At 38.1% G+C, this 288,358-nt stretch overlaps 1 protein-coding gene across 3 annotated transcripts; it reads left to right on the forward strand.

Annotated features, from left to right (window-relative positions):
• Nucleotides 1-2,945: 2,945 nt before the first annotated feature.
• Nucleotides 2,946-227,172, forward strand: LOC131686709 (protein rhomboid). 3 transcript variants are annotated; one of them, XM_058970627.1, is made up of 10 exons: nt 2,946-3,517; nt 20,025-20,671; nt 20,729-20,752; nt 20,812-20,985; nt 223,389-223,501; nt 223,701-223,818; nt 224,104-224,246; nt 224,313-224,434; nt 224,520-224,666; nt 224,888-227,172. In XM_058970627.1, exons 2-10 carry the CDS (start codon nt 20,441-20,443, stop codon nt 225,196-225,198), a joined length of 1,383 nt encoding a protein of 460 aa, XP_058826610.1. In that variant the 5' UTR covers nt 2,946-3,517; nt 20,025-20,440; the 3' UTR covers nt 225,199-227,172. The 3 variants fall into 3 exon arrangements, with proteins under 3 accessions (XP_058826610.1, XP_058826613.1, XP_058826612.1); XM_058970630.1 differs by lacking the exon at nt 2,946-3,517 and having other exon boundaries at nt 20,559-20,675; XM_058970629.1 differs by lacking the exons at nt 2,946-3,517; nt 20,025-20,671; nt 20,729-20,752; nt 20,812-20,985 and adding an exon at nt 175,902-176,659.
• Nucleotides 227,173-288,358: the final 61,186 nt, after the last annotated feature.

The following is a 288,358-nucleotide window of genomic DNA, read 5'->3' on the forward strand; positions in this document are numbered from 1 at the left end:
ACTGTCATACGGATGCCTTGTGTGGTGGCAGAGGGGAGAGGTGGTGACAGTCCAGTCAAAGCTAAACCATCTGCAAAGAATGGCGCTCATGGCGTTGACTGGTGCTTTCACCACGACTCCGACTGCTGCTCTTGAGGCACTTCTAAATATCAAACCATTACACATACACTTAAAACAAGAAGCACTATCATGTGCATACAGACTGCAGGTTACTGGGCTTTGGAACAGTAATCATATTGATCTTGCTACCAGTCATACGCGATTGTGGTCACAAATGGTTACATGGGGTGAAGATATTCTTGCTCCCAGCGATATTACACTCACTTTTAGTTTTCCTTACAGGACATTCCATGTGAAGATTCCCTCTCGAGAGGAATGGTTGTCTGGTTATATAGAAAGACAACAACAAAAGCAAGTGGTCTATTACACTGACGGTTCTCTGATGGAGGGACGTGCTGGTGCTGGTGTCTACTGTCGTGAAATGAGATTGGAACAATCTCACTCACTAGGTAGATACTGCACTGCATTCCAAGCAGAAATCTTTGCGATTATGTGCGGGGTGCAATCGGCCCTTCAACTGAGTTTGTCCGGCAGAGTTATAAACTTCTGCTCCGATAGTCAGGCTGCAATCAAGGCCCTTAGCTCAGACAAATCCCGGTCCAAGCTAGTGATCGCGTGCCGAACCCAAATCGAAGAACTAAGCATTGTCAACACTATCTACCTTGTCTGGGTGCCCGGAAATTGCGGTATTACTGGAAATGAATGGGCTGACGAATTGGCCAGGACAGATTCAGCGATTGATTTCGTTGGTCCTGAGCCCGCGCTGCCAATTTCGACAAGTTGGATAAGGGAAAAAATACGGTCCTGGGCTTCGTCCGAGCACCGCAATTATTGGAGAAATCTACAAACGTGTCGCCAAACAAAGGCGTTTCTAGAACAACCATGCCCAGTGGTTTCGAAAAATCTCTTACATTTTTCGAAGCTCCACTGCGTCATGCTGACCAGGGCTTTAACCGGTCACTGCAAACTCAATAATCACATGGCAACTATTCAGCGCGCTGAGTCTTTTTCATGTGATCTTTGTGAATCCGACTATGAAACCTCATATCATCTAATATGCAACTGTCCAGCGGTAGCGCAATTGCGATTTCGAGTCTTCAGCCGTCCTTATATAGACGAAACCATGTTTGGACGACTGAAACTCAGAGACATACTAAAGTTTCTTATCCAATGTGGTGAAGAGTTTTAGGCTTATTCGCAGGCAAGTTGAACTACTTGTGAGTTTAACTTACCTGTTGTTTATTTTTGTTTTGTGCTGTTATTTTTCCCACCCTTTCAATTCTACTTCCCCACACCTCCTTGTCCTTTCCTTCCGCTCAGGAAATGATGAAAACACACGGCAAGGCACAAATACCCGACTATGTACGGGGAACGTGCCATTTGAGCCAATATATTATGATTCCTGATTCCCTCCAAGTTCAAGTCTATCTTACACCACGCCCCCGAAGAAGGTTCTCTTATGGCTGATCAGCAATGAGAAAGGAAAATCGAAGTCACTGTTCTTGTCCTCGGAATTTGCAATGCATGGAGAGAGATTTGCAGTGCCAAATACCTGCCATAAATAGCTGGATTTATCCGGAAGCACCATGCGGGAGAGGATTTGGTGTTTTGGCCAGACCTGGCATCAGTCAGCTATGCCAAAACGTCGTTGGAGGCGATGGACTGCCTGAACATTACAGTGGTAACGAAGACGCGAGCCCTCCGAACGTTCCCTAGCTGCGGTTAATCGGGAATTGATTTGTAGTGCGGTAGACACAATCAAATGAAGCGGAGCCATACGTTTAGTTTCGACTTAATTGACGAAATGCACTCGGATGGCTGTTTTTCTATCGGTCACTTTCGAACGTGATTTACGTAACGCAAGTGTGGTAGACTATCGGTTTTTGGAGATAATACAAATACCAAAATTGAGAACTGTATGGCTCACAGAAGCAGGTATCGGTTTTTCGGTAGAAATTCCACCGACAGAGAACTACAGTGGAGGTAGGAGCAAAGGGATGTTAGTCAAGTAATCTCCGGATCGGTTCACGTTTCGTAAGATTCCGATGAGAGTGACAACACTAGTAAAAATGCCGTAGCTCAGCACTCTTCCCAAGTAATATCTAACTGTAGGTTACGATAAAAATCGTCCTACGCACCAACACTACGAACAGATCAACGCTCACAAACAGTAGTCTTATGTCAAAGTCCGACCAGGAAAAGTTTTTAGTATCAATAGGATCCCTATTGTAATTTTCTTGTACACTGTGAATCGCTTACGAAGTCTGTCTGAATTGATGGTCATATTCCTCGACGTGATTGTATGTATTATATCAAGACACTGCCTAATTATAGTAATGCACAGAAGCCATATGATTTCACCCTCATTGACGAAGTTGAAAAAAATTCCATATAACATGTTTGCGACATACCTTCAGATAGCTGGGTACACTTTTACCTTCCAGCACTGTAGTCGAAATTCAATAGGGAACGTCAAAATTGTTTGATATATGTGGTAGACGTAAACGCGTGACGGGATAAACACGCATGCGCGATTTCCCTGCACCCTCAGCCACAAAAAAATCATCCCTTATTTTCAGTGCTCGTTTCCGTGCATGTCATTTGTGCACATGGGATTGTGCAAAAACCAATTTTCAAAAAAGTTTAACTGCTATAGAGAATTTCCGGTACCGACGATTTAGGTTAGGTAAAAGTTCAATTATTGTAAATTTCATGTTTCGCGATAGTTAAAATTTTAACTGCAGACGTTCAAAACATAGTATTGTAGTTACGCATTCTATTAGACAATTCATACATATGCAGTGCACATCCCCAAGAATATTTTCTATATATTTCCTGTTCCTTGGTTTTCCTGCCCGCAGCTCAGTTTCCACACCGACGCATTTCGTCCAGCTGAATACGTACTAGCAGATAAAAACAAATGGCGTAAACAATGCATTTTTCTACCGCGTTTTGAGTTGTAATAATTTGATCGAATTTGAACAATTTGCTGTAAATTGCATCGCAAATAATAAGGCTCTACAATGTGCGAAGTGTGTGTCTTAGAAAGTTTACTGTTTAAAGTGAGTTTTCAGTGACGATTTGTGAAATTTGTCGACAGAAGTGCATTCAACCTGACGTGTGTACTCAGAAATTGTTCTGATAGAGGAGGGGTGATTTTTTGCGAATTTTCAGAGGATGCTTTCAACGGGAGGAATTCTGCATTCCTGTGTGACATAGGTTATGTCATAGAAGAAGTTCAATGTACTCGTTCCATTTATTGATTTGGTTCTATTAAAAATGTGTTCATGGTACTTTTAAACCACGTTTTAGAATCCAACAATGCTAGAAATGAAAACGTGTTTTGGTCACCTACTGCAAATGTGCTAAACAGTGATAGTGAAGTGCAATGAATATAGCTTGTTTTAGCTGATAACGGTTTAAGTTCGTTGATGGTTCCCCAGGGGAAATCAGTAAGGTAAAATAACACTGTAAACTTCTTGGCTTGCAAGTAATCATTAGAATGGTAGAAACTCTGATGAAGGTGTTTTAATGTGTAACTAATAAATACAGCAATTTCACGAAAAAAAGTTTCACAAGCTATCAGAATTTCGTTATATTCGATAGGGTCATTATTTATCGACCTGTATTCGTAATTAGGCTGGTGTATTCCATGTAATGGCATGTTCGTTTTTGACAGTGCACTACACCGGTGTAATCATTCAAACTTGGGTGTAAACAGCCTATCTCTTTTTTTTGCACTACACCGGTGTAACACCAAGAAAAAACGAAAACGCTATTAGATGTGTCGAAAATTCGTGTATTTATTAAATTTTTAATTTTGTAATAAGGGACCGTCCATAAACCACGTAGACCGAAATTTGAGATTTTTGACCACCCCTCCTCCCCCTAGTAGACCTTAGCAGACTTTTACCAACCCCCCCCCCCCACGCCAAAAGTCTACGTAGACTTTTGATTTTTTTATTCGCGGGAAATGTGAAATTAGCAAGAAGCACATTATAATGATCAATTAAAAATTAGCGTTGAGATTTATTTCAAGCTTTTTAAATATTAAAGAAAGGTTTTTCACAATGGTTTTTTTGTCTATGATTGATCAAATCAATTAATACCAATTCAAGGTGCTTTCCAACGTTTGTGTAGTGGAATACTTCTTTTCAAGGTTAGTCACTCAAATTTATGTAAAAAGATAGATCGACCTACACCAACAATGTAGAATTGCTGAACACTTTTTGAGCCTTACTGGTGCATTCAAAATTGTTTAATTATAAGAAACAATTACAAAATAATACTTTCGATATGTACTATCATCTAGACTAAAAGCATAAACCAAACATGCACACAAATTTCACTTTTCGTGAACAAATTTCAATATTTCTAAGATAATAAGATAATCTAAATTGTCTTATTTGATTAAGGGAACGAAGCTATTTAAATCTTTCCAAAAATATATATTTTTTTAATGTAATTAATAGCCGCATCACCTAAGAGTATTATCGCAAAGTATCAAAGTTTAACTCCGAATATTTTCGAAGATAAATATAGTAGAGCCGGTTTGCACGGAGTGGAGTAGGGTCAAGACGTAAAATTTAACGGGTGCTTAAAGATTTTGAAATAAGTGTAAATGATTGCAAGAGAAACTGATTAACTCGAGTAAACACTTTGTTGTAGAAGTTTAACTACACTACTGCTTTAACCACCGAAAGCAATAAATAAAAATAAAAAAATAATCCACTTTTTGTTAAAAATCGGGTGTTTTGTTGTTACAATGCTTAACTTTGACCATTTTTTAACTTTTTATGGTTCATGCATTTAATGGTCCATGCATGTCTGCTAACTAGTGGTGTCTCAGATTATTTCACGGCCAAAATCTTTCGTCGAGAGGAATTTTGGGCGATCGTCTTTGGAACTTTCATTTTGTATTATTCCTAGATCAAAACTATACCAAAATATACGCAAGAAACAACACCATGTGAGGTTGTCAAAAAAACGTGGGTTCTGGGTTGAGTGGTCGCTTAACGAGTAGTTACCTCAGTAGTGTACTAGCTTTGAAGTGTCTGCATAAATACTGAATAGACCGCTATATAATTAGTAATACGAGAATAACAAAAAATAAAAGTACGTAGACTTTTTCAAAGACCCTCCCCCTCCCCCCTCGTAGACAAACGTATACTTTTGCCAGACCCCCCCCCCCCCCCTATATGAGTCTACGTGGTTTATGAAATGCATCCTACCCATTTAAAGTCATTGCTTAGAGCATTGTCTGCCATTTTCGTTCAACGCAATGGCTCAAATAATAGTGTGATAAATGGGGCTCTCGATTCGAGTTTTTTGTGCTCAAACAGAAGTATTTCACCATTCGTTTACGGTCTATCGAGAAGCAAGTGTTTTTTCCAGTCCGTCAGTGTTAGATAAAGAATCGTACTAATCCCCGTTCAAGGTTATCTTGCACATTCTCTACCTCTCGAGGTTTTGGACTTTTTTTTTCTTTTGTGCGTGTTAACCGTTAGGCCGCATTCCTCACCCTTTTGTTAGTGAGGATTGAACAATAGCCAGCTATATAAGCTGGACTGGTGCGTCGTGGGAAACAAATTTACAGATAAGTAAAATCTACCTCTTTTGACACATTTACGGCTTATTCCCGTCTGCACGGGTGCTAACCCCGTACGTCGACGGTGTCGATGGCTCCCTCTCCGGACGGCCAAATGGAGGTCGAATCGACTCCCAAGGCTCTCCCCCGATCCAAAAAATATCCAGAGCTCTCGACCGGTCCCTTTGTGGTCTTCTTTCGGCCCAAAACAAAATCGCTGAATCTATTACAGATTTCAAAAGACCTGACGGAACGGTTCTCGGCTGTGGCCGAAATAAGAAAGGTGCGCTCAGACAGGGTCAGGGTCGTGTTGGCTAATTCAAAGCAGGCAAACGATATTGCTTGCTGCGAGCACTTTACGAAGGACTACTATGTGTATATTCCAGCTGTAAAAGTACAGTCTGAAAGCGTTGTCACCGATGAGAGTTTGACATGCGAGGATCTGCTGGAATACGGGGTTGGCCGTTTTAGAGACCGCTTACTTCAGCCAGTGAAAATACTAGAGTGCAAGCGTTTACACTCAGTAGTAGTTGCGGGGGATGGTTCAAAAACGTACCCCCAATCAAACTCTTATCGGGTGACCTTCGCTGGTACCGCTTTGCCAAATTACGTCCTCTTGCACAGGGTTCGTCTGCCTGTGCGTCTGTTTGTATCGCGGGTCATGAATTGCACAAAGTGTAAACAATTGGGTCACACAGCTACACATTGTAGCAATAAGGCCCGCTTTGGAAAATGTGGATGATTCGTGCAGTAAGAATGCTGAGAAGTGTCCTTACTATGCAGAGATTCTGCATGATATCTCGGCATGTCCCGGGTACAAACTACGCGGGGATAAACTAAAACGTTCCCTCGCGGGACGATCCGAACGTTCTTTCGCAGAAATGCTAAAGAAAGCTACGCCACCAACCTCAACAAACATCTATGCTCACTTGCCTCCTAACGAGGGCGAAGCTGATGACCCACAAGAGGGAACATCTACTAGGGTGCCTAGAAGTTATAGGAAGAGGACGAACATTTCCTCTCCTAAAGTTCCTTGTAAAGGCCAGAAGGTGTCCCTAGACGGGGCTCCGAAAGTGACATCTCTTGGAAGTGTTGCAACCAAGCCGAAGCAAGTAGCTCCTCAAAAATCCCAAGTGTTCCTCTGTTTCAGTTCGAGAATAATCGCGGTACTGGAACTATCAAACTCTCGGACATTGTGGACTGGATAATAAAAACTTTCAATATAACTGATCCTATTAAAAGTCTGTTATTAGCTCTTCTACCTACAGTAAGAACATTTTTAAAGCAGTTGACTGCGAAATGGCCCCTCCTTTCAGCGATTGTATCCTTCGATGGCTAACTCATCGAACGAGGCGCCGCGTTTAAGACGTTTCGGAATGACGGGTTACCCGCTAGTTTTCGACAGTACGCGACGTTAGACAAGCGAATGAAGAGTTTGATGAAAGCCAAGAAACGCGGTTATTGGCGCCGGTTCGTCGACGGATTAACGAGAGAAACATCGATGAGCACTCTTTGGGGAACAGCCCGACGTATGCGAAACCGAAACAGTACTAATGAGAGCGTGGAATATTCAAACCGTTGGATATTCGATTTCGCCAAGAAGGTTTGTCCGGAACAGCCACAGAAGATCTACCGCGCCGCGCCCCCTCACGATAACGCGAACGAAACACGTTTTTCGATAGTGGAGTTCTCACTTGCTCTCTTGTTGTGTAACAATAAAACTCCAGGGTCAGACAGAATCAAATTTAACTTGTTGAAGAATCTGCCAGACTCTGCCAAGAGACGCTTGTTGAACTTATTTAATGCGTTTCTTGAGGCTAACATTGTCCCGCACGATTGGAGACAAGTGAAGGTCTTCGCCATCAAAAAAAACCAGGAAATCAGTCTCCGATCACAATTCGTATCGACAGATCGCAATGCTGTCCTGTATCCGGAAGTTGCTCGAGAAAATGATCCTATTCCGCCTCGACAATTGGGTCGAAACAAATGGCTTACTGTCAGATACACAATTTGGCTTTCACAAAGGCAAAGGGACGAACGATTGTCTTGCGTTGCTCTCAACCGAAATTCAAATGTCCTATGCTAGCAAAGAGCAGATGGCATCAGTGTTCCTAGATATAAAGGGGGCTTTTGATTCAGTTCAGCACAATTACAGCTTCTACTAATGGGTCAAACTATAGCTCAGGCCTTCACAGTAAAATATCTAGGGGTCTGGTTCAACTCGAAAGATACTTGGGGATGCCACATTAGGTATCTGAAACAGAAATGCCAACAAAGGATCAACTTTCTTCGTACAATAACCGGAACGTGGTGGGGTGCTCACCCAGGAGACCTAATTAGGTTGTATCAAACAACGATACTGGCGGTAATGGAATACGGATGCTTCTGCTTTCGCTCCGCTGCGAACATACATATCATCAAACACGAAAGAATTCGTATCGTTGTTTGCGTATCGCCTTAGGGTGCATGCAGTCGACCCATAGTCTCGAAGTCCTGTCGGGCGTTCTCCCGCTGAAAAATCGATTTGGGGAACTCTCATATCGATTGCTCATTCGATGCGATATCTTGAACCCGATGGTGATTGAAAATTTCGAAAGGCAATTCTCAGACCTGTTTTATGTCCTCTGTACTTTGACTACATGGCGCAAAATATTAATCCTTCTTCTTACAATCCCAACCGTGTGCATTTTATAAATATTTCTGAATCTACTGTTTTCTTCGACACATCCATGAAAGACGAGATTAGGGGAATTCCGGACCACTTATTTTTTGGGGAAAATACGGGAGCTATTGAGTGCTTTATCTGATAAATCTTTCCAGATTACATTGGTGTGGGTCCCTTCTCATTGTTTCATTCCGGGCAATGAGAAGGCGGACTCCTTAGCTAAGGCGGGTGCCCTAGAAGGTGACGTTGTTGAAAGACCAATTTGCTTCCACGAATTTTTCAGTTTTACTCATCAGAGAACCCTCGAAAGTTGGCAAACCTCGTGGAGCAATGGAGAGCTAGGAAGGTGGCTAGTCACTAGGGTATCGACGAAACCTTAGTTCAAGGGGATGGATGTGGGTCGTGACTTCATTCGTGTGATGTCCCGACTCATGGCAAACCATTATACGCTGGATGCACATCTCCTGCATATTGGGCTCGTGGAGAGTGGTATCTGCACTTGTTGCGACAGCTATCACGATATCGAGTACATTGTCTGCGCGTGCACCGAGTATAGTTTCGCCAGGTCTCGGTTTATGGACACCCTCCGGGCCGGACGAAGACCACCCAACGTCCCGGTTCGAGATGTGCTAGCAAGCCGCGATGTCCTCTATATGCCCCTTATATACACCTTTGTAAAAACAATCAATATAAAAATTTAACTGCTCCTTCTTATTTCCTATCATTCTCAGAAACGCTCTCTTCCACCTGTAACATACACCCACGAAGTTTTGATGGGACTCCAAGGCGACACAAAACATCTCTGTCGAATGAGCCAACAAACACGGGACATCACACGCGCAACTCGAACTCTTTCCGATCCGCATCTGAGCCGTCTGGAGGAACCCCTGCCGACTCGAGGAAGAATACCCGGCCTCCCTGTACATAATTCTTAGACTCGGCCACCCAAGTCTACATCCTATGCCGTTGATCTCCCGATGCCTGAAACTGTTAATAACTTTCTTCCCTGCCTTCTTTGTCCACCCTCCCTCCCTTGTATCTTATACCCAGAAGTATCATTCCTTGCCCCCCCCCCATTCTGTCTCTTCCAGTTCTAACTATTATATTATATAATCTCATTGAAAATGCCCAAATCTACTACCACAAAAAATAACTCTATTTATTCTCCCCGAATCCTCACAAAATTAAATCACGCCCTCTAGTTATTCCTAGTTTTAAGATAGTTATAAAAATTGTCCCTCTTAGTCAAAAATTATTTGCTTCAATAATCTCCCTGCTAAAAATGTCAAACCATATTGCCATAAAAACTAAATGACCCCCCTAATATTACGAAAATTATGTTACTCCCTTGTGTATATGTATAGCTATAAATTCTCCTTAGTTTAATTTAAAAAAAAATCAATATGTAATCCCCTAGTTTTAAGTAATTTAAAATGTAAAACAAACCAAGATTGGCACCTTTAAGCTAACGCAAACCTGCCTTATCAAATGAACAAATTGAATTAAAAAAAGAAGTATTCGCAGATCACTTTGGTGTTAATGAACGAAGCAAAGATGCTGATGCCAATGTATACACGATTCATTGTTTGTAGGCCGCGTAATTAATGAAATAGTGTGGCACTCTTCCTAATAGGGCCAAAATAAGTGAAATAATGGGTGCATAACCATTGTTTGTTCTTTTTTCTTTTACTTCATCGCAAAAGTCCAAACGATTATTACAATTTATAAACAAGTGGCTTCTATATCCCCACTCTCCCATATTTTAGAGTTCCAATGAAAAAGGTGATCCCAAATTCTCAAAATGTGTAGCATGCAAAAGCTTTTGCACCTCGAAATGCAAAATGTAAAACTTGTGCTCAGTCGGATATGATAAAGGGGTGCCGTAAAATCGTCAAAGTTCGAACATTTTCTGCCGTGAAATTTCAGATATCTATATCATATTTTTGATTAAATTAGTTATGTGATTTGCATCTCAACTTCGTCTTAAATTTTTTTCCTCGAGAAAAAAATTCTATATGTTGCAGCTATTCTGAACAAAACATATAATTCCTGGCTGTGTTACTAATAGTCTGTGATAGCACAGATATCGTGAGTTGTAAGCTCCGATATGAGACATACGTCAATAGCTTTATTTGCAAGTTTCGGCTCTTGATCCAATACTATGGATGCTTTAATTTCCTGCATAGGTCAAGCAAGTATATATAAATCGAGTAAACAGCTTTTTCCGCTTATTGTTTTAAGTCTGCTGATGCAAGAGAGAGGCAACTTTCTAAGCTTTCTCAGTTAAACCATAAGGACCAGCGATTCGAAGTATCTCTGCAAAGACTCGATCCAACAGGTTCCTGCTTTCATGTCGTGAGAAGCGGTTGAACACAGGAGTATCTAAGTCAAGGCATATCTCCATGCTGAGAACTGAATGACTGGTAGGACTAAAATATGCCAGGTGCGCCCAGAGTATGATGGGTCTTGTTCATGCTGTGTGAAATGAATCTCTGACACGGTGGACATTCGTTCCTTCACAAATCGTGCAATTCAAATGAAACTAATGTTCCTAATACCCATTTCGGGACTCGCTATACTGCCGTTCTACGCATAATTGTCCCATGTATATAGGGAATCCCATAGAACGTGAGACAAATATGCTTATAACGGCAGTATAGGCGATTATTATTTATGCCAAAGTGTTGCTATGGTGATGAAATGCTTAGTGTTCTGATCGCCAATGGTTAGAGAAGCACAAATGAATCTTTAGTAAATGAACTATGAAATCTAGGAAAAGCTTCCATAGCATTGGTTCAATTGCCGTATTTCCAAAAAGGATGTTGGAAAGCTATTTAACCCCGTCTTCATAGTTTTCGACAAAATTGGCATGACAAATCGACGTGAAATGCTTCGTGCATGTTTACTTGCGAATTGTGCTATTGACGCATGTCTAAGCTGACCAACTCTGTCGAAAAAATCCGTACACCATACGAACAATCTACCTGACTGTGGTGAGCGATTACGCTTCGTTGCTGCAAGGTGTCCGGATTTTTTCGTCAGAGTTGGTCAGCTTACGCATGTCTAATATCCGACTTCGCAAATTTTTGACGCATAATGCATCATCACCTGATTATTTCAAAAGGGTTCTATCATTTTAGAACAGAAATGCTCCTACATTTGAGAGGAACTGAATAAATGGAATAGTTATGCAGCACAAATTCTCATAAAGTTATTATAAGAAATCGTCTAACATTTGCACGATCTGGCAGGGAAGAGGTGGTAGATGTAATTCTCTGCTTAGACAGTATTACACAGGAGTTGGCAAACTGATTCGTACCGAACGTGTTCGAACCGTCATCTTTGATCATTCAAACGTCTCGCTAGATGTCGCCACATATTTGACTGGGTTTTATCTATTTTTCAACGGTTGAAGTTATGCGTGCTTCTAGAGGAATCCCAAGAGGTGGGATGCCAAACTTGCAATAATCAAAAAGTTATGGAAGTTGGAATCGCAGACGTCCATAAAGCTTAAGGAAATGCCTTTCAATCCTATGAGCAAAGTGGTTTGCCTGTAATTTTATATAATTTACTTTCGAAGCCGAAAAATTTTCATGTCAATTCAATTAGCACACCTAATATTAAATACTAGGATAATATCCCAACTAATTGGACCAACCTCCATAAGGTGTTTAAGGCATGCTTATGAATACATACAAACCTACCTTAAACCAATTCTGAAACCGCACACCGATTCTTCGAAATGTTTAAGAACAACATTAAATACGTTTGATTTGCGTTCTAAATAAGCTTTAAATCTTTACGGATTTATCATTGCTTTTGAAGCAAACAAAAAACAGAAATATTAGAACAACTTGTTTTAAAGGTTTCCTTTTATATATACACCCAGCCAAATCATACAGCGAGATTCATAAGAATTATCTTATGATGTATAGAAAAATAACAAAACTATGTTTTCATAAGATTATTATGAAAAAATACGACTTTATAGGGTATTGCATACGTTACTCACTAGAGTTTCATACGAGTATCTTATGATTCACATAAACATAAGAGAAATATCTAATTTTGTCTTATGAAAAATCGAAGATGCATTAAGGAAATATAAATCATAGCAAACTGATTTGACGAAATGAATGCCGATTCATAAGGTAGTATTATGATTTACATACGTCCTGCTTGTGGCTAAAAAATATACGTTATACTTATTAAGTTCACTGTATTTTTTGGCTGAGTGTAGTAGACTACACTTATTTCGATACTCTGAATTTATGGATTATTCATGTCTTCATTTTCGAAAACTTTGCTGAAGACACTAAGTTTCAAGCTAAATTTTCTTGAATATTAAATTCTCTATAATTACTTCTAGGTGGGCTACCCGCCAAAATTATTTCATCAAAAGATGTGCTGTTTTATGTTGTAAAATTCTTCAATGATACATCACATCGAAATTTGACAGTTTCGAATTTGGGCACGAATTTGGGCACGATCGTAAAAAAGTTTTGGAGCATTTATGTTACTTTTCTTCACTATTCAAGCTCACTACTTTACAACGAATCCTAGTATCTAGTACACGAAATTTTATTACCATTCAATTCAGCTCTCAAATATACACCATTAACAGCTACTACCATGATATATATTGATTTTTATTTAATTTTTTTTTTAATTTATACACGTAGAAACGTCTACGCCCTTTCAAAAAATTCCGCTTGAGTCAAAATAATCTTATTGATTGTGGAAAATGTTTAGTCTTCCATACCGGTGAAATCTGTAAAGTTTCATCGGAATATAAGATGGTTGGTTACAATTTGGGAGATTTTCCAGTGGCTCTATGGAGCGACAACTTAAAAAATACGTAGTGTGTTACATTGGCATTTCTTCATTGGAGCGCCGGTACTGGTGTAGTGGTGTCTTCTGTCGTGAAGGAGACCAATTATATTCCCTTGGTCAATGCTATACTGTATTCTAAACGCAAGTATTCGCAATTTTGTGTGCAGTACAATTGAAAGCACTTATTCCGGCTGATTCGAGATCGGAGCTAGTAATCACATTGGGGACTCCAATCGAGAAACTCAGTATTTCAGATGCAATCTAGCTTCAATGGGTTCCCAGTCATTTCGTTATTACTGTATTACTAGTTTCACTGAAATACATCTTGGTGCAAAAATGCAAAATTTTGAATACCAATTTCGGTTTATTTTGATCCCCGCATCAAGGAAAGTTAAAGAAAAATGAATTTCAAGAGATATCTAAAAAAGTTTTTGGAGAATAATCTGTAGTGGGTGAAGTTTAATTCATCTCATTCAGTAGCTAATTTTGAAAAAAGAATATCAGTTTTTATAAGAATGTGCTTAGAAACAAAAACGCTTTCGATAAAAATTTAAAAGAAAGTCCTCTATAATAAATTGCATGGAAGTGATGATCTCAGTATGTATCTGAATCGTCAAATTAATTCAAACACAATGATGTATAATTTTCGGATTATGGTCATGGCAGAATCATAAATAAATCATTCGTTGTGCTTACTCGATAAAAGTTGACATTTTTATAGTTTTCTCACAATGCATTATTATTACTAGTATTTCGATACTTTTCACCCGTAGGCGCCGGCTCTAAATTTTTTTATTGAAAATTTTCTTTGGATGCGCTTTCGCCGAATTACAATACATTCATTGGACAACGATATCGCAGAGTACCAACGAGCCTCCGAATTTGTCCCTTCGGCTCTAAGATTGACCTATGTTGCTCGCAGCTTACCATGCAGCGAAATGTGGCTAAGAGAACCATAAATTATGCTTTAATGTTATCGAGATCATGTCGTACCGATAGGGTATAGAAAGTTCGGTGATGACTTGTTTCCTGAAGAAGCTGACTGAGGGAATAGGTACCGTTAGATTTTGTGTTGAATCGCAGTGCGTGGTGTGAATTTTGTTCCTAGGCTATGCTTCGTCTATGTTGAAAGAAGAGAAAAAAGTTACAACTCATTTTGGCAGGAGTTGAGGAGAAAGCGAGGACCTGCGTGTGTGAGATGTGCTATTGAATGGGGTGGTAGTTTTAGATAACCGTTCAAGATAGAAATAGGATGGATTAATGGTCTATGTAGTTTTATGAATTTCGGTCTTGATTACCAGCATCTGTGAGTCAACTGATCGTAGATAGTAGCCTTTTCGGTTAGAATTAGGGGGGTTTGCTTCCTTTGAGGGTGAAGCTGTATATCTAAACAAAAGTTACTGTCCGCTCTTGCGCGCTGTTTGTGGTAACCTATCTGCCATGTATTGGAGCTAAGATCTAAGAAGCCTGGCTAGGGACGATCCGCAATCAGTAGGAGCTGATGAACCATGGCGTAACGTGTTTTCGTTCATTGACACGCAAACCACGCTCTGCTTTCTTTTGTTGTCCAATATTTTTGTTCTCCACCAAATATCAAAATATTGAGTAGTGTGTGTTGCGTCCAACTTGTGTGATTTGAGCATCAAACAGAACGAGCGGAACATTTCTAAACTTGCTGTGAGGTTCATATTTTTTGTGTCCACCGTGATGTAAGCGTGGTATATAGGTGGGCAAAAAATCACTTTCTTTGATATATGCACGGAAAGCCGATTTATCATATTTTCAACCAAACAAATAGTTGATTTTTTTAGTTTGAATTAAGTCTAAGCGTGGTATATAGGTGGGCAAAAAATCACTTTCTTTGATATATGCACGGAAAGCCGATTTATCATATTTTCAACCAAACAAATAGTTGATTTTTTTAGTTTGAATTAAGTCTACACATGAATACCAACGTCTAAATCTTGAGACATTTGTATCGGATTGGACATGATCGCCTAAACCAGTACACGAACAATATGTATTGTTGACTTTACAAGTTCATTATTGAAAATATAATTTCAATACAAGGACTGGATTTGTTTGACATTTTGTTTCAATTCGTACACAATCAATGGTTGATCGTGTGGAATTAAATTGTGCAAATCTACCAGATGTTGTTATCAGGACTGGCGGATGTCGTGGGTAGTATGGGAAGTGCAGCTGTTCAATCAAGTTTTGAGTCAAGAGTTACCCCAACATACTTAACTTGACAGCACACCACCTTGAGGACATCCGCAGATACTCAGTTTCTTTATCTCTACTTATCTTAACGATGAGCACAGATGTCGATTGCTAAGCATTGCGTGTATCCAGTTCGTGATATATGAAGGTACTCCATGACCTCGTGCTGCTTCCAAGATGGATTCGAAAGACACGTTGTCAAAAGCACCTTCAATATCGAGAAAAACTCCTAAACTTGAGTGCTTTTGTGAAAAAATGGAATATTCACCACTGGAACTGCTAATCCAATCTGACATGAAAGTATTTCGATTTCGAAGGTAACTTATTTAATCTTCTAGTCTCGTTGTGACTTTAGATATTTGTGCAGAGGCTTTTCCAACCACTTTGCTCAGGCGATCGAAGGGCATTTCTGTACATGTGCGCTATTCTGCAAAATGTTTATTAAGGTTTCATCCATAAAATAAAGTTTTTCGAATGTAAGGTGTCAAAAATGGCGTCCAAAATGACGGCTCCAGCAAAAGGTGTTTTGAAAACCGACTTCATCTGCGGGCACGATACAGGTCACAATTCGTCGTCTACAAGCAGAAAACTAAAACAATCTTGAAGATTACATTCCGTAGAGGCGCCCCAACCTAAAAAAAATTGAAAAAATCGATATAGATACAAAATGGCGGCCATTTGAAAATAAAGTATCGTTTTTCGCATGATTTTTCAACTTTGGCCGGCTGTAAAAAATCGTTAATGATCAAAATATTGCGATTTTGTAGGTTACAGCGCCCAAGAATGTTGTCTTCTTTTAGGCGAGCAAAACCCGAAGTAGATTAGATTTTACAGAATTGCGCACATGTCTAAGTCATTTTACTTCTTAAAAAAAATGATCAAACATTAGGTACTTTTTGCCACAATTATATAAGAGAACCCCGTTAAAGGCCTCCAATCCCTGTGTCTGCGATTCCAAGCTCTACTACATATTTTTTTGAATCGAATAAGTCCGGTATTCCACCAAGGGGTTCCTCTAGAAGCACACATAACTCGAAGCGGGCAAGTCTCTTGGCATGCTGCTACTATGAGTTTGTTTATTTACCCAAGACCTCATGCAAGTCACGCGGAAATTCAATCATTAGAAGATACCAATGCAACCTAGTCGACAAGCCCTCATCGTAGAGGTCCCAGTTCGTAGGTTTGGGATTATGATATGTGACGATATCTCGTTCCTGTTGTGCTATCTTATGACAAACGCCATTGTGGGGTAATCTGAGTTAGATATGTCACATTACATGTCTAAAAAATCTCTCCAAAGTGGTCTTTCCAGAATTTTGACACTCTGCTTAGTTAATGAGATATAGCGAGAATCGTGCTGAGAAATTTTCAATTTTATACTTTAAATGACTGTGTCTGGGGATTGGCTCAAGTTATCTTGATCTATTAGATGTTTTATGTGTAAAACTATCTGAGAAACATAATGGCATAATTATTTTCAAAACAAAAATACACGAATTGTGAGAAAAATGCGGTTTATGTTTTAAACTGGAAGTATAGCGTATTTCGCAACACTGTAACCAAAATTACTATTTTTGCTAGATTTCTTGACTGATTTCCCTCAAAATGCAGCTCGCCGATTGTTTATAGAGCAAATTAAGCCAGAGATATGAATAAAAGTTAATAATTCATAATTTTTTCTATGGAAAATTTCCCATGCACGAATATAACACGCCAGACAAAGTTTGTCATCAATACACACCTATGACACGTGTGAGTGCGACATTCGTTTTTATTTGTAGAAAAAACTCGCAACATAGTCAATCGATCTTGTAATATTTGATAGATTAATACAAAATAGATAAATGCATTAATTTTCTTTGTTGAATTGTTTATAACATTTATAATTTTCAATATATTCAATCACAATCTTAAAAAATGGTTTTTCTCGAAATGTGGTAAATGGCGTTTGTCATAAGATAGCACAACAGCGACAATCTAGCGAGAGGTTTAAATAATAAAAGACAATGGACTTATGATCAGATTACGACGGTTTGAGCTCGTTCGACCAACTCATGCGTAATACTGTCAGAGCAGAGAGTTACATCTAACACCTCTTCTCTGCCAGTTCGTGCAAATGTTGAGCGATTGCCCACATTAAGTATGTGCAGATCTGTACTGCTTAAGTATTCCATCAATTCGGTGCCCCTCAAATTGATATCTGAGCTGCCCCAAATTTTGTGATGTGCATTTGCATAACTGCCGATTATGAGTGGAAACCCATTTCTGCCACAGTATACACCCCTTTTGAAATCATCAGAAGGTGATGGTTCATTATGCGCAAATATTCCGAACAATAGACATTTTTCTTGCTGATGTTACCAACAATCATATTGACTGTGACAGTACAAATATCGCGAGTTGTGAGGTCGGATATAAGGCATGTGTAAATAGCACTATTCGCACGAGGCATTTCATATGGATTTGTCATGTCATTTTTATTGAAAGCTGCGAAGACGAGGTTTAGTAGCTTTCCAAAATAGAAGTTTCCTTTATAGAAATACAGTTCTTGAACTAAAGCTACAGAAGCTTTTCCTTCCTGCACAAAGTGGGATAGATTCATAGTTGCTGTACGTTTATGCTGACGATCAATTTGTGCTACTCTAACCATACTCGATCACAGCACTACACATTTCATCATCAGCACTCGTTGTACAGCAGCTAGAAGATACCAAACACGTTGGCTTATAATCGCCACTAGCGAACCCCGAAATGGGTATTAGCGACATGACCACAGTCCACGATTTGCGAAGAAACATCTGGGTTCGAGCTCCGACCCCGTACATAGGGTTAGAAATTTTCATAAGAGATTTTTCTAACCCGAAGAGGCGAATGACCTTAAGGTTAAAACCTCTATAATCGAAATAAAAAAATGTCAGAGACTCGCTTATCACACTAATAGAACAGAGAACAAACATCCATGATCGAACAAATATGTTAAAAATAATTGTGTAAACTTTTGACTTTTAAAATACTAGCGCCGTCACACTAATTTAAGGACGACTCAGACGATACATCAGCTTCCGTCAACGTCAACGGAACGTCACCGTTCCGTCAGGATAAGTTACATTCAGTTAAATGGAGGCATTCACACACAACATCAACGGCACGGAACGTTTTGACGTGCGGCACGTGTGAACGGGCGCAAGAGAAAAGTATTTAACTTATCCTGAAGGAACGGTGACGTTCCGTTGACGTTGACGGAAGCTGATGTATCGTCTGAGTCGCGCTTTATCCTAACCATCCGTCAAATCCATTCCGGAACCGGTTCGAAATCCTGAATAGTTTCAGTATGGATTCTGGCTCAAAGGAAATAACCGATTCCGACTAGGGTTCGCAGTCCCCACCCTTTTTGGCGAGAACCGGTACTACGGTACTGAAGTCCTCAGTACCGGTAGTACCGGTAAAGTACCGGTACTCGAATATTTTTTTAGAAAATTCTTCAAAGCTTCAAAGTGAAATTGAATGCTCAAACTGATGACCTTATTCTCAGATGCTTGATTTGTGCTGATCAAAAAACATGTTTATTGTTTTTAATTGCTTCGGAATGGCATGGTTCATTTCAGCAGATGATATTTTTCGTATGCGGCACCTCTTTTATTTCGAAATCTAGACCACTTTGAAATCAATAACTGCTAAGCGTTGCAACTTTTGTCGACTGTAACAGATGGTAAATGTAAGAAACCCTATTAACAACAGTAAATCAAAGCGAGAATGGCAGTAAATCCGAGCAGGTTGCTCGCATTTTCTCTCTTGCTTTTCGGTAAATTGGTTTTGACCTTTTCTTTAGTGCATACCAAGGCTCCTTGCTTTCCTGTAAACTATGGAGTTTTGCTGAATTTTCCGATCAACAATAATTGCAAATCGCCCCATTTGAAGCAGTTCACCAAGTCTAAAATTGTTAGCTACTAAATCGATGTTCGTTCTTTTTTGGATAAAGGTTTAAGAGCAAAGCAAATACAGACATGACTTAGACCATAGTCTTATTACGAGCCACCCAGTGAATAATGGAAAGCAATCAGTATGTCGCTAATAAAAAATCCATAGCAAATTTTTACGTCTCTTACGCTAGATGTGAATATTTTGAAATTTAGTACAAGATCGTTAAAATTTAATTTCGACAAAATAGTGCAGGAATTTAAACATACCGCTCAGTACAACAGGAGCTAGTAATGTTTAACTTCTAGAATTATTATGATGATGGCCCCACGTCATTCCCCCACAAAGGTGTTAGCTCAACGATTTATCTAGAAGGTAATTAATATAATTAAACGTCATCTTGCAGACCGATATTTTGAAACAGGTTCCCCTAGAGAGTCCAAATATTTTTATGAAAAAATTGTATAGTACCGAAACTACCGGTACTGGCTTTTGTTCAGTATCGGTATTACGGTACCAAAATGGGTCGGTATTCCCGGGATTTTCGGTACCGGTATTACTTGAATATTTACGAAAGAACATGGAATTTTATAAACCCTTCAGTTTCGCCGGGCCTGACTGCCTTTATACTGTAATCAACTTAGTTTGCCCTTCTGAGGATTAACCATAAATTAAAATTGACCAGCTAATGCTAGTTATTTAATAATATATAACGTAGTTTCATTTATCGATCCACAGGAGCCGTCATCGTTGGAGGATAATGTGCGTAGCGGCATGCAACCCCTTCTCCCGAGCCGCTAGTTTTCGCACTAATTAAACGGGACCTGAGAATTTGCGTGATTCGGAACAGTTAGTTCTGCCCAGTGTGTATGTATATTACATGGTTTACACGTGTCGTATTGGGTAGTATTTGCTGCCGTAAACAGTGTTCATCGGTTAATTAAATGCTGCCACTAGAATAGCGTAGGCTAGGATTGAAGACAACGGAGGAATTGATGTGTTATTGTAATGCTGTTCGTATGAGCTGGAGAAATTTTGAATAAAGTGTTAATGATTCCACGATGAGATTATTAGGGACGTGGGCTCGGTGATAGTGAGTTAGATGGTGTAAATTTGAGTAATGAACGTAATGTACGTGGTGGAATATAGAAGCGATGTGGGCTGGCTGTGAGAGAGTAGGTAGTGCTACCAAGGTCGATGGTGCCAGTCATAGCCAACAAGAAACTTTGGCCGACATTGAGCATATTTCGACGATCGCCGGGTCATTGGGTAGCATCGGTACGATTTCACAGTGTGGTGATGGCGAACCCGTGTATGAGACGGATCACACTGATCTTAATTCCGAGTATGATGAGGCGGAGATGCGCAAGGAGCTCATGAAGGATGTAGGTATAGAAAATTGTATTGTGTTAGATTACTCTCGAAAAATGCTTTCTTTTCAGAAATGGCGACAACTTTTCGATGTGGTATGTTCAATAAACTCATACTAGTGAGCCCTCGAGTAATAAGTATTACAATTTCGCAGTTTGACCCGGAAGGCTTCGGGGAGATTCCGGTGGATGAATTTATCCTTGCTCTCAAATCGCCAGAATTCATTTCCAGCGTGCCGCCCAATAAGCGCGATATTCTTTATGATCGGGCCCTCAAAGTCAAGTCCTCAAAATCAGACTCTATATCGTTCCAGGATTTCGTGAATGTGGTGAGTTGAATTTATCCTTTTTCTTTAATGCATTTACTGATACTGTGATACTGGCACTAACGAAAATTTTGTGGAACTGTACAGTAGGGGTGACATCAGTATTGAAATACCTGTAGGAGAACTGGTGGTAAGCCCGACACCCCCCAACTTTTCCAAGGTATCAGATTTCAAATCATACAACAATGACAAGACATTATTAGTACGAATATTTTGAGCATTTCAAGACACAACGATGCCATAAAAGTTCATCAAACGTCAACAAAATAAACAAAACATGTGGAATCAATGTTTTTGCAAACTTGGAGCTCTGAAAATCATCAGTTTTTTTACGGTACGTTCTAATCTACTCTCCATATCATTATTTGTCTGCGTTGATAAGAAGTTTGAATATTTCAACACTGTTAATTGGGCATTGAACAAAAATGTGCACTGTTGGGGTAAGATCGACAGTTTTTGGGTGGGGTAAGACCGATACCTTGTTTAGATGGTTGGGTTCATTGGGTCTGTGGTGTTTAATTACACTATTATCACAACATTTTGTCAGTTTTGTCTCAAGCCGACCAAAAAATTTGAAAATTAAATAGCGCGTGATACATAATTATATTAAAACAACAAAACAAAAAGGTTTAATCTTATATGAGATTCTGAAACGATACTGAATTTTTTTTTTCATCGATCGTCGGATTGTTGATCAATAGAGTTCCGAAAAATAATAACACGAACCGGATAGCTAACTACGAAGCGTATGTTACTTCTAAGTGAATAAATCGTTGTATCAGGAGACACATTCTGCTTGTAGAACTGATCTTATACCTTAGAATGGCTTCGCAAGTGGTAATAGAGCTCGAAAAGATTACTTGAGAAAATTCATACCACAATATAAACCAATATAAACCAAGCGTTAAACATTATTTATTCATAACACCACGCATTCGAATGCTCTCCTTCTTGCCACGCGATGAAACTACAGAAAGCACACATTTGCATCACACTTACTTATATGTATACCTACACTACTATGGCTACATCCATAAATGACGTAGTATTTTCAAGTAATTTTTAATTCCCCCTCCCCTATCGTAGCATTTCGTCACAAACCTCTTATACCCTTCTGGTAATGACGCAGCTTGACGGCATCATCACAAAATAAAAAACTCCCCCTCCTCCATATAATGCTACGTCATTTATGAATGGACCCTATGCTATCCACACAAATTTGCGATGTGCGGGCGTATTTGTGATATTTTTAATATGCTCATCACAGCATATTGTGAATTTAACTATCATTTTTAATTTGATTACTTTTTTGTGCAGTCTGAATTTTTCGTTTCCAAAACATCGCGCATTCAAAATGGAGTGAAAATTAAGGTTTTGTACTCATGGCTAAGATAAAAGGGTTTAACTATGCGAAAATTGGCGAAGCGCATTGGAATTCATCAGTGTAAAATTATAAATTTAAACAAATTCAGGGAACAGTATTTTTGGTTGAACCGTCAGAAAGAGGAGGAAACATATTTCGACTCCCTGATTTGAAAAAAATAAATCAACGATACCAGATTTGAATGAAGAGCGGATGTGAGCATCGGAATGATCCAACGTATCAAAAACGAAACAGTCTGAAGATCTATAAAAAGTACGAAATCGTCAAAATGGGTTCAGAACAAAGACGACGGGCTGCAACAATGGTCTGAAAACTGTATTCGCGAATTTGGCAGCGACCGGATGCATATTTTTTTGATGAGCGACGAGATCTAAGGGCAAGACGGCTCTGAAGCCCGTTCCAAGTCATTATTATGTAGTCTTAGGAGATTATTATGTAGCAATATGTTCCTGCGGCTCTGAAGTCTACTATAAATGCGGAAGTCTATTGATCTAGATTCATAAATTGCGTAACGCAAAAATTGCCCAAAATTGACTCCCCCTTCCCCTTCTAACAAATTGTCACAAATTTCTCAAATTCCTGTAAAAACATGTTACGTAAGGACCTAGCTTACTTCCCCTCCCCATATGCCCAACATGTCACAACTTGTCGTACCCCCTCCTCCCCATAAACGCGTTACGTAATTTATGAATGGTCCCCTAAGTGCCTGTAGAAGAGGTTACTGCATTTATATGAGAAGCGTTGTATCCCTCCACTGTTTTGACCGGATTTAGTGTTGGCGCACTGCGCCAAACAACTCCCAATTGGCTCAATTGGCCCAATTAGAAGAAGCTACAGATTTCTTCGAGAAAGACTCTACTCTCAACTTCGGCTCATCAAATTATTGATTGTGAAGAGGGTCTTCCAAAAGTTTGGTAAACCGGCTAGAAATATGCAGGATTAGGGTAATTCCGGGAGAGATGCCGCGTCAGGAGAGATGCCGCACTTTCTATATCTCGTATATAGGGTCAATTTTGTACGGTAATATGATATTGTGAGTTTGTCTTTTGAAGAATTACAACACTGGAGATATAAAATAATCCTTATTATTAACTTACAAAATTTTTATTAATGCTTATGTGCGTCCAGTTGCATCATGGAGTGTCGAAAGTTTTTCAGTACCACATTAAAATTTCGTTTTTTTAAATTGTTCGATTTTTTTTTAGTAAATCATGTATCGGTTGAGTAGCTGGGACCTTTTAGAAGGCATTCTGATCATGAGCACGGTCATCCATAATTTCAGAGGAAAATGTCGTCGTGCGGCATCTCTCCCATACAATTGGGAGAGATGTCGCATCAAAATTGCGGGTGAGATGCCGCACTCGATGGCGGAGGATACGTAGCTAAAATGTATTTTTTTCACTTCGAAATGTCATTACATCATTTGCGTCAGGTATAGATTATTAATAAGGTATATACACAACCTAAACTGACATAAAACAGTGGCATATAGGAATATGAGTCTATTTATTTATATATTTGAACGGGCGATATATATCTAAGTATTAGTTACTTCGGTTAATTCTTTAAAGTTTCAGGCACTAATTTTAGTAAACGCATTGATTTGTAGTGATGTCAATCTTGGGATAAAAATGAAAATTTCGACGAACAAAAACTGCTTTTAAGGAACCCCTACCAATATATCGCTCGTACAAACATATAAATAAATAGTACCCTTAATTAAGTTACTCCAGTTACTTCTAGAAATGGTATTACTCCCTTAAGAAAAATGAAGGTGCTGGCCGATTTATAGGTGTAATCAATCTTCATGAAACTCAGCTGAAGACCCTTAATCATAAAAACATCAATGATAGCTAAAAATACTTTTGTTCACCATTTTTCAGTTTGTGAGCATGGTGCGGCATCTCACCCGCACATGCCGCATCTCTCCCGCAATGACCTTTTTTATTCATGGAAATTTAATGATTTTTTTCAAAAAAAAAACCATTTCACAGTATTTTCGAAACTTGTCGCAATTGATAAAAATGATTTTATCAAATATTGAATGCTTAACTTCTATACAGGATCGATTTTAAGAAATGTGCGGCATCTCTCCCCAAATTGCCCTATAGGCTAATGTGTACAAAACATGTGATGAAGCATTTGTCCAGAAGTTAATGAAGAATTCGATCAAAAATTCTAGATTCGTGAAGGAATAATAGTTTATAGTTGGTATTCTATCATACAATAGGAATTATGGTACAACAATTGAACACACGCCGATTTCAAACGATCAATTCTCTCAGCAGTGGCTGCAAATATCGTTTGGGTACCGAGTACTCCAAGCTACTATTTGCATATTGTATATCATACGCCATCGTCACGTTCTATATTTCGTCTTCGGAACTCGATAAAACTGCTAAATTTAATAATTGTCTAATGAATCATTCTAGTATTTCTAGTATCGAAGCCGAAGCGAAATAATTAGTTATTGATTCGGATGACCGGCCTCACTCTCGCGTCTCGGTGATTTTGTGTGCGGTGTCTTTATGTAGTCCAGATTACATTTTTATGTTTATTTTCGTCTCACTTTTTGATGTAGGTCAGTTTTCTTAACACATGGGAGGTTTGTTTGATTGCTTTTTGTACGTTTTATGAGCATCAACAGCAGACTAGGCTAAAGAAGCTGCCCATAAGAGAGAACAAAATGCAATAACTCATGGTCAAATTGAATGAAACTTCGGTTCAGTGTGGAATGGACAGCCGCTATGGCGAGGACATCATGTGGGATGGCATGGATGAAAGAGAGATCGAAGCTACACAACTTAAAAGTTATAAAATTAAGATAACAAAACGTCACGTCACGTCTGAACGTGTAGCACACAAAGATAAGAACAGGACATTCTTGCCTCTTTCCCAAGACGCTTCTAACCTATGGCAGTGCGCTTCTGGGAGATTTTTTTTTCTACAGGAATGTTTACTTTTCGTAATTCTCCTATTTTCACATAGAATAGAACTGAATTAATTTATATTGAATTTTTGACACCGTTGCGGGCCGTCGTCGTCGGCGGTGATGTACAAAGGGTCTACAGTACGGCAGGGGCCACTGTTGTTGGGCTAGAACTTCCACACAGCGGAAAATATAGAGGTGACTGTATGAGATTACCTGCGGAGGTCTCCTACTTTCCGTTTTGCCTGCTTCCTAACTGTGATAATTTATTTTACGAAATTAAAAAGCTAGATGAAAACAAAATATCCGACTCCGATCCGGTCTTCCAGAATCCAGAATGTTTGGACACAATTAGTCTTTATGCAGGACATTTTTTTTGAATCTGTCATCGTACACAGATGCCGACATTTCAGTATACGCCAGCCAGGGAGGTCTGCGGTGTTTATATAGAATTTGTGCATTCTACCTACAAATTTGTTTAAACTTGTGCCGCTCCTGTTGGGTCAATATTATAATCTGCAGTTAAGGCCACCAGTAAGGGTTACATAATTTTGGAAAGTTTGTTTCAGCTTATGTCGAATAAAATATCGTTTGAGCACCACAACTTCTATTTAACACTGGACCAACGCCCTGGCTTTGGATACAGTTTGAATTTGGCGCGCATAAATAGTTATTACGTATGCGGAATAAAATTTGGACAACATTCAAAAGGCATTTTTTTGTAGAAAACCCTTAATTAAATGTTCTCTATATGAAAACATTTGTCAGCTTATTAATTTAATGTAGAAAAAAAATTGAGTCTATTCGAGACGTTTTATGACAGTTTGCAGAAACTTTTTGCAAAGGAGTCAGAAAAAAATGATGTTGGCATATTCTTAATTTCTTTGTTAATTTTGCTGATCTTCTTTAGGTCGAAAATTACAGGCATATACTCTCTGCATCAAATTTTCACAGAAATCCTCATTTGGACGCAGTTGTGGTACATTGGGAGGGTTATTAGCCTTTTGTACAAAAGGTATACCATAATCCTCCATTGCGCCAAAACTTTTTTTTGCATAATAGCTAGGCATGGTATCTCCTGGTTGGTCGAAATTAATACTGGATGTTTAAAATAAGGGTGCCTAGAGTATGACGTTTAGTATGGTGCCTTGCGCAGGGTTGCATTTTTGTTTTAATGCTGGAAGCGATGTCCAAATTTCATTCCGCATACGTTATGAGATAATGCAGGCACCCTACCATTTGGCCGAAGACCATTTAATAGAACATGTTCGACCAAACATGTTCTAAATTCGTATGCAATTTTTGTTTTTGTGACTAATATTGAGACCCCCTTTCAAAAATTTGGAAAAACAGAAGTGACATTCTTTGAGCGTTAGTAATTTTCATTGCAGTGTAGCTTGGGGTAACTAGGCAAAATCCATATTTCTCCGTTTTGTATCAGATACCTGTCAATGTTTTTCGTTGTGTTCTTCGAGTAATGTGCAATTACTCCAATGTGTTTACCTCGCATTTCACTTTTGCTTTGTAGAAATGTTTGGCTGATATTGGCTTTTCAAGTACGCTAAGAAGTGCCATTTTTTCTCAAATAATCAATAATATTTTTTTAGAATATTTTCCCACATTTCCATAGAGTAATAGCTATAAGGTCACAGCGTTTTGAAGTGCGTTTCGTCTACCAATAGTAGTGGTAACTTGAAACTTTAAACTCACTTATCTCGGAATGTTGTTTTCCACAAAGGGGTTTTCCGTGATCACGATAATAGAAGAAAATTTCAACCGGCCTTCAAAATATATGCACTGTGTAGCTACTCATTATATGTTGAACCCTAAGGAAGGTTAGTAGTTTTCCTTTCCATTATTCTATTTCGCTTTATATTAAAGCAAAATTTGAGTTCTAATTTATATCTTTCCTTCCTTACAACATGCGCGGTTATCTGATTGTTTAAAACCTTATCAAAGAACTAATTAAACGTCCATTTTGTAGAATGTTGCGGTTTCAGAATAATTTGATCGTGCGTACCTCAGTTCTTCGAATGAAAATGGTTTCCTTATCTTCTATCGATATTGAGATACCGAGGGAAAAGTTATACCGAGGGAAAAGTTTCTTCAACTAATGGGCTTTAATTTTCCTTCTTTCGATATGATTCCTTTATGGAACTACAATTTAGTGCGCGATGCAAATCGACGTACCTTGAGCTCATCATCTTATACACGGGACTGTTTTCTCAGAAGTTTTTGTATTCGATGTTGTGTTGCATGAAATTCTTCACAATGACACTTCCAGCCTCGGTTAAACTTCTGTGAACGTTGACAGTAGCACATTACGCCAACGAGAACCACTTCCGTGAGGATTATCGCCGTTTTCACCTTTTAGGAACTGTTCCACCAAGTGCACATTTGGTTTTATACGAATTTGTTTGAAGTCAGTCGCAATGGTAATTCCGTAGTAGAGGTACGTTTGACTTTTGTGGTTTTCTGATTTCACTGCTCAGCCGGAGGAACGATACTGCACTGTTTGTGCATTGGGTAAGCAGCAAAGCAGTAGAAATTGATTGCTTGGTATATTGATAGCTATCACGGAGTATTTTTTTCGACACTGGGAGAGATTGGAAGGTAGACTGAAGCATATAAAAGTATACCAATAAAAATATATTTTTCGACATTCTATGTCGCTCTGGTTTTTTTTAGTTTTTTTCAAAAACTACAAGGGACAACCCCATGGGGATGCACGAATTGTAGACGTAGGACTACACTACTTATTGTAAAACATTTAATTTCCTAGTAAAATTTGCATTAGTCGTAAATATATTTCTTTGTACAGTTTAAGTATAACCAATGAACACCGAATGTTACCTATTGAATCAAACCGCTTTGTTTATCAAGTCAATTTATTAGTAGTGGGTGATCGAATCCGATAAAACTTATTGGAGAAGATCTGAAGAAAAAAGACAGAAAACTGAATCAATTGCTGGAACTGCTTCAAATCTTCAAGGGACTATCTCAACTTTGAAAAATTGTGGACTCGATTGTGTACAGTAAAAATCCGGATCGGTGAAGAAAAAGTTTTAGGCAATTCACAAGTCATATTTTATGTATAGAACAAGCTTTCTAGTTGTATTGTAACATTCCTAAACTATACATATCAATGTAACGAATGTAGTGACCTTAATCATATATCGAAGCAGTAAATGTTGAATATAATTTTATAGATGCGTATTTTGCGACGGTTTTTTGAGTGGCAGTGTATTCATTCATAAATAGGTTTTGCAGTATGTATTAGTAGATGGATCATGTGGAATCAATGAACGTTAATAGTAAACCTTCGTTGCGTTTTATATCGATTCGCGTACAGTTGTTGCTTAGAAAGTTTTCGTTTTTGCGCAACGAATGCAGAAATTGCTTTCATAGCATATTAGGTACATGTCGCCTTAAACATTGAACCCAAGCGAACAGTGTACAGTCCTTACCTGTACATGAATGTAAAAATGTAAATATCATTTGTAGAGTTAATGTCAAAAAATGTTTCTGAATTTTACCGCTAACGAATCTATTTTTGTTTTATTCCTAAGAATTTTCCACGTTCAACAAGTTATATTTTATGAAAATTGATTGAAGAATAATGGAGATATAAAGAAAATGATAAAATTTAATATGAATGACGAAAGGCCCTATAACCCCAACTTCTCGTATTCGGACAAAGATCAAAAAGGTTTCCTTCGATTTTAGAGATTTTTTCACACTAGAAAAAACTGCAAAATATGTATGATTTGCATCACTGACCATAAAAATGTTTAAAAATAGGGGATTTTGGGGACAAAATGAACCAGTACCCCACTTTCCCATATTTTTTAACAAACAGGAATATCTCCATTCAAATACTAAGGTTATTTCCTTTAAAAAGAGACTTGTAAGTTTCTGAGTACTACTTGATAAGTTATAGCATTTATTATATTTTTCCTCCATATTTGCCCATAGGACTATTTTAAAAAATTTCAAGCGAAGTGGGCGGGGGTCTAGAATTGTCCAAATGATGTGAAATTTGGCATCTGAGCTTACATTGACATTTGTCACAATATGAAAGGGAGGCATTTGAAAATAAAAAAAATATTTTTTTTTGCGATGCCCTAATGACATATCTATAACTAATTTATGTTTACCTTGAATATGCAGAAATGTACTTTAGAAAGGTTTGCCATTTAGAACAAAATAAATCATTAGAATAAAATGCCTATTTTCTACTTATTAAGGAGGAACTAACCCTCACTAATTCATTAATTGTTTGGACTACAATCGATGAAATGCGCATAAATTGGCATTAACGCAGCATTGCTTCGTTTTTAAGAACAAATATAATAACACAAATGACCCTGAAAACGGCGAAATGATCATATTTGAGCGCAACGAAAGCTTGAATCGAGCGCCCCAATTGCCACCCTACCATTTGACTCAATTCGTAGAACAAAAATGGCAGACAGTACTCTAACCGACGACTTCAAATGGGTAGGGTGACAATAATGGTGGAAATAGGCGCATTACCCTATATCAGAAACTTATGACTAAAAAGCCACGTATTAGAAAACAAAGGAGTCTTTCCAGCTTCCTAATAATATGTAAAGACCGTAAGATGTAAGTCTCCAGAGGAATAATTATTAGAGGTTTTAATTTTCTGATCATTTGCTGTTTTTATTGGGTTAGAAAAATCTCCTTGAAAAATATCTCTAGCCTTATGTGCGGGGTTGGGAATTAAACCCAGCTGAGTTGCATACAAGCAATCTACTACGGTATGCCCGTCCCCCAACAAGCATTATTGTTCATTCATGTTGGCGACTGTTTGGCTCCAATTTAAGCTGAGTTTCAATCATTTCGGTACAATTACTTTTTGAACTGGATATATTTTCTAAAAGTTGTAGTTACAATTTACTAGCGGAGTGATTAGTCATTGTGATCCTAAAAAGATGCAAGCACATGAAGTGAATTAGTGGCTAAGTACATTGTGGTCATGAACATGAATCATAAATAATAAGCGCGATGAACACATGAGAATTGAAAATGTACTCAAAATCAACACCTAAGAGACATTTCTTTATTTTTTTCAAATGAGTCACTAAATCAATCAAAAGAACCGATTTCTTTTTTTTTATTTCGATTATAGAGGTTTTAACCTTAAGGTCATTTGCCCTTTCGGGTTGAAAAAATCTCTAATGAAAAATTTCTATCCCTATGTGCGGGGTCGGGACTCGAACCCAGGTGCGCTGCGTACAATGCAATCGATTTACCAACTACGCCCACTCATAGAACCGATTCTTTTCTATGAGTGAATCAGACTTCTTTCGTTCTCAAAACTGAATCGATTTACCTGTCTCTATTCGACCAAACGATATGCAGCCAAATGGTCTAATAGCCAAATCAATCAGCTTATTTTGCATATTGTTACACTACAGCTAATTAATTTTCATGGGGATCTAACAAACGGTGTAGAAAGCACTGCTTTTTTCGTTTTCGATTTTCGTACTATTCTCCGCTCAACCTTAACCTAGAAATAAAAACAATACATGACTCATGGCAAAATCGGTATGTTAAATATGTTTCTCAGCATTGTTTGTCAAAGTTATACTAATACTAAGAGGTATTTTTAAATACGGTTTTATTACTGATAATGAATAACGAATGAATCGCCGTGATTTCATAGTTAAAATCTAACAACATTTGGTAAATTCAACGGTTTCTTGATTTAACTCATTTATTGACTAGAATTTTCATTTCTAGTTGTTCTAGTTATAATCGCTTTCTAAAACATTCTAATATAACTTCAAGATCGGAATAGTTTCTAACCTATTAGTGTCGCGTTTGACAATTTTATTGTTTGCCTTTGTTTCCAAGAAACAACAAATTAATGAACATCAAATCCCTCTGAATGGTATATGAAAGTTAACTACACACCCGAAAAATCACTGAAAAGGTGTGAAACAAATTGCAAATGAAGCATTCGTGCGAGCAAAAGTTTTTATAGGCAGATGCCACATTGGTATACAATTGGGAATTCCTTCATTGGCACCCCAATAAGGTTCTCGCTGAATGAACAGACAATCAATATAAAACCATAATAAATGGTGCATCTGAATCCTTACATTGCCATATACCTAGATGGGTGCAATTGAAGAGAGGAAACCGGATGCAGTCTGCACATATTGCATAGTGTGGAACTGGGCACATGTTGTGTGTTCCTTTCAATTGAACGGTGAGGGGTGACAATGTTACCCCTGAATACGAAACTACAAAAGAATCCTTACTATTTCTGATAATTAAGCAAATTAATACGTGTCGTCAAGGTTTTTGAGGTTAGAAACATGATCCGATTGCTTTTCAATCTTACACTCGTTATCTTCAAACTCGCACGCTAACGCTCTGCTCAAGGAAACCCTTGTGCACGATCGGAGTGTAGCACGTGCTGATGGAAATATTCCTGGGGGTTTTTTGATCATGAAATTCGATTACCTACACCAAAGGCAGCACGCCAGATGACGTTGGTGTCGCCACCCTTCTACTGATATGCCGTCTCCAGCCTGGTTCGCCTAAATGGGTTAAAATAAACAAATATTGAAACCACTTACTCCATATAAAGCTTGTGAGAAGTGCACCCGGGAGACTACACACAATTAGTCTAAATAGAACTGTGAAGAAGTGAGAAACGATCTGTAGCAGATGAGCTATCCCTGAGATGAGCGGCCCTTGTTGGTACTATAGATTTATCTTCTCCTCGGCATATCTTGGATGGCTGCTTGTCAGCGGCGTTGATTGATCCGCTTTCAAACAAGTACCAACCCTTTTAAATCAGCTTCGTTCGTTTACAAGCGCTCTTTTTTAGGAGTGATAGGTGCTCGAGTGAGTTGTGTTCTGTTTGTAACATCGGTGTAATTGACACAAATTGGCTGCTTCAGAACTGGAACAACGGAAAACAATGTTAGACTTTATTAACTAAATTACCATTTCATTTAAGCTGTTGAGTGACATTCATTAATTGAATTATATTCACGAAAATATCTTTGTATTGTGCACTACAAAATGAAAGGATTTATGTTTTGCAACTGGTTTCGATTAATCGAAATTGAAATTATCCTTAAAGTTTATAGTTTTCCACGTAATAATTGCTTATTAAAACATTTTCTTTTGATTATGTGATTGATTGATTGACGTCCCGGTACAACAGAAGTTTTGGTTTTACCGTTAAGACCATAACGAAATCGAAATGATCGGAATGATTTAGTTGCTTCGTACACTCAGTGGCGTAGCCAGGGGGAGGTTTTGGGGGTTAAACCTCCCCCCAAACCAAAATTATTTGGATTGAAAAAAAAGTTTGATTCTGATTAATTTAATTAAATATTCTACAAAACATTTTTGGAAGAATATTCTCTGATCACTACATTGAAAACCGTGTTTTAAGCATCATGAGGGCTTTTGGAAAATTATGGGAAGGATAATTTAGATCATGTGACTTAGCCGAAATCCCATAGTTATAAATTTACTTCAATATAAAATAAAGTAACTTCCTGAATTATCATGAGCTTAATTTTGGAAAGATGCTGCAAAATATGGATTAGATAAAATTTTTCGAATGGGAAGCTAAGTTTTAAGGTTGATTGTAAGTGAAACATATAAACGTGCTCACCGAAAACTTGCATACATTTTGCCGAAAATGTGTTTTTTTAAAGATTGCGTAGAGTTCAGACAAAAATTTAATATGGTTAATAACAAGAATAACATTTCGGAAACTAGTTGGAAGATGCTGAAAAATGACGTTTACAGTTAGTCTCTACCAGGTTAGGCTAGGTTTTTATGAGCATTTGATTTTTGTTGTATTATAAATGAATGGCGTACTAAAATTTCGTGAATTAGGTACTAGGACTCGTTGTCAAATTGTGAGCTTGAATAATGAAGAAAAGTAAAATAATTGCTCGATAAATTTTTAACGGTCACTATCACATTCATTCGAAACAGTCAAATTTCAAGATTAAGTTACATTGAAGAACTTCAAAACGAATTTGGCGGTTAATCCTCCTGATTCGCATTTAAAACTGTCAAAATATCCTGGATTCTGCGGTAGAGGACAAAAGTCGTCGGATAATCTTGTTCATATGACCCTATTTCACGCTTTTCTAAACTTTCTTCTTTCAACTCCTTGCACTTCCTTGAGTACTATGGCTCTTAATATTGAAACATATTTCACACCTTTCAGTACCTTTGCTAATGAAATGTCGTTTGAACATAAAAAATCCTTATTATAAATAATGCAACTGGTAATTTTTACGCCATGGCCAGTATAACATAAATCTTGCAAAAGAAGTCAAATTTTCACTAGAATTTTGGGATTCAGAAAAACAGATGCTTTCAATGATGCTACACGTATCATATGAATATAAATTGTATTAAAAATCTAGTTTATTGCAACTTGGTGGCTTGCTTGATGATTTGTCTATTCATATACCACCCCGTGTACCTCTTGACTGAACGCAAGGCTTAATCCAACGGGTAAATATATTAACTCTGGACAAATTTTCATTTTGAAGTGAACTTTCATTTATTTATTTTGAGGAATAGTTTTTTGTTATTGTGTTAATTTAATACACAATTTCTTGAATCACGTAGATGTGTTTTCATACTCCGATATTCAAAATCGGATTAGGTTTTCCCCTAAAACACCAGTAAAGCAATACTCTTTATGTAACAGTTTCATTTTTCGCTATTGAAAATTGGTAAGTGAGAAGTAAACATATGAAATGCTAAATATCTCCGCCGTTTATGAACGCATTTTGACAATGTATAGCTTGTTAGAAGGGGTTTTATAAGCTTTCTAATTTTGTAAGAAGAATAAAAGTAAGAAATGTAAAAACCATAAAAACAACCTTTTTATGAGCCACTGATGAGGAGGTCCCCTTAATTTAAGACTTCCATGCAAATAAATCTAGTTATAAGTAAAATATTATTATTTTTTTAAATTGACACTAACAATAGCATTAACGCTTTCATGTCCATTTTTTCTAGTTCATTTACGAATCTAAAACAATTTTTATTAGGTCAAGAAACACGAAAAACCTATGTTGTGCAAGATAAGGGCTTCTCTCGTAGCGCTTGAAGCTGCTCAACCTTCCGATACTCAATACATTTCTCATAGAACATTTAAAATAATCCAATTACATGCCAATGATAGCTGAATACAATTTAAATTGATAGGTTTTTTTAGTAATATTGTACGACATTGAAGATATATCAAAATTTCATTTTGCATTGATTACTGGAAATGTTTCTGGTAGCACTGCTATAGTGGACTTCAATAAATTAATTACAATAATTTCAGTTCTACGAATAGGACTTATCACTGTTAGTGCTCAACTGTAAGGTAATATTCGCATTTTTTTGTAACAGACCGATATTTTTGTGGGTAAGGACACATCTTACGCTTAAACCACTGGATGGTACCGAATGATATCTTTTTGAATGATATCCAATAGTCTGGTACCTACAAAAATTCCTGAACAAGATTTTTTTTTGGACGGGACCAGAATTTTTTTGTACATTAGGATACAATACACACCTAGAAAAAATCGTGTAAATTTACGTCTCCTTACCCTGACATATACGAGCGTCAACAATGACACAGTTTACGTTCGAGTCTAATGTTTGAAATTACGTCAATTGTGTCATGTTTGAAATTACGTCAACGATAAACTTCATATTTTTTTGGTGTGTACCTAACATAAAAGTTTGGTTTTCAAGTGTTTCGAATTCTCCTCGTCAGTAACTAACACCAGCTTAATATTAGTTAGATAGGGGAACATACCCGATCAGAACAACATAACAGAAAGCTATCAAATTTATATCTCATGTTGATATTTATTACCCACTGTGTTATCTTTGTGATATCCCAATCAGCAAGGCAAACAAACTTATATCAAGATTATATCTTCTGGTGATATAATTGAACTGCTAATATGATATTAATGTACGCATATACGATGATGTTATAATAAATTATACATATTTTCTTTCACAATTATCTGAGCGCTAACGGTAAACTGTAAAGCGGCAAATGACCAGTAGGTTAAAGCCCCAATAAACAAAACAATCAATCAGCTGTGAATGATTGTTACATTACACAAATAACCGTCTATTTTCTAACACGCTGAAGCCTCGTTTTATACGTCGTTATTCAACTTTTTAAAACAAATTTTCGAAGTTTTCATTGATTTACTAATATTTGCGTTTTCAACATGGATATTCAAAGTTCCGTGGTTTTAAGAATAGCTAAGTTTCAGATGCAAGTGGTCGAAAAACTTGTCAGTAAGGTGTTTGATTTACTTGGTTGTATTTTGATTAATAGATTATCTTTTTTCTGAGACACTCATCTGACAGACAATTTCAAATATGGGTCTAATATATAAATATAGTTTTGTGTAAGGCGTGCCATTCTCAACATTCGTGTTTTCGACAACATTGACGCATTCCCTAGAAGAACGAAACGACGAGGACACCGCAGTTTGCCAAGATTCGACGCCATTTGAACGACAACAAAAAGAGGTAATCTCGACTCCTCAAGTAGAGTCGTCAGTAGAAATTTTAATTTACTGTCAAAATTTTCATAGAATGAAAAGTGCATCGAAAATGAATGAAATTCGAAAAAAATATTTTAAGTAGCTCCTATACAATTATTTTGGCTACAGAAACTAGTTGGGACGAAAGTGTTAGAAGTGAAGAAGTTTTCGGGAACAGCTACAATGTGTTTAGAGCTGACCGAGACATTCATATGTCTAAAAAGAAGTCAGGAGAGGGAGTTTTAATAGCAATTACATCAAAATTTAACGCAGAAATCATTGCTACAAGGAAATTTAAAGAATTTGAGCATGTGTGGGTTAAAACCCATCTGGCAGGTGAAACACATATATTTGCCTCTGTGTACTTCCCCCCAAATAATGCTCGCAAAGATACATTTGAAAAGTTTTCTCTTATTGCCGAAGACATTATAACCAGGCTCCCCCCAGAGGTAAAAGTTCATATTTATGGTGGCTTCAATCCACGAAGCATTGACTTCTTTCCAGACACTGAAAATGAAAGCATCAGACTTCCAGTCGTTGGGGATAACGAAACTCTGCAGGCCATATTTGACAAAACTGCAAGTTTAGGACTTAACCAAATTAATCATGTTAGAAATCAGCAAAACTGTTATTTAGATTTAGTATTCACCAACATTCTTGAAGACTTCTGTGTCACCGAATCATTAACTCCACTATGGAAAAATGAAGCGTTTCATACAGCAATTGAGTTTTCTGTATTTGTACATGATAACAAAAGACCCGATGACTGCGAGTACGAAGAGGCCTTTCAATTTCAACTGGCAAATTTTGACAACATAAAACAAAGATTAAGCTGTATAGATTGGCAAACGTTGTTTAGAAATGAAACAAGTATCGAAAATTCAGTAGACGTCTTTTACACAAAATTGTTTGATATAATAGTTGAACAAGTACCAATGAAAAAAAATAGGCGACAAGGCAACACAAAATATCCAGTTTGGTATAACGAGCAAATTAAAAATTTAAAAAATCGTGAACAAAAGGCCCACAAAAAGTGTAAAAAAATCAGAAATGAAAGGAACTTATTTAACTATTTGGACATTTGCGATCAACTAAACCTATTCATTAATATAGCATTTGAAGAGTATAACTCAAAAACCGAACTTCAAATAAAATCTTGCCCAAAATATTTCTTTAATCATGTTAAAAAGAATTTAAAATCGGAAAACTTCCCTTCAAAAATTAAACTTAAAGAAAATGTCGGTGTCAACTCGGAACAAATCTGCAATCTTTTCGCAACGTTCTTTCAAGACATCTATACCACATTTTCTGAAGAAGATTGTGATCGCGAATATTTCGGTTTCTTCCCAGAATTCACCACAGAAATTGGCGTCAATCATGTCAGTGTGCAAGATATTATGGAGGCTCTAAACAAACTAGATGCCTCCAAAGGTTCTGGACCTGACGGGATTCCACCCGTATTTATGAAGAACTTAGCGTTGGAACTTACAGCTCCTCTGTTTTGGCTTTTTAACATGTCGCTTGAATCTGGCATTTTCCCCAATTTATGGAAAAGCTCGTACCTGGTACCCATTTTTAAAAGTGGCAAAAAATCTGACATATGTAACTACCGTGGAATTGCCATTATGTCATGTATGCCTAAACTCTTTGAAGCAATCGTTAACGAAAAACTATTTAATCAAATCAAAAACAGAATTACTAACATGCAACATGGGTTCTTCAAAGGACGTTCAACTAATACAAATTTACTAGAGTTCGTCAACTACTCATTGATTGCAATGGAGAATGGAAACTACATTGAAGCTCTTTACACAGACTTTAGCAAGGCATTTGATCGTATCGACATACCCTTGCTATTATTCAAACTGAAAAAATTAGGAATTGAACCAGGTCTTCTCAAATGGCTCGAATCATATTTGACTAACCGTCAACAAATAGTTAGATTTAAAGGGAAGAAATCGAATCCCATTCAAGTCACATCAGGAGTTCCTCAAGGGTCCCATCTAGGCCCTCTTTTGTTCAGTTTATTCGTAAACGACATATCATTCATTCTCAAAAACATAAAAGTTCTTATCTATGCCGACGACATGAAGCTCTTTTTAGAAATTAGGAACGAACAAGACATAAAGATATTACAGGAAGAAATACATATGTTTTACCTCTGGTGTAACAAAAGCCTTATGCAACTAAACGTAAAAAAAATGTAATGCAATAACTTTTAGTAGGAAACGAAATACACCTGACATTTCAATCACTCTAGGAAATCAAGTGGTACAAAAGTGCGAAAGAGTTAAAGATTTGGGAGTCATTCTAGATTCAAAATTAACATTCATTGACCATTACAACACAATCATCAATAGAGCAAATAACATGCTTGGATTTATAAAACGTTTTAGTTACAATTTTAATGATCCATATACAATTAAAACATTATACATCTCGTATGTAAGGTCAATACTGGAATATTGTAGCATAGTTTGGTCACCTTTCTCAATCACACACGAAGAAAAAATCGAATCAGTACAAAGGCAATTTTTGTTGTTTGCACTTCGCAAAATAGTTTGGACACGATTTCCTCTCCCATCTTATAAAGCTCGCTGTATGCTCATTAACATCCAAACACTAAAAGAGCGCCGAGAATATGCAATGGTTTCATTTATAAACGATATCATTTCGTATCGTATTGATTCAGTCGAACTTCTATCTAAACTAAATTTTTATATACCTTCCCGGCAGTTACGAATCCGAAATACATTTATAACAAACAATTATCGTACAAATTATGCCAAGTTTGGACCATTAAATCAGATGATGGCAACTTACAACAAGCACAGCGAAGCTATTGACTTAACAATGACAAAAAGCAAATTAAAAAAATATTTCAATTCTATTCACTTACAAAGAACATCCTAAAGTAGTACTATGTAAACCAGATAGTGTTTAGTTTAGTTATTAGTATTTTATTTTTTAAGTGTATACTATATTTTATCGTTGTAACAAAACGGTCTACTCTTGTTTGACGACAATAAATAAATAATTTCAATGTTGAATCCTTTATTCAAAAAGTTTTGGAATCGTAAAGTGTTCAACAAGCTATTTTAAAGATAATAATTTTCATATAAAATTTATTTTGAAGAAGATGCAGGAAGCATCAAGTACTCCAGATGAAATAAAGAAAAGCGAATTGAAATAAAAAAGCATTTTATAAACTATTTGTTATGGTTTAGTCAAATGTTTATATAACTAATTTTCTTTTTATCTATGTGCATATGACGAAAACTAATTTTCAGAACTTAAAAAAATGTCTGATATATAGTGATTTCCACAATATCGTTATGTATTTTGAGGATCTTTAGTCCGATTTCTCCAATTTATGCGGGTTTTTCATAAACAACCAAAACTTGTCCAGTTTGTGGTGCGTTGTTCGAATTACTAAAGTATTGCAATTTCGCATAAAAATGTTTGAGTTTGCTTGATTGTTTTCATTTCACGTAAAATAAGTTTGATATTTTGCTGTTGAACTGACAATTGCTTTGAATGCGCATATGTTTTAATGTTTCCGATGTATTCGATGGTTCCTCTTAAAAAAATCATCGAGCTAACAAATTATCGTAATATTGAAAATACTTGATTCATTTTGTAGAAAGTTAAAAAAGGGAATAAGGCGACCTGTTCAAATTATTGAAATATTTGTGAGTATGCTGCATAAAGCTATCAATATTTCAAAATGACCTAGAAATCTCTGAATATATATATATATCCCAGCTGGTATTATTGTTTGCTCTTACAATTTAAATATGTGTCTTAGATAAACCTGAAATAGCTAGAAAATTTAATGTAAAAATATTGAATAATTTCCTTCCTAAAATTGAATAAAATTTAGAAAAGAAAATGTATTTTAGAAAAAAAGTGAAATATTGTAGAATTTGTCACACCGAAGAATCCTCAACAATTTCTCAAATTTTCTGATTATCGGTTATAATATTCGCAGTTGATAGATTGAACTACTGTAAAAGATTTATATTTCTGAGAATTTCTTAGGTGTGAGATACTTGCACTGGTTTTCTTAATCTTTCCCATATTAAAAATGCCAATAACAAAACCCCAAAAGCGACTTGACTTGAAATCTCAAAATGCAAACTTTAAAACTTTGGTATTTGTTTCCTTGAATCTTTTTAGAATCATAAATAACATTTGTCGTATTCACCGTTAAATATGTATGTAAAAATGTTACCATATCGCATCGACTTTAATTCTAGAAACCGTGTAAAACATGTTAACGTGCAAGAAAAGCGCCGAAGCGCACCATTTAGAATCTAAAAATAGCCCCACTTTCCTAATCTGAAAAGATATTATAAAGCTATTCTGGTCATCGTAATATAGACAGCTGTAGTAGTGAGTAAAACTGTATGAAAACAAAGCGTATGATACAAGGAAAACAAACAGTCCTTAGGCTTTGGCAAAGTTCAATGTGTGCGTCAGGCAACGTCTTCTGCATCTATAATCGTTTTGCTCTTGACGGATGCGTGGAATATTATGCTAACATTAAACATCAGTCGAAAACAACGTCGTTGGTTCATGCAGGAAACTTCCCCATCAAACTCAGAATACCCAGGTTCAAAGCGCTATATTCACTTTTAACAATCAGCGTGTGATATATTCACAATAACAATCAGCCAACATGTATGCAATCATTTGACAAAACTAATAAAAAGCTTTTGCTGCATGAAGCTTTTTGCTACCAAACGAAAAGCGCCTTAATGTATGCTATATTTTTCTATTCTTATTCTATTTTTAGACATGCACGCTAAATTTATTGGTACTATACAATAGGTAATACAAGCTATATCCCGATCAGAAAGGAATAACAAAATTATTACATACTGTGTTACTTTGTTATGATAACAAGTTGTGTAATAACTCTGGTCTCGTTAGTTGGTAAAATAACAGAAAACATAACAGAAATTCTTCTAGTATATATCGAAAATGTGACAACCTGTGATAGGCTTCTATCAGAATTATAACAAATTTTGTTAGGTTCTCCCACGGCCAATATAGCTTGTATTACCTATTGTATAGTATCAACAAATTAAGCGTGCAGGTCTAAAAATAGAAAAATATAGCATACATTAAGGCGTTTTCGTTTGGCAGCAAAAAGCTTCATGTAACAAAAGCTTTTTATAGTTTGGTCAAATGATTGCATACATGCTGGCTGATGGTTATTACGAATATATGACACGCTGATGGTTATTTGTGGATTATAGCGATTTGAACCTGGGTATTCTGAGTTTTATGTGGATGTTTCCTGCATGAACCAACGACGTTGCTTTCGACTGATGTTTAATGTTAGCATAATATTCGTCGCATCCGTCAAGGGCAAAACGATTATAGATGCATCTTGTTTCCAGAACGCACACATTGAACTTTGCCAAAGCCTAAGGACTGTTTGTTTTCCTTGTGTCATACGCTTTGTTTTCATGCAGTTTTACTCACTACTACAGCTGCCTATATTTCGATAGATAGAATAGCTTTATAGTATCTTTGCAGATTAGGAAAGTGGGCTATTTTTAGATTCTGAATAGTGCACTTCGGTGCTTCTCTTGTACGCTAACATGTTTTACACGATTTTTAGTAATAATGTCGATGCGATATGGTAACATTGAGCGGATAATTTACGTACATTATTTAACGGAGAGTACGACGAATTTTATTTATGATTCCGAATAGATTCAAAGAAACAAATATCATAGTTTTGAGGTTTGATTTTTGAAATTTCAAGAGGTTTTGTTATTAGCACTTTTAATATGGGAAAGATTAAGCAAACCAGTACAATTATCTCAACCTAATAAATTCCTAGATATACAAATCTTTTACGGTAAAGCAATCTATCAACTGCGAATATTATAACAGATAATCTGGAAATTCGAGATATTGTTGAGGATTCTTCGGTGGGGCGAATTGTAGAATATTTTTTGTTTTTCTAAAATGCATTCTCCATTCCAAATTTTATTATTTTTAAGGGGAATTATTCAATATTTTTACATGAAAGTTTTTGGCTACTTCAAGCATTATTTAACAATTTAACACATTTAAATTGCAACAGCGGACAATAATACCAGCTGGGATATGCATATAATCAGAGATTTCCAAGCCATTTTGAAATAATTATAGCTTTATGCAGCATACTCACAAATATTAATCTTTCAACAATTTGAACAGGTCGCCTTATTTTGTTTAAACTTTCTACAAAATGAATCAAGTAACTTGATTATTACAAAAATTTGTTAGCTCGATGATTTTTAAGAGGAACGAAAACCATCGAATACAGCGGAAACATTAGAACATTGCGCATTCAAAGCAATTGTCAGTTCAACCGTAAAATGTCAAACTTATCTTACGTGGAATGAAAAGATACAACAATCAAGTAAAGTCAAACATTTTGATGCGAAGTTTAAATAAAAACGATTTTAATCCACCTAACAGTGTGATGGGACATTTCTTATAACTCTTATCACTCTCTTCGGATATTATATCGTTTGAGAACATTTAGAAATTGATGCTTCGCGATGTTTTTGATAACACATAATACATGGGACAGTGGCAGGACTCAGAGAATCGCTCAAATCAGCATGGGACAACATCAGTCCTAGAAATCTCAAACCAAATCAATGGGAAAGCGAAAAAATGGCCCATAAAATAGACATACCAACGAATTATTGCTAATGCCCTGTTAATAAAATATCTAAATTGTGGTGGAAAAACTGAATTTTCCTAAAGGGGTTATATATTGTACTGAGCCAAAAAAACGAAATTGCTAGAGCCCATCAAACATATGTTCATATTTGGCTGATAAAATCCTGGTTTCAATGTATTATAATAGATATTCAGCATTCGAAGAAGTTTCTTGTGAACGAGTGTAGAACGACTTTGTCTCTACTTACTTGAAGTCAGCGGCGTAGCCAAAAAATCGGTTTGGTGGGGGTTTGGTGAAAATCGATCATGCTGTCCAAACGGCATAATTCCGAAACCGTAATTTTTGAAGTTTTAAATTATGCAGAAATATTTTTTCAGAAAATAGCAACAGAGTTCGTGTCTTTAGCGAATTTGTTGAGACTTTATTGTAGTCATGAATATCAACCTGAGAAAATTCACCATAAATACTTCTTGGACGATATACCGTCAAAATTATTTTATCAAATGATGCGCTGTTTAACGTTTGTAAAACTCATTGAAGATACTAAACCTCCGAAATTGGCGGTTTCAAAATGACCTATACATATAATTGGTCATACAACAAAAATCAAATGCTCATCAAAATCGATAAGAACCTGCTAGAGTCGAATGGAAATCGTCATTTTTCATATATTTCTCTCTACATTCGGAAAGTGTTATCGCCGTTATTAATCATATTACGTTTCCGTCTCAACTCGACGCATTCCCAAAATAAAAACCTGTTTTAATCCACCTAGTGGTGCAATTGTGCTTTTCTCATTTGTCCAGACTATGATTCCATGGCTGGTTATGTGCAATACAATGGTGGAAATGAATATTACATGTTCAGTACGATTTGCACATACATACAACGGATCGACAGCCACGATCTTGAGATACTATGTGATACTGAAACATCGCTTGAAACCAGCGGCGGATCATGGAGAAAGATCCGGGTGGTCCAGGTCCTGCCGAAAATTTTCAACTTGTTAAGAAATTTTAAACTAGTTTTAATTTTAAAGTAGCAACCCCTCACTGCATACTCGCTCCGGGCCGGTATGATTGACGATTTTTAGAGTGATTACATAACCTTTCTATATGAGAAAGGCAAAAATGTACCAAAGTCTAAAAAAGTCAATTTTTGTCAAACATCTCAATGTTTCATGCATTTTAAAGTCATTTGGCATCAAAAATACAAATTTGATTTTGAAAATTTTTCATTTCAGTTTATATGGGAATATGCTGCGTGATTGCACTCTTCAACTCGTAACCCCGGAACCGGAAGTCCAATCAATAAAAAAAAATCAATAGCAGGCGATGGGAAGGTTGTACCTTTCATTTGAGACTAACTTTGCACAAATCGGTCCAGCCATCTCTGAGAAACAGAGGTCACATTTTTTTCCACATACACACATACACACACAGACATTTTCCGATCTCGTCGATTGGCATATGACACGGCCCTCCGGGTCGGGATTAGATTGACGAATTTTAGAGTGAATGAGAAAGACAAAAACATTTTTAGCAAATGTTGAAAGTTATGCATTTTTTTGGTGAGCAGTTCTATGTTTCATAGACATTAAATCAATTTTTACTTCGCTTCCTATTAAATAAAGACCCTTATTACAGTACATCACTACAAAAACGAGCTCAATTTGAAAAGAAATCTGAGGATTATGATTGATTACAGAACTCTGGAATTTTCTATTGGAATGTTTTCAGGCAGGAATTTGATATTGATGCTATTAAACAACTCTGAAATCAAGACCAATAGATCAGTTACATATCAGGAGGACCCCATTCCGACAATTTATCAAAAGTCCTCATGATGTTTACAACAACAGGTTATCAAACTACGGATCAGATAATTGTTATTGTAATATTGAATTAAATCAATTTGCATCAATAAATTTTCAACAAAAATTAAATATTTTTTTGGGTGTGGTGGGGGGGGGGGGGGGGGTTGTATGGTGTTAAACCCCAAAACCTTCTCTTGGCTACGCCGTTGCTTGGAGTTATTAATTTTGCTTTTCATTTTCCGATATGTTTCAAATCAATCCGATGGTTATAAGTTGGAAAAATTGCAGTCAGAACGATCGCACAAATGAGCATTTTTGCACTGATAAGTTATCAAGTTCCTTCCAGACAACTTGGAAGTGTTCGGTGATTATTTCTAGCGGTTGTAGATAGAAAAATGAAATACAAAATTAGTTTTATCGAAATAATGTTTGGCTTATTTCAATGGATTATTACTATATTGAACAATAAATAGGCGACAAAGAGTAATCCACAAACAACAAGCCATAACTTTTAAAATATTCAAAATAGATATTTGAAGTCTTCAGTAAAGTTATTCGCAAAAGTAAGAGCTACAAATTTGCTGAAGGCATCATTTCGATATAATCACTTCCAAGAAAATTTGTGAAAATATCTCACTCATAGGGTGATTAATCAGTAAAAGCACAATACCAAAAGAAAGAGCATATTGCCTCCATTATATTCTCCGAAGATACTATTGACCTAAAATAAGCCGTTTTGGCGTTAATAATAGATAACATGTTTTTGGTCATATTTCTGGCAATGGAAAATGATAAAAATCTTTCGTCCGCATTTAATGTTTAATATCTCTTTTGATAATAGTCCGATTTCAACAATCTATGGCTTGTTGGAAAAGTATTCGTTTAAGCTACATAAAAACATATAAATTGTTAATCTATATTGTTAATTTTGGCAGATAATTTAAAAAAACTGCAAAAAACGCCATTTTTACGCATTCAGACATTCATATCTTGGAAACTAAACATCAGAATCAAAAACAAATTAATAGCGTTCATACTGTTTTTTAGTTCTTTCATTTAAAATTGGTTTGGATAAGATCGGTTCAGCCATTGCTGAGAAACACGAATGAGAATTTGTCCGTTACATACACACACACACACACACACACACACACACACACACACACACACACAGACATTGTCCCAAATCGTCGAGCTGAGTCGATTGGTATATAAGACTCGGCCCTCCGGGCCTCGGAAAAAATCTTGAAAGTTTGAGCGAATTCTATACATTTCTTTTATAAGAAATGTAAAAATGCAATGCTTTGGTAGTTCGGAGAACGCACAAACTGGCCAATTTTGATTGTTTATGAAAACCCGCATAAATTGGAGAAATCGGACTGAACATCCTCGAAGATCCTCAAAATACATAACGATATTGTAGAAATCAGTATACATCAGAAAGATTTTAAGCTCTGAAAATTCGTTTTTGCAATATGCACAATCGGCTAAAAGAAAATTAATTATATAACCATTTGACTAAACCATAACAAATAGTTTAAAAATACTTTTTTATTTCAATTCGCGTTTTATTATTTCATCTGGAGTGTTTGATACTTCCTGCATCTTTTTCAAAATAACTTTTATATGAAAATTATAATCGTTAGAATATCTTGTTGATAACTTCACGATTCCAAATTTTTTTGAATAAAGGCGTTGAAATCATTAGCCCAATATTCGAAATTGTGTGTCAGACGAGTGTCTCAGAAAATAAATAATCTCTTAATCAAAATGCAACCAAGTAAGTCAACCACCTTACTGACAAGTTTTCCGACCACTTACATCTAAAACCTCGAAAATTTGCTTTAATAAGTTGAATAACGATGCATGAAAAGAGACTTCAGCGTATTAGTAAATTGACGGTCTTTTCTGTAATGTCATCATTTACAGTTGATTGTTTGATTTGTTTATTAGGGCTTTAACCATATGGTCATTTGCCCGCTTTACAGTTTACCGTTAGCGTTCAAAGATAATTGTGAAAGAACATATGTATAACTTATTATAACATCATCGTTATATGCGTACATTAATATCATATTAGCAGTTCAATGATATCACCAGAAGATATAATCTTGATATATGTTTGCTCGCCTTGCTGATTGGGATATCACAAAGATAACACAGTGAGTAATAAATATCAACATGAGATATAAATTTGATAGCTTTCTGTTATGTCGTTCTGATCGGGATTGGGCGCGACAGAACCTAACAAAATGTGTTATAAAGCTGATAGAAGCCTATCACAGGTTGTCACATTTTTGATATATACTAGAAGAAGTTCTGTTATATTTTCTGTTATTTTACCAACTAACGAGACCAGAGTTATAACACAGCTTGTTATGATAACAAAGTAACACAGTCTGTAATAATTTTGTTATTTCTTTCTGATCGGGGTGGGGAGACTTGACCAGGTTTTTAGCTAAACTTTCATAAATTTCTAAAAATGTTATCAATCCTTCCAAAGTCATTGAGATATAATGTGCAAAGGTATTGTGCGTGCTCATATTCTTTTGGCAGAATTTTTAATTTACTTTTTCAATAGTTATAAAAGTTTTTCTATGATCGTTTTTTAGAATTTTGAAAAATCAGGACAAAAAATAATGACATAAAACATACTGTATTCATTTTTTTCCATATTGCCGAGATCCTTAGGCAGCCGTAAAAAATATAAAAGGGTTGCATTTTATAAATTTCGACTGTTTTAATGCATTTCCTTTTAAGGATTAACTGTATTGGATATATTGCATGTGCAGGTTCACACGTTACGAAATCAGCCATATTACTGCCAATTTTTTTACTAGTACTAAAAGATATAGACTGATCTTTGTTGTGGGGCTTTTTTGTGACATGATTAACATTAACAGTAGGTACCACAGCTTAGTAAATATCAGAAATTTTTATCTCTCTTCAGCTTATTGCCACCTGGTCAAGTCTCCCCAACATTAGTTATTGCGTTCAATGTCGTGCAAATTTTAGTAATAACTTTTTCAATGTTCCGATTATTGTAAAATCATTTCACTAGTTCATAAAGAATAAAATGATGTATAAGTACTTCGAAAGTAATTATTAGTCGAGTAGATATGTACATACAAAGTTTGATAAAAAATTACATCATTTAATGCAAAATCAAAATTACAAATTCGATTATTAAATTTTCCTTTACTCCTCCCTTTCAAAATTTTTTTATTGCTGGTCAAAGCGACATTGGTTTGTCATTATTGATCTGGACTGGCAAATCCAAGTAATTTTTTGCATCTCTTTTAAGCCGAACTGAGTCCAATGGTGTATGACACTCGCATCTCCGGGCCGCGATTAGTATGAGGATTTTTGAAGTGATACTTGAGACATATTAAAAATCATAGTATGATTGTATGCGAACAGAAATTCATTTTTTCGTATAAAACATGTCGAGTTTTCATGCTTTCACATAAATTTTCCCGAGCCGTCGCTAGAAATTGCATAAAACTGTTTCAATGCAGCCATATTTTGGTGTGGAGAAAGTTTTCCTAATGCAATAACAAACTGCTGCATAGAGATCAGTTGAACCATGCCCAAAATCCTATTTGCTGCCCAAGCTATTTACGTTTGAATACAGCTAGCAACGCAAAGGACAGTGTACTGTGTATAATACAAACCGAACTGGTGGAAAACCCCAGAGTAACACATTTGTGTGAATTGCTTTCTGCTGTAGCTTCGGAAGCAATACATGTACCGAGAGATTGAATCCGAAACCACGGCAAAGTAAGCGGTAAACAGTAATAATCCCTCAATTGGCCTACCGACGTCTGTGAGTCAAAATAGGTCTGAGTTTACCATTAGCTGGGTCGTATGTCCCTAACTTCTGGGTTTGCATGGATTTGACCGTTTGTACGTAAACGTTCGGTGTAGTTAAGCTAATCGCTTTATTTTTTTTGGAAATCGCCTTTGAAGCTTTACGTTTAATGTCTAGGAGAAGTTTCACTTGGTTCTTATATGGTTTTTTGTTGTTTAGTATAACGCCAAACACTAGTTTTTTTGCAGTGGTGTGGAATGGGACGTTCGTTGTGTTATCCGAGATCTATACAAATTTACACAAAACACCACAGAAAAAATGCTACTGTGTCCATTATGGATGGATTCCCGACCAGTGCATGGTATGTAACTGTATCAGTGTAGGCAATAAATTAGCATGCTTTTATTTGCTGTTTGAGTAACTGCGTTAATAATGTAAACACTAACTACTACGCAAAGACCAATGCCAAATATAAGTCGGGCTGCAGTTCCGAACAAAAGTGTATTACATTTAACTTGTACTATACTCCATATACGGTTCCAGTTGTCACAGTGAGCGTTTAGTTTCCTGGTACAATCATCGATGCATTGCATTGGTGCAACATAAATTGGTATTAGCTTCCAGGGGTCCTATTGTTGGTGTAATTGCCGTTAATTCATCTTGGTCTTTATCTCTTCTTTATTTTCAGTTATCCCGCCACCACCTTTCGGGTTAGCTCACTGCGGCATAGAGAGTAAAGGACCAACTTATCCTCTTATTTTCCTTATGTCCACCTTTCTTCCGCACTGGACCACCGGAATGTCCTTTGTGTCTCAATCTATTTTTATTTATTTGCCTTCTATTTACCAACATTAGTCCCATTTAGCCGACAGGGCGAACTCTGCAGCTTTTATTTTGTTTGAAATTTTCCGCACAATTTTTTCCCCGTAATTGAAAGGACACAGCAGCTAATCGGCTTCGGCTGTTCCGATAGAGCAACGAAACGCATTGTCATTGTCAAAAATGTGGTTCGGTTCCGCTCTGGCATTTTTATTGTCCTATTCGTTGGTCCGTCAGTTTGCGAATTGTGCCATTAGGAAAATCAAAAGCGTAACCATAAAATAGTCATTCAAAAACTAGGCCAACCGTTAACAAATGGCAGATGAAACCAAACGTTTATCAAAGATAATCTAATCAACAAACAACTCGACAAAATGTGACTGTGAAACTAGTATTCTGAAGCTTCCCTATTTTAATCATATGTATTTCTACCTGGCTGTGCCGGAAAGCCGCGTTTGTAGGTATCCGTGGGAAAGTTCGCAGATGGTTGTAAAGTATGTAGAAATGCAATAAAATTTGGAAATGCAGTAAACTTTTATGGGCGGAAAGTCCTAGATTGACTTTTTGGTATAACGAAAGGAAACTTGAATAAACACAGTGGGTGTTTGGACAATTATCATTGTTAGACATCTCTCTTAGAATTATGTAAATTAGGTGCAATGTTTCCGAAAATTTGTGATCTTTCTTCCTTACATACTTCTCAGATGTCAACGCAGTTCTATTTACCATAGTACCAATTAGCGATGGCTTTGTCAGAAATTTGACTTAGGTGGCTTAAGCCTAAAAATTATTTTCTTTAAGTAAAGATTTATGGTATGAAATCAAACTAATGTTCCAGTTCTAATCCCTTAACCCTTCGACGGTCGCATAGTGCACTATGTTCAAAACTTCAAACAAACGTCTTTGAGCATCAGGCTGGGGCCTACACAACCCAATTAACGGTTTGCATATCAGGCGAATAAAAACCCAGGACAGTCGAAACAGTACTTTTATTGCTTCACCCTTATCTCATTACCTCTCGGTCGAATCTACACTACACTACAATCAGCGATGGTTTCAAGCTGGTGTTGGAGAAATCTGCAATCCTCAATCGAGCGGGTGAGACGAAATAATTTAGGAGCGTCGAAAGATCTAAGAGGAGGTGAGTACTAAATACACGTAATTGAAAGAAAGAAACATCAACGGTCTCAAGTAGCTTCCCTGGGCTATTCCTGAGGTAGAAGTATATGTGGGTGGCCAGTAATCTTCAATGACAACCATTGCCTCTGAATCTATGGGCTAGGATCAAAACAACAGCAAAAAAGCACCATTGATACCACATTATTCCATTTAAGTTATTTTTATTTCGTAGTTCACTCGACAGAGGTCGGTAGAAAATAGGTTAGTGTTACTTATTCAAAAGTTTATAACATTCTTGGTTTTAAATATTTTTTATTCGTCCAAAGTCAAATATTGTCATATAAACGGTCAATATCAGGCTGAGGGATTCCATGAGAAACTAGCCGACCGCAAAATATGACCATCCTTGATTCGAACGAAAATTTGCCGTTGTGTACGGTCTGTGAATCTCCCTGCTTTTCTCTGTCAATTGCAATTTTTGATACAAGAGCAATTTTTCAAAAGGGCGTAGACTTTTCTACATGGATTAATTTCAATTTTTTTTTATTATATTGCTGTATTTTATACAGCAAAACTATCTGAGAACGAGCAACAGGGAATGAACACTTCTGTATGAAAAAAATATACACTGAAAAAAAAAGTTGTGTCATTTTTCGCAGAAACAAAAATTTTCGTTAAAAGTTTAAATCGCAAAAAAAACATTTTCTTAAATTTTTTATATTTTGTTACTAAAAAACTAATGCAAAAAAGAAACATTTTGAATGTAATTGCATAATGGAGAAATTATCGGTAAAAAAGTTTTTCTAACAATAACTTTATACATATATAAATAATAATATAAATCTAAGTTTCATTTTAACCCTTAGAGACGCAAATCATTTTTTTTAATATCTGGAAAATTGTCTCATAGCTTCAGTACGTTACTGTGATAATTTTGAAACGATTTTCGCAATGTTGTTTTAAAACAACATTGCACATTTAAGGGTTAAATAAAAATGAATTTAACAAAAATCTACTAAAATGCAATAGTTTTCGAGATATTGAGAATTTTGCTCCAACAGAAACAATTAATTCGTGTTATTATGCCCCTTTTATAAGTTATTCGCATTATCCCATCGTATAATGTCAATACTTTACTGTTTATCTATTTATTTGTTTCTTATCTTCGGTATACACCGTACAGACACATTTTAAAACTATATATATCTTATTATCGTTTTAGAGACATGAAAGAAACTTTTTCAGTGTATTTGGATCATGGAGAATCTTTCAATAAAAAAGTTTTCCCAACAACAACTTTTGACATATTTTCATAATTCAAGCGTGCTTCGTCTACCAAGAGCAGTGGTAACTTGGAATTTTAAACTCGATTTTCTCAAAATGTCGTTAATCAAAAAACTTTTTTTTCCGTGATCACGATTGCCGAAAAACCACTCAACCGCTTTTCTTCAATTTTTTTCAATTGATCCTAATTAATTTTTCTCGTACCTTAACGATTCCTTTTTTATGCATAAATTTTTGTTTTGTGGATGAGAATTTTTTAATACAATATTTATTCTCTTCTTTTCTATTCTATTCCAACCCTTACACAGCCAGTATTGAAAAGCAAATGGGCAATAGATAGAAAGAATGAACCGGAAACGGTGACAATCCACCATTTATTGGACACACTGGGAAAAGATATGTCCTCAAGCAGGAATCGAACCTGCAATATCCCAGTCTCTAGTTGGGTGCGTTAACCGCTCCGCCATCGAGGAACTGTGATGATGCATCACAGATTCCCACGAGATCCCCGCCACAGTCTCAATACCTACAGTGGACCGTTCTACCCCCAATACCTCTCATAAGCGAATCGTCACCGCCCCTTCTCAGACAGAATTCTCTCGTTAGTCTATTTTTTAGCTCCCTGTTGGGATCACACGTTCATGCTTGAGATTTTGATACCGGCAGACTTTTGATGGGTAGCAAAGCTATAGGAAAGCGTATTGAAGTCTGCCCTTAAAGCCCATCGACAGATGCTAACCAGCCGTTGATGGAATTACATATATTCCTTGTTTTGACGTGAGTCTTGTTTTTACTTTTTTTCAAGGCCAGGCCTACTGTGCAGAGTTGGGTTTGAAGATGTTTCAAAATTAGACGGCAATTAAATTATTCATTTAATGAATAAGTTATTACGAGTTGTTTTGAATCTTAAAGGAGGAAGAAACGAGGACAACCGTATCAACCGCTTCAATTTAAAGGGGAAACAATAATAATAAAAATCGTTGGGAGTGACTTGGCTAGGAAGGTTAATGTTACTCAGGCCCGTAGCCAGGAGTTTATTTCGGGAGGGGCTTAAAAAATTATTGTATAAAGCTTTTTTATTTCGATTATACAGGTTTTAACCTTATGGTTATTCGCCTCTTTTTGGGTTAGAAAATTTCTTTAGAAAAATTTCTAACCCTACATGTGCGGGATTGATGAACGCACCGTGATGAGCTGCGTAAAAGGTAATCAATTTACCAACTACGCTTTACCCGCCCCTGCATAAATCTTTTAGTTCTAATTACTTCATATTGTCACTAGAAACTAAACGAAATTTTGAAAAGTTCTTAATGAAAACAAAGCCAAATCTAAGTTAATCCATGTTCTTTGTCACAAGAAAGGCTATAGTACATCAACGAATTATTGATGTTTAATTTGATTTTTATTATTTATTTTTATTTACAAGTTACAATTTACTCTCGTTGCAACAATGGATATTCTAGAGTTCTCAGTATTTATGCGCTAACCGAATATGACAATCCTTGACGGTGCTGGAAAACGCAAGGTGTTCTAAGCTACACGTTTAAAAGGTGTAGATGACGCTAAATCGAAATGAGTAGAAAAATATCCATAAAATGTTCGATCGAAGAGAATGTCGAAATTTGCACAAAATCTTCTGATTTAGCAAACGAATTGTAGATGGTTCAACTTCTATTTTCTTGATCTGGCGTCCTGTAACTATTACCAGTTCTAATGCATCATGCTAACATAATTTTTTGGCATACCCCAGTTAGGAAGGAGGATCTTTGGTGATCAATAGGATCAAAATATATGGGTCATTCCACGTCTGATTTACAATCAAAATTTGAATTCCTTCCAATTTTTTTTTCTTGCATTCATTAGTTAAAGTAATTAACACGTATTTTTTATTTTGGCTGAATATGATTTTTTTCTTCAAGTTATTAGTTTTTTAACTTTTGAAGTTTATAACATTGAACATTTTTCAATCACTTATAACTCGGAAACGATTCGATATATGGAAAAAAATATTAAATAAAAAAGTTGTGTACTCAATGAGCTTACTGAAAAAAATAGCAATTTCTTTTTGTTATATAACTTATGAAATTTGCAATTGTTCGAAACAAATTGAATTTTTTAAAGTTGGACCAATTATTTTAACATGATTTTTAATATTTAAAGAAAATAATAAGTAAAAATACTTATTATTTTCTTTAAATATTAAAAATCATGTTAAAATAATTGTGCAAAAATTTGGGAGTGGATATCAAAATACTTTGCGAGATATTACAATTATAAACTTAAAACAAGGCAATTTTACACCAAACGCCTAGTGAGAGGCCTATTGTAATTGAAATATCTCGTAAAATACTTCGAATTTCTTTCTGAAATTTGTACACAATCTTCTCGATATAATTATAAATTATTTGAAAAAGCTAAAAAGATTTTTTTGGCTCCATCCTGAAAAAAAATTTGTTACTAATATTTGCATAATACATAAATTATTTAACAAAAACAAATATTACAAAAAAAAATCCGCCGAGATCTTCCGAAAACGCAGCTTTTATTATTTAATGCTTTTTTCCAGAAATCTAATAGTTTCTCAGTTATGAGGGAATGAAAAATGTCCAATTCTATTAAATTTATAAAACTTTAAAAAATCACTATATTATTACAAGTCGATATTTGTATGTATGTGATTTATGGACTCCCAAACGGCTTAACCAATTGTCGTAAAAATTTATGCATAGTAGGAATTTGTTATGGAGCGTGTTTGTGTGCTATTGGTGGGGATTATCTGCCTACAAGAAGGCGCTTCGGAACAAATTATGGTTTCCTCCTATTTCGTTGAAAGTCGCATCAACGTGCGATGGGTATTAGCTAGTACTTTATAAAGTTCAAAAACTCATAACTTGAAAAAAAAGTCAAATTCAGCCAAAGTAAAAAAATCGTGTCTATAATTTTCAGCTAAAGAGTGCAAAAAAATTGAAGGGAACTAAAATTATAGTTGTAAATCGTGGAATGACTCGCATTCTGCAAATTTAAGACTTTTTTGGGTGTATTCTCATGTTAAAAGCAAATATTTTCTAAAGTCCCCCGAAATCAAATTTATTTTGATTACATAACTATATTAAGAAGATTATGTGAAAAATTCAGAATGGAACTCGAAGTGTTACGAGACATTTCAGTTATAACAGGCCTTTCGCTGGGCGTTTAGTGTAAAATTGCCATGTTTTATGTTTATAATTGTAATATCTCGCAAAGAATTCCACTGCCAAATTTTTACACAATCTTTTTAACACGATTTTAATACTTAAAGAAAATAATAAATAAAAAATTTGGTCCAACCTTAAAAAAATTCAATTTGTTTCAAGTAATTGCAAATTTCATAAGTTATATAACAAAAAAATTGTGATTTTTTTTGGTAAGCTTATTTGAAAACGCAACTTTTTTATTTAATATTTTTTTCCATATATCGAGTCGTTTCCGAGTTATCAGTGATTGAAAAATGTTCAATTTTATAGACTTCAAAAGTTCAAAAGCGAATAACTTGAAAAAAATATAATATTTAGCCAAACCAAAAAATACGTGTCAATTATTTTTAGCTAAAGAATGTAAGAAAACAGTTTGGAAGATGCTTGACGTTTATATTAAGCGCACATTGCTCTAATCTATTACAGAAATTCTAAGATTTAACTAACTTTCTTTATTCAGGCCAATATGTAGCATAAAATGAGTTTTGTTAGATACCATTACTAGCGATAAATGTTAATTTTGGGACAGTTTTTGTACTCAGTTTTCTATGAAACTTCTAATTTTTTATTATACAATTCGTTTACTTGAGTCGGTTCAATGCATTAGCTAAATGAAGCCTTGAGTCTTTAATATATTTCCACGATGTAAACAATGAAAATGATAAAACGCTAATGGTTGTCCAACATATCTCGTGCGATTGACCTGTTTACTGACTAAGAAATATTTTTCATAACCAACCGCGTCTTGGTGGTCGTTCATATCTATCCTGTACACTTCTGTATTATTATCGTGGTAACTGCCATGTCCATGTTCGCGAATATCTGATTTCATATTTGTTTTGTCCCCTTACGGGCCACCAGTGTCGACTTCCTCAATGATGATGCTGACTGTTAATTTTGAGATACTAGACGCAGTTTTTGCCGTCAATATTATTTGAACAGCAGCCACAAATTTGGCAATTGTTTGTTTTTCAGGAGACTATGGATGTGCAAAGATGTAACGTGTATGATGATATTATCGCATTGCGTTTTGTGCGTGCAGGGTCAGCTAGGACGAAATCCTAGCTGACCCTACCCGTCTAATTCCTAGATGTGTCCTTTATAATAAATTACATTTTTTCCAAATGTGACAGAAATCTTTTAATGGCCACGGTTCAAAGAAGTTAAGTTTGTTTATTGGGGCTTTAACCTCCTGGTCGTTCGCCCGCGGTTCAAGTAAGAGGTATCAGATCTTGTAGCCGAACATTGATTTTCTCATCATCCATATATATGAGAATCAACCACGATCAACCAGAATCAAGTACTGAATGCCTGACAAGGTAGAACTCGTTAAAGACGATGTTCGTAAGCATAACCTCTATTTTCACCTTCAGCAAATATTTCCCATCATGAAATTCGGTTATGCAAAAATTCCAGAAGTCAATAGCCTCCACGTTTGGCTGGAGCACCACTTCTTGCTTCTACGATTCAATCATCCGACGGATCACCCCAGCAAGAATTAAAGTAACAGTTTCTTTTGTTCTTCCGACGAGTCACACAATATGAAAGGAAGTGTGTTATCAGACTCGGCATACTGAGTAGATATCGTGACCGATGTCTTCGGTGGCTCGAAATAGCAATCTTCGTCACCACCACGTCCCATTAATTTGTTGAAACCAAACAAGATACAATTTTTTTACGAGTTACCGAAAAACATGTTGCTTCTTAAATTTATTTTTGAAAAGTTTCGGGGGGGGCTTTAGCCCCCTAGCCCCCCCTCTGGCTACGTGCCTGATGTTACTCCTTTAGTCCTTTGGGATGGGACAGAGGTATTTACACCTTGCCCTGGCTAATAAGCCTAGGTTATAGCGCCTTTAGTCGCTCGAGCTAACGTACGATACAAATATAAGTTACAGAATTCTAATGAATTAGGACAATGATGGTCGTCCGATTAATTCCTTATGTATGGATTGAATCCCAGAAATTCATCAAATTCACAATCGTAGAAGATCACTCGGTTGGATTAGACGATTCGACGCTTCTTTTACGAACCGCAGCATTGATGAGTTCCGGTGTCCAAAATCAGGATCATGCAAGCGTATGTTGTGAGTCGTGCATGTACGAGAGCTCAGAGTTGTCTTCTGGGGTTGTGTTATATGCATTTTGCGGTACTCTTGCACAATAAAGCTTCTGGATCCACCGACACCAAGCAATGGCATCAGAACTTGCCCACTTCGAGACGTTTAACTTTGTGATGTTTGATTCGCTTTCTGACTTTTATCTACTTTACGATTTACACTCAATAACATGAGCAAATAACAGCTGTGGAAAATTTTCACCTCCTTTCTTGTTAAAGGTTGCTACGATCCTGAGAATTTTGTAATACAATATTTAGATCTTAAAACAGCGATTTTTCAGGAAAAACGTTCCCGAATGCAAGAAAAAAATGTTATTTATTCAACTAATCGTTAAGGTACGAGGAATACTCATATACTAATGGAATTTATTGAGTTTTGGGATTTTAGTTGATCTATTGGTCTTTAATCGTGATCACCGCAAACATCTTAAAAAAACAAGGGTTTCGGTAAAAAATGTGGAACTTGAAAGCTGCTTGAGCCGCTATTAGAACGTAAAACGTATTGCAAAATTACTTTAAACGGGAAGTTTATGTAGATCCCTTGTGAGAAGTTTTGGTTGCTTGGGTCCAGTGTTGCCTTCTGAACTGAACTTCAATGCCAAAGCGTAAACTTTGATATTTTAATTTCTGTTTCGAAGATACGTCTACTTTTTAACAAATAATATTTTGTTATAAGTAATGCATACAGCCTATTTTGGTTTTATTTGAGGTTGCCGTAATATATCGTTAATTACGGGGCCTACAATCGATGGGATGCGTATAAATTGGCATTAGGATCTTTACTTAGTTCAGATACCAATATCAATTATTTTTCTGCAACTTCTCCCAAGTAATCATTCTAATCTAATTATTTGGGTATTGTTCACGATGACAATAAGTTGATATGCCGGTAGTTCAAAACTAGAAGTTGTTCGATACTGTGCAACCGACTGTTCAAGATTACAATCTTGAAAACCATTTTTCATATCTAAGAATATATAGGCTCAGCAGGAAAGTTTATTTTCTTTCTGCAACATTGAGATTCATAACATACCTCTACACGGTCGGACCCCACCCCTCAACAAACGTTATTTTTCATCGGGCCACAAACTTTTCCTATCCATCCTTTTCCCCAGCTGCAGAAGAGTTTTTCCACTCTGGCCACAGCTGATTTAACTCGGAAATCCCATGAAACTCATAACTTCAACTGACTGTAACACATTACATATCGTTGCGGCATCGCCTTCGCCAGGCTATATTGGTATCGGAACAGCTATAAACTACAAACTACAAGCGTGAAGTTACGTGTTGAACTGAAAGTAGCACCCTACCCACCGTTGCAGGATATCTGATTACATCTACGTATTCACGGATAAGCAAGAAATTCCTTCCATGCTCACCAAAATAAAGCAGAGCGAAAACTCCGGCCGGCCTGTCCGTGCAAGATGTTAAAGATTAATCACACAAAACCGGTGCGCTGCTCTGGCAGGGCGCCTCCGCTCGTGCCAACACTGGCAGGATTAGGCGGAAACGAATGGGCATTCCGGTAGGCGAACGGACAGGATAACATAATGCATCCGACTTGCTCACGTATATAGCGCTAATGCACGTGCTTTGTTGCACCACCGACCGCCACCGTCAACGATTGCACATTCCTACAGCTGTATGGAATTGGAACTCTGAGCTTGAAAGTGTACCCAGAAAAGTGGAACAATTTAGACTTTCTCTTATATTTGGGAAGTTGATACACTTCTGAAGTCGGGGTGCTGTAGTTCTAGGTAGCTTCAACATATATGTACAGAGATAGTCGCTTACCGAAATATGATCGCTGTTTTTCGTTAGGGTTTTCTGTTTCTCTCATTTTCCAATAATTTTTTACATCATCTGTCGTTTGGTCGTTGGACTCTGCTGAGGGTCGGCTGTGATCAAAATTAGTAAGAATAACCGAGTATAGCAATGTGTTAAAATGGTTATTACAAAGTGGTGACCTATTGAAAGTTCAGTGATTTATGCTCGGCTCTCAAGCAACTTTTGCAGACACCTTGAATACTCAATCATGTTTTATGTTGATGTTAAACAAGTCTCCCTCTTTTTAATGATTTAATATTTTGCAAGACACTGTATTTAGCAAATCAAAGCTGTTTGCGACCAAACTGTTAGATTGATACATAATTATACCATAATATCCTAGTATTTCTTGTCTTTTTGTTTCGTATTAGTAAAGTGAGTGTAGTCTATGTGGTGCGTGCGTGCTTCAAGAATCAACTTTTTAGACATAACCCTATATGCCCAACAAACTTGTAAAACAATATCAAATTTGTTAATTTTGCAGTCGCGATAGTACATTGACATAATTTTGGAAATGTAGCGAAATTGTTTTTGAACACCAATGGCGCCTTCGGTGGGTTCTCAACTTCCTGAGGGTTATTAAATAAGTTTTCTATATCCAGTTGTTTATATGTTATGATTTATTATATCACGCAGTTTAAAAAATCTGTTAATTCATATTATATTTTTATATGATTATTTCCCGCAAATGTGTTGTCGTATAAAAATGTTGAACTTTTAAAAACCCACATTTTCGCTCAAACAATCTAGTTTCTAATTCTTTTGTTTGTCCAAGAACGCACGCGAATATGTGAATAGCCACACAATTACAAAATCGAATTTATACACACGAAGTCACATGCACGCAAGCACGCGCGGCAAACACGGTTATATACGAACGCTTAAGTCCTTCGCGATCAACCACGCATACCTACGTTCGCGATCGCGCAAATTTGATAACACCCCGGTAATAATGAATGTTTTAGTACTTACGAAGTATCAAACGCAGTGTCAAACACGAACCTATAAACGTCCGTGTGCGCGCGATCATGAATCGGTTACGTCCGGAAATCATCATCCTCCGTCCTAGCAACTTAGGTCCACGCATTCAGTTGGACCAACCTAAAAATAATGCTCATATCCACTAGACAACATTAAGTGCCATATTAAGTATTAAGTTTTAGATCATACACGCGAATATGCGAACGGCACATGGTTATTAAGTAGAATTTATACACGCGAAGTTACGTAAACGTTTGCACATGCGACATACAAACGTATACGCGATCGAACAAATTAAACATAAATATAAACATAAACATAAGAGATCGCCCGTAGTTGCTACTCCGTTATTGACCAGAACCAAATTAGGTTGCAAAATATTCATTGGAACAACATGCTTGGGAATAACATGATGAGCCACATTGTACAATCTATATTGATCCCTGCATGCTGATCAATACCGACGCCGGCCACGAATGCAGATCTTCTGGGAAAGGAAGGAATGTTAGTTCGATACATGTTGCTACTAGAGACTGAGGAATCCTCTGCATCTCCACATGTATCACGGGAAGGGGAGAGTTGAGTAGGTGTGCCAATAGCGTTATCGTGTAATAATTGCTCTGGGCAGCCGGCTGCCGAGAAATTAGGAAATTTATCATTTGTTGTATTAATACGATTAGCAAAATAAGCAACTTGAACTCCGGATAGGCGGCTATAAGAGCACTGCTTATATTTTTTAATAATATTCAATCACGCGACAATTTTTTTCGTGGTTTCTATCGTATATCGAACATTGAAGGGAAAAACAGAGATCGTTAACCTGATTCACGGGCTTATTACCAATAACGAAACTTGAAATTAGATTCATTAAACCAGACGCGGCGAATTTTCAGTACGTATTGACCCGCGATCATCGATACCAGTCCAATCAAAGTCCCATTGGAGCCGACCTCCGGACAACTATTCATTTTTACGGTATTGTCTTCTCGGCTAGATCCGTTCGCACCCTCTCATTCTGCCACTATCGGCAGAAGTTCGACAGCACCCAGTCGTCGTCGGTCTAAGGACCAACTGTCATCAATAGACCTAGACTCGCGTGGAGGCATGGGGTAAAATTGAAAGCTAACCAATGAACATGACAGCAAAACACTTATTCTTCGTGCTGACATAACTAAAGGTAATTATCAACCGGTCCCCGATCCCTCTCGCGAATTGTCAGTTCTCTAACCTTATACATGATTGAATTCATCATTACACTCAAATAAAGCCACGTGTTTCCCTAAGCACATTGAATACTCAGTGGATCAGTTCCCCCGTTGGTAAAACAAAACTCTAAATAAACATAGAAATTAGTTTGCTCAGTCCAAAGAAAAGTTGGCCAACCGACGGATACGTGTTCCCTTACAGTGCCATCATATCAACGAACACCCAAAATTTACATGCGACAAAATATCTGCAATCCCGAATATAAAGGAATCAAAACCTCTACTCATTTGCAATAAAATAAGAAAGCAAAAAAAAAAACAGTTGAATATCCAAGGCGGCTCATTTTCAAAGATAACACCGCCGATGAAACACCCAATAAAAATAGGTGAAAAGGTACGTAGACGAAATTAGCTGAGCACCGACCGGCTGGTTTGCCACCTATTTTTCGGGCGAATAATTTTGGGGCGACACCTGGTAGTCGCTAGTCGCTGGTGAAACGCCAATTATTTGAATATGCCAATTTTTCTTATTGCCGCATTTTTTCACTTTTCGGATCGAATTTTTTCTCTGAAAACCCATTTTTCACTATTTTTAAAATGTACACTGTGTTTCTAGATGTTTTCTGTGCACTTTTATTGGGAATCGACGGACCGTAATGCGAGGTAAAGATTTTTTTTCATTTGCCAATTCAATTCAATTTAAAAAAAACTGTCACCACTCGTGTCAGTCGTGAAAATGCCGAAAAATGCTTTTATAAGTCACTTCACTTTGTATAATCGTTAAATTACACCGTTATTCACACTTTCAATAACCGGGAGGCAGTAAACTGTGCCGAAAATGATGAAAATTAACCGACTCGAAGGAAGCTCTACGAGAGTTAACCGCTCGCGACGAAGATACACCGTATGCGCGATCGAACAAATTAACGTACAAACTCTCGAGCCTTTCGCAATGATACACGCGTTCGCGAAATCCCTACGGTGTAGCTTTCAAATGGTTTGTAATATCGCCTTGATGTCAAATGGAAAGTTACATGAAATTTTATGGGCCTTTTAAAAAACTTATTGATGATGGAGAAATGCGAACAACTGAAGAAAATGTCGTAACAAAACAAAATAATTGTGCTGTTAACACAAAATTATCAAAAGTATCTTGAGAACGACTACATTTAAAATAATTTGTGTTATGAGCATGATTTGGAATGGCGTTGAATTGTATTTTTGACTGCAAATTGTATGAATTATAAAAATATGTCAAAAGTTGTTGATAGGAATTTTTTTCTAGCTTCTTCATAATCCAAATACACTGAAAATGTTTATTATACGTCTTTAAAACGGTAACCATTAGATTATTGTCATTATATGATTGGGTAACGCTAATAACTCATAAAAAGGAAATAATTACACGAATTAATTGTTTATTAGAATCATAATCTGTAATAAAATTACAGTTTTGTATGTCAATTAGCTTGAAATTCAAACACATGTGTAAATTATTTATTAGTCATGGGTGCGTTTCGACTTCGTCTGATCAGAAACCGACATTAACTTTTTGTCGGAATAGATTAGCGCCGACTTGACACTAAATCCCTAAAAAACACTTTGTGTTTCAATCGAACGACTGGTCAAACGTGATATCCCGTCCGAGCAGAAGTTCTGGTTATGTCGAGTGTGTTTTAGTTGTAGGGATTTAGCGTCAAACCGGCGCTTATCTATACCGACAAAAAGTTAATGTCGGTTTCTGATGAGACGATGTCGAGATGCATCCATTACTAATAAGTTAGGATTTGTACCCTTCATGTACAAAGACTGGTTTTACCAAAAGTCTTCGCCCTAGTGAGGAATTTTGGTGTTAACCCAATTTTTCTCCTAAAATATGAAAAAAGGTAAAATATAGCATAATCCATAATTTTTTTTGCTGATACTTTCTCCATTATGCAATAATTCAAAATGTCTTTTTTTGCATTTTTTTTTAATCCTTTGTGACGCAGTGGGACGTATACGTCCCACCTACTTCTCGTTAGTTTTTATTGGATTTCTAGTTTGCGTTGACATATCAATACGAATTCTTTCATTTAATCTACTTTTAGGGATACAACTAGCAAAACAAATTATATGAATTTGTTAATTATACTTATTAGTTATAAACAATTAACACTCAAAAATCTCATTATTTGTATAATAAATTCGGCTGTGTCTGAACTAAAAATCCTAGAGATATAATTTTTTTTTGCAAGTATCTCAAACATTGAACTAAATAATAGGTTTTATTGAAGAATTTTTCGTAGGCCAGTTTGTTCGAAAAAAAATTATCAAAATATGCAAGAATGGAGTTTATTATTATGCTGGTCTATAAAAGAGTCTGAGAGACAGAGATAACTTCTCAATTAGCATAAAAATAGATTATGTGGTTTTTGAGGTCCCTGATTACGATTCTGATAACAGAATTTTAAAATTCAAAATAGCAGCCATTTTTTTACGAAATTTGCGAATTTTGTTACAATGAGCATAAAACTCGATTTACGAGTTTTTGGGGTTGCTGATTACGATTCTAATGTCAGTATTCGAAAATTCAAAATGGCACCTACAAAATGCCAACCATTTTTTACGAAATTGGCCCCCTTGTTAGACGGCCAATATAAAAAAAACATTAGTTTATCCATGTACTGTCGCCATATTGGATCCGCTATTTTGAATTTTATATTTTCGGCGTCAGAATCAGAATCAGCGACCCCGAAAATCCCCTTGTAAGATGTTTTAGGCCAATATAAAAACATGGAATTTAGTCAAGCACAGTCGCCATATTGGATCCGCTATTTTGAATTTTACAGTTTCGACGCCAGAATCAGAATCAGCGACCCCGAAAACCTATATAAAGCTAAAAATAACAGTATTAACAACGAAAAAAAATCGCGTCGCAAGGGTTAACAGGTTTTTTTTTAAAATGATGCAATTTTTTTTCAGTCTATATATCTTTCGTACAGTAACTCGTTCTCAAATAGTGTTGTTGCATAAAATACGGTAATCGAATTTTTTTAACAAAATGCTACATGTAGAAAGTCTCATCCTTTTGAAAAATTGCTCTTACGTCAAAATAATCTTTTTGACTGTGGAAAATGTTTAGTCTTCCATGTCGGAGTAACATGTAAAGTTCCATCGGAATCTAAGATGCTCGGGCAAGATTTTCGGACAGACATTCGTGGAATTCCTCTTTAGTGATCGACATTACCTTCCTCATCTGTAATTGTAGTGAGTCATTCTGACAGGGAGCCCTTCCGAGAATCTATCTTTACAGCTCCAGTAAAAGCGTCGTAATGAAAAATGACGCGGTGGGGCAATTCCGACTTCTAAAAAGTGGAGTGCACACATACATACATACACACATTCAGCCTTTTTTCGAACTCGACGAACTGAGTCGAATGGTATATGACACTCGGCTCTCCGGAACGGGATTAGGTTGACGGTTTTCACAGTGATTGCATGACCTTTCTAAATAAGAAAGGCAAAACCATTAAATTTTGGTAATATCTGTATTATATCAATTAAAAACATAGGCAATCTAGATTACCCCTTCATTTTTTGAAAATAGCAAAAATGAACCTTTTCGTAAAACGCTTGCATCTCAAAATTTTTGCAAAGGTAAAAAGTAGCGTAGAGGCCTAATTTTTAATTTGGTATATATAACGACTTGATCCGATGAAACATGAGCATTTTACTACTACTAGCATTTACTAGGTCGGGTTTGCCACACCTTACCCTATAAATAAAAATATACTCCATAGCTTCTCAACCAATTTGATTTAGATAAATCAAACGACATTGGTTGAATCTAACGTCAGTGACATAATAAACAAAATATTATTTATCAAGCGTTAAGATTTACTTGAATAATTAATGTGATTCTTAGGCTCCAAAACATTGCAAAGTGACGGCATCCCCCTGAGGATTTTTCAATTGCCAATGAAGTTTTGATGTCTATTAAGTTAATACACAAAAAAAATAATTATCACGTTGCAAAGGCAAAATCTGATTTTTAACAATTTTGTGGGTAACATAAAGAATACACAGCAAACATATATTTATATAAATATTTTATATTACCAGGTACTTGCATTAAAAAATTAATGAGACAGTGTTTTACACAGTTGTTGACAGGTTGTAATGTGCCGTAAAGAGACTTGAGCTCTGGACTCATTTCTTTCATTGCACGACACCTGATACTATCGAAAAGAAGGACCCACCGAATACATTATTTTTTCCTTCGAGTACCAAATGGCCCTCATCATTAGACGCAGCCGGTTGACCAGTGTACAGTTTCGTGAGCTATTTACAACAGGCAGCCGCAGTTCACAACGAAAGTGGCAAACTCACAACCCCTCGCGTTATTCGGAATTATTGTTCGTGATACAACAAGTTATAAATATGTAAATGTGAGATTGTTATTTTTTGTAGCAAACCGTAGACTCTATAGCAGGTACAGGGTTGAGTGTGTACATAGCTGTGGAAAGTTGTTTCAGTACCCACCCAAGAGGTGACGATGATTAATGCTGTTGACCCGGCCGTGTTAATGTAATCATAAAATCAATAAAAAGTGAATGACTTCTTCATCAGACAAAAAAACGTGGAATATGTTCAACCTCGGCTCGCTTCTATAATCAGATAAATACCGTGATAAAAACATTCAGATTACAGATTTATATGCATGTTTTTGTACAAGCAAAGAAAAGCATGTTTATTGCTATTGAAATACATAACGTTTTATGCGTGCTGCAAGTATGATCGAAATTATCGGTTTTTGCAACGGTGTATGAGCTTACCTAATGATCGGTCTTCTATGCAGTAGCCGACATGAATGCATTTGCCATCTAGATGTCTAGACATTACGATCTTTGCCCTAATCCTGCCAGGATCGAGCGACACTAAGTTGTAATCTAATCTTATTTAAACACGTGTCACTTGCTCGACTGAAATGTCGAATTTGCCCCAGCGTTCAACAAAGTAACGCTTTTTTCAGTCTTGCAGCCAAACTATGACAGCAGCTGTTTAAACCGTTTCCAGCTTCTTCATCTCACCGTAGAAAGCCGAGCTGCAGCTTGATCGTCCGTCCATTTTGGAGTTTTCCAAATTTGTTACACGCTTATATCATTTAGCAGTTAATTTGTCTGCCTGCTAGCTTGTCCATCTGTTTGTGTTTGGTCTCGTGTACATGCTGACAACTGGCAGTCGGTTTCTGCTCAAAGCCATCAACTTTTTGCTGCTGTGTACATAGGATATTTATGGGTCATTTCGGATCGAATTACAGTAAACGGTCGGTGTGCGCCCAGTTGGCATAAGGTCTCCGTGTCGCAGGATAGGTCACGAATAAAAACAACTGAACAGAGTGTTCACTCTACCAGTGTCTGCTACTGAAGGTGGTACCTGAAGGCGTCTGGCCTAAACAGTACAACAGGACATTCCTCGGATTAGCTCTATCAATTGCAGCATTTCTGCATCGTAGGCGTAATCTGATGAAATGGAATACCAACTAATCTGAGAGGGACACTTTCGGAAACATGAGATTTTCGAATGAGTTTTGGAAGGCTGTTGTGCCTGAAAGGTGTTGAAAATTGTGTTAATTGTGTTCTTCTAAATATGTTTCAGTAGCATGAGTTGAAGCTGAAATTAATTCTATATATTTTTGTTGCGATTACTGTGAAAAGGCTTTTTTAAACTAGGTAGAAGAAAACCACAGACGAGAAAACATTGAGTTTTTTTGTTTACTTGTGTGATGATTTTGTTGAAAATGCTTATTCATTGTTTAGGTATAAACTTTTATGAAAAAATAACGGATAAAAGTCCAAAAATATCCATAAATTTGATCCGTGAAAAAAACGTTCCCAAAGACCCATGAACTCTGGATGGGGATGCTAGTATAATGATTTTTCTAACTCATAGCAAAGGTTTCAGTTGCCTTTCTTTGCTCTATGCTGAGAACGCTTCAATTAAAGGTTGAGTGGCAGTCACAATTAATGAAGAGACGATGGATGATGCAGTACATGTGTCGTTTAAGTGCTCCGTATTCTACAAGTAAATTATAGAGGATCAGAAAATCAAAGTTTATGCATTGAACAGATAGTTGATCTACTTACATTTTTGCCATACGCACTACTATGTAGCAACAAATGAGACTGATTTGTACTGAAAGCTCAAATGTTTCTTTTTGGTGATCAATGTGAGTAAAAACATATTTATTTGTAGAAAATTAAGACTTGTAATTTAAAGAAAGTTCTTGTTTCATACAGTTTTACCTTTCTCATATAAAGCAAGGAATCACTCCAAAAACCGATTTACCAACAGAGGCCCGGAGGGTTGAGTGTCGTCGAGACCGCAAAATGTCTGTGTGTATGCATGTGTATGTATGTGTGTATGTATGTGTGCATGTATGTGTGTATGTATGTGTGTGTCAAAAAATGTCACTCAATTTTCTCAGCGATGGCTGAACCGATTTGCACAAACTTAGCTTCAAATGAACGGTATAACGCTCCCATAAGATGCTATTGAATTTTTAGCTAATAGGACTTCCGGTTCCGGAATTACGGGCTCAAGAGTGCAAATTCCCATATAAACTGGTAACCCTATGGTGTCCGAATGATGTAATACATATTCAAATACGTTCAACATTCTTGTTCTTGTTCAACATTACTTGTATTTGCGGGTCTAGATCACTGATGGCCAATCAAAGTAGTTAAGTAGTTTTGACCACATTGGTCACCTATGACGGATCTTGATGCCCCCGGGGAACTCGGCCAAGTTCCCGAGCTAATGTTACACCTAGTTTCCAGCAAACTCTTAACCGATTTTTACAAACTTGATTTAAAATGAATGATATAATACTCCCATTGACTGATATTGAATTTCATTCAGTTCTGACTTTTGGTTCCGAAGTTACAGGTTGGTTATTGCGATCACATAGTAATTTCTCTTATGAACCGGTACAATCGTAACACCTCATAGGTTTAAAATCTATTGAAATGAACATCAAATTACTTCGATTCGCAGGCCTAGATCATTGATGGCGAATCAAAGATTATTGGAATATATTGTCCACTATCGATAATTCCGGAAGTCCCGGGTTCTGGGCATATTTCAGATCTAAAGCCACTTCGGTGATAATTGATCCAAGCACATGTGACGTTATCTCAGTTTACTGTTTTCAAATACGTATTAAAATACTAGACCTGAAAACTATATTCTGCGCCAAAAACTTTTTTTCAGATATCTGTGACCAAACATCTTTGAATTCCAAAACAAATCGAACATTCCAGTATTCTAATAACTAATTTTAATCCATCAATAAAGTAGAAACATGAGATAATCTTGAACGAAATGGAAATGCCATTTTTCAAATAATGGAATTTTCACAAACATTTCAGAACTAACTGAAAAAAAAGGTTTTCAAATTCGTACAAATCATTTCATTCATTTGCTTTATTTAAATTTTTATTAAAATTTATTCTAAATTCTCATTTTTTCAGTTTCATTTATTTTGAATATGTGTCAAATTTTGAATATATTATCATTTAATTTTAATCATTTATTTTATTCAGAAATTTTTATTCATTTTCTTTATTCGACTTCATTTTATCTATTTTTTCGTTCAATTCTTTGGATTCATTCTGATCATGCATTTTATTCAGATCTATTTAACCTATGTTGTTCACTGTATTAATTTTATGCATTTTATTCATTTGTACAAGTCCATATATTTTAATCGGTTTGTTCGTTTAAATAATCTGACTATTTTTTCAGTCATTAGTTTTATTAATATCATCCAAATTATTAATTTGACGCAATTGATATTGGTTCTAAAACCTTTCTACTATCGTATAATGTTTCATTTTATCATTTAATTCTTTTATTCCGTTTTTTCTTCCTCTTTTTATTAATTTTAGCAATACTATAATATAATGAAAAAAGTAAACAAAATGAAACTGAAATGAAACTTTTTTCATTATATTCATTTTATTGATTTTAATAAAGTTATATATATATATATATATATATATATATATATATATATATATATATATATATATATATATATATATATATATATATATATATATATATATATATATATATATATATATATATATATATATATATATATATATATATATATATATATATATATATATATATATATATATATATATATATATATATCATTGCATTTTTGATTATTTTTTTGTTTATTTATTTTATTTATTTTATTAATTTCGTTTGTTTCTTAGTTTGTTTATTTTACTTGTTTTATTAATTAATCATTCCTTTTATTCATTTCATCCAATTTGTTAGTATAAAACAATTTAGGTTATTTTTTAATTTGATAAATTTTTAAACTGTCTAATTTTATATTTAATAAGCTGAACGAATTTGATTCATTAATTTTATTTTTAATAATCATTTACTCATTTTATTAATCTGTGGGCCTTCCTGCTTTTTTCTATTTTTTTTTTTAAATTTTGTTTATTTTATTGATTTTTGAAGTTCGAAGTTTTGTTCGTGCAAGACACGAAACTATCTTCATCCCACCTATAGTTGGTTACCTACTTTGCATGAGTTCTGAAAACTAATGAATGGTCCAGTAGTGATATGTGTAAGAATTACCTCATCTCACTGCTAGGTGGTTAAATCTGATTGACTTTCGGTTTTCACAGTGTGGTAGACAATAAAATGATCTATCTGATTTTCACTTCGTTTTAGTTAAAACGAGAAGCAGACACTCCTGTTGGAACTATTAATCGACTCTTGGGGGCCCGATTGAATTTTCCAAAATTCGTATTAATATTCTAGGCAGTCAATCGCAAAAAAAATCTGAAATCTCATTCTACGACCGGTAATCGGGGTATCATGTTATTAAAGTATGAGTGGAATTTGTATTGTCTCCTAAATATCTTTTTTAAGTTATTATTTTTAAAATGATCAGCACAAAAACGTAGCCAAATCTAACGCCACAAAAAAATAAACAAAACTATGTTTTACAATTTTTCGGAATTTATTCTTTCAAAGAAATTTATATTCCGTTCGAAGGTATCATTTTTCCAAAAACTCATCATAGCGTTGAAAGAACTAACTAGCTCATCAAACCAATGCTTACTATTCAGCTCAGCGAAAACCGTTTGATGTCAACAATAAACTAGAGCATGTGTGGCACCTCGTTCTTTAAACCAAAAAGATCCAGGCGGTGTCATCACAAAGCCAACTAGCTTCCAAGAGCACAAACCTTGGCTGTTCCTTGAATTCGTCTACATAAATAATCACCTTTAATTACGGTGCGTTCGCTCGTGTCTACCCGATTGTTGTTGACTAGATTGAATGTATGTACATATACATCGTGTCCCACGGTCGGTCGAAATGGAAAAGGGTATGTCGGTAGTAGCAATTAATCCAATTGTCTGACATTGGTAGGGTGATGGGATCCACCCACGAAAGTGTGGTTTTATGTAGATATTGATCCCTGTCAAGAATGGTGACACGGTATCGTGTCGTAGCTGGGATGGCATGTGTCATTCTAATTTGAAACTAATGCATGGGGAATGCAAAGCAGGTTTCAGAAGCGAAAGGATTTATTATTTTCCATTACAGCAACATAGGGTGGTGTTTGTTTATACACTTCGTTGCCTTGAGACAATATAGGAATTGCATTGAATATAGAAGCTAGGCACTTCTGTGGAAATTACTGATCAATTTTTTAAAATTAAGAGCATGGAAATATTGACAAAAAATTCATTCCAGTCATTACACCTAATTATTGAGTTTCTGTAACGCTTTTTTGAATTGAAGGTCTCTGCGATGTTTGCAATAGAGGTACAGAGGTGCACGACATAACTAGGAACTCCTATAGCTTCCGAAATGGTAAATTAACACTGTCTATCCCGATTACAGACTTTGTCTGTTGAATCATCCAACTTACTTCTCGATTATATAATATGTAAATTATATCGTAATTATCGTAAATTGGTAAGGAACTATGATTTGTTATAGTTATTTGTACAACGCTATGATCTTTGTATGCTTGGCTCTGTTATTGAATAAGCCTTATCAAATACTGTTAAAAGCAATGAAATAAGTATTATTGTAATCAGTAAATCAAAATTTAATAAACATCAGTTATTGTTCTACTGCTTTGTCAATTTCAATTAAATAATTTGTTTGGCGCCGAACTGTGCAAATAGGAATGAACAATGAACAATTGTACATTTAAATGAAAATATTAATTCATCAAGAAATAGCGAGCACATACGGATTTTATCTGCATGTGTGATTATGCAATATTGTTATCATTATATTTGTCCCAAAGAAAAAAATGGGTATCATTTCTCTTACCACTTTTGCAGTGATGCCTGCGGCAAGGATTCAGATACACGATTATGTGTGGCCTACCAATTACCGGTTATCAGTCGAGGGCCTCAGCTAGACAAAAGAAGAAAAAAACACTCCCAATGTCATCGGGTATTTCGCAATCCAAACATAGGGAAGACAAAAATCCACACTGGAAATCACTACAGAGAAAAAAGTGAAATCTCTGCCAACCTGCCAATTTCAACAGATCGTTAAAACGTTATCTTTATTTCAATCGGCACTAATTCGTGTGTCCAGAACGCCCACTCATCCGAAAGGGGCCTTTTTTGTGCAGTCCTAGCGCACCTTCTAATCCGACCTTGCTGGTTTCTCGCCCGAAATGCTGCTTGCATTCTTCGGATGACTTATGAGTTTCTTGTGTTTTACACAATAAAGGCCGCTTCAGTCCCGTCAGAATACTTTCGTGCATCCGTGCGACCGGAGTCTGATGGCTGTCTGCAATCACCCACATTCGGAATCAGATACACGATGTACGAAACTGGCTCGCTTTGTTAGCTTAGGCCATCCGTAGATAATTAGGTAATTAATACGCAAGTGGCCTAATGCTTTGCTGTCTGGTCTGGCCTGGATGACTGGTGGAACCATTTGCGAGAGAAAAATAAGAAACAAATGCGGAACAACACCGGCGAGCGCCGAAATTAAAGACCGGGATTTCGCTTCCAAGCAATTTTCGATATTATTTGGGAATCTCTCAGAGGTTCCTTTGTTCAACCGGTCCGAATGGATAAAATTGGTTTCGGTGCCACCACAAATCAAACAAACAAGCCGGAGAAAAATAGTGTTTCGCTTTCATGTTTAATTTTGTTCCAAACATAGGATGATTGGTGGCTGTAAGGATCTCGTCGGGGTCATCTGAACCCGGAGAAGACAATAGATTTTTTCTTCTTTTCTAAAATAAATGTCTCGTTGGTAAAATGCTTTTGAAGAATTGAAATTTTGTGATAGTGTGTGATCAATTTATATATGTAATTGTGAATAGGATCGCGAAAAGAGGTAATGTAAATGGGATCGTGAAAAAGCTTACTTGCAAGTTCCGGAAGAGAAATATTAGATTCCAGCGAGTTTTGTCAACTAATTTGTGATTTTTTGCATAACAATCAACTCTTACGTGAATTGCAAACGATAATAATCGCTTGCAATTAATGTAAGCGTCTGCCTAAATTTCTCGCTTTGTTATTTTGCGTTAATAACACCTTCTTAAGTCTTAACCTTTTTGTCGGCTGGGGTCGACTAGGATGTTTATAACAGTCTATTATCTTTCTCCGGACAAAACCAGCCTAGAGGTCGTGTGCCATCCGGCGGGTTGAAGTTTCTCAACCAAGAATTGATCCACTGGGTTCCTGCTCCCATGTCGTAAGAGACGACTTAAAACAGGAGTCCTCAAGTCAAGGTGTTTCTCCGTGCCGAGGACTAAATGGACGGCAGGACTAAAATATGCCAGTAGCGCACGGAATGTCTTGGGTCTTACCCTTACTGTGTTAAGCAAATCTCTGATACAGTGGACGTTTGCTTCTTCGCAAATCGTGAGATTCAAATGGTGGTCATGTCCCTAATACCCATTTCGAGGCTCGCTATAGGCGGTTATAAGCCAACGTGTTTGGTATCTTCTAGCTGCTGTATAACAAATGCTGATGATGAAATGTGTAGTGCTGTGATCGAGTATGGTTAGAGTAGCACAAATTAATCTTCAGCATAAACGTACAGCAACTATGAATCTATCCGGCCTTGTGCAGGAAGGAAAAGCTTCTATAGTTTTGGTTAAAGAACCATATTTCCTTAAAGGAAGCTTCTGTTGGAATGTCACTTAACCCCGTCTTCGTGGCTTTCAGCAAAAATGGCATGACAAATCCACATGAAATGCCTCAGGTATGTATACTTGCGAATAGTACTATTGACGCATGTCTTCGGCCAATGTAGACGGGCTTTTGGCAAATCTCGGGGGCTCAAACCCAAGTACATTCAGTGGATCTACACAACAATTGTTAGACCAATACTGGCATACGGGCGCCATGTTAGGTGGCAGAAGGGAGAATTAATGGCAATCCAGCTACAGGCAGAGGTGGGTAAGAAAACCAACCGGTACGTACATACACTGGTATTGTTCCCAAAATCTCAACACGTGTAAACGAGTGATGCACATCGAATTCGGTTTGGATTTCGTTCACACGGTAAACGAAAGAAAAACCTCCACCATGTCTCAGTTTATAAAACCAAACCGAGCCACTCAGCACCGTTTACATGTGTGTACGAATTTCAACTTGTGTTGATGTATTCTCAGCAGCGGTTTCGGTTTGGCTTTAGAAAACCGAGCCTGGTTTTTTTCTGTACACGGTGCTTCGGTTGAAAGAAGAAGCAGTAAATTCGTCTGCAGTGCTGCCGAATAGACAATTGAATTGAGTTCAATAAGTAGTAGTTGAGAGTCAATGGGGTAATATCAAAATATATGGTTCTGAGCAGTTGTTAAAAGTTCAACAATTGATGTTTGTTTCAATGCTGAACCATGAAGTGTAGATATGTTTGATTTGGCAAAGTTGTCCAGCGCATACAAATTGATGTTAATGTCAAAATGTTTAAATTGAAATTAAAAAAAACAATGAAATCAGCGATGTCAATAAAATAACAAAAACAATAAAACCAATTAAATTAATGAAATCAATAAAATTAATTAAATCAATTAAACATGACTTGAACCACATGAAACTTCACATTAACACTCAATGTATTCAGAGTGGCCTGTATTTATATCGCCAATAGTCGTATCAATGAGATCTAATCCACGTCTGGTTGCGCTGGTTAGGCGATTCTCGAATAATCTCGAGCACACACTCGCATTTTGTATACATATATCCTTATTATTACTGCTACGGCGCATCGTATTGATACATCTATCTTTGTACAGAGGCAATTGCGTGTATGTGTGTGTTATTCGCATATGGTAAGCAACACAGGCGCAAGTGGGGGGAAACTCACGATTAGGTCCTTATTTACTGAGTGCTGGTAATACGTATTTCTGTTATTTTTGCTGTTACTGTACATCGTTTTGAAACATCTAGAAGGTTTGGTCGTGAACATTCGAGTTTAGAGGAAACTACCACTAAATTATTCAATTACAAAAAACTTAATTCATTGAGAACAGCAACCAACTAACGAATAGCAAAAACACTTTCATTACACACTACACACTTTCTACACAACTTTGCGATATCAAAAATACCCTTGTTTCATGATATTTTTTACCATTAAAACGTTATTGAATACCACTAGTATTGAATATAGCTCGCCATTTCAGATTTTAAATGACGGCAGGCATCAATTTGCGATCTTTTGACATATTTCTTATATTTAAAATGTCCATGTCGCGTAATTCTAGATGACAGAATATCTCGAATATACCGTCATCTTAAATTTTGATCTGCTATCAGAGGTATAAAAAAAGTGGAGGCTATTAAATTTCCTTTTACTTTCGATTTTTGGGCAGTTTCCCATACCAAACATACCCATATTGCAAACTTCCTGATGATAAAGCTTTATGAAAATGTCGCAATATTGAGTTAAGCAACGCCATTCATGACCACGAACATAATTTATTTGAACAGAAATATGTCTGAAGACATTTTTTCAATTACCGAAAAATACCTTATATTATAAAGAAATTTGTTTAGAATTCTTAATAAATATACTAGCAGCACTAGCACAGTCGATAAACATCAACCCGAATACACAACAGCAACACAACCGAAGTTTGGTTTCGTTATTCTCGTCTTTCCTTCCCATACTCGTGTACCGGTAAACGAAAATCAAAACCAAACCGCGGTGCTGTGTAATCGAAACTCGGTTTGGTTTTCGTGTCTCGTGTAAACACAACCAGCGATAAGACCGCACACAATGTAAAGGAAACATAAACACTTGTGAAAATTTGGTTTACCGTACCGGTACTCAACCGGCATTTTCCCACCTCTGGCTACAGGTAAACCATCTTGAAAGGATGGTCTTGATGGCGATGATGGTGCGTTCTCGATAACATCTATAGCTGCTCTAGAGGCACTTTAGAACATAAAACCACTATATGTGTTTCTGAAACAAGAAGCCCTTTCTTGTGCATTCCGTTTTAAAGTTACTGGACTTTGGAACAGTATCACAATAGATCGTGCAACTAGCCATACAAGATTGTGGCCCCAAAGTAAGGGCCGCGCTGGTGCTAGTGTCTACTATCGCGAAATGAGACTAAATCCGTATCACTCGATTTGTAGATACTGTACCGTATTTCAAGCAAAAATCTTTGCAATTTTGTGTGTCGAACAAACGGCACTTCAACAGGGAATTTTATGTAAAAGAATCTATTTTTGCTTTGACAGTCAGGCTACCCTGAAAGCACTTAGTTAGAAAGATTTGAGATCTAAATTAGTAATCGCATGCCGAACTCTAGTTGAAGAACTTAGCATTGCAAACCTTCAATAGGTAACTGGTCATTCCAGTATTACTGGAAATGAATAGGCAGACGAATTGGCTAGAGTGGGCACTGCGATTAACTTCGTTGGTCCAGAACCACCTTTACTACTTTCGATAAGTTGGATAAAGTATAAGATTCGCTCTTGGGTCTTGCATCTGAACACTCCAACCATTGGCGTAGCTTGTAAACTTGCGTTCAAACAAAGATTTTTCTGTTGGATGTAAGTACGAAAATATCAAAGAATTTGCTGCATTTTTTCCAAGTACAATTGCAGTATTCTAGTCAGGGCATTGACTGGGCATTACAAGCTCAATTATCGCATGGCTTACATTCAGCGTGCTGAGTATTATTCGTGTGATCTTTGTGAATCCGATTACGAAACTTCATATTATTTGAAATGTAACAGCCCAGCAGTAATGCAATTACGTATCCGGATTTTGGTTCTTCATATATAGATGAACCTTTTTACAGAGAGCTGAAATTCAAGGCCACGCTATTGTTCATAACCCAGTGTGGTAAAGAGTTATAGTTTAAGCCATATTTGAATGACAATATCTCTTCGGGCTGTTGTCGTTCTGCTCTCAATATCCCCTCGGGGTGTTGACGCTCACTGCTTGAAAAAAAATTTAAATCCTTCCGGGAGTTAGAAGTTTTATTTCTGCTATTGTAGCACCTGCAGATCGTTCAGCATCCTTCCGGGGGTGCGGAATACTCTGTTATAATTGTTCTGTGTCGTTATTTTCCTTACCTCTAACCTTACCCATTTCGCCGATCCTTCCCGTTAGGGAAATGATGAAAAGGTAGATCATGGCAAGGAACAACCTTGATTCTTGAAGGGTCAAATTACGTTCCTCAGACGTTCACCATTTTAGAAATCAAAACGCACGGTGTGCCAAAAACAGTTATTAACAAATAAAAATTACCATTAACTCGGCCTACGGCATTCGAAAAAGTATCCAAGCATCTTCTCAGCGAATTTTAAAATGATCCATCGAGAGATTCGAGAGATATCGCGATTTGAGGTTCTATGACACGTATCATAAGGCTACTAGCATATACTGACAGGTTTGGTCTTATCTTAATAAACAAAAAAAATATTTGTCTACTTGTTTGGTACTTGGCATTCTAAATATATAGTATTCAAGTATATCCCCTGCATATTTGAAAATATTTCATTGACGGAATCGAAAGTTATAGTAATTTGTATGCGGTCATCGATGGGTTTTCTTTCAGACTAAGCGCGAATCCATGTTTGTCCATTGACTATTTAGAGCGTTTATACGTGCGGCGGCTGTAAGCAAAAACCTTGCCATTTAATTACAAAGGATGTTTTTTATATGCTGCATTGAAAAAAATATGAAAATGTGGTTGTCTATCTAACATTATAGTTGAACGTGTAAATTAAAATAGTTGTATAAAAGTTGGAATGTTTACTTATAAAGGCCATATCTCAGGTTTGTTAACCCATTCTAATTATTTTTTTATTATTGAACAGTTTTCATCAACAACGAAGGAACAGGTTTCATCAACAATGAAGGAGAATAAACAATAACATCAAACAATAGACACCATAATTTTTCCCCAAGCTTATAGTCCTAAGTTAACTCTAAAATTCATCTATAGAAATCTACCCTGAATTAGGTTGTTGTAAAGAGCTATAATGTTTTCAAAATTGCCATTCTTCAAGGTAAAATATGAATGCTTTTCAATGTATCGATTGCAAATCAAAAATATATATCCTATTTTTAACCCCTCCCAAAGCTATTTCTATTCTATTTCTACTCTATTCTAACCCTTACACAACCAGTATTAAAAAGCATCCTGGAAAACACTGCAGTTATTCTGTAGTGCTTTTCTTGTCAATATCAATATTTGAAGTATATTTTCATATGTCACAAATATTAAAACGGCCAGGCCTACTGTGCAGAGATGGGTTTGAAGATGTTTAAAAATTAGACTGTAGTTAAATTATTCATTTAATGAATAAATTAATTAACGAAAATTTTCATTTGTGCCATATAATTCTTGTATATCAAACAAAATGAGTAATTTTTTGGCTCTTGGTTGTACATTGTTCTGTTCGGGAACTGGAGTCACAATATGCCTTACAAGTTAAGAAGTGTTGATACCCTTCGTGTTGTTAGACCGACTTTGTCCTTTTCAAACGTTCGATTCAAACCCGCAAGGTATCTGGAAAATGTTCTAACATGCGATTGTCAAAGATCTTGAATGTCGAATATTTCCAGAGTGTGAACTGTATTTTATTTCAAGAAAATTCGAAGATGGTTAACTCGGAGCTATGCGTACGATAAGCGTCGCAGCTGGAACTCAGAATAAATTCGTTCCAGAAGAGGTTATAAACTCTTTTAAATTCTATATCACGAGAAAATAGATTCAAAGGAAGTGGAGTATAGCACATAGATCTAAACACTGGTCGCAGTGGTTCGTCTCCAACAAAAAAAGTGGAATATAGCAAAGCAGATCATGTGGACCAAATTGGAGTTACTGAATATCTGACAACAGTTATTCTTTCTACTGGGCGAGATTGGCATGCAATTGAAATTCTACAGATTACAGTTAAATTTTGTCATGAGTTTTCTTGTAATAATTCTATACATATCGTTTTCGCTATCTTATTATTTGATGAATTAACAATTCGATTTTTTAATTACGATAATCATGATAAGATCTTATGTAGGGGGAGGGGGAGTTCATCAAAATCTTACGAACTCTTATCTGGGGGGGGGGGGGGTGGGGGAGGTGGAGGTTGAAAAGCTCTAAAAAAGCCGTACGTAATTAGTGTACGGCCTCTTAAAGGGGATATAATAAATCGTTGGGAGTGACTTGACTAAGAAGGTTAATGTTACTCCTTTGGTCCTTTTGATTGGACAGAGGTATTTACACCTTGCCCTGGCTAAGCCTTGGATAAAGCGCCTTTACTCGCTTTTAAAGGGCGAACACGAAATTATTGCGACACATTCAACAGGGCATAACTTTTTTACTATTGGGTAAAAATCAATCAAATTTTGCACACTTTCTCGTTGATTGTATTGTTTACATGCTGTCAAACTCGAAGTCGTGTTTTTCGATTCAACGAAAATGGAGGTGAACCAACGCGAGTCGAGAGAACAAATTTTTTCCAAACACCTGGAATTTCCTGACCTGTCGCACCGGCAGTTGGGAAAAATGTTGAACATTCACCATTCAACCGTCTCCAGAGTGTTGAAGAGATTCCAGGAGCGGTTGACGTTGGACCACGGCAAAGGAGCTGGAAGAAAACCGGGACCGGAGAACAAAAAGACGGAAGGAAAGGTGAAGCGGATGATTAAAGCAAATCCCAACGTCTCAAGCCGTGATTTGGCTAAAAGATCGGCATGTCGCAGAGCTACGTCCAGAATGCAAAGAAGAGAGCTGGACTACATACATACAAGGTACAGAACTTCCCAAACCGCGATGAGCGGCAACAATCGACGGCTAAAACTCGGGCACGGAAGCTCTACGAGAAGATGCTGAAAAAATATGGCTGCTGTGTGATGGACGACGAAACGTATATAAAAGCCGATTTTAAGCAAATTCCGAGGTTGGAGTTTTTCACCGGCAAGAGCAAGTTCTATGTGGACGACAAATTTAAGAAGAAGAAAATGTCGAAGTTCGCCTCCAAATATCTCATTTGGCAGGCCATCTGCTCTTGCGGACTGAGGAGTGAGCCTTTCGTGACAAAGGGCACAGTAAATGGCGAGATCTACAAATCTGAGTGCCTCGAGAAGCGCCTTTCGCCGTTCTTGCAGCAGCACGACGAATCTCCGCTATTTTGGCCAGATTTGGAATCATGACACTATTCTAAAAGTGTCCTGGAGTGGTATGAGGCCATTTTGTTCCAAAAGACATGAATCCGCCAAACTGTCCGGAGCTGCGCCCGGTGGAGCGGTACTGGGCAATGATGAAGCGGGAACTTCGGAAGAGCAAGAAGACAGTCAAAGACGAGAAGGACATGTTAAGAAAATGGAAATAAACTGAGAAACTGGTACCGGATGACACTGTAAAGACTTTGATGGATAAACTTTTCTTTGGATTTTTTAAGTGAATATATGTATAAAACTACCCTAAAATTTTGGTTTGATTTTAAACATTATAAGAAAATTGGCATGACATTTTCGGTGGCGCAATAATTTCGTGTTCGCCCTTTAATTTGCGGCCAAGAAATCCGGATGTTTTTCCAAACTATTCCGGCTGGAGCCGAAAACTGAAAAATCCGACCAGCGACAATTGCAAAAGCTTTTTTACGCCGGGTTTTTTTACATAACATGTTACAAAAGTCCTTAAGACTATCACGTTATAATAAAAATTCACTTTCTAATGCTAACACTGAGGATAATCATCATTTTGAATATTTTTATTTATACTCTATTTTCTTGAATTTCATTGTAAACCTATTGATAGTTTTTCTGTAATCTTTGTTTTTTTCTTTATTTATATCGTTTTATCTAACTTAACTAACTGCGAAGAAATCTAAATTAATTGTGGGTAGCAAGGGAAAAAACTAGAAACATTGTGGGGATAATTATATTTGAATATTTATTGTTTTCAGGAAATGATACATATGGCCCATGTATGTAAGATCTCGTAAGGCGAGGATATCACGAACAGGTACATAGGGTGGTTTTCTTCTGGCTCGTAAGGAGTCTACTAATTGGGATCTGGCTTCACGATATTCAGTGCAAGACCAAACAACATGTTCAATGTCTTCGTAGCCCTCTCCGCAAGCACATTGATTATCTTCTGCGATCCCAATACGGCGGAGATGCGCATTCAACGTATAATGGTTGGACATGAACCTAGACATCACACGAATGAAGTTTCGACTCACCTCCAACCCTCTGAACCATGCCTTCGTTGATACTTTAGGGATAATTGAGTGCAACCACCGTCCCAGATCTCCATTGTCTCATGATGTTTGCCAACTAGTAAGCGTCCTCTGACGAGAAGCGCTATAAAATTCATTGAAGGCAATAGGTCTTTCATAGATGTCACCGTCCAGTGCCCCTATTTTGGCTAAATTATCAGCGCTCTCATTACCCGGTATGGAGCAAAGAGCGGGAATCCACACTAAGGTAATTTGATAAGATTTATTTGTTAATTTAGTTAAGTATTGTTGTATCTTCTTCAAAAAGAACGGAGCGTGATTATCAAGCTTTAATGAGCGTGGTGCCTTAATTGTGCTGAGGCTATCTGTGAGGATGAAATAATGGCTCGGAAGTAAAGTATCAATGATTTCCAGAGTATAGTGAACTGCTGCTAGTTCGGCTGTGTGAACAGAGGCAGGTTCTGCAAGCTTGAAAGAGATCGAGGTGTTATTGTTGAAAATACCGAAGCCAGTGGCCTCATTGATTCGTGACCCATCAGTGTATAACATTTTATGGCAGTCTATAGCTATTTTTGCTTAAGGGGGCGTATTAGACTTGTTTACCTTATTTTACCGGTAGCGATCACCTCACTTCTCTCTAATGCAGATAACGAAGGTAAAAGCCGATAAATGTGCTAGGACTATTTTTAATTACCGAGGAATATGAAAAAATCATATCTTCGAAAAACCTTCAGTTAGGGATATAAGTAAAGGGTACAACATCACTTATGAGTTCGTCTGATAATGTAAATTTGAAAAGTTTCGTCAGTATAAATGAGAGAAGAATTTCTAAAATACTATATTCGCCCACCTTTCCTGACATGAAACGCTTGCTATGTAGAGCCAGTCATATTTTTCCAGTAGTGGCGGATTGATCTCCAAATTCATATATTCAAATGAAATACCATTCCAATTCGGCTAGAAATCACTACCGACAATCGACCCCCTTTTATGTATGTCCTTATATTTATTCGTATTTCACCGGTACCCTCAATTATCGTTACCATTCACGAAAAAAGGATTTAGGGGCTAACAAAACAGCGGAAGTTAAGTGGCAGATTGAACAAAAAAATCTAAGCCACATGCCGTTTGTGCCTTTTGTGTACCAAGAAGCAGATTTCTTTTTGTTCCAGTCAACCGAAAGCTGCTCCTTCAATAGACGATACGTGGCTCGTGTCTAAATAGTCTTGTTATAATTCACCTTTTATTTTTATTTCCTGGCACTTCCTGGCTCAGAAAGAAAGCGGAAAATAGTTGGCATATGGTTCGCTGTTTTACCAGCCTTCATTATTATTACTATTATTATGTTTTGATTGTGCTCACAAGAGCAGGGACGGGACATTCAGTTGCCGAGCTGAACTGTTTGATATAAGCATACGAAAAACGTATAACTCAATAAACACAGGCGTGCATATGAATGCAAACAATTTGGGATAATTATGCGAGTAGGTATGCAAACAGTGCCGACAGACAGAGAGGAATAATTTGAGAAGTGTAGTCCGTGCATTAACTCGAGTTTGCAGCTTGCACTTCTTGCTTGACGTAGTTTGAAAGTAAATGTTCCTGACTTTTGATTAAGTCGCCCGAAAATTGCTTGTGCCAAGTGGAATACAATTCCACGGAATTTCGAAATCAGCCACAAGTCGCATCGAAACACTTCTCTTGCTGGTCGCGTTTTGATTATTTTTGCAACTTTATAGCGGTCTTATTCTGGCCTCGCCAACAATAACCGTCACTAATTGGTACATTATTTCACTTTTTCGGTAGAGAAAACATTAAACATTCGTACCGAAACGGACGGTATTTCGGTTAAATAGCCCCCTTATATGACTAAAGGCTGACCGCGGACCTCCCGCTGATGGGAACGGTTGCTTCCGAACACGTTGCCGCGGCTGCCGACAATCGCGATGATACCTACTCTTACAGCTATGCTGGTTCGGTGGTAGCTAGAGACCCACAATGACGAACATGATGTGATGATGAGATGCCGAATTTCCCGCTGACAATACGATCAATGAGTAACAAAATTAAACGTTACTCCCAATAGCTCAATGCTTGCGATAGCAGGTGCACTGTACACCCATCAGTGTCAAATGGATGAGTTTCGTAGTGGTCACGATAGACAGCGGATGAAATTCCAAAAGCAACTTTGTGGGGTTGAACAACTATGCCAAGGTTATATTGACGTAATTGATATGTAAATCAGTGGATCAGTGGAATATCGTCATTAAACTAAGCGGTTCTTTATCTTTCTATAACAGTGTTACTGCTATTAACCGTATGTGCGGTGGCTGACCCCGTGCGTTGACTGTATCGATGGATCCCTCTCCGGACGATCAAATGGAGGTCGAATTGGGGTCGAATTTGTTATTTATTATTATTATTTATAATTATTTTTCGACCCATTTCTCTACGATAGACACATAACATATGTAGTTTTTTTTTACTTTTCAATAATGAGATGATAATCTTCGAATTAGGTCAATTTGAATAGATATTTTTCTTTGACAGTTACGATTTTCAATATAAAAATCTTTCTACTTACCTTCTAAAAAAGAAAAAAATATTAAACATAATTTGAAACAACTCTAGCAGCACTAAGATGTTATGCGTTTTATGTACTCGACGCACCTAAAGAATACAACTTGTCATAACAAGTATGTTTGTGATCTACGCGGCACCCACAGGTGTCAAACCCCCTCCTACACTCTGACCAGTAGCGTGTAGCAACATAGTATAGTCAAGACGCACGTGCTTGAGGAACCCACTCAATTATGGTAGTAGTACTGGACTGGTAGTGTAGATCTTAACTTCAGCGATTTTGATATTATTCGCCAGTATAGAGATTCCCCTGCGGAGGAGTACTTTTCGGGATCAAACAGTGCTACTATGACACGGATTCCTGCTTCCCAAATACATCCGAGCCCCTTAAACTTGTCCATCTGCTCGACATCGCAATCAAATGCACGTGGAATGGAATCGCTGATCCACACGATAGCGACCATCTGTCGATCGTAGTCTCAATTATTAACGGTTCAGGAATCAATCAAAATTTCGTGTGACCACCCGCGAAACGTTGATTGAAAGAGCAATGCACTCCACTCAAGAATTTCCTCCGGAGGAAGGGTACAGGTTTTTAGCTGTTTCGATTCTCGACAGCGCGAACCTAGCTCTGACTAGACCAGTACCCGGTGTGAACATCCAAAAACGTTCTCCCAATTCGTGATAGGATGAAGAGTGTTCGGACTAAGGAGAAGGCTGCCGCAAATAAGGATTTCCGGGACGATAGGTTACCCGCTAGCTATCGACAGTACGCGATGCTAGAAACGCGAGTTTAATGAAACTATAAATGAAATATTAACTAGAGACCAAACCCCAAGGCCAGACAGAATCAAACTCAACTTGTTTAAGAATCAGCCAAACTCTACCAAAAATGCTTGTTGAATTTATTTAATGAGTTTCTGGAGGATAACATTGTCATACGCGATTGTAGACAAGTGAGTGTCATCACCATCCAAAAACCAGAACAACCAGCCTCCGACAACAACTCGTATCGACAGATTGAATTGCTCTCCTGTATCTGGAAGTTGTTTGAGACAATGGTCCTTTTTTGTCTTGATAATTGGGTCACAGCAAATGGCTTACTGTCAGATACACAACTTAACTTCCGCAAATGCAAAGGGACGAGCGATTGCCTTGCGTTGATCTTGACAGAAATTCAAATTTAAAACAACTTTTTGTTAGACTTGTTATCTGAGAAGCACATGCATTGTTTACATCGACTAATCTGCCGCTTTTGACAAGATAAACCATGATATCGCAATAGCAAAAATGGAGAGATTTGGAATAAATGGTAGTGTTTTGCAGTGGTTTCGATTCTACCACACTGACCGGGAGATAGCGGTTGTTATAGGAGAAGGCCAGGCCCCTATATTCACTTCTACGTCTGGAATACTTCAAGGAAGCCACTAGGGACCGTTGATGTTTCTAATATACTTCAATTATGTACATCTAATTCTGAAGACTCCACGATTATCCTTCGCAGATGACCTCAAGATTTTTCGCCTAATTCGTTCAATTGAAGATTGCAGAGTTCTCCAACAGCAGCTTCAAGTCTTTGGTCGAGCTGATTGGTGCAATACGAATCGCATGTATGTAAACCTGAAGAAGTTCTCGGTAATATCTTTTTCGCGGAAGAAGGATTCGATTTTATTTAACTAGCGTTTACCGAAACAGGAATCGAACGTGTCAGTCACGTGAAGGATCTGGGAGTGATTCTGGATTCTCAAACAACACGTCTCCTACCTAGTAACAATTGTGGTTTTATGATAGTTTTGGAGCCACTAATAAAACTTAGATTACACTTGTAGCGTGCTATAAAACTTCAATTGTTACTCGGGCTATGCAGTTGGTAAAGCATCTCGAGCACTGGGATGCATCTTCAGGATAGCCAAAAACTTTACGGATGTTTATTGTCTCAAATCGCTGAACTGCTCTTTATCCCGATTAATTCTAGAATATTGCCATGAAGTGTGGAGCCCAAACTATAATAATGGCGTTAAGAAAATTGAAAGCGTGCAGCGTCGTTTTTTACGTTTCGCGCTCCGTAGATTGCAGTGGAGAGATCCTGTCCGACTACCTAGCTATGAAAACCGATGTCAGCTGATTCAACTAGCCCCTACATGTTAGAAGGATTACCGCAAGAGCTTTGTTCATCGCTGACACTCTGCAAAGCCGTATAGATGCCCCAGCTATTTTGGAACAAATCAACATAAACGTCGCACCTCGATCACTACGCAACAACATTATGTTCCGATTACCATTCCGACGCACACATTGTAGTATGTGTGGAGCCATCACTGGTCTGCAACGAATTTTTATCCAGGTAGCTTCAGCATTCGATTTCACCGTTTCTCGACAAATTCAGAGTATACGTTTTTCCAGACTTTTTAATCAATTCATTAACAACACTTGACCTCTTTATTCTTTGCTTGTAATTATGATTATTGTTTTTATGTGCGACTTGATTATTAGAAATAAGATTAGTATTTAGGTCAACATCATTGAGGCTTTGATGTGCCTGTTGATGTATTAAACAAATAAATAAAGATGACGATTTATCGGCATCACTATTTAGCTACATGGATCTTCCCTAGGGCTCATACCTAAGCCCTTATCCATACAATTTTTATATCTACGACCTTTATGAATGTCGTGACAATTTCTGCACGTTAAGCTAAAACCACAGACCACAGACGGTTTGGTTTATGTTAGGGGACGCAAATCTGTCGACCTACAAGGACCATTACTGAATACCTCGGACAATTTTTCTCTTGAGCTATCGAGCTGGGTATCGAATCCTCGACGAAGAAAACTGAGCTAGTTTTTTTTTTCGAGGAAGCGTAAACCAGCGCACCTACAGTTTCTTTTAATGAGTTAAGGGGTTATATACAAAGTTGTGGCGAAAAAGTCAGCTAAGTTTGTGATTTTTTAAAGTGTTTTATGCACATTTTATTTGAAAAAACGAAAGACTGTTCGTTGGTAGCACTATCGAAGATAGAAAAAACAAACAATTCAAAAAAAAAAAAAATGACAATCGGATGAATAGTTTTTGAGATATCACGTTCACCGCAACGGTACTTTTCTCAAAAAAACTTCATTCCGAGATAACTGCGTTTCAAGTTTTGTGCCCATTTTATTCGCAGAAGAACCAGCGCGCTGCAAACGGCTGTAATTTAAAATCTAAATCTGGATGAAATTTCACAAAGATTTTTTCATAAGTGTGCACTTTCAGAATGTTTTTTTTTCGATTTTTTGAGTTCCAACTTTGTATATAACTCCTTAAACTATAGCTCAGATCTTAACTGTAAATTATCTCGGGGTCCGGTTCAACTCGAAAGGTATCTGGGGATGCAATATAGGGTATTTTAACAAGAAGTACCAACAAAGAATTAATTTTCTCTGTACAAGAACCGGAATATGGTGGGATGCCCATCCAAGAGAGGTTGTATCAAACAATGTTACTGTTGGGAATAGAACACAGATGCCGTTGCTTTCGATCCGCTGTGAATATACATTTCAACTCGAAAGAATTCAGTATCGTTGTTTGCATATCTCTTTAGGGTACATGCAGTCAACTCATATGATGAGTCTCGAACTACTGCTGAAAAATTGGAATTTTGGAATCTCTCATATCTATGCCTCAATTGATGTGATATCTTGAACTCGGTGGCAATTGAAAATCTCAAGAGGCTTGTCAAGCTTTATTTTCAGAACCGTTTTATGTTCTTGTAATTTGACGACATCCCAATAAATAAAAGGGCGGCTAGGCGGGTAAAACTAGGTGCTGGCGATCGGTAGGCTATTGAAACTTCGTTCTAGGATCCCCGTCGTAACTTGCAGTTTACTGTATAAGTAGTGTAGGATAGCGCAGAATATTAACCATTCTACTCACAATTTCATCCCTGCTCATTATTTCTTATAAACTTCTGAATCTACTGTTTTCTTCGACACATTTATGAAAGATGTATAATACCGGATCACATACGCCTGTGGTCCCAAACACTTTTATAACAAATTCCGAGAGGTCGACTGTTGTAAGACATTTTATACTGATGGATCAAACCTTGAGGTCCGCTGGGTTCGGTATTTTCAAACAAAAAGTCACCGTTTTCTACAAACTCAGGGACTCGGTTCGTTTTATGCTGGAGTGACAGAACTAGCTTCTATTCAGTATACCCTCGGAGTCATTGACACATTACTTTGTCATTTCGGATAGCTTCAGTTCCATCGAGCCTATTCGTTCGATGCATCATAGAAAGAACTCCTTTTAGTTTTTGGGGAAAGTACGGAAGCCACTGAATACTTTATCTGTAAAATCTTTACAGAGGATTGTGGTTCCTTTTCATTACTCCATTTCGAGCAATTAGAGGGTGAACTCTTTATCTAAGGTGGGTGCTTCAGAAGGTGTTATTTATAAAAGGCCAAGCTTATTTTGAAGTATTACTCTTTAGGGAACTCTCAAAAGTTGGCAAACGTCGTGAAGCAATGGGCAACTAGGAAGATGGCCACATTCGATAGTCTCGAATGTATCGACGAAACCTTGGCTCAGGGGGATGGATGTGGGTCGTGACTTCCACCGTGCGTGTCCGGACTCTTACATGCTGGATGCACATCTTCGATGTACTTGGTTCGTTGATAGTGGTGTCTGCGCTTGTGACGACAGCTCTCTCTCTCTTCCTCTCTCTGCCTCTCTCTCTCTCCCTCTCCCTCTCTCTCTCTTTCTCTCTCTCTCTCTCTCTCTCTCTCTTTCTCTTTCTCTCTCTCTCTCTCTCTCTCTCTCTCTCTTTCTCGTGTACCTAATTTTGCTGTTACTGTTTGAGTGTAGCATATTTTTACTGGATAATTATCTCAATACATACTTAGTTTTGTCATTTGGGACAATGTTTCACGAGTTTAATATAATACTAGAGCAGGAAATTATTCATGGCTAACTAAAGGACGGTTATAGATTCACTATTTGTATTTGTAGAATTTTTTACAATTTTATATTTAGAAAAAATACGAATTAGTGTCCAAGAGGCTTATGAAATTTCATGAACCTTCAATGGGAGTACTCGATTGGCTCGAAATATAGACATTTTTGAGAATTTAAATATCCAAAAACGTTTCCATAAAAATCTCTACATATTTATTTCTTGATCAATGAACCAGAGGAAAGTCATAGAGATATTGAGGAAAGATGTTTTTTCTTCATTTAATGTAATTATCTTATTTTTAAACCCAACCGAATACTTATCCAACAAGAACAGTAACACAATGTTCGATCGATCCAGTAGCTGGCCCCCAGGAACCTTTTGTCTATGACTAATCAACCAATAATGTTTCGGTGGTCTCTTTCCATCGTTCACATCGGCATCGGTGCGTCGGTGCTTGTTGATTCCCGCGGGCGCGATTTCCCTCTGGTCCTCAAGAAGATTGTTGAAGCAACTCCCATTAATGATCTTTTCTTCCCTTCGAGGCGTGTGAGCTGCATTTCGGCAGGTGGAGCGAGTGAGAAAATAGCCTACCTACTGCTCTCCAAGAAAGGGAAAAAGATCAAACGTTCTAATCGGACACAACAAATCAGTGAATGGCGCGAAAATTAATAGGCGAAGCAATGGGTTTTGGGTGGTCTACGCATCTGCCCCTCACGCGGAATTGGCCACGTTCAAGGGAACTAAACCGCGGTGAAGCAACGATGTAGAAGAATTAGAGGCTAAGCCCACCTCTCGGCATCTGATTATCATCCGTCATGAACTTGTTTCAGTAATAAGATTTTGGTGCTTCAGAGAGGGGAATTCAGGGAATTATTTTTTTTATGATTTGTTACCGATCGCCGCTACATTTATTTTCTCTCTCACGGAAACAAGCAGTTTGATGGTTTAGCTACGCCTGGGTGGGAGAAACTGTAATTAATCACTTGCTGTTTTGTCTCTGATGTTGGACGACGAACCGAAATCGTCTGCCGAAAAAAGAACTGTTGAATTGGGTGTTGTCGGTCGGCGTTCGTAAAGACACTCCGAAGGTGGCCAATTTGAAGTTCTTTACGCGTTTGAATTTCCCGGCGGCCGATTTTGTTTGTTCTAATGGGCCAAAAATATCAACGGCAAATGATGATTATAATTCTGATCGTTCTTTCTTCTTCTCTCTATTAAGAGTGCCAATAATGATGAAAATCATCAGGTGGCCATGCCCGCTGCGGCCGACGAACGGCAATTAGTCATCTCTAGGAAGGTACCTGCGAACGATCGCCGCAGCTTAGACCCTGTCCTCTTGGTCGGTGTTTGTTTAGGGAAACTTTGTCGGCAATGGTTATAGCATCTCTCTGGTGAATAATTAACCGGCAACATACATTGGTGATAGGATTGTGCGCTGAACAAACGTAATTATAGTGCGGCTTGTGATCGGAAACGTTCTCCATACCACATATATCTGCGGTAGAACTAACGATAATAGGATATATGTATTGCGTATAAACTGTCTAGAATTCTAGAATTTGATCGCACATAAATTTTAAATATCACGTATGCTCCACAAATATTTTTGTAAACTTCTCAAAAACAGGGATGCAATGCTCCTCAGAGCAAATAAGGAAAAGAATAAAAACGCTCTTTGCTCTTTTCATGCGAACCACCGCTCTTCTCTTTCACAATAAACCTCTTCACTCCGATGTGTGTTGCTCCCATGTGTGCATTCTACTCCATGGCTGCACACCTAAAAGAGTAAAAATAAAAGGGTTCCTTAGTGCGAATCTTGGTCCCACGTGCACGGAAGCAGAAAAGGCAACCAAAAGCATTTTAAAATTATTCTTCCGATCAAACTTTATCTGGATTTTAGTTTGATTCGCCTTCCTCTCTGTTTGCCAGTGAAGGGAGGCACTAAAGAGTGTCTGTTCAAGGTGACTCTTTGTGCGAAATTGTGCAGCACCTGGTGCACAGATCTTTCTCTTTTTCGTTTTCAAGATTTTCTTTGTGCAGTTGTTCTGCACATCGCAGTGTTTTCGTGCTGCTCTATTTTTCAGACGTGTATTTCGCTCTTTGTGCACATTGTGTGAGTAAAAACAAGCCTGCTCAGAAAGCTTTTAAAGTTTTTTTTTGATAATTCGTTTATTGTTGTGTCTGTTTACCACATATACATATATATTATTTTAATCATTTTTTTTTATTTCGATTATAGAGTTTTTAACCTTAACGTGCATAGTCCCCACATCGGAAGTAGCGATGACGACAAGGACAAATTCTACGCGCAGCTGGAGCGTGAATACGATCGCTGCCTAAGACATGATGTCAAGATCGTCACCGACGACCTTAATGCTCAGGTTGGCCAGGAGGTGGAATACAGACCGGTAATTGGAAGGTTCAGCGCCCAGCAGCAGACAAACGAGAACGGCCTAAGACTAATCGATTTCGCCACCTCCAAGAACATGGCCATATGAAGCACCTTCTTCCAGCACCGCCTCCTGCACCGATACACCTGGAGATCACCGCAACAAACAGAGACGTAAATTGATCATGTTCTGATTGATGTACGGCACTTCTCGGACATTATCGACGTAAGGATCTATCGGGGCGCTAACATCGACTCGGACCACCAAAATGGTTAAACTGCGTCCAAAACTATCCGTAGTGAACAGTATAAGATACCGGCGCCCGCCGCGGTATAACCTTGACCGACTGAGGGAAACCAACGTCGCGACAACGTATGCGTCGCATCTTGAAGCAGCGCTGCCACCGGAGGAGCAGCTCATCGATGCTCCCTTTGAGGACTGCTGGACCAGGACTAAAGCAGCCATAAGCAGCACTGCGGAGAGCGTCCTGGGATACGTATAGAGAAGTCGACGGAACGATTGGTTCGATGGCGAGTGCCAAAAGATATTGGACGAGAAGAATGCAGCACGCGCAGGGATGTTGCTTCAAGCTACTTGTCTGAACGTGGAGTCATACCGACGGAAGCGAAAACAGCAGACTCGCCTTTTTCAGGACAAAAAGCGCCGCATGGAAGAGTCTGAGAGAGAGAGGAGATGGAGCTGCTGTATCGCTCTCAGGAAGCGCGGGAGTTCTTCAAGAAGCTGAATGACTCTCGCAACGGTTTTGTGCCGCGGGCCGAATTGCGGACGAGCGTGAGGTGGTCGAAAGGTGGAGGCTGAATGGTGCGCAGGCGGACAATCGGGCGTTCGAGGAGGACGATTATGTCAGTGTCGCAGCCGACGGGGATGTACCTGCGCCTACTATGAATGAGGTTAACGAGGTTATTCAACAGCTCAAGAACAACAAGGCAGCTGGTAAGGGTGGTCTAGGAGCGGAACTCTTCAAGGTAGGTCCGGAGAAACTGACGGAATGCATGCACCGAATAATCGAAAGAATCTGGGACAGAGAACAGCTACCGGAGGAGTGGAAGGAAGGGGTCATCATCACAGTGACAAATACCGCATACAAAGCGCTATCCCAGATTCTGTTTCGGTGCCTATCACCGCTGGTAAATGGATTTGTCGGGAGTTATCAAGCCGGTTTCATCAACGGCAGATTAACAAACGACCAAATCTTTACTATACGGCAAAACCTCCAAAAATGCCGTGAATACCAGGTCCCGACACATCACCTGTTCATCGACTTTAAAGCCGCATATGACACGGTGGATCGTGTAGAGCTATGGAAAATGATGGACGAGAATGGCTTCCCTGGGAAGCTGAGAAAACTGATTAAGGCTACGATGGATGGTGTAAAATGTGTGTGTCAAAATTTCGGGCTGCCTCTCGGGTCCGTTTGAAACACGCAGGGGACTAAGACAAGGTGATGGGTTGTCTTGTTCAATATAGCGCTGGAAGGTGTAATGCGAAGAGCGGGGTTCAACATGCGGTGCGCGATTTTCACGACGTCCGGGCAGTTCGTGTGCTTCGCTGACGACGTGGACATAATCGGTAGAAAGAAGGAGACGGTAGCAGATCTGTATACCCGACTGAAGCGCGAAGCAGCACGAGTAGGACTGAAGATAAATGTGTCTAAGACGAAGTACATGCTGGCTGGCGAAACCGATCGCGATAGGTAACGCTTAGGCAGTAGTATTAAGATCGACGGCGACGAGTTCGAGGTGGTTGACGAGTTCATCTATCTAGGCTCATTGCTGACTGCGGACAATAACGCCAGCCGGGATATCAGAATGCGTATTATCTCTGGAAGTAGTGCTTACTATGAGCTTCACAAAACTTTGAGATCCAGAAAGCTTTACCACCGCACGAAATGCGTCATGTACAACACACTGATTAGACCGGTAGTTCCCTACGGGCACGAAACGTGGACAATGCTCGAGGAGGATCTGCAAGCACTCGAAGTCTTCGAAAGAAGGGTTCTGAGAACTATCTTCGGTGGTGTGCAGGAGGATGGCATGTGGAGGAGAAGGATGAACCACGAACTTGCGCGACTCTATGGTGAGCCAAGCATCCGGAAAGTAGTTCAAGATGGAAGGGTACGGTGGGCGGGGCATGTTGTGAGGATGCTAGACAACAACCCCATCAAGTTGGTTTTCACCTCCACCCGGCAGGTACAAGACGGAGAGGAGCGTCGCGTTCCCGGTGGCTGGACCAAGTGGAGCAGAATTTGGCGAGTATCGGGCACCTGAGAGGTTGGAGACAAGCAGCATCTGACCGAGTGATGTGGCGGAATATTGTGATAATATGATGTATAATCAGGAAATATAATATATATTTTAATCTTAAGGTCATTCGCTTTTTCGGGTTAGAAAAATCTCTTATGAAAAATTTCTAACCCTATGTACGGGGTCGGGACTCGAACCCAGGTGTGCTGCGTATAAGGTAATCGATTTACCAACGCTACGCCCACCCCCAACAATCAATACTTATGTTTAAATTTAAATCAATTAGGAATTTAAATTTAAGGGGGTAGGGTAAGGATTTCAGCGAAAAAAACACCTTCTTGCGATTTTTTTAGAAATTTGGATGAAGCGGATTGATCAAAACTTTTGTACATCATAGTGTATCATTTCAAAAACATGCTGTAATTTTTTTTATCTAAATATATCGACAAGCGACTCGGTGACGAAGCTTTATGTAGAACGTCTCTGGAAAAACACGATTTGCGGTGTTAACTGCCATTCAAAATCCACCTAACCGATTTATTTCAAACTTTGCATACATATTCTATGTAAAAAATACCTAAATCTTACGTTGAGCTTTTGAGATAGTTTTTCTATTAAGGGTTTTTTTTTAATCATACAATGGCAGTATTGGCCGTGCAAAAATAGCAATTCCGCCATTTTATAAGTAAAAACACTCCTTTGCTGAAAAATTATTTCTAAAACTCATCGTAGGGATTAGGTTTTTTTTTTCATAGAATGTGTATGCAAAGTTTGAAAAAAATCGGTTAAGTAGTTTTTGAATGGTAGTTAACACCGCAAATCGTGTTTATTCCAGAGACGTTCTACAAAAAGCTTCGCCACAGAGTCGCTTGTCGATATTTTTACATAGAAAAATTACCCCCTGTAATTTAAATGATGCATTACAATGTACACAAGTTTTGATCAATTCGCTTTATTCAAAATTTCTGAAAAAATCGCAAAAATAATTGTTTCTTTTCACGATGAAACCCTTTACCATCCCCTCCCTCCCCCTTAAGTCAATTAGAAGATCGGATGCCTACAACGGTTCGTGATTTGCTACTAACACGTTGAACATATTTTATTACATATAACAATTTTTTCTAGAGTTGTCCTACTGGAGCTGTAGAGCTAGGGTCTCAGACGGGCCGTCAGAATAACGCACTACAATTGCAGACGAGACGGGAAATATCACCCACTAAAAATGATTTTTTTTCGAATAGGTAGTACTGTCTTTACTACCTACATTATCCATCGGCTCTGATTATTGAAATAAATATGGAATTCTCGCAATAACTCTGCAATTATCACGTATGCTAATGACCGACAGCGAATTTAGTACCAGTATATTAGTTTTAATAAAGCATTTAACTTTGAGCCGCGGAATTCACAAAAAAATTAAGTAAAATAACATTGAGTTATTAAGCCGAACATAAAACAAACCCGTCTTAATGTTGATGTACAAATCCTGCCATATATGCACCTGTTATACAATTAATCTGGTTCTACGGATCGATAGAAAACTGTGTTTGTAACAGCATATACGATGATATGCAATGAAATTCGTATCATTTCATCAGCAGAAACTTATAATATCAGAGTTCCAATTTAATACAAATTTTGTCTGCTCTTCTATATAACTCCTTGGTCATATGATATCATTTGTGCGAAAGAACTGGTGGAATTTGGAATTATGTTTTTTCTGCTTTCAGGTGGGACTTTGTCAGTACTCAGCATTCCTCTGAATACACGGTTCAATTAAAGCAAATCATTTTTCACAAATGAAAATATTTTTTGAAATTGGCTTATTAACCAATAGGCTCCATGTAAATTTAAAACTTTGGCAAAATTTTAATAACTTTCTCGAACGATTCTAAAATCGATTTATAGTTTCATACATAGTTGTAGGTAATGAAATTGCCCATCCGACTCTCACTTTTAGTTATATTTGAATGTCTATAGCAATATCTAGTAGCAAAAACGTGAAACAGTTTCATTGGAAAACCTACGTTTTCAAACAAAAAGTCTTCAAAATAAAAAGTTGTTCTGGAGCCACCGACAGAATATTTTACTTTTGATTGTAAATGAAAGGACAAAGTCCATTCTATCACATACTGAAGTTTTAGAGATGCAAATTTTTTTTTTGAATAAACTTGTTCTATTAAACCATGTATCTTATTATACATATTTACACGAAAACGCAAAATTTCGGAAATAGTTTCTTTTTTTTTACAAGAGATTTTTTGTCATCTTTATCGAACCCTAGTTTGTTTTCTTATTACTCTAGGATTCTGCATCTTGTTTAAAAAAAAGCTTTAGATAAAGAGATTGCATTAGTAAATAAATTTTTGTCTTCAAATTTCTTGAAAGATCTATATTATCTTCTTCTCACACTCATTTTCCATTATTAAATATTTTTTTTTTCTATAACATCCATTTGACCATCAAGACGACCAGCAACACAAAACAACTTTAGATACAATGCGAATAAGTAATTACAGCTTTCATTTTTTGTAAGAGAGTTAGATAGTAAATTCCAAGTATATGCAAATAAGTTGTACCTGACTGGGATGAATATTAAAACATTATATTCCGGAACACAGGAATAGGAACCTATCACAGAAGCCAATTAACATGCTTGTCTTGCAATTATAATCACAAATTTTTGAATTGAAAAACATAGCTTATACTCCTACTAATGATATTTTTCAATTCGAATGCTCAGCGTTCTATATCACCGATTTATTATATATTCAGCATATTCAAGAATTTGTCTTTCTAGTTATATTCTTTGAAATAGAACGATAAGCCTTTAAAGTTTTAGTAGTTTTTAAACAAAATGCTTTTCCCCCTGAAACAGACTGACCGACCAATAGAGAACAATCATTCGCCGAGTGTAACTCGAACTACTTCCAGTACTTCGCGGTTCATTGAGCAAGACCGTGCCGCTGGTTTTGAAGCAACAACGGTCGAAGATCCATTGAAAACCTATTCAATATTTGTACACACTTCACTGGATAATTTCAGAGCGTGTCCAAACGGAAGGCAGATGTCGACGCGGTTGCCACCACCGCCGTCGTTGTGTGAATAATTACTTTTCTACCCACTGATGCATGCAACGAATTAAACCAATCAACCTTTTTTTTTCGAGCCACGGTTTGATCTAAACCGGCCGGCTGGTCTGTCTCATCGTCACCATCGTACCATACAGTCACCGGATGATGCGCTAGGGGATCAAGGCAACATTCAGAAAGCACCAGCGTGTCGGAGAACAGACCAGTCAAACAAAACGGAAAGATTGATCCTTCCTTCGTGTGCAATCATCCCTCGGACGACGAAGTGAAATACGGTCGAGAAGACGTGATTAGATCAACATTCCTCAGACAGATTTTGACTTCTGCCGCAGAAGTCGGCCGCCCTGCCAATTAAGATGGCGCTACCCAGTGTTATAAGTCCACTGTTTTATGATACCGATCAAAAACGATCATGTGGGAGCAAAAAATATAGCAGCGAACCCTCAACACAAGATGATCGACGGACGTGATCGTATGTGCAGATGTTGATGCAGACCAATGCATGCAATAAAATGATCGAAAATCACAGTTTCGTGTGCGAGATTTATGGATCTTTTGGTCAGCTCGATGGGCAACGTCATGGTCGGCAAGGGGAGCACCCGAAAAAGGCTAAATACATGACTGATCGCCCCCGGGTTAAACATTTTAGTGCCTCTCCACCGACTTTGACGGTCTCAGCCGGCTGTCTGCCGTAACTGCCAGAAATGCAGCCAATGTTTTTTTTTCCTTTGGTCTCCGAAAATTATAGGGTGCTATATTGCAAGAAACTCGGACCAATTAAACCATGAAATGTTTGGCATGGTTACATACTGTAAGGTCATAACGTGACCGTTAGTATTAAAATGACAAATCACGGCAAATCTTCGTACTACTACTACTACGTGACAATTTTTTGCAGTAAAGAACATGTTTTAGAAAAGTTGCACCAGTTAATCATATTTGCAATTAATGTGATATGGTTTATTTTCTTTCGTAACATATGCGAATGGAAAATTATTTTATTTAAAAAATCGCCTTCCTTTTCGATAACTGCTTTGCCATCGGATTATCCATATAAAACCTTTTTAAAACTCTAAAAGAAGAAAATCACTCGATTTATTAGATCATCACGAATCAAATCATGCAAAATAGTTGCTGGAAAAACTATCGGCTTAGTTGAATGGTGCTTTTGAAAAAGTGATACCTGGCATGAAAAGGTAATTGAGGGAAATCTAAATTAGAAAGTTTTAGTAGTTTTCAATAATGTTGCCAGGCAAAAAAAAATATTCCAAATTTCATTTTCGCCATTAACAGAAACTATTCCTGGCAGCACTGCTTCAGCGGAACCCAATCAGATTGATTGTAATAACTTCTGTTCTACTGATAATATTTATAACTTTTAGTACTCAAATGAAAGATTTTAGTCGCTTATTAGCCTTATTCGTCGTTGTGTAAACCAAAAGTTATAGTCATTTAGAAACGTGGTTGTTTATGAACAAGAAGGGCATGCGGGGGTTAAAATGCCATTGGAATTCTGAGCAGGAATTAATTGTTGAAGGGGATAATGGGAGAAGAGCAATATTGTGTCCACTGGAACTCAGAGCAGGATATTTACACCGGATTTAATGAAAATAGGACCATGATTCCATCAGTATCTGGAATAAATCATAATCTTCAGCGGAATTCTATCTTGAGAAGGATTCCATTTGATATTTAAGAAGCTTTTCTCTAGAATCCTGCATCAAAATTCAGAGAAAAAATCGTAGAAATACGGATAAATATTCAATCGAAATTCTGAAATAGATTCCATTGGGATGCTAAGAAAACTTCGATCAGAATCCTGGAAAGTATCATTATCCCAAGAGATAGCCAGAAATTTTTAATGAATTATTCTGGCTGTATGGAACAAAGCTGTTAACCAAATTTCACAAAAAAAATCAGAAGTACATTTATTTTCGAATCAAAATTTAAACATATTTCGAAATTTATATTTTTACCATTTTTTTGTTAACCATTTTTGTTAAAGACCTATTGAGTCAATTTGTCAACAGTTTTTACGGCATTTAATTAGCAAGGGACTGGAAGATGAAGTATATTTTTCAATATTTAGAGCCATATTACTCAAGGGAGAGCAAGGTGTTGAAGGGAGAAAGTTTAGAAAAGCGTGGGAGGATCATATATTCCAGCTTAGAGCTCCCCGGCGACTTAACTTTTTGTCTGCTACCGTAGGAGTCAGCGTCTTTTGGCATTAGAAATGCGAATCACCTGAGTCTACGGCATGTCCGGACAAGCGTAAAGTAACTTGTTACTTCATGCTGTCGGAACCGACACCGAAATTTACCTAAATATTTATATTACCTGAAAGAATGTAGTATAAACTTACAATATAAATATTATTGATATGTAAAACCTATAAATATTTCCAACTGGCTTTTAACATCAAAGTTATCTGCATACACCTTAAAAGTAATTGAGCCAAACTTCTTAGCCCGATGGTCAATAAAAATGGACCCCGCACGCACCAGCATCTGGATCGGAATGGAAGAGAACAAGAAAGCTCCTCAAGAACGAACCGCCTGCTTAAAATGCAGCCTTACCAGCTACTCATTTTATCCTCTAATTTCACTTTCCTTATTAACTGTGTGTGATTTTCTCCGTTTCGCATTCGAATCGGACGCATCTGTTACTGTTCGTAGCCGGTTGTGGCATGTCCAGCTGAAATGATGATCGGCAATGTCTGGTCCAAATTCCTGCTGCAGACGTGAACCCGCGACTGACTGAATCCAATTAAAAGGCGCACAAAAACAAATCGCCCGTCGAAAGCTGCACCAAACAAGTAAAGCAACGTATAACCCAGGCTTCCTATCGCAAAGCGCTTCATTCTGTATACCAACTAAACACAAAATCACGGGTCCCGTCTGCTCCCTCAGATATCTCTGCGTCGAAGAGAACTGATACAAAGCATTATTATCAGTGAGGCCGGACCAGTGGCCCACGACGGTGTGATGCAATTTTCCTCTTTGGGTAGCTGCCGTCGTTGCACCGAACTTAGTCAGCAGAATAGCAATTTAAATTCTTTTCGCGTTCACCTTCAAAGATCGCGTTTTGTGTGCCATAATTTGGGGTACGTAAAATTTTAGTTCTTTCGCCAGTCAAACGCGATTGTTTTTTGTCTATAGCCGTTCGAAAAGCGGTTCTCGAAGGATGATAATGACGGCGGCTGTTGCCATTATTCTGTGCCATAATCACTAACAGCCAGCACGAGTCTGGCACGGATCATCGATGAATTATTATTTCTTCCAATCGGGGTTTTTCATTATAGTATCCTTTTAGCTAGTAAAAGCTAGAAAAAACGGTATTTATAAAAAAAATAATTGAAGAAGTTTTAACCTTAGGGTCATTCCCTTTTTTCAAATTAGAAAAAATCAAACCTTATTTTCAGAGTCGGCCTATCAATTACGCTATACTCGCCGACAAAAATGTTAAATTTAGAAATAATTTCGTTTTGAGATTACTGTAATCGTTTATTCAAATATGTGGTTTACTAGTTTAATTTTACTGGATTTGCAACCCTATGTAGATATATATTGAAATATTCAATCATCCCTTTGCATTGGACCCGAACTAGATCTTCCATCTCGGGAATTTATTTCCTGGGATTTTTGGATTTCCCGGGATTCCCGTTTATAGTGATATCATGCTTAACGCAAACACTATTTAAGATAAGGAATGTTTCTAGAACGTCTGCAGAAATATTTGGTCGTTTCATCGAATGCATATTTCGTCTAATTTGTTATACTATAACTGTAATATCTGTAAATTTTTTGATGTATGAAAAGAATACATTTCGCTGTATCTGCCCAATATCATGCGCATCCCAAATCTTTAAATGTCGCTTTCAAGAAAGCAGGCAGGATTTAAGATCAAGTAATCCAAATTCTCGCCCGTAACAGGAAATCGATGGTAGGCTTCATCCATCGCTGCACAGTTCGTTCATTATCTGTTTGATTTTGATTCACACTTAACTCGGAATGATGCTGATCCTACTGTGACGGAAATGGAATCCATATATCACAGTTTCTCATTTGATAGGAAATAACTGCACACTATCCTGAGCAGCTCAATCTTTTCATTCAAGATTACCAAAGAAGGTGCTTTGCATTAAATTGATCACATTCCTTCGTATCAGAACAACGAATTCCAATTTTGGACAGTAACTCCAGCAGCATATCGTCCCAATCGTAATCGTAATTACCAAAATTTCAAGAAAAATAATCAAAAGAAGTTGATGTTACGTAAACTTATTGACGAGTTATCAAATGATTGAATAATGTGTAGGCTACCATATCGCCATCTTCTGATAACTGCTTTTAGGATAGATATACATGCAATCAAACGGATTTGAAAACTTTTTAATTTGTTTTTTTATTTTCAAGAAAATCATTCATTTTTTTGTTTTCCTTCTATATTCCCGGGATTTCCGGGGAACTTTACTATTTATTTCCCGAATCCCGGAAAGCTGAAAACCGTCAGGAAATGGGATCTCTAACCCGAACGACACCTTCACAGAGTTGTAACTTTGTAACGTAACAAATAAGGTGCAATTCTTCAATATTCAATAAAACATCGTTCCAATTACCGTTCCCAATAAATTATTTTATGAGGTAAGGCCACCACACAACTTTTAAAAAGTCGAATTGTGTTGTAGTGTTGGAGCCCTCTCTGCAGTAACAGGTGGATCTAAAATTTTCCTACCAAAACATAACTCGTATTATGTACTACAATTCTTCTGAACATACTATTCAGCTAAATCTAACCATTATCTCACAAAAATGTATAGTTGGTGGGAATCGAGTACCGATACACAACCATGCACTGCTAGGCCCCATGCAAAACTGACTCAGACATCACTTCGTTAAAAGTTTAATAACTTCTTTTAACAAAGCCGGATTCACTAGCATTCTTCAAGAAAGTTGTAGTCAATTAAATGATCTTTCTTATTTTCACTTACAGTGATAATACTATGCATACAGTGCCACCTAGCGGCGAAAATACGAGTTAGTGGGTTTTCTCCATGTAAATTGTCCAAAAATCCCATACAAACTTCAGGTACCTTGGTCCGGTAGCTAGACTTGTCAGATTTGCTTATAATTTGCTGCAAGTACTCCTGGTGGAACTAGGAATCGACTCAGGGGTGGGCCGATTGAGTTTTCAAAAATTCATCATTTTTCTGGGCACTCTACTGACCAACTTATGGCACACAGAGTTGAACAAGATTATTAAAAGTCTATATGTTACCCAGGTAATCAATAAGCATGGAAAGCGCTTTTTAAAAACCGCTTCTGGCAAAATATAGCGCTCCATTACTGCTGTGCCTTGAAAATGTTTTTACGGCTTTTCTGCCTTTAGAAATGCTGATCAATGACAAGTTTGTTTTAAATAGTTTATTGAAAGCAGGTTTATTATAGTTATTCATAAAAATGCTAATATGTTACAAGAAGCATCTGAAATCCAAATAAAATGCTACTTTACTACGTATACTAGTATATACTTGGGTAGGTTACTTGGATAATATGGAAATTTCACAAAAATGTATAGTTCGCGGGACTCGAGTCCTGATACACAACCATGCACTGCTAGGGCTCATGCAAAACTGGTTCAGACATCACTTGTAAGCAAAGCCGGATTGACTTGCAGCCTTCAACAACGATGTTTTTCTTATTTTCACTTATAGTGATAATATAATGCATACAGTGCCACCTGGCGGCGAAAATGCGACGAGGAGAATCTGAAACACTGAAACAAAAACCATACTTTATGTAAGGTCGTCTGTTCTTATGCACAAAAAATTGGTCTTGTCCAAAATTTTTTCATTTGGGAATTTACATATTTTTTATGTTCTCAATTGGATCTTGCAAATTGGACATTGTACTACGCTTGAAGAATAACAAGTATTCCATAAAAATATGGCTACACACCTAAGTGCTCGGTCGGTCTTCGAGCGGGCCTAGTGCTAGTGAGGTTATAAAGAGCGTATCTCGGTTGGTGGTGCTGCTCGGGTGGACTAGCATTCTGATTCCTAATTATTGAAGAAGTCCAACTCGGACCTAGCAAATATCATTGAAACATGTCAACCAAAGTACGCGAATAAAATCTTATGCTCTAAAGGGTTTGTAATTTTTTCGCAATTTTCCCATAGGCGAGTTTTCTTCCAGAAAAGATCAAAAATAGTCCAACCATTTTCAATTCCGGAAATTAATTTAATAGTTCGTTCATCCCGCAATAAAAATTTAGAAAGTTTTTTTTTACAATTTTGTTGAGTTGTTTGCAAAACAAAGATACCGATTTGAAGTATAGCGTCTGTAGGGGAACATGGGAAGACTTGACCAGGTTTTCAGGTAAACCTGCATAAATCTCCAAAAAAGCCCTCAATCCCTCAAAAGTCAATGAGATATAATGTGCAAAGTTGTGCGTGTTCCTTTTGCAGAATTTTTAATTTAATTTTTGAAAAGTTACAAAAGTTTTTCTGTGATCGTTTTTTTTTTTGGTCAAGCCTCCCCACTGCGGGGAGACTTGACCAAGGCCTGGGGAGATTTGACCAAGAGAATCTTGAAAAATCATAACAAAAAATAATGACATAAAAAATACTGTAATTATTTTTTTTCATATTCTCGAGTTCCTTAGGGTTGCATTTAATAAATTTCGATTTTTTAATGCATTTATTTTTAAGGATTAACTGTACTGCTTACATTGCATGTTCACACGTCACAAAAATCAGTCCTACCACTGGTAACTTTATTTGCTAATACTAAAATATATAGACTTATGTTTGAGGTGGGATTTTTTCATGACGTGATAAACATTAACAGTAGATACCACAGCATAGTAAATATTAGGAATTTTGTATCTTTCTTCAGCTAATTGCCACTTGGTCAAGTCTCCCCATAAAATCTTGGTCAAGTCTCCCCAACATTAGTTATTGCGTTCAATGTCATGCAAATTCTAGAAATAACTATTCCAATGCTCCAATTTATGTAAAATCATTTCACTGCTTCATAAGGAATAAGATGATATATTAGTACTTTAATAGTAATTAGTATTCGAGTAGATATGTTCATACAAAGTTTGATAAAAATTACATAATTTAATGCAAGTTTATTAATCATGGAATATTTTCTATAAGGAAAGAATTTTTTATTTCAAACTTTTAAAATTACCTTAAGGGTTCGAAACATGTATAAACATATTTTTGAAAAAAAAATTAGGAACCGGATAGAAGACGCCATAGCCAAAAATAGAATTTTGCACTTGGTTAAGTCTCCCCATGTCCCCCTACACAAAATTGCTTTCAGAAGTATGTTCGCTTCGAATTTCTTAGCTGCATCTTTGTAGCTTCACTAAATACCATCTACGGTGCATAAAACGCAATGGAAGTTACTTTCAAATTGACCTATAGAAAAATGCGAAAGGGGCCATTCATAAATTACGTAACGCTTTTAGGGTGGGATGGGGTACGACAAGTTGTGACATAGGGGGAAGGGGGAGTTAGTTAGATCGTTATGTAACATGTTTTCACGGAAGAAAAAAAAAATCTAGGGATTTTTTACGTAATAGGGGAGGGGCGATGGAGAATTTTGTGACAATTTGTTACATGGGGGAGGGGGAGTCAATTTTGGCGTTATGCAATTTATGAATGGTCCCAAATCTGTTTTTATATAAAAATTCGATAGCGATGCATCCAGTGTAAATATTAAGCATTTCACTATATCATTTATTCACTCATTGAATGCTTACTGAAATTTTGTGCCATAATAGGATAAATGCGACAGAGATAGAACATGTGCAAACGCTTCATATCTGCGTTATTCTACGTGCACACATTGGTTGACGTATTTATCAAGGTCTGGCATGCAAATAATCCGCACGCATTTATTGGATTTCGACTGTACGAGAAACACCTGTGCCATCGTTCCCCGGGTTGGCGTGTCCTGCTGAAGGCAGTCCGTTCGTTTTGCCTCCAGACAGGACCGCAACCGGCTGGACGGCGCAATACACCCGGCTTAGCTGCATCACCGTCGTCATCATCATCGGCACCATCTGAGCGCATCCAGCCAAGTGCATATAGTTATGGATGCACAAGGCAAGACTTGTGGCGCGGCAGCAGTTTAACAGCCAATTTTTCAGTCTGATGATGCTCCAAATTGCATCCTCGATGTCGGGTGAAAGGATAAGCGAGCTTGCATGATTTTCCATTTTTCCTTACCTCCTCGGGATCGGTTCGGGAATATGGTGATTAAAACGGGGAATTTAGAGCAAGCATTTTAGAACCATAAGTGTAGAAGAGGATCGTAAAAAAAGAGAAATCGCCAAGCTTTGCATGTTTAACGCACTTGTACTTTTGTTATTTTTAATGAATAGTAACATTTTATGGACGGATAATTTCGACCAATTTATGCTTTTTGTTTTCTCATTTAAGTATGATCCTGTTTCGGGAGCCCTTTTGTAGGTATTACTGACTGGTGCAGCCGTCGTCTCTGTGCAAATGCCTTTCTTGGCATGGAATGATGAACTGTTTTATTGATGCTGTCTACATTCCTTCTGAAAAGCGACTCCACTGCAATATCATGCAACTGCACCTGGATGCTGTTTAAAACGCATTTTTACAGGCTATCGCAAAGAATGTGATCGTTGTTCTTGGTGACTTCAACAAACCAGGGATCATTTGGGTCGAGTCAGGACACAAAGAAAAACAAAAACAAAAAAAAAAACAAGTTTAGTAACTATGCACTGTTCACTGTCGTAAATTGATTGGAATGTAGTGCACGTCCTAGTATGCTGCAGTTACCCTCTACGATTGACTACTACTGTACTGTGTTGAAACCTCTGTATAAATGCCTAGGAAGCCATCCTAGTCTAACAGAACTCCTCAAAAGGTAAAACGCATTTATACCAAAACTCTTCGCTCGTACACAAATCCACTGCATCCTTTCTCGTAGCGATTCTTGGTCAATTGGTCGAAATCCATTTGGCCGAATGTCGTTTGGCCGAATGTCGTTTGGCCGAATGAGACATTTTGCCGAATGCCGTTGAGCCGAATGTCACTTGGTTGAAAGGGTCATTAATCGAAAGCCGTTTGGTCGAATGCCGTTTGGCCGAATGCCATTTGACCAAAACCAGTAGAATATATTTAGCCTTCTTTATGTGTTGGGGTCAATATGACCCAAAATGCTATAACTTTTTAAGTTTTGCGCCTAGAAGTTTGGAATTTCTTGACTTTTCTTCTTTCAGTTTAAAATTTAAGTTAAAAATTTTCGGATATTCTTTAATTTACGAATAAGGTGTTAGCGGGTCATATTGACCCCGATTCAGAACACAATTTTAAGACACATTTTTAGACAAATCTATACGAACTTGTACCCAAATTGTGTGCTAGAGTTTCAATTTTCAGTTTCCGGTAAATACTACCGGTTTTGACCAGGTTGGCCAGCGGGAATCGGTGCCGAATGGGATCATGTTTGGCGTGCATAGATGTATGCAGAACCGTCATCATAAATCACAAGTTTATTGACAGAATACTAATAATAAGCACAACCAAAACAATAATAAGAATGTACATATCAGTTTTGCACATGATTGGACCGATTTTGGATGTTCCGCATTACGCTTTCGATGCTTATTCCGGCGATACAATAGAATTTCTCATAATACTGAACAAGTGACAATGTGGTCAATCGATGAAACTGCTTCCAATGTTTTGTAATAAGCTTGAAGGCTTATATTAATTCCAATCTAAAATGATATTGATACTCTGATTCAAATACTGGATTCTACGCGAAAATGCATGAAGTATTTTCGCGAGAGCCTAACACGAGCTGAGCGGCCGCTTTGAACGAACCGAAAGCAATAAGCACTGACACCGTTCGTGCTAGGTAACCTTCGTGCTCGAGCTGTAGGATTCGAAGAGCTAGCAAAACGAGTTAGCACAATGGTCTACAATGGCGAAGTAGCGACTACAACTGCGACAAATTGCTCCCTATTTGCCAGCTACTTCTCAAGTGTCATCACGACTAATGCGCCATCTGCCATCGAGCTCAACAACGCGGTCCGTGATGTTCCTGTTGGTGCGGTGGATATGGCTGTATTCACCATTTTAGAACAATCGGTTCTCTCTGCAATACAAAAAATTAAATCGTCTTATGCTCCAGGACTAAGTGCTATGCCTTCAGCTGTTCTGAAAAAATGTTCCGATATTTTAGCGATCCTACTGACGCACCTTTTCAATGTGTCACTTCAGCAGCAAAAAAATCCCCTAATTCACCCTAGCGAGAAATTTTGGTTTTTACCAAATTTTCCTCCTAAGGGTGAAATATAGCATAGTAAAAAAATCGTTTATTGGAAGTGTTCAGTCATGTTTCCGGAACACAAGAAAGATGACAAAAGTAACATCAAGAACCACCGGGGAATCACTTCGCTGAGAGTCGAGTCAAAAAATTTCGAATCGCTTATCAACGAAGTGCAGTTTTCTGCCAGTAAACATTACATAAGCACTTGTCAGCATGGATTCTTCCCTGGTCGATCGGTTGAGACGAATCTAGTTAGATTTCCATCGTTTTTCATAGAAAAAATATCCAAGAAACATCAGGTGGACATGGTCTACACTGATCTTAAGGCCGCTTTTGACACAGCTAACCACGCGATACTGCTAGCAAAGCTTGATAAACTAGGATGTACCACGAGATTCTGCCACAAGCTGCGATGTTTCCTTGTACACCGCGAGGTCGTCGTGCAAATTGGTGACAACGTGCCTGAATCCTTTTCTAATAATTCCGGAGTTTCTTAAGGTAGTACACTAGGTCCGTTACTGTTTTCATTATTCGTAAATGATGCGGTTTTCGTTCTTATGCGTGGAGGGAAACTGCTTTATGCTGATGACTTGAAAATATTTCTTGAAGCCGATTGCCGTGAGTTACAGTGTCTCATCGATATATTTTACAACTGGAGTCAAAGAAATATGTTGATTCTTAGTGTTGCGAAATGTTTTGTCATAAGTTTTCATCGTACAAGAGACATGCTTAATTTCAACTACAATATTGCTGGAACTCAGCTGCAACGCGTTGACCACGTAAAGGACCTAGGCGTTATTCTTGACGAAAGGCTTACTTATACCAATCACTTATTAGCGACTATTGACAAGTACAATAAGTGCCATACTTTTTCAATTAGAGCTAGTATTAGTGCAAATGAGATAAAAATATCCGAATTCAATTACCCTTGAAAACACATGAAAACAAGAAAAGTTATGTGTATCATGTCAAAGAACGAATTTTGCAGCTCTTCAAGATTTACACAGATAAAAATATTTTGTAATTTTAAGTTTATTTTCATGCACATATTTGGAGCATGAATATAAATGTAAAATTAAGTTACACCACAAATACACACGACTTGTCGTACTTTCTTCAACGAATTTTATTATAATTTTACACGTGGATTGAAAATTACAGTTTCTTTAAACGGAAAACCAATGCACTTCAATGTATTTTTACTCGAATATTGTTGTAAAATGAATGACATGTAATATTACACGAATGAAAGTGTAAAATTGTATGCTGTTTGATGCTCCAATTGATTTTAACGTAATTTTCAATCAAATTTTGGATTCAATCGTTGTATGTTTACATTCGTATTGATTTACATGTCGCTTAAATTTCATTATTTTTTGGTGTGTACAATCTGAATTATTAAAATGATGATGTTAACTATTGAGATTTTCGAAAAATGAACGAAAAATCTATCAAAATTGTTAAATTTTAAATAAATTACTTTGAAAAGGTCACTTAAACTCATTAGCTGAAACATGTGAGGGCATCACTCAATGTGAAATTCCTAAAGGACCTAATTGATTTGAAATACAAAGTATTCAAGTTTTTCTTAGAAATTATATACCGGACAATAGAAGACGACTTTCATTTTTGCGGCTGCGTCGTTTAGGTAAACCCCGAACGTACTAAAGGCTTCAAGCATGTTTTTTTCGAAGCCAGTTGACCGGAAATGGAACACGAACTGAACTTTAGTGTATTCAAGGTTGCCTTCTCCAACAACGCACACAGGATTTTTCATCGTATTTTTTGGTGAATAAATAATTATGTGTCAATTTTGATCATATTTTCAGCGTTTTTCTGTATTGTTTTTTCCATATTCATTGAGATATATTCATTCCATGAATATTATTACATTTACTATACGTAGGGTAAGGTGGGGCAAATCCGACCGTTGGGTAAACCCGACCCCCCTCTGTTACCGATAATCAGAAGCACTATGCGAACTAATATCAATGGTGTCGTGTAGAGCATCGAAAATAATCATAATGGTGGCATGACAGCATTTAATAATCTACATTGAGATGCTCCAACGACAAAAAGTGTGTTTTTACAACTTTTGATTTGACTTGTGTTCATTATTGCCTACAGGATATTTCTGATTGTTAAAGTGATTGCATAAAAATGTAAGTGGATTTAAGTTCTTTGAATAAAGTCCTACAAAGTGCGTAGATGAATTTGGTTCAACCTTTTTCATAACATTTTTTAATTGCATCGTAATGAAAAATGACGCGGTGGAGCAAATCCGACCTCTAAATAGTGGGGTAAATCCAACCGCTTTTTTGCTAAGAAAATGTTTATTTATCAATTTGAAAAATATTTTTATTATTATTATTTATTATTTTTTCGCACAATAGTTCATAATTACAAACGAAAAACAGAAAAACGTGATGAATATAGTATTCGTCGAGCAATTGCTCCGATGCAAATAGGAATATTTTTACGTGCTACTGCTCGTGATTTTAACATTCCAAAATTGACATTGAATTCCATTTTCTTCATGTTACAATTGAATAACATAGCATTCATCGATTTATCATTGAACAACCATAAAATTTGGGTAATAGATGTACTAAATCAACCAAAAACATATGCGGGCGGGTTTACCCCACCATTTTTAAAAACAGCAAAAATTAACATTTTCGTTAAAAGCTTGGATCTCAAAATATTCCCTAGATCCGAATATAATGCTGTATATAGAAAGTTGCCCAGAAGTCTAACTTTTAATTTGGTATATAAAATGACTTGATCCGATGTAAAGTGAGCATTTTACAGCCAAAACCATTTACTAGGTCGGATTTACCCCACATTACCCTATAAGTTGGACGTTTTCCGTCCATTTTAAATTTCCTAATACATAGTATACTAGCTTTTTTATTAGTAACATTTTATTTCAACAGCTCGTGCATTATGCCATTATCCTCTCTTTTCATTATATTCATGTCAAGTTTTATAATCGTTATATGTATTATATTTCTATCATTTTGCTTAATTTTTACTTGATTTTAAATTATTAATATAATTAATTCTTAACGGGCGTTTTATATTTTATTTATTGTTAGATGGTATTCGGTACGAGTTATTATTTGTATTGTGCACAATTCGTAACGTCTGCATGTTAATACTATTGGGGCTTATATTATTTGCTATATACATATGATGTATAAATTACATTTTGTTTCATATAATTATTGCATTACTTTTTATTATTATATGAACTATATTCATTACATTTGGATTCAATCGTTGTATGTTTACATTCGTATTGATTTACATGTCGCTTAAATTTCATTATTTTTTGGTGTGTACAATCTGAATTATTAAAATGATGATGTTAACTATTGAGATTTTCGAAAAATGAACGAAAAATCTATCAAAATTGTTAAATTTTAAATAAATTACTTTGAAAAGGTCACTTAAACTCATTAGCTGAAACATGTGAGGGCATCACTCAATGTGAAATTCCTAAAGGACCTAATTGATTTGAAATACAAAGTATTCAAGTTTTTCTTAGAAATTATATACCGGACAATAGAAGACGACTTTCATTTTTGCGGCTGCGTCGTTTAGGTAAACCCCGAACGTACTGAAGGCTTCAAGCATGTTTTTTTCGAAGCCAGTTGACCGGAAATGGAACACGAACTGAACTTTAGTGTATTCAAGGTTGCCTTCTCCAACAACGCACACAGGATTTTTCATCGTATTTTTTGGTGAATAAATAATTATGTGTCAATTTTGATCATATTTTCAGCGTTTTTCTGTATTGTTTTTTCCATATTCATTGAGATATATTCATTCCATGAATATTATTACATTTACTATACGTAGGGTAAGGTGGGGCAAATCCGACCGTTGGGTAAACCCGACCCCCCTCTGTTACCGATAATCAGAAGCACTACGCGAACTAATATCAATGGTGTCGTGTAGAGCATCGAAAATAATCATAATGGTGGCATGACAGCATTTAATAATCTACATTGAGATGCTCCAACGACAAAAAGTGTGTTTTTACAACTTTTGATTTGACTTGTGTTCATTATTGCCTACAGGATATTTCTGATTGTTAAAGTGATTGCATAAAAATGTAAGTGGATTTAAGTTCTTTGAATAAAGTCCTACAAAGTGCGTAGATGAATTTGGTTCAACCTTTTTCATAACATTTTTTAATTGCATCGTAATGAAAAATGACGCGGTGGGGCAAATCCGACCTCTAAATAGTGGGGTAAATCCAACCGCTTTTTTGCTAAGAAAATGTTTATTTATCAATTTGAAAAATATTTTTATTATTATTATTTATTATTTTTTCGCACAATAGTTCATAATTACAAACGAAAAACAAAAAAACGTGATGAATATAGTATTCGTCGAGCAATTGCTCCGATGCAAATAGGAATATTTTTACGTGCTACTGCTCGTGATTTTAACATTCCAAAATTGACATTGAATTCCATTTTCTTCATGTTACAATTGAATAACATAGCATTCATCGATTTATCATTGAACAACCATAAAATTTGGGTAATAGATGTACTAAATCAACCAAAAACATATGCGGGCGGGTTTACCCCACCATTTTTAAAAACAGCAAAAATTAACATTTTCGTTAAAAGCTTGGATCTCAAAATATTCCCTAGATCTGAATATAATGCTGTATATAGAAAGTTGCCCAGAAGTCTAACTTTTAATTTGGTATATAAAATGACTTGATCCGATGTAAAGTGAGCATTTTACAGCCAAAACCATTTACTAGGTCGGATTTACCCCACATTACCCTATAAGTTGGACGTTTTCCGTCCATTTTAAATTTCCTAATACATAGTATACTAGCTTTTTTATTAGTAACATTTTATTTCAACAGCTCGTGCATTATGCCATTATCCTCTCTTTTCATTATATTCATGTCAAGTTTTATAATCGTTATATGTATTATATTTCTATCATTTTGCTTAATTTTTACTTGATTTTAAATTATTAATATAATTAATTCTTAACGGGCGTTATATATTTTATTTATTGTTAGATGGTATTCGGTACGAGTTATTATTTGTATTGTGCACAATTCGTAACGTCTGCATGTTAATACTATTGGGGCTTATATTATTTGCTATATACATATGATGTATAAATTACATTTTGTTTCATATAATTATTGCATTACTTTTTATTATTATATGAACTATATTCATTACATTCGTTATATGCATTTTTCGTGGTATTTATGGAAGTTTTGTAGCCATTCATAAAACTTAGATTGCACTTGTAGCATGCTATAAAACTTCAATTGTTACTTGGGGGTGCATCATGCCATCATACGAACTGTGTCATGGATTAGGGTACGTGGATCGCTTGCCTCTAGCCAGAAAATAATAATGTCTGTGCTTATTTCCTAATCCTTCGAAATTAGGTGATTATTGTTGATATTCCTATCTGTTACGGCACGATAAATTTGAGGCGCTCTTCTCACGTTAGTGCTCTATCGAGTATCGCAAATACCGCTATCCAAATGTCCGGATTTTTATTGTTGGAAGGAGTTTCTTTGTCCCTGTGGAGTACGCCTAAGAACTTCTGCTTATGGATCCATACTTTTTTGGCTCTTCATACAGCGATAAATTGAAAGTCATTTGCTAGCAACATTTTGCTTTGCTGTTAAAAGCAACTGTAGCCACTGGCGTAGCCCATGCACTGATGGTAGCCCAAGCAGCATCTGCAACATATTCTAGAAAAACAACAAAAGTTATATGTTGCATTACAATGACAACAGAATTGCAAAAAAAACATGACTGTTGCATGTGTGAAACACAGCTGCTGCACGTTGCATCTTAGTAATTTATTTGTGGTGCTTATGTTTTCTGAAACAATCAACTTTGACACATATTATTGATGTTTTTGCAACGTGTTTGTGACTCTACTGCACAGCTAAAACAATTTTGTTGCAAGCATCATCGCGTAAACTGGAGATGACGTTATTATTCAACTTGTCAGCAAATTTGATACCAGATACACTTATAAAACTTTTACTCAACTTCAGTTTGTAACATAGTAGAAATAAAAACAACCGCCATATTTATTGATAGAATGAAATCTTTCTCGATAAAAGTTGCTGACGAACAGTTAATACGCATAGATTTTTAATCGGAACCCAAAATTTTCATCATTATTATGCTTCCAATTTTTGATTACTCTCGAAAAAAGCATATTTGAGCAAAGTTCTTTGCGTACGATAAATAATTCACAAAATAAGTACAAAATTTATTGAGTTTATATCAATGTTGTTTTAAGGCCCTTTAAAATTATCAAAGTATTTTCAAAAATTACTCGATTCAATTTTGTTGGTTAAACATTTTCACCCACATTAATGATATTGTCATATTTGAATGTGAACATAATATTTATACTTTGTTTGCATAACAATTTGATGAAACACATTAAGTTTCATTTCATTTCGACAAAGTTGTTTTCAAAGCAATCGCTAGCATTATTGCAACAATCTTTGTTGTTACTATGATTCTTGGTACATCATTCGGAACAAATGAACATGTTGCCTATAAGCTCCGCCTCTTGCGCTTTTTTAATTGCATAACAGTTGAATAACGCTTGCTGCAGTAATATTTTCACAAATTAATGTGTGACATTGGTGTTGTAAAAACAGCTTATCAACATACCGTGTTGCTTGGGAGGTTCACTACATCACATCCCAAATCACTTTCGTTACTAATTATGTCGACCCTATGTATTTCTCTATTACGGCCATTCAGTAAATAGGTATTTTTGTAAGTATTACTTTCGGTCAAACTGCATTCGGTCAAACAGCATTAGACCCGTTTGGCCAATAGGCATTCGACCATTCGACCAAAGAGCGTTCTGTCAAACAGCATGTAAACTGTGTGCTAGACAGAGTTACAAAAAATCGAAGCCCTTTTTTGACGGCTGAAAATGAACCTGATGCGACTCGCACTGAAAAGAAAAAATATTCATTCAAATATACATGTCATTCTTTCAGTTGAATATCGTACAATATATTCATTTCACTAATTATCAAGGAAAATGTTTTCAAATGCCGGTAAAGCATATGAAACAACAATCATTGTGCCAGCGCCTACTTTGATGCGTTTGATTCGTTGCTGCACGGTCGCTTCGTGTAATAATCGGAGACGAATGAAAATCTGCATAGATGAATGGGCGGTTTGTTCGTTTGAAGTTTTCAGCTGCGTTACTGAGTATTGAAAATGAATGTGGCTGAATATGATCAATTTTCATTCAATGAATTTGAATATTTTTAACTCTGGTGCTAGATACTTTTGGAGTATCTTCCTACCTGGTTCGTAAATCACAACCAAATTCGAAAACGTCTCTAGACATGTTCCTCCTCGTTCGTGTGATTCGTCTTATTTCGCAAAAAATGCTAAAAGAATCTATAAACATGAAGAGTAAAGCCAGAACTGCTCTCTAGTACAAATAAGACTATCAAATTCTCTAATATGATACTTAACTCGTAAAATATAGTATTGTTCTAGAAAATAATATTTTGCAATAAAAAAGTACATTTTTGATACACCAAAATATCATCAATGTTCCTGCGAAGACAACTGTTACGAAAATTTACGAGAAAAATATATAGTTAACCAAATGCATTAAGAACATTTTCTTTCCAACAGTAAAAATTGTTTTGATCAAGAGGGCCTTCAGTGACTGAGATGAGCTTTCTCTGTACAGCGATTGTTGACATCAGAAACTGCACAATTACCGATTGTTGACACCAGAAACTGCACCCGGTAGAGAAAAGAACGTTTATTGAAAGATAAAATGTATATCGATGAATATAACTTAAATCCAACAGCATAAATCACTTTACGCTTGTAGCATCATGCCGCAGATTCAGGTTTTTCACATTTAAAAATGCCAAAATATCCTGACTCCTGCGGTAGAAGACAAAGGGTTAAGTCGTCGGAAAGATATAAGTTTGCTCATATGACCCTAATTTCACGCTATTCTAAAGTTTTTTGCCTTTCTCAATAGAAAGGTATTGCAATTGCTCTGAAAACCTACTTTTTAACGGAGGCCCGGAGGGCCGAGTCACATATACCATTCGATTCAGTTCGTCGAGTTCGGCAAATGTCTGTGTGTGTATGTATGTGTGTGTGTATGTGCGTCTGTGTGTGTGTGTGTGTGTGTGTGTGTACGCGAACACAATCTCACTCACTTTTCTCAGCGATGGATGAACCGATTTTTACAAACTTAGTCCCAAATGAAAGGTGCAACGTTCCCATAGGCTGCTATTGAATTTCTAATGGATCCGACTTCCGGTTTTGGAATTACAGGGTGATGAGTACGATCACGCAGAAAATGTCGATTTTAAGAAATTCTGCAATGAATGTATAATGGTGAAATTTTTTCCAAAATGTGACCACAACTGCTTCGATTTGTAGTACTAGGTCATTAACAGCCATTCAAAGTCTCTTTGGTCACATTGGCCACCATCATCGGTTCCGGAAGCCCCGGCGGAAGTATCCAAATTCAGACTAACAGTCACATCGGTTTCTCGGAGATGGCTAGACCGAATCAACCAAACTTAGTCTCAAATGAAAGATGTTGCGTCCCCGTAAATGGCTATTAAATTTTATCCCCAACCGACTTCCGGTTCCGGAGTTACGGGTTGTGGCGTGCGATCACATAGCAAATTGTGATTCAAACCGATACTCCGATGGAAGCAAAAAAGGTAAAAAATTCGCTAAAATGTCTCTCAAATAACTTAACTTTGCAGTTCTAGGTCACCGACGGCCAAACAATCTTTCGTTGACTACATTGACCACCACAGACGGTTCCGGAAGTTCCCGGGAAAAGCGGCCATCTTTCATAACTAGCAAACTCATATCAGTTTCTCGGAAATGGTTTGGCCGATTTTCACAAACTTAGTCCCAAATGATAGCTATATTATCCCCACAGATGTCTGTAAAATTTCGCACGAATCGCTTGTATGGGTCCGGAAATATAGACTAAATCGTCCGGTCACTTATGAAATTCCCATATAAGCCGGAACTCAATTTTTTTTTCAAAGGGGGGACCCCATGAAATTTCAGAAATCGAATTCGTATTTTTGATGCCAAACATCTTTAAAATGCATGAAACGTCGAGATTTTATGTTATCACGAAATTTTTTTTTAAATCGACTTTTTGGGACTGCCGATTTCGCACCTTTTTGCCTTTCTCAATAGAAAGGTATTGCAATTGCTCTGAAAACCGACTTTTTAACGGAAAAAGAATAACAGTCACATCGGTTTCTCGGAGATGGCTAGACCGATTCGACTAAACTTGGCCTCAAATGAAAAGTATTGCGTCCCCGTAAATGGCTATTTAATTTCATCCCGATACGACTTCCGGTTCCGGAGTTACAGGTTGTGGCGTGCGAACACATAGCAAATTGTGATTCAAACCGATACTCCGATGAAAGCAAAAAAGGTAAAAATTTCGCTAAAATGTCTCTCAAACAACTTAAATTTGCTGTTCTAGGTCACCGACGGCCAACCAAACTTTCGTTCACTACATTGACCACCATAGACGGTTCCGGAAGTGCCCGGGAAAAGCGGCCATCTTTTAAAATTTACGAACTCACATCAGTTTCCCGGAAATGGTTAGGTCCCAAATGATAGCTATAATATCCTCACAGATGTTTATAAAATTTCGTACGGATCGCTTATATAGGGCCGGAAATATAGACTAAATCGTCCGGTCACATATGAAATTCCCATAACTCTAATTTTTTTTCAAAGGGGGGACCCCATTAAATTTCAGAAATCAAATTCGTATTTTTGATGCCAAACATCTTTAAAATGCATGAAACGTCGAGATTTTATGTTATCCCGAAAATTTTTTTTTTCTAAGAATCGACTTTTTGGGACTTTGCCGATTTCGCACCTTTTTTCAGTTCAATATTACCGTGGCTGTTTTTTTCTTTTTCAAAATTTTAGAACTCGAATAATGATTTATTTTCCTGTATATAGTTGTCATGTGATGTACAATAATAAAATGTAATATATGCATTTAAAAGCTTTTAATGAATATAAACAACGCACACATTCTCGTGATTCATGATTGAGAAAGGCACAATGGCACCGCTAGGTGGATTAAAATAGGTTTTTTTTTCAACTCCTTGCTCTTCCTTGAGTACAGTGGCTCTTAATATTACAAGAATATTTCACGCCTTCCAGTCCCTTGCTAATTAAATGTCGTTACAACATATATTTTCTTGAAAATACGTATCTATCTACTTACAGGGGTGATTGGTCGAATTCTGGAGTAAGTCAATTTCGCCATAGGGAATCCCGTATAAACTTTACACCGTTAGAGTGTAAATAAAGTGTAACCGATCGAGATGGTGCTCTTTAAAAAGAACATATTTTATTTGATTTTCTATGATTATCTTTTTAGTAGGTGTGTCAGATGATACATTTGCGATTCCTGGTGTAGTTATTTTAAATTCCTAGTGTAGTAAATTTAAATTCTCTAATTTGATTTACAATCCTTTCCCATGAGATAATTTCTAAAAAATATTTACTATAAAAATTCTCTTGAAGCTATCTAACCATTTTCATCACTTAATGTGCATTCAAACTCAACACTCTACAACTTTCAACGTCTAAACTTACCATGTGTTCAAAATGCCAAAACGACCGCGGCCCTCAGTTACGTCTGCGAAACAAACGCGTTCAACGATGCAGAAGGGCGCATTGAAATTCTAAGACCCTGCGAAAAAGACCGGCAAAAAGTACCGTTAGATTCACCGTCTGCATTGTTTTAAAATTTTGGCATTCTTCCGAATAATGTGACTTGTGTGCACTTGAGGGCTCGCTTACGAGGCTGACGGACGACCGGCGCAGCTCGGCCGGACGGTTGTTTAGTGTTGTTCTGATGCGACATATGGTGCAGGACAAGCCCCAAAACAAGCGTCTTTGGGTTCGCTCCTTTTGTGCGCCGGCTGCAGCTTTGAGCACAGACGCAAATTTCGTTTGAAAGGGGTTGGAGAAAACATGAAAAATGTGTGTAATCAAAAACAATTTCGTCTACCGATCAAACCTAGCTTCGCAGCTTCGAGAGAGGTGAAGGGATGGTCCATGAAACGACGTGGTCTAGGAACTCTAGCACTCTCAACCAATTATTAAAAATGATATGCCTAATGATACTAAATAAAAAAAATAAAAATCTGAGCATCAATATGGAACCTCCATTTTCTAGGTAACATTACGTGCTGAATCCGAAAATGATGTCCAAAAAATTTACAGTGGAACAGTTTTCGAGGTATAGTGAAAATGTGAATTTCACCTTTAAAGAAAAAAAATATTTATTATGGTAATAGCTAGTATATATATATATATATATATATATATATATATATATATATATATATATATATATATATATATATATATATATATATATATATATATATATATATATATATATATATATATATATATATATATATATATATATATATATATATATATATATATATATATATATATATATATATATATATATATATATATATATATATATATATATATATATATATATATATATATATATATATATATATATATATATATATATATATATATATATATATATATATATATATATATATATATATATATATATATATATATATATATATATATATATATATATAAGTCAATGTTTGTATATGATCTAATGATCTATAGACTCCCAAACGGCTTAACCGATTGCCGTAAGAAAATGGTAAATTGTAGGCATTTGTTATGGAGCGTGTTTGTGTGCTATTGGTTGGGGATTGTCTGCCCGCCAGATGGCGCTTCGGAGCAAATTGTGTTTTCCTCCTATTTCGTTAAAAGTCGCAGCAACGCGCCATGGGTATTAGCTAGTAACCAATGAAAATGAACCCTTGTTAGTTTAAATCGGGTTAAAATTGACGAAAAAAATTTCAATTTCTTGTGCAATGAGAATTTTTGAGTTTCTCCGGCTTAATTTATTGAATCGTCTCAAAACCCATTTTTTCTGAGGTTTTTATAAAATGTTAGGGAAACTCTGTTTGAACTCTGTGTAACAAATAAATCAAAAATTTGAGAAAATTTGATCTGGAGTTATATTCGAACTCGTGTATCCAAATGATTCAAGTTGAGACAAGTTGCCAATTATTTTAAATATTATCAAAACGTTTTCTAAGGTATCAAATGTTATAATGGTGTTATTTTTATTCGTTCACACTAAGATAATTCCTTAAAATGACATACATTCTTATCATTATTTTTCACAGTGTACATCTACGTATAAACTGACATTTGTTTTGAAAATTATGTTAATTTTCGTTACAGATGCAGGACTTTCTGCACTGATCCCACATAACAGTAAGATACTTTACCTAACCACTAATTAACTATAACTGTAAATTCAAACTATAGAAATCCGCCGTTTAGCATCAGCTTCACTTTACCGACGTCCCAAGGAAATTCTCAAGGGTTTAAACACCATACAACCCTATAAAAGTAACATGAATATGGTCCGCTCCACATTTAACACCCATCAAAATACTATAAAATGGTCTAAAAACCCATAAATGCCTCAAAATATAGTTTTTATATGGGATCTTCCGGACCATGGTGATGATGTTTTCATTGGTTGAACTCATTTCAAGCACTATCAAAAAACCATGCAAAGAGGGTGAATGTGGACCATGAGCATGGGGGAGTTATGGGCTTTTCATTTGCTCGGGGTTCGTTACTAAATTTGTCGTAAAAATATATCAGTTGTTAGCAGATTAGTTTACTATTTAAGTTATCATAGCATTATTTGGCCCATCAACTAATTACCGAACAGTGAAAACCTCGAAGTTTGTCTATTATTCTGCCGAAAATTTCGTTGTTATTTTCATATAAACTCATTGTCATAGATACGACGCAATGATCGACATTGTTCCTTTTTCGCAAAGCTTCGCTTCAGTTTATTATTGAGCTGACACTCTGACGGTGAACCTGGTTCATCGATTGGTCATATTTGAGTGGTACATGGGAAACATCGTACCACTCTATCTTGAGTTTATCTTTGGTATCAATTACCAAAATTGACTCACATGCTTTGTTTTTCCATAGCATAATGCGCACTGTTCTGAGCTTTTCTCATTGAACTGTAAATTTTTCGCGGTTTTGAACAGTTTTCTCGTTTTAGATAAGTGTTCAGTACCCCGGTTAACAACAAAAAATCCAAAAGCACCAGCCTCTCTCGCTGTGGAGGATAAGCCGAACAAAAAGAGTGATGCAGGCAGGAAAGCGGCAACGTCTGCGAGCACACTGCGGTGCAATCCAGATTTTTTGAATCAAATAAATTCAGTTAAAATTAATCCTCATCTCACTAGACCCGAGGAATTTGTAAAACCCGGAGGTCCGGAGATCGTCTCCAAAAACCGGAGTCTCCGGGTCAAACCCGGAGGGGTGGCATCCCTACGATCGCAAAATTTGTCCAGTTTTAGGAACTGAAGTCATCTTTCCGGTACTGACCGTATTTCTGGATATACTGTTGGGGGTACTGGGGTTACCTCCCTTTCCGAAAAGTGAAAAACTTTCAGTCTTGCGACGCATATAATTTTATGATGTTGCAAAACAAATGCATTGACCAACATTCCGAGGGTTTTTGGTCAAATTTGACGGATTGCTAAACCCGTCTTGCGGCACTTCAAACTTCATGATTTTGGACATCAAGTACACTGAACGATACTTTGATAACACTCCGGGGCATTCCGAAAACCTGGTTCCTCCGGCAAAGAGGAAACTTTTCGACCGATTATAAAACCCGTCTTGCGGCACGTCAAACTTCATGACGGCGCGAAAGAAGTACACTGAACCACATTTTGACGGTTTTTGGTCTAATTGGCCACAGTCCGGGGTATTTCGGAAACCTGGCCTCTGCGGCATAGAGGACAATTTTCGACTAGTTATAAAACCCGTCTTACGACAAAATTGGACATATCCCGGGATATTCCAGGAACCTGGTTCCTCCGGTAAACATGGGAACTTTTCGACTAGTTGCAAAACTAGTCTAGTGGCACTTCAAACTTGACGATTTTACAAAACAAGCACACTGGAGGACATTTTGTTAGCACCACACCTTGAGGTATTCCGGGAGCCTGGTTCCACCGGCAAAGCCGACATTTTTGAACTGGAAGCAAACCCGTCTTGCGGCACTTCGAATGTCATGATTTAACAAATCAAATTCACTAAAGAAAATTTTGAGGGTTTTAGGTGCAATTGGTCACACTCCCGGGTATTTCGGAAACCTGTCCCTTGCGTGAAGGAGACAATTTTCGACAAGTTTTAAATCCCGTCTTGTGGTGTGTCATGAATTAGCAGAACAAGTGCACTGGAGGAACATCGCAGCGCCACCAATACAGTAAAAATCTAAACTATTTTAGATCATCACAATAAGGCGCGGATAAAACCAAGTGACTTTGCTGAAAACTGCAACTAAAAAACGCACACCAAAAGCACTAGAGGTTTTGTCTTGCTGATATTCGTTCCCGTCCCACTATTCAATGGGTGGTAGTAACACACATATCACACACATCATACAAAAACTATTCACGTTGCCATTTTTAGCCTATTTTGACAGTTCTGTAAAAAAAGGCCGTTCCAACGATATGCTATGTTGAACTGTTGTGTAAGAAAGATTGTGCGATTTTAAGACACCAATATGAACATTAGGGTGGGGCATTGTTATATGGAAAAACGTAATAACCACATCAACCGAGCACAGTACTTTTTTGGTTCTATTTGGGGTCCCAAATAACTGTGCAAAGTTTGGGGCAGTAGCGCATTGCGTTGCGCTATTGCGAAATTTGTATGGAAATTAGCATGGGAAAACCTACTTTTTTGCATTTTCAATTCTACAGACTACAATTCTTTTTTTATTTAGATTATAGAGGCTTTAACCATAAGGTCATTCGCCTCTTCGGGTTAGAAAAATCTCTTGTGGTTTTCTAACCCTATGTGCGGGGTCGAGACTCGAACCCAGGTGCGCTGCGTACAAGGCAATTGATTTACCAACTACGCTACGCCCACCCCCTAACTACAATTATTCTAGGGACCATTCATAAATTACGTAACGCTTTTAGGGAAGGGGAGGGGGTACAACAAGTTGGACATGTTGTGACATAGGGGGGAGGGGGAGTTAGCTAGATCGTTACGTAACATGTTTTCACCGAAGAAAAAAATTTTTTTCTAGGAATTTGTTACGTAACAGGGGAGGGGGGATGAAGAAATTTGTGACAATTTGTTATATGGGGGAAGGGGGAGTCAATTTTGGGCAATTTTTGCGTTACGTTATTTATGAATGGTCCCCTAGCAGTATGTCAACAATTAAATAAAAGTATAGTCCAGGATATGATGAACAGCTTTGCTGAAGAATGTATAGTGGTAGAGTGTCTCTAAAACAAGTTATAGCTGTTCAAATTATGATACATCGAACTAAATGCCAAATATCATTTTTTTGTCAGCACTGCTGGTGTACCAATGATATTTCATATAGTATTCCAAAATAACACCATATATTTTAGATTTACCACATTGGTAGGTTTGAATTAATTATTCAAAAGCCTCAGCTCAATTTCATACAAATTTCAAACGCAATGCGCTACGCCGGGTCAAAACCAATCGACTCCAAATTTTGCACGGTTATTAAATGGAATCAAAAAAGTGCTGTGCTGAAAAAACGATCATTTTGACCCACCCTAATGACCATGACCATTTTTTTTGCAATTTATTGATGCAAATTATGTAAATTGCTTAACATTTTTTTAGAAACGTCGCGGTTCTACCAATAATTTGAATTTGAATTCAGTTCCGCATCCAATGACTCTTTAATAATCAAAATCGATCAAAAAATTTTGAAGTTTTTAAATTTTTCCCAAATTATGAATTCTCTTGCATGACTCTTAAAGTTATCTCAAAAGTGTATTTGTAGCCTTAACAAATCATGTGCAAAAATTTAACTCTGGTATTTTTCCGTTGATTTTGATGATTGAAATGTCGCGGAATTGAATTTTCTTTCCATTAGAAAAGGAACGTTAATTTGGAAAAATATTACATATGAAAAATTTACATATTACATATAAAAAAATCACAAAGCAATGGCCATTTAGTTATAGTTGTTCCAGAATCGCACAATGTTTCTTTCGTAACTAATTTTTGTGTCGACGGTTGAACAAGGGCGTAGGGCGTACAACAGTTTTCAAACATTGTTTTGTGTTGCATTTAATGAGATTTAGAATCTGTTAACTAGGTCCCTTGATAAGTTCAAAATCCGTTCAGTTAATCGATCTTCTTCGGGCGGTAAGTCAATCTTCGAAACACGTGCCCAACCGTTGCTACATTTTTCGATGTGATCAGTTCGCGTTTTGCTGCGGTAGGCTCTTCTTCACACGACGCAATGAGGTCCTTTTTGTGTGTCCAACGCCAACATCGATGTTGGATGAGTGGCTGACTGGCTGGAGGCACATTAAAATTTCACTTTTACTTTATCGCATATACCCGCCTACCTACCTACCTAGCCACCTACCTTGCGGTCTACGCTCAAATTGCGAGTGTGTGCAGATATCCCCTTTTTCTTGGGTATACAATACGCGTTTTCGCTTTGAAATGTTGGGAGACTTTGCGAGCAGCGGGACGTCAGAGGCAGACGACGAACCTTTTCGCGTCCGTATCTTATAATCTTGTTCTCGCATCGAAGATCGCGTACCCCTTTTCCACCGATGCTATGCGGCGAAATACAGCGCACGGTTCTTACTACTGCACTTCTACGACTACGCAAAGGGATAAATGGTATGGCAGTCAGTTGTTTGGCTTGTTTGCACGCTGATATTTTGGCGAAGATATGAAATTAAATTCAGCAATGCGATTGTCGGGGCAAAAATTGTAGGATGTTGCCCTTTTTGTAATGAGTGCGAAACATCTATTAATGATGGTCTGACCAACGAACCGAACAGATGATACGCTAACGCTTTACATATTTGGGGTGGTAAAATACTGATTGGTGTACATAACAGCTGTTCCGGTGTTTTGATAGTGCATAAATTTGGAAATATTTGAAAAAGTACATTGTATTTCATGGGTTTCGGGATATGAAAATTTAAACGTAATGTTGGATTATCAAAAAACAGCCAATACAGAACAAGATAGTGAAGTTTTTTTGAAAATGGTTTAATAAATTGTATTAATGGATCATCTATAGAAGTTGGTGCCTTGTCATAGCAAATGATTCTTCAAATTTTTGGCAAAGGTACGATGATTTGTTTCGAGGTTGCTCGCTGCTTTGCTCAAGATATACAATTTTCAAACTCTGCACTAGGCGCACAAATTATCCGTACAGGGAATGGCTCATGAAACAGACGCTAGAAAAACGCATAAATTTTTCGAATATGAATTCAGTGTTCATCTTTATTTTGTTGTTATGACCTCCGTGTACAAATCAGTAGCTGCGCATTTAATAAAATTTCAATTGACTGCAAGGAAACTTTGTTAAAATGGTGAATGACCATCAGGTTAAAACCCATTATAAACAAATTACAACTTTGTTAAAAACACATAAAACGGACGGCAAAAATTTGCCGTACAACTTACTTTTAAACACTGAAATCAGTATTGTGTATGTCCTTCCTTCGCAGCAAGGACACATTACACTCAGTTCTTCATCAATAGGATATAATAGCTTCCAAGTTGTCTTTAACGGATTTTTTTTCCATTCTTCCACGACGACTGTTTTTAGTTATTTTTACATTTCTTACAAAAGAAATGTATAGGATTCGCTCAAACTTTGAAAACTTTTTCCGAGGCCCGGAGGGCCGAGTCTCATATACCAATCGACTCAGCTCGATAAATTGAGACAATGTCTGTATGTGTGTGTGTGTGTGTGTGTGTGTATGTATGTATGTACAAAATGTCATGTAATTATCCCAGCAATGGCTGAACCGATCTTAATGAAATTAGTTTCAAATGAAAGGCACAACGTTGCCATTTGACGCTATTATTTTTGATTTTCGATATGTTGTTTACTTTCTGAGATATGGGCGATTTTGTCAAAACACAGCAAGTTTTTCGCAAATAACTTTCGCACAATACAGTATTGTTCCACAAACTGCACATAAATAGAAAGCTTGTAAAAATACCTTTCTAACAAGCTATAGATTGTTTAAGTCCGTGTACGAGCGGCGGAGATATTAAACATTTTGTATTTTTAGCCCTCGCTTACCAATTTCCTCTTAATTAAAAATGAGATTGTTTCATACAGAGTATAGCTTTACTGGTGTTTTAGGGGCAAAACTAAACCGATTTTGAATATCGGGGTATGAAAACACATCTACGTGATTCAAGGAATTCGATGTTGAGAACATTTTGTGAATTACCTTTATAATAAATGAATTATTTCTCAAAAATCAATATATAAGTTCATTTCAAAGGCAAAATAATGTGTTGATAAAGAAACAGTGAGTTCTAGTATTTATTCCTTGGATTAGGCATTGCGTTCAATCATGAGGTAAATGTTGGATGGTATATCAATACACAGATCAACAAGTAATTCACCTAGTAGTAAGATAAAAGATTTCTAATATAATTATACTTGTGGCGTCACCGAAATGACCTGTATGTTTGAAGCCCAAAAATCTAGCGAAAATTTAGCTGTTTTGCAGGATTTAGGTTATACTGGTTATGGCGCAAAAATTACTACTTACATTATTTATGATAAGAATGTAAGAATCAATATATCATAATAATATACCTATAAAATAATGTCACTGCATTAACCATCATTTGCCATTCCTCACACGCCCCCCCATCACTCTCTCGCTCTCTCTCTCTCTCTCTCTCTCTCTCTCTCTCTCTCTCTCTCTTTCTCTCTCTGTCTCTCTTCTATCGCATCTATCTAGCTATTTCTGTATCCATTTCTAAGTTGTGTGATAAGATCTTCTGTCAATCTGAAATATTTATTAGTTGTAATTGCGAAGGTTTGAGAAAACATAACTATTTTTTGTCTGCTGCTACATCAACTCAAGTTTAATTCAATTGTATTCAAAGTCTGTATCTACATGATAATTAAGGAAATTCATGGCTATATCAAAAAAATATTTGGCTTAATAGGGTAATATGAAAGTATGACGACGAAAATTTTCAAAAGAGACTTTCCACGTGCGATATTTAAACTATTCGTATCTCTATTGAATTTTGAATGAAATATATGCTCAAAGACTGAAAGCTGAAGCCAGCAGGAATGGACTTGCCATCAACGTTTCGAAGACAAAATACATGAGAGGAAGAGGTTCTAGAGACGACAATGTGAACCTCCCACCCGAGTTCGGATTGACGGTGACGAAATCGAGATGGTCGACGAATTCATGTATTTGGGCTCACTGGTAACCGATGACAATGATAACAGCAGAGAAATTCAGAGACGATCTTAGCGGGAAATCGTGCCTACTTTGGACTCCAGAGGACGCTCCGGTCGAACAAAATTCGCCGCCGCACGAAGTTGATTATCTTTAAGACGCTGATTAGATCGGTGGTCCTCTACGGCCACGAGACCTGGACTATGCTCGTGGAGGACCAACGCGCCGTTGGAGTTTTCGAACGAAAGGTGTTGCGTACCATCTATGGTGGCGTGCAGATGGAAGACGGAACGTGACGCAGGCGAATGAACCATGAGTTGTATCAGCTGCACATTCGTTGTATTGGTACGAACTTTCATGAAAAATAACGGATCAAAGACCAAAAATATCCACAAATTAGATCCAGGAAAAGAAGTCTCCCAAAGTACCCACTCTCGATGGGGGATGCAACTACAATGTGTCTTCTAACTTATCGTCGTCCATATTTGGATATACTGAGTAGTTTGAACCATTTCTTTTTCACAGTATTGGTCTGTATAGGACTTATTTATCCATATTTCCTGCACGAGAATTCCGAACGAAACAATATGAAAGCTATAAGGATGAATGGAAATAGACTGCATTGCAATCAACTGAATGCACGGCTTTTATGCTATCGACATACAGCCTAGACATTTCACACTATTTACTTCAATTCAAATAAAAACTTTGAAATATCTACCTGTCTCATTCACGAATCGCATTCTCCGTCGTTCTCTGTTCAAGGGACTCGAAAGCACATGTGACCTTGTCTCACTTTACTATATTCAATTGCGCGTTAAAATACTGGACCAGTAAATTCTATTCTGTACATAAATCTTTTCCGCATCTTTTTATTCGTTTTGTTCATCTGCGCTCATTTTACTTATTTTATTCGTTTCATTCTTTGGATTCACTCTGATCAGTTTATTCTTTTTGTGCATTTTACTCATATCATTCATTTAACTTATTTTATTCATTTTTTTTCATTGTATGCACTTTATTCATTTTTTCCAGTTTATTCATTTTGTTCAGTTTCTTCATTTTAATAATCTGACTACATTTTCAGTTTTAATCATTTCATCCAAATAATTTATTTGATTCAATTTATTTCTTTATATTAATTCATAACCTTTTACCATTGTTCAATTTTTTATTTTAATCAATGCATTTTATTCTGCTAATTTTCTTCTTTTTATTCATTTTATCACTTCAGCTCATTTTGTTTATTTGATTCGTTTGTTTTATTCATGCATTTTATTTATTTTTTACTTTATTTATTTTGTTCATCCATTCTTTTTATTCATTTGATCCATTTCATTAATTTGATTCATTGTATTCACTGGACGAATTAAATCAATTTGATTCATTTAATTCATTTGATTAATTTGATTCATGTGATTCATGTGATTCATTTGACTCATTTGATTCATTTGATTCATTTGATTCATTTGATTCATTTGATTCATTTGATTCATTTGATTCATTTGATTCATTTGATTCATTTGATTCATTTGATTCATTTGATTCATTTTATTCATTTGATTCATTTGATTCATTTGATTCATTTGATTCATTTGATTCATTTAATTCATTTAATTCATTTAATTCATTTGATTCATTTGATTCATTTGATTCATTTGATTCATTTGATTCATTTGATTCATTTGATTCATTTGATTCATTTGATTCATTTGATTCATTTGATTCATTTGATTCATTTGATTCATCTGATTCATTTGAATCATTTGATTCATTTGATTCATTTGATTCATTTGATTCATTTGATTCATTTGATTCATTTGATTCATTTGATTCATTTGATTCATTTGATTCATTTGATTCATTTGATTCATTTGATTCATTTGATTCATTTGATTCCAGAACTCACGAGAAGTTGGGTGCCTACTTCTCGTGAGTTCTGCAAACTAATCCAATAGTGAAATGTGTAAGAAACGTCTCATCTCACTGCTAGGTGGATTAAATCGGTTTTTACTAGTAATATGGAATTTTTTGCTCAAAATCGTCCCAGAAATATTCTACATAGTTCCACAAATAGTCAATGGAGTTCGAATCTGTAGACTTGCAAGGATGAGGAAGCGTCGATTTTACATTGTGCAACAACCATTCATTCACATGTCGCGAATACTAAAGTGTATTAAAATTGAACGAAAATATTTTTTTCTTTCTATACAGATATATCTAGAATAACTAATCTATGCTTTTGAGTAATATGACTGTAATGTTTTATGACGAATTTACTTTTTTTCATTTCAGGTAAGCTATTGATCGTTCTTTCTGTGAGTAAGTTGCATCAACTGTACGTATTATTACTATTAAATCTAATATCAATGAATTGGTCGGTATGGTAACTTAGAGAGCTAAGCGCCATTTTGAGGTACATGCTCTTAAATCGCTATAGCATCCAATGCAACAGTAGAAACTCCAATATCTGTTATTTTTTGGGTATTCAAATTGCAAACGAAAATAAGTAAGTGTTCTTTAACTTGCTAAAATTGCAAACGAAAATAAGTAAGTGTTCTTTAACTTTCTATGTGAATGGTATTGAAAAATGGATGTTGACACCAAAATTACAAGAAAAAATAATACGCTCAGTTCGGTTTGTTTTAACGCAGACCATATGTACCACTGATATGATAATGGTGCTAGTATACCATCGTTATTCATGAATGTATTTGTTTACGCAACTAAATGTAAGTAGCGGTTGCGCACTACTCGGGTTCTAATTTGCTCGGCAGACCCTTTTGTCAGGGCGCCCTAGGTGCCTCTACAAGAATTTTCGATTTTCGTATACAAACAAAAAGGTAAACAAACAAAATAAATGAATAAATTTACCGACTTTTATTCTCCTCTGCCATACTGTGCACTATTGAGTGCCCCGATCACGGGTCGGCACTTTTCTACAGGACTTTTCACTATCGCCCTGACAACAGGGTTAGCCGGGCAAATTAGAACCAGAGTAGTAGGCAACCGCTATTTACAAATGATGTAATAGAATATTAATTATAATTTTCATTCTTTTTTGTGGTAATTTGAAACCGCCATCTTGGTTCTCAAAATAGCGTCAAATGTCCCTATTTGATTCCCTCCGGAACTGGTGCTGGAATAGCAATGCCGAGATTGAGGCAACTGTAGGAGCGTATGATTGACAGAAAAGGTTGGAATGATAGAAAAGTATATACATTTTCTTAGGTTCTCACGGAACAATTTCAATGAAAAATAGTCATATGTAGTGCTATTCAACAAAATTTGATCTGAATTCATGAGAGTTTTCACTGGGATGCCGGATCTACCCCACGGGAATTCAGAATTATCCCGGAACCGATCAACAGATTTGAACCATTAAGGTGAACAAAATTCTAGATATTTTTGGGTTCCAACCAAATCGGTTAAAAATAGACGAAATGAGATTAAAATATTTTTTTTTGGAAATATTATAATCTGATACTGTACAGGTTAACAAGTAGAAATTCCGAGCGATCGCATAATCTTTATAAATGAGAAAGGCAAAATCAAATATACCGTCAATAATAGTAGTATAGTATTTTTCGCTACGTGTAGGCTTTCCGATAAAAAGAATAGAAACTGGGCACAATTTTTGATAACGTTCAAATTTATGATATAGATTTTCACTAATTTTTTTTTTATTCATTTCGTTTATTTGATAGGCACAAATGCGTTAGCTTGGCGGTGCCAAATTCTTTTGTATTTACATTTTGAATATCTTAAAACTAGGAGGTTACAATGATGAAATATTTTTTTTTTCATAAAAGGAAGAAATTTTACAGCTATTTTAAGACTAGAAATAAAATTCTATATACAAGAGAGGGGGCAAAAGATTTTTTTTATGAAAAATTTTTAAACAAGGAATTCAGTTTGATATACAAGAGGGGGAGTAGTTTTTTACGAAATATTTTACAGTTATCTTAAAACTAACAATATAGTTTGGTACAAAAAAAGAGGGAACAAATATTTATGAGAAATTTCACAGATGTCTTAAAACTAGGGATACAATTCTATTTACAAGATGGAGGACAATAGTTTTAACAAAGAGTAAAAATTATAGCTATCTTAAAACTAGGAATACAGAATACAAATTTGATTTTTTTAACGAAGACTTATGCTTGGTCAAGATGTTCAGAGGGGGGCTTATTTCCACATCAGTGTAGCAGCAGTTGAATCAAGGACAGGGGAGAGAAGGCGTATATGGTGACCGGGAGAGAAGAGCAAAACTTGCAACTTTCGGGCAAACGGGAGAACAGCGAAACAAATTAGCGCCTCAGTCTAGTAGGTCGGATTGGCGGATGGTATACTTCGGACCCGCGGGGAATCCTTCAAGAATCATTGGACCTCGAGTCGCTCGCTACAGTTTCCGTAGTGGTTAGGGCGACGGCGGTTACATAGTGGCACTCTGGAGCTGATCAGTTCCACAAGGCAGGAGGAAACTTCTAAAAACGAGAAATAAAAGAGAGGGGCTAACTTGGGGTATTTATCGTTTTTATGAAAGTATAAATAAGGGACATATAGGGGAAATCGCGAATTGCCAGAATATCACGAACTGGAATATTGGAAGGTCTACCACGGACCCGAAGGGAATACTTTAACTGAGACCTGGCGTCACAATACCCGGCGCACACCCAGACAACATGCTCGATGTCGTGATAGCCCTCGTCACAAGCGTACAGACTGCTCTCTGCAAGCCCAATACGCCGCAAATGCGCATCCAATGTGTAGTGGTTGGACATAAGCCGGGACATTATACGTATGAAATCTCGACCCACATCCATTCCCCCGAACCAAGGCTTCGTTGATACCTTTGGGATAAGCGAACGTAGCCATCGTCCAAGTTCCCCATCCACGAGGTTTGCCAACTGTTGAGTGTCCTCTGACGACATATACTAAAAAATTCTTCGAAGCAGATTGGTCTTTCGTATATGTCACCATCTAATCCGCCCACTTTTGCTAAAGAGTCGGCCTTTTCATTGCCCGGGATAGAACCATGAGAGGGGACCCAAACAGGTAATCTGGTAAGATTTTTCAGATAACTTGCGCAGAGACTCATGTATCTTCCCAAGAAAATACGGGAATTGCTTTTTAGGCTTCACCGCACGAAGAGCCTCGATAGAGCTGAGACTGTCCGAAATGATGCAGTAGTGATCTGTGGGCAGTGTGTCGATGATCCCAAGGGCATAGTGAATAGCGGCTAATTCGGCGACGTATACTGAAGTAGGATCACCGAGCTTGAATGAAGCGGAGACATTATCATTGAAGATACCGAAGCCAGTGGACCCATCGAGATTTGATCCGTCGGTGTAAAACATTTTGTCGCAGTTGACTTCTCGGAATTTATTATAAAATACATTGGGGATCACTTGCGGGCGTATATGATCCGGGATTCCACGAATCTCTTCCTTCATGGATGTGTCGAAGAACACAGTAGAATCAGAAGTATCTAGGAGACGGACGCGGTTGGGATTATACGAAGAAGCATTGATGCTCTGTGCCATGTAGTCGAAGTACAAGGTCATAAATCGGGTTTGAGAGTTAAGCTCGCCTAGCCTCTCGAAGTTTTCAATCACCAACGGGTTCAAGATGTCGCATCGGATGAGTAATCGATATGAGAGTTCCCAAAATCGATTTTTCAGCGGTAGAACGCCCGCCAGCACTTCGAGACTCATCGTATGGCTCGAGTGCATACAACCCAAGGCAATGCGCAAGCATGATACTGGATTCTCTCCAGTTTGATGAAGTGAATGTTCGCAGCGGAGCAGAAACAGAAACACCCGTACTCCATCACGGACAATATCGTTGTTTGGTATAACCTGATCAGGTCTCCTGGGTGGGCACCCCACCATGTTCCAGTTATTGTCCGGAGAAAACTGATCCTTTGTTGGCATGTCTGTTTCAGATACCTAATGCGACATCCCCAGGTACCTTTGGAGTCGAACCAGACCCCGAGACATTTAAATGTGAAGACCTGATTGATCGTTACACCCATGAGTAGAAGCTGGAGTTGCGCCGGCTCACGCTTCCTAGAAAAGACAACCAATTCAGTTTACTCCGTGGAGAACTCGATACCCAGCTGGAGAGCCCAAGCAGACAAATTGTCCAAAGTATCTTGCAATGGTCCTTGCAAATCGGCAGCTTTGGGCCCTGTAACAGAGACCACCTCGTCGTCTGCAAGTTGCCTTAGCGTGAATGAATTGGCAAGACAATCGTAAAAATTGTAGAGCAGGGGACTTAAACATGAGCCTTGGGGAAGACCCATGTAGCTAAATCGCGATGTTGTTAAATTGCCATGCGAAAAGTGCATGTGCTTTTCAGACAACAGGTTTAGCAAAAAGTTATTTAAAATTGTGAAAGACCATGCTGGTGCAGCTTCTTTGACAGAATATTGATAGAAACTGAATCAAAAGCCCCCTTAATATCCAAGAAGACTGATACCATCTGCTCTTTGTTAGCATAGGCCATTTGGATTTCTGTAGAAAGCAACGCAAGGCAATCGTTCGTCCCTTTGCCTTTGCGGAAGACAAATTGTGTATCTGACAGTAAGCCATTTGCTTCAACCCAATTGTCGAGGCGAAACAAGATCATTTTTTCGAACAACTTCCTAATACAGGACAGCATTGCAATCGGCCGATACACCAAACATTTAGCGTTTATTTCTGGTGTGATTGTTTGGTATCAGATTCATTACAGAATATTGTTGTTATGAACCATTTTTGGAAGATCATTTTGAACCATAATATAGATAAGTATTTTAATTTATTCGTAATATGTTGGTTCGTGCAATATCTTGTTTACTTATAATTAGTTATGCAAGAAGAGCGCAGCTAATTTACTCCCTTAAATGCCCATCTTCTGTCCTGGGCGATCCTATGCCAGAACACCTTTGCCATGAATAATAACCATTTGTTGCACATTGCACATAACCCTCGGGCACTGTTCCAGCTCCCCATCGTAGCAGCATTGCTCTGCCGCATGAAATTTTCAAGTTCAACATAAATAATATGACAGAAAATAATTCTGGTGTTTGACGTGACGTGAGTTGCATCAGTAAATTGATGCACGCGTGTTCAATGCATTTTTTGCCTTGATACCTTTTTATTGCGCAACAGCATAGGTATGTAATAATGCTTGCTCGTTTATACTGCTGTGCAGCTTGCTCGTAAGGTTTTTATCGCTTATCGCAAAGCATCATTATCGCATCAAGCTTTTGTATTTTGAGGTAAAAGATACCGTGTGTTTGAAATCGATCACTGATGACATACGAACCGGTGGCAGGACACAAACTCAGTAACGCAGATTGATTGGGATGCGTCTTGGGAACCTGTTTGAGGAATTCAACAGTCCAGCTGGATGCATCGGAATCGAACGTTTGTGCGTACAATCAATTGATGCTACTGCACCTGAGTGCCACTGGACGCGTGCTCATGCGTTCCTTCTGGATAGTTTTTCTTTTGTTTCAACATTTCCGAGGAACGTGTTGCATTAATCATTAGGTAAGATACATTTAGCATGTGAATGTAAGTGAAATAAGTATTGCAATCAAAATTTTATAATGCACCATCTGCTAATAGATAGTGTTTCGCATTAATTTGAATGATCTTCCATGTTTTTCGTACCGACTTTCTAGTGATTAATTTAATGAGAGACAGAATCAAAATTACTCGACTGCAATTATTCAAGCAGGTGCCCTCTAATGCTAGAGGTTAATTAGTGTCTCATTAGGATGCCAACAATACAAATGAAATCAGATATAAAATTGTTCTGACGCATTCTCCGCCACTCCTTCGACGGTAACTTTTTGTACAAGGTTCCATAAAAACAAAAAAAAGTTCATAAAATTTCTATGCGTGCAAATTTCTTAAGTTAATAAATCTATTTTTTACCATGGTATCTAAAATCGATTCAGTTTTCACCTAGAACACTAAGGAATCAAATTGCATCACAGGAAAAGGTTAATCAAAATTCACCAATCCAACCGATCGTTTTCAAACTTTCAGACAATAAAATAAAACATATTATTTAATCTTTTCTATGTTCGTTTTATTCAATTTCTTGTACAACGTTTGGGCGTACTCTATCCTGCTTCCGATTTAACTTCCTTAGGATGTTTCTGAAAGGACTGCTTCATGATGACTCAGTATTTTTCATTTGACTGCAATTCCGATGCGTTCGTGAGATCAGGGCTGGAAGAAGTCATTTCAAATGACATTTTTATGCGAAAAAAACCAACACGACAGGCCCGGTGCAAGTTTGGCTACGGCTGTTGTGCATGTACACGGGCGAGAGAAGAGCAAAAACGTTCGTGCTGCTGAGTGTGCCTGTTTAATGTGCGTGAAAGTTCGTTTATTCGGCATGGTGCCGTAGTTTGGTTTCATTCGCTAACAGTTGCAAATGTATGTGAATGGCCCGTGTGTCTAGCTTTCATCGTCCGTTGCGTTGGAACTGTTACAAACAAATTTCATAACAGCGGTTCAAAATGAATGTAGTCTACGACAATCATGGCTTATATTTGCAAGATGGAGATATGCATCAGTTCTTTTTCGCTTGCTATAGGAAAGGACTGCAAGCAAAATATAAGCGATCACCGGGTATCATTGCACGGAAAGTTGTTGGCCGTTGAAAATCAATAGTTTTGAACATTTACAATACGCAGGGGGGGTCCATTTTTAGTACCATTCAAAAGGTGAGAAAATTTCCTTATGAATGGTTTTCTCATATGTTTCATTTAATTAGTTTTAATTACCTTATAGTTGTAAAGTAGTTAAAAGTTTATATTCTTGAGGAAGCTTGGTTCATAAAAAAGAATTCGTTATTTCGAATTTAGTTCGTAAAAAAAGTTTCTTAAATCGAATATTACGAAAAAAAGGGTTCGTAAATGGAGGTTTCAGTGTATTGAGATTTTCGACACATGAACGAAAAATCAATCAAAATTGTTAAATTTCAAATAAATTACTTTGAAAAGTTCACTTAAACTCATTAGCGGAAACATGTGAGGGCATTCTAGGTATTCTAAGTATTCTAAGATAGATAAATTTTTAACACAGAAAGTTAAGTAATGACAAGTAAGTTATAAGTAATGATCATAAATGATAAAATGCACTAACTTAAAAGATCTTCCATACTTAAACTTCCGGTAAGTGTGAATTGTACGACACTAGCAGTACACATTTCGGAACTTATTTCTCAGCTTTGTGGAATATAATATTGCTTGAGGTGTTAGTGTTATATTTGCGCATAGCTGTAGATTTCTGATGAGCTATATATTGAATACCATCATATTTTGTTCACTCTAGATAATCCTATGCGTTGTTGAGTCTTAGCACAACATCAAGCCTTAATAAATCCTAGAATATGGTTTTTATGTAATGGTATACGCATTTAAACGGCCCCGTGATACAAAAAATATAAATTCAATAATCAGAAAAAAAACTGAATAAAAAAATCAAATGAATAATAAAAATAAAACCGTATAAAGAAATAATAAAATGAAATTAATGAATTGATAAAATAGACTAAACGAACAAAAAAATGATTAAATTGAATATTTTAGATAATTGACATATATTCGAGAATCCTCGTAATCATCTTTGGATGAAAAGAGTTGCATTTCCCGAGCATTTAAATTTAAATTAAAGCAAGTAGTAATCATGTTTTATTTCAGCAAATCATGTATTGGTTTCAATTCACGTTTTATTTTTAAAAATGACATCAAACTTTGATCTCATTCGACTATCATTTTCATTACATTTGTTTTTTATAAGATATTTGTTTTGTTTGATTTTCTCCGGCAAAACGTCAAATTAAATACTTAATTTGTTACCAACAATAAATTTCGACATTTCAAAGTGTTTTCAATTTAATCACACTACTAGCGGGAATAAAGGGCTTTCGATTAGGATATTTTAACCGTTAAAACGACTAAAACGATATTAACCTACAAGAGAACTTAAGGAGGGGGTAAGAGATTCAGCGTGATAAAAACATTTTTTAGAAATTTCGGTAAAGCGAATTGATCCAAATTTTAATATATTATAATGCATCATTTCGACAACATTTTGTAAATTTTCTATTCAAAAATATCGACATGCGACTCGATGACGAAGCTTTTTGTAGAACATGATTTGCGGTGTTAACTGCCATTGAAAAACTAGAACTACTCAACTGATTTATTTCAAACTTACAAAACCCTCATTTTTAAAAACAATCCTTTTGTTTTGTCCTTTCAATTTGAAAATGCATGAAAGGGTTAGATCTGATGTCAAAGCCGATATTCAAGTATTGAAAAAAAGTTTTTGTTACCTTGCTAGGGATAAATAAAAGTCCTGGAAAAATTTTTTTTCTTGAGGAAGATAAATCATCCTTAGAGCTTTGTTTGTTTAACCATCGGATTTTTGAAATGAACACTGCGAAAAACAACCAATAAACAATTACCAGGTGTTTAGGATTTCTACATATAAACCGTAGTGAAGAAACAAGTCCACATAAACATCGGTTTAAAACTGTGAAGCTACGTTTCACTATTGGTTTTGGGTGCCCCCAAACTTCCGTTTTTTTCGATTTTTATTTGGCTGTCAAAAAAAAATAGTTTTTCGACTTGGTTTCGGGAGGCTGTGGCGCTGGCCCCCAGTTAAACTCAGTCCGGAACCGGTTCGGATTTCTGAATGGAGTCATTATGGATTCCAAATCAAATGTAAAACCGATTCCGACTCAGAACCGGTTGTTGCATTTGATTTGGAATCCATGCTGACTTCATTCAGGATTCCGAATCAAATTCCGAATGGTTTGACCGGGCCATAGCCCAGTGTACCCATGCGTAAAGACGGTACTGGAATCGATTGCAAGACTTTTGAATTCTCACTTTCGGCCAGGTTCTTGGCTCCATTGTTTCTCTGTGTACTCTAATAAATAATCTGAAACTTGACATGTTGAAGGATTTTTCAAGCATTCAACTTGGTCTGAGTATACCCGGTCAAAAAAATGCGGACGAACATGGTCAGGCGATTTAAACAGTTTGACGTTTAGCTCAGCTCGCCTGTGCTGCCCCTAGGAACAATTTGCGAATGCGATTTAAAGGCAATTTCAACACTTAGACAAATTTTCTGGCGGCTAAAATGGACTTGGTTGTTTATTTGCGTTTTTCAAACATGTTTGGTTTAAGCTTAAAATTGTTTTTTTTAACAATGGTCGTGTTCTCGCTTGTATTTTGTTTGTCTAGTGCACTTCGTTTAGCCAACGAATGTGGAAAATTGTGGAATCGTGTATAAGTATAGTGGAACAAAATCTCTGACCTAAATTCATAATGAAAGTCAGTTTGTGGTAAGTTTTGGTGTGCAATACCAATTTAACCATCGATTCTTCGTATAGTTTGGATTACCTAGTGTACTGACAAGTTTATGTGAGTAGATAATGAATCCGAAAATAAGTATTATTTGTGATTTTCATATTAGGCAATTATGGGCGATTAAATGGCGCGTTCCCTGGGCGATTTAAGGGCTGGTAGAGCGGCAAAAAAATTACGGCGGCAAATCGCCCAAATGTTGCATTTGAAATAGCCCACAAATTGCCAGCAATTTGCTGGCAAATTGTAGGGCAATTAGCGCATCCGAGTTGGCAAATAGCCCCCCGTTAGCCAGCAACTTGCCCTTTTTGACTGGGTATTAATAATCAGTTATTTATCATCAATTAATCCAATAAATCAAAACCGACAGGCTAAATTGATGGCCATATTGATGGGTTTATTATTTCAGCATAGCTAGCCCAGCAGATTTGTGTAAAGTTAGTTAATGAAATAAAATCCCACATGATGAATTTTTCCGTTTCACTGATAAGTTCCAGCAAATAATTTGTTTGCAACGTAAAGGGATATTCCCCTTTCGTGCTATCCTTAATTTTTCCCATTCAAAGTTTCGTAATTTCACAAATTTCACGTTTCGTCCAGCATGAAGGTCATTTATTATAATCAATTCTAGCAGACAGTCCCTCTGCAAATTGTCGAACGAATATTCTATTCTCGTTTAGCATCAATACGCATTGCGACCTCGACAGGGATGATGGTAGTTTGCTTATGATGATGGTTGATGGTACCCAGCAAACTGTAAATCCGGTGGCATAGTCTGAGGGTTCAGCATTGAGAAAGTATGCATGTCATCATGCAAATAGTTCAATAATTGAGTGCTGATCTTTGACTTTCGTGTTTTCCGAAAACCCAACCAATATGCAGTGCCAGCTGCTAATTATGGGGCGCTGCCAAAAATGTATTCATTGAGCCGTACCTCGAGTGATGCAATACAATGCAATGCAGACGGATTGTTCGAAACTGTTTGCGGGAGTGTGGGGTTTTATGTAGTGGTTTGACATAGATATTGTTAAAAGTTTCGATATTATGCACATATCATCCCAAAACCACTTCAAGACAATTACTACCTGGTACGATAAGGAACACTGCTGTGAATAGCGCCCCAGTTTCCTCTACCGATCGACATAATCGGTGAAAAAATCCCAAAAATCGAGTTCAACGCGCGTCCGGACCGTATAATTTTCATTCCAATGCGACGACGGTTCGGCAATAACACTCCGAGTAATGACCAAATGAAGGAAGCATCGAATTCACTCAATCAATCACGGATATTAATTGAATTCATGCAATTTAATTGACGAAATCCAATTGATTCGTATACATCTTCGGTAGCAGCAAGCTGATCAGTAGACAGCATCGGATTTTTCAACGCCGGGAATGCTTTTCTGATGCGGGTTGGCCACTTTATGTCACGTCCCGGGATTTGGAACAAAAAGCTCCTCGCAGCTTCGAAAGGAAGTGTCGGCGGCAGAGAAAAGGAAGTGTCGGAGACAGAGAGCGAACAGTTGACCGCATACAAGAGGCCAAAGCCGGGCTTCCCTTCAATCTACCCCGGTTGTCCGGGACTGAGTGAGATGGATGTGAATCCCGCTGCCAGCTCTCACGCTCTTTGATCAGGTGTATGAAATGTATAATGCGAGCCAAAGTATGTAATAACATTTAATTGAACCGGCACCATTTGATTCCATTGAACGAATTCCTCGAAGTAGTGGGTACTCTTCATTTTTCGAACTTTTTTTTTCGGCGTGATTGTTTTTCTTATGTTGTGCCTCCATCGGCCAGCGAATGGAAAGATAGTGATGGCAGAGGAAAACTTTCCCACGCATTTTCTGATACGGGTTTAATGGAGTTATTTACTTTTTCGATTGATTGATTTCAAACAGTGAGTGAGTTCGGGTTCCATACTGTTATGCCCACAAAAATGTTTGATTGATGCCGCATCCATATCGGATGAGTACTGGAAATTGGTTCTCGCAAAGCGGAAGTCGACAGGGGTGTAAGCAAGAAGCTAAATTGAGTTGTGTATGTTGACCTCACATGTTGCATTATTCAGTAGCACAGTAGACTTGCTGACAAGTGCATACTATTGAACGTTTATTACCTAGAAAAGACTGAATTCCCGAAGAATATTAACCCATTAGTAATAAGTGACGGTAAGTTAACAGCAATTTACTATGATGTAATATTGAATTATGAATACCGATCCGATTAGCTCGACCATGGAAGGGAGCTGGGGGGAAAGCAACATATTTCGTGTTGTTTTCATGGTATCTTCAAACCCGGAAGGATTTGTCTTATACAATGTAGTCTACCAACATTTTGCATATCACTTTAATCATTGAAACGATATAGCAATCTCTGCGTCTTGAGCTACTGAACAACGCTGGTATTTCCATGTGTTTATTTATTTATATATTTTTTTTATTAAAATAATTCATCTGACGAAAAAATAGTCCTTATTAATAGCATGAGTCAAGTCATAAAAATTGTAGACTGCGAAACTTTCTGTGCGAACTTGTGCAATGGTTCGAACAGATCCTCGACCGTGGAGAAAGTTCGAATACATGCGGTTATCGGTTCAGTGCAGGACTAAACAAATTCGTTTTGGCATATTTAAAAAAACGAAATTGAAGTAAAATACATTTTTGTGTTCCTAAAGCATACACCCAAAACGTACTCGGTAAGATTCGCTTACATTAATGCAATAAATACGAGCGAAAATTGCAAGCGTTCTGGTAATGTGCGAAAATTGCAAGAAGCTTCCTTGCATGCAATGCAAGAACAGAAAAACCGAATTTTGCCTATGTATTAGCGATGTATGTGTATTGGTGACCAATATGCGTTAGAAAAAAAGACTGTTGGCATTGAAAAATGAACCCCGCACAAACAAATCGCTAAGCAATACTTTATCCACCCAACCATACTACCAGATAGTAATAAGTGGATAAAAGTCATATATAAACACTTACATGATTTCACGATTAATGAAAAAAGTAAAACACGCAGCCAGATTTGAACTCAGGCCCTTGCGCATCATAGCGCTAACTATAAGCACTGATCTGTCCTTACGCATAAGGACAGGACGTTAAAACTCGTACAATTGTCACATCCGCAATTTGATGCCGTCTCGTGTGTAATGAATAAACCACAAAACTGCGTTTGAAGATGTTGGTGAGGAATGAATAAAAAGTAGACGGAAAATAAAAACTCGCCGCGCGTTGCTATACCAACCAGCATAGGCATGTGAATGTGGTGAAAATCCTTTGACAGTGTGTTGAAGAAACGTATGTACGTATAGCGAGAGATGAAAAGATTTTATATGCTTGCAACAATTGCAAGCGGCTTTAACTGCAAAATTGCAAGCGATGCTAACATTATTTGCAAGTGATTGTCGCTTGCAATCATTGCAAGAGATTTTTGTTTTGGGTGTACTTAATAAGTATTGCTTATATTACTTATTGAATACTTAATATTGAACGAAGTTTTAAAATAATAATATAATAACAAGCCACACTTAGAAATTGTTCATGTGTCAACTTAATGTAGGAAAAGGTTGTTCCCATCATCCAGAACGGTAGAACATGATGAGTAAAAAACATTACCTCAGCTTCGGATAGTTTCTCGACATTTGTAAGCTTTTTCGGATGTTCGTAGGGTTTCACCTAAATTTCTGAAAAATTCCCGAAAACAAACACACTTGTACTCCATTGCTGACAATATCGTTGCTTGGAGCAACCTGGTCGGGTCTCCTGGGTGGCCCAACAATGTACTGGTTATTATACGGAGAAAGTTGATTCACCGTTGGGTCTTCAGTAATGGTCCATGGAAATCGACAGCTTTGAGACGTCTAATAGAGACCACACCGTCATCTGCAAGCTGTCTCTGTGTGCAGGAGTTGACAAGACATCCCTCAGTGTCATTCATGCAAAAATTTTAGAGAAGGGGGTATAGACATGAGCACTGGGCGAGACCCATGCAGCTAAATCGCGATGCGAAAAATTAATGTGTTTTTCAACCAACAAAATTATCAAAAGGTTATTTGAAATTGGTGAAAGACCATGTTGGTGCTACTTCTCAGAAAGAATTTTGATAGAAGTATGAATGAAAAGCAGTGGCATAACCAGAAATTTGGTATTGGGGGGGGGAGCGGGGATGAAAATTGTTCATTTTTTGAAAATTTTAAAATTTATTAAGAGTTTCATCTTTAATTTGGAAAAATTGTGCCAGTTTTTCATATGTATTGATAGAGGGTGTCCTTACGAGTGGACTCATATCATTCTTAAACCTTAATTATTCTTTTCTGTTTTTTAAATTTAAAAAAACCAAATTAAATTCAACCAACAAACTGACAGTTGTCCCACTAAATGACGTATCTGCAAATATCTCGTTCGCCTCAATGTTAACCGGGACAGCACCCCACACAGCATGATCTGGTACTTTGTCAATCCGCTATCAGCCTGCCATCCCAAGTTTCATCTGCAACCTATGGTAGATCTGATAAGGCAACCTATAGAGTCGTGCAAGTCGCATGGGTTTGGATGTGTTATTGTTCTAAAAGGAAACAAACTAAAAATTGTTTTTTCAATAGTTTCGTGCTTAAAAATTGAAAAAGGACGGAGATATTAACTCACGGTACTAATCAGCATCATAATATGCCTTAACCCGCACACCCCTAAAGATCCCTATTATTGAAAATTCAGAAACATAAGTAGTTTAACAGATGCCATTCCAGTCTACTAACAACGAGAACCAATATGGAATATTGTTCTAACCTCTATAGATCATTTGATTGTACCATATTTAATGAAGTCAAAAGTTTGACAAAATTTAATTTTAGAAAACTTGGTAAGTTTTCGAAAAAGTTTTCCAGCATAAATCAGCGCATCTCTTGATATACAAATTCTAGTGATTAATTCTACTAGAAGTAATTGTGGAAAATTATCTCTTCAATAATGATAAGGTGCCTTCAGCAAAGTTGTTGTTTTTTCTGCGTGTATGTTTATTTTGGCTCAAATGCGGTAGCTTAACGAGGCCGATTAGTCATTTTTAATTACATTTCAGGTGTTAGTGGGGGAAGGGAAAACCGTATTTAGGAGCGGCTTACTCCCCTCTTATGTTAGTAAGAAACAAAGGTAGGAAGTAGGATACATTGTATATTGACATTGTCATGTGGCGGATATGCACACTTTGATGTAGTGGTTTCCAGCCTGTAATCGCAGGGGCGAGGCGAGGGTCGATTTTTCGGATAATTATTGGCACTCCGATACTGTACTGGATGCTGATAAAATCGGATCTCCACTGCATTTAGGGAAAAAAATAAGGCTAGTTGTCTTCAATATAACTTTTTTGTAAGCTTCCGAGACTCATACCTTGAATGCAATGTGACTTTTATTGTTTGTAAACCACAGAAAAGATTTATCAAATACAGAAGGGGAGGGTGGGTACACTTGATCCTTGACTTTTGTTTTTTTTCACATATCTTTTAAATGAAATAAAAATTTTGAATGTAAATATCGTCACTAGGGATCAAGAGTACCCAGTGTTACAGGGATCAATGGTACCTGTTGTATGAGGCGAACGAAATATAGTTTTTTTGAAAGGGTTTGTAACTATTTCTTCGAAAACGTGTTTTTCTAGACAAAAGCCCTTATAAAGTAATTGTAGTTGAAAATATTCATAAATAATTTCTTCGACGAACTCATACAATCGTTCAAAAAAATCGTAAAAAGATCTTCGAGATGAATTTTAACCTATATTTTCAAAAATATGTTTCGACTTTTCTAAAACAAATGTAATACATTCGATTTGTTTTTTAAACATCATAAACTACCAAATGTGTCATTTTTTTATATTGTGATAACTTTTTATGTTTAGATTATGCGATATTGACGGGGAATAAAATATCCCCAAACATCAACTGTCCTCACTCTCGCCTACTATCAGAATAACTTGTTTAAAAGTTTAATCTATAATGTAAAACAAAACAAAATTGGCACCCTTAAGCTAACGCAAGCGTGCCTTATCATATAAACGAATTGAATAAAAAAAACTTGTTTAAAAGGTTTTCTTTTACATATAGGTAGTCTCGCTATATTTCGATACTCTGTACATATAAAGTTTTCATGTCTTCAACAATGTTGTTTGAAATAGCATTTTCGAAAACTTTGCTGAAGACATTAAGTCTTGAGCTAAATTTTCTTGAAGATTAAATTCTCTATTATTACTTCTAGGAGGGTTAACAACCAAAATTATTTTATCAGAAGATGTGTTGTTTTACGTTGTAAAATTCTTCAATGATACTTAACATCTAAATTTGACAGTTTTCTTCACTTCTCAAGCTCACAACTTGACAACGAGTCCTAGTACCCAGTACACGAAATTTTATTACGCCATTCAATTCAGCACTCAAATATTCACCATTAATAGCTTGAAATATTGAGATGTGCACTATAGACATGTTTACTATAGACCGCTCTAAGGTTGCCAGTAAATTTTTGGTGTAACTAGTACTTGTATTTTTCTATTTGCGGTAGTAATAAGCCTCCCATTTTGGTTTAAATGCAAGGACAATTTTGAAAACAGAATTTAAGTGATAAGCAAAGCTCATTAAACCATTTTTATCAATTCTGTAATCCAGAAAGAATTTTTAAATTTTCCTGAATGTTGTACCTTTCGTGCAAAGTAAACAAACATTCTTTTTTCGGAGAAGATGCAAGAAAAGTATTAGTGTCTAGAAAAATAATATCATGGCGAAATATTTCAATCGCCTAAACAAGACACTGTATTCGGTTAATTATACTTTTTTGTAACAATGTAAAATAAATTACATGGAATAGTATTATGAATAAAGTGCTATAAGCCATGAAACAGTAGGTTTTCAATTCACTTCACTGTATAACTCGATTGTAGTCACTCAAAGTTACAGCAAAAACTGTGGGTGCCAGGAACAATGAAGAGGACATTATTTTAGGCAGTGCTGCGCATTTCTCTGTATGGGACTCTATAATACCACCGACTCTAATCAGAACCATCTTGGGTGTTAAAATTCCATCAGAACTCTAGTTCTAAAACACTCCACGTTGTCTGAGATATACAGGATATCGCTAGTTGCTGATAGTTGCCATTTTGTATTTCAAAGTAGCTTCAGACATTGATCTCTACCATGCGCTTATTACACCTGCTCTAAAAATAGGCATTGGGGAAAGAGGACCAATTCGGACCGCTGGCCAATTCGGACCCCAACTGTTTCTCAGCTATGGATAACACTCTGGGAGAATCGCGTCGACTAACAATCGTGCCACTGTATGAAAGTAAAAAGCTAGTACTTTCAGTATATTATGATGTTGATTGCTCTTTTTTGCTCCTTAACGAGTTATTTAAGGTGGAAGTTACCCCAACATATCGCAAAATTTGAAATATCTTTTTAAATTCAACAGATTGGAAGTAATTTTGTTCGGCAAAAATATGTATTTCGATACCGCAAACAACTTGTGGAAGATTCCAAGAAGGTAGGACAATGTATAAAAAAGTTATAATGAAAAAACTAGTTTTAAGGGGTCTTCCTTATAATATGTTCCATAACTTTTAAACCATAAAGGGTAGATATATTTAGACGTAGATATATTTAGACGCTATAAATTTTGTGCACGAAAACGACGTTTCAAAACACTGTGCTATGGTAATATTTTGAAAAGCGTATATATCATTTTCATGGTTGTCATGTAGTTCTGTTCTATCTCACAAAATTTTGCGATTCTCAGTTTTCGTGTGTCTGCGCTAAGGGCGAATGTTCTTTCAGAGCGCTTTTTATGGAAAATGTGTAAACCGAAAAACAAGATTTTTGTTGGGAACTACAATTAATTAAATTAAGTGCATTATCGTGATTCTGGATCTGCCGGATAATATCTTTTATTTAACATATTGTTTTATGCGAGACATTCAACTGTTTCCTTCTAATTGTTGTGTGAATGATAGACTATGGGTTGGTCCAATTCGGGTCTCTTGTCGTCTATACGATCTGATACGCGATCGCAAAAAACCTTTTAAGAGGAAAGTGTGCGTAGTCGGTCGAGCTTTCAGTTTTCGCAAATCGTTGGACAGACTTCAACGTTATAGCTCATAACCTATTTGGCCCAGCTCTTACTTTTTATTTTTACTACAAAGTTTTAACCCTTCGGCACTCGCCCGAATGGCTATTCGAATTAGGTGTGCTGGTGTTGAAAGAAGATTTTGCTAGAGTTTCTGAAGGTGTTGCACTAAATACAACGGCGCGAGTGCCGGAGGGTCAAATATCAGACGGATTTCACAATTCGAAATTTAGTGAAAATCATGTAGTCGAAAATAGGAATTCATTTCTACTGCAAAAAAAACGATAAAAATGGGTGGTCCGAATTGAAACAGGGTTGGGGTAATTCGGACCTTTCAAGTACTTTTACGCAGAACTGTTTATACACAATATCGTAAGAGATCTCCGCCTTATAAAAGAATGTGCGCAACTGATCAGGCTTTCAGCAAAAAATATTTATTTGTGAATCGGTTGACACGTTCCATTTCTATAGCTCATAAACCTTTACTTGGTCCGAATTGGCCCAGTTACCTCTACTGTTTGGGTTATATAAAATCCCTTTAGACCGAATATCGCCATCTTGTTATTCCAAATGCCTCAAGCTTCGATATTTGTTGTCTACTCGTCAAGCCCGTTACAAAAACGTCCATATTAATGGGTTTTATAAAGTTCCACTGGACCGGAAATCATCTTCTTGGTTTTCAAAATGGCCTTAGACATCGATATCTGGCATCTACTCGTCAATTCCGTTCCACAAATACCCATATTAATGGGGTTTTAGGGATTGCCACTGAACCGGAAGTCGCCATCTTAGTTTTCAAAATGGGTTCAGGCATCGATATCTGGCATCTACTCGTCAAGCCCGTTTCAAAAATACCCATATTGATTGAATTTTAGAGAATTTCGCTAAGCAGGAAGTCATCATCTCGATTTTTTAAATGGTCTCAGATATCGATATTTGGCGTCTGTTCGTCTTCCACCAACCTTATGCAGATTACTTCGAACTGTTTACGGAACTTCGATGCTGGGTGGCAAATAGATACGGCGTATATGGATCGATTCGATCGAGTGGATCATGGAATACTCCTAGGAAAATTGCAGCGACTCGGCGTCTCAGCGTTGGGTGCTGCTTGGATCAAATCATATCTGACAAACCGTTCTGTACAGGTCCGAATCGGCTCGACAACTTCGGAATCGTTCACAAACCGGTCCGGAGTTCCACAAGGCAGCAACCTCGGTCCGCTACTGTTTTCAATTTTTATAAACGATGTCGCATCGCTACTACCATCGGACCGTCGTCTGTTTTATGCAGACGATACGAAAATCTTTAAAATAATTAAATGCCTTCTCGACTGCCTGGAGTTACAAAGAATGTTGCATCTGTTTGAGGAATGGTGCACAAAAAACTTTATGGGCTTAAGTATTGCAAAATGCAGCATAATTTCCTTCCATCGAAAAACTCTGCCCATTATTTATGATTACCAAATCTGTGGCTGCTCTCTTACAAGGACAGAATTAAGGATCTTGGGGTTTCTTTAGATCGTGAAATCATCTTCAGACTCCACAATGACGATATCCTGTGAAAAAACCAACCGACAATTTGGTTTCATCTTTAAAATTGCTAGGGAGTTTCGTGAGCCGTTTTGTTTAAAATCATTGTACTGCTCGCTTGTACGCTCATTGCTGGAATTCAATGCCGTAATATGGAGCCCTTACCATGCAAACGCCAGGATTCAAGGCGTTCAACGAAAATTCGTAAAGTACGCTTTGCGGTTTCTGCCGTGGCGAGACCCAATTAACTTGCCGCCATACGAGGAACGCTGTCGTCTGTTAGACATCGAGCCGCTGGAGGTACGAAGGATCACCTCACAGGGATTATTCACTGCAAAGCTACTCACAGGCGATATTGACAGCTCTGCTCTGCTTACTCAGCTGAATTTGTATTCTCCTGCAGGAGAGATAACTTCGTCGTCGTAACTTCTTGTTCCTGGAGTCACGAAATACACAGTACGGACAGCACGATCCGCTTCGATTCGTTTGCTCGCGATTCAACGAACTTGCTGATTTCTTCGATTTTATTGTGTCGACTAATGTGTTTCGTCAACGAGTACTTGATAATTTTCGTGTTTGTTTAAATTTTTGATTAGTTTTAACCTTTCGTTTTAAGTTTTCTTTAAGACAATCTATGTCAGATAAAATTATACCAAACAAATAAATAAACAAATACTGTTCCGAAAGCAACCATATTGTTAAAGTTTTCCAAAAATCTTCTATGGAGCTAGAATAAAAGCAGAAACCGTGCTACTTGCGTAATCCGTGCAAAAAAAACTTGTTCAAAAATTATCAGTCTTTTGCCTTCAAAAGGACTTCTGAATCTTTTTCATTAGATGTGCCGTGGTTTTTTGCACGGTTTTCGAAATTAACGCGGTTTTTTGCACGGTTTTTCGGTTGAAATTCTTTTAAATAAAAAAGTAAGTAAGTAAGCTTCTTGCAAACATCGTCTGTGTTCATAGCTAGACAAATGAATAAGTTATAACACTACATCAAAAATGATTATCTATAAACGATTTCCACAAGTTTTTACTTTACTTTAACCCTCCGGAACTCGCGTAAATGGCTCTCCGAATAAGCAGCCGCAGGTGCTGAAAGAAGATTTCGCTAGAGTTGCGTTGAAGGCGTTGCACTAAATACAACGGCGCGAGTGCCGGAGGGTTACTAATAATTTTTATTCCGATTGTAGAAGTTTCATTCGCCTCTTTTTTGGGTTAGAAAAATCTCTTATTGAAAAAGCTCTAACCCTAGGTTCGGAATCGAACCCAGGTGAGCTGCGTACCAGATATAGCTATGCAATCTTTTTGTTATGTGTTTGTGATCGGGAAGTGTACGTTCAATTTTGGGACGCACTGTAAATCTATCAATTTTAGTGTTATATACATAAAAAAATCATAGAATTCGCGACAACAAATGAGTGATTTATGCAGCTGGTAGTGATAGTCACAGGCTAGACAATTGTTCCTCGGATTCAACGCTATGTATCCGTCATATTCCAATTCTCTTATTCGATGTTATATTTTTATTAAGTTTTACTGATTTTGGAATGTTTGTATTAACATATTACTAACGTTAAGACTTAAATTTTCTGTTTATTTGAAAATAGAAACTCGTGCATTTCTTGTTCCCCCTTAAAAACGTGTAGACCACATCAGCTACAATTTTTATGCGGTATAAGGATTCCAAAGCATACCAAATACTTCGAGGAAAAGGATAAATATTTGATAGTCGCGCTAACTATAGTTCTCCCAAAGAAGAACCTTACCGGAATATGAAATTAACCTCGTTCCGTTGAATTGATCGATTCCAAAATGACCAGCTTGTGCCAGACTCGTGCTTCGTGCACACGGACTTTACCGCCCGGTCGTGTGGCATAAGACAAGAAGTCGCGTACCTGGCCAACCTGTCCTCAGGAACGCGGTAGCTATCCCTTTCGCCAGCTGCTACTTGTGCCGACCAGCAAATGTCCGCGTGTCGAGAAAAAAGTAAAGAAATGAACGTCACGTTGTTGTCATGAATAATTTACTTAACTTGATTGAAACGAAATTACACGAGAAATTAAAAATTAATTTGATCAAACAGAGTGTATAGAAACATATAAAAAAGTCCCGCTTGGAAAAGAACTCGACTGTATTCGCTTCGTGCGGTTTGTGCTTGAAATATTTAATGAGTTACCTCTGCACCCCGGCAGACCAGTTCAGGAATTCCATCTTCGGGACTGCATGGATATCGTGGCCAATCACTTCGAAAGTTTGCGAAAATTTTATTTCAAGTAACAGAGAAGGAGAATTCAACCGCGGCGAAGAAAAATTTGGAAATTGGAACCGTTAATTTTTTACCATTGCACTCCGCTCGCTGCTGCTGTTAGGTAAAAGTAGCGTTTTTCTATACACCACAGCTATGTTTGAACACCTGTCGGCCCTCTAGGAGCGGGCAGCAGAGAAAAGTCCCTTTGTCATTTTCGGCTTCTATAGGGGGATAAAAAAGCGAAACACTCCGAGCTTGAAAATTACCCCCACGGAAGGCAATCGTCGCGACCTTTGATGCGGACGCCGCCGCCGCCGCTGACCGCTAATTCGATTCCGCCGAAAAATTATTTCAAATTCTTCGGTGGGTACGGAGTCTTCATTATTGTTTGGATATATATAGGTATGTATGTACCCATCCGCGATCGACCGCGCATAGGTTTATGACCCTACGTTTGATGCCGTTAGGGGATTTTGGATATGTTCATATCTCGTGTTCTTATTTTCCCTTCTACCGTGGCTTCAGGAAACCATTCAACTGAGCGCGCACGTCCGTCACGAAGGCGAATTTAATGAGACGGCCTATTTGTTTATATTCTATGCCGGTGTTCATATTTTGATGCTCAAGTGATTTCACTATGGCGTCATGCAATAGAAGGTGGTACTGTTTGGCCTGCTTTCGGTTATAAAAATATAAAAAAAAAGAATTTGAATAAGAGTGCGCTTGTGGTTGAGGGACAGGCGTGGAAGATTAATTAATATATCATGATCCGACGTTGAGTTAACAAAGAGTCATTGTTGGAGGGAAATGATTTGATACTTTACGCGATCCGGGTTTTCGGAAGTGTGTTTAATCGCTGCTGGTATCTATTTCTCGAACGGACGGAAAAAATGTAACTTTTAATAGGTATTTTTTTCTTTTGGAAGCTCCTGGTCTAGCCTAGAAGGTAGTTGAAGTCTTTTAAGGTTTTGTTGAGACATCCATGTGAGAACAAAGAGTTGAATCTAACCGTTGGATCTTAGCTGCTACTAATCCTAATTTTACAGCAAATATTCAGATATTCAGATAATTTCAGATCCAAGTCGAATTGGGTTTAGAGTATCGATTTTCAGAGTGATTGTAAAACAGACAAAAACAAATCAAAGTCCCGCTGTTGTTTCCCTACTGTGAAGTGAAATTCTTGAACCACAGAAGAGTAATTACACCAAGATTGATCCGATTATGTTAAAAATCGATTCCGATGAAATATCTTGCGTTTTAACAATATGAAAGATTAGCCATTTTCCACATGCACATGACTCAAGACCAATTTTTTGAAAGGATGTAGAAGTTTTTGCTTGCACTACTTTGAAAAATACGAGAACTATACTGCCCATAAAAGCATATTAAAAACAGCAAGCCGAGAAAAACGCTGTTTAAGATTTACATTTTCATTGAGCCTTATGGATGGGACAACCATGTTTTGGGTATTTTTTTCGATATTTTCTAAACAAACCTGGTAATCTTATTTGTGCATTGTGTTTCTGTGGTGATACAGAATAAAATCCAACAGATAATTCATTTTCGACAAAAATCCATATGGGACTCTTATGCTTTTATGGGCAGTATATTTTATACAGCAAAACTATCCGAGAATGAGTAGCAGGGTATGAATTCTTCTTCGTGAAAAATAGAATTTGGGAAAACACTCAACCATCATATGTTTTTCTTTAAACTTGAAACTGAAATCTTTTACTGTATTTGCATCATGAGGAAGCTGCAAATAAAAAAGTTTTCCTAGCAACAACTTCAAAAATGTGTTTAAATTTCATACAATTTGCGGACAAAAATACAATGTTATATAGACGATGATTTCAAATGTCATTTCTAATAAAAATTCTCCTAACCATAACCATTAGTTATGGAATCTATCGTTTCATCAGAATCCGACACTAACTTAGTGCCAGGACTAAGTCAGTGCCTTTCTGGAGCGAACTCCAAAAGTGGAGCTAGCCTTGTCCTGGCACTATCAGGTATCATGAATCGGAATAATTTGGCTCGATTGAGGTGTTCCTCGAGTTATTCGGAGATTTGTGCCTTGCCATATTGTCTCTTCATTTTCCTGGTGGCAAGGGAGTGGGAGGGGAAAGAAAAAGTCAAAGGAATCGGAAAATACATTCAAAACACAAAACAATTAAAAGCCTGTATTGTTAACTCCCGAAGGAATAATGAAGGAATAACGAAGTTAGCTAGGAATAATAAACTCAGTAACTGACACAAACTTGTAGTAAGTTAGTCGAGCAATCCACTTCAATCTGACACCAAACATTGCACACAACTTGTGTGAACGCCTGGCCAACTGGCTGGACCCGAGTGATGTATCGGGTAGTGAAGCACAGAAGCTCTGATTTGCTGACGAGAAACTGAATACGAACTCCGTATTTGCAATAATATTTTATTCCTAAAAAGGGAACAAATGAAAATGATCCGATTTGCGCATAGAAGAACAATACGTTAGATTTTTATATCTCGTATTCTACTTATCAGTAACTGAATGCAACTTGCTGTCAGTTAGACGAGAAATCCAAACTGACACCGCTAGTTAGGTACAAAAACCAAACAGTTTACACAACTCCTGAAACAACTGGCTTGTCCCGATTGATGTTTCGGGTAGCCAAGCACAGAATCACTGGTTTGCTGAAGAAAAACTGAATACGAGCTCTGTCTTTTGACATAAGATCCAAACGCCTGGAACCATGTAATTTTTCCATTTCTAAAAAAGAAAAGAAGTGGTCCGATTTGCACATGAACGTACAACACCTAACCATCTAGAAGCCCGTATAATTCGAAACAAAAAGCCTCTTGTTATTGTGCTGCTATGAGTAAGTTTGTTTTATCCACGACCGCATCCAAGTCACTTGGAGATTCAATCGTTGGAAAATACCTATGGCACCTCTTTGTACTGGTCCCAGTTCGTAGAAAGTTCCTTCGCCAGTTCGCCAACTCATGCGTAATACTGTCAGCGCAGAAAGTTACATCTAATACCTTTACCTTATCCTTGCCTTGCAAGATGGGTGATTTCCTCTATATATAGATTCATGCTGCTTAAGTAATCCATTAATTCAGTGTCTCTCAAATTGATATCCGAGCTGTCCCAAAATATAAGATGAGCACTGCCGATAATGAACGTAGGTCCATTTCGACCTTAATATGAACCAACCTTTTTGAAATCATCAGATGGTTTCAATAAGCGGCAAAAATACCGAACAATAGAAGTAATTGCTGTCTCTGTTTTTAACAGTTATAAATTTTGTCTGTGGCAGCACCAATATAGCGAGATGTGAGGTCGAATATAAGTAGCTTTCCAACATAGAACTTTTCTTTATGGAAATATGAATCTTGAACCAAAGTTATGGAAGCTTTTCGTTCCCTGACAAGGCTGGACAGATTCATAGTCGCTGTACGTTTATAGTGAATATTAAGGCCATTACAAATATTTTTTAAAAATTATGTCACCCCCCCCCCCTGCAAAATCGCTGAAAAAAATCAGGGGGCAAATAATTTTTTTTAAAATAACCAAAATTCAAAAAATTGTCACGTTTTATAGAATAAAAATAGCTTCCATAGAGTTTTGCTTTTCGTAACTGAAAACTATTATGGTAGTTTTAGAAATTACCATCCCATGATAATTTTTATTTTGACCATTCTCGGGTAAATGTGAAGTTTAAATGAGATCATCGATCCAGTCCAACATCAAATGAAACGTTTGCTGGGCGCGGAAGGAAGGACCCATCTGTGTATTATCAAACAAACATCTCATGGAAAGGCTAATACAGACCGACTTCTGAATCGATTCCAAATTAAACTCAACAGTCGATCGAGACATAATCGATCGTTGCATTCGAAAATAATTTCGATAAGGAAACAATCTGAATTCAAATCAGACTCCTGGAGATTTATATGTGGTTCAATATTCTATATACATGAGCTTTACCGAAAGGTTTTTGACATTTAAAGATTTCATATGGGATCGTAGTATTCATACCGTATTTCCGCAGCCATATGTGCGATTCTTATGAACTTGATCAGATCAAAATCTGCTACCAAACCTTCCATTTAAGGCTAAGCTTGTGAAAATCGAATAAGCCGTTTTGCGAGAAGCCGAAGAGACATTAATTCTGAAATATTCCAAGAACCAGAAACATGCGAAATTTTCGAGATAGACGCTGGAATCAAAAGAACTTTGTCTGGCCATCAGCGATCAAGAATGCTCTAGCAAAGCTAAATATAGATCTTACTAATAATGGTATCATCGGCACTTACCGCAGGAAGAACCGGGAATCCATTATCGATGTTAATTTTTGTATCCTTGGAGTAACCGTAAAGATGGACTGAAAAGCGTGCGAGGATATATCCACAGCGACCACCAAGCGATTTGGCACAGCATTGATAACAGGACTATGAACTACACATGAATATGAATATGTAGGAGATATATAAACGAGTGAAGATGGAAAACAGCGATTTTTCACAGGAACGTGTCCGTCGAAGAACTTGAATTTGAGGGTATCCTCTTCAACCTAAATGCGAACGAGTTCACGGCACTACTAACAAAGGCGTGTAATGCGACCATACCAAGGGATGGGAAACTGAGAAACGGTCGCCGGGTGCAATACGACAATTATCGATCTACGTATAAGTTGCCTCCGAGCTTGGAGAAGAAGTCGGAGATCACTTCGGTTTCTCATCTCGCTCAGTTCAGAAGCTAGAAATCGCTCCGCTGCAATAGCAGGGCAAGTAATCAAATTTACCCGCGCGACGCTTGGCAAAAATTGATTCCTTCTGCCTAGTGTGTGATACGTGAACAAACAATGAGTGACAATGCCAAGCAAAAGTATATCACGATGCGGGCAAACTGTGTTGCTGTCAGAGCTGCAAATTTTCACCAGGTTGTTTTGAACTTGAAGGAAGAACAAATCTCAAATCATGCCCTACTATGTTCAATTCGCAGTTATTCGTTTACATCATTCATTCAAACAGTCGAGCTGCTCAATCATTTTCCTTTCATTTTCGATTTCATTTACCTTGTGAATATCTCTGTACTGGGATATTGACTAAGTTTTTCAAGCAAAACTACTCTGAACATACTTCTTGCTGTTCATGTAAGCTTGAAAACATTTAAGCTAAACCTGTCAACATTTAACCTAAACTGGCCTCTACAGTGCAGATGACAACTTTGGTTGGTGAATGAAAAAGCATCAATTTGAAATGAAGACGTACGCTTCGGTTATGAAAATCCCGCCAACTTTAAAGTGAATGATTAAGGGAGGCTTTGAATTTGAATCATGGTTGGGTTTGATTGAGCTGAAAGTTGGCATTTGAAAATGAAAATTTGCACCACTGGTTGCTGTTGACTAAACGAAATATCCGGTAATACCATCAATTCATGAAGGGGAGCAAATGTTGAAGGAGAACTTGAAGTTCAACGTAGCTTGCGGTACTTTATGCGGTGCAATTCCACCATTTACGTACGTGCGGTACTGAACATGTTAAAAAATATTAGTCAAGCAGAATCATTCGCTTCCCAGAACAACACGAAACACGTCATCGAATGTAATGACATTTTATACAGTATTCCAACGTATATAGATGTTGACAGTATCGAAAAAAAGATACATGACCTGGCACCACGTACTAGTTCCTTCGCTATCAATCCTGTCAAAATACGGAGAGGTGAATAGTGTTAAGGAAGATAGTTGGAGGAACTTCTTCCCAAGACTCCACAACGAAGTTCGTGTGGTGAGAATGCGTCCGACAAAACCTATTCCCTCTTACTTGACTTTCACATGCTAATCACCTAATGATGTTGAATATTCTCAACGAACACTAGTCACGCACCCAGGACAGATTCCTACCTGTCAATATTGTGATCATCCGCTACACCACAGGAAACCTTGCGCAGAGACTGCTAAAGAAATTCCACCTGATACGAGCAAAGCCGGTATACAATCATCGTATGTTAAACCACAACCAGTTGGTAAACCAACGACTGCAGACCGGACATTCACAAACACCAGCTCAACAACGATCGGCCCCAGTACCACTAAACCATCTGCCATTACCAACATCGAAGTAACAACGATTACAGCAAATGTTTCCAAACCAACAACCAACACCACCAATAAGGAATCTAATACCGATGAAGAAGGATTTACAATAGCGACCCGTAAGCACAAACAACAAATAAGAACATCCGACGATGAGCAAGATGAATGCAGTACCGATGACATGGACGTAAACGAAAACGCGAGAGAAGACGGACCAAATGACCCACAATGTGCGCTCCACGGCTCAGTTGTGCTAACGCATTGAGCTGTGTAAAATATATTTAAAATTAAAAAGAAGTCAGAAAGCTCGAGGGAAGCGAGCTGCAAGAACCGCTCTCAACAAAGCAGTCAAGCTGTACAAGAAAGCCTTGCCACAAACCCAACGCGAATTTCCTTAGGAAAGACCTACAAAGTTGGCACAACAAAAATAAAAGGCTCAGCTGCACCACCTGAAAGGTGCCCGGAAAAGATGGAGGTCACCATCGAAAGGTTTTCCCCACAACATGAATCTATTCTCGCCGTACAGTGAGGAGGATGATCACAAAGATGAAGATCGATTTACCAACAAACAGATTATCGAGATGGCGAAAGCCATAAAAGTGAAGCGATACATGAGAGCCCGGATAGTTTCAAAACGATCCGATAATTGGAAGCGACAAAAGCTGATGTTGCTTCCGATGCCGGGACAACATGGAAATCTTTCAGCGTAGTCAATATATCCCTTGGTAATGTTAGAGAGAAGGAGTAATCCTGAACAAGCTAACGAAGTACGCGGACCGTGAGAACGGCATCTCATATAATTCGGCTTCGTTATAGGCAGGTCTACAGTGAAATCCACCCGAACGGTTGTGGGAGTTGTGGAGACAGCAGAGATAAGGATATCGTTTTTGCGTGGTGGTTCCCTTAGGCGTGAAGAATGCTTCAATAGTACTAGCTGGGAAGCAATCGCCCACACGCTGTACAGCACGAGTAACTCTGCAGGATATTATAGAGCTACTTTCAGTACCGAACACTGATCTACGAGACAGACAAGGGGGAATCACAACTACAACTGACGTTCCTCGACTCGACGCTGTGGAACGCAGTGTACGATGGAGTATTGAAGCTGAAGCTTCCCAGAGATATAACGATTTTCGGCTTCACGGATGATGTGGTGTTCCAAGTAATCGGACAATCGCTAGAAGAGGAGACACTCGACACGGAGACGATTGCCCATCATAAAACAGAGTTGGTGATGACTAGCAGCCGAAAGACAGCGCGGTCGGAAAATATATCATCGACTTGAACTTTTAAAGTCACGACGATTATGTTAAGGGGAAGGCTGTGAGAGTAACCACAGCTTTGCTTGAGGCGCCAGTGTACTGGGCACCACGAACCAGCGGAAATCGCTGGACCGAAGCATGTGAACAGACTAGTTTCACCGTCAGGGACAAGATCGAGTAGGTCGAGTGAAGCACCAGCGGTGGGTCGTCGAGTTTTCAACGAACTGGAAGCAGCGAACTAGAAGCTACGCTCCATCCAGTATCGCCGAACCGCCCTCGCCAAGTACTGGTTGGCCCTTTGAGTAGGATTTATATACTATGCGAGTAGATTGCGACAAAACTGGGAGCTAAATGACTCGCGCAAAAGCCATCGGTATCAGGAGAACTTCCGACGAGGAATTGAGATGGCTCGCGAAAACAGGAACTAAATGGTTCACAGAAACGAGAGCCAAATGGCTAACGGAAGTTCACCACTGCGATTAGCCGGATATGTGTTCGGAGCTAAACCGCTCTAATGTATCATTTTGTCTTAAGACTGAATCAGCCTCCCCACGATATAACGCTTCGATGCAGTCGACATTTTCAGATATCGACGAACTGAATCTAGTGGTATATGACACTCGACACTCCGGGTGTAGCTTAAAAAGTCGAGTTTCAGAGTGATTGCACAGTCTTCCTTATATGAAAAAGGCAAAAAATGAACTGATGATTGCTATACATTTCATAAATCCGTAAATGAATTTCTCTGATATGGCTACCTACTGCGCAACAAGATGGAGAAAAATGCAAAGATTTCGAAGATGTACACGGAACCGAGCCGAATTACTATCATGTACCAAACAAACAAATCTACAAGTCTTCAAGCACAAGCGATAAACCAAAGCTGATGTTTCCACTAGAGTTCGAAAAAGTATAGTATGCACAGGATGTACGTTCGCCAGGCTACTGTATATGAAATACGCAATAGAAAAAATATCAGAGAAAACCATATCTGAGATAAATAATTCCATTGACGCACACTTTACCTTTGGATTCATTTCAGAATGTTTTCCAAAAGTCCATAAGTGAAATGTTGCAATCCTGTTTCTGTACATTGTTATCAAGCAGGTTCACCTTTGACCGATTTCCATGCCTTGTGTGTACAGTCGGTCCATGTGCCGCCATAACGGAACGAAAACTATTCAAGCAACCAAAAGTTAATACCTTAATGTACTCTTAAATGTTTTTTTAAGTTCTTAGAGAACTTTCAAGCTCTTATTGGGAATTTAGAAATTGCACTGTTCGGAAAATTATTTAAAACGAAAACTTTAGCATCCCTTTCCTATGTGAACTTTTGATTGATTCAGTAATGTTTGCTTGAATTTTTCTAGTAAAACAAATAGCTCAACCCCGCTATACGAAATCACCCTGCGGAAATGTCCATGAGAACAATCGAAAGAAAATGCAAAAAGAAAAAAAAATTGTTTTTATTAAAATAAATATTTATTTTTTGTTTGCCCCCCCCTTCAGAAAAAAATTTGTACTTGGACATAATTTTTAAAAAAGATTTGTAATGGCCTAATTTGTGTTATACTAACCAATGCCGATCAGAGCTCTATGCATGTGAGGGGATGGAGATAGCGTAGTTGGTAAATCGATTGCCTTATACGCAGCTTTTATTACTCGATTCAGCCTGCTATTTGGGCTTTACAACTTCTGTATATTAAGTTTTAATATTTGTTTATTTGTTTAATGCATCAACAGGCATATCAAAGCTCCAATGATGTTGGCCTTACTGTTAATCTTATTTCTAACAATCAAGCCGTACACAAAAACAATAGTTGTACATTAATGGAAAACAAGTAATAAAAATGTCAAGTGTTGTTAGCTAATTATTTAAATAGTCTGTAGTAAACGTATACGCAGAGTTTGTCGAGAAACGTTGAAATCGAATGCTGATGCTGCCTGTTTAGAAATGCGTTGCAGAACAGTGATAGCTCCATACATACTATAGTTAGTGCGTCGGAATGGTAAACTGAACATAATGTTGTTGCGTAGTGCTCGGGTGTGACGTTTATGTTGATTTGTTCCAAAATAGCTGGAGCATCTATACGACCTTGCAGAGTGTCAGCTATGAACAAAGCTCTTTTGGTATTCCTTCGAACATGTAGGGGCTCTAGTTGAATCAGCTGACACCACGGTTTTCATAGCGAGGTAGTCTAGAAGGATCTCTCTATGCTAGTCTGTGAAGCGCGAAACGTAAAAAGCGACGCTGAACGGACTCTATTCTTTCAACGTCGTTATTGTAGTTTGGACTCCAAACTTCAGAGCAATATTCTAAGATTGATCGCGATAAAGAGTAGTAGAGCGATTTGAGACAATAGATATCCGTAACATTTATGTCTATCCTGATGATGCATCACAGTGCTTGAGATGCTTTGCCAACTGCATAGGAGACGTGTTGTTTAAACGTAAGTTGAGAATCCAGAATCACTCCCAGTTCTTAAACGTGGCTGACGCGTTCAATGTCTGTTTCTAGTAGACGGTAGTTAAAATGAATCGAATCCTTTTTCCGTGAAAATGATATTACCGAACACTTTTTCGGGTTCACGCACATACGGTTCGTGTCACACTAATCAGCAAAGACATCAAGCTGCTGTTGGAGAAATCTGCAATCTTCAATTGAACGAATTAAGCGAAATATCTTGAGATCATCTGCGAAGGACAATCGTGGCGTCTTCAGAACTAGATGTACATCACTGAAGTATAGCAGAAACATCAACGGTCCCAAGTGGCTTCCTTGAGGTATTCCTGATGTAGAAGTGAAGGTGACCGCTTTCTCTCGGTCTGTGAGGTAGGATCGAAACAACTGCAAAGCATTACAATTTATTCCAAATATCTCCATTTTTGCGTGTTTGTGATATCGTGATTAATTTTACCGAAAGCAACAGATAAGTCGGTGTAAACAACGTCGGTTTGAGCACGACGTTCCATACTCTCTGTTATGAAGGATGTTAAACACAGCAGGTTAGACATTGATGACCGTCCGGACATGAAGGCGTGTTGATCGTCACTTAGGTGCTGCTTACAGTAAGTCTGAAGAGGTTCCATATTCACCAGCTCAAACAACTTCGAAACAGCACTCAATGAAGTTATTCCACGGTAATTATTGACGTCTCGATTGTTACCCTTCTTGTGGACTGGGAACCTGCAATTTCCAGCAAGATGGAAAAACTCCTCTAGCAATAGATGCTCGAAAGATATGAAGAAGCGGAGTAATCAAAGCTTAAAAATGCCTTTTCAGGATAATGGAACCCGTCGGGTCCCGGATTGAAAGTTGACTTAAGCCGAGAGGAGGCTCTGGTAATCATCGTTGCATCAACATCGCTAGCACCCACAGCTTGGCCTACAAGTGGAGCTCTGCTAGCAGTGAGTTCGATTTGCTCAATTGTTAGTGCACCATCTGTGAAAACATTCGCGATTTTTTCCGGAAAAAGTGCACTTATGTCTCGAGATGTACTACCTGTGTTCCCATTGAAAGTCATAGACGACGGCAGTCCAGATTTCTTGCGCTACTCGTTCACAAATTTTCAGAAGCGTTTATGATGCGACTTAAAATTACGCTGAATATTTTGCTGATATCGAGAATTGACTGGCTCCTTTATATGCGTGGTTGAAACTGACGTAATAGTTTCTGAGTGGTATTGTGCGATACTTGGTAAATCTCCGCAGGGAAGCTCTCTTGATGGACTTGAGCCGTCGCAGCGTACGCGTTAGCCATGGAGGACCGGTTCGTCGATGGTGAACTTTCTTCGGAACGTGCCTGTCAATAACGTACGCCAGAAGGTTGGAAAAAAATTTAACTACGGTTTCGATATCTTCGGGTTCCAGAATATTTTCCGAATTGATGGTGGAAAGAAGGCCTGCGATACTGTGATGGTCAGCTTTACGACAATCATAGGAGACGGAGAGCAGTGAAATATTGAAATCATCCACCACAGTCCTATCAATCGTGGCGATCAATGGAGGATGATACGCTACTGATTTTACTAGAGTAGAGGAAGCCATCACTATTGATGTGGCGGAAACCCGATCGCTGACAAAATAAAGGTCGAGGTGGCGGCTATTCTCATTGGCAATAGGATTCATTTGTAGTAACGCAGCTGAGCTATAGCTGACAAGTAGTCTCAGTACATCTGGGTGGAGAACGGAATGATCGGAATCCGGATAAAGAAAGCCATTGCGGGAAGATTTCCATGAAATACTAGGAAGGCTAAAATCTCCTACCACTATGATCTCATCAACTGTATTAGCATCAATTTACGGTAGATAATCGTCCAAACCTACTCAAGGCAAACCCAAGAAATTTTCTCAACAGCTCTTGCCTTTAAGCTGGAATTAACTGCTACTAATACGCCACCTCCGGTGGATGCACAACAAAACACCACATTTTGGTAGTATAACAGCAGCTTGTGCTGTCGTTGACCAAAGCTGGAAATCGAAGAGCTTTGAGGCAAGGAAGAGCTCGCAGATGCATTGTGCTTACCTGTGGTGAGTTTGCGGAAGACCCCTTGTCCCAACTCCACCACAGAACCACGACGGCTGCTGGTCGCGGGGATCATTTCAGCGCTTGATTCATTCAAAATAAATGGGTACTAGCCGCAGTAGGAAGTTCAGAAGAACCTTTTTCCACTCCCATACACAGGACTGGGACGACTGGTGAACATTGGGTGCAGCGACTGGACTGTGGTGGGGGGATCGAGGGCTTTCATAATACACGCGGCAGTGCATCCCGGTATTCCATTAGCGAAATCTATCCTGCTTTGGATGGTCGAAATTGAAACGAGTACTCCAGTCGGCTAAGTAGACGCTTTGAGTACAGTGTCCTTTAGTTCACTCCGAAGCTCAACTCAGAAGGAAATGAAGTTGAGTTTCGTGAGATCGGTATCTTTCTTGACCAACAAAACTGTTTTAGGTGTGTCGCTTATTCCGAGGCATTCCGGAGTCATAACAACATTGTCCTCTACTGTATGGCTCGGTTCGAGACAGCTTAAATAGACGCAAAACTGCTAATCCGCAATTGTTTTGATTTCCCGCTGAATGACTCTAGTACCACAGACAGCGGCTGCAGCGGCGCGAATTTTTGCATTCAGTTTAACTGGATTCGTTTTCCAACCCCGCACATAGAGTTGGAGATTTTTGTAAAGAAATTTTTCTAACTCGAATAAAGAAGCGAATGACCCTAAGGTTAAATCCTCTATAATAAATAATAACAAAAACTACACATTTCATCGCCACCACATGAAATTACCATTATTTGAATGCCACGAGTAGTGTAAGATCCATTATACTCTGTGTGCAACTGGCGTACTTTAGTCCAGCCAGCCATTCAGTTCTCGGCAGGAAGATACAACATTACTTAGGGACTCCTAGTTTCAGTTGCCTCTTACGACATTGAAGCAGAAACCTAGTGGGTCGATTCTAGGCTGATATACAAGTGGTTTTGTCTGGAGAAACAACAAAACTATTTTGTTAAAGAATATGGTTCGAAAAAAATTTTCATATCCTGCATTTTTTGAATTAGCTAGCTTAGTTTTGGCACGAAGTTAGTAGTTAGTATCGGTTTCTTTTGAGATGAAGTTGAAACGCAAATTCCATGATTAGTTCAGTTATAAGTTTTATGCCCGTCATGCGCAAAAGTGGTTTTACTCATTTTTCTCGTTAAAGGAGAAAAATTATCTTTCACCCAAGTGTTTCTCCTTCTGATTTACCATGGAATCCTTTATTTGTGCTCTAATTGGATTTTCTCTCGGCAGTATTGCCAAGTTTTCAACCAAAATTATAAAAATAGATTAATCAATCATCGTTACACCCATTTTGGGTATCAGCCTTTAACGCATTATTGATGTTACAAGAATCTGAAGCAATGTCTAACTTTTAAGGACGAATATCAACCAATATATTTTTGAGAAAGTCCAATAGAATTATGATAACATTGTGGTTAAGGTACTAGTTTAAAATACCTGGGAATTTATTCCAATCCTTCAGGCACAGGTCCTCTATCATTCAAAATCTTTCTTAATCGAACATCAAACAAGGGTTTTAATATTGGTAGAGAGTCGAGTAACACATTTGCTTCTGGAAACGTTAAGTTACGTAGGATTATCTCGGGGTTTAACTTGATAAACTTTGAAAATAGGTACATGAATAAATTATGAAACGTAGAGAAAATACCGAAACTGATATAAATGTATTACATACTGCACATCGAGGATCGTGACATCTTCTCCCTATTTTACCGAACAAGTGCCTAAGCTCATTCTAATTTTTTCTTCAACCCTCCCACACAGTGCGCAGTAATGTCCCGAAACTGGATGTTTACCATTCTATCTCGTACTTTTGCCATAAATCAAAAACCCACACTGTTATTTATGCAAAAGAACGTTCGGAAGTTTTATTGTAATGTTAAAACATTTTGTCTAGGTCAGGAAAGGAAGGGCAACAAAGGGAAAACAAATTCCAAACTTTAGGCTCATCACGTACAGAAGGCAATTTGCTACTTCTCAAAGTATTCCGTACCGTTTCGCCTGATCAAAGCTGGTGAGAAAAGATAGATTTGAACATGTTTTCTGCTGATAGATGAACAAAGCCAGTAGGGGTAAAGGATTCGTTAATCTTTTTTGTTGTCATCACGTCCTTAAATTATTGGAACTGAAAGGTGATCGTCTATTGGAAGGTTACTTGATTTTGGTTTCCTTTTTTTGTAAGTTCAATTTTGTGCTTCTTTGCAAGAAAACCTGTCTTTACGGATCAACAGTATAAGGCGAAACTCCTGAAAGGCTATAGATTACCAAACATTTGCAACTAAGTGGAAAAATAAACAATGCTGATTGGGAATGTATGCATAGCAGAAGGACATAAGTATTAAATTCGTAAAAAACTGCTGAGATGGACACCATCCAGATCAGACCCGTACCCACAGCAGGTAAATCAATTAGTTTCAGACGTGTTTGTTTAAGGTAATTATCTAGGTGCCTTTGTTTGAGCACGCACAACATTGCTATAGCCATGGTTACGGTTTTGTCTGTATTGGAACTACATATTGTAACACAGACAGAACCCTATGGAGGATCAAGATCAACATTGTGGGCACTAGTGTGCGTAAAGGGAGGCAATAGCCCCCATATTATATTGGATTGTTTTTAAGTTTTATTTGAAAAATGATGATAATTTGCGATGCGTTCTGTATATTGTTCTGTATATTGTATAATAAATAAGATTCCGCGATTTTTTTTCCTTTTTTTGCTGGTTTAAAATGAAAACCTCATGATGAATCACCCTGTAGATTTAGCACGTATGCACAGACTTTTTTGTTTGAAGTTAATGAATAGATACTTTCTCTTCGAAAATTTTATATTTTAACAAAGGCAAATAAAAATTAATTCCGCCTGTGCTACAGAACCACAGGGTGTTTTTCAAAAATCTATTTTTTTACTTCTGTTTAGCAATAAGTAGGGAGGCCCGGGGCTATTAAGACAGTGGGAGTAATTCGGACCCCCTCGATTAATCAGAAAAAAGAAAGACATTCTGACTTTCGTACATATTCGTAGAAGTGCTATTCTGAAACATAATTTTGAGAGCTTAATTTGATTCTTTGTTCTTTGTAGAAAGGAGATACAACGTGTTTCGTTTTTTGCCATTCTCAAAACAAAAATCATTATAATTGAACAACCGTTATTAAATTATTAAACAAAAGTGAAAAAATAAATGGTAAGTGTTGAGGCTCTTATTTTATGGAAAGATTTTTGTTTGGGTGAATACACAGATATTTTCGAGACTCTCATCTATTCGGACCCCCTATTTCATCTACCACCGTTCAGAGGCTTGGTGCAGCGCACACTATTGCACACGCCACAGCAAAGAAAATACATGGGTCGCCAATCGACATCTGTGACTTACCAGATTAAGTTTTGTAAAGTAATTTATTTTTTTGTTTTGTCTGTTATAAATATTTATAGGTAAACATAATTCCATTGTAAAAAAAATAAAGAATAATAACGGTCGGAATTGCCCCGTAGGGAGGTCCGAATTACCCCTACATCGTGAAAGGATGGAAAAACGTAGATGTTTGCAAATATTCGCCTATCACTGCCATTGAGTGGTGCAAATGAACCTTTTATAGCACGAAAATGTAGCTGAGGTTTCAAACTAACAACTAGGACCTTTGACCGGTAATTTTTTTTTACATCTATCCACCTAAAAGGGCGATTTGCTTAAGTACGTCCGAATAGCCCCGGGTTCCCCTGTTATTTAGATAAGCAGCACATTCTATGCTCGCATAGAATCCTCAAGTTTGTTACATCTACTCGCATGGATATCAGCTAGGGACGCCAGATAGATTTATTGAATCTGTGCGCAGCCTATGTAAAAATCTGTGCTAATTTGTGCTAAGGAAAACGTACCAATTTGTCTCAAAACGAGAAGCTGCTACTTTTTTAGTTTTTGCTGGAGGCAAAAATTGAGTGCGAGGTCTGAAATTGAAAAAGCTGTGCTAGTCTGTGCTTTATAACAGAAAACAGTGAAAATCTGTGCATTAAAACAGGAAACTGTGGAAATCCGTAATTGAAAAAACTGGAAGTTTTTCTAGAATGAATCAGTTACAAACATAGACACTCTGACAGCAGGGCTTAGGATAGACTTCTGCAATTCGACCCAAAAACAAAAAAATGGATGAAAGAACATTACGAAATCAAACCGTTACAAGTATTATTCTCTCGTAGTGTAGGGTATGGGACCCATATCCTACACTATGGGTGTTGAATTCAACAGTCGAAATTCCCTGAAGACACTTCGGACGACCCGTTATACGCCGTACACGGAGCACAACAGTATATATACGACTGAGGGGTGGGCGTAGTGTAGTTGGTTGTACGCATTTCACCTGGGTTCGATTCCCAACACCGCACATAGAGTTAGAGATTTTTCTAATTCTTTTCTCTTGTTTATTTGACACGGCTCTATGCGTTAGCGTAACCTAGCCGTGGGTTTTTAAAGATTTTTACAATAGATAAAAATTAAAATTAACTTTCAACTGTCCGTAGACTCTTGTTGACGCAGCTTGCTGGTGCGTATTGAGATCCTCTTCCTTGGTGGTGAAACATTGGGCCCGTTGTCTGCCGCAAATTGAGGGTCATTCCGTCCGTCTTCTCTCGCGTTTTCGTTCACGTCCATGTCGTCATCCGTACTTATTCATGATGCTCACGGTCAGATGTTCTTGTTTGTTTCTTGTACTTCCGGATCGCTACTGTAAATCCTTCTTCATCGGTGTTTGATTCTTTATTGGTGATGCTGGTTGTTGGTTTGGAGACATTTGGTGTAATCGTTGTTACTTCGATGTTGGTAATGGCAGCTGGTTTAGTGGTACTGCGCCCGATCGTTGTAGAGCTGGTGTTTGTTACTACCCGGTCCGCAGTCTCTGGTTTACCTACCGGTTGTGGTTTAGCATACGACGACTGTTTACCGGCTTTGGTCGTATCAGGGGGAATTTTCTTAGCAGCCTCTGCGCAAGGTTTTCCGTGGTGTAGCGGCTGATCGCAATATTGGCACGTAGGAATCTGGATACGTGACTATTGTTCGTTGAGAATGTGTGACACCTTGAGGGCATTTGCCTGAGATGCTCAAGTAAGAGGGAATAGGTTTTGTTGACCGCATGTTTGATAGCGGCGGAACTAGTACGTGGTGCCATGTCATGTAGCTTTATTTCAATACTGTCATTATCAATATACGTTGGAATGCTGTATAAAATGTTATTACATGCGACGACGTGTTTCAAGTTGTTCTTCGAGGCGAAGGATTCTGCTTGATTAATGTTATTGAACGTAATCAGTACATCATGATGTAAATGGTGGAATTACACCGCATTAACTTCTGCTACGTTGAGCTTTATGTTCACCTTCAACAATTGCTCCACTTCACGGATCGATGGTCTTACCGGAAATTTGGAGAAGTCAACAGCAACACAGTTTGTCCGCAACGGGATATAAACTTGTTTTGCATTGACACTCATTGTTTGTTCACGTTTCACACACTAGGTAGGAGGAATCAATTTTTGCTTTTACAAATAGACAAAGCTGCGGCGCCCGGGTAAATTTGATCACTTGACCTGCTATAGCAGCGGAGCGATTTATAGCTTCTGAACTGAGCAAGATGAGAAACCGAACTCATTTTCTAAGGGATTATTCTAACTCGAAAAAGTCTTGTGGCCCTATAGTTAAAACTACTATAAACGGAATAAAAAGAATATATGACTGTCAATAACTCGACACAGATCTTTCATTAGGGCCTAAGTAGCAATGTACTCAAATGGAGAAAAATCAGTTTCAATATTCGACGATGCTTTTCTAAATGTAGCTTTTATTGTAGGTATAAATTACTTTATGAACATGTTTTTCCTAAAGCATCTTAGGCTAAACCTTAAAATAATATAACAAAGAATTTGATTCATATGTGTTTTAGTGTGTAGAAGCTAAAATAATTCTATGTAATGAATAGTAGATATTATTTATCATTTATATAATAGAACCACCGTTTAGATAATAATTTTGTGAATAATAACCATTTGCCTCATTGTAAGTTTATCCTTTATATTCCATACGAGAAGTCGAAATCTCGAAGAAAATGCAAGGTTCGCCGTTTTGTTTTCTTTAATTGTAAATCGAACTTAAAGCCATTTTAACTAATTTTCGACTCAATCTTGTAGTATTTTAGTCGCATAATGTCATAATAGCGAAAACGCAGGTTGTTTACATTTGCGATTAAGGCCATAATGAAAGATCTATATCGACCTGTGGTTTGTGAGTTCGTTCGGAATTTCTCTTAACAGTGTATTTTGACAGTTGTTTTTTCCCTTTTAGAGTGGAAGTAGTGGGGTAAGACGGACATGTTAAGGAACTGGGGGTAAGACGGACATGTTAGGGAAATACTCAAATATGACTTAGTAAAAATAGGTTTTTGTCAACATGTAAAACGCTATGTTGTAGTGCTATCTGTTGGCTTTCGAGTGTCCAAAGAGATTATATTAAAAAAATCAGCAAGTATCTTTTTTAAAAGAAATAGAAAACGAAGAAATATCTGCACTTGAAACGGACATATGGTGAGGGTAAGAAGGACATGTTGGGGAAAAATACGTTTTGGGGTCCAATTTACTGATGAAGCAAATGATGTATTTTCAAATATTGTTTTAGCCGTTGTCATAGAAAGAGCTATACAATTAGTTCCATTGATCACTTATTATAAAGATATAATTTAAGAGCTACATTATCTAATTAAAAGAGAAAAAAATACATCCACACGAAGATGCACTACTGATTATCAATGTTTGCTAAAATTGTACGCGTTCAACAGTATTCAAAGCCAACTGAGTGTTTCATAATTCAAGGAAATCCATCATGAGAGGGTACACCTATAATACAATTGAATTTTATCAGGAGCGGATCCAGAAAAAAATTTCGGAGGGGGTCCAAAATTTCGACTTCAAAATGTTGATTGTACAATACGTAATATGTAATACCCTCATTTAATTAAACTCAGTTTTGGTAATCGAATCTGGTTTGCAAATATTTTGAATTTAGAATGAATTTAAAATAGAAACTATTTTAAAATATCTCAAGAAGTTAAAAAATTTTAGGGGGGGGGGGGGCGGTAGTCCGGACCCCCAAGACTCTCCCCCTGGATCCGCCACTGAATTTTTTATGTTACTAGCTAATATTCGTCGCGCGTTGCTGCGACTTTTAACGAAATAGAAATAAAACACAATTTGTTCCGAAGCACCATCTGGGGGGCATATAATTCCCAACTAATAGCATACAAACACGTTCCATAACAAATGTCCACTACATATAAATTTTTACGGCAATCAGTTAAGTCCATAAATCACATACATACAAACGTTGAGTTTTATATATAGAAGATTGATAGAAAGATAAATAGATAGAAAGATATGCCTAAAATAACCACGTGTCCGTCTTATCCCCCTGTCCGTCTTACCCACAGTTTCCCTTCGCGAAATATTATTGATTAGCTTTCTAATGAAAGAAAAGATTAAATGTAAAAATCGGACTGTGGCTCTCCGATGTACGCAGGATTTTCGAGGCATGTTCTGTTTTGTCGTCTATTATTTTCGGCTTAATACTATTTCCAAATTTTTGTCATTTCGTTCTATCCACTGTTCTTATCATCCTCATATTGGTTCGATCGGAAGTACTAATCTGTAAGCACTCAAACATCGTGATCGGCTAGAGTGATCAGTATCAGACAACTGACATCCCTATAGCTATATAAAGAGTTTAACAATAGGCAACATCGTTTTCCATCCAGTTCGATTGGGGTAGCTTCGACAGTTTGGCATTGTCAAAATTACACCAAATTTTAATCAATACATGGAAAAGTCTTTTTCAGTGCAGCCTGTACTCGATTTTGGCTGTCCTGATTTGATTAGTCCAAAAACGTTTTCCTTGTGATTTCAGCTAATTTACAGATAAAAGGTATTCAAATCATGTTGACTACGATACAATGAGTTCATGTCACTCTCGTAATCAAAATCGTATATGAATAATAATAAAGTCAACCTAACCGAACAAAAATCATGCAAGGATGACAGAACACAAACCTGAGATAGATCATATCAGATGTTTCACTAGCCTGCGTACGCAAGAACGAGACCATCATAGTTCTCCACTAACTCAGTGTGCAGCTTTGGAACTGATCGTGAAGGCGGAGTTTATGCGCATGCCTGTTTGAACTCGCTCTCTTTCTCTATCTCTGTTCCGAATTCTCCATATTGGATGTGGCTGAGATTCTTCTTCATCCAACTTCATTGCCACGCGTGTAAGCAAAACGGTTGATCCTGTTCTGCGTGGTAGTTGTATTGGCTAGATGGAATTTTTTAATAAACGATTTTGGTATTAACGTAATCGTCATAATAGAACTAGATTTTCCACTGTCGTTTTGGCTTGGGTCTGAAACTGAACAGTTTCGAAGCTAACTAACTACTGTATTCCAATTATATGTAAACAATACTGGTGTTTTGCGAGAACCCAACTAAACACGTTTGAAGAAAGTAACGTTTCGTTGCCGTGTTACCAAGGAACAAGATATTGCCGGTTCGGGCCATAATATATAGTGCTAACAACTAGTTTTAGGTTTTGTGCTCTTCACGCGCAAAGATGGTTTTAAACGATTTTCTCCTTAATGGAGGAAAAATAGTTATTACCAAAATTATTCTTCACTAAGGAAAAATATAGCATAGTGCAGCGGTTCTCAACCTTTTTCGTGCCACGGACCCCTTAGAAATCATCCTGGGTTGCTGCGGACCCCCACGAATAATTATCAATTTTGCATGCTATCAAAATGTTATTTTCAGTTTGTTAGGAAATAAGACTTGAAATTTCAATATGCACTCGGAAAATACATTTTTGTTCGTGGACCCCCAACAACGGCTTCACGGCCCCCTAGGGGTTCGCGGACCCTAGGTTGTGAATCACTGGCATAGTGCATCTTTCATAAGTTTGTTAAACCAAACCAAATGTTTCGATTTCATTAGTTCTCATTAGCTTAAAATAAGTTCCATTTCTTGCGGCACATCACATTTGACTTGACCTGACTTGGGTTTGCTTAGGAACACAAATTGTAACTTTATTTTTTGAAGCTAGCGTCAATCCGGCGCTAGCTTAATCCTGTCACTAAGTTAGTGCCGGATTCTGATGAGACGAAGTCGAAACGTAAATTCCATAACTAAATTAGTTATGAGTTTTGTGACCTTCACGTACACAGATGGTTTTAAACAATTTTCTCCTTAATGGAGAAAAAAATAGTTTTTGCCAAAATTTTTCTCCCCTAAGGATAAAAAATGTCTTTTTCTCAAATTACCCTTTCCTTCCTCCTTAAGAGTATATGCAAAGAAGTGCTAATTCTGAAAAAAATGAAAAAATATGGAATTTTTGGCCAGTTTTCATGATTAGAACATTGGAAAAAATTAAAAAAATTACACAATTTATATGCAAAAATTCCAATAAAATGGTTATTTTTATATTGTCCAAATCGCCTAATATTTCTTATGAAATGGTATAAAATAGAATGCTGATGGAAAGGTCTTTTCTTCTATGCAGCAATATTGAAAAACATAAAACCGGCATTATTTGGCAATGTAGTTTATTTTTTAGGGGGTCTTCCGGTTATTAAAATTTTGAGCAGCGTTTTTTCCAAGAATGGATTTCAAAGAAATATTTTAATGCGTTTTTTTATTTTGTTATTCAACTCTTTTTCTTACAATTTTCAAATTTAAAGTGTTTATTTATGTACAATTTTGACTTTAAGAGGAGTAAAGTGTAAAGTGCTCAAAACGAAAAATTTACGAATTTGACGGCAAGATAACAATAGATCTTTTGTGAAATGTTAGGATCGCTTTATACATTCATTGTGTAAGAAAAAAAACCATTTCCAAGTCGAGGAGCGCCGCGGCGAACACGATAGCTATCGATAAAATTGTCTGATACATGAAATTCAACATGTTTTATAAAGCTTACACTTGTGGTTAGTCGATGAATTTCAAAAAATAAAAAAGGTCGAGTTTCGGAAAATGGCTTAATGAAAACCGAAAATTCTCATATTTTACTGTAAAATTCGCTCATTTTTCTTCAAAATAATAGGGAGAAAAATTGTTTCATTCAGTGTTCTGTGATTCATCGACAGGCTACACAAATTGGGCATCCTCAGAAAAAAATAATCAAGTCAATTCATTGATTAGTTTTTGAGTTATCGTTTTTGCCAATTTGAAAAACGCGGTTTCGAGAAAAAACGTTATGAAAGAGTGCCCCACATCAAATTACATCACGAAAAAAAAAAACGCTGTAGAAAATGACTTATTGGGTCATTTCTCTGGAAAATTTGGGTGGAAGTAGTTGTATTGTTTACATTGTATTTTTTCGCTGTCAGTTTTTCGAAAATTGGTGCCAATAGATTGAAATCTGCGTGTGTTATAGCAAATACGCGCGTTGAATGCATGGCTGTTTAAAACAAATGAAGTTCAGTGTAACCAATGAAATTTCGGATGACATTTCTAGAGGTTCAATACTAACAATTAAGCGGATAAAAAAGAAGTCAATTTTTTTGCCCACTACACCAGAAGCCCACTTAAGGGGTTTCATACGTTTTATTTTTCAAAAAATCGATTTTTTTATTACTTTGTCTGAAAGTACAACTTCTTGAGAATATTTTCCCAAAATGTTATAGAGATCCCAGAAATAGATTGAAAGTTACAGCGCTTCCAAGCGCGCTTCGTGGAAGAGAGGTAACTTGAAATTTTAAATTCGATTATCTCAAAATGTCGTTTTTTCAAAAATGGTTTTTCCATGATATCGATTATCGAAAAACCACTCAACTGATTTTTTTCAATTTTTTTTTCAATTGATCTTAATTCATTTTTCTCGTACCTTTTATGCATAAATTTTTGTTTTGCGGACGAGAATTTTTGAATACAATTTTTAGAGCTTAAACAGCGATTTTTTAGGGAAAACGATTTGGGAACGCAGGAAAAAATATTTATTTATTCAAATAATCGTTAAGGTACGAGGAATACTCATATACTAATGGAATTTTTTGAGTTTTGGGATTTCAGTTGATTTATTGGTCTTCAATAGTGATCACCGCAAACCTCTTAAATGAAACCTGTTTTAACCCACCTAGGGGTGCGATTGTGCTTTTCTCAGATTCATTGGCTGGTTTTGTTCAATAAAATTGTGGAAATGTCTATTGCATTCTTATTATACTTAGCACGTATCCAGCACGAAAATAGACGCTGACTTACTTTAAACAAAAAGGATAATATTTAATTAGCTTAATCAGCATGAGTTTAATATCATTTTTATGCTATCATATTTTGAGATGGTGTGGGAAATGATATGGAAAGGGAGGGGCGGAGAGTTAGCAGAGTGAGAGTGGAGCATACCTCAGAGAAACTTCATCTTATTTCGGTATACGGGGTGGATGAAGGAAATGCGGGCGTGAGGATGGTCCAAGAAGAGGGGAGTAATTATGGAGGGAGGTGTAAGGACAAGGAGAAGGGGGAGTGACGACGCAATACTCAATTACAAATTTGGCTTTCATTTGAGACTTGGTTTGAGAAAATCGGTTCAGTCAACACCGAAGAACCGACATGACTTTAATTGTGGAATATGCCCGGAATCCAGGACTTCCGGAATCGTCGATAGTGGACAATATATTCGAAGCATGTATGATTGGCAATTCGTGATCTTGACGTGCGAATCGAAGTAATTTGGTGACCATTTCCATAGTTTTTAGCCTCTGAGGTATTACGATTGCATCGATTTATATGGGAAATTCCAACCTGTAACTCCGAAACAAAGAGTCAGAACCGAACGAAATTCAGCGGCAGTTAATGGTATTACTGTATCTTTCATTTGAAAAATCAAGTTTGTAAAAATCGTTAGAGAATTCGCTGGGGAATAAGTGTGATATTAGCTTAGGAACTCGGCGAGTTCCCCGGAGGCATCATGAACCGTCATAGGTGATCAATGTGGTCAAATTTGCTTTGATTGATCATTAGTGATCCAGATCCGCAAACTACAGTAATGTTGCACCCATTTTAATATGTTTTACGCCATTTGGACATCATGGTTGTACCAGTTTATATGGGAATTTGCTGTGTAACCGAACCGTTCAACCCGTAACTCCGGAACCGGAAGTCGGATCAACTAAACCTTCAATAGCAGCTTATGGGAGCGTTACACCTTTCAGATGAAACTAAGTTTGTGAAAATCGGCTCAGCCAACTCTGAGAAAATTGTGTGAGTTTTAATGACACACATACATACATACACACATACATACACACAGACATTTTCCGATCTCGACGAACTGAATCGAATGGCATATGACACTTGGCGCTCTGGGCCTCGGTTAAAATGTCGATTTTTACATTGATTGCATAGCCTTTCTTTATATGAGAAAAGCAAAAAGGGTTTCGGAGAAGAAGTCATTCATTCTGGCAGTTATCGATATATTTTTACTTAAACTTATGCTTGTTTATTTCACTGGAAAATACTATATTTTTTATGTAATTGAGCCATTGCTTTATTCCTTTACGTAAATTTAAACTTTCTTGACATTTTTCGCGCAAAAAATATGTAACCCCTTAACCGTCTGTAACCGCGACTTCTCCAAAAAATTGCACCTGACTTTGGGGCAAGGGGCCATCCATATACCATGTAAACAGTATAGGGGAGGGTGAGGGGTACAAAAAAGGCCACACTTGGGACATGGGTGGGGAGTGAGTAGTACGAAAACTGTCACTTGGACTCTTCGTCATATTTTTGACTTTATTGGAATATGAAACGAATTTGAATCATCATTGCCGTAAGCGTTCAGCCCTTTCATGCCAAACTTTTCCCTAGCGCATATTGGGGTTCAACACTATTTTTGCGTAAGACTGTTGAGGTCAAGAAACACGAAAAACCTATTTTTATAAAGATAGATGATTCTATCGCAGTGCTAGATATGGCTTAATATTTACCTTTCGATGCTCAATACAATTCTCCTAGAATATTTACAATAGTCCGAATGCACGGAAAAGATAGTCGAAGACAGTCTCGAGTCTTACCAGTTCTTAACATTTATGCCAGATAACGAAGATATACAAAAAAAATCAATTTTCACGGCCAATTGAAATTCTATCAGACTAATAATAATAACTTTAGTTCTACGGATAGTATTACTGTACGCATTCAAATGATGGCTAGTTCTTTTTGCAACTGCACAACCAGAAGACCGCAAAAATAAATCGAACTAGCGGATTTTTAAACGATCTCGCGCAGCAGCTCGCCTCGGACAACTCAAACTCCGTGCGAGATTCAGCCCGTAATTTTCACCTGAAATAAAAAATTCAAATTCTTTCTTATTTGGAAGTCTTTTCTGCACAGTATAGGCTATTATGGTGATTGATTCAAATCCAACTTTTCTAAGTTAGGTTTTATACCCTCAGGCGCAAATTGGTTCAACCATTTTTTTCCTTTGGAAAAAATGTATGTTGCATCTTTGAACTAGTTCTTCAGTAAAATTATTTTTCTTTTAACAGATCAATTTGTTGAGAAGACTGTGTCAATTATAAAGTTCAGATAAAAATGCTTTCGAAAGTATATCAAGTTGACCAGACATTACCAACATGAAATTCAATAATCTTATTCAGAATGTTTTCCTTTTTTGCTACCCTCGGAGAGTGCGCTGCTGGTAGCATTAAACAATAGCTGTATTTTCACATTTTTAATAATATAAACGTGTATACCAAAAAATATGAATTTTATCATTGACGTAATTGCAAACATGACACAATTTAACAAACTGTAATTCACGAAATGACGAAACATTACCGTGTTCCATTCAATTTTACATGTAACATATACTTTACATGCATAATCATAACATGATTATGACAAAAAATCACATTTACTGCCATTCAGAACAAACGCCATATGTGGAGTAAAATTACATGGCTTACGAAATTCAATGTCATGTAAAATTAAAACCAAACGTAAAACTAAGTCATTTTTAATGCTCGTATATGTCAGGGTCAGGAGACACGATTTTTTCTAGGGTGTACATGTGGAACAAATTTTAAGACTTTTTTTCAATAGGTCCAATCTACAAAAGAGAGCCTCTCTTTGTTTACTTTCTCTTCCGCGAATTACTCGGTAACCTTACTGATTTCCCTTCAACTATTTGCGTAATTAGCTAGTAAAAACCTTGGTGTTTCGAAACATACCGATAAATGTTTAAAAAGCTTTATGGTTTTGCAATAATAAGCGAAAGAGAAAGCGAAAAAAGAGGGCTCTCATTTGCAGATTAGACCTATTGACAAAAAAGTCTTCATTTCAGAATTTAGAGAATGGAGAATGATTTCTGGGGAACTGTTATAGAATCTCTATGACCATTACGGATCCGACGCCATACTGTGGAAGGCTAGACACTTTCTAACGTCATTTCAGACTAATCTCGACATTACTTGCTATACCTACAACACTTCTTTTTGCACCAACCGAAAATAAAACGATAAACGTTCGGAATGACCACATATCTACCACGGAATTACCACGAATCTAAAACATGAAATAATATTTTGTGAGCTCAAAAATAAACTTAGATGGTTTCCAAATAACTTGAATAATAATAAATATTATTTGTCCTGTGTAGACTCCAACTAAATGGGTCATAGTTCTGTAAAGTTTCAACCCTGTGAACACGAATTTAATTGAATTGAAATAAATTGTTTAAAGAAATTTCGTCGAAAAAATTCAATATTAGTATTATTTACGTTTTCTATATACCGTTACCGTCTCCATCTATTTGTCTTGGCCGATTGCGACTTCCATGTAGTATAAAAAAGCATAAACAGAGAGCATACCTTCCGCATCGAGAGCACGGAAGAGCGCAAACACCCAGCTCATAAGTCGCGTTCTGTCGAAATTCTTTCATATCGCTGTGTTGGTGTAATCGCTCCTTCAGTCATGTGAAACGCTCTCACGAATGTATTGCTGCTCTTTCTCTTCATTAGTGAAAGAGCGATCGAGACCGCACATGCCGGCAAATTGTGTGTTTTTCTTTTGTGCGGTGCTTCGGCCTGCTGCTGCTGTTGCTGCCGTGCCTGGCCGCTTCGCTACTTCCTCAAAAAGTAAGGTACTTTTGTGCTATACGAAACTCCTGTGCGGCGGCGGCTGATATTAGTGCGGTGCAACGCGTGAAACCGGACCAGTCATTCGTTAGACATCGTCGGGAGTGGGTTGTTTTGCCTTAACTCAGTACGTTCCATCAGTTAAGTTCAGGGTGTTCGTTTGATCTGCTTCCGGAGCTATAAACCACTGATCCGGTACAGACCGTGGTACCAACAGTGGTCACATCAGTGCTACGAAATTATCGAATTCTGCGGAGCACTAAACATCCAGTAGCTTTGGCCACCCGGTAGTCGATTGTTCGGGTGAGGAAAGTAGGGAAAAAGCGTGTTATTGTGTAATTTGTAGCAAAAATAACGAGAAATAGGGTTATTGTTACAAAAGCGAGGTAAATAAGTAACAGCAAAAATTGATCGAATATTTGTGATAACGAGTGTGGTTTCGTTTGGCGAAATCGGGACACGGTGCCCTGAAAAGTGAGTTCTGTGCGAAGAATATAGAAGCGACCAGTGTTTAGCAAAGCGGCAGGAAGAAAATCTTAGCAAAAGCCGTTTGTCAATAGGAAAGAAGTGAAAAACAAGTGTGTTCCCTTTTTGCTAAGTAAAAAGTGAGAGGAAGAAAAACGGGGCCACAAACAGGATTTTTAGTGCAGTAGCAATTTGCCTTAGCTGCCGTACCGAAGCGGAAGCAAACCAGCGAAAAGTTCTCGTGCGGTGGAGGATAGCAACTGTTCCGGAAGGGAAACAAGTTAGAGGAAACGAGAATTTTTATTCTTTCCCCATTTCTGGATACGATAGCAATGGGTAAGTTGGGATTTCCTTTATAAGACTTATTCGGTAATGGGTCATGAAAGAAGGCATTGAAGGGCAGCAGGCAAGCTCTGAAATGTTACGAAAAATTGGAGATATGCTTGAGTGACATCTAGGATTTGTGTGAGATAAAATAAATCAAACCGGAATGACGAGAACGTTCATGGTGAACATGTTATAAACGATGTCCTTACTCAACAATAGCAGCAGTATTTTCTTCGGATTGATCCATTAGGCAATCATTCTTACTAATCCTCCCCAAAGCTGATTAATTACAACCAAAAGGGAACAGGCGCACATTCCTGTTGATGAAGGAACATTTATATTCCAAATCGGCACCATCGGTGGTTGTTCTTTCCTAATCCCAATTTATTCCCTTGGTTCCACGGTAACTTATGGGGGAGGAAGCGGGTCGCGAGATTAACTAGAGTCCTTCGGCTTCTACGCTACATAGCAGCTCAAATATTTTTCTCAAATCAAATTAGGCTCGGTCTCGTCGTACAGTAGGCTACGTTGGAGAAGGCAATCAAGTGAAGCGAAGCGCCTAAGCTCTGAACCGTACGTTTAAGTAATTAAAAACATTAGCGAATTTTTTAATTCAAATTGCGATTAGAAAGTTTCCACTAACCTGAAATAAAGGTCATTCGCATTTTACTTTTTTACTTTTAGTTGTTAATGTAAACAAGGGGTAAAGCTGTCGAAAACCTCCCGCAGTCATGCAGATCGTTGCCGGAGAATAATTTTAGCCCGTCCGACGTCACCACCCGTAAAGATACGTGTGTTCCATTTCAGAGATTTGATTTGAAGAGTTTGTGGTGCCCCGGTTTACGCGTAGGTGCTCCCGAAGTCGTAAAAAGGTGTCTTAAGTATCTTGCGACGTACGCGAGAGGTAGGGCGTGAAAGAGCATGCCTCAACCGTCAAAAGTTGTCTAGTTCTCGATTTAGCCATCGCCACAGTCGTCGTCTCTATCGGTACTGCCTCCATCGCCACCACAATTGTGCCACTTTGACTTTAGCTTGTTGCGGCGGTGTAGAGGTTACCTGGATAAATAATTGAATCAATTTTGTTCCTTTCCCACGCACTTGTCATTTTTACTTGCTTTCTCTCTCTTTGATCCGTGTTGTACCATTGCACAATTTTCGACAGGGATGAATGAGCAAAGATCTTTCTATACTAGGCGCAGTCTGCATGGAGACCTCCGGGTGGCGTCTCCTTCTCCATCAAAAAGAAAAACAATTTGATGAATGAATCAACGTGACGCAAACTACTGGGTGTCTAGCATAGTGTATAATATACATATTATAAATTTTTCGATTGATTTTTTTATGTTTCGAGTGTTGCCATGAATTTCGCGATCTGCTTTCTGACTAGGTTTTCGATTAAGGCTTTTATATTGAATGATATAAGGTATTGCTGTTGATAATTCAAATTGGGCGTCTTTTGAACAACGCCTCCACAAACTAACAATAACCGCAAATCGCACAGCGTAACCCACTGTGCCCTTTTCTCTTGTTTGTGAACACTATTTTTGTCTAGAAACCCCGTACTCGCCTTGCAGGGTTTCTTGTGTGCGTCAATTTTACACTCACTCCCAGTTCATTTTCATTCATAAAACCAGAGAACTAGACACCAAAAAAACGCAAAGGCATTCATTCTCCCGCTGTCTTCGGTTGCAGCCTCACTCATCCGCCCTCGCACAAAGAAATTCGTCTACACTGTCTATACCACCCAGAGGGACACAACCGAGCTGATAATCATTCGCACAGTTTCCGAGCTGCTGTCAGTGGCAGCAGTGGTAACGAACAAACCCTATACAGTAGACAGGACCGTTGAATATCGCGCACATGGTTCACGATTAAACACGTCGGGTCGTGTGGCACACGCGCGAGACGCGACGAGACGCTACCGTGTCTAGCGAGCGACCGCGTGCTGATTGACTGGTACCTATAAAGGTGCAGAATCAGTCCGCTCGGAGGTGCCATGATTGGTTAATTCATTCCGCCTGCGTTCAATCAGTTTACACTGGTCTGGGTTGATTCACGCGCGATCGGCCCTTAAGCTCCACTACAAGATAGAACCGGCGTCAATTTGCTTTTACTCTCATTCATTACCTTCTAGCTGGAGAAGGAAAGATGTAGATAGACGAGGGTTTCCCAGCCTGAGGGTATTCATTGATCTGTGGATTCGATTGCTAATGCTGCTGATCACGCTCAATCTATGTATGGCGGTTGCCAAACAAAGCGAAACGAAATTTCAACCTTGTATTGCGGATGTAGACGAGAACCATTTCTGCACACCCGCTTATCGATGACGACGTGTTGGATTGGATAATACCGATTGGAATGTATCAATGGCGCACACCTAAATAGACAAGGTCGCGCTGATTCATGTCGACAATCGGACGATTGACTCTATAACTGGCCACTGAAAAATTCACGACGCAACGTGACAGCGAGTTGAGAAATTCCGCTTCCTACGTCATCGCGCCCGTCGTCTGTGTTTGAGGGGTGCGTCACCTTATCCGTTTCTTTACAACGAATGATGATGTAATACTTGGCTGGCGACTTCGGTTGATGAACTCGTTCAGTGTAGTTGTCGCGGATCAGCCAAGTTGCTTTTAGTTGAACAACTACTGTGTCGCTAGAATTATTCCGTACTCGTTGACGGGGCGCTACGCATGACTAATTACAATAACTCGTGCTCGCAGGTAATCCAATTGCGTTGGCGGGTTGTAGGTGCTTTCCCGACGGCATTATCTTATCTTTTCGCGTTGTTTGCCAGTACTAAATCGAATGCTTCACTTGGTTAGCCTTTAGCGGTTTCTTTTGTATGCAATTTACGTTCATTGTTGTGCCTGAGAAACTAGCCTTCATAATTTGGCAATCGTATTAAATCAATTTTGAGGGAAACCGAAGATTGCACCAATTTCTCAGCCCCTTGTAAGCTCGGGGCCGTCGGTGCCGCGCGTTCGACGGGAAATCAAATTGTTATTTCACGTGGCATTGATGTTGATTGCTTGTTAATTATGGCGAAATGGCCAAATCAACATTGGCGGTAGCCGCATCGTTACGAAGACCAATTGTGAGTCTTTTTGTTCGAAGTCTAATTTGCCGCAATAGTGGCGTTATTACGTGTACGGTTTCTACCATCGCATTATTTTGGTTCGGGCCGTGTAGTGTGCCTCTAATTCTTCAAGCTCACACGTCGCTTACACCACTAGTCGGCGAGTGCACCGAAGATAGGGGGAAATTCACGTGGGAACTGCATACATGCACTTCCAAGTACGCCCAGCTAGAGTTCGGTTCAGGAGCGGAAATAAATATCGAATAAAGATAATTGTCTCGCCTGTGCAACGATGCGGAACGATTGTGAAATAACGTGGGAGGAATTTCCGCTTCTAGGTGCCCTCTTAAATAGCAGACCTCGCTGTTTGTTGGCGCTCTTGTGGCTTTTGCCAGCAGGTCATTCATGTAGGTATAGTCAGAGTGCATCGAAATCCATGTCCCCGGTGTTGAATGAAACGCCTAATTCCGCGGTTTACCTAGAGCGAGTGTCATTGGGTAAAATTGGGTAAGGGTTTTGTTCACTTGCCGGGCATCGCGTGACGAGCGACTGTAGAATTTGTTTAGCGCGTCAACCTAAATGTGTGCTATCTTTTAAAGCATGGCATTCGGGGTTATCGGGTGGTTTTAGAGTGACATCAAGTGGCGCCTATCCTGTAGCGAAAGTGGCATAAGGTGATGAACCTATTTTCATCCGGTTCACCGCATTGGCTGAAATGGGGCACTCGTTTCGTGTTTTCGTTACGCTCAAACACGAATATTTCAACAATTTTGGGCAATTTTTGTTTTGAGATAGAGATATTGATACCAGATTACACGTATTCCAGCGATTGTAGCTCGAAAAAGTAAAGAAATGGTGCCGCATTCTCCCTAGTAGAGCCAAAGTCGGCTCGTTGCCCTAGACAGCTGCCGAATTCCCCGAAAAACTTCTTAGCGCCATACCTTTGCGTGTAGTCAAAACTAGTCTACAGCAATTTCGGTGGCCACGCTGAACTTCTTTTGCCTTAAACAGCCTTGCATTCCTCGTGCTTATTTGCTATAATACACGCAGATTAAAATCTATCGGCAACCATTTTCGAAAAACTAACGGCGGCAAAACTATAGTGTAAACAATACACACTAAAATACTTCTACCCAAATTTTCAAGAGAATATACCCAATGGGTCATTTTCTATAGCGTTTTTTTCGTGATGTAATTATATGTGGGACACCCTTTAATAGCGTTTTTTTCTGGAAACAGCGTTTTTCAAATTGGCGAGCACGATAACTAAAAAACTAATCAACGAATTGACTTGATTTTTTATGAGAATGCATAATATCCGTCGATCAACCACAGAATACAGAATAAAATTTTTTAAATCTCAAGCATTAACATACCGTTCGCGCGAACATGAATCGATTACATCCGGCAGTCCTTATGCTCGGTCGTAGCAGCTTAGATCCAGTTGAACCAATCAGAAAAAATAACGCTCATTTACACAGTACAATACGTTCCATATCGACATGACTGGGAACTTTGGTGCTACTGGTGAATTCACTTTCTTCTAATATCTAAACCGTTCACTGAAAATTAAGTACGGTTATAAAATCGAATTTATAAATGCGAAGGTACATACACGCTAGCACACGCGACATGTAAACGTCCACGCGACATACAAACGCTCACGCTATCGAATACGTTAACTTACAAACACCCGAGCCCTTTGCGATTATACACAAAGACGAACATGCAATCGGGATCATTCGCGCACAAGTGCGCCCAAGATTCAAAATGCGCATAAATAAACGCTTATTTCCACGTGATCGTAAACCCTCTTCATCGTTCACTCAATATCACAATCACGGCCCGCTGCAATTGGCCTTAAGCAGTGTATTAGTGGGTAACACTTCCCGTCTCATCTGGAATTGTAGTGAGTGATTCTGACGGGGAGCCTACTCGAGAATCCAGCTCTGCAGCTCTAGTAGAACAACAAAAACAACTTTAAAAATACAAAACACTAAGGTTATTTCACCAGGTAGCAGCGCCAATGAGACCATATAGACAAGTATTAGTCTATATGGTCTCATTGGCGCTGCTACCTGGTGAAATCATTAGCTACGATGTCCATTGCAATTTGAGGGTCAGCCAGCCCGTGTACTCTCACGCTATCGTATACGTCGATGTCGTCATTGCTCCTACTTTTTTTGGTGTTAACGGTCGTATTGTTTTTTGTTCTTATGGGTCGCTATTGTGTATCCGATTTGTTCGGCGTTTGCTTTTTTGTTGGTTGAGCTGGTAGGAGGCATTGTGTGCGGTAATTGTTGAGTGAGTATTTGATATTGCCTGATCCGTAGCAACTGGCTGTAGGAACCGTTTGAAGTTCGGCATAAGATTGACCTCAGTCAAGAGGGTACTGGTTTTGTCCGATTCTTTCTCTCTACACGATCGCAGCCGGTAGCATCTGGGAAGAAGTTTCTCCAAGTATCTTCCACTTCTCCGTAATTTGACATGTGGTGTTTTACACTGCCAATTATAATGCGTGGCCAGGTTGTGTAGTCGTATCTCGATTGTGTTATCTTCTATACGGGGATGGTGTAACACATTCGACGGCGCACAGTATATGTTGTAGTACTGTGAGTACTGTACTGAATATACGCTTTGAATTTAACGGTGAAGTAGGAGGGTACTGGTTTGATCAGATTCTTTCTTAACACACGAACAACGTTGGTAACACCTGAGAAGAAGTTTCTTCAAGTGACCCCCACACCTTATCAGGTTTTCCGGGTGAGTATCCCTATCAAGATTGTTATTATTCGAAGAAAAATGTGCCTGTTTTCCTTAATTTACTAGATACTTTCTCAAAATCAATTTAAAATCGAATCATACCCCGAGTTAGAAAAAATAGCTTGGTCTTGGCTGGTCAATAGTTCTTGACAGAAACCAATTCTTCATCAGTAATATGGTTTAGCATGAATGGGAGAGGCCTGGGGAAGCCACATGTAGCTAGTTTTCAGACAATAAATTGTGCAAATAATTATTAATAGTTGTAGAAAGTAAGTGGCGATGAAGTTTCTTTGAGAGTAATTCAGTGGACACCTAATCAACCCCAGCCTCTCCAAAAATATAACAGTTGAGTGTCTAACGAATGTAATACAAGACAATCGTTAGTCTTTTTGTCTTGGCGAAGCTTAAATGAGTATCTGGTAACAAACCACAACATAATTGTGAAAACGTAGCTAAATGATTTACCCCGACAGTTTTCCAATACAGGAAAGTATAGCACTCGGTCAATACAAATTGTGGTCTGAGCTGCTGCTTTTCACAGTTTTTGATTAGGTATAACTCAAGCGGAACAACACTGTGCTCAAAGATTTTTTTTTAATAAATTGCAGTATCAATTAGATTCTCCAACAAGTTGAATTTAATTTTTCTTGGCGCGAAGTTATTATTGCATTCTTAAAAGAAGAAGATGAATCATCGTGTACAATCTCCGCGTATTTGCAAAATTCGGGCATTTGTAAAATCGCAATTTTTGTTAGACACATTTCGTTTATGTATTAATTTAGCTGTGTTCCAAAGTATGCCTCTCTCGACTAACCGTCGCCAAACTGGTATCAAAAACCGCACTTTTTTTCGCGCGTGCTGTGCTATTCACATCCGTGTATTTTTCAAAACTCTCGGTGTGCATTGTAGTTTGTTTCATAAGCATCTTTGTCTTACCATGGGTTGGAATGTCTTATGTTTATCGTAGCCTTATTTTGTTTAGCGTTTGTAGCGCGACGTCTAAAATCAAGCCGACAAGAACGCTATACTCTTAAATTTTTGTTTAATATTTGAATTCAACGTTACTGCAAATGATAGTCGCTCTTTGTTTTCTTTCTCTTTTGATTACTACGACGTTATTACAAAACTTACCAAAAATTTCACAGTGTCTATCGAAGGATAACGTTTTTGGCTAGCAAATTCTGTAAAGAGTTCAAGAGGTAACGTGAAAGCGATCGAGTAATTCTAGAGAAAATTTACAATAGGACGTAAGTAACAATGAGAGATTATCTTTGGGGTCTTTCTCTTCTGTTCATTACTCGGACATTTAAACATTTACTACTCTACTCTTTGCATAATATTCTAGTAAAAACCGTCGGCTTTCGATATGTACTGGAAAATTAGTGCAAAGCGTTGTGGTGACGTCGTAATAAACGAAAGAGAGAGTAAACAAAGAGAGGCTCTCAATGTTACTTACGTCCTATTGAAAATTTTCTCTAGAATTAACGAAAGAGGAAGTAACCAAAGAGAGGTTCTCATTTTCAGCTATGCGAGCATTTTAAGAAGCTCTTGTATTGCGATGGGTTCCAACTGTGCCATTTACTCATCCACTCACTCTCTTTCCCTCTCATATTTCTCTCTATCATCATTCCGAGCGAGGGAGGGGGGTGTAAGGGGTCCCTACTCGAGGCCTTAGTAATGTTATTACTGAGCAGTAATGTCACTTTCAATGATCGTATAGGGCGAGTAATGACGGAATTCTCACGCAATTCCAGTAATGTCATTACTTAGTAATGACACTTTTATTGCGCATGTAAGGATCCGCATATGAAACGTTGATAGAATCCTTGGAGATCGTATGAATTTTATTATAAGGTACCATTGGAACACGGTCGCAACTATTAGGGCCCCGTACACGAGGCGTTAGTAATGTCATTACTGAGCAGTAATGTCACTTTTAATGAACGTGTAAGGCGAGTCATGATGGAATTCCCATACAATTCCAGTAATGACACTACTTAGTAATGACACTTTTATTGCGCGTGTAAGGGCCCCTATTGGGTTATCATTTTCCAGGCGCAATCTAAACACCGCTGCAAAGTCGAAGTGTATGGAGTTTACTTGTACCTGCCGGTGGTCCAGCAATCCGTACTTGTAGGGCTGTTACATTTACAGCGTTTTCCACTAACTAATCTTTGACAGCAATTCCGTGGGTTATGGAAAAATCCCAACATCTAGTTCAATTATGACATCAAATTTTAACCCGCCAGTGTGTCCGGTATAGGCACTACCCTGACGCATCGGGAAAACTTTTAAACGCAAGTGTCCAACGTGTGAAAACTAATTTAAATTAATTCACATATCTTCGGGTCCGACTCAATTCTGAACGCCGAAAGGCACAAACAGTACACTGTCGTTAGGTATACGTATACAGATCGAGACATCGATGGGTGTGCGAGCATTGGAGTTCTCACGTTGCTCCGCAATGTGTCAATACGAGACGGTCGTGGAAGCAGCCGCCGACGCCACCGCCGACCGGTCGCCGCGGCCAGCACGGGTACAGTAGAATAACACTTTTGTTGTTCCACATTTCAGCAGGTTACAGTTTGGAATGTTTGCTACATTCCTCTTCGGGGACAATCTGAATACGAACAAAAATCAAATGAGCTGTCAATATTTGGCTTAGATTAAACAGTTTGCTCAGTAATTATGCCATACATTGTAACACAAGCACGCAATGTTTACATCGTACGGTGTGGGACTTGGGATTTTCTCAATTGGTGGAACGTATGTTTGTATTTGCACACAAATGGGTCAGACGGCAGTCATCGCACCGTGGTTGTTCGATAAACAAACCACTCGGTACTCGTTGACACTTTCGGTAGTGATGAGAAAAGTTGGATCAATACTGGATCTTCTCGTTTCTCGTCGGCTCGTTTGGCGCTTCGTACTCCGCCGAAAATGATCGAACTTGTTTATCCAGAAGCCTACGCATATCCATATCGGACTTTTTCGAGACACCGCACTCAAGCCAGTAAAAATATGGTCGAATGTTCGACAGAGGCAATACGGATACTGGTGCAGTCCAGAGATCACCGTACCGAGGGTTTTTATTATTTATTTTTTTGTGTGGTGCGCGAAGCCTTTATTTATCTTTTCGTTTTGCAGAAGTTGGCATTTCTTAGTACCTACTATCGGCAGGCGGATGGGAAAACGGAACGTGGGACGCACTGCAGAACATTTGTCACTTTGCTTGAGACGCGAGGAGGCCAAAGTGCAACCGACCGCCGTACAAGTGACTGCAAAAAGAGAGGGGACATTGTCTTTTTATGTAGCCCGAATCGACAGTTAAGACCAATGCGCACGGTGCCGGGTTTAGCGCCTGCGGTTATATTTATTCGTCCTTTGTTTCAGCTTTTTTTTCGTAAGAAAACGAGGTAGGCACTAGGTAGGACGCAGTGGCGAGTGTTCAGATTCTCGCTTGTCACTCAGTTTCTCACAAGGCTTGTCACCAATTGGCGGTGGGGAAATAGAGTTCGGTGGATCCGAAACCGACAGAGCTCTATTGTGTCGCCAGGAGTGAACTGTCAACTTAGAAGCGCTGAGAAATCCTTTCGTCTCAAATCAAGGGGTCGGACTTTTCCTTCTGATGTGATTATTGTAATTTCATGGATTATAAAAGAGAAAAGAAAATTCATGGCGACGACAGCCGAATAGCAAACACCGAAACGGCCAGGGGAGGGAATCGATAATAAAAGAAATCAACATATCAATAAAAGTTTTATTCTTGCTATAGTATTGCCTGTTTGGTCGTTACGGGTCCTGCGGAGAAACAATAGAACATACGAAGGACGAGAGGCAGAAAGCGGTAGGAAAAACAAACAAGAACCGATTGAAGAGTAATTTTGCCAGACTTCTGCGACGATCCGCTTTGGCTCTTTTTTCCTATTGTTTGTTGTTTTGACAGCAGAAAAGCCGATTCTAGTTTTATGACTGGTTTTAACCTCAATTTCTATCCCGCTGTATTTCTTTTGCGGAAACATCTGGACTCGTGGAAACACAGGGGGTAAGTAAGAAATTAACTTACTCCCCAGGACCAGTCGTAAATTGTCTAACGATGGGTTGACAATTTCTATGTTTTTTTGTTGTTGTCGAATGCACCATTGCCGGTAGGTGTCGCCTTAGCTTGACAGTTCGATTTGGATTGCCGTTGGTTGGCTCGTTTGAGCTGCCGCCACCATCGCCGCCGCCACATTCCGTCACGGAAGGGTTTCGCATTACCATTCCTTCCGGCGGGGTGGTGGATTTTTCGTCGGTACAAATTTCTACGGAAAAGCGCCAGTGTTGTTAATAACCAGTGAAGGCAACTGCGCGCGTACCTGTTTTCATGTTTCGCTCTGATTCAGGCTGGTTGGCATGCACGCGCCTGCACACTGTGCTCGCGATTTTGTGTTAAGATCACTTGAGCGCAACGGGCTTTAGCCTCATTAGAAATGCAGGAGAAACCTCGGTGCGAGTGGCTGATCTTCTCCACACTACTGGTGGCAACAGCAACAGCAAAAGCAGCTGTGCGACCGCTATTATACGCGGTTGCAGTTGGTTGAGCTTTTGTATGCGGCTTGCTCTGGCTGAGTGCTGATTTTCACGCTCATTAACCAAAAGGTTGCTCCAGCCTGGCAAGGTGTTGCACATTACTGAATGTTACTTCGACACAGAGACGGCCTACGGTTTTAGGCGAGTGAGAACACACACACACACCCACACCCTATACTGAAATTGACCACTGGGGAAAGTATGACATGATGAATAGTTAAGTCATTTTGTTGTACAACCTTAATGCAAAGAGTTTAAAATGCGGAACAATTGGAACTGATAATTCTTCCGCTAATTAGTAATTGTTATTTTATTGGTTACTTGCCCTGCAACCAATAGTTAGCGTTCGAATCGGTATAAGTATCATTATTTTGTTCCTGAGAATCAGTGTAGTAACAAAACTGGCGTGAAAGAGGCTAAAAGTTAGATAGGGAATTTGCGTTTCGACTTTGTCTCGTTAGTATTCGACACTAACTTAGTGACAGGACTAAGCTAGCGCCGGATTAACGCTAGATCCAAAAACGGAGACACCAATTGTGTTCCTGAGCAAACACCTTGTCAAGTGTGATGTCCCGCAAGAAAAGGAGTTCATTTTTCAGCTGATGAGAACTAGTGAAATTGAAACATTTGGTTTGGCTTAGCAAGTCAATGCATTATGCTATATTTCTCCTCACTTAAAATAAATTGGGTAAAAATTCATTTTTCTTCACTAAGGAGAAAATTGTTTAAAATCGCATTAATCCTGTCACTAAGTTTGTGTCGGATTCAGATGCGACGAAATCCAATCGCAAATTCCACAACTAATTTAGTTTTGAGTTTTGTGCGCTTTACGCTCAAATTATGAATATTATACGTAAACTTAATGATGAACTCGTGATTTTATTCATAGATTTAGTAATAATATACAGAGTCCGACTGTACGATTCATTGCATCTTTAACATGATTTGGTTTATGTGGTTGTGAAATTGTTCACAAAATCAAACAATATTTTCTCGTGAATTATTTCATGAAATTCAGAATATTATTCATGAACACTTTAAATCATCGTGACTTTGTTCCGTATTCCTAATATATTAGTCTCAATTCACTATCCGTGCTCGTCAAATAGATCACAAAATCCAAAAAATATGATTTATGCATTCGTGAACTGTTTAATGTTATATTAGTCAGGCCTGACCGTCAATAATTCTTATGTATTCATGACCTAGTTCATGATTTCTAGCATAATAGTTATGGCTGACCATTCCTGCTCGTGAAGTAGTTCACAAAATCGGAAAATATTCATATTTACGTAAAATGATTCATGATTCTTAGCGAATTAGTCACGAATGATCATTCGCAGCTACGAAATAGTTTGCAAAACAATAATATATTAAGCATGTATTGGTGAGTTGGTTCATGATTACTAGTATATTAGTCACAACTCGTGCTCGTGAAATAGTCTACAGTTCATGATTCCTAGTATAATATTCGCGACTGATCATTCATGCTTGTCAAATAGCTCATTCCTAGTATATTAGTCACAACTCGTACTCGTCAAATAGTTCACATAATCAAAAAAAAATTCTTTATCCATTCGTGAACTGTTTCATGATATATTACTCACGACTGACCGTCATTAATTCTTATGTATTCGTGAACTAGTTTATGATTTTTAGCATTATAATCATGATTGATCATTCGTGCTCGTGAAATAGTTCACAAAATCGGATAATATTCAAGTATACGTGCGAATTAGTCACGAAAGACCATTTGTAGTCATGAAATAGTTCACAAAACCTTGAAATATTACTGTATTCGTGAGCTGATTGATGATTTCTAGTATATTAGTGACAACTCATGCTCGTGAAATGGTTTGCAAAATCATGAAATCTTATCCATGGAAACGTGAACTGGTTTATAATTCTTAGAAACAATTCACGACATATTTTGGAAACTTGTTACATTTATCCATGATCATTCTCAAATTTCATGCAAACTCTATACATGTTCACGAATATTTCACGTAAACTATTTCACAATATTTGAATTTTTTCATAAAATTTGACATGGTTATGCCCAGCTGCTAACTACTACTAATAAGTGTGAGCAGCAGATATTAGAAAACTATTAGAACCTCGAACGTTGTTATTCATTTGATATGGTTCATTGTGAAGTCCGGACAGAAAATGAAAGCTGCGCTGAGCACCACAAACACATTATAGAGCCGCAAATCGTATTTGTGATATAGATATATCGCGGGCCAGACACACCTTTATGATCCAGTTCATATTGTCACGTATAGTAATAAGAAAATAGCCGAGGAGAAATTACGAGAAAACTGCTGATATCACGAACATGAGTAAAATTATTGCACGTATCAAATTCCAAAGTGAGCTCAAGAATAAAATATCACGATGACGTGACTAATATCCTGAAATTATGAACATAAATCACACTGCTCGTGACTAAAATCGTTAAAATCGCGACAAAGATCTTGAATTGATGAACACAAGTCGCTCTACTTGTGACTAAAATATTTCGATAACATGAATAGAAATCACGGAAATCGTGACTAAGATTCTGAAATCACGAACAGAAAATAACACTACTCTGCTGGTAAAATCCGGTACGAAACTCGTGAATAAAATATCACGATAACGTGAATATAAATTACGAAATTCATGACTATAGTTCTGAAATCATGATCGTAAATCGCGATACCCTGCAAAAAATCAGATACTAAACTCATGAATAAATTATCACGGAAATATGATTAGAAAATATGAAAATCGCGATAAAGCTTCTGAATTCAAGAATTTTGTTTTAATATCGGCTCTTTTAGCTGATATGGTTTATACAAACCAGTGTATTTCCAAATCATGAATAAGAACAGAAACTAAACATGCCCCGGTAACATTGGAATGTAACGCCATGTATATTCTTGGGTCGAACTAGGTTTTTGAACACTCAAATAGTTTCATGAATTCGAGGTTTATTATTCATAATTTCAGGAACTTGGTCACGATTTTCGTAAATCGTTCATTTTACGAATTCATGAATTTATGATTAAATATAAGTTGCAAGTTGCAAAAAGTTTTTCAGCCAAATGGGAATTCAAATCGAGTACCCAATTCTCGAACCCGGTACGTAAGTCATAGATGGTAGAACTTGGATATTCAGGATAAATATAAAGAATAGGATAAATAAGGGCTCTTCTATACTAACACAGTTTTTTCAGTATATTTTTGATTAATGAAAAACTGATTAAAGTAACTTACTTTATTCGCTGGGTACTCTGATAGATGTTCTTCAATTCTAGCAGCTCATGTTAAAAGATGGGCCTTATAAGATCAGCCAAACGTCTAGCGAAGACAGAATGCTGTTGTTTTACTCCTTCATGGCATCAAATGTCACAGATAATACAATTATGAATCCAAACAAATGGGCAAACATGGAATGGAACAGCGGTACGGCACCGAACACCGCCCCAAAGTGGAAGAGAAAGAATGGTGTTGCATGAATGAATGAATGATTCATACGATCGTTCCGCGGTTGTTGTACTGTTGCCTGCTTCCTTTCATATCACATTTTAGTATACAAATCATGCACTCACATAAAATATTTGAATTTAAAATTGTTGCCACCGACCGGTTCTGGTCAGAACCGGCGATGGGGGTGTCGATGGAAATTTGATAGTTTAGTGAGTCGTTTTTAGCGCTCTAATCCAACCGACAAAGTAATTACGGTAGGCGAGAGAGTCAAATTAGCGCTGGGAGCCACTGCGAACTGAAATATTATTGCATTTCCAAAAAAAAGAACAACTGCTAGCCGTCGATGGTGCCCCAAAAAAATTACCAGTCAAGTAGATGTGCCAATGTTAGAAATTACGATACACCAACGCGGAATCTATTTTAGACGTAACTTGTTCTCGTTGTCAACCGGGCGTTGAACCTCACCGAAAAAATAGAAGAAAAAAAAACCTTCCTAATTCCCATACTTTGCCCGTACAGCTCATGGCGCAGGAAGTACCGTAATATTTCCTCTTGTCGCATACTCGAAGTGACACTTGACGTTCCAAAAATGACCACAAACCTCTAGATGATGATTGACATTAAAATTAGAAAATATTTCCCAGCAGGCTCCAGCAGCACAACTGCGTACCTCCCTACTTACACAGAATTGAGTTATTAAAACTAATTCCGTTCCCATAACGTTTGGAACAAATTAAGCTCTTTAAACGCGATTCTCCGCATCTATACACCCGTTCCATCCATCGTCTGTTGTTCTTCTGCTTCGTGTATTGTTTTTGAAACAATTCAAAATCAGCGTTTTTGGACAGTTCACTCGATCTTGAACCCGCTCCGGAGATGTGTTCGGCGGCGGGTTGCGTAGTTCCCCTACCTCCCAGCGGCACAGTCCCCGCGCGTTTGTCACATCCATCCTGGGTAGAGTCAGCTGCCGCCGGTCATCGATTATTACATTAGTATGCAAAGAAGCGGGAAGAATTGAGAGTACACGCATTCCTGTGCGACACACCGCGCTGCTAGGACCCAACCTGTGGTGTGTAGAGAGAGAGAGGGAATCGCGTCATCCCGCGGTGTGAGAACTTTTAAGAGAGGTCCAGAAAAGGCTTCGAAGCACGCTGCACGTTGTTGATGACGATCGTAACGTGGGTCTCGACCGGGGAAAGAGCAGCTGGGTGCGGTCAGGAGAAAAGCAAATAAAACCTCCGGCACTCTCTGTGCAGCTCGGTGGAGTTCTCCTTATAGTCTGATTATTTGTATGTAAATATCGAGTGGGAATGGAGCTTGTTTGCGATCGCGGGGTGGCGAAGGAGTTTGTGCACCGATGGGGGTACGCGTGCGGCAGGGAGATGTCGGTGTTTTCGCCCACACAGACTGTTTCTGGTTTGCTTTGGTTCGTTTCGCGTTCGGTACGATTTCGAAGATCTTTAGAACCTTTGGGGTTCGGTTTATTGACTCGGACACGGTTCCATAAACTAGCATAATCACTTCACCTGAAACCTCGTCACTGACACCGTGCCGGTTGACAGAAGTAACCGGGGTCCAGTCATCCGCGGCTCACGCTCTAGTTTCTCGAACCGATTTTCACCATCTCTAATCGACTAATTGATTCAATTAACCAAAAGCTTACCTCCAGAAATCAAATTCAGATGCAGTGCGTGAGAAAAGCTGCTTTCTATTATTTGCTTTGTCTATGCTGGTGTGCATCAATCGGTTACAACCGTCCCGTACTCATCTGTTACAGATGATCTAGGAAGGGGAAGGTTTCTACGGTTTTGTTTTTCTTCTGTAGATACTGTTCGCCTTCATTTCGACCTAATAGAGATTAGCCTCCTGTGAGGGGTATTAGGTTGTCGGGCGTCCGTTCGTACTGTGTAGAAAAAACGACTGTATCGATGGTAGAATTGAAGCTAAATAGAGATCTAAAAAAAGCCTTCAAGGCGAGTTCGATAATGACCCGAACGAAAAATAGTAATTATAATTTCTGAGTGCTATTCAAGTAGCCGATTCACGAAACAACAAATTCGTGTGAACTGAGAGCGCGTCTTCGCGAGCTGGATGTTCCGAAACTATGAATTAATAGTTCCCCCCTGCACGGCTGGTTGTGATTGAGGCTCAACTCGAGCCTTTAGAGTCGCACCCGCTGAACCCAGGGTAATAATGGCGCTGATCATTTAGATGCGGTTGGCGCTGATTCGTACTGCGCTTATCTCATTTCAGCTCAGCTACTGAAAATTAGCATCCGATGAAAGGAGGCTCACTTCATCTTTTTCTATGTAGTATAGGTTAATCGGCGCCACTTGGCCCTCTTTAGATTCTTGCGGGGAACAGTAGTGCTGTTGAATAGCGAAAAAAGATGTTTATTTTATAGTTTTGGAAAAACGATTATCAATCGCACAGAAGAAAGAAGCGCTAATGAAGGGCGTTTCGAAACTGAGCAATCAATTTTGCATTGAATGAGGCAGCGGGCGGCAGGGTCAACCCATCATACGAATACGGAGAAGTCGGTGCAAACTAGACGACCGGCGGAAGGCGGCAGAAACCACCTTCAAGTGGTTGATTGCGGGTAATTTTCATTGTGTTTACTCCATTTCCTATGTAAGAAACAGCATCGGCGGGGCAGTCGAATTGCTCTCGTTCCTGCACCATAGGAAGTAATTAGTGAAAATTAGAACCGGGATACATTAGGGCCTTCGAGGCCGGACAAATAATCGTGAGAAAGTTTCCAAATGCTGTCAGTTCCTTTCTAGGATGCTGACGATGAAAGACTATGTAGATTCTTGCTTCAAGTTGGCGCTATCGAGGATTCGATATAATTACAGAATGAGTTTGCACAAACCGGGGCACCGGTAGTGTACCGGCAGAGAAATATGACTATGAACGTCTGCGAGAGAATAATCGGTAGAACAAAGAATTCATTTTTCATCTAATGCGTTGGATCTTCCGTACTTTGTAAAGGTCCTTGCCCAGCAGGTTTTTGATCCACAGTTTTTTTTTTGTAAAAAAAATCTAATAATTCGAGTCCATTGAACTACAATTCTTCTGTCAATGGATAGAGCTGGATCAAACTCGTTTAGGTCGCATCGTCGAACGTCGTCCTTCGTGTGTTTTACCGCATCACATATCGTGCTAAAAAAGCGATTCACCACAAAGACCCTCGTGCCGGTTAGTAGACCTTCCTACGCTGCGGTGGCTCCCTCCTGCCAATTACCGACTGACGAACAGCTCAATTTGAACCACCTGCGGTGGTTTATTACAATGTAAATACCACACCGCGAGGGTGGTCGCCTCTGACCTGCCAAGATCTGCGGCAGCTTCTCCTCCGAGACAGACACGGGGCATCGGCAGAGTGCATCGTGATGATGTCGTAAACGCCTGCCGCCGTCGCTTGACCCGCGCGCAGATGAAAGCAGGGAAAACAAATGGGATGAGTGTATAAAGTGTAACAATAAAAGCACACACAGCGTTTTGTGTGTTGGGTCTCGCCTTGCCAGAGGTAGTTTCTGGTTTCGAAGGCGTGGGAATTTATAGTGCCCGGGTCCTGGGATGGACTGGAACGAATGGCCGCGCACGTGAGGTGCCAATGAGAACAATGATATCACCAGCGCCTTTGGTGGCATATTTGTAAAATTATAACAAAAACATCACCGCGAACGAGTGAAACGCGGACAAAGCCCGCGACTGTGTCTGCCGGTGTCGAAGCTGGACGGACGGATGGACGGTCCAGGCGAGAACGCTAAAGCCCAAGACATCCCGCAGTAGACGAGGAATAATTTATGTTTATTTTAAAATATTTTTATTATTATTGGTTTTTATTTTGTTCCATTATAGTCTTTCTCACTTTTTTCTGTCGCTTCACCTGAAAATTTTCACTCTCTTGCAGCCAACCGGGAGTGTCGAGAGGTGAAACTGTGACTACAAGGTTAGAAGTTTGGCCTAGAACACCCGCTACCGATACTAATTCGAACGGTAAACAAGCACATAACCTCATTCGCCATAGTGACGGCATCACATAACATAGGACCGATCGTCTGTCGGTTCCAGCAACCAGGTCCGAAAGATTCCCATAAACCTCACTCCCTTGCACGATAATTTCACCGTGAAATTGTCGATAGAGGAAAGAGACGCGGATTCGGTCTTAGCTGTGGCCGCTTTTTTGTTTGTTTGTTTTTTTCACTGCCGCGGTCCGCGCTACTGCTAACAACTGAGGGCCAATCGATGCGGCGATGGTTGGTTTTCCTATGTTAACACTTACTACCTCACTTCTTCTGTCAGCTGTTATTAAATTATCGATATTAAGTGTAACGAATCAATAGGTTATGCCGCGAAGAGAATCGAACCTGTATAAGATCGCGCCCCCTGTGGTTCCCATCGCGAAGTGTCAAAGGCGGCACCGCTTGCCCAATCGTCATTTAAGCGGAGGAATTACCTATTTGCTTGTAGATACAGCAGGCTTAGCATCAACACCGTTCAGTTCATCTTCCTAATGACGACTGGTTGTGGTCTGGATTCGATCAAGACCGCGCTTGCGTGTGATTTTCTCACCTTCTACCCAATATCTCATCTTTTGATTGTCATTACCGCCCGTTTTGTCGATGCTTCCCATCTGGTAGCGGATCAAAATTTTCTAGAAGTCGTATCCGACGTATACGCGGAGCGAGTACACAGAGAAATTCCTGATAGGATTAAGTCGACACAATCCGCTGAAAATCTCAAATAAAAACCTTTATAAATTATCCAACAAATTCAACTATTAATGTTTCTTTTTTTCTTTCCCGCTTTCCTCTCTTTTTAGGTAAGTTCGGCGACATGAATCATCTAGCAATTAATGGTCGATCTGGGTCGGAGTGTTTGTTTAGGCTGCGGGAACTGTCATCGCGGCAGTCAGCACCGTGAACACCGAACGAGGTTTTTATTAATGTTAACTAATTACTCAATATGTGAATGCCGGTGTGACCCCGAACAGCATGAAGCCTACCGAAATATGACCAGCGAAATAATTGTATGCACCACGCGCACAACTACATCTAATATCCCGCTACCGGCAATTAATTTCAATTTACACGAGGCATAACCTCACTAATTGTGTATATGCGCACGAAATACACTGGATCGCTTGCAATGGGTTCCGAATTTACGGCAAATTTCCCACAGTTTTTAGGTAGCTTCTTCCAAACAACAGGAAACATTTCGTCGAGTAGGTCGTCAACCGGTTAATTTTTTTCCATGTGTTGTATATTACAGATTACAATTTTTTGTTTATTTTGATTATAGAGGTTTTAATCTTAGTGTCATTAGCCTCTTTTTCTGTTTAGAAAAATCTCTTTTTTTAAATCTACCCTATGCGCGGTGTTGGGAATCGAACCCAGGTGAGCTGCGATTTACCAACACGCTACACCCGCCCCTTTAAATAAAACGACTATATCATTCCAATATAGTCTTGATCTAAGATATGAAAAGTACGAAATATATCTTCTACTTTCTACATTGTCGCTTTTTCTTTACCAAATCAGCGCTAAAAGGTGTTAAAACGTTAATGGTTGTAGTATACATTTCGCCAGATACAACCATTACAGAAAAACAGGTTTTCGTTATATTCCGTGTTTTTACTTGAGTCATGTTTTTCCTTTTTTCAAGGTTTTTAGGAACGTGTCGAATGGAAAATAGACAGAGAGAATGACCAAAACAGTGACAATTCACCTTTTGTTGGACACATTGAGAAAAGATATGTCCTCAAACAGGAATCGAACCTGCGATCTTACAGTTTCTAGTTGGGTGCGTTATCCGCCATCGAGTAACTGTGATGACGTCATCACAGATTCTCAACAGTATTGTGATTATCGCCACAGCCCCAAAAATAAGGAAAAAACATGACTCACGTCAAAACAAGGAATATATGTAAATTTCATCAACGGCTGGATTTGCCGTTATCATCTGCCGATGGGCTTTGAGGGCAGACTTCAATATGCTACCCCATAGTTTTATTCGCCACCAAAGTCTGGCGGTGTCTGAGCTAGCTAATGGGAAGCAAACAGTAATAATAATATTTCAAGCCTGAACACGATCCACTGGAGCTAAAAATAGATAACGAGATAAGAGCCAATGGGGGTAGATGGGTCCATTGGTACGTATTGGGGATGTCTCGGTGATCAGGATACTGGTGGCAACCTGTGATGACATCATCACAGTTCCTCGATGGCGGATAAGTTAACGCACCCAACTAGACTGGGAGATCGCAGGTTGGTTTTCTTCTTGAGGACATATCTTTTCTCAGCTTGACCAGTAAAATGTGAATTGTCACCGTTTCGGTCATTCTTTCTCTGTGAGGTTTTCGTTATACGTAATTTATTTTCAATTGTTGTTTTGGGAGATTTCAACATAGATATTTCAAAGTAGAAAAATATAAAATCATAAGCTCCGTATTATCTCTGAGCATGCACAAGCCACAGTTGAAAGTGCATGCATTGATCTCTTGTTTGCCTAAAAAACGCCAATGTGAAAAGCCAAAGATATATTTTCATATCACGAACCAATGCTTTAATTGATCCAGTGGTTTAAGGTGTTACATTTATTGGTCTAAAATGTGCTTTAGGATGTTACTTCTATTATCAAAGAGATGAAGCTTCGAACGAAAACTAGTCCGACTTGCGTGGTCTATTGATCGAATTGTAACGGACCAATCATAGCGCAGATAATAACTGCTTTCACGAAATCTATTATTTTCAGTAATAGTAAATTCAACGGAATTAGTTACAAAATTGTTTTTCAATTGAATAGCGCGAACATCTCATTTGTTCACTCATCGAAAACAAAATAATAGTTGGTGAAGCAAAAAAATCAAATTTAATTCTTTTGAGTCCTAACAAGTACTAATTTGATTGCCACAGAAAATATTCTCCGGGTGGCAGATTTTTGTTCCAACGAACGAATCCTAATAATCATCTTCTCTCCCGGTGTTGACATACAGTATCCGGACATCTTACAAGGTTGGTTGACTTACTGAAACCGACTGAAATCACAATTCATTCTGTTCAAGATTTGCGACTCGGTGCATAACATTAGTGGGAATCAATCACGAACGAGATTCAGTCGGGTGTTCGGATTTCGGGTTTTGCCATATGTATGCTTCTTTCCACCCATTGCAAACAAAAATAATTGTTGGCGAAGAAAAAGATTTTCAAATTTAGTTCTTTTCAGTGGTTTGGTGCTATACCTTTAAGGGCTAATTTATTTACCAAAGAAAACGATTTCCTGGTGGGAGATTTTTGTTTCAATTGGCCCTGGTTACTGCACTTAGCTGCACAATGCTATCTTCTACCCATCGGAAATGAAAATGATGGCCTCTGATAGTAGCACATAACGACACAAACTGATTCTTCCACCAGCCATGTACAGCTGACAAATATTTCCTTCTCGGTACTGTACAGCCTTCCGTTCGCCCCAAGCTGATAAATACGAATTATAATAGAAGAAAATTTGTAGCGGACCTAAACATAAAGCTTTTCATCATTTAAGTGTTTGGTTCGTGCACCATTTGACGGATCTGACCGAGATGAGTTGGAAAAGTTCACCTTTTCCGAGTAGTTTTCGAACGATTTTTCAAAGCACAGTTTTTCCATTATTAATGTATGTTATACATACTCCAAATTTTATTACTAAATTGCTGAACCTATTTTCGACAAAATGGCGAAGAAATTGATTAATTCCATGCAGTACAACAACAAATATAAACGTTCCAAACCATACACGACTTTTCTTTGTAAATTTTGAAAACGAGCCTCTATATTGAAAGGTAAGTCGTTAATCACAACTTCCTAGAGACAGTGCGAACAGAAAATTTTGGCCTTTTTCTGAATGTTTGTCTCACTATTGAATCCAATTGGTCGTTCCTTAAGATTGTTTTTCTTTTACATTTATTTAATTTGCAGTTGTTATCAATCGAGTATTAGACGATTTTGAAACACTGTGAACAGAACTGGCAGATTAGCCAAGCTTTCTTTAGAAATATTCTAATTAGTATTCTGATTTTCGCTTTGACTGCACAAAATAACCTTTGTAATACGCACTTCCAGCGATGCTACTTTTTAAAGTGCTTCGTATATTTTAACAAATTATTCATTTACGTACGTGGGAAATATTTTATTTTTGGTTGAATATTTCAAGAGATGTGCGTGTTTTAGGGGTCCTAAGTTTGTCGCGAACAAGCCTCAAACAGCATTGGAAAATTTCACAATGGTTGCGCAATCATCACAGAAGAAAGCAAACAAAGATAACCTCTCATTGTCACCTAAGCCCTATTGAAAATTTGCTCCAGAACACATCCTTCTGTTTCAGTTCAGATCGATTGAACTTAACTTCGAACTTCTAACGGATATGACGTGAAAATCTAAATATCCCACCATTTTTGGGTCGCCGGCGAAGCCAGCCAGCGGCTAGCGAGTCAATAAAGTACCCCGTAATTATCCGGTGAGGAGGCGCGCGCAACAGCGAGAGATTGTTTGTATATTTCTTAATTAACAGAATCTTCCCTTTCGATCGCGTCGAGCTTCGAGAATCTCGGATACCTTCGTATGAGGTCCCCGGCTCGTCATGCTATCTTGTTCCCGCTACCAGCAGCCAGCAACCAGTCGAGTGCACACTGCGGGTGGATTCTCTCGTTTGTCTCACATTGGCGCTTCTGTCCACAATACCGCCCCCCCCCCCTCGCCCCGTCCATGGTTTCAACAGCAACCGGCGATGCTGGGTAAGTGTGAGTACCGGCGACCACGTTGTATCGCTCCTTCGACATCGGGAGGATCCTGATCCCTTTGCTCGTTGGTGGCTGGCGCGGCCGTCGGAGGGACGGACGGACGGACGACGTGTGCGAAGTGAACTCTCGCGACCGTCTCTCTTTCTCACTAAAATATTGTACTTTTGTGTTAACGAATTAATGAGTATCACCTGGTGGTCTGCCTCACGCTTCACACAGACTGCCTGCTTTTCTGCCTGGATGCTGAACTGGCTCAGTCAGTGGTGCCTTCCTGGTAGATGGATATGGAGCTTGTTGGATAAGTTTTTTTTTCCGGCTCCTCTTTCGTGACTTGTTCGCCATCGGGCTGAATTCGCTCCCTCGCTCGCTCAAAAAGCCATAAAGCGGTGTGGTCTTACTGGAGCTTGGGCTCGATTTGTGGTATTATTCTTTATTATTCCAATATTATTATTGGACGGTATCATCTCTTTTGTATAAATTTATTTATTTGTTTATTATAGGTTTAGATCTGTTCTCCTGTTTATTGACTGCTCTTTTTCACCGTTTCGTGAACGCGCAATCGCCGAAGCAGTCAATTGAGATTTTAAGTGGGAAAGTGCCTCAGTTGTGAACGTGATGGGGGGTAAACTGTTGAGATTCCTTGACTCTTCTCCTCTTTGTACTGATTGGACCACTACCGATCGACCCACCAGATCACGCTCGCTAGCGGGTGCTTGCTCACCACACGCTCAACATCAAAGGTGACGGTGATTCATATTTCGGGCGCGGTGACCAAGCTGCCGAGTCCGAAAAATTTTCTACACTCCCTTAATTGATGTCAGTTTGGCAGTAGTGTCATTAATGCCGGGGCTGATCGTGTGTCCTTGACTGCCGAGCCGGCGGTCGAATTTAATTAAGTTGTTACAGAGCCGAGACACAGCACGAGACGAAGCGACGTAGTTGCCGGGTCCCAGAAGACCGGGCTTCTTTTTCTCGAGTTTGTTTGTTAATTCCTTTTTCACCTCTAAGATATCGACCCCCGAAGAACACGGACAGTGCATTACATATTTCCCTTTTTGCTCTCTCCCTGATTTTGACTGACCTGGGCGTCTCTGTCTGTTTACTCATCGGGATACCTCCCGGTTTTTAATGAACGACGGGTCGCCTTTGCCATGGCTGGCTGGTCTCACCCGGATTACCCAGGAACGTCTTAATCGACCATTAATCGATTTTAAAGGCATTCCCCCGTTTATTCAAATGACCTATGCCGAGCGTGATTTTATGGCGTTTTTTTTTTGGACCACCATCGCAGCCATTCGACGGCGGAGGCACTGCATCGGTCTTTATCGGTCAAAAAGCTGAAATTTATGGCCAACTGTGTAGGGTAATCGTTGGACACATCACAAGATGATGTGCCGCGGCCTGTCGTTGCTGACATGGGAAGGCCGAAAATTTACAACGTGCTGCAGTAACACCTACACACACAGTTGGGTCGTGGAACAATTAAGCGACATTTTTCGACTCTGTGCTTCATTTATCATTTCAGCTCTCTTCCAGAAGTTCTGTAGATAGGCATGACGTAATCAGAGTTCCAGGGAACAGTGTTATGCCTGATCGACGTATCCCTGGGAAACTGTTTCCTTTAGCAGGCTAAAAATAGGTACTGCTTGTTATGATGCTTCGCTTTTATGGCCTCGTTTAGGTTCGGATACCGTAGCTTAATTTGATTGGAAATCAACGAGAAAGATGCTTTCCCTTACGTTATGCAATGCAATAAACATCTCCGGGATCACGGAAACAAGCAGTTACGTGGTGGTTTGCATCGGGAGAGAATCTTCTAAATAAATTAATACAAACACTTTTATTGTTATTGCTATATTTTATAATATTACAAAAGTACGGCTGGTATCTTTATTGATGATGATGTTTTAGTTTGTTCCTGTGGTCTTTCGCGTTCGACTGTCCTCGCTCTCGCGCCTTCTGCACGCTGTGATTGGTGTGCTATAAAAAAACGACCGCCGTGTTAAACGTTGCCGCCGTTGTCTTTAAGGAATTTTTATGGGTGTTGTACAACTTCGGCCGATGCCACCAGCACAGCAGCAGCAGCAGCATCATCATCACCACCAGCAGCGAGGGAGATTCCTTGCTTTTTCTCCTTTCCTGCAGGAATGCGAAAAAAGAAAAAAAAAACAATATAATTACGTGAATCTTTGCTCCTGCAGCGGTATGGATGGTTCTAATAGTTCAGCGAAAGGCAGACACGACCACAGCAGAAGTTTAATCTAATAAACATCTTTAACGCCACTGTCAATCACCGAATGATCTGCACTGTGGTGGCTTCTAGACAGCTTCTTCGCGACACCCGCGAGTACCTCGGGAGCGATTGAAATCTAGAACGTTTATGAGAAGAACGAGAGAGAGAGAGACGTGTCTCGGTCGTCGGGTACAAACACAAATAAATAAAAGCCAGAAGGCATGTGACAGTAACAGCATCTCGTAAATTATTCTACGCGTGGCTGACTGACTGACTGGCTGACCGGCCGGCCGGCGCAGATCCGACAGTTAGCAAGCGCCAAGTCCATCCAGTCTCCGGTGTGTAATAGAGACATGTAGCGCAAAGGAACATCCATCTTCCGTGCGCTCCGCCACGGAACCTTTCTTCACACATATATGTAGGTACCAACGTCTACTACAGTGGTCTGCATGGGAGAGCTATAAGAAATAGCCGTTCCGACTGCGTCTTCCTAGATAGTAGAACCGAGCAAGAGACCGCAATGGGTCAGCTGCTGTGGGGCTGATGATTCTACTGCTCCCACTGTTGTTGCTAATAGCCGAAGCCGAAAACCACCGACCGGCAGCCGGGGAGACGGCGAAAGGAACGAAAAGATAAACAAGATGACCGCCGCGAAGAATAGCAGCATGATGATCATCGGAGTATCTCATATGTTTAGAAAATAAACATATGGATAGCAAAAAAACCACACGAGTAGAGGAACGAAGGCAAACACCGGCAGTAATAATATTTACGAAACTGGTGTAAAACGACGGAGAGAAATTGAAGGTGGTAATTAGTAGATAAATTTGTATATTCACACCAACGACTCTACTCGTTCACGGTAGGACCGTCGAGCGGGGGTGGCCGGAGCAGTTCAGCTTCATTGAGACCGGGCCACCCCGTTGACTATTTGGGGGATGCGACGGTAGAAAAGAGCAATATGCTCGTTGACAGTTTGACAGCTCGGGCCCCATCACTACCGACATACCGTAAAATCGGAGAGGGAACGGAATTCGGCGTGTCGCTGCAACCTGCATAATGGTGCATACGATATAGGCGGCTGCGCGGCTTAAGGAATTCGCCCAAAGGCTATAATTTTTCCTGCGTACTTGCTTACGGTCCATGTTTTAGTTAGTTTGGGTACCGGTTTTGCTGGTCCTCTGAAGCTCTGCTCGGGTTGTTTTTACATTTCTGACGAAAGAAATGTATAGCATTCGCTCAAACTTTGAAATTTTTTTCCGAGGCCCGGAGGGCCGAGTCTCATATACCAATCGACTCAGCTCGACAAATTGGGACAATGTGTGTATGGGTGTCTGTATGTATGTACACTAATGTCATGTAATTATCTCAGCAATGGTTGAACCGATCTCAACGAACTTAGTTTCAAATGAAAGGCCTAACGTGACTATTAGACGCTATTATTTTTTATTTTCGATATGTTTTTTACTTTCTCAAATATGGGTGATCTGCTCACTACTAGGTGGATTAAGTCGTTTTTTTTTGTTTCGCTGTCGTTGTGCTACTTCAAAGCCTCCAATTTGTGGGGCGTCACTCTCAGATGGTGCTCAAGAAGGGATGCCGAGTAATTTCTCGGAAGAGTAACCGAAGAACCGATCGAAGGCGCATCATTCTTGGGGAATCGTCTGGTGTTTTGAATCTTCGATGACAAGACATAGCCCGAATCAAGGACCTTTTAGTCTTTGCTTGACAGATTTTTCCATTTTTATCTGCACGTGTTTCATAAAAGTAAAAGTACATATACCAAACTTATTTCAAGGACATTCGTGTTTCTCGGGTACAACTGTCGAGTTCTGTTGGACTTTGATACCACCGTTGCAAACCATTCATCATGCGTCGTTTGATTTCTCTGCTGATATTGTCCCCCTCGCTGCTATCCAGCGCACCATCCGGGTACACAATCGCACACATACACACATATACCAAGACAGTCTAATTACTTGATTAAAAGGTGTGCTGGTTGGTCGCTCACTGTTGCGTTCGGTTTGTCGACAGTACAAACTCGCGTGGTCCTGAAAGTGAGCGTGGGAATCTTTTCAATTTCTGCGCAGGCCAAATTTAGCGAGCCTCACGCTACACACACTCTCGCTGATTGTGAGTCATTCTGTGTGCCATCCGTGACGTCATGATCGCATGAAGGAACGCGAACGTAAACGCAAGAATGATTATTAGAAATATATCATACGGATGGCTGTGGCTCGGGATAACAATGGACCACGGACGGCTCGGACCGGGTAAAATCTTGCGCAGGAGCCAAGATTAATAGTTGCATGGAATGTGGCAAAATGACCGGCTGCAACGATGCTGTTGAAGAAGGCATATAATAAGATGACCCGAGAATCCGTCGCAGAGGCCCCCAAAAAAAAAAAACGCAACGAGTAAGTGGGTACGACAAGCGAAAAGAAAGCCCAAAGCGGAGAGAACGTGAAGAAACAGATTATTTATTTTTCTTATAATTACATTCATCGTTATATTATATATCTTTAGTAACAATATCAGACAAACAGTGGATCGGTCCAGGTGAAATTATTGCACGGGTCGGCGCTTTAGGCGAAATACGTTTTAACGCTGTTTAAAATCTAATCGGTTTTTGCCGCTGCTGGTAGTGAGTGGACCTGTGCTTGCTTGCTTGCGTGCTCTTGTGTTGACTCGAGGAGCAGTATCCAGTTACGGGTCCGATGATGATCTTGGCCGAGTCTGCTGCCTGCTGAATGTGATGCCAGGATAAGGTGGTCCTCAGAACCAGCCTCAAAGTGTGCGCAGAACCGTATCGTTTTTATGTAGATCGGAGAAGCACTTATTAAAAATAATAACTTCTCACATAAAACACAGAAGAATCGAACGGGGTGAGCAAACGAGAGCGATTTGAGCTTTAATGGAACAAACTAATGATATATCGGGTTGAAGAATTTACGAAATTAAAATATTCCATGAATATTTAATTAAAAATCCGACCGAGCGATCCCTACGAAAACCCTTCGGAACTCATACGGCCCCGGATCAATTTGAACTCCAGAGCTGTAAACGCTATCGTGGACCATAACACGCAGCCTCCCAAATGGCATCGTTATCATAATCGTTTATGCCGGTGCGTTCTACATCTCATCTGCGCCCAAATGCTCCATCCATCCGTCGGACAGCGGCGGCGGTAGTGTGCGACTGACTACCTTTGCCATTCCACCGCAACGCACAACGATTCCTGTCAGTATTAATGCATTCTGCAGCCGTTTGGGGGAAGCGGAGATACCCTGGGGGCCATAAAAGTTTATTACACCGACCGACGAACCAACCACCCTGCAATGTTTTGCAACGGTGGCGGTAGTTTACCACTGTCTGGTACCACCCCAGGTCCTCCACCCTGTCTTTTGGAGATAATGATTGATGATGCGCGAGTTGCCCCCTTTAATTTTTTTGTGTGGCTCCTCTCTGTACTCTGCACTGCTATAGTGTCCGACCGAGATCATCGGCAGGAATCGATTTTCAGTGCCGTGCCCTTCTAATAGAATTTGTAAGTGTGTTGTTGCACTTGTCTGGGGGTACGGCGTCGTTTGCCATAAACATCATCGGTTCAATTACGAAACGCTGCATAATTGGACGCTTTGATCTTGCACTACAAGGCACATTTTCTGCTTGTTACGGACAGGGAGGAACTTGCTCGTACATTGCTCGGCGACTGACAGTTCAATTTATGTGCGCCACTGCCAGGGTACTTCTATAATTAGACCTATTTAATAATTCAATAATCACGTGACATGAGTGTGATGTCGGAGTTTTGTTCCCGAGCGGGAATTGCCAGTCACTAAAAGGATTGTGGACAGTTCAGTGTAGTTACCAAAAGCAAACGGGGGCGCTAGAGGATTTAATTGTCGCTTCGCGTACGGTCCACAAGGAAAACCGATACGTGGTGGCAGAGAAATAAAAGTTCAACATGCAAAACTGCCATTACTCGGTCGGATTTCTCGTTTGTTGGTGGGGCCAAACATGCGAGGCATGTGCTGATGTTCCAGGTGGTCACCACAAGACGGAAGACGAATAGTTCTCCGCAGTGGGTTGCCCGACTGCAGTTTAAACTCCCCGGGACGTTCGTTGCACCTGTGCACGCGAAATTTACCCTCGTACCGGAGGCGATAACGATAATTTAGACCGCACAGTCCTTGGTCGCTGTAGCATACGTGTAGATATCGATATAAACACACAGGCACACATCCACCCATACACACATAGCTAGTTGTAGGTGCCCATTGGTTGCTTGAAGCCGACCGAATTAGCTGATGAACTGCTTCGTCGGTCACCGACCGACCGGTCGGCCGGCCTGCTTTACTGTACGAGTTGCTGCATGTCCTCCAGGCGATTGGCGCCTGCCACCAAATTCGGCGCATATCGAGAACCCTTTTTCGTGTTTCTCACGCGCCTTTTCGGGGTTCTGCATTCTTCTTTTATGCTTTTGCATACATAAATTTTGTAATATTAAATTTAAATATTTTTCTCTCGTTCTCGCGCTTCGTGCCGAAATGATGTGTCTCGTTGCAAAGGTCTCCGACGCGGAGCCAGCCGGGGACCATTCTCCTGCAGCTTTCCGTCGACACTTCGATACTTTTCGGCACTTGCCCCAAAACGACCAGTGAAAAAGAATTCATCTTCACACGCGTGTACTTACACCGCAATTTATTTGCATGTTTTCAAACTGCTAAAACCACCACCCACCCGCCTGCTTCCGCTCACGCATCAAGCGATTGCTGGGCATTCGAGGGTGAAGGAATTCCCAAAATGGAATTCTTGAAATTAATTGCAAATTGGTTTGTACCAACCGAAACCGCCAGGCGCACTGCTGAGGCAGAGCAGAAACAGTATTGCTTTGTTTCTGATATTGGAAGAAATTTTGTGGTCGGGAGTATCAAAATAAATCAAGGCCGGCTCTGGCGATAGGTTAATTTTGATATTGCACATAACCCTTGCAGTGTATCGCGAGCGGCTAAACTTTCGCGCTTTGTCCAATGAAATAAAAAAAAACCAAAACCAGAAGACCGCGACTTCGACCGCGATCGCTCGTATTTCCGAAAATGGGAACAGCTCAGAACGGCGGGATTGTTCTGTGTTCTGCACTTTTCGGCTTAGACCGAGGGTGAACCGGTTGGTTCCGGTTGGGAAGGGAAGGCATCAGAAAATAAACCTGATGAATATAAATTAAGTCAATTATAAATTGGAATGGCTCTGTTTTGTTTTTGGAATATTTTCCACGGATTCGCAACGATGTTGGAAATAATTATTCACGTTGTGGCAAGGGCAGCATGTCGGGACGTATCTTGGCAGAGGATCCTTGCCGATGCAATTCCATACCGTGTTGCGCGCCCGGGATTCAATAACAATAATAAAGTGGGTGTTACCGGAGCTTTATCGCTTTTCGGACTTCGTTTTGCAGATGCAGAGGAAAAATTGCACGAATATTTAAAAATGAAAGAAATGTCAAAACGAGAAATAGTTTATGTTCATCTGCTGACAGTGAATCATTGAATCGTGGTCGGCCGTCGACGCGGGCCAAACAAAAGAAGGTGGATCGGAATTTTGATGAACCTGACTTTCGATTAGTTTCCGCTCGCTTTCGATCCACATTCGCAGGTGACCTTGATTAGTGCCGCTCCGTTTCGCGCAATGATTCATTGTCAAGGTTACTCTCGTCGAAATAATTTACATCATTATTGTATGCATGCGCATACACTCAGCACAGATGGTGTTGGAACTAGCTGACCGAGACCTTGTCGTACGCGGAACCGACGCCGTTCCGGCTCGTTTATTCGAATGACAAACGCCGCGTCTCGATTGCTTGCTATGCCGCCAAAGCCGGGGCCTGACATCGTGCCAACAGAATGGGGAGAGAGCAGACATACATTTTCTAGTGACGTCATAGGAATGGGAGTGCCATCAGACATCGAAAGGCGACCAACAAAAGTAAAAGTCCCCTCTTAGATACTCTGGGACACTACTCTCTGCAGTCAGCCAGCCGCCAGACTCCACGAAGAATTCCGTCTGGCACCCCAGAGGAAATGTCTTGTCATGAAACATTAAACTTTTTTCGTTTTCGCACTACACTGATGCACCGCCGAGACGTCCCGCGAACAGTCGGATCTTGGATTCTGGATCGAACTTCATACTACTCTTGGTGGGGGAAATCCAGCCAGAACAAGATTAAGTGCTTGGGTTGGCAGTTTTCCAAAATGAAAGCGAAAAGATTAAAGGGAAAACTGTCTAGACGATTTTGCACATTGTTGCCCGGGCTGCCATCATCGAGCTGTCACAAGTGCATGCCAGCATTCTGCATCACGCGACACTTTTTGCTTACTAATCGGGCTGGCGTACCGATGCACCCGAGACGTGTGGAATCGTTGAAATTCCTACAGTAAATCGCTATATCCGGCCGCTCAGCTGCCCACTGAAGTGACGGGAAGAATTTAGCGCCACAGTCGCGTGTGTGCGCCCACAGAGTTGCCAGATTTGCCATGTGTGTTTATTACAGTGAGGTTGGGTAAATAATGAATTAGATCATCCGCCAGCCGTTGATGGTCGGACGATAACGTGGTCCTTGTGTTCTATAATTCAATCGGTGTTCAACCGCGGAACATATCCTGTGAGTTTTCCATTATCATCGGTAGCGATGACGGTGCACATGTCTACCGGGAATACACATTGTCAGTCAATGAATGGGAACGGACGAGACCTGCTACAGTCAGAATACCCCGTATCGCGTCATGTCGGTCGTTATTTTTTCTGTAGAGATTGTGTGTGTGTTATTTTTTATTATTATTTTGCCAGCGCGTCGTTGGTTTTCAGTCAGACGAGCATGTTTACCCCGACTCGGCTACTTCGAGTCCGTTCCACGCGCATTCAATTTGTCATCATGACTTAATTTTCCTTCCGCTATTTTTCTCGCGCGCCATCCAACCACGTCGAGTTTTGATCAATTAAGATTATGAATGACGAAGCCATTCCCCCGGGTCGAAATCTGCTCGTCTTTATGAGGAAATTATGCAATTATCTATAGCTGGCGATGATTCTGCTCTGCCCGCGCGTTAACAAACCGACAAAAATTGCTGTAACGACATAATCACTTAGCCGCAGGGGTAATGTGTTCTAAAATTCTCAACTCAAAGATAGACGTGGTCGAAAACTTCATCCGCAGATTCCGGATGCTATGTGTGTGTGTGTGTTTGAGACTCTTTTTTCTCACAACACCTTTTTGCTCCTAGATTGCAGTTCAATGGCGTTCGCAATACAATGCACAAAAAGAATTAACCTCCGAGTGGGGGTGGTTGTGAAGATGTGAAGTTGAAATTGTTAAATTGTCTGTCAAAGAACCTTTGACAGACAATTTAAGATGGTCATTGCATTACGTCTCGATAGTGGTGCATCGAGGAGACCAAGAGGGCTTATAGGCCTTTTTTATGTTTTGTGTTTTTTCATACTCTGCACTTGCCCATAGTAACGGTCAATAATTTGCCAGTGCGCGCTGGCGTGGTCGACTGGCGGATTGACGTAGATTGACTTTTGCTGTGAGACGTGTTTGCAGGCATTGTTGCACAACTTAATGGCGGTGTTGGTGGACACATCTCGCAGTAGAGGTCATTGTCTAGCTGTGTATTTGTGACTTTTGAGTTAGGAAGTAGATGCAGAACTGACGTATATGATTGAACAATGGGTAATCCTTCCTAGGATTCGTAGGTCTCTCTTTTCCGGTGTTCAATTCGTGTACGATTAGTTTACCGACGCACGTGAATCATCTATTCATTCCCTGTCAGCATAGTATGATAAAATTCTAACAGAATGCAATTGTCGTTAATGATAAATCAATCATTTGCTGGCATTTAGTCGAGCTCAAGTAATTTGGTTGCATGCTGCATGTGTGATTTTCTTCTACTTCATTAGTCTATTTTTGCTGCACTTCTAGTAGTTTGCTTTTTCACTACTTATGCATGTCAAAAATAACATCGGTCCAGTCATACTGTTTTACTTAATCTCTTTGCATCTTTTTTTCTTCATTCGGGATGTTATTTTTCCTTTAATTAATATATCTTAAATTAGATTCACTAAATAACTCACTAACACATTCATTTGCATATTCTCTCATAAACACTCACAATCTCTCTCATTCCAAACGTACAAACGCTAGTGGCCCTCGCGGCAATACAAACCAGGTCATAAACGCAAACATGCAATTGCAATCATCCACACACACACTTACGCCCGATATCTCGCCAACAACAAAACACCCCGGTAATCAAGTGAACGTTTTAGCACCTATAAATTTACAAACGCGGTCTCAAGCATTAACCCATCGCTCGCGCGATCATGAATCAGTCACGTTCGGAAGTCTACCCTCGTTCCTAGCAGCCTAGACTTATGCCTTAAGTTGGACGCTCATATTCACTAGACAACACGTTCTAAGGTGACATGACTGGGAACTCTATTGTGATACGGGAGAACTCTCTTCTAGCATCTGAACCGTACACTGAAAATTAAGCACCAGAGTCTCGGTCATTCAAGAACACACGCGAATATGCGAATTGGTACACGGTTATAAAATCTAATTTTCGTCACGCGAAGTTACATATACGCTAACAGACGCGACAAACTCGTTAACACACAAACGCTTGAGCTTAGTCCACGTAATATTACGTCCGCCATCTTGCAAACATGAAAACACCACGGTAATTAATATAAAGTTTTATCACTTATAAACTCATAAACGCGTGGTCTCAAGCGAGAGCCTACAAAAACATGTGTTCGCACGATCATGAATCGGTAACGTCCGAAAATCCCTTCTCTCTACTCTAGTAGCATAGGTCCATGCCTTCAGTTGAACCAATCAAAAAATGACGCTCGTATTCACTAAACAACGCGTCCCATAGCGACATGACCGGGATGCCTAGTGATATGGGGAATCTCACTCTCTTCCAGTATTCAGCACGTTAACATACAAACACTTAAAACCTTCGCGATCATCCACATACATCAAAGCCCGCGGTTTCGCAAACATGAAAACACCCCCATGATTAAGTGAATGTTTTAGCGCTAATAAACGCGGTCTCAAGCAGGAATCTTTACCTTTGGGTGCGATAATGAATCGGTTACACCCGGAAGTCCCCACTTTCGGCCCTAGCAGCCTAGGTTCATGTCCTTAGTCTCTTCTAGCATCTGAACCGTACACCGAAAATTAGTATCAGATTCACTGTCCGCGCGCGATCATCCGAGAACACACGTGAATACGCGAATGGACACACGGTCATAAAATTGTATATGTACTCGCGAAGTTTAATACACGCGACATGTAAACGCCCACGCGATAGAACACGTTAGTATATAAACGCTTGATCCTTCGCGATGACACATGCGATCGCGAAATCCCTACGCCCGCACATATCTGAACCACACAATGAATATCACACTCAGAATCACGGCCCGCTGCAATTGGCCTTAAACAGTCTTCCCATGTTCCCCTACAATTAAATGTGACAAGTAGATTGGTGGACATTTTTGTGCTTGTCTAAACATTACAATAAATCCCTGAATTTAGTTTTAAAACTTTCCAAACAGGTGTTAGTTCATTCTTAACTAAATATGACCACACGTAATAGGAATTGTGTCTTTTATTAATTGATCGTCTTGTCACGGTCCAGACGCTCCTTTTTGCAACCCAGATCAAACTGAATATGCTGGATTGCACTGAAATATGTCGAATATATCGAGCTAGAGAGGAGCTGCAACAATTTGGTAGTTGTTCTAGGTATTATTCACGATGTTGATGTAAAATTGATTGCATCGTAAATGCCAAAAACGTCTCTATGCTATACTACTGCTAATTTAAAGGCAATATAGCGCAGTCCGTATGGTTATTTGGGTATTGAATATTTCCGACATTATCTTAGTAATGCTGTCGAAGCTCGACTCCTGCCAGCAGAAGACAAAAGATTATTCCGTAGGATTTGAAGCTTGACTCTGCCACTTCAAGTTTTCTGATCTGTATATTTCACATCCTCTTACTTCTGTGGTTCTAAATTTTCATATCTTTCCCTACTTGGTAATCTCTAGCTAATCGAATGTCACTAAAAAGTCGAATTATAAAGGGAAAAAAAAGAAAAAAACCATCTTAGAAAAAAATTGGAATCCATGCTTTCGCAGTAATGATACGAATAAATAGTCTCCTAGATACAATTCATGAAAAAGGATGCTCTGTATGACGCAAAAGTAACCCTATTTTAGAATCTACCGACTTGAGTCAGGTTCTTCAGTTTAAAAATTCTCTGATAGGAACGCGATTCGAAAAATGGGAAACCGTTAAATCCTTCTCAAACTTAATCCTTAATACTGATCGGACAAACGACGACCAGTTTATGAATGAGAGGTCGCACTTTCTGTACCGTCATTCTAAAGTTCCGCCCTAAGGAGATGTTCATTATGATGTCCGGTTTAATAACGTAACCTATTGACCAAAGGCTGATTTTTTGAAAATAGATGCCAACACACCGTTGAACGCCACCGCGACTGACAAAATCAATGAACAGCTCACGCCGCTCTGATTGCACCGTTCAGCGTCGTTTGACAGTGCTAATGAAAAAAAAAATCGTTCTAAGCGCTCCTCCAGGGAATCCCTGCTGCTGCCAAAGATTCACCGTTGATGGTTTATTTTAACTGCTACGCTCTTATTAACTGCAGCTCGTTTAGACTGATGTAAACATCGCCTATAATTGGCTCGTAAGTAATCCCGGAGTATTTTCACACTTCATAACTACTCTGTACGGACTAGAACGGGCCGGTACCAGCCAGTCCAGCTCTGCAACGGAATCTGATCAACTCTCGGGTGGACTTGAGATAAACAATACAAACGAAACGCACGCACTCTTGAAGCACGATAAACAAACGTGTGGTAGCCCCACACACACACACACACACACAGATGCTGTGCAGCAGCAACACTCCTGATCTGATATAAGCAGCATCAAAATAGCCACTTGAAATCCGAGTCCGAACGAGCGTCAATTCAAGATACACCGGCCGCGAGATGGGCTGTAATTAATTGCTGACTGGATTGCGATGCGTGAACGAGCCCCACCGCAATACTATGGTCACGGGCCTTGATGGAACTTCCATTGGCGCTGCGGCCTTGTGAGCACATTTCACTTTTGCCTCATGTTACATCAGACATTTTGGCGTCTCGAACAGACCTGATATCGATTAAACAACAACATCAGTAGAAAAAAACAGAGACTACGGCTGCTGCTGCTGCTTGGCCCGCGCCATGGTTGATTCGGACGGAGTGTACAACTTTTCCATTTTCTCGAAATTCATTAAAGAATGTGTGTATAGTTGGTTTTGGATCGAACCGCGCGAACAGATCGTGCGTGCTCCCGGTACTAATTTAGTTGTTTATATCGAGTTAAGACGTGTGGGTTAGGAAGGTACTATATACGTTCCGCGGCAGCTGTTTTCTTCTGCTTTTGCTTCGAAGGCGCTGGAATTGATGGGTTTCTTAGGAATTTATCGATTCTTGTTGTCAGTTTATGTGGCATGGGTGGAAAGAACTTCGTAGCTAACACAATTTTTACTGGTAGCAAATGGAGGTGCTATAGTTTGAGACCTATTCAGCTTATTAGATCGAGAAGGGAAACGTTTCCCTTACTTTTACGATGCATGCCTATTTAACCATCATCATTAGACCGCTAATCAATGCAACTCTCGCTGACCCAAACCCCAAAAGGATGATTATTACTGTTATTTTTTATTCCTACGAAATTTGATTTTCGTGTTTCTGTTTCACTCGGCTAAAACGATTTCGAACTACCCATCACCCGGACCAATGTTCGTCGGGGGTGCAACCACCACTAAATACCGCTTTGAGAGTTAGCGGCCACCGGGGCCTCTAAGTGCTAATTTGCGCGCTCGGTTCGGGTGCGCGGCACTGACTGGTGCAGTACCGATCGAAGCTCCAATTCAAGAAGCGGTTGTGCAGTGCGCTCAGGAAAAGTAGAACAGGAAGTCGGTGTTTATGTAATGTTTACACACGGATAATTATAAATAATATCGGATCTTCACGGAGCGAAATTATACCTGGCCAACGGGGGCAAAACGGGCTAATAAAATTAACCAGATTTGGAGCGCCCGAGTTCGGAGGTGATGAAAACTTTGCCTGACGCAAGCGTTTCGTGCTGTTTTTCTCCCCGTACCGATCGCTATCGTGTCTAGCGGTGTTCTAATTGTATTTAAATTTCTCAAGCACGATTTTCCCGGGAGACGAGGCATACCTTGATACCTCGTGTCAAAATCTTTGTAAACAAGCTACTTATAAGCGTCGATTCGAGGGAATGATATTAATGTACTTACGTGGACGCGGAAAGAATTATAGCCACTTAGGCTTGGACGGGGCCATCATCATCATCATCATCATGATGTTTACGCCATGCATAATTTTCGCTTATCAAGAAACGCATCATTGCGAGAAGCCGTCAGTTTGACAGTTTGTGAGTGTTTGTTTGCCTCTTTGTCGGCTTAACAACAAAGCGTAACGCCCCTCGCTGAGACGGGTTTCTGAGTCGGGTGAAATGTTGCTAGTCATGTTTTAATTTGACGGATCGCCGATTTCCAATAGCCTCCCGAGTCGAACTAATTCTTCGCCTTCGCGCGATTGTGTCTTCTCCGGACAGGGAATCGGTGGCAGGTGCATCACATCATGTCTATTTCGTTCTCTTGATCCCACCATACGAAAAGCCGTAATTTGAGGTTAAGTCCGTAAATTGCTACAACCGGACAGCCGATTACGCCCTTTCCAACCACCTCCAGGATGGATTGGTTGGCGCATACCAAAAAATCCACTGCAGGTGTAAACAGGAAGGCGTGTGCGGGCTATCATCATCCTTCTGCTATTGCTGCTGCTTTGGGCTGCTACCTCGAATGGAAAGTGCATGATTTCCGCACACGCGGTTACGATCTGTTCTGTTTGCACTTGGTTGGTCGAATTGGACAAGGGCTCACCCAGATCTCAGATTTGATCTAATTGTTTCAATAAAAGAATGATGATAATGATGTTGATGCTACCAAAGGTTAAACCTTGGCCCAACGGTGGCATAGCGAATCATTTTGGAACACGGACGTTCTCCCCGTTTTGCCCCTTTTATACGCGGTCTGAGCGCTAGCAACTGCACAAAATCTCACAAAGCGGAATCGGTGGAAGCGATATTCCAAGGGAGTTAACTGAGAAGTAATGTAATTAATTGATGAGAACGTTATTATTTCATATTGTTTCTATCATTTTTCATGGCCCGAAACTTGACGTGTTTTACCTTGCGCTGGTTAGGGCGTAGAAACTGACCGACCCGGGGTCCGGTCGTACTCGGGTCGGGAGACGTTTATATTGCTATACTGTTATTTCGAAATCTCCAGCTCCTTTTCGGTCTTCCCATGCACCCGCAGCTCCGCAGCGCTCACCTTCAATCCGATATGAGATGGGATCGGCTTTGACCGTGCTTCCCGGCCGACAGGTTACAGCGAGCAGCTCTCGGAATTTACCTCGTAGCCTGCGCTACCGCCGCGTGACCTCCACCGATTAGCTCGTAGGTACCGGAAACACATATAAAATTCAATGAAATTACAAGAACAACATGAATTTAAATTATATTTTCCCTCTGCTCCTTCTTTTCATTACGGAATTTTCGTTTCAAGTCCAAGGTGATTGTAGGTCTGAGTGTATGTGCACAGAAACTTGCCCGGAAAGAGTGTTGGCGATGAATTATTTAACAGAGAAAAGTCCAATTTTATCACCTTGATCTCGGTTGGGCCTGCGTGAGATTCTCTGTGACGTCAGCGGCCGTTTGATGTCAGTTGGAATAACTCCCAGGCGGCGGCGGCGGCTATTGTGTATCGTGGGGAGCCAGCAACGAACAATAGGCCTTGTGGTGGGCGCACTCGGCGAGAAAAATTGCCGTTTTTTCGCTATTGCGCCACCCTTAAGATATTCCACCGCGTTGCGCCGGAGTGTGCTCAGCGGAGCGGAACGTTTTGTTGCTATTTATTATAGTAAATATTTTGCGATTTGTATACAATTCTGCGCGCTTTTCCTAATGCATTCTTTTCATTAAACAACGAACTTGTACACTTGCTCTCCCTCCAGACGATAGTCGGTTGGGGTGCTGCTGCTGCTGCTGTTGCTGCAGTACACCGGAGTCTTTCGACATCTGGGAACTGGCGCACTGCCATTTGGAGCATTAAGTGCAAAAAGCAAAGAAGAAGCAACGAGGTGGTACCTAAAGGTCTTCGAGGCGATGCAAAGTCGAGGGCAGCAGCTGAAGCGATTAAAAAGCGACTGAAATGTGGAAAACTGCAGACAGGTTCAAGGAACTCTGCCCACTCAGTCGGGTTGGATTTGCTGCCCTCCTTGGGCTTACGTGTTTTGGACTCGCAGTGATGACACGTTTTGGATTACGATGGTCCCCGATGCTAACCGATTAGCGGGTGTGTCGAACCAGGGTTAATAACACTTGTTAGATTATGTTGTGATGAGCAACCCGCAAGCTTGAAAGGACATTTGAATTGTTTGAGGCTGATGGCAGTTGTCAGGGTCGGATCATTTGAACATTCACATCAAATGAGATATTTTTCCCGTAATTTTAAAACACCAAATGCTATTAAAAGCCGCTCATGTCATAACGAAGGTGAAAGGTGTAATCGCATTATTTCCCGGCGATCTGATCAAGGACGCAGTCGGCCACGAAATTGGAAGACTCGTAACGAGTGGGAACCGAACGATTCTCAGACACACTGCGCAGTTTTTATCTGTGTCAGCTTTTAAATAAGCCCGCTCTGCAAATGAGGGCGCCAAAACCTTCCAGTCACGGTGAAAACAATAGCCACTTCTAGGGGAACGCGGCAGAAGTAATTTCACGGGTAGCTGATTTACAATTACACCTGGTTTGGGCCAACTAGGTGCGTTTTTTTCGGGGAGTATCAATTGTTTACTAGCTGTCATCCGGGAAAACTAAAGTGTCATTCCACTACACATTGTTTGACACTTTAATCGGCGGGAATCAACGCTGCGGTTGACGGCTTCACGGTATCTTCTTTTTATACGTTTCCGTTATATATGTATGCGTGTGTACGTTTGTATGTGGACAGATTAAAATCAGGCACTTGAAACTCCTCGTTTGATGTCATAATTGCTAGTTAGATGAAAAACTTCCAAGCAAAAGTAGCGTTTTTGATGGACGAACGTGGATATAATTGCGGCGGCTCTGGGGCAGAACGGTTTGCCGCCTCTAATTCTCTATTTTCCTCTTTTCCGATGTAGGAGTGCGTTTTTTGCCTTCCTCAAGTTGCTATCTAGATTTTAAAACGCATCAAAACGTCAATTCCTGCTTCGAAACGCACCGTTGCTTCCCCACATTGCACCGTGCGCTCCCAGACTAATCCATTGTTTATTGTATACTGTAATCAATTATGAAGATTACGGAGCAAAATAAATGTTCTAGTTATTCTAGTAGATGTGCCTCTGTCTAATAAACCCCTTTTCGTGTAATTAAACCCTCTGGTTTAAGGGGAAAGATTTTAATTAACTATTCCAGAAGCTAGTCGTCTGTTGAGCGTAGTGTGGTCAGCTAGCGGAACGAACCGCATTTTCTAAGCCCCCCACCCTCTTCTGCAGTATCGGTGCATTACTTTCTCAAACGAGATGCGTGAACGTACCCCGGCCGCCAGTGTTTTGACGCGTATCACTCTAATTACCAGGCTGCATGTTGTAATTATACTGGAATTCAACCTCCGTTCCTTTCTAATTGTCCGTCATCTTCCCCCTTTCTGAACAAAAAAAGACAGCAACGAAAACAATGTACACGAGCTGGTTTCATTACCCACCGTGAAGGAAAATGTCATGTGCCAGCGCATTTTCCTCATTCGATTTCGTAAAGCCGTACAGCGGGTATCGAGAGTGGCCTGAGGTAACGAGTCAAAGATTGATAAAACAATAGGTGTGCTTGTTTTGCGCTCCCTCTCAGTCTGTCCCGCGGCATCAGGTCACCGATCTTCCTCTTCGGTAACTGTCACGCCAGAAAGCACGGGGAAGAACCGCCCACAAGCATTCTGGATCATGTCGTCAACTTCGCTGAGCCTGCCAAAGAACGAATGAACGAACCAACGAACGAACGGGTACCGCGCGGTGCAGTCAGGAATTAATGTGTCTCCAGGTCGCCAACCGCTCGGACCGGGCGGCGAAAGGCTTCACCTAACAGCATTTTATTCACTCGTTTGTTTATGAAAGAATTTTTCACCTCTTAAACTGTTTCACACAGTCTGTCCATCCAGTGAGAAGTTCGTGGTGGTGGTGGTGAAATTGTGACGCGTGGTTAGAGTCCTGTGCAGACAAAAACGGTACTGGTGTGATATATTTCTGACGACCAATGAGATTTGCGAGATTGAACAAATAAACAAATAGGACACCTTGGAGAAAAGTTTCATTCGATCGTTTTGGTCTTAAGTACGCATTTTTTGTGATACTCACCACTACACTGTCCGATGGCTGCAGTAATAATAAGCTACTTTTTCCCAAGAGAGCTCGAGGCCTTCCGCGTGTGACGTCAGCGCCTGTCTCACGGCCATGCCGCGCCGATGCAACGCACCACTTTCGCATTTCGGCTAATGATGCGATTGTACATTTTCTTCGTCGTCTTCTTCTTCTTCTTCTAGCTTACGCTTTTTTCGTCGTTGGTGGTGTGTGGTGGGAAACGAGCGTCATCAAAACAATAATCACAGTTTCACCACGGCACTGTTATGTGGTAAAAGGCGGGCGGGCAGGCAGGCGTGTTTGGTGTCGCGGTGCATCCACAGACAAACGGATAGAAAACTCTTTTTTTAGGATATATAAACTACAAAAATTCATAATTTTGTTCGGTACTAAGATATTTACGGCGATTTATGTTTTTTCGACTATGGAGGTTTTAATCTTAGAAAAAATCAGCTCTTTTTTGCAGGTTTCAAATTTTTTTAAATATATGTGAGGGTGTTGAGAATCGATCCTAGGTGAGTTTTGTACAAGGCAAACGACTTACCAACTACAATATGCCCGCCTCCTTTTTTTATTTTTCTAAACTACTTACTAAAAATCTTTAATTATTCCATATAGAAACATCCCCCTTCTTCTTTTACGACAGATTAAATCTCATCATATTTTTCTTTTGTTGTCGTTACGTGTATGTTGTCCAATCAAAAATTTTGATTATCAGTGCTGTGTAGCTCAATCAATTCTGTAGCAAAGAAGAAGACTTATGCTGTTCGATCACATCCTCCGATAAATTCCTTGGAACATGCTTGGTAGACCAATTCTTGGTAAGCCAAAAGTATCTTTTTCGATTTCCGAAAGTGTTTTCTTCTATTGAGTTCTTTCCGTAGTACATTCGGCATCCGTTGCTGGTACTAACACCCAAAACGAACCATCAGGAGCGTTAATGTATCTGTTTTTCTCGCTCTCGAATTGTGAGCGAAAAGTTATCAAATGATTCGTAAATGTTCAAACCAACCTCATAGTTGTTGTTCATAAACAACATGGAAGGTTGGGTTTAAAATGTGCTACGATCGAAATTTGGACAAACAAAAATACGTAATAATTGGTTAAAGTTTTTATTACAATAATCTATCTATTTTTCTTTTTGAGGCTCATTCGGCTTGACGATGGGCTCCAGTCTTCAATTTGTATGCTTATAGATTTGTAGTGTGGAGCTCTTCTATTGCGGTCGTCGCTAGAATCCGGTAGCAACACGGTGCGTGCTTCAGGTGGAGGATACAAGCGACGGGGTGCCCCGACGACTGACAGATTGAATTATTTTCGCTGTCAATATCCAACTAGAACCAGACCGATGCAGTATTCTATGGTTGTTGATTCATAACATATAATCTAAATTGAATATCCTTCAATTTGCACCACGTATCAAATTTAATTGAGTTAGTCAAGTTATTTGTACCATATCAATTCAAAATATGGCTAATTATTTTAATGAACCAATATCACCGTTGACTAATCCGTCAAATAATGTGGCTATGTTCCCAAATATAAGCAACTTATATTACTTTCCTCGTCTAGACTGATAGGATTGACTGTATTGCAAACATCTTCAAGCAATATTACATGTATCAGTTTGAACAAACTTAGCACATCAATTTGATAATTGATAATTGATACATTCATCAACAATTAATACTAGATATTCCTTAATCTTCATTTAAAGTTTTATTTTCTATTGCACATAAGTGTCATATCCTATTGACAATGATTGTAGCTTTTCATATTGTCTTGTAAGAGAAAGTTGATGTAGGTTGCAAAACGCCTCAGTAGTGATAAAACTGTTATTATCACGCAGTAGTATTCGCCGAAATAACAAATGCGCTATCATACGTGACACACAAACACCCTTGCGATAACAAGAACGTCCCCAATGACATACAAACGCTCGAAGCTTTCGTAATAATACAAACCCGGTCGCAAACACGATTACTTACCTATCCATACGCCCACGACCTCGCAATCATACCAACGTCTCGGCGATTACGTCAAGGACGTAGCACTCACAAATATATAAACGCGGTCCCACGTCCCAACATACAAACGCCCGCTTTCACGCGGTCATAATCAAACTTGTCCGGGAGCTCTCACTCTTGATTACGGAACTTTTATACACTAGACAACAAGTCTCAGGGCGCCGTAGTTGGAAACTCCAGTGAGATGGGGGAGCTCGCATTCATCCTTCATCTGAAGCGAACATTCAAAATTAAACATCAGAATGACGATAGTGCGAATATTCAAAGGCCCACGTGAACATACAAACGGCTTCTCGGTTATATAAACGAATTCAAACATGCGAAGTTATAAACACACTAGCATACGCGACATCAAAATGCTCACGCGATTAATCACGTTAACATAGAAACGCTCGTATCATTCGCGATAAGACTTCGGATCAAGCACCCTAGTACCATGCTTTCAGTTTAAACATCTGTGTCGTATACTCGAAATTAAACATAAGACTCGCTGCCCACACGAATATTCAAAAATCCACACGGTTGCGCAAAACTAAAACACATTCGCTCGAATTCTTCACTATCGTTATCACACACCTAGACTCGCCATCTCGCAATCATCAAAACGCCCCAGTGATTAAATGCACGTTTTAGCAGCACTTAGACGTACGGTGTCAAGCGCGATCCTGCGGGCGCTAGAATCCGTTACATCCAGAAGTCGCTACCCTCGATCCTAGCAGCCTAGATACAGGCCTTCAGTTGGCCCAATCTAATAAAAAAAATAATGCGCAAATACACTAAACTGTAAGTTCCATGGCGACATAACCGGGAACTTTTGTGCTATGGGTGAACTCACTCTCTTCTAACATCTGAGCCGTTCACTAAACATTAAGAACTCGATTCGTGGTCCGCGCGATCATTCAAGAACACACGCGAATATGCAAAGGATCACACAGTTGTAAAATCGAACCCTGTGCTATGATACACATAGATGAATGCAATCGCGATCATTCACGCACGAATAAAAATTACCAATTTTTATGCAATTTGAGCGAAATACAAAAAAAAATTCTGCTTAGCTCTCAGTTGACTGAATCCGAAATGTCGGACCTTTCGTTTGAATACTGTCATCAGATCCCCATCCAATTTGTTTGCTTCAGAACATAAATACCTTAAACTGCTTCTCGCTTCCCAATAGTGTCTTCTACCGGTTTCTTTTGGCGATGGCCCCATATTTCTCGAGTGGGCCGAGCTCTGGCGTGTTGGAAGCGTTCTTGTCATTGTGTACCACCTGTACGTTGTTAGCGGCATAAAGCACCTGTTTTTTCGTAATGGCAACATGCCAAATCTAGTCAAAACAGCACGAAAAAACTTCAGACACTTCCAGCTTGTTTGCAACTTGTCGGACGAAAAGATTGGAGCTACGCTCTTTTTGTCATTGCTGCGGCTTCCGATGTTTGATTTTTCCCCTATTCAGGCTTCCTGGCCTCCGACGAACTTTCAACAATTTCGCTAGTTTGGTGTGTGAGTAGTTAGGATTTTCGTGATACTCGAACAAAACTTTGAAGTGGTTTCTCCTGCTTGGTTCTGATAATTGAAGAGCAAAAGTCAAAATCAAAATAAAGACAAGACTCAACATACCTACAAAAAGAGGACGATTAAAAGAAATGCGTCAAATTTGAGTAGTATGGTCATGTGGCGCCATGCGAAAATATAATTTTTGCATAAAGTTTCAGCCGTGCAGTTAATTGTAGCGTAGAGTCGGTAAAATTTGTACCAAAGCAAACACGTCAAAACCGGGTCACTGATGTCAATTAAAGTTTTAATTTAGGAACATTCTTAGCGGGTTTGCTGAACATCCCTCCCTATAGGACAGTCACGCGTTTGGCTGCGAAGTAGATTGCTATCTTCGAACACATAAATCTCACTGGATCAATGCTGAGTAGTTCCCTTAGTTGCATATTATTTCACTTTTTATACGTTTCCTACACTTTATAACATGTTAAAAACAATAAATATGGACTTGCAAGCAAAACAGAACAAATCTGAGCAAGGTGATAACAGTTGTCAATGATAATTTTGTTTTACACAAATACACGCACATATTATTCTATAATGAACACTTAACGCAAATATGATTTAAATTGTGTACGCCAAAGACATCCCAAATTAAGGTTTAACTGATAAAACCGAGAGAAGCAGCCATCTTTGAAACAGAAAAAAACAGATTTTCATGAAGCACAAGATGTTACTTTGAAATGCTGGATTTTAATGTTTCGTATTCCACTCGTCAGTAACTGACACTAACTTGTTGTCAGTTAGACGATGTATCAAAGTTCACACCAACACTCATGGAACACGAAACATTAAAATCCAACTTTTCATTTCTCGATTGTTTACTATTATGCTGTACTATGCTTGGCAAATAACGGCTCGCCCGAAAATTCCATCGAAATTAATTTTGACAGTTGAATTTAACACCATAAACCGAAGTCGAGATATAATGAAAAGAATTCACGTGTAAATTTACCATACTGACTAATAATATTACCCAAATTTTGAGCACCCGAGTTCGTAGTAGATGAGAAAATTTCCGCTGATGCGTCCCTGAGATGATGAACTTGAACAGACCGAAAAGTTAGGAATTTGTTTTTACTGGCATGTCTGCTTGTCTGTGGTCATTTACTTTTTTTCATTTTTACCACTAATTTTTGACTCTGATTTGGAATCTAGTTGGGCTGGCGTAGAAAGCACAAACCAGTCAGCAAAGAAGTGCCCATAATTATCTAATATGAGCCAGTCTCAAGTTACGCTCGGGAAAAGGCTCGCTGCAGCCAAGAGACTGAAAGCGTTGTTTTCTCGGAAATTTTCGATTGTTACGGGGCACCCGAAGCTTTTCTCGCAATTGTTTTCGAAGGGAAAATGAGCCACCGCAGCCGGGCCCGGCGCGTTCCATGCGGCTAGTAGACACACTCGAGCTGATGAGCTCGATTTTTCGGAACACAATAGCTAATATTTTAATTATTTTAATTTATACTTTCACCAGAGTGTTTTTTTCTTCTTCCCATAATAGCAATAGTAAAAATATTACACCGCTTGATTGCAATTTTATGTTAACCGATTTTTTCTCCTCTTTCTCGCGACCAGCCTTACGCCCTCCCGCTGCACTTCGATCCAAGCCAAATGTCTCAAATCATAATCGCTAATGTCATTCCGTTTTTTTTTCTCTTCCATGTTTCTCCCCTCCCCGAAACAGATGAGCGGCAAGCGGTCGCGTAGTTTCAAGTGTGCAGTACATCATCGCGATCGTGAAGTTTGTTCGGAGAACGATTTTCATCTGATATTTGAAGATCCACCATTATTCAAGAGGTAAGTGAGTTCTGTGTTTGCGCTTGCGCCCCATACCTGTTTGAATGCTAATTTGTACATCTCTCTTACCCCTGTCTATGCATGCATGTGCAATCCGCGATCCTCCCAAGCTCCGGCGAAAGCTCTGAGTGAATCAAAACGTTTTCTTTTCACTTATCGTTCATGTTTGTGTTGTCTTCTTGGCATTCTTTCTTTCCAGAATGGTGCACGTAATTGCAATGGAAGTGCTCCCCGAAGAGCGGGATCGAAAATATTATGCAGACAATTATTCATGCTGTCCGCCTCCATTATTTGTGATATTAGTTACATTAGTTGAGGTATGTACCCTTCCTTTTTATTATACTTTTATTATATCACTGCATATACAACATATAATATATGCAGGCAATGGTATCCTACAAGCGTGGTGGAGAAATGATCTCAGGAAGAAAAAATCTGTTCGCGCGTTGGCTCTCACGGTCCAGGTTAGGCGACAGTCTGTCGTCGAAAAAGTGTGATCTCTTCCCGCCGGCATCAGATCGTTCTCTCCACCACTTACAAAAGACCCTTAAAATACGGTGGTAACTAACTATGCAACCTGTGCGTATTTACTTCTTTTACAGCTGGGATTTTTCACCTACCACACGTTGACCTCGGGACAGGCGGATCCGGCCGGACCGGTTCCAATTGACTCGATGTTCATCTACCGACCAGATAAACGGCACGAAGTCTGGCGGTTCCTATTCTACATGGTTCTACATGCCGGGTGAGTTAACCGAATTCAACTAATTCCAAAAAAGATTGCTAACACTTTTCTTCTCATTGCGCATAGATGGTTTCATCTCGGTTTCAACTTAGTCGTTCAACTCCTAGTTGGATTACCATTGGAGATGGTACATGGATCAACTAGGATCGGTTGTGTCTATCTGGCAGGCGTGCTTGCTGGATCACTAGGTATGTTTCGAACCTCCTACATTTCGATAAAGTTTCGAGCAATGCATTAACTTATTTTTATTCTCTCTATTTTGTGTCTACTCAGGTACGAGTGTGTTCGATCCCGAAGTTTACCTAGTCGGTGCTAGCGGAGGAGTTTATGCCCTACTAGCTGCTCATCTAGCGAACGTAATGCTGAACTACCGAAATATGCAGTACGGCGTTATTCGATTGTTGGCGATATTCCTGTTCGGTTAGTATTTCAGTACTTATTAAGCTATACGCACACGAGGCGACAGGACACACGTCACAATAAATATTCATTATAGATTTTGCTCTGCGGCGACAGCAAACAGCTTTGCAATAGATAGAACAAAATCCATAGTGAATCGCCTCTTATCCGAATTCCTTAAAAACCTGGATCTCAAATATTAACCCATTTCTTTTACCTTTCTTCTTCCATCCAAAACATAGCATCCTGCGACGTAGGTTTCGCGATCTACTCTCGGTACTCAGTGGAACCGGAAAGCGGTGCTCCTTCCGTATCGTACGTGGCCCACCTGACGGGAGCTTTGGCCGGCCTAACGATCGGGCTGCTGGTGCTGAAGAACTTCGAGCAGAAACTGCACGAACAGCTGCTCTGGTGGGTGGCGCTCGGAGTGTACGCAGCGTGTACAATCTTCGCCGTTGTGTTCAACCTGGTCAACACCGTCACCGTGCAGAGGCTAGAGGAGGAGGGCGAACAGGTACTGAAGCAGCATCTTTTCAACAATTTTGGATTTTAGAAAACCGCCATCCACACACACACGCAACCGCACTTGTGGAGGTTTTTGGAAAGAATACACACTCGAATGTACTCGAAGGCGTTCTAAACGCACCCCTGATTGAAACTTTCTTCGTCTAGTTTGGGGTCGAGCGGAAGAGTATAAAATTCAGAAGCGAACGAAACGTGTAGTCTTCGGTACCGTATAGAGACTAGTGAAATGTCGAGGCTGTGCATGCGGAATTGAACTATTGAAGGGCCTCGGAAAAAGTTGTGATTTGTGTATAGACTTATTTTCTATTTACGTGTATGTTTACAATTAGCATCATCGATCACTTGTTCGGGACTAGCATCTTGAATCGAAACAGCAATGAATGAAAGCAAGCTCAGTGACCTCGACAGTCTGATCCTTCGCACAGCAGCAGGCTACGATCGATCGGATTAGCTTAGTGTGATGTTTTGTAAAGATTACAAGCGGAATGAATGCGAACGTTTGGCACGACAATCGAACTAGCTGCGTACGTAGCATGAAACCATGAACTCCAAACAAATACGTAACATTTCAGTGAATTCGATAGAGAAAAAGTGCATTACTTATCGTTCAAGTTATTTGAACTGATTACTCCTTCGCACGGGCAGCCATTTTGATATGGCGAAACGAACCGTGAGACGTTCCATTTCGATCCAAGATACCAAAGACTGTAAATGACATTTAAACAAATCACCTGAAACCACGATGATAATAGTTAGCAAATATCGTAAATCGAAGGAGCCGATGATCTCCTAATCAAGTCCAGTAAAACTTGTAAATATGTGAATTTTTATAGCAATATAATTAATCCGAGTCCAATCCAAAACCACATTTTCGAATTATTCAGTGAATTTGGAAAGCAAATAAGCAAATTTATTCTGTACATTTACTCACTAACCTCAATGCAAATAGGTATATACTGCCGATCCAAACAAGAAAAAAAAAAGAATTTTCGTTACACTCTGAATTGGGAAAAGTAATTTAAAAACACGCATTAATGTTGCATTATTACTGCAAAAGAAAGAAATCAATAATTCTAGTCAAATTTCTATGAACCTACTATTATAATTATTATTCATTTAACCTAAGTAAATCCGACTTTCTAGAGAGAATAGAACAAAAAGTATTGTAGAGACAAAAATACACTCAACTTATTCAAGTCATTAATCACAAAGAACTAAGCGATTATTTATTATTATTTTTGTCTAACAATGCAATCGAGATATAGCCGTCAAACAGTGAAATACGTCCTCCGTGATGGAATGTGACACGGACCCACCGCGCCGCATCCCATCCCTTCTCTCACTCTCCCGTTCTCTCTGTTCCGTTTGCAAAGAGACAAACTGTTATGAATCGATTCTGTTAAGCACAATCCTAATTGTTTTTTGTGTCTTTATATTATTATCATTATTTTTGTTTTATTAGGAAAAGCCAAAGAAGATTTATTTATTTTTATACCGTAAATTATTTCGGAAGCAGAGCAGTTCTCGCCCAGCACCTGTTATGAAATTGTCTTTCCCTAGGAAATGTTTGCGTTTGAGACGAGATCGATTCCGACAAAAATCGAATATGCCTTACCAAATAGAAGTGAACCAAATAAATAAAAATGGAACTCCACTCTCCCAAATAATCAGGTAATCCGTTCTTGAAAGTACAAATGATGCAAATCAAAGTGCTTTTTCCAGATTTTAAGCACCACTGCCAGTAAATTTGATATCACTTTTTCAACAAACGTAAGTATACAATATCAGGCAAAAGCAGAAAACGCATTCATTTTCTCACGTGAATAGATTATGGCGTCCCCTTTGGGAAAAAAATGTATTATTATCTCACACGAAAAAATACCGAAAAAAACTCTAATAGGATGTATTTATAATAAATTATTGTATGCGAAAAAAGTATATGCAAGAGCAAAAACTGGCAAAAATTGCCACGAAAAACTTTAATAAAAAATACGAAAATTAACTCAACGCTTCTCTTACTGCAACACTTTGATGACATTTCCCTTCGCTGAAGGCTACCAAGTTTCTCTCGCAGACGCACGTGGGTCTTGAGATATCCGTTACCAGGCAAGCTCAATTTCCTGGCTGTAACGAGCAAGATGACACTGAATTCGCGCGACCGAAGCGTGTCTCCTCGTACCGACGAGTGGGTCGATTTAATGTTTGGATAGGCTCCAATTCTTTGGCAGCGATTTTTCGTGCTGGTTGATTGGTAGGTACGTTTCTCTTTCCTTTGGAACTCCGGTGCTTCCTTTTTGGTGGCGTATGCACTTAAATTAGTCATCGCCGTTCTTGGCTGATTTCGCAGATGCATATTCTTCATTAGTGTACTTTCTTTGCATTATTAATATGTTTGTGAATTTGTGCCGGTTGTAGTCCGACCATCTGTTCGTTGAACCATGGAGTGTACTCTCCGGATCAGCTGTGGTGATAATTCTTTTTTATTTCATCGTTATCTTGTCAACATAAGCAATGGAACTCTGGTTAAACGAGATTTCTCGCTTGCACTTGCAGTTTAACAGTACGTATTGGAGGACTTGTAGCATTGACAATGGTTTACTCGACTATATGAAGTTGGAGAAAAATGATTATTGCGACAATGTATTAAAAATACCAAAGAGGCAACTTTTGTCATAACATTTTTTTTGCGAGAAGGTACAAGATCCGTTGTTTCATGCATTTCTAAGACATATACAAGCAGCCTTTTCAAACCCCAGTATCAACTCAAATTCAGAATTTTCCAAGTTTCATAACGGCTTTCTTAAAAAAAATTCAGGGTGGCAGTAGATCTCGACATTTTATTACATCCTAAGCCATCAGCATAAAAAATTCGAGTTCATTTTCTGAATATTTTATGGATTTTTTTTCAATTTCTGAATATTTTATTGGATTTTTTGTGTGTTTTTTCGCGGGTGAAAATTTTTGCACTTTGGCGCAAACCCTTAATCCTGTCCGATTGAGCTAAAATTTTGCAAATAGATTTTTTCGAGGTGCCAATGCTGTTGAGGTTAAGGTCCAGTTATTAAATTCGATGGTCACCTGCTTCCCATACATGCCATCGCCACCCTAATATATAGTCTTCTGAATAGATGCTCCCTTCGTCACCTTCAAACACCTAGCGTCAACTGATTTCATAAGTATACAGTAAAAGACTTGTGGCTGGAATTTATGTGTTGTGAATATGAATTAAGTAGGGAATAGGTGTGCCATCTCCATGTATATAAATTATTTTTTTAAGGTCGAACTGAAAAAGAAAGCACCAAAGGGGCTCAAAACTGAGACTGCGCCAAGGGCACCAAAAGGCAACGCTACGGCTCTGTTTGTGATTTGAGTGTTTTGAGCGGCCCAAAATGAGCAATAACTGTACCGAAAGCATTACTTTTTATCATACAAAGTACGGATACATAGCTCCACGCGCGTGTCGTTTGTTCTCTTTCCCTGCCAGCGAAACTGAGTCAGGCTCCAACCCCAACCATTGTCAAAATGTACGAACTGACAGCGGTTTGTTCCAGCGCCCGACCCAGGCCCGGATCCAAGCAAAAACGCATAAGATGGCTCGTACCTCGGGGAGGTAAGGGCTAGGAGTTCTGTATCAGAGGTGAATGGCGACATAATTTGGCCTCATGTTGCACAATAATACAGCTTTGCCAACCGATATTAATAAATAATTGCTGGTTTGATTTACCTGATTATAGAATTCCCGCAAGCAGTCAAATGTAACTGCATTGCACAGTGGTCCAGAATGCAAATTTAGCAGGAATTGTGAGATTTTACTGAAACTAAACAACTTAGCCTTAATTCTTTGGAGAAGTTTTTTGTAGTTTGTGTGCCCCTTCTTTTTGTTAAAAGAACAGTTAGGATGATTGTAATTTTACCAAGATCAAAAACTTAACTTTTTAATCATTTTAGCTAGAGCCAAGCGACCATCGGCGAAGTTGTAGAACAACCAATTTTGGAAAAGTTTGCTGAAGACATATAAGCTCTATCTGTCATACTTTTCATTTTACAACAAATTTTGAATTGAAGGTTAGGGTGTTTCTTTGAATAAACTATTTTATTCAAATAACTTTTGAGGTATTGCTTTAAAACTGAAGTAGTCTTCAGACAACTTTAAGACTTTTCTAAGGCGAATAATTTGTTTCAACTACTCCAGCTACTTTGGCTGAAAAGTTATGAGCATTTTTTCGCCAAAAATGGGTTCTTTGAAATAACAATATCACTGATTGGGGCAAACAAAAGACAATTCTTATTCAACTATAAATGAGGTCATGAATAGAGTTATAATTGAGCAAAAATGGCAAACACATTTTTTTTTTAAATTTCATAAAATAATTTCAAAAAAATTATTTTTGATAAATTAAGTGCTTTTATCTTCTGAATAATAGAATCTAAACCTTTGAAGTGTTAGAAGAAAATGTTCGTCTTCAATAACTCTGAAACACATCTAAAGATAGGTTAGAAAAAAAAATGCAAACTGAAAACGTAATGTTCAAAATTTGGTTCTTCGTGAATGTACCCATTGTAATATGTTTCACGGTGGACAATATCAAAAATATTGTTTCGTTTTCATGAAAAAATATTGCATTTTACAATACTTTTCTATTATTTTAAAAAGTGGATTGTATAACATTCCCCCTAAAACCATTCCCCAGAAGAAAAAATGCCGAAGCTTTTTCCCCAGAAACACATATTCCAGAAAGTACTAATTCCCAGAAAACAGATTCCCAGAAAGTACCAAAGCCCAGAAAACTTTCACCCAGAGAGAACCAGAACACAGAAAACTGTTCCGCAGAAAGTACCAAAACTCAGAAAATTATTTTGCCGAAGAATTTTTTCAGCCATTCCATTTTTTTTCGATTTTTTGAAAATTCTAATAACTCGATACTTTCAACAACAGAGTACTTAGCATAGATAATTAACAACGTTTTCTAACTCAATAATACCTCATTGATTCCATAATTTCAATTTAATAAAAACTGTTGCATACGGTCAGTTTTTAGAAAATGAAATGAAACATTTTTTTGGGAATAAACTGTTAGGGAGTGAATAGGTTTTAATTATGTTTTTTATTACAAAGATACTTGTTTTGGCTTTCGAATTTCACTTCTGAAGACGAAAAAAAATGCGTTTTCCCGAAAGTAGGGTTTTTAGCTGTCGAGTCTCCTCATAGAGCTATTGGTCCGATTTCAATATTTTTTTTAATTGTTCAGAAATCATACCGCTATGTTGGGCCGAGTACGATTTGCAAAATTTTATTCAAAAAATGACGTAATAATTGGATTTTTTTACAAATCGTTACATAACATTAAAAAATCGGGAAAATAACGTAGCTATGATTGTAGATAATATCATCCTTTTGGTTACTGGTTACCCAATTAGTCGAAACTTTACTAAAGCGGGACCCATTTTAAACATCAATGACGTTTCAAGATCGCAGACATTTTTGTTTTCGTCGTTTAAAGTTAAATTGAAAAGCCGAAACATGTATCTTCAAAATAAAAAAAATCAAGATCCATTCAGTAGATCTTTCGCAATTAAGTCCCAAAAACACCTCTAGAGTAGAGGACCGCCTTGAAATTTCGATGGCACATGATGCAACAAACTAAAGATGCTGAATCTTTCTGGATAAAGACTCGCCATCTCTATCTTATTCTTATTATTTATCAGCTAGTGTCATTCCAATCGAGCGCGAGACCTGTCAAAAGCTCTCAATCCGCAGAAAATCGCTTCGAATCCTTCTGGAACGAGGGCCATTAACAGGTCTCGTGCTCGATTGGAATGACACTGACAGAAAAATGGTAAACAAACGATTGACGTGTCGAGTCTTTATCCAGAGGGATTCAGCGTCTTTACAACAAACATCGAAGAATGTTATAAAAAATGATGATAAAATATGATAGTTCAAATATGTTTTTCCTATTTTAGCCAACTTATTGCTCCAGCTATTCCATAGTGTGCTGGAAGGAATGAATCAACCCCTATGTTTGAGAAAACCGGTCAGACGAGTGGATAACAAGTTTCATTCCGAGGGCTATTTGGCATACATATTCAAAGAGCTGCTCATGTTTAAAAGAAGGAGTCAACTCCTATGTTCGAATAAACCGGGCATACGAGTTGATCACAGGTCGTTGATTCATCTGCTTATTGATTCATCTGCTACATAAATTGCCATCCACGGGTCAATCGGAACATTGAGCATTGAACGAACGTTATTGCCCTTAGTACACATGCTCCTTCCAGATAAATCAGAATCCAACTACAAAAAAGCTAAAACTAATGAAAACCATCCCGAGCAAAGTCGAACATCAAAATTACAACAAGTAGAAATCATATTTTGATAATAGCATCAAATTGAAATCTTATCTTGCTATCAGTTTTAGATTTTTTAAATATGACATCAAATTTTGATCTCATTTTGCTATCCTTCTTTCTTAGAATAATTTTCTATGTTTATATTTCTTTGGTGAAACATCAAAGTAAATACATATTTTGTTATAAAAAAAAATCAACATCTCGATGAGCTTTCAATTTACTCTCACTGATAGCAGAATTAGTTTTCTGTTTGATGTCATAGGACAATGTTGCTGCTCTCCATTTTGATTTTTTAAACGTTAAAACGACCAAAACGACAACAACCTGAGTAATCATTTGCCGAACAACACAACATCAAGTTCAGTTTTCAATTTGTTGTCAGACTACGGGATAGCAGCTAAAAACAATATTACAATTAATCCGTCGATTGCATTGACAGATTTCGAAACCGATGAGATAAACGTTATCGCAAGGATTGTTCCCAATTATGCGCGATATTGTTGCTTTTTCCACCTAACGAAAAATTGGTGGAAAAAGTTCCAAAAATTGGGATTATCTGGAATTTATTTTAAAAGCGTGCAAATGCAGATCTCTTTCAGACAAATCCAGGTCTTGGACTTTTTGAAGCCTCAAGATGTGCCTGAAGGCTTGCATATTGTTCGTACTTCAGCTCCGGATCAAATGGCCCCGTACTTCGATTACATCGAAAAAAAATACGTTTTGGGGAAGTGACCCGATCAGAAACACATAACAGAAATATTTCAAAAAATTATCTCACGTTGTTACTTGTTATAAATTTCTGTTATTTTAACTACTAACGAGACCAAATTTATAACACAATATGTTACAAAAATTGTGTTCTGTTATAATCTTGTTATTTCATTCTGATCGGGGAAGGGTTGGAAAACACTGCGCCACAGGCACAGGCCAGATTTTCCCCTGAATTATGGACCATGCGATACAACACCTTCAATGACATATCCAGAACCTCAAACGCAATAGAAGGGTATAACAACAAATGAAATGCACTCTTAAAAGGAACCAGTGACCTTAAATTTTATGCGGTTATGAAAGCATTCAAAGAGGAAGAGCAGTTCACGTCGGCAGAATATATGCGATATCTACAAGGAGATATGATAAACCGGCGTCGCTGTAAAAAAAACATGCAGGAGAGACAAACAATTAAAAGAAGTTTTAATTGCTGACCAGGAAGATGGGACAACATTAAAAGATACCATTTTATCAATAGCTCTTATATTACAAAACCAAACCTGAATATTAATACTAATAAATAAGTCATCTTCAGTTAAAATACCTCAATTTCTGGGAAATGGTTTTTTTCTGGGGTATGAACTTCTGAGTATTTGTTCATTCTGGGTAGCGCTTTTCTGGGCAAAAATACTTTCTGGGAAAAGGTTTTCTGGTAATTGGTACTTTCGATGGAATGGTATTCTGGAGAATGGTTCTTTAGGAAAAAACTTCGGTGTTTTAGTTTCTGGGGAATGGTTTTCGGGGGAAAGTCGTGCAACCTAAAAAGTGAATAGGGTCGTTTTATTTTTTATTTAAAATCAGAAAATTTTCTTCTTAATTTTTCGAATAGAGTTGCACTGTCTTCCAGAAAATTGAAGAATTTTTTTTAAATGTTTTGTCAAAGACACTGGAACTCTATGTCGTGTACTTTTCATTTTACAATAAATGTACCAAAAAATGGGGTGTTTCTTATTCAATAGACTTCTTTATATAACTTTTGCAGTTTTGATTTTTTATTACGATCATTTTAGAAACACTTTCAGATATTTTGAAGGAGGACAATTTGTCTCAATATACCGAACCTTTAGTTTCACTCGTTAGAAAATTATATATAATTTTTACTAAAAATAAACTATTTTTTGAGTAAATATTGTAAGATATAAAAAAGTTCGCATTTGCCATTTTTTGGTGATCCATACTACAAAGCATTTTTATTTCATATGACAGCAACGGTATTCAATGTTAAGATAATACTATCTGAAAAAGTTAAATTTTTAATATAAAAATTCTCATATCTTTGAAGCGAAAAAATCTTAGTAGTTGATGTTTTAAAACAAATTATGCTCCCTAAAATAAGCTTCAAGTTGTCAAAAGGGTACTTTAGTGTAAAATAGAAACAGTTTTTCAAGGAACACCCTAAAGCTTACCTTTGGATTTCACGTGCAATGGAAAGCATATACATGTCTTCAACAAATTTGTCTAAAATGTGATGCTCTACAACTTCAACGAAGACAGTCAAGTTCTATCTCGAACCGTTAAAAAGTTCAATTTTAAACATTACTAAAATTAGAACCACCCTAGCTTCTGTTTAAACAAAACGAAGGGCCTTGCAAAGTACAACTTTGTCAGACATATCTTAAGCCGTTTACTACTGGACAGTTTTCTTTGTAACGCCAGCATTGGTTTTCTGGCCTGACCAACAAATTTAGTCAAGTCTGGAATAATAACCCGATGATTTGCAAGTATTTTTGTTGAAATCAGTAGAAAAATGAGAAAACTAGAGCCAAATAAAGATCTAAATTTTAAAGTGATAAGCCCAGCTGCCCAACACCGCCTTTTGGCGGGTTAAGCTCTTCAGCTCAAAAGTGTAGTTTAAAGTTAGTACACGACCAAATTTCAACTCTAAGGTGAAGCGCTACTGTAAAGTAACTTACCAATTATTTTTATTTATTTTTTAATCAACATGTGTGATAATTTTTCAATTGAATTATACTACCACATTCAAAATAGTTTTTTCTCGTTTCCCTCAAATTTCCAAATTTCAACTCAAATATAATTTTATCTCATGATTTCAACAAGCAGATAACGTATTTGTATGATAGGTGTTTTGAAGAAATTTTAGCGGAGTTGACACAAAATCGTGTACTGTACATTTACTATTTTTACTGCGATTCTGCAGAACCTCGCCAAATGACGGGGTTGGGCAGCAGAAGGTTAAACCTCAGATTTTTCCACATGAAATGGTGACTATAACACTTCAAATTGAGGAATAATTGTCTGAGAAGTCTTAAAATAATAGTATTTTGAATAAAAAATTGGTTGGAAAGCAACCCCGAGTAAAAATATGTGTTTAACCCTTAAAGGCGCAAACCATTTTTTTTCAAATTTTCTGAAAATTGTCTCACAGTTTTAATACGTTAATGTGATAATTTTGAAATGGTTTCTGCAATGTTGTTTTAAAACAACATTGCGCATTTAAGGGTTAAACAAATGCTGAATTTCCATCAAAATCGGAGAACATCAATACGACCATAAAACTGGCTCTTAAATAACACTTTCTGCTCATTGTAAATATACAATCAAAAAGTAAAGTTTGTCAATGTAAAATGGAACAAACACTTAATAATTATTATATTATAATATTATTATAGTTGAAATAGATTCATTATCCAAACCATAAAATACTTAACGTCTATCCGTTGATGTAGTTCACGGAGAATTCTTAAACAAGTTTGAGAAGCAGAATGCAATGGTACTTTTACTATACGAAGCGCTAGAAAGAATAGATTATTCATATGCTGTAGTTTATTTGTGCTCTCATCTACACCGGTACATCTGGATGAATTCTCACACTTTCCTGGGGTGTAATGTTTACAATTTTCCAGGTGATTGCATATATTCTTATCAAAATTAATGGGTATTAACCGACCAACTCTGACGAAACTATCCGTACACCATGCGAACAGTGTGCCTGAGTGGGGTGAACGCATCCGCTTCGTTGTTGGTGCATGGATTTTATTCGAGCTGTTCAACTACAAAGCAATACTTATTGCAGTCGTTCGAATTAAACATGAATGTTACATAATGAATGAACGAAGTCTATAGATGTAGTTCATGTTATACTGATGCCAATATCATGAAAATCGAATAAGCCGTTCTCGTGCAATCCGGGATGCCAACTGAAAAAATCACTTCGACTTTATGTGTTAATATCACCCAAATGAACGAATGTAAAAAAATAGCATATTTATAATTAAATCTTCAAAAAAATTGAGCCTTAAACTTGTTTTTGAACGACGCGCAAAAATTCAATATGATTTTGACCGTTTATATCAGTGGTTTTCATCCGGGGGTGAATTCATCCCCAGGACGATTGTTGGGGGTGAATTGTGCGGGACAAATTTTAACTTGTTATCCAAACATTCCCGTCGGGTATTTGCCTTTATATATTGTTTCAGTATGTCAAGAATTGAGATGCTTACTGAGAGTGCCCTGGAACAGTTTTCTTATTGTAAAATTGTGGCATTCATCCAATCGAAAATCTTTTTTTACAGGGTAATAGGGTTACCACCTTTGGTAAGGATTCCACCCGGAAATTTTTACTGACCTGGGATAGGTTTTTATAGGATCACTTTGAACCTATCTGACCTATCCGCTGAGTTTAAATTAGATAAGTATAAACTTTTTCATTCTTTTTGTAACTCGTCGAAGTATCAATCACCAAAATTGACTCACATTGACCGTTTTGTTTTGGCAAAGCATGATGCACATCACTACTTTGAGCTTTTCTTGTTAGCTGTAAAGTTATCGCGTTCGTAAACCGTATTGTACACTTAGATAGGTGTGAAATTTCACTTCCCTGGTTAAAGACAAAAATCCAAAAGCACCGACCACTCACGCTGTGGAGGAGCAGCCGAATATTCATTGCACTCTGCCACGCTAAATGCCGTGAAGCAGGTAGGAAAGCGGTAGCATCTGTGAAGCACACTGCGGTGTCTTCTGAAATTTTTGATGGGCGCAAAATATTCGGTTATTCGTCATCACAGTCGCTAGGAAGGTTCCAACAAAGTAGCAAATCTTTTCTACCTGGCCAACAGTTAAGGTCCGCTTCTGGAGCAGTCAACATTAACACCGGAAGAACTCATTTGAATCAATTAAGTTTTGTTTTTTTTTGTGTTTCGAATTCATCTCGTCAGTAACTAGCACCATCTGGGTGTCTAGTTAGACGATGTATCTAAACTAGTACCTAAATTAGCACCAGTTAGACACAAAAAATTTCAAACAGTTCACACGACATATGTGAACGCCTAAACCCACATGTCCCGAGTGATAGGTCTTGTGCCCTTAACGCGCAAAACGGTTTAGTCCAATTTTATTGCATCATCATATTGAGTTAAAATTATTCATCGTATCACTATACTCGGAGAAATAGATGCAAACCCGGAGGCAATGAGATCCTCTCCAAAAACTGCAGGGGTAGCAACCCTACAGGGTAATGATGCTAAACAATTTTCAGAAAGGGGTGATGGTGATCAATATTCGGAAAGGGATACATGGAACGAAAATGGTTGAAAACCACTGGTTTATATGATAATCCCCCCTTAAGAGACAAAAGGCTCCGTCATCTTCCGTCGTCTATCACCTAAAGTAAATGAGTTCGTGGGAAGTTATCAAGCCGGCTTCATCGATGGCCGGTCGACAACGGAACAGATCTTTACCGTACGGCAAATCCTCCAGAAATGCCGTGAATACCAGGACCCAACGCATCACCTGTTCATCGACTTCAAGGCGGCATACGACAGTATCGACTGCGTAGAGCTATGGAAAATCATGGACGAAAACAGCTGTCCCGGGAAGCTGACTCGACTGATCAAAGCAACGATGGACGGTGTACAAAACAGCGTAAGGATTTCGGGTGAACTTTCCAGTCCATTCGAATCTCGACGGGGACTGAGACAAGGTGATGAACTCTCGTGTCTACTATTCAACATCGCTCTGGAAGGGGGGCTCAACAGCCGGGGCACGATCTTCACGAAATCCGGCCAATTTGTATGCTTCGCGGACGACATGGACATTATCGCCCGAACATTTGGAACGGTGGCAGACCTGTACACCCGCCTGAAACGCGAAGCAGCGAAGGTCGGACTGGTGGTAAATGCGTCCAAAACAAAGTATATGCTGGTAGGCGGAACCGGAAACGACAGGATCCGGCTAGGAAACAGCGTTACAATCGACGGGGATACCTTCAGGTAGTGGAGGATTTTGTCTACCTAGGATCCTTATTAACGGCTGACAATAACGTAAGCCGTGAAATCCGAAGACGCATCATCAGTGGAAGTCGGGCCTACTATGGACTCCAGAAGAAACTGCGGTCAAGAAAGCTTCACCCCCGCACAAAATGCGCCATGTACAAAACGCTTATAGGACCGGTGATTTTCTACGGGCACGAGACTTGGACCATGCTCGAGGGGGACCTGCAAGCGCTAGGAGTTTTTTAGCGACGGGTGCTAAGGACGATCTTCGGCGGTGTGCAGGAGAACGGTGTGTGGCGGCGAAGGATGAACCACGAGCTCGCTGCACTCTATGGCGAACCCAGTATCCAAAAGGTGGCCAAAACTGGAAGGATACGGTGGGCAGAGCATGTTTCAAGAATGCCGGACAACAATCCTGCAAAGATGGTGTTCGCTAATGATCCGGTTGCTACAAGAAGGCGAGGAGCGCAGAGAACACGATGGAAGGACCAGGTGGAACATGATTTGGCGAGTGTTGGGCGGTACATATAAGACTCTCACGTTCAAGATATCGTCGAAAATACCTAAGGCATCGGCCACTGGTACGTTTAGGAATAAGGCAGTCACATCGAACGGTACCGTAAACCGGGGTGACTTTGATCATCGGGGTAACTTTGATCACTCGTGACTTTTTTCGTAAATCGCTTATTAAACCAGAATAGTCTACCGAATCATTTTAATTTGAAATGATTTTTACTCTAAACTTATAAAATACTGATTTTTTATACTTTTTGAGTATCTTGTTCGGTTTTTGGGTACAAAAACTACAAAAAACCGAAATTTGACTTTACCTGATTTTTACGAAGCTTCGTAAAGTGTCTATTTTTTATCAAACAAATAAATCTCAGATTTGAGCAAGAGTAATAAATTACAAGCGAGTTCTTATTTCCATTTAGATTGGGATATGCTAAATTTAGTTTTAAGAGTTTGTTAATTTTTAATACATTTTTTGTGAAACTTGTTGGCAATTATTTCAAATTATTTTAAGCTAAAATTGGCAACATTTTTTTATTGTTCAATATTCCAACGTGTTAAAATAGATCAAACTTTATGTACATTGATAAAACACTGAAACAAAACAATTTTAGCAGTTTTAAAGGTTTTCAAAATCTTTTATTCTAGTTGGACACAAATTATACGAATTTTGGTTACTCAAATTGTACAGTACGTTAAAATACTTTGTATAATATTAATTAACATCTATTTAACAATGAGTATCTTTCCAGAATTAGTTTAAACAAACATTTGAATGAAAAACATTGACATCGATAACTTAATGTGGGTGAACATGCAGGTTATCAAAGTCACCCCGGAACACGAAAACGGACTTCAACTTGAAATCATTTTTGAAAAAATAGCTGTAAGCGGACAATTTTAGGTAAATCCAATCAATCTTGTTCTCCATACACCAGTACATGGTTTAAAAATATTATACTTGAAAAAAATGTGTTGTGGTTTACGGTACCAGATTTTCTCCTCATTTCGCCTAAAACACCTTCAATTGCTAATATGTTTCAGAATCCGACATCAACTTAGTGACTGGACTAAGCAATCGTCGGATCTACACTATGACTAGGCAGGCTCATATGGACATGATCGAAATGAAATGTGAAGAATCCGGCCGGCGTCGGCGGTAAAACATGATGATGAGTTATGTTCGATCAATGACCATGCGGTAGACTTGTGTACAACGCCCAACTCCTACTTAGCAGAAGGCAAAGTATGCTTCACATTTCATTTCGATCATGTCCATATAAGCCTGCCCAGTCCTAGTTTTCCGTTCTAAGTTTATAACTGATTCACTCTAGAATATCTTAGTCTTAAATTTGCCGAAAATAGCCAACAAAATCGATATAATGGACTGATATAGTTCTTGCACATACTGAACAATATCTTATTGACGATGGTTTCGAGACACTTTGAACTAGTTGCCAGTGACGTAATTCCGCGATAATTAGAAATGTCAGATTTATCGCCCTTATATGATGATTTCCACGCAGAAGGAAATTGTTGAAGCTGTAGAGATTTGGTGAGAATGTTTTGTTGAGTGCAGGACCAGTCTTGTTTCCTCAGTTGTTGGAATACGATCATCAAAAACGTTTGCAAAGTTCTGAGAAATTCACGTTTCTGTTCCACGGTGCGAGCATAAATGTCACCTAGGTGCAGCGATTTCGGTAGATCATTCATATTGCGTTTTGAATTTACATAGCTCCAAAAATGTTTTTGATTCCGCCGTAGTCTCTTTTTCACGTGACTTTTACACAATTATCGATTGTATCCGCGGTACATGCGACGAGCTTCATCGAATTGGTGCTTCAGAAAAGGGCATCTGCGATGGCAACACATATGTAACAATTTGGAACGACGGGGGTGGGCGTAGCGTAGTTGGTAAATCGATCGTCTTGTACGCAGCGCACCTGGGTTAGAGTCCCGACCGCGCACATCGGGTTATAAATTTTTCATAAGAGATTTTTCTAACCCGAAGAGGCGAATAACCTTAAGGTTAAAACCTCTATAATCGAAATAAAAAAAAATTTGGAACGAAACCTACACAAAGTACTAAGATGGGCATAGTACTAAGCCAGTTTCCTTGGATGTCTACTGGGAGGTACAGCTTGTGTAATACAGGAATGAAGAATTCTAGTGAATGAATTAGTAGCACCTCTGATCAGTTAATATCCGGAAGCAACTGATTTAAAGTGTTCTAGTCACCACGACGGAAGTCCCAACCAACGACGCCATAATTCCCGTCAAATGATACTGCGGACAAATCCACAACGGTAAACGCTAGAGGAGGATGATAGCGGTCAATTGGAATGACCTCTTCTGGTGGTATAGTGAAACCTCCTTTCGTCAAGTTTGTATCGTTGGTAAAAACGAGGCACAATGGGGCCGGGCCGGACAAAACCCCGAAAATTTATTTTCGATTTTCATACCTTTTATATTTTTTCCTAAAGTGCTATATTTTTTTGAGCCATGCAAGGTCTTGGAAATCTACAAGAATTTGAGTGACACATTTTTTTTGTTCATTCAAATTCATCTCGCTTTAATAGGTACTACAATGATCATTTAACAACACATATAGCCGTTTCTAATAGAAAATCATCTCTTAGTTATATTCAAGGTGTCATATCTTTATCGGTAAAAGCGTGTTGAAGGATCTCATCTAGTACAACTGACGTAGAATTTTATCGAGTTTTCAAAAATCATAATGTCCTCTTGCGCCGAAGGTTGATATTTGGTCATTTGTAAAATTAGTTTTCTCATGGTGACGCATGGTATTTTTGATTTCATGAAGTTTTGCATTATTATTCACCGGTGGATTTCTTTCTTTTGAACGCTGATTGTAAATTCAGGGTTTGGGGCGATTTCCTTGATACAAATATAAGAATGCCTTATCCGTTTTGCAACTACGGCTCGTGTTTTACATTTTCACAGTTATCTGCAGTATAGAAAAAATCAAATAAATAGAAGTCAACGATGCAAACTAATTGCAAATATTATTATATCTTTCCATGCATTCTATCTCTTTGGTAGGTATTGGTCGTTAGCTTTACTGATGATCGGTGTAAGGTAAACGCGTGAGTGTGTGAAGTGTTCTTTTCTACCCGATTTTTAGTTAATGGCCAGCGATGCAACATTTATTTTCAAGTGCAAACCCCTTATTGAATGTATCACAATGAACAATCAAATTCAAAACTTCCCTCAATAATTCACTTTTCAAATTGACGAGAGTTTCATGCAAAAACGCCCACGCATCTATTTCAAAGCATACACAAACAGTGCAAAGTATGCTCAGAATATTTTTGCACGAAAAACCAAGTCAGACTCATAAGGAGATATATGCATATCATCATTGGAATTCAAAATCAATGGAATACTATTGAGCGGCTTAGCTGCAGTATGCATCGTATAAGCAATTGTGACGAGAGTATAGTAGGGCATGATTTAAGATCTTCATCAAAATCAAATAAACCAGACATCTTTTAATAGCTTTGACAATAGCAATAAATAAATAAACCAATAAAACAAGAATTTAAGGAATTCTATCAAACACCTTACGATATGCTGTCTTTTATAACTAGTCTAAACGCATACGTTCATAAATTAGTACATGAGGATTATCTCTTAAAGAGCTATGAAGGGCTGATTTTTCAACGATGGTATTCAGATTGGACTGAAGATCTACAAGCAAATGTATAAAATTACATCATTTTTTATTCGCCAGATTTCGATAAATGGAACCACCTTAGCTAAATCTTTACTAAGGACTACTCTAGGAAATCAAAATGTTTCTGTTCACTTACGAAGTATCTGTTCCGAAAAGATAATGAAATTCACTTTGCGAAATTAAAAAAAAAAGCTTTTGGAACCACCCTAGGCTGTCTAATTTTCATTTTTGCGTCCTAATTTAATCAAAATCGAGTTCAGCGCACCAAAATTACCCTTAGATGATATTTTCATTCATTTTAAACTTTTGAGGTTTTATACAGCTTTCGTATGGAGTGGATCCACTGTGCGAGGTCGAGAACACGGCCAGAACAATTACGGATTAGGTTGCGTTGTTCATGTACGTAGCCAGAAGGGATGCTAGGGGGCTAATGCTTCCCCTCCACCCGAATTTTTTCAGAAATAAATTTAGAAAACATGTTTTTTCTGTGACTCTTAACAAATTTGTATCTTGTTTGGTTTGATCAAATTGATGAGAGATTGTTGAGAAAGATTGCTATTTCGAACCACCAAAGACACCGGTCATGATACCTACTGAGTAGGCCGAGTGTGACAAAAATAGTTCCTTTCATATTGTGTGACTCGTCTGAAGGACAAAAGAAACTGTATTTTTCATTCTTGCTGCGGTGATCTGTCGAGATGAGTTCTACAAATTAGCCCAGGCGAAAACAACACGTAGAACGTGGTTTATGGGACGCCACTATAATTAAGATCCTCATATATATATATATATATATATATATATATATATATATATATATATATATATATATATATATATATATATATATATATATATATATATATATATATATATATATATATATATATATATATATATATATATATATATATATATATATATATATATATATATATATATATATATATATATATATATATATATATATATATATATATATATATATATATATATATATATATATATAACAAATGGTGATTCATTTTGCTTTAAATGACAATCCGCTTCCTGAAAACCTTCTGGTTTCCAGCTTGCCATCGGGTACATCACGTCCTTGCAATTTGTCGGGACGCTTTGCACATGGCGTCTATGGTTGGCGCTTCCCGATCAGAAAGAAATAACAAAATTATTACAGACTGAGTTACTTTGTTATGATAACAAGTTGTGTTATAATTTTGGTCTTGTTAGTTGGTAAAATAACAGAAAACATAACAGAAATTGTTCTAGTATATATCAAAAATATGACAACCTGTGATAGGCTTCTATCAGAATTATAACAATTTTTGTTAGGTTCCCCCACGGCCAATATAGCTGTTATTACCTATTGTATAGTATTAACGAATTTAGCATGCAAGTCTAAAAATAGAATAGAATAGAAAAATATAACATATATTAAGGCGTTTTTCGTTTGGAAGCAAAAAGCTTCATGTAGCAAAAGCTTTTTATAGTTTTGTCAAATGAGTGCATACATGCATGTGGATATAGCGATTTGAACCTGGGTATTCTGAATTTTATGGGGACGTTTCCTGCATGAACCAACGACGTTGCTTTCGATCGATGTTTAATGTTAGCATAATATTCTACGGATTCGTCAAGGGCAAAACGATTATAGATGCAGAAGATGTTTCCAGAACGCACACATTGAACTTTGCCAAAGCCTAAGGACTGCTTGTTTTCCTTGTATAATACGCTTTGTTTTCATACAGTTTTGCTCACTACTACAGCTGCCTATATTACGATGGGCTGAATAGCTTTATAATATCTTTCCAGATTAGGAAAGTGGGGCTATTTTTAGATTCTGAATAGTGCGCTTCGGTGCTTCTCTTGTACGTTAACATGATTTACACGATTTTTAGAAATAATGTCGATGCGATGTGGTAACATTGAGCGGATAATTAACCTACATTATTTTACGGAGAATACGACAAATGTTACTTATGATTCCGAATAGATTCAAAGAAACAAATACCAAAATTTTGAGGCTTGCATTTTGAGAATTTCAAGTAAAGTCGCTTTCGGGGTTTTGTTATTGGCATTTTTTAAATGGGGAAGATTAAACAAACCAGTACAATTATCTTATATCTAATTAATTCGCAGAAATACAATTCTTAATAATAGTTCAATCTATCAACTACGAATATTATAACAGATAATCATAGAATTCGAGAAATTGTTGAGGATTCTTCGGTGTGATGAATTTTGGAATATTTCATGTTTTCTAAAATACATTTTCTTTTCTAAATTTTATTTAGTTTTAAGGAGAATATTATTCAATATTTTTACATTAAAGTTTTTAGCTATTTCAAGCACTATCTAAAACACATATTTAAATTGTAACATCAAGCAATAATACCAGCTGGGATATGTATATATTCAAATATTTCTAGGCCATTTTGAAACATTGATAGCTTTATGCAGCATACTCACAAATATTAATCTTTCAACAATTTGAACAGGTCGCAGCACCATCGAATACAACGGAAACATTAGTACATGTGCGCATTCAAAGTAATTGTCAGTTCATTGTAAATGTCAAACTGTCTTAGGTGGAATGAAAAGATACAACAATCTCAAACTCAACTATTTTTTGCGGGGGTTTAAATAAAAAAATTGGAATGCTTTGATTATTCGGAGAACGCACAAAATCAGATACCCACAAACTGGACAAGTTTCGGTTGTTTATGAAAAACCCGCATTAATTGGAGAAATCGGACTGATAATTCTCGAAGATCCTCAAAATTCATAACGGTATTATGGAAATCAGTATATATCAAACAGTTTTTTAAGTTCTGAAAATTTGTTTTCGCAATATGCAAAATTAATTAAAAGAAAATTATTTATATAATCATTTGACTAAACCATAACAAATAGTTTAAAAAATGCTTTTTTATTTGAATCCGCGTTTCTTTATTTCATCTGGAGTGCTTGATACTTCCTGCATGTTCTTTAAAATAAGTTTTACATGAAAATTATAATCTTTAGAATAGCTTGTTGATAACTTTACGAATCCAAAACGTTTTGAATAAAGGCTTCAACATTTAAATCATATGCCACATATTCGAAATTGCGTGTCCGACGAGTGTCTCAGAAAATATGTAATCTCTTAATCAAAATGCAACCAAGTAAATTAAACACCTTACTTTCAAGTTTTCCGACCACTTGCATCTAAAACTTATCTATTCTCAAAATAGTGGAACTTTCAATATTCATGTGGAAAACGCAAATATAAGGAAATCATTAAAAACTTCGAAAATTTGCTTTGAAAAGTTGAATAAATACGCATAAAAAGAGGCTTCAGCGTATTAGCAAATAGACAGTCATTTGTGTAATATAACAATCATACACAGTTGATTGATTGATTTGTTTATTGGGGCTTTGACCAACTGGTCATTTGCCCGCTTTACAGTTTACAGTTAGCGTTCAATGATAATTGTGAAAGAATATGTAATATATTATAATATCATCGTTATATGCGTACATTAAAATCATATTAGCAGTTCAATGATATCACCAGAAGATATAATCTTGATATAAGTTTGCTTGCCTTGCTGATTGGGATATCACAAAAAGGACGAAAATCGAGGACTTGTACTTGGCTGCTATTGACGGCGACTACGATATTTTCGTTCTAACGGAAACATGGTTTGATGATCGTATTACATCGATGCAGCTCTTCGGAGATTCTTACGCGGTTTATCGTGCGGATCGAGGTGCTCGTAACAGTATCCATGGTCGCGGCGGGGGAGTTTTAATCGCTGTTTCTTTCGCACTTGCCTCCTGTGAGTTTGGTGTGGATAGTTCACCAAGCATTGAAGCAGTTTGGACGAAGATTACTACGCAAACGAAGAACTACTTTATTGGAGCTGTTTACATTCCTTCAGAAAAACGACTTGATTGTTCTATTACGCAGTTCCACCTAGACTCCATAGAGCGCGCTTCTTCTCAGGTAGATACAAACGATGTGATGATAGTCCTTGGCGATTTCAACCAACCAGGACTTATGTGGGTTTCTTCTGGACGTGGGTACGCTTACCCTAACCCATTATACTCGACAACAAATCCTGGCAGCCGCTTACTTCTGGACGGGATGGCTTTTCACGAACTAAGTCAAGTAAAAACGGTTTCCAACCATCAATCTCGTTTTCTTGACCTTGTCTTCGTCAATGAGGATGCTTTGCCTGAGTGTTCTGTGAGTGAAGCTTCCAGTGTGATAGTTCCTTTGGATAACTATCATCCCGCTTTAGAAATATCAATTTCCGCCATTAGTTCACCACTATATGAAGAAGCTTTAGCTGTGCATCGTCGTAATTTTCGCAAAACTGATCTAGTAGCTCTACGCCGCTCACTGTTGCTGATTGACTGGAGTGTACTACTTGATCAAGTGGATGTATATGTTGCAGTTAATCTCTATAATCGGTTACTCCTTGACTGTGTTGAAAAATCTGTTCCAAATTATCAACCTCCCAGGAAGCCTCCCTGGTCGAACGCAATGCTTCGGAATCTGAAACGCATCCGTGCCAAAGCTCTACGTGCGTACACAAATCGACGATGCCCTATTCTCAAGCGCTTTTTCCCAATAGCCAGTAATGAGTACCGCTGTTATAATAAATTGCTGTACAAAGGATATGTGAACCGCATCCAACAAAACTTACGACGAAATCCGAAGGGCTTCTGGACTTTTGTTAATACGAAGAGGAAGGAAACGAGTCTTCCGTTTAGGATGGTTTACAATGGCGAAGTAGCGACTACGACGGCGACAAAGTGTTCCCTATTTGCCAGTTACTTCTCGAGTGTCTTCACTACTGATGCGCCAACTGCCATCGAGCTCGACAACGCGTCCCGTGATGTTCCATTTGGTGCGGTGGATATGGATTTATTCACCATTTCAAAACAATCGGTTCTCTCTGCAATACAAAAAACGAAATCGTCGTATGCTCCAGGACTAAGTGCCTTCAGCTGTTCTGAAAAAATGTTCGGATATTTTAGCGATTCCACTGACGCACTTTTTCAATGTGTCATTTCAGCAGCAAAAATTCCCCGATGATTGGAAGTGTTCAGTCATGTTTCCGGTACACAAGAAAGGTGACAAAGGCAACATCGAGAACTACCGGAGAATCACTTCGCTGAGAGTCGAGTCAAAATTTTTCGAATCACTTGTCAACAAGGTGCTGTTCTCTGCTAGTAAACATTACATAAGCACTTGTCAGCACAGATTCTTTCCCGGTCGATCGGTGGAGACGAACCTGGTCTCCTTCACATTCTTTTGTACGGAACAAATGTCCAAACAACTGCAGGTGGACACGATTTACACCGATCTTAAGGCTGCTTTCGACACTGTTAACCATGAGATACTGCTAACGAAGCTTGATAAACTTGGATGCACTGCCCGATTCTGCCGTTGGCTTCGATCATACCTTGTTCACCGTAAAGTCGTCGTTCAAATTGGTGACAATGAATCTGAGTCCTTTTCCAACCGTTCTGGAGTTCCTCAAGGTAGTACGCTTGGTCCGCTACTGTTTTCACTGTTCGTGAATGATGTTGTTTTCGTCTTAATGCGTGGAGGGAAACTGTTCTTCGCCGACGACTTGAAAATATTTCTAATTATAAGGAAAAAAGCCGATTGCCGCGAGCTACAGTATCTCGTTGATACCTTTTATAGTTGGTGTAAAAGAAACATGATGGTTCTTAGTGTTGCTAAATGCTTTGTTATCAGCTTTCATCGAACGAGGAACATGTTTACTTTCAAGTACAACATCGCTGGAACTCAGCTGCAACGCGTTGATCATGTAAAAGATTTGGACGTCATCCTTGATGAAAGGCTAACGTACACCCATCACTTCTCAGCGATCATTGACAAAGCTAATCGTCTACTAGGTTTTATGTTCACAATATCCAACGAATTCCGGGACCCTTTGTGCTTCAAAGCGTTGTATTGTTTACTGGTGCGCGCACAGCTAGGACTAGGACTGCACACTTTAGAAGATCGTAGACACGCGTCGCAAGCTACCTTCGTATCTAAGCTTCTTCTCGCCGAATATGATGTTCCCGATCTCCTATCACAAATTAACCTCTACGCACCAACCCGTGTCCTTCGTCCTCGAACACTGCTGCAGACTGAAATGCGTAACACTAACTACGCTGCCAACAGCCCGATACTAGCAATGGTCCGTTGCTTCAACGATTTTACCGACATCTTCGACTTCGTCATTAGTTCTGCACAGTTTAGAAATCGTTTGTTATCACTTTAGGTTAATTATTTGTAATTTAGTTCATTAAGACTCATTGTCAGATGGACGTAAATTGTTAAATACCAATACAAATATCACATTTAAAGTAAATAGAATTCATTATAAATCTAGGAAGCAATTTCCCGTACTTCAAATGGTGTTTTCGTTGGAAGAATCTAGACGGGCCGACGCCTTGCCTCCTATCTGATCCTGCACGTACAAAACATAATGCGATTTTTTACTACATACATTACATATTTGTATATCTATGGTCTCCAATACCATAATCTGAACCAAAAACAATTGCCAAATTTGTCGCTGCTACTCAGGTAATATTGACGGCAATAGCTGCATCAAGTATCTCAAAATTAACAGCTAACACCATCATTACGGGTCAGGAAACAAGGATGAAATCAGATATTTGCGAACATGAACTACGATGATGACACGGAAGTGTACGAGATAGAAATGAACTACCACCAAGACGTTGTTGGTTGGTTAGGAAGAATTTTTCCCAGCCTAGTAAACAGTAATCCACGCACAATCGCTTGTCACTCGCTCGGACAAAATGGTGTGTCTTTTCAAACTCGTGTCAGGGGACTTTTGGCGGTACTGCTTTGCGTTTAATTACAACTTCTTCGAAAACATCATCTGCCTGTTCGGCTGTCTACACGAATGGACTATTGTAGCAATAAGGCTCGGTATGACAATTGCACACAGAATCATGAGGATGACTGCAAGCATTGAGAATACTGAAAAGTGTTGTTCCTATTGTGAAGTGAGTTCACACGATCTATTACCATGCCCCGCGTACAAACAACTCCGGAGGAATCTAAAGCGTTCCTTTAAACGGCGCCTCTCAAGGTTTGCGCCCTTGGCGGGGACCAACCCAGCCAATAGCACGCTACCAGCCTAACTGCGAACCAGCAGGCAGTGGTGTCTGTTAAAGATTCCTTCTCGATAACACACATTGGCCCAATTAGTAGAGCTGAGTCGATTGATACACAAGAATTTCTATACATTGCTTTTATGGGAAATGTAAAGAAAATCAAAACCTCCCTTTTCAGCATTTTCTACGCGCGGGTCTAGGCCCTGGGGCGTAGGCTTGAATGAGTGAAAATTTATATAGGATGTTGGATTCATTCAAGTATGCAATCTATCTTGTAAATGTTTACTAAATCCCATCCGACCTAGATTTTTTCTTAAACCGAATTACAATCACTTATAAATTCAATGAATAGCAAGTAACACGGATACTGCTTTCATTCACATAGCAATCATATGATCTTGTTTATTTTACACCTCGCAAATATTTATACACAATTCGTACAGTCATACAGTAAAGTAAACAGTCATAGACAACTTCAGGCCCAAACTGTAGGAGTAAATTCCCGTTTCCGATTTATTACTTTCGCGTGGTTTGCGAATAAACAATAGTAGGTTGCTTTGTAATGCTTTTTCATCGCAAAACGTCGTTGGCGTAATAGCGAAACCGTATGGATACCTGGATTTATTTCCGGCGTTTTACACAATCTGGAACTAGAACGCAACTTTACGTCACGAGCTGGATTTTGAACAACACGCCCAGTGCGAATGACGCCTGCTGCTCATGGGCGTATTTTCTTTTTTATGATTTTCGCCTCATACAAACAGACGTGAGTTACTCATCACTGCCGAGTGAATGTAAATTTTAATCTTCATGTCTACACCAACGGTAAGTAAACCAATAGAACTTCAATTTTTCGCAACACTATACCCCTCAAATGGTGATGAATCACAATTTGCGAAACGCAAATTGAGCGCGATTTCCGGTGGCCGGTGTGTACGTTTGAATCGAAGAAGAAATTCTTGTCGAGTTCGAACAATAAATTGTTGCCGCGTCAAAATCACTTCCGTTTCCGAAGCATGTTGCGCGTGAGGCAGAATCATTATGCATTTGGCATGCGCTGCCCGCGCGACTAAAGTTAAGACCGCGTCAGTTGCTTTAGGTACCGGGCCGGTCTTTCGCCGTCGGAGAAGGTGATGAATAAACATAACCGCCGCGAACCAAACTAAGTCGCTTGAAAAGATGTAGTGTTAGAATAATAAAAAAGTGTTGTGCTAAATGAATTAGTGGAGTATATATTTTGATATCTATTCAGCATTGAAAAGGACTGTCTGCTTGGAATAGACACTTAAAAAAAACGACAACTATATTTGACGTAAACAACACACACACTATTATTTTCGTTGAAGGTCTTTACAGTTGTGTTGAATTTTCAGCAATTTGTATTTAGCCCTTGGCTAAACCACTTCCATTTCCTAAGTGGTTGCACCACTGGGTCAGGCTCACTCGGTTTGTTAAATACTGATTGCTGTTGAGCCGGGAATATATAATTTCAAAATTTGACATTTTTTCTCAAATGGCTATTAATTTAAAAACCGACTTAATCCGCCTAGCAGTGAGATTAGACATTTCTTTCATATATCTGTTGGACCATTTATTAATTTGCAGAGCTCATGCAACGTAGACGCCCAACCAAAAATGTTTCGAGTCCTACACGAACAAAACCTCAAGTAAATTGAATAAATAATATAAAATCTCAACGGGATGGGATATTTGAACCATTCCATGGGGATAGTTGAACCATTGTCCAGACTATCATAAAAACATGTAGAACCTTACGAAAAAAGTTAATTCATTCTGTGTTTTGTGCAAAAAAATGGTTCCATTTGTATGTTTGTAGTATAAAATCCGTATCACAAATTATTTGTTTTTGTTTTTAGTTTTTTGTGTTCTTTCCTTTGTCCCATTACTTTGATCAATTTCATTTATGGCTAGTCGGTAGTAGTGCTACTTCTTCCTCGTCTTATTTCCTAATTTCTTCACTCACGTGGTTGAGCCTTTGGAAATCCGCACAAGTTTCTAATTTTTTTTTATAAACAATGAAAAAGATAAGCAGTCAATTATGTATCTTTGCTGTCCAAAATTAGCTTCCAATTACGTTTCTCGTCCTTTTTGAGTTTTTGACGCAACGACGTAAAGTAGGGTATGATATATTGTATATTTTACCTACTCGACGTACTCTACGTCCCTTCTAAAGATTGTAAATTAGCGCAGATTTCATAGTTACACTCATAGTCAAGCCTGTTTGCGTTTAGCGTTTATAGTTCACATTATTTTGAAAACCCTAAACAAAAATTACAAAAATCCGAAACTAAAAGTGGTTCCTGTATCCCCGCAAAAAGTAGTTCATGTATCTCCACATGCCGTAAGCAAATTTGAGTCAATTTGTCAACAGTTTTTTCGGCATTTAATTAGCAAGGGACTGGAAGGTGAAGTATATTTTTCAATATTTAGAGCCATAGTACTCAAGGGAGAGCAAGGTGTTGAAAGGAGAAAGTTTAGAAAAGCGTGGAAGGATCATATATGCAAGCTTAGAGCTCACCGGCGACTTAACCTTTTGTCTGCTACCGTAGGGGTCAGGGTCTTTTGGCATTAGAAATGCGAATCACCTGAGTCTACGGCATGTCCGAACAAGCGTAAAGTAACTTGTTACTTCATGCTGTTGGAACCTCTGGAAGAAGGAATTCGGTCAAAAATATTCCTTTTATATCAAGCGATGGAATGTATAGAATGCTTATGAATGTCGAGATAAGGTCCGTGTTAGGGAAAGTCTTGCGAAAATTTGGGAAAATTGTATACGTTTATCCCTATTTATTCCATATTTACGGATTTTTCAATAATGTGCTTATAAAATACACAGATAAATTTGACAACAAATTTTTTACTGGCAATTTTAAGAATCATTTAGTGTTCTAATTATGAAAATCCATCAACAATTAACAAAACGTAAACGAAAACTGTCTATTTTCTTACATTTTTCCAATGTTTTCACAATAATACGGATTTTTGAATAGTGTGTAGTTGAAATACCAATTTATAGCTGCAACCAATTTTTAAGTTGAACTTCTCTGAATCGATTAGTTTATAAATGACGCAGATCCATCAACAATTAACAACGCTACAGTAATTTAAAATTATGCCACATTTTCGTGACGCTGTACGAAATCAGATTTTGGTTTTACACCTAGCCCCAGCCCCATATAGTAGCGTGAAGCATTTTCAATGCTAAAAATCAATAATTGAGTTATATTATTTGGTTTAGTGTATATGAGAATATTCACATTTTCCGCATAGGCACGAGTTACAATTATCTAACCTACAGCTGTTCGAATATAGTTGTATAGAGTACATTACATTTTCGAAGTCTAGGAGAGATCTCTTGTTGGAGATTAGAAGTATCCAACCCGTGGATACACAAATTACACAAATAATATTTGAGGCGCCATCCAGTGACTGATCGTTCTCAGCTAAATGCCAAATTCTCCAAAACCTAGAGTGTGCAATACATTTGTTGATTGCAAATCATCGTAATTATATCCTAATATATTACCGATAATAACTATTTTCACTTGTATACGTTTTCCGTTTCAGATCATGAGCGCACTTTAGTGGTCAATATCGGATCAATCTAAGATTCGCTATGAACTTCGGAATGAGTTAATGTTGCCTATCTCGCGAACCCACCAGTACCCGAGTGTACAGACGTACGTAGCGATGAATCAATTGAACTCGAGCAAAGTCTGCCGTCCGTTCAGTGTTTTGGCAGGGTAATTATTTTATCATACTGGCGCCATTAGAGAGAGAAAAGCGAACCGGGAGGTAAAAAATAAATGTTGGTGCAATTACAACAAACCGTGGGAACGTGATACTCTGCCAGCGCTAATGATGATAACTGGAGCATATGCTCTAGTTTTACGTGTTCATCTCGTTTGCCCACATTGTTCTGGAACACCTTCTTGCGATATTGGAGATTAATTGGGTGAAAAACCTTACATAGCTGTTTCTTTGTTTCTATTTTTAGAACGAATTCGAAGCAATTGTTCTAAAGAAATTTAAAAAGAGCCAGAATCTCCCTATATGCTTTGCTTTTTTTAAATAGTGTTTTTCCCTATCCGATACGCTAAATATGTTGTTAGCCCACAATAGTGCCTCAAATTACTTTGAAATGACTCATTTAGGATATAAAAAAAAACTCTCCCTTGAGGAGATGACATCTAAGGTGAACACAAATCTAAATTTTTACAAGCTACCCTAATGCCCATATCCTTGTGTGACGGTAAAAAAAGTAGTTGAAAAGTGTAACGGGGACCAGCGCAGAATGATTTACTGCTATCTAACGTTTAACATGCATGTTTTTTTCTGTTCATTTCTTCGTTTGACTGTAAAGAAAAGGGACGACATTACAGTAGGAGAAAAAATGCGGTGGATAAAAAATTAAGTGCTGTCAAATTTATTATCCACGAGCAAAAAAAAAAAACAAAACAGAAAAAGCAGAAAAACGACGCGAGAAAATGTGAGAGTTAGTTTTTTTCGTGTAAGGCAAAGTTTGTGTTCTTATCGCTTCGACAACCACCCTCGATGAAAACAGATTAGAGCTGGGAAACTGAAAGTATGGATTTAGGGCTAGCGCCACCTTTGAAGTATGCTAGAAGCAGGTTGACCTGGTAGGTCAACCATTCCATGTTTCGTCTACGTTTTACCCTTGTGCAATTGAGTGTTAGCTTGTCTTTCGATTTATTGCCACACGGATATTTTACATTTTTATTAGAATAATGTTTTCGAACCCAATAATAGGACATATTTCGCGTCAACCTTTGTCTCATCGATTAGATAGAAGGATCAGAAATCAGAATAAATCGGCATTAATAGCACTTTTCTCACTTGTAGCGAAGATTAAGGGAGCCCGGGGCTAGTTAGCGGTTGGGGTATGTTGGCGGAATCTCTTATTCTCTGTTTGTATTAGACATATAGTGCTGCCTCTTCTAGTGTACCTCAAGTTATGCGAAACCCGTTACCCAATTTTGATTTGTTTGCTGGAAGTTGTGGGTGATAGTGTGTTTTCGAGCATACCAAGTAAATTTTCTAAATTTTAAATACTTTGCGTTATTTCGAATGACTTTCAATCTATTTCCCAAATGATTATATTTTTCGATAGCGCGTGAAAAGAGATTTCAGTACCGTATAGATACTACATCTATCCATAAACAAAAGTTATTTTTTAAATAAATTTTAATAGAATATGCGGTTGGGGTAAATTGGCGGTGCTGCACGCGGGGCAAGTTGGTGATACTATTTACAGTGCGAAAAAGTCATCAAAAATTTTTATTTCTGGGATTCTTTCCAAAGTAAGAAAATCTTTTTCTTGTGTATCTCACCAATGTAGAAGACATTTATTTCGCCCAATTGCATGAAGAATTGCGAAAATTTGTATTGAAACTGAAATATAATAGCAAATGTCGGTTAATATACAGTTTTCTCGAAAAGACATTCAGCACGTTCCAAAAGGACCCTTGAAGTAATTGAATCTTCATTTGATTGCTTAGTTTTTGGCGGCCGGGGCAAGTTGGCAGGTTTTCCGCGTCTCATATTTTTGTCTCTAAAAATGGAGACAATGTATAAAACACTTTAAAAAAATCAGAGATGTTGCCAACAGTTTGCTTTTCTATGCCGCATGTTCTATTTTGCAAGATCTACCTACATCAAAGCGATAACAATTGAAAACTGAAAACACCGCCAACTAGCCCCGGTCTCCCCTACATATATTGATATGCAGTCTTCGCTTGTAGTCTTGAATTTATGTCTATCTGAGTCCTCTTATTGTTTCACTGATCGGAACGAAAGGAGATGGTAAAAAAGAGGATGTAGCATTAGATGGTAGGAAATATAGCGACACATAAACAAACAGCAGGTAAATCAAATTACTTGCACGCTAGAAGGCCTAAAACTTTACACTGAAATTCTTGTTTTTATCCTGCGATTATATTGTTTTGGATAAATAAATAATAGTTTAGTCCTGTCACTAAATTGGTGTCGGATTCTGATAAGAGGAACTCGAAACGCATCTCCAAAACTAATTTATGACATTTTCAGTTTTTAACAGTGCACTACACCGGTGTAGTTGATGCAATACTCATTCAAACTTCGGTGTAATTAGTATATCTCTTTTTTTGCACTACACCTGTGTAGCACCAGGAGAAAACGAAAACGCTATTAGTTATATGTTGTGTGCCCTTTACGTACAAACGTAGTATTAACCAATTTTCTTTTTAGAGGAAAAAATTGGATTTCACCCATTTTTTCCTAGTGAGCATGGCGCACATAATATATTGGCTTGCCAAGCTGAACCATGTTTCGTATTCACAAGTCTTATTAGCTTTAACACAAACTGCTTGTCTTGCGGGACATCACGCTTGACTAGTTGTTTGCTCAGAAACACAAGTAGTGTCTCCGTTTTTGGAGCAAGCGTTAATCCGACCTGTCACTAAGTTGTTCTAAGTAATCAGTAATCTGACATAGTTTGTACATTTGTCATTTGCTTAGGCAATTCTCGTAAGCTAGTTACTAACGAATCAGAGGACACAAATAACTAGTTTAATAAGTCTCTCTTAGAAATTGTACTTGATGTTTTCCGTGTGTGGTCTTTTCTATATCTGTAAGGTAAAATAATAGTGAAAAATATGATATGAAATAAATTTATCAGTTACCTTTTCAGATCTTTGTTTCGCGTCTCTAGTGATTTCTCAGATAACTATCCAATAGGAACTGGAAAGTGAGCAACTATTTGGGATCGGAACATCAACATTTTGTGTACAGTCGCCGATAGGTAGTACCACGGACATAAACTTATTAACATTCGGGCTGTTTTGGTGCACTACTTCATTAAAAGCTTCTGTATTAACTGAATAACAAGACGAAACGGCATAAAACAATGATGGGTCGTTAAGGTAAATAATAAATAACTAAAAGGTGCTTCCATAAATGTCGCTTTATTTAAACCGAAAGTAAAGTGATAAGAATGGTTGCTACAATAAAACCATCATTAGGAAAGTGAGGCAAATCCTTCTGAAAGGACCAAAACGACTTCCCGAAGGCACCGCAAAGATAGCTGTTATAGTTTCTTCTTTATTTAAAAATCTGCCTGGTTCGATGGCCCAGCGCCTCTGGCACGTCGTTTATTGACAACTCAACTTTAAAACGCTTCTGTATTGTAGTTTTTGTGCTACCATCCTACCTCTGACGTGCCATTGCAAAACTTCCAGACGATACACGATACGACACAGATAAAAATACTCCATCTTATTTTTTCATGTAGAGTTGATAGTCCGAACGGAAACGCGGTCGTATCTAATGGACGCAGAAGCACTTCGTCGATTTTGTTCATTAGCGTTGGTTTTGTTATGCACAGATTTTCGTGAAGATCTGGTTTCTGTTACCGCATTGCAAACCTTTCCATCTATCATAGTCAATTTTATGTCGTAGCTCATGAGGATTTCAATAAATTCTTCCCATTGAGCTAAATTTCAGCTGTTTCTGTAAACAGTTGAATCCTGATGGGCTGGCAATATCTGGATGATGTTGGTCGTGGATTTTTGAACAAAAGTTTTCCGTTTGCATCCGCTTTAATTGGAACGAAACAGATCATAAAAGTATTCCCATTACTGGCAGTTTCGTTATCATTTTTAAAAACTTGCCTGTAATCTCTATAACCACAGCTGCCGTCGAAACTTCACTTCACCCTTCAATCGAAAATTATTATTAAAATTATATTTGCTACAATTATACGCCATGATTTGATATCCAAAAAATATTGAAGTTAAGAAGGGCGTCTGGTGCAGTGGGCAAAACAAATCGACTTCATTCTTTGTGGCCACGTTGAACTTCTGTTTTAAACTGCCGTGCGTATTTGCCACAACACGCACATGATTTTTTATGAGAATGCACAATATGTATAGTATGTCGATGAACCACAGAAAACTGAATAAAAATGTCCCTATTATTTTGAAGAAAAGTGAGCGAATATTTGAAAGTTCGAAAGCGAAAATATGAGATTTTTCAGTTTTCATGAAACCATTTTCCGAAACTCGAACTTTTTTCTATTTTTTGTGGTTCATCGACTAACTACAAGTCTAAGCTTTATAAAACTTATTGAATTTCTCGTATTAGACAATTTTATCAAGAGTTATCGTGTTCGCCGCGGCACTCCTCGACGTGGAAATGGTTAGAAGTATACTCTTGGAACGCTCGTATGTGTGGCTCTGCGTGCCTGAAAATATTTTTTTCGTGCGCAATGAATATATAAACAGATCTTAACATCACGCTAAAGATCCATTGTTACCTTGTTACGCCCCCTTAATTCTATCACTGTATTTTGCCCTTTTTTATTAACGACTATTGCCATTCCAACAGTCTATCATTGCAACCATCACAGGGAATGGTTCTGCGCCGCACAAGTGGCACTTCTTGTTGCAAAACAGAGGCACCCATCGATGTTGATTCCGGTAATTTTAATGGCACCCGAGTACTCAAGAACACTAGACTCCGTTCTATTGCTCTTCAATCAATGCTTCTTATATAATTCACAGTTGAAAAAAAAATCATGATTTCTGATGAAATTGTATTAGAAAGTTTATAAGAATCAATGGCATATATTCTGATTATTTCATCATAAACACACTGCACTATGGTCCTAAAGTTGTATTTAGGAAATCAAAACTGTTTGCGCTGAAACCGTTAGTTTAAGATATATAGTATCTCCGGCAAACTTTCTTATGACTTTCTTGTAGTTTTTTATATTAGTTGAATTGGGGTGGTCCTTGTAGTTAGGGTGTTCAAAGTATCAACTTTTTAGATATGTAAAATTCAGCTACATAATGTTCTACGAAGTCATAAATCAATTAAATTGAAGCAACTTTTCTGAAGGAATCATATGGCTATCTGTAATAGTTCATGTGTTAGTAAATTTGAAACATTTAAGGTAGGGTGACTCTTGGAAAAGTTAGAGGCGATTTTCAAAATAAAAATGCTTTTTTCAAAGCTATATATCTTTTAAGATAGCAAATGTATTTTCTATCTGTTAATTTCATTTGAAAGATCGGAACTTTTTTAGTTTTGAATGAAAAATCTGCGGGAGCTTCATTTCTGTAAAAAGAATTATTTTTGAAAATGGTAGGGTAGGGTGGGGCAAATCCGACCTAGTTTTATATACCAAATTAAAGGTTCTGGGCTACTTGTCATGTACAGAATTTTATTCGTATTTTGGGAAAACTTTGGGATACAAGCGTTTTACGAAAACGTTCATTTTGGCTGTTTTCAAAAATGGTGGGGTAAACCACCCATTATTACCCAAATTTTATGGTTTTTCAATGGTAAATCAATGAATGTTATGTTATTGAATTGTAACATGAAGAAAATGAAATTCAATGTCAATCGTGGAATGTCAAAATCACGAGCAGTAGCACGTAAAGATTTGCATCGGAGGAATTGCTTGACGAACACTATATTCACCACGTTTTTGTGTCTTTCGTTTGTAATTATGAACCATTGTGCAAAAAAATAATAAATAATAACAATGAAACCTGTTTTAATCCACCTAGCGGTGCAATTGTGCCTTTCTCAATCATGAACACGAGAATGTTTGCGTTGTTTATATTCATTAACAGCTTTCAAATGCATATGCCATGACAACTATATACAAGAAAAGAAATCATTATTCGAGTCCTAAAATTTTATAAAAGAAAAAACAGCCACGGTAATATTGAACTGAAAAAAGGCAAAGTCCTAAAAAGTCGAGTTTCATAAAAAAATCTCGACGTTTTATGCATTTTAAAGATGTTTGGCATTAAAAATACAAATTCGGTTTCTGAAATTTCATTCCCCCCTTTTCGGCTTATATGGGAATTTCATATGTGACCGAACGGTTCAGTCTATATTTCCATATAAGCGATCCGTGCGAAATTTTATAGATATCTGTGGGGATAATACTTGCATACATTTCAACATTTGCTGAAAATGTATTTTTTTTTAGATTGTGTAGAGTTTAGACAACAATTCAATATGGTTAACAACAAGAATAACATTTCAGAATCTAGTTGAAAGCTGATGTAATTTTGTCTCTAGCAGGTCAGGATCGGTTTTATGAGCATTGGATTTTTGTTATATTATCAACTTTATGAATAGCCTCTTAGCAGGATGCAATGAATGGCGTACTAAAATTTTGTGTGCTACGTACTGCAAGTTGTGAGGTTGACTAATGAAGAAAAGTAAAATTAATGCTCGATAGATTTTTAACGGTCACGATCACATTCATTCGAAACTGCCAAATTTCGATGTTGAGTAACATTGAAGAATTTCAAAACGTAAAACTGTTCATCTGCTGATAGAATAATTTTGACGGTTAATCCTCCTAGAAGTAATTATAGAGAAGAATTACTCTTCAAGCAAATTTGGGTCTAGACTTAATGTCTCCAGCAAAGTTTTCGAAAGTGCTATTTCAAACAACTTTGTCAAAGACATAAATATCCCACATATTCAGAGTATCGAAATATAGTAGTAGAAAACTGTTACAATAAGCTATTCTGAAATTACTGTATTTGATAAATCTCTTCTGCTGTAATAAAATAATAAATTCACATTGCGTTCAAGGTGCCTTTGAAGCTTACAAAAAAAATAAGGGAACTGGATTTAAAACAAATAATTCCCAGATATTAAAAGGACTCAAAAACACAAAGAGTGATTCCATTTTCAGGAGCTAGCATCAAGTCGGCGCTAGCTTAGTCCGCCCACCAAGTTAGTGTCGGATTCTGATGAGATGAAGTCGAAACGCAAGTTTCAGTTCCATCCATCCATAATTTAGTTATAGGTTTTGTGTTCTCAACTCGCAATGATTGTTTCAAACAATTTTATCCCTAGCGCCGAAAAAATTAGTTTTCACCTAAATTTTTCTTCACTAAAGAGAAATATAGCATGCCCAGTCCATTTAAATCCCTATATGTTGAATTCATGTAGCCTTCACATTTTCAACAAAATTGTTTGAAATGACATTATCAAAAACTTTGCTGAAGGCACCATGTCTCTTAATATTTTTGAAAAATTAATTCACCACACGGAAACGAAAAACTACCTAAAATTGAGTTCTTTTGACTCAATCTCGTGGTATCGTGGGGGAACTTAAAATTAGGTAAACCGTGTTGAAGGTAGTTTCCATTTAACCACGGCAAAAATTACAACTCATTGATAGGTTTTTTATACTCAAATTTATGTTGAATTTACCTAATTTTGAGTATATCCCAAACAACTCAAAAGTACCTTCCTCCACTGAAGACCCCGACTGAGTCGAATCTCTCGTTTTGTTTTTGACAACACTAATAAGTGCGAAAGCGACGCACAACTCAAAAGTAAGTTAAAAGAACTTATTCTGCAGGTTGTTTTATTTAACCGTGCATAATTACCTCTATAAGAAGTAATCACTAAAGTTTCTATATCAAAGCAGGCGCTGTTTTATGTTGATAACTACCCGAAGTTGTCAAACCTTCAAAATCAAGGATTATTATATTAGGTGATCTTGAACGTTGAAATTTTTTTAGATCATTTATCCCACTTTAAAAGATCGCAATTTTTGACTTCATTGACATATTATACAAGAAAATAATCTATAGAGGTTTGAAAACTGTTCCATGTTGATCCTTCTTGTTTGTAGACTGGAATGACGTCTGTGAGACTACTTATGTTTTTGAGTTTTCAATAATTTATCAAATCATATTAAATTTTAAGATTTTTTCAAAAAATTTGCGATTTTCATGAAAACCCCCTCCAAACCAAATTTCTGGCTACGCCACTGGGGAGTGCTATTACAAACCACTTTGTTGAAAACATGAAGGCTCCATGTGTTCAAGGTATTAACATATTTTAGGCTATTTCTATTTAATTTTAAATTAAATTATTATGATTTTACTGTTTATGATACATCTTATTAATTATAAACGATAAAATTTACGTTTCATCCAAAGCTTGAGTTTGTAAAGCTAACAATAGAAAGTTATTTTAGAAAAAAAACTAGATTAAGGAACACTTCGTAAATATTATTTTATAACTCGATATACTCCATATACATAGTATTCATGCCTACAATAAAGTTGCTTTAAATGAAAGTCTCAACTAATTCGCTACAGACAGGAACTCTGTTACAATTCTTTGGAAAACTGATTCTCCATAACTTTAAAACTTCAAAGATGGCGGTTTCGTAATTATACCAATTTCTTTCAATTGCATCCAGATACTGATTTTTACGAAGCTTTAAACAATAAACGAACCGAAAGTTCTTTTCATTATTCCACAAAATATTAACAAAATTTATTTTCGTCCGAAAGAAAAATCCGTGTGATTCCAAAAATAATGGCCCGTTTTCGGGATAATATGTTGCTTATAAACATGGGAATAGGGCAACTCGTGCTTTGGGTGAATTTGTCATCAGAAATTCCGTAATTATTTGCGACTCTATAGCCGCTAGTATGCTATGTACAATATTTGACAATTAAATCAATTTGTCGAATGATCGACTAATTTGTGTAGAGATATGACCAAATATTGACCGATTTTACAGTCGGTGAACAAATGATCAAACAGTGTACTAGCAGTTTAGGTAAAAATCATGTTTTTTCGTATAATCAAAAAACAAACCAAATTTTGGAGGATCAATTACCCGCACGTGCTGGGACCGCAGGTGCAAACTGACCGCAAAGCCCACTGACCATTTATTGCTGAACAGATCACGATTGATGAACGTGGCGCAGGACGTACCTACTGTGGTGGGATAAATGAAAAATCGTGCCTTACCAATAATCATTTGGCAAACATCGTGCTTATCGGCGAAACCGCAACCACTAAGCCCAGGCGCATCGTGGTCCTACCATTGAAGGAAGACCGATGTTTCTTTGCGTCAATGTTCCGCACCGTCGCCGTACGGCAGGGTTCAAACTCTTCAACACTTGGGAAGTTAGCGTAGGTACCTCATAAGGCACGTGGTAACTTAGCGACCGTGCGGCCACACCGTCGCGCTTCACTTCATACGAACCCAGCCGACTGCCTCTTTGCACGAGCGTTGGCTCCAGAGCAAATAAGCAATTTAATGCAATATAAATTAGTTTATGGATTACTTACGAATGTGCGCCACGGAGGAAGGAGGCAGCCTCAGCTCAGACGCAATTCGAACTTGCGGCCTTTTTGTTGCTCTTTGCTTTCGGTTATTACTTTATTGCCTACTGGTAGATGGTTATTTGCTTTATTTTTGCCACTTGAGCCGCGTCGTCACTTTGTCAGTTCAGTTACGGGTTACGGGGCTCTAACGACGCGTCAGACAGCCGGCGCTTTTCTCAAGTGTTGTTTCCGTTTTTCCTCACAACGAGACGATTCATTTTACAGTTTCAAACGAGTGTGCTTGCTAAGGTTTTGTTGATTTTTAACGAAGTGGGTTGCAATCACCACGTGAACTAGTTGAAGGAAATTTGTTCAAATAAGCTGTGATGTTTATTAACTAGTGGATTTCTTTACTACAGTTCCCCTAAAATGTTTCAATTATCCTCTTTACACTAAACTAACGACTTAAAAACATCCACGGTTTAGCTATTCTAAAGAAACTGTATAATGCTTGATATTTTCACTGCGAGAAAGGCTTAAACACTTTGATTTTTATCATCTGATTGATGAATCATCTTCGCATATTACTGCTAAGAAGAAGAAGAAGGGATATTTCACCTTTCAGATAAATAATATTATTTCATGCTTTCGGATGTTCCATTTTGGTATCTCTATTTCTGACACGTTACATTCATGGTACTGCGCAACAGTTTGTGTTCCAGGTTCTTTAAATTAGAAATTCTCGGTTTCGGATCAGGTCGGGTATTTTCATATATAAAATTATTGGGCTCCTGCTAGGTTTGAGAATTTCAATTATAAATTATTGGCGTTGGAGTTTTCAATTTGAAGTTCTCGGAATCGTCTTTAAAAAAGAAAGGAAAACATGTCTTCATTTCATAGCGGTACATGAAGCTCTTTGAGGTAATCCATATACCACGTGGACAATTTTAGGGAGGGTAGGGCTTACGACAAAGTCCACGTTTGTTCACGTGGACTCTTTATTATATTTGATTCCTTATTAATAGGGAGACCTGGGGTTATTAAAACCGTGGGGATAATTCGGACTCCCTCGACTTCCAAAAAAATCCTAAGACTTTCTGACTATCGTACATACTTGTAGAATCGCTATTCTAAAACATTAATTTTGACAGCTGAATCTAATTTTTTGCTTTTGTTAAAAAGGAGATACAACGTGTTTCATTTTTGCCATCCTCCAAACAAAAATCATTATGATACTAAAATTGTGATTAAAGCAACAAATAACAGTAAAAAAAATAACAGATAATAACCAATTCCATCAACCACCGTTCAGCGGCTACGCATACGATTGCATACGCCACAGCAACGAAAATACGCGCCAATCGACAGCTGTCACTAGCCAGGTTAAGGTTTTGTAACGCAATTAATTTTTTTGGCTTCTTAAGGAGTTTAATAAATAATAATAAATATTTCATAGGTAGACATAATTCCATTGTAAAAAAAACTATGAAAATGACGGTCTGAATTGCCTCGTAGGGAAGTCCGAATTACCTCCACATTGTAAAAGAATGAAAAAACGAAGTTTTGCGAATCGTCGCCTAGAGCTGCCAAGGAGTGGTGAGAATGAACTCTTATGGTAGCAAAAGGTAGCTGAGGTTTCAAACTAACAAGTAGTACATTTGGCCGATATTTTTTTCACATCTATCCACCTAAAAGGGCGATTTGCTTAGGTAGGTCCGAATAGCTCTGAGTTATTATTTGAAAAGGTATCTCTTCATTTAGAGAGGAATACATCTATTTTTAAACTTCTTTTTGAACCATTAGGTTTCACAAAAACATCCGTTTCTCGTACTATTTTCAATGTTGATACATTTATTACCAATAATTGTTTATCACATTTATTCACAGTGTTTTTAAAATTGGATGAGTACTGTAATTTACTCATCACAGTCACGGACGCTTCACTATTAACCTCCATGTCGACCGATTTCTTTTCAATTTTACATTTAATTTAACCAGGGGTATTTACAGAATTAATGGACTCGACATGCATGTAATCAAAAAATTCGATACCTGCTTCTTCTTCTGCGTCGGATTCATTTCTCGTATCCGTAGCCATTGTGTTCAATAGCTCACTCAGATGTCTGCGCTTGGTCTAGGCCTGAACGGATCCACTACGTTCACTATATCGCTTTTCAAATTTCGTAAAGTAAAAGATTATGATCCCCATAAGTACAAAACTCTGCTTGAAGTTTAACCGTTAATATGAAGTCGTCTATTGTTTCATCTAATTACTGTTTTTCTGACGGAATTTGAATCGTTGAATTAAATCTGATTCTATTTTATCTAATCTCAGCTTTAGGGTAATTTCGGGAGAGATGCCGCGTCAGGAGAGATGCCAAACAAAAGTTATATAAGTACATTGTTGGAAGAAACAACGAAAAACTGCTTTTAAGGAACCCCTACCAATATATCGCTCGTACACACATATAAATAAACAGTACCCTTAATTAAGTTTCTCCAACTAAACCGTTACACAAGGTTGCAAAAATAAAATATTTTTAAAATATTGAATAAAAAAATGTTTCTAGAAATGGTATTACCCCCTTAAGAAAAATGAAGGTGCTGGCCGATTTATAGGTGTAATCAAAAACAGCAATGATAGCTAAAAATACTTTTTTTTCTCGATTACTGTATTTTATATAGCAAAACTTTCTGAGAACGAGTTTCAGAGAATGAATATTTATGCGTGAAAAAATATACACTGAAAAAAAAATTGTGTCATTTTGCACAAAAACAAAAATTTGTGTTAAAAATTTAGATTGTAAATAAACTCATTTTTTTCTAATTTTTTTATATTTTGTCAATAAAAACCTCAAGAGAAACGAAACATTTTGAATGTGATTGTATGATGGAGCACTTATCAGTAAAAAAGTTTTTCTAACAATAACTTTATACATGTTTTTAAATTTCATGCTAATTGACATACAAAACTGTAATTTTATTACAGAATATAAGTCTAACTCTCATTTTAAATCAAAATGTATTTAACAAAAATCTTCCAAAATGCAATAGTTTTAGAGATATTTGGAATTTTGTTCCAACAAAGACAGTTAATTCGTGTGATTATGCTCTTTTTAATAGTTATTCGCGTTACCCAATTATAAAATGTCAAAAATAAAATGTTTATCGTTTTAAAGACGTAAAATAAACTTTTTAAGTGTATTTGGATTATGGAGAAGCTTTCAACAAAAAAAAAATTCCTATCAACTTTTGACATATTTTTATAATTTTTACTATTTGCAGTCAAAAATACAATTTTCTTTTTGAATATGATTCTAAATGCTATTTTAAATCAAAATGCTAATAACAAAAATTTTCTGAAATGTAGTAATTCTCGAGATATTTCAAATTTCTATGGGTCTATGATTAAACTAAATAGTTCGATCATATTTTGGTTGTTTTCGTATAGCTTTCAAATGGTTTACAATATCACCTTGATGTCAAAGAGAAAGTTACAGGAAATGTTATGGGCCTTATGAAAAACTTATGATTATTGATGGAGAAACGCGAATAACTTCTGAAAAGGTTCTAAGAAAACAAAAGAATTGTTAAAACGAAATTTGAAATATCTCGAGAACTACTACATTTCAGGGCATTTTGATTTAAAGTAGCGCTTAAAATCATATTCAAAAAGAAAATTGTATTTTTTACTGCAAATAGTAAGAATTATAAAAATATGTCAAAAGTTGCTGTTAGGAAAACTTTTTAATTGAAAGCTTCTCCATGACCCAAATACACTTAAAAGTTTCTTTTGCGTCTTTAAAACGATAAGCATTAGCTTTTTGACATTTTATGATGGGGTAACGCGAATAACTTTTTAAAAGGGCATAATCACACGAATTAACTGTTTTTGTTGGAACAAAATTCCAAATATCTCGAAAACTATTGCATTTTGAAAGACTTTTGTTAAATACATTTTGATTTAAAATAAGACTTAGAATTATATTCTGTAATTAAATTACAGTTTTTTTTTATCTACCATATGCTGAGTTTTTTTTAGTATGAAATTTAAAAACATGTATAAAGTTATTGTTAGAAAAACTTTTTGCCGATATGTTCTCCATCATACATTCAAAATATTTCTTTTCTCCTTAGGTTTTTGTTTTTAAAATATAAAAAATTAGAAAAAATGGTTTTTTTTTTGCAATTTATAATTTTTAACTTAATTTTTGTTTTTGTGAAAAATGACAGAACATTTTTTTCAGTGTATATTTGTTTCGCACATAAATATTCATTCCCTGAAACTCGTTCTGGGAATGTTTTGCTGTATAAAATACAGTAATCGAACAAAAAAAATGAAATTAATGCACGTACAAATGTTGAGGCCTTGTGAAAAATTGCTCTTGTATCAAAATATTGCAATTGTCAGAGAAAATAATGGAGATTCATAAACCGAACACAACTTCAAAGTTTCGTTCGAATCGACGATGGTCATATTTTGTGGTCGGCCGGTTTCTCATGGAATTTCTCTATAGTACCACGTAGGGGCAAAAATGTGATCCTGTCGCATTGTAAAACTAAAGTTATTCAACATTATAAATAAAAAAAAAATAAATAAAAATTTGTTCTGAGGCCCCCGACAGAATATTTTACATTTGGTTGCAAATGAAAGGGCGAAGCCAATTCTATTACATACTGAAGTTTTAGAGATGCCGATTATTTTCGAATAAAATTGTTCTACCAAACACACCGTGATAGTAGATCTGATGAGGCAACTTATAAAATCGTACTAGTCTCGTGGCTTTGAATATGTTATTGTCCTGAAAAAAATCAAACTAAAAAATGTTTTTTCAATAGTTTCGGACTTAGAAATGAAAAAAAGATTAATATATAAAAACACAGTAATAATCTGCATAATAAAATGCCATAAACCGCATACCCTTAAAGATTCCTATTATTACTAAAAATATAGAAAGTAGTGAGTTACACCATTGCATCGCGACTTTTTTTGCGCACAGTACATAACAAAACGGAATACCAAGGGAACAGGAGCTTTCAACGAAATACGTCATTGATAGTGTCTCATTATTGTCGTATTATGTAATATAGATTTTTTGTTCGAATTGAAATTCCAAAGGTAGCGTGGTGATTAAATTTCACCTGACGTTGTAGAGCAACAAAAGAAGCAGAAAACAAATTTCTAAAGCAAATTGGACGCAAAAAGATCGCACAATAATTGTTATCCTTATAATGGTGTTCGAACTGCAGCCTGCATAATTGGTCTGACATCAGCGACATCAATTTTGAGTTTGTAAGTTCGTCGGTAGCCTAGGCGACGCTGCAGTAATAATAATTGGTTCCAATAATGATCGAAAGTTGGGTGTAATTATCGGGGCGCAGGTTCAAAAATTAGCCCCGTGACTTGCCGGTAAATGTAGCTGATAAATATTTGAGACCGTCGCGGCTCTGTCATTTTTTCTTCCTTTAGCACGTGTTGTTACTGAAAGCCAATGTGGTATAGACCATGGTAGCAGAGCGACACGTGCGTTTAATGTCCTTTAATTTATTATTTATGGTCTCCCGGAACAGAGTGAGACAGCGAACGTGTTCAACCACAACAGCCGGGACAAAATTCTCGCTCATTTCATATCAACATACACACACGCTCGTCTGTAAGCACCAGGCTAAGGATGAAAGATAAATACCGACGAAAAACCTACCGAAGAAAGAGAAAAAGCGGAAACATCTGTTCCGTTTTTCGTTCCAGAATAGTAGAAATCGAGAGACAAACTGAACATTTTTACAGAACAAAACCGTCTGGTTCGATGGAATTTCGACCACATCTCACGTCGGTGTTGATGACTCTTGAGTTGAGACAAGAAGAGAAATCGTTGCAATTATGACCAATGCCAGTCTACCATATGCTGAGTTTACGTTTACGGAAATGTCGCAATAAATGTCTGAAAATGCATAAGCTGCGAAAAGTAACAAGTAACAAGTAACAAGTAACAAGTAACAAGTAACAAGTAACAAGTAACAAGTAACAAGTAACAAGTAACAAGTAACAAGTAACAAGTAACAAGTAACAAGTAACAAGTAACAAGTAACAAGTAACAAGTAACAAGTAACAAGTAACAAGTAACAAGTAACAAGTAACAAGTAACAAGTAACAAGTAACAAGTAACAAGTAACAAGTAACAAGTAACAAGTAACAAGTAACAAGTAACAAGTAACAAGTAACAAGTAACAAGTAACAAGTAACAAGTAACAAGTAACAAGTAACAAGTAACAAGTAACAAGTAACAAGTAACAAGTAACAAGTAACAAGTAACAAGTAACAAGTAACAAGTAACAAGTAACAAGTAACAAGTAACAAGTAACAAGTAACAAGTAACAAGTAACAAGTAACAAGTAACAAGTAACAAGTAACAAGTAACAAGTAACAAGTAACAAGTAACAAGTAACAAGTAACAAGTAACAAGTAACAAGTAACAAGTAACAAGTAACAAGTAACAAGTAACAAGTAACAAGTAACAAGTAACAAGTAACAAGTAACAAGTAACAAGTAACAAGTAACAAGTAACAAGTAACAAGTAACAAGTAACAAGTAACAAGTAACAAGTAACAAGTAACAAGTAACAAGTAACAAGTAACAAGTAACAAGTAACAAGTAACAAGTAACAAGTAACAAGTAACAAGTAACAAGTAACAAGTAACAAGTAACAAGTAACAAGTAACAAGTAACAAGTAACAAGTAACAAGTAACAAGTAACAAGTAACAAGTAACAAGTAACAAGTAACAAGTAACAAGTAACAAGTAACAAGTAACAAGTAACAAGTAACAAGTAACAAGTAACAAGTAACAAGTAACAAGTAACAAGTAACAAGTAACAAGTAACAAGTAACAAGTAACAAGTAACAAGTAACAAGTAACAAGTAACAAGTAACAAGTAACAAGTAACAAGTAACAAGTAACAAGTAACAAGTAACAAGTAACAAGTAACAAGTAACAAGTAACAAGTAACAAGTAACAAGTAACAAGTAACAAGTAACAAGTAACAAGTAACAAGTAACAAGTAAGAAGTAACAAGTAACAAGTAACAAGTAACAAGTAACAGGTAACAAGTAACAAGTAACAAGTAACAAGTAACAAGTAACAAGTAACAAGTAACAAGTAACAAGTAACAAGTAACAGGTAACAAGTAACAAGTAACAAGTAACAAGTAACAAGTAATAAGTAACAAGTATCAATTAACATTGTCAAAATGATAATTACATATAGCATGTAAGTGGCAAGCAGTAACGATGCCGATCTATTCAACTTCACAGTCTATACTGTAGCGATTTAACACCATTTAGCAATATAAAGAGGTCGGATAGGCATTTGTCATACCCGCCCTTCCGGAGTAGCAGATGTTGCTCGGATCGTATTTGTTCTCGGATACTTCCTGTGTACCGCCACCAGTGCGCGTCAGCCAATTCCAACGTACGACCGCTTCCTTTGATTATCAACAAGTTTGATTCGGCTCGGATGCAAGCTAAACAAACAGATACCAGGGTTTCATCAGATCTATAGAAAAAGAGGTTGCAAAAAAGGGATCAAAACCGTAACCAATGTAATTTCTACACCTTCGCCCTTCTATCAATGAGCAGAAGCGGACTCACCGAGAACTGAATGCACAAAGTTCTCGATGAGCGGTCTTCGACAATAATCCTGTTAAATGGTGCCATATGATGATCGACCTGTAACTCGGTTGGAAGAAGGTGAGTTTTAATGACGGAAAATGAATGCGACTGTAGCAATAAATAATGTAGCTTCTTTTTTGATTCGGACGGAAATTCATTGGACGTGGGTAGTGGAAACATCATGAAATAAGTTGGTACCCCACTAAATGTATATACTAGGTGGTATATACGGACCGGTACAACAACGGGTAATCGGTTAATGATTGATTACAGTTCTTTAGAATCGAGAATCTCTAGTGTTATCAACAAATTAACTTATCGAATATATGTTGCAACGTAACACTATATACTACATGCGTAATGTTGTGTGATCAAAATAACACCTGCGTGAAAAATATATCATACTAAGGATTTCATTCTTTCTTTGCTATCTCTACTGGCCGGAAGCATGGTGCAGTATGCGTTTTTGGTGATACATACTCATTTCCTGACCACCTTTCTGGCATGTGCTAACGAAGAGCCGGCGGCACATCTTGTACGTTTTACGGTTCATTGGAAACAAGTTTGTAGGATAGAAACCCGACAGCAAAACGCCTATTTGTGTATAAGTATGCAGTTGGATTAGGAAATTGGTGTGTGGTGCGGTTTCCAGTTACATAGCTTCCAGACAGTCAGTTGGCATTGTTTTGGGATTGCTTACAGGAAAAGTCATGTTCTTCCATGTCGCGACCTTTCTTCTCATTGCAGAGGGAAATCTCTAATTATAGAAAAAGTGCTTCTGGACTTCCAATAGAAACACCCAGGGATTGGTTCCTCTTTTGGATAAGTTTAGGGAACACACCGGGCTCAGTGCGGTGAAAAATTGATTGTGGTGACAGAGATACTAGTGTGATGTTATGGTAGGAGATAATTAGGTAAATTTAAAAGAAAAATAAAGTTAATAGATTGCTACGGGAAGTGGCAGTGTCATTTGACAAATCACTCACATAGATGTTAACAGTTCACAAAATTATGTTATATGGTAATTATCGGCCTTCTTCCCAACTGTATGCAGCTGGCGCCTGCAGGCAAATAAAATGTCATGAGATATTTGCACCCTATCCACGAAATTCTCATACACTTTTTTCAAGTCATTGTTGTCATGTATACACAACACATATATTGTCTATGTATTGATGACATGTTGTACTATTATCGATTGATGGCACTGACACTGCCCGGTGTCAATAGAACACTGTTTTGCACTGGCCCGGTGTCAATAGAACAGTCCAGTGCAAATCGAGTGCAGTTTTTTTGAATGTGTGCGTATAATCGCGTGAGCTGTCATTTTACCAGTCGATTTTCACCTAAATTTAGGTGTTCAGAAGAAGTTTTTTCACCGTAGGCTGTAAAAATATTTGTCCAGTGTGTGCTTTTCACTTTAAGAAGTTTTGCGGTCGAATGATGGTGTTTCTGGCAATTTTAGTTACAGATCTGAAGGGTAATGTCATATGAAGCCAACTTCGAACTAATGTCGTTTTTCATTGAAAAACACCGGGGCAGTAGATTGCACTGGTTTTGCACTTTCTAGCAGAAGTGGGAATGAAACACGTCTAGTTGCCTGCTCTTCTGCTAGAAAATGCAACACCAGTGCAATCCACCGCCCCGGGGTTTTTCAATGAAAAACGCCATAAGTTGTAAGCACGTTTTCAAGTGTTTTTTGTTTGGACTGCTCGGAGTGAAATTGATCATTTTTACATGAAGCACATGAAGAACCGTGATCGGGAGCAATGGTAGCAAAACGAGTATATCCACCACGGTTCGAATGATAATACTGATACATATGCTAACAGTGGTCAAATAGTCGAAATGATCCGGATTGTAACCGAATGTACTTCAGACTTTCAAGACGCTCGGTCTGCCAACACGCATTCCGCATACGTGTCACCCTTGATTGGACAAGCAAACTAAAGCCTGCCCAAAACCAACTATCTCATTCAAGATTTTGGCGGGCTTTGATGGTATCTCCGCCGAGTTTTTAGCACACTGAAAGAATATATTCTTAAACAGTTACTACAGTCGTGATTCGCTGGTTGTACACTTTTTAATTGGACCGCTTTTTAGTTGGACCACCGCTAGTTGGACAATCGTCCAACTAAAAACCTGTTTTAATCCACCTAGCGGTGCAATTGTGCCTTTCTCATTTCTCTAAACTATGGCACGGAGGCTTTTTATGTTCAACATAATTGTGGAAATGTCCATTACATTCTTAGTACACTTTGCACTTATACACAATGGCATGCCAGCCACGAACTTGATGAGCTACGTATCGACGGTGAAACACTTGAAACAAAAAAATATCATACTCCATTAGCCTAATCAGCATTAGATCAATGTTATCTGCTTGCTAACTCATTTTGTCATGCGGGGGTGGGTATGTGAGGAGGGCGAAAGTCCCATGAACGAACGACTCCCCAGCTTAAATTGGTATGCTTTGTAATATAGTGGTGGTTTAAAGATGATGGGGTTGAAAGGGAGGGGTATGAGGTGGTGGTCTGAGGGGTGATTTAAGGAGATTTTTAAAGGATGGGAGTGAACTGTAGAGGGGGGGGGTGTAACCCCTCTCCGTAAACCATCAACTACACCCCTGTTAAAATCCAGAAACCTTATGAGAGTCGAAAAAAAAATTTGGCCGGGATTAGGTTGACGTTTTTCAGAGTGATTGCATAACCTTTCTATATGAGAAAGGCACAAATGTGCCAAAATCCAAAAAAGTGAACCGTCGTCAAATTTTTTTTCCAGTTTGCATCAAATCTCGACGTTTCATGCACCTTGAACACATTAACATCAAAAATAAAAATTCTATTTTTAATTTTTCCTATAGTTTATATCAGAAATTTCTGCGTGGCCGCACTCTGAAACCCGTAATTCCGGAACCAGAATTCCGATCGATCCAAAATTCAATAGCAGCTGATGGGAAGGTTGCACCTTTCATTTGAGACTAAGTTTGAGCAAATCGGTCCAGCCATCTCTGAGAAAAATTAGTGACATTATTTGACACATACGCACATACATACACACACACACACATACACACATACATTAGGGTGGGACAAAAAATAGATTCCAGCTCCGAGCTACTTTTTGGGTACCATTTGGGTTCTAGAATATCTGTGCAAATTCTTAGCTTGATCCCTGAAACTATATTTTTGCGCCCACCATTTAAAGTTTACATGGGATTTTATATGGGAAAATTACCTTTCACAAAATAATTCCTCCAGGAGTCGCCCATTGCTTCTTAAAAATAAACCGTTATGTGGCTTTTGTAGGAAATTTAACACAGAAACAAAGTCTCGAAAACTACGAAACGATCTGACGCTTGAGAAGAAAGTTATTAAGCTGAAACCAATTGATGCTCTGACGATCGATAAAATATTCACTGTTTCTAGCACCACTGTTGTTGGTTGTCCAATTATATGCAATTTTGTTTTGATCTTCTCTTAATGTCTCCAAATCATTTTTCTATACTGTCTGGCCACTTCGCAAGAGTTTTCAGGGATAAATTGAGTCTTCTTTTGTACATAATAAGAGAAAATTAAAGATTTTGTATATAATTCGACCGTCAGCAGCAGTGATGCTATGAAAAGTAAAATTTTCATTAATCTTCAGGGCATCAATCGGTTTTTGCTTAATAACTTTTTCCACAAGCATCAGATCGTTTCGTGGTCTTCTCGACTTTGTTTCCTTGACAAATTTCCTATAAAAATCATACATCTATTTATTTTTAGGAGGTAACGGGTGACTCTTGGAAGAATTAATTTGCAAAAGACGTTTTCCCCATACGAAATCCCATGTAAACTTTAAACAGTGGGCGCAAAAATATAGTTTCACCGATCGAACTAAAAATTTGCAGAGTTGTTCTGGGAGCTAAATGGGACCCAAAAAGTTACTCGGAGCGAAATTTTTTTTTTCATATAACCATATATATATACAGACTTTTTCCGATCTCGACGAACTGAGTCGAATGGGATATGACACTCGGCCCTCCGGGCCGGGATTAGGTTGACGTTTTTCAGAGTGATTGCATAACCTTTCTATATGAGAAAGGCAAAAACATCTGACCGTCAAAATATCATGTCAAATTGACTTTTACAATCTATCTAACAATCTTTTAACTTACTAATGTCTTCTTTGGAGAGCTTTTGACATTTGTTAGTCGGTCCAACTAGCGAATTAAATTCGTTAGTTGGACATAGGATGTGGCCCAACCAACGAATCACGACTGTAATTGGTTTCGTACAGTCAATTTTCATGAAATATATGAATTTTTCGTACATATGATGAATCATTCGTAGTTCTATTGAAACTCTTTTATTTTTAATTACGAATTTTTCGTAAAAACCACGAAAAGGCTGTCGTTGGCTTATTACGAATTGGCTTCATAATATTTACGAGCACCATTCGCCAAACCATCAACGTCAAGGAGCTTCAATAGAGTTAGAATATGATGTCGTTGTTGCTATCAGATAATTGTTGATCATCACGACGGTCAAATAGTCAATAACTGTATTCGTGTCCGCCGGTTTCAGGAAGATTTCCTGAGCCTCTTTTGCATCCAGACCAGTACGGATTCGATCGGATTCAGTCGAGCCATCGCGAACTGTTCGTTGGTTTTATATGAATAAATTTGAGTTTTTCTCTCTTCCGAGATAATGCACAAAGAAACCAGTGGCGTAGCCAGAAATTTGGGGGTGGGTTGACGAAAATAGTTGATTTTTCGACAATGCTTCAATATAATTAAAATTTGCTAAAATAGTGAAAGTCAAGAAACTTTTATATCATAGTTATCTTGCATTTATAAATTCTTGTAAAATCAAAGAATATACACTTTTAAAATGGAATATATGTTCGACAACTTTTCTTACAGTCAACATCACATAATTTCGAAACCATCAACTTCGAAGCTTGGTTGTCAAATGGTGAATACTTCCCAGTGTTCACAAGCTCCAATCTCATGCTTCCCTGTGCGTCTATTAATGATATTCAATCCTCAGGCCGGCATCGACTGGGTACTACCGTCTTCTGCAGTAGAAGCGAAATGAGAAGGTGCGAGTGGGCATGGGCGCTATAACCCTATCGTAGACAGAACTGAATACGTGAGGTGGCCTGCACGGATGTCCTTCAACGAGACAGGAGGTTGTGTCAAACCCAACAAGCCACCCAGAAAACAGCACGTTACGAAGAATCAGGAAGGAAAGGCAGATCGGAACAATCGGCTAAAGCCCACGTAACGAAAAAAGGACTACAATTGGAAGCTTGGCACATCGAACTGCAAGTCACTTTACTTCCCTGGGTTCAAACGAAGCCTATACGATTAGCTGAAAACTCACAATTTCAAAGCTGTAGCATTGTATGAACTTTTCTTGGCGGGACAGAATGTGTGGAAAAGCGGGCATCGAGCGGTTACATTCTACTAGAGCGATGGCACAACCAGGGTCGACGGAAAGCGTGCGTAGTATAAGTAGTACTACCCACTCGAAAATAACCGAGTGGGTAATTACCCACTCGAAATTTTGAACCATTTCAAAAAATTTAGATGCGCAACGCATGTATCTCGCACTTCACATATCTGAAAACATCGATGTACCACAATTCCATTTGCATAAACGAACGTGATTTAATGTGAATGTAATGTAAACGTGTGCATTGCGAAAAGGGAAAAAATCCTTACTAATGGACCCCTAACCCTATGCTTTCTACCCACTCGGGCGTAAAGTGTTTCGCCGCCCCTGGGCACAACAAACGAGTGGGGAATCAGCTTCGTAGTACTGAGCAAGATGCGCCAACGCGTAATCAAGTAGCAGACGGTCAGCGAAAGGATGTGTGTGAATCAAAGGCCTTTTCTATAACTACAGCATCGTCAACGTGCACTGCCCTCTCAAAGTGAAACCCGAGAAGATGCATTTTACGCGCATTTGGAACCGCGGCAGAATCAGCGACATGAAGGCCACCCTTGAGATCACCTGATTAACAAACTGAGAACCAAATCGACCACGTTCTAATGAACGGAAATTTCTGCTCCGACAATACAAATGTTCGCACCTTCCGCAGTGCGAATATAGATTCGGAATCGCCTACAGGAAGATCGGGATACCGAGGCGATGGAGTATCTGTACAGAGTTACAAAAATTCTGCGAGAAGGAAAATCGCTTGAGCAAAGGCTATGTACCACAGGACGACATATGAAGAGATATAATGGAGACCTTCTCACGACCGAGTGTGAGCTGATCAATAAGTGGAGGGATTGCTGCAACTAGTTATCACATTGCTGAGATGTTCTCCCAAATTCTTTGTCGCCGCCAATCACTGTGAGCAAGCGAGTTCGTTGAGAAAGTTGGAATGCAATGCCCAAATGCGGATTTCCGGACAAACGACAATAGATCGAGTGATGTGTGATGAGTATTATGGCGTTTTCGTTTGAACCCGAAACTGAGTCAGGCTCTAACCCCAACCGCTCTCAGTTCTGTTATATACTTTTCTCTCAAACCCAAGGAGGTAGCTGAGGACGAAACCAAACAGGCTTTTCCTCCAGGGATTTTCTCTGCTTTACAGGGTCGGCTCTTAGCACTGATCAAAAGTCCAAAAACACTGATTTTTCACTTTTACTTAACTTTATTTGCTTACGGTGTGTGGTGTAGGTGTGTATGTTGGCCGGCCGGCACTGGGGAGGAATTCGGGGACTCGTCATATGCGATTTCTGGTTCGCTCACTGGGTGGCGGTCGAAGACGGTTGTCGGTTTTCCGCGCTGGGCGGCAGTAGCATGCGGTTGCCGGATGGCTTGCTGGGCTGCAGGAGGCAGAATGGCGGCTTTCTCGTCGGGCTTTTCCACGTGGCCGACGAATCCCGGCAGAAATGTGGTCGTGGCGGGGATTTTGTTCACGAACTATGCTGCCTCGTGGTGACACGAACTATGATCCCAACGTCGCAGGGTATTTCCGGAGTTATCGGTGGGACTTGGCCACACAAACTTCCAGCCGAAACTTAATGGGTCCTGAGGTTAACAATGGAGAAGGTATGAGGGTTTTTGTTGCCATTAGAATGTTGTTCCCAATTAGGTTACCTGACTCGAAATACTCCGAACTCGCAACTTCTTCTCCACTGCACTGTTAGCCACTCATGCAACGTGTGACTAGAAGTGGGAAAACTATCCGATCTCTAGCGTAACTGGCTCAAAAACTTTCTAGTACTTCTGTAGTGCTTGGTGTCTCAAGTGGAAAAGACTGGCTTATACCTAATCCACTACTGGCAAACCCAATTTCATACCTCACCTCCCCCTTTTCCACCTCATTTTCCGCCTTCTTCGTCCCGCATTTCCTAATTCCTTCCGTTAATTCCATATCCAATTCCTCCCGTTTCGATATCTTTGTATGTGTAGTGTGTTATGTGCGTTACATTTATATTTAATTAATTATTTAAATTAACAGTTGGTAAAGGGAGTGGAATCAATATTTTCCTTTCTCAAGCTTAATTTAATGGTTGCATACAATTTTGCTTACAATTTAGATTCACAATTTCTCACAACAGATCAAGACGAACAGTACTATACAATACATACATATAATTTGCTTACTACCTATCGTTCGCTCGGAATCAGATCCTAGGGAAAGCATCCCAAACGGTAACAGTTCATACACTTTGACAGCAGTTGGGGTTAGAAACTGACTCAGTTTCGCTTCAAGCAAAAACGACATTAGGGGTACTTTCGATACCAAAGATACCGTCAAACGGGGTAACTTGCAACAGCGGGGTAACTTGCAACACTTCAACATATTTCTGTTCAGATTAATTTAACAACGCTAATGTTGTTAAAAGATAATCATGTACTAACTGTCATTATTTTCGGTTTCTTTAGCGCTACAAGGTAATCTTCTGTATTTCGAGATATTTCAATAAAAAAGAAGCCGGAATTTTGTGCTTTGCTCAGCTTCAATGGTAAGAGCACATCATTTGTATATCTTACGTAAAGATCGAGTATACAATAACAAACGTTACTGTTTGATACATGTTTGTATACCCTCTCAAATATACGCAAGATAACGATTTAACTATGCTAACTACCCATGTGTGATAATATGCAACAGTATTTTGTCTTATTACTATTATGCTTCTAGCCATCTGGCTGATTAAGCGTTTTAAATAACAGTCTGTATAGCATTTTGAATCAAATTTTAATGGATTAACCTAAACCTAGAATATGAAAATGCTCCTTAAATACAGAACAGTACCAGGAAGTAGTCTTTGCGTGAACTTGCTTCTCTAGCAGTACTAGAAAACGCTCAATTTCTGTCTTCTTATACTCAACTGGATTTTTCTAGCATTTATAATAGTCCGATTGCATGGAAAAGATAGTCGTCGGCAGTGTACATTAATAGGTTTTATCTATTTTCAATAATATTTTAAGACAACAAAGATATAGTATGCCTTAGTTCTCGCCGTTCACTGAAACTATCCCTGGCAGCACTGTTCCTGTGGAATCTAATCACGGTTATTGCGATAGAACTGAAGTTATATAGTTCTATGGATAATACTTGTTACTTACTAGTTCTGAAATGAAGGGTCAAAACCCTGATAGCTAGCCTTTCCTACGAATTTCTGGAATAAATCGAATGTTACAGCTGTTCAAAAACGTTGTTGTTTGTAAACAATATGGGCATCCAAATTATAGTACATTTGGTCGCTGTTCTTTGTAAATAACATGGGTATCCAAATTATCGTACATTTGGTCAATGTACTAAAGGTAAACAAAAATATACTGCATTAGACTTCAATGAAGTTCATGTGTTGCAAGTTACCCCATATGCGGGGTTACTTGCAACAGACATAATTTTTGGCCATCCTGGAAACAGGGAATGATGCTTTGATTTGATAAGTACCATTTAGTCTCCTCTTTGGTCATATTATGGTCTTCAATACTCCCATTAGCGCTTGTGCATATTGAAATTGTTCTAAAGTTTCAGCATTTTTAGTAATACCGCTTTCAAGTTGAAAACTGTTGCAAGTAACGGTATTTGACGGTAAGCAAATACTCATAAAAACTGATCCTAACCTACTAGAGGCCAACGAAAAACGTCATTTTCATCAGTTTCAATGTGGATGTTTTCATGCAGGTATTTTATTTGATATTGACATGATTTGTCAACAATAAGATTTTCACTAAGAGATCAGTTACAAGATTCGATTCCCACAATTTAACAAAATAATGAACAATTAATACTAAGAGTCTATCCGATCTCGCCGCACAACCTGCCATTGCGTCTTTTTTGTGTCGGAGAAATATTTGCATTCAAGTCAACTGTATCATGGGGGTCATTCATATCTTCGCGATCAGGTATTGTTCCTAACTTCTTATCCTTTCGGGTCACGAGCGTGAATCCTCCGGCATTGCTAGTAGCTCCCGCATTTATGGTATTAGCTGTTCTTCTTCTTCCTCCAATTCTGTTTATTTTCCGTCGGCCTATTTCCGCTACGAGGCCAAACACCGACGCCAGAGAGGTGACACACTCTCCTCCTACTATCTGGATTGGATATCGACCCATCAACTCATGGACCGGGGACCAACGGCTTTACTTCCCTTCCGAAGGAAGGCGTGACCTCAGATTTTTCTCACCTCTGAAAAATCTCAACGACCTCGACTGGGATTGAACCCAGACCAACTGGGGTGGGTGGCGGTCACGCTTACCACCCAACCATCGGCGCCGTCAGGTATTAGCTGTTGAGTTTGTGGTATTTGACGCGGCTTTCGCAGTTGTCATTATTGCTCTAACAGCAGCCACAAATTTGGCCGCTGTTTGTGGCTCAGGGAAAGATATTGGAGGCTGAGTGTTGGCATTTCTCTGTAGATGAGCTTTTCTTAGCGATTTCTTGGCAAGGTCGTCCGTAATGTGCCGTTTGTTCACAGACCTGTCACTTTTTAGTTTGTCCTTAATATGTACATAGAGTTCGTTGTATAATTGTATCACCCTCTTCTGTTTTGTACTGCAGGGTAAGGCAGGAGGTAATGGATTGGTCTACCCGTATTCTCACCCAAGGATGCAAAATTCCTACCTTTCCTACGGCTGTAATTTTTCTACCTACATTCTCCTTTCTCATACAACGCTGCTGTCGCTCGCTAGTGCAGGACGCCCAGCGCTGTACGGCAGCCTGTAAGCAAAGCAGTAACATGACAAAAATACTGCCCCCAGTACTGCCACCAGACGCGAGCGGTACAGCTTCTCTTTCCTTATTTTACCTTTTATTAATATTTTCAATCTATTTAATATTTTTAATCACAAATGACGACAATCAAAACGGTTCATTTACGCCACTACCGGCATCAACGCTTTCGTGTGCGGGCCTCTCCCTTTGACTATGCAGAGAAAAGTGTACAAAGCGAGAGAACAAACTTTACTACGCCACACTCTCACCGAGCAGTCGGAGTACAGCAGCAAAACAAAAATGTATTTTACTGCTGTACAGAAAAATGTACTCGGTTTGGCTACCGTTCTGGCAAGAGCAGTAGTGATGCGTCGCTGTAGCGGGCTGTACGGCTTGTGCAAATGTAAATATACCGGAAAAAATGTAGTTTACAGGTACCGTTCGCATCCCTGTTCTCACCACAAAACACTATTTGGAATACCTAGAATGTAGTACCTCCACGAGTCCTCCATAATGGATTCCACTTCTCCGAAATACGACATATATCCTCTAATGGTCACTTTGCAAGTACGTGGTGCCAAATCATGTAATTTAACTTCCACGTTTCTGTTATCCATATATAACGGGATCTTGATTTTAGCGGTGTCACAATCCAGCACGTGTTTCAAGTTGAGTTGCGAAATTGATCTTTTCGCCTGGGTGAATTTACTAAACGTTCTTAGCACGTGGCTGACGTGCTCCAACCGGATGAAGCTGACTTCCGAAAACCGAAGCTGTATTTTCACCTTCAGCAAATTTTTCACATCACCAATACTCGGTCTTATGCGGAAAGACCGGAAGTCAATGGCCACCGTGTCAGCCATTTTGTTGATGAGACTCAGTCATCTTGATAGATCTCCACACAATAATAATAGTAACGGTTCCCTTTGTTCTTCGGACAGTGCACACAAGAAAAAAGCAACTGTTTGTGCTGGCTTGGGTAGCAGCAGAGAGCACACTGGTATTGTGACTGATGGTTTGGTGGTTGAGAATGAAAACACAACTATTGGCAAATAAAATAAGTGCATGGAAATTGACTTACAAACCACTCCTGTGAAACTAACTTAGACACAACTTCGTCAAAATCTTAAACAATTTTTCAGGATGAATTCAGATCGAGTTTCAGTTGTTAACAAAATTGTAGACAATTAAATTAGCCATTAGAATCTTATTCGTAACGTGTTCGAATGTCTAAAGCACCGTCTACATAGTGGCAGAAATGTGAACTATTTCCAAAATAAAACCTATGTTTTTACAAAAATAAACTTAAAAAAAAGTTGCTCTAGACCCCCCGACGGATTATTTTGAAATTGGTTGCAAATGAAAGGAGATAGTTCATTCTTTCGTATCCTGAAGTTTCAGAGATGCTGAATTTTTCTGCATAAAGTTGTTGAAAAGACATTGTGGTTGTTAGTCTTCGTGGAAGCAGGTGTCAAAGTTAGCGTGGGATACATTTATATCCCAGTGTACGGTTGCCGCTAGCGTTGCGTCAGGCTTCGTGCTGTCAGTAGCAATGTGACTCATGACTGCTGATTTTTATTGATTTATTGTTTATTTTTTATAGTTGTTCAAAACAAAGGCTCGCAAGTATCATTTGCGCACAGTGATTGCTGCAACAGTAACGTTGCGTGTTACCAATGCAATGTATTACATGTCAGAAATATTTTTTTCATTTCAAATTTTCACCCCATTTCGTGGTGTTTTCCAAAACCCGATTTTTAAACTTCCACTCTGCATTATTTCAAAAATATCGAAATTCCATTTTATACCGATTCTAGCCAATTCTTTCCATTGTTAGAATCATTTGAATTTTTTAAATCGGTTGAAAATTTGCAAAGTTATAGTGTTTTTTGTAGAAAAAGTCAAAACCCTGGGTTTTCACTTTATGTGTTAAGACCAATTTATGTGTCATTCAATCAATAAATTCCGTACTTTCACTTACACAGCTGTTTTCGCAATTAAAAAGAAGAAAATCATGTATTATACATTTCTTTTGTTTGCATTTTACCTGCGAAACTTGCGATCAAACGCGTGGGGTACGTTTGTACCCCAGTGCAACGTTCTAGGGTGGAAAACGCAAGTGTAACGTTCAAGGGTTAATTTTATTTTTACTTGTTAGCACTTACTGATCTTGCATTATTTATTGAGATAATTGGTTGATTTTAATAAATTGCGATCATACGCAAATAAAAAATCGCTCTCGAAGCCTTCAATGAAGTATCCAATTGCTAATATGCTCATTAGAAGCCCAATTAGTACGTTTTAGGATTGTGTGTAACATATTGAATTCTTGAAATATTGAATACATGCGTAATTGAAGAGAAATATGGACCTGAACAATAAAATAAAAAAATATGTACGTTTTTCGAGGAAAAATGTATTTTATATCGAGTGACGCTATATCGAGAGTACGTTATATCGAAGATTTGTTTACCATTTATCTGTCAGTGTCATTCCAATCGAGCACGAGACCTGTCAACGTTATTCCAATCGAGCAGAAGACTTGTCAAATGTTGCAATCTGATGAATGAATTTTGGAAAGTATTGTGATAGTGAGTTGAAATATTTTGAATAAATTTCTGAATCGAATCTCCAAGACGTTTTACTTTAACTTTAACTTTTATCATTACGGTGTCTTCTAAAAGTTGCTTCAATCATTGCAGTTATCCGCAATGTTGTAATTTTCTGGGAAACTACAGAACCGGACCCATTCCGCACGAAGGTCGTTTTTTACCAGGAAGCGAAAAAAACAATATTTTTAAAACCGGCGGTAGTTTTATTGGTACAAAATTTCACACAGCACTTCATGATGAAAAAATCCACAATCGAAAATTATCGACGTTGCAACTCTGCGGTAAGTTGGTATACGAGTCAACTGAAGTTAACGCTGTGACAGTGGTGCTAGTTTGCAGAAAATAATGTTGCCAAACCATTTCATTTAGTTGGGATAAGATGGCGAGTCTTTATTCAGTAATTCAGCGTCTTTAGTAAAAATATTCGAGAATTAGTGCGGGCCGTTGCCTGACAGGGTGAAAAGGCTCACCACCTTACACATTTTGAAAAAAACCTGAAAATTTCCATTGAATCAGATGTAACAAAAAGTATCCATGATAACGGAGTGTTACGCACGAATCTTTACTAACTGGACCATACTGAAGCACATTTGCTTGGTCGAAAAACATAAACATAAACATCACCGGAGTACAATCTGTCACAAGCTCACCGAGTTGCGGCTTCTAATTTTGCTGGTTAAAACATGTTAAAAATTTTATGATCAGCTAGAAAATTGCGATGCGATGATGTTTACGTCAACTGCAACATATTTTTGAGCGTTGAAGTAAAAAAATGGGCATGTTGTAAGCAAATATCCAAACTAACATCACTGGTTCATTCAAACCGCAATCAAATTGGAAACGAGATCCTTCGTGTATCTCTCATTATTAAACATATGCGACTACATGCAAGAACATTGACCCAGAAGGAAATTGCCCCTTGATAAATTGCCGTCCTTCTGTCACATTCCTAAATATTTCATTCCCAGTGGGGCACTTTCTTCGCAGGTCAAAGATCAAATGGTTGTCGGCTATTTTTAGGTGCACTTAGACAGCGGCGGCGCCTAGTTCTTGAGCAACCTAATACCGGAGGGGGCGCGTGGTTCGATCCGTCGATGTGTAATGGGAACGCTAAATATGCATGTCTGTTTCATTGTGGGGCAGAAAATAATCCAGATTCGTTTCCCAGCACAAATGTAATGCTATAGGTTGGGAAACGGTTTTCTTCCGTACATCGCCGTGTTTCTGCCGCTCGTAATCTTTCGGCAGTCGGAAACTGTTTGTCGGCTTGCTGGCGATCTGAATGGTATGGGTTTTTAGCGGTGAGGCATGGATTTACACGCACTTAATCTAATTAGGAAGTTTTACGCGATGCTCAGTTATTGATTGTGGTTAATGGACGCAAGATTTATGGCTATTTTGACTGGGCATGATCTGTATGTAATAACAAGCAATAAGCTCCTGTACTACTAGCATGCTTGAATTACACAACGCAGAAGACGTATGATGGAGAAAATTGTTGAAACAAGTGGTCGAGGATTTTCCATAAATTTTCTGATGCGCCTTCTCAAATAAATTGTTTGTAAAATTGTCCGTGGTTGTCTTACGAAACCACACTTACAAGGCTAATTTGTGTTGGTTGAAAAGCACCTAGTTGTGTATAGTGACATTTGTACATTGCAACGTTAGAAATAGCGACACCGAAAATTCGAATACTTACGAATACTACTTTTAACTTCATTATATTTCCTTAACAATATTACTAATCAACGCACATGATCAATTCTGAGTTGATGAGATGAGTTTAAAGCTTAATTAAATGCGAACTAAATGTATACTCATGGGATTTAGACCCGGACTGTTTTAAAGATTAAATATATCGTTCACCACTGTTGCCGATTCTGAAGAAACTTAGCACATGTCGTCAGATTCTTGATTGATATAATTATTCTTATAATTCATCGGTGATATCTTACAGTCTATCGGATACAGGTTAGAGGTTTCTGGATGAACAAAAAAAATGCAAAATGCACATTTCATTTAGAGCATTTGTTTGACGAATCCGTAACGAAAACGCAACGCCTCGATATCCCTGCACCTGCTGTGGTGTCACATGCGTGTGTGCACCCAGCCCAAATGCAATTGCGGAACCCGTCATCAACGGGCATCATGGGCTGCTGCCATGGTGTCGTTGCACCGAGCACTACACAATTTGCAATGATGCACCTTGCGCCGCGAGTCATTATCTTTCCCTTATCGCCTTTCGGTGGGACGGTCAACTACTATACGTACAGAGGTGGAGGATCGATCGCTAATATCGACCATTGAAGATGACATCTTTCAGGAACGATCTTCCCGGGTAGCGTCAAAGAGATGCTGTCCCCAGCCCGATACAACCAGCACCTCGCATTTATGATACATTATTCAGGAGCAGCGGCCGATCATCGGCGATTCCTGCAATTGCACCAACTTTAAACGCAATTGTAATGACCGGCTGAACACGTGCCTGCACATGATGATACTGTTCGTTTTTTATCTCTCATTGTGTCTTTTGGACCCGCGACCAGAATCATGAACGAGAGATTCAATCGCTAAGTAGAATTGATTCCACTGCTCTGTAGATTGCATACATAATTGGTGCAGCATTTATCAGTATTTTTTGCGCGCTGCCTATCGATTCGTTATGAATTAAACATACCAGTGGATATTAACAGTAAGGAATTTTGTTAAACGGCAACTCTGATCAATCGTAACAGGTTAAGGCGCTTTGACAACGACAGGGAACTGTCTTTTCGAACAGATGTGCGGCTACTAGTTCCGCATCAAATATTTTCCGAAACAAAAAGATTATAATTATTTTGCAACATTGTCTGCCGATTTTTGTTTGTGAACCAGAAAAAAGTGCCAGCCGTTGCACATTTTAGCAAACACTTCGCAATTTTTTCAAAAATGCCTATGTAACACTTAGTGTATTTTAAGAATGATAGTTCCACCATATCAAAAAAGATTATTTATTTTGGCCGTATTATGAAGGGTACCACATTCTTTTTGCCTTTTTAACGTGGAAAGACAGTGCCGTCGAGAGTCTTATTTCGTGGTATCCAAATCGGGCAAAATTGCCATGGTTACGAGTTTTGCGGGTACTCGGTTTTACATAACGATTAACAACGTAATTAAAGGTGCACGGTGTTACTTCGTGTATTCGTACCTCGTTTGTGTCATCGCCGATATACAGAGGTACTGGCTTCATGTTGCCACACTCAACAATATATTTCGTTTCGCGAAACAAATGCTTCAGCTTTATTAAGGTGAAGATATGTGGAAGCCGCGTTGCTAGGCACCGACTCGCTTGTTTACATTGAGAAAAACTGAAATCTGAAGTGAAAATTCAAACGCACAAATGAGAGTTTCCGAACATTTTCCTTTGGTCATCTGCATATTGGCAGAAAATTTGAAGTTTTGTTAGTAAACGATTAAAGTTTCGCGAGTGTTTTTGCAGTGGTGTGTGAATAAAGTGCATTTGAAAAAGTGCAATGAAAACGAGAAGAAGAAAATAAGAGTGTTTCGAAAAGAAACCCCAAGTGAAGAGGAGTGATATTTTCGCACAAAATAAGAGGTACAGATGGCATTCCGTCAAAAACTCTGGTTGATTGTATAGGAAAATGTTCTAGCTTCCTTAAGTAGCAGTTTCGTGGCACACCAGCAAGGTTAGTGTGTTGAAAAACGTATTTTTATATTTGCTCATGTCAGATACATGGAGAAGGGTGTGTGCGGCGTAGCCGCTATGTTGTGGCTCGCATGTATAATGTCCTTAATGGTCTGAAACATAATCAGCACGCTATGTCCAAAATGGTGATATTGTAGAATGTAAACATTGGCCATCTTTAGCTCAATTAAAACTTTTAACAATAGATCTTAACGAATGTCTCGAAAAGCAAACAGAAATACAGTTTGACCACAATAGGGCACTTTCTGCTTGTAATAGTTACTCATTTTTTTCGACATAGTAGGTTGGAACACGGTATTTTGCTTCAAGTGTGCAGATAAAGCGGCACACGGAGTGATTTATTTGCTAGTAGCTGTGGAGCAATTTTTAGCTTTTGCTGTAATAAAAATGAGAAGGTAGGAGATGCAGCTCGAAATTCTCGTTTGAAATCATAAAATCAAAAAGATTTTCAATTTACATAAGCTTACCTCATATTGAAGTCAAGATGACCATTTCTAATGATACAGGATTTTATGCAGGTTTTGTTAATAAACAATATGATATGTCTAACGTAGGAGCCGCTTTTGATATGCTGTGAGCAGAGTCAAAGCTCGTTTTGACGGTTGAAAATGAACCTTATGCGACGCGTGGTGAATAAAAAAATATTCATTCAAAAATCCATGTTATTTATTCAGTTGAATATCGTATAATTATATTCATTTCACAAATTTTTCAGGCAATTGTTTTCAAGTGCTGGTAAAGCATATAAAACAACAATTACCGTCGCTTACATTGTGCCAGGGCCTACTTTGGGGCGTTTGATTTGTTGCTGCATATTAGTCACTGAGTATTGAAAATGAATGCGGCTGAATATGATCAATTTTCATTCAATGAATTTGAATATTTGTAACTCTGGCTGTGAGAATGTGTAGGGCCCGACAACAATACAAGTACAAGTAATCAGACGTAAATTAAATAACTGCGAGTACAGCAGGAAACCAACTGATTTGATTTCTTTATTTCGTGCATAATTGGGTTCTTACAGACATCACATGCATCTTTGGCGAGGCCCAAAATCCCGTTTTATCTCAACACAATCCATTTTTAGGGGAAAAATTCCTCGAACGTGCTATAAAAATACAAAAAATAACAAAAATTATCCATTTTAGTCACCGGTTAATTAAGATCAGTCTACCTTCTCATCTCACCCAGAGTAGAAGCTAAACATCGTTCCGCTATAGATACACTGCAAAAACTGTGTTCCTATTGAGTTTTGGAAATGTCCTGTAAGACCAGCTATTCGGGAAGTGAAGCAATTACTAAACATGCAGATTGTGCTCAATCTGGGAGAAGTAACCGTCCTGCAAATGCATCATATCAAACATTACGAAGCACAGTCGTTTGTTTCGCGGAGCAACGTGCAGCACACTAACGAAAGTTGCCACGTTTACAAGATCATCCCCGTATATATAGGCAAGGGCTCTAGAGAGATGCGCTTTCATGAATTATCTCCACACACCCCTGACATCAAATTATTAACAAATTTATGCCCAGATACGGAGAAGTGGCTTCCACAACAGCTGAAACTTCGCATTTTCCAGGGTGTCCTAACTTTGTTCTTGTGGTGAAAATGATTCCGTACAGACCAACTCCTTTACACGTAACCATTTTATGAAGATCAACCGAAATGGGACGTTTCATCAGACAACACTGGTAGATTTCTATGCGCGAATTCTGCAAAAAGACACTGCACCACGGAAAATATTGTGCAAAAGCAGTTAAGAAAATCCCACCTACTATTGCCATAAACAGCACACCGTTATCTTATGCGAAACCACAAAAGGCTACAAAACCAATATCTACGGATCTGACAGGAACAAATATTCACTCAACAACAATCGCGCCCAATGTCCCCAAGCCAACAACCGGCACCCCCAGTAAAGAAGCGAACGTAGAAGAGGACGGATGCGTGTGCCCGTGCGCTCGCATTCTTGTTTGACGCTGTATTGCATTCTTCGAAAATACTTTGAATTGGCTTCTTAATATTTTGAAGTGTATTTCGTCGATTCAAGCAATAAAACTAGTTTTTTTTAATCTGTACACAAAGCAGACAACTCCCTTAAGAAAGTTTATTCTTAGAAATGTCAACTATCAAATAAAGTTTTCATTTTTTACGCTTTCATCATAGAACAATTTAATA

The sequence above is a fragment of the Topomyia yanbarensis genome, chromosome 3, assembly GCF_030247195.1.
Source record: "Topomyia yanbarensis strain Yona2022 chromosome 3, ASM3024719v1, whole genome shotgun sequence".
In the NCBI taxonomy this organism is placed as follows: Eukaryota; Metazoa; Arthropoda; class Insecta; order Diptera; family Culicidae; genus Topomyia; species Topomyia yanbarensis.

Coding starts and splice junctions, on each gene's coding strand:
- LOC131686709 (XM_058970627.1), top strand. CDS start 20,441: ATGTGGGCTGGCTGTGAGAGAGTAGGTAGTGCTACCAAGGTCGATGGT. Junction 20,672..20,728: donor GCAAGGAGCTCATGAAGGAT/GTAGGTATAGAA, acceptor CTTTCTTTTCAG/AAATGGCGACAACTTTTCGA. Junction 224,667..224,887: donor GTTGGCGATATTCCTGTTCG/GTTAGTATTTCA, acceptor TCCAAAACATAG/CATCCTGCGACGTAGGTTTC.